The 251000-nt window shown below is 40.6% G+C and overlaps 2 protein-coding genes across 4 annotated transcripts; both read right to left on the reverse strand.

Moving 5' to 3' along the window:
* Positions 1-85782: 85782 nt before the first annotated feature.
* MSRB3 (methionine sulfoxide reductase B3) lies at positions 85783-194252 on the reverse strand. Of its 2 annotated transcripts, XM_053943776.1 has the most exons (10): positions 194052-194130; positions 174746-174872; positions 170647-170718; positions 161270-161378; positions 159382-159459; positions 149087-149115; positions 122051-122148; positions 116940-117087; positions 98457-98511; positions 85783-85814 (listed from the first exon to the last, which is right to left on the reverse strand). In XM_053943776.1, exons 2-9 carry the CDS (start codon positions 174819-174821, stop codon positions 98459-98461), a joined length of 663 nt encoding a protein of 220 aa, XP_053799751.1. In that variant the 5' UTR covers positions 174822-174872; positions 194052-194130; the 3' UTR covers positions 85783-85814; positions 98457-98458. The 2 variants fall into 2 exon arrangements, with proteins under 2 accessions (XP_053799751.1, XP_053799750.1); XM_053943775.1 differs by lacking the exons at positions 85783-85814; positions 98457-98511; positions 170647-170718 and having other exon boundaries at positions 114596-117087; positions 194052-194252.
* A 916-nt stretch (positions 194253-195168) lies between these two features.
* On the reverse strand, positions 195169-235838 carry LEMD3 (LEM domain containing 3). 2 transcript variants are annotated; one of them, XM_053943001.1, is made up of 13 exons: positions 234266-235838; positions 221705-221742; positions 219238-219304; positions 211484-211551; positions 209559-209638; positions 209330-209478; positions 208607-208708; positions 207534-207636; positions 207135-207313; positions 200530-200611; positions 197775-197880; positions 197606-197684; positions 195169-197378 (listed from the first exon to the last, which is right to left on the reverse strand). In XM_053943001.1, the coding sequence occupies exons 1-13, from the start codon at positions 235776-235778 to the stop codon at positions 197215-197217; spliced, it is 2730 nt and encodes a 909-aa protein (XP_053798976.1). In that variant the 5' UTR covers positions 235779-235838; the 3' UTR covers positions 195169-197214. The 2 variants fall into 2 exon arrangements, 1 of the variants encoding a protein (XP_053798976.1); XR_008430963.1 differs by lacking the exons at positions 195169-197378; positions 197606-197684; positions 197775-197880 and adding an exon at positions 202230-202354 and having other exon boundaries at positions 200586-200611.
* Between the last annotated feature and the right edge of the window lie 15162 nt (positions 235839-251000).

The following is a 251000-nucleotide window of genomic DNA, read 5'->3' on the forward strand; positions in this document are numbered from 1 at the left end:
TTATTTATTCTGGAAATTCTTAGGGAATGATTCTCTATCACCTTTGTACCATAACAGGGCAGCTGGGCATTCCCTGATGTAGGAAATCCCTGCACAAAATAAGGCAGTGTAGGAGGCCTTCATAGGTGGCCAAGGCGGAAAGGAGCAAGTGGCATAGGATAGGCCCTTGGGAACTGTTCTAACTAGTGTAATTTAGAGCATTCCTGCTCTCAGTTATGCCAGGGGCCACTTTGGCATCAATTCAACCTAGAATCCAGGGAGATGAAAAATGGCTTAGAGCCACTTTCCCCCTCCCTATACCCTGGGCCTGCATCATGTGTGGTTTGGCTGGCTCTGAGGATCTGGCCCCTACATTTTTAAACAGAGTGTTTTAAGTTGAAGTTGGAAAGTGAAAGCAAACGGAATATGAAGAGTAAAAGGAGTAGAAAAGCGCTAAAGGGAGAGATTAAAAAAAAAAAAAAAAAAAAAAAGGAGGAAAACAGAATGGGTGGTATTGCTTAGTGTGAAGCAGAGCTCATATTTAGCAAACTGAAGGAGAACTGGGCAAGTCTGGATTCACTTCCCAGCTACACCAGAGACTTTTAAATGACAACACCAGTCTGTTAAGGTCACTTTCAAGAGGACCACTGAACTTCTTTGACCAGCTATACTAAATATGTTCAGCTTATTCCCTGAGAACTAAACAGCTTTGCCTGCAACCACCGTCACAGAATCTAAGGTGCCTTAAAGCCCTAATTACCTACAATAGCTAAATGTCTGGAAAAAAAGACATTCCTGTCTTGAGAAGATGCACAAGACATGCATAGAATAGCTTTGGTGCAAGGCTGAGTGCATGGAACTCGGGAATGGTGCTCTGTACTGCAGCTTCTCTTCTATCATGTGATATAAAAGATCATGCTGTATCACACCATGGTAATGGAGAGCTCAGATCCCATGGTAAATCTGCATTCAATGTAGAGAGAAGAGGGAGGTAGGAAGGAATTTTAGAGTTGGGGGACCCTGAGATTTCATTTCGAAATGTGCACGTTCATCAAGCTTTACTCAGAGTTTCTCTTCACCTTGGTATCACATCTGCAAAATGGAAATACCAATTTCTCTGTAACAGCAGTGTGGTAAGGATGCATTGGGACGGAGTATGTCCAAACTCAACAGCAACATGTAAAAGGTGGGGGAATCCCTATGCATGATGGAACTTCAGCCTCGGATTTAAGTGTATCTTGACAAATAGACAAAGGACAGGTGTTTCCAGAATTATGATTCAGCATGTATCCAAAAATGCTGATAAAACTTTAAAATTATTTGCTGGAAAACATGGATGATCTTATTGGAATCTTGCACTATCCATTATACTCAAGTTATGCCACACTATGCAAAGTGCCAGAGCAGGAATGCTAGGCATGTGGACAGAGGTATAAGGTGTGCAAATATTCATTCTGAGCACCTTTAGCATACCTTGTCCTTCAGCCTTTGTCATAGGAGTTTCCAAGGAACAAGTCCTACTCTTCCAGAAAGACTGACTGGTAAGTAAGAGTGTAAAAAAGAAGGAATGGAAGGAGGGAAGAAAGAGAGCTAGAAGCAGAGCATAATTCCCATTTACAGCCCTTCAAACCTTACTGACCATGTCTAGCAGGTTTAGTAAGTATCACAGTACTGGTAGGTGGTGTGCCCTGTTTCTGCAGCATATTTGTAGAAGTTCTGTATGATACAACCACCACTACTGCTTTCATGGTGGGAAATGATGTTCAATAGCCCTGAATGTGTTCCCTACCACAAGCCAAAGTCCTTATTAGAAGTTCCCAGGGAGACAATCCTAAATTTTCCTGACTCAGAGATCCTCAAACTGCAAGTTTGAAAGGGTTGTCAAACCCCAGCCTCTTGCACCTTTCCCCAAACACTTACCTGACCTGTGGAACACTACTCCAAACTTCCTTGGTACCCAAAACCCCTTCAAGCACTAGCATTCTTCTCCTTTTTCTCTGAACCTAGGGCATCTTTTCTCCTAAATATGAACCTCCAAACTCCTTTCTGAGGTTTGGAATAGCATCAAGCTGTTCCACTTAGTACCTCAATGTTGCTGCTATTGCTTTGCTTGCCTCTCCCCTTTGTTACCACTCTCATTAGATACTACACAGGGCCAAGCCTTTGCCCAGTCCTCCCTGTAGCAAAACAAAGCAGAAAGAAGAAAAAAAGAGGGAGAGAGAAAACAAAACAAAAAACCCCAGTTCCCACTCTGGCAGAGATTTTAAAACACAGACTGCAATTATGAAATGGTTATCCAGATGGGACCCAGAGGGCGAGTGAGGGGAAGGAGAGCTGTCATCCAGAGGGGAAAAAAAAATCAGATGTGTGGTAGCCCTATTCTTATAATATGATTCCTATTCCATGTGCAAATGTACAATGCAACGACAGTTCTCTTAGCCTGCATGGGCTGGGTTAATTAGATGTAAGGATTTTTTTTTTAAATAATGCATTCATTTGATAAAAATCCAGCCTCAGTGATCACACCAAGCACAACTATTTCACTAAAAAAAGCTTGTTTCTAATTGAATGAGATTCCTTCCTACTTTTAACTCTCTACCCTACAACACTGAAAAGCCAACCCTGTTGAAGATATGGTTACAATGTAAAGCAAGTGTTTTCACAGTTTTCAAATTTTCTTTGTATTTAAACAGAGCTGGGTATTTTTTTCTGAAATAGCCCCTGAAAAATTCATTCTCAGAAAGAAACCCAACAGAAAATTATGATGTAAAGGGTGAATAACTGAAAGGCTGCAATCAACTGAGTGGAAATGGCCTTTAAAATGTCCCTGTACAAGCACAGGGTGTTGCCATAAGCTTCACCTGCACTGTGTGGCCACACATAATATGTTGTTGTTTTACTACTGCAATACTTGAAGCTGACTATGAGTGGAAAGATATTTGAAGGGTTATTATGACTGTGAAGGATGCTAAAATAATATTACTTATTAAAAACCCCCAAACTATTACTTACTCAAAAACTCAAGAGAATGACTAAACCCCTGTCCTTAACATGTATGAGCTGAAACCTAACTTACTGAAGGTGCCAAAATGAGTTGCAGTTCTCACTTCTCTGTCTGAGGCTAATCAAGTTTCTGTCACAATTTACAGCAGCCCCAGGATTACCTGAAATTCCTGTTGCTGGCACAACCCAGTATTTAAAATAGCTTGCTTCAGCTACTGCTATGTGTTACCAAGAGGTTTTTTTATGGCAAGGCAATCCCAAAATAGGGTCCAAGAGAGTCCTGACTAGCAGTTTCTTTATGTACTTTTCTACAGCTACATGGGCACAAATCAGAGCTAGAGGAAGAATCTAAACTCTACTAAAATGTTACCCATCAAATTCTGTAATTTCCAATTTTGCAGTTAGCTAGGAGAGAAAAATAGTATGATCCAATCAAAGTGTATTTAAATGCTTATACAAGGCATATCAGAAAGCAATATACAGTAACAAAATTATTGATCTCAAAAGGCTAAATTCCACTTTCTCACAGTACTCGAAAGTTAAAGGTATTGTGAAAGGGAGGTGTGTGGGGGTAGATCTAGATTTGATTGTATCAATTCTATTCCATTCTATTCCAAATTCTATTCCAAATATTTTTATTAAGAAATTTCATAAACCACTCACTCTAGGCAAGTTTTTTACTCCAGTGTATCAAAAGGGTATTCCAATGTAACGCACTTCAGTGCAGGGACGTATTTCCGTGACTTCGGATATCCCTTCCTAGATGTCCTTTACACGTGTTGGCAGATCGGACCTGAGTCACAGCCGCAGCTGGCTCTGAATTGCAGATGTCCGCAACGCGGTTGTGTTTTGTCTTGGCACCAGCCGTGCTCCGCCCTCCCTCCGCTGCTAAAAGTGCGTGCGGTAGTAGATTGCGTTGTACTACGACCCTCAGCTGGCGTGAAGCAGATATTTTTGTTCTTCTATAGCAACGTACGCAGCAAACCGTACAGTTCTAAAATTGAGAGGGACCCCAAAAAAAGCCAACCAAACAAACCCCCACAAACAAACAAACAAACAAAACAGCTAGAAGCTATTCCATATATAACTAGAACACAGCTATTTAGACAAGACAGGATAGGCAGAGAAAGTGCGGTCAGGATCCTGTATATTTGACTTGGGTGTACTAACGCTCATAACTCTTTTCCTTCCCTCGGTCCCTCTCACTCCCTCCACAAAGTCTGCATTTTATTTATTGATTGGACGTACTTTACAGATCGGAGGGCTCCTTCCCTCACTCCCACCCCATCCAACTCCCCGGCTCATGCAGGAGGAGGAGTAAGAGGGGGAGGAGGCAAAGTGGGTGCATTACGAGCCGATTGTGCTCTTGCCCCGACCTCCAACAGCCTGATCTGCCTTTGAAGTTTTCCACCCCTCGAGTTGAAGTGAGATCGATTACAGAAGAACAACAGGGACAAAGAATCTGCTGCTTTACGTGCAGCCACTTTCCCACGATCGGGGCAGCCAGCTCGACAGCAGCAAGAGATCACCGCTGTCCCTTATGCTCCTCCTTGCCACCATTCAGAAAACATGCAGCCCCCGCCCCGCTTCACTTAGGAAAGCTGGGGGGCAGATTACAAAATTAAATCACGTTGTTTAAGAACGAAGCAACTAAAGGGCGCGTAGCACAGTCTCGCTCTTTGAAAGGAAACAGAAAAAAAAATTAATGCTGAGTATTGGAAGTTGTGTGTGGGGGAGGCGCATTTAAAGCGTTGATAAATTTAAAAAATTGGATAAGTGGCAAAGTTTTGCGAGAGGCAAAGCAAGAGCCTCCTCCTCTGGTTGCTGCGGCGTTGGGGGCTCGGCGCAGGCAGGCGGGCACCGGGTACCGAGCCCGGCGGGGTCACACCGCCCGGCAGCGTGTCCTCGGCGCTGGGGACAGGGCTGCAGCCAGAGCTGCCCAAGAGAGCGCGGCAAATCTTTACCTTTGTGTCTGGTAAACGTATGTGTGTGTGTGTGTGTGTGTGAGAGAGAGAGAGAGAGAGCGAGAGCGAGAGCGAGAGAGAGAGAGAGAGCGAGAGCGCGACTACGGCTAGGACAGTCTATAAACTGCGAGGGAATGAGGGCGGGGGGCGCCGGGACAATTATAAAGGGCAAAGCAAAGATGTTAAATGCCTTACCGAGGCGAGCGGAGCCGGCTCCGTCCAGCCCAGGGCCGGAGGTTCTAGACCTTGCCTTGCCACAGCCCTTGGAGATGCCCCTCCCCGGGCGCCTTGTAGGAGCCCCCAGCCTCGAAGCTCCTCCAGCTGGGCCCCGGGCCCTTGTGGTGGTTTTCCCCTCTGCCCGCCACCCGCCGGGCCTGGAGCCTCCAGGCCAGCGAGACCCACCGCCTCGCCCACCCCGGCCAGCCTCAGGGGAGCGCTCACCGCCCCCTCTGCCCCTGTCTCAGGACCTGCCAGCCCTGCCCGGCCCGCGGGGGGGAACGGGGACCGGGGGCACGGACTTCTCTTCCCTCCCTGGCCCGCCAGGAGTAGAGAGAACTGTTACGTAAACTCGGTTTGAACCCATGGCACGCCGGCTGGCTTTTTCCAAGAAGAAAAAACGCGGTTAATATGTCACCGGGCATCCAGTCCATTCATAAAAAAAAGGAGAAAGGGAAGCGGAGGCAGGGCGCAGGGACCCCCAAAGAAGGCGGCTGCGGCGGGGGATTTCCTCCCCCTCCCGCCCGGCCGGGCCCCTCCTCCCCAGACTGCGCGGCGTCGGGGCGGCGGGCGCACGGGACGCGGACAATCAATAGCCACGGTCACAAATTACCGCAGGAAGTGTTAGCTGCGCACCAGCTCCTAAACAAGATCGATGGCCTCCCGCTGCTGCACAGCCACGAAGGGCTCACCCACCCTCCCTCCACCCCTCTCTTCACCCCCGGCCGGCGAATTCCGCCTGCTCGGGTGACGGGACGGGGGTGAGGGGGCTGGCGGGGCCGAGCGGTCGCGGTGTCACACACAAACCCACCCAGGGGGAGAACCGGGCCTAAGCCCAGGTGACATGGGGAGGTCCCCCCGTTACCCGCGGTCCCTGGCTGGGGCGCGGAACTGGCTCGGGAGCCGCCCCCGGCCCGCGGACGGTGACTAAGGCCCCTGGTCCCACATGGGCGGCCGCCGCGCCCTCTCCCCCGGCCGCGCCCGGCTGACACCGGGAGCGCTGACTCAGCGCCCCCCTCCCGCAGGCTGCCGGGGAAGAGGTGGGTGCTGCCCGGGGAAGAGGTGGGTGCTGCCCGGGGAAGCGGTGGGGGCTGCCCGAGCCCTGCGGATCGCTACCGCCCCGGTCCCCCTCCGGACCACCCGGCGCTGAGCGCGTCTGACCGAAGGAGGGGCCGGCACCAGGAGCCCTGCAGCGCCTGAGGTGTTCCGCGAGCGGTAGCGGGATGGGGTGTCGGGGAAATAAATAAATCCCTACGAAGCCGTGGTAGTGCGGGAGGCTGGTGGGTAGCGGTTTCTGGGAACGCTCCCGTCCTGCAAAAGCTTCGGTCGCTGCTTCCAGGTGCTTCCCTGGGCAACCTAGAGCTGCACCGCGGGACATTTCTGTCAGGAAGCGGGGTCCCTCCGCTCTCCCCTGCGCTGCCACCCAAGCCCTTGGAGCGCTTGGTGTTGCTTTGAGGAAAAAGCTGCCATTTAAAAAGAAACTATTTCTGTTCCTTTCTGTTGCAAAAGTCCTGTCCTTACGTGGTGAAGAATTACCTGTTCCCTTTTGAGTTTGTTTTTTGGTTGACTGTTTCAACATACGGAATGTTAAGCAGGTTTAATTTGATAATGTCTCTAAGTGTTACAAAACCAGTATTCTTATGCTATAGGTAAACAACAGTCCCACTTTGAATGTGTGCATTTATATAAGCATAACTATACCTCCTGGTATGTGTACACTGGTACATCTGTGTGTATGTCACAACAGGTAACCAAGTCACACAAAATCTGTTAAGTTGGTTTGTGTGAAGATGCATAATGGTTGTTTTAACTTTCAGTAGAACATAATATACAATGTATATAATATATATATTATATACATTATATACAATGTATATAATATAAAATATATATCATATGTAATGTATATTAAATACATACATTAATGAAGATAGAAATACCACAAGTTAATCAAGTTGGAAAATACAAGCATACAGTTTGGAAAATACCTAAGTCAAGGGTGCCAGCTTAATCAAAATTCATCTTCCATCTTGGTGGTGGTCTTTTAATTAAACACTAACATACATTTTTTTCCTCCTGCAGTTTCTTTCAAAACATAAGATGTTTTTTGTTAAACTCTTCAGTAGTTTTTCTATCCTTCTCAAGCCTGGGGCTTCCTGTATTGATAACTACATGCTATTTAAACATCACATTGAATACAGAATATGCTCATGAAATTTTTCTATTAATATTTTATCATAATATCTTAGAGAACTATTAGTAAAATTACCCATCGTCCTTGTGGAATAAGATTTTTGATCAATACTGAGCCATCCCAAGACCCAGAGTGCAACAACTTCACCTCAGTGCTCAAGTTTGAGATCCTTTGCCCTTAATGGGGTTCCTCATTCTCTACAAAAGAAGATTCAAAATTTGCCCTTTGTACCTTTGGCTGCAGAGATTCGAGGTCCATGTCACAGTAGTTTGGGGACTGGTACTAAATCCCCAGCTCAGGTGTTGCTAGTAGTATATAGCACAGCAGGACCTTGCTCAGCACAGATCAACCCCCCAAGGTAAGCTCAGCAAGGCTGATGCAAGTTTTAGAGCCCATGCTGAGCAGCTTGCTGCTGAGTGTCTCCTGACAGGAGTCACACTAACTCACTTAAGGTAAAACATATTTTATCTTCATTCTCAAGTCCTTTAACATATTATTCCTCTTCTGTGAGGCCAATGCAGCTATTTCAGTTGAGCAATTTGCTTCCTCTTCACCAATTCTGCAGCTATGTTTTTCAAAGTCACACAAAGATAACAAAATCATATTTTCTCATTTAATGGCAATGGAGTCATTTTAAATCTGTGAGGAAAGTTTGGACCAAAAAAATACAAACACATCTATTACCTATTATGCATCATTAGGTTGGTATCTTTGATCTGTTGTTAGTTTCCACACAGAGATATAAATATACACGTGGAAATAAATTCAGTAGTCAGAAAAAAAAAAGCTGATAAAACCTACTTTAATAAAAGAAATAATATTAAAGACATTCAGCATACAGAACATTACCAAAAGACTTGAACATGCTGTCACCACAACACCATTAGTCTACATCCTTAATGTATGTCCCTTAACATACATCTGTACTCAATGTACCTTGTAATTACCTCATTATGGTTAACTACTTCTGACCCCTGTGTGGAACATGTTAACATATAGAGCAACTGTGAAATAGCTAGGGAAAAGCAAGGGGAGACTTTTCAGAACAAACTTATAATTCCATTGGCGTGGTCTGGCCACAGAGTTAGCATCATAGGCTTTGCTTCCATATTTAAGTCATTTCCATTCCACAAATATTTCTTTAATCATCAAAACAAAGAAACAGCTGTTACATGATAGATGAAGCAAGTCAGAAAAATTAACAGCATGTAACAAAAGGATCAGGTAGTGATCAGATCTGGTATCTACAACTCAAAATTAATTTCCTGAAATAATGTCAGAATTGTGTTTACTTAAATGAAATTCTTCATAGCACTGTTATAAGAAATAATTACCAAACTGGGCTTTACCACTTGCCCCAAATTCCAGAGCAATGCTGTTGTACACAACCTTGGAGAAAGAATAATGAATTTCTACTTCAGTTTCTATATCCTACAGCCACAGTTCCAACTCCCCACTTTACCCATGGCAGTGACAGAGCAAGCTGAAAACTTAGACACTATTATGATGGATTCCAATTATTTCAACTACATCTCCAGGAATGCTTCCATCCTCTACAATCAAAACAAAATTTTAGACTCCCTTGTATAAATAGAGGTTCATTTTCATGAGCAAAATTCCTCCACCTCTGCAGCCTCCAAAATTAATTGTCTACCTCTCCTTCCTCCAAACATAATTTATCCTAGCTGCATTCATTACTGAGCAGCTATGTTATCTGCTGCTGTTTCTTTAACTCTTGTTAACTTATGCCTCTTACTGTTTAACTCCTCTCTTGTGAAGTAGTGAGTGGTGAGCAGGAGCATAGGACAGCTGGAAAGCAAAGCCCTGCGTACCTGGTCCATTAAAGAGATGAAGCTGGGACACCTCTGGCAGGTGGGAGAAAAAGAATGATCAGTCATGGAACTGGTTCTGAAAATCTGTCTTTTCTTTTTAAAACCCTTAAAAGCGTCTGAAATCATTCAACCTATTTGGAAAACCATTAGAACAGGCAACTCTGCTAATGGTTATCAATTGCTTGTCTTTCATTCTCTTGCCTTTTGTAATGGGTTTCCCCTTGCCGGGAAGACTTCTGAGCCAGACAATGCCTGAATTTCTAATGCTAAAAGAAAAATCTAATTTTGGGGGTTCTTTAAGCATCATAAAGAAGAACTGAAGACCACACACCACTCAGGAAAGCTGCAGCATTAGCAGCTGGTGAGTCAAGGCAAATTGGGCTCTAATTAGCTCAAATGTCCTACCCCACTGCACCACTGCCACTGCTCAGGGAAGGAGAGAAACCAAGAAACCAGCAGGGCAAGGGAGGTGATTCTCCTCCTCTGCCTCCTTCTTGCAAGACCCACCTGGAGTACTGCATCCAGCTCTGGGGCCTCCAACCTAATCAGGACATAGACTTTGGAGCAAGGAGGGCCATGGAGATGCTCAGAGGCTGGAGTACCTCTCCTATGAAGACACACTGAGGCATTGTTTAGCCTGGAGAAGAGAAGACTCCAAGTGTTGTAGGTTGGGTTGCTTTAGTCAGGGATTTTATTAATGTTAGTTAGGTTGGTTCCTTGTACCCCTATTTTCCCTCACAATAGTTTGCTCCAAGTTGTTTACCACTGGAGCTCTTGTCACTCAGACATGTCAATCTTCTCACCGCTCTCAGTTTTCTCCTTACATGGTTCTGTCAGTCAGGGGTGCTCACTCCTTGTTGGGGTGTCAGTCTTGTAGCCACTCCCTGATTCTTCATGACAGTTCTGCATCAATCACCCCACTTTTGCAATGCTATTTGTCCCAGAACACTGTACCCACCTCTGTTATGTTCCCATAGGTTGTTATAATCCATGCCACTCCCCTGTTGTCTGTCCCTATTGGACGAGGCAGGTTTCCACCCCTGTCTGCCCGCCCCCTACTTAATCTAGTGCTTTCTTTTGTCCCGTCACCATTTTGCCTTGCATTGCGCTGAGGGCGATTCGCTCCGTCCATGCATGGGGGAATAAACGTTCTCAGGCCAGCAAGCAAAGTGTCCTTCTCTCGTCCCTTCGCTTCCTCTCAGCATGAAGTTACCAAAGCTGCGTTACCCATGCCGCAGCGCTCAGCACTATCAGGGAGGCAAACACCATAACCCTAGAGCACCTGTTCATGTGGCAGCTATGGTCTCACAAAGGCAGCGCTAGCTGGGGCTTTTCGACTGCTTGAGGTTGTAGCAGGTTACTGCCGCATCCAAGAAGACCTTACAACAGCCTTCCAGTACCTAAAGGGGACTATAAGAGTGCTGGAGAGGAGCTTTTCACATGTCCCTGTAGTGTCAGGACAAGGGGAAGTGGGTAGGTTTAGGTTAAATATTAGGAGGAAATTCTTTACTATGTGGGTTGTGAGGCACTGGAACAGCTTGTTCAGAGAAGCTGTGGGTGTCCCATCCCTGGAAGTGTTCAAGGCCAGGTTGGATGGTGCTTTGAGCAACATGGTGTAGTGAAATATGTCTCTGTCCATGGCAGATGGCTTGCAATTATATGATCTCTTAAGTCCCTTCCAACCCAAACCATTGTATCATTCTAAACAGCACAGCCCTTTCTCCTTTCTTTCAGTGACAGATTCTCCTTCTGCAAAAAACAGTTCTCAGTCTGGCTTACTTTCTATTTACGTCCACTAAATGGTACCAGCCCAGTTTTGATCCCAGTACTGTTCAAGAAAATGGGAGACAAATGTCTCTACAGGTATAACACACAGCTGGCTGTTTGAAAAGATGTAGGAAGTAAGCTCACCTCAAATTTAGGATCTGGGAGTGAGGGTACCGCTTTCTGACCCCTACACTCTCTCCCCAGCATTTTCTGGGAGCAGGGGACTGGACACAGCTTCCACGTGAAGGGAACTGCTGCGGACTCAGCTGAAGAAAGAGGAAGATGTGGACTGGGCCAGACTGGCATCAGTCACAAGGAACGTATAGGCGAGTTCTCAACAGTATGAGATAGCACACGATGCCTGTGTTGCACTTGTATTTTACAACAGCTTTTCCAGAGGAGGTCACCATTACTTTGCTCACTATGAATGAGCAGGCTAGGGCTGTCATTATCATGCATGCATCCTGCAGAAGGGTGGAAGGTGTTAAAACAGAAAGGTGGGCCCAAAAAAAAGGCTCTAAATGACCACACTTAATATTTTCCATCTCAGAAGTTTATTGGAGTCTGACTCTTGATGTTTTTGTTTGCTGGGGAGACAGAACAGAGCAGCTCTGTGCACAGTGTTTGAAATAAATCAGTTTCTCCAAATTCAAACTCAAATTCAGTATCTCCAGCAGCAGGTCAGAAACTAAAGGTTATGAGCAGAAGTGGGATCACAGAAGTTTAAAGTGAGGTTACAAGCTTGACAGAAATGAAATTATTTATGCAGCATCTGGGGATGCAAGCCCATCAGAAGTGAAACTCATGTTTAGTATTTTCCATTACTTGTGCATTTTTTCTGAAGCTCCAGCTCCAGAAGTTTAATGATCTTCTACTTACATGTAGAGATACTGGAGCAAGGAAAAAAGCATGAAAAAGCAAGAGAAATGCATCCTAATGGCTTTAAAGAAATCACATGGGGTGGAAAGGTTGTGCTGAGGTTGATTTTTTCTTAATTCTTAATGAATTTATTTTTCTTAAGTAATTCAGTACTGATTAACAGTACTAAGTGGAAAGGTGTTTCCTTCCCTCCCAGGTCAGATACTGCCTTAACACTTTGCAACCTGTGCAACTTTGTCACATTACTCTTTGTCACACATGACTCTGTCCACCATATCCACCTCTGTCCAACTGAAAGAGTAAAGTTCAAATGTTCCAGGATGGCAATATACCTATTTTTGTTATGGCAAATCAATCACTGCAAAGACAAAAGCCTTGAGTACAGCTGTCTCAAAGGCAATATAGTACATATTTATTGCAGTGCCTTTCTAAATCACAGCAAAAATCAAATTAATTTGTCTTTATTTTTTGCTGCTGCAATGGCAAAGAAACTCATACCTGTACCTAAAGAAATAGGTGATGTTTGAAAGAAAGAGAAGTACTGATGCTGAGACTTGTATCATTTTATGCTATTAGTTTCGTCACAAAGTTGGAAGTTCACTCTTTGGCCTTTGGTTTCCTCATGTGTCAAATGGAATAATTTATACTTTACCTGACAGCAGCTGTGAAATGATTAACATTTGTAAATGGTTTCAAAATCTCATTGGGAGGTGGAATACCAAAAGAATGCAATGTATTTGTGGTCTCTGAAAGTATAGATCACAGAATCAAAAATTGGAAGAGACCTTCAAGATCATGTAGTTCAACCATCAACGAGCACTACCATAATCACCCCTAAACCATAACCCCCCCCAACATGAGTGCCACATCCAGATGCCTCTTGAACACTTCCAGAGACTGTGACTCCACCACTCCCTGGGCAACTTATTCCAATGCCTGATCACTCTTTCAGTGAAATTTTGTTTTCTAATATCTAATCTGAACCTCCCCAGTTGCAACTTAAGGCCATTACCTCTCATTCTTTCACTTGAGACATGGCAGAAGAGACCAATTCCCACCTTGCTACAACCTCTTGTCAGGTAGTTATAGAGGGCAAGGCGATCTCCCCTGAGCCTCCTTTTCTCCAGGCTTCCAGCAGCTCCCTCAGCCACTCCTCCTATGACTCACTTTCTAGACCCTTCACCAGCTCTGGACATGCTCCTGCACATCAGTGTTCTTGTTGTGAGGTGACCAAAACTGAACAGAGCACTCAAGGTGCAGACTCACCCATGCTGAGTACAGGGGGACAATAACTGGCCTAGTCCTGCTGAGTTCACGCTATTCTTGATACAGGCCAAGATGCTGTGTACCACGTGGACACACTGCTGGCTCTTATCCAGCCAGCTGTTAACCAGCACCCCCAAGTTCCTTTCAGATGAACAGCTCTCAAACCACTCTTTCCTAAGTCTGTAGCATGGGACTGTTGTGACCCAAATGCAGGACCCGATGCAGAAAAAAATGGTGTTCTTTTACTACCAGCCACTTTTTGTTAGAATTTTTGCTGATAATTTTTGCTAATAAAATACCATCTTTGCATCAAATTACTTGGTTTGAGTATTAGGCTTTTTCAACTTTTCCCATTTTTTAAGGTATGTTCTATGTCTGGTTTTACCCCAAAGTAAATGTGTATGCATGAATAATGAAATCCTTGGAACTTTTTAATGGAAATTATGAGACAGCATGAGCTATCATAGCATCTCCATATATGTAATGTTTTGTGATGTGTGTGTATGTATTTCCTTAGTGTTCAGAATGACTAGCTGTTATGCCCAAAATAGCCTTTGTACTTTACTCATGTGATTTTTTTCTTGACAGTCACGCTGAGTCTTTGCAGTAAAAATTTCCTAGCCAGTCATGCAATCAAGTACAGATCAGCTGTGTTCACACTGCCAAAGACAGCCTGTACCTCAAAGTCTCTTCAGCTTAGCTACTTCTCACAAGTTCCTGAGAACAGCTTCATAAACGAGGCTTTACGTAGACGTTTAGCCTATTACCAAGACCACACTTTCCAGTAATCTGCCTTTCCCTGAAAAGCCAGCCAGGGAGGGGTTACCCATTTGCCTTTGGAGTTGAAGGGGGAGATGTCCAGAAGCTCAGATTTCTTATCACCCACCATTACTTTCCCAGGGGGGAGCGGGAGAGGTGTGCACAAACCTCTCTCTCTCTCTCCCCAAAACAAGCAACCTACCAAACACCAAAGTGACAATTTCTGCTTCTCCATGATGTTCTGGCCAATAGTGATGCTTTGCTCTTGACCATTTTCAGCTCCTGGGGCTTGCCTCCTTCATCTGCAAGTCTGGGAATGTTGAGAGTGAGGCTTTAGCAGAGACACAGGCCATGACTCCAGCCTCTGGAAAGCTATTGATTTTCTTTGGGAAGCCAGGGACAACACTGCTGTGAGATCTGCGAGCACCTGATGAGTAGGTGGGAGCCAGGCAAGCAGCATTGTGCTCACCTGCATTGCTGAAGGTGCCTCTGGGCAGAGCAAAGGGGGACCTGAGCCACTGGCAAAACCAACTTCTGTTTCTCTGTGCCTTACATTTGATGGTAGTAGATGTAGGAATATGTCTGTAGGAACAGAGCAGAAGGCCAGTACTGCCTGGCTCCAGCAGGGCATGTTTATGCCTCAATCAACACAGTCCCCTAAACAAGAAAAGAGTGGTTTGGTCATAATGAGACTTTCCAAAAATATGATTCGTTTGTCTTGAAACAAACCACATTCCTTTTAAAATCCAAACTGGCTTAGATCTTTTTGTAAAGAAACTTATAATAATTACCCCCCAAATGTGTATTATTCCCGTTTGTAAGTAAGTGGCTCTAATAATCACCTTTCAAACAAAGGAAACATTGACTTGTTATACAGAATTTACTGGAAAAAGTTACTGATTGTCCAGGCAGCCATTCAGGGGTGTGGGTGAGGGGAATGTTTAAATATAGAAATAGTCATAACTACCATGACTTCTAAAATCAAAAAGAAAAAAGAGCACAAACAAAAATTTACAGTGTCAGTGAAATTATTCACTGGAAAGTGAGGCTAATCCATGCTCATAAAAAGCAGAAAATAACTTCATGCGGTTGACAGTTTTATTATAGGAACATAGGAAAATGGTGACAGAAAATGATATTTTGATGCTGATTGTTTTATTTGTGCCTCCTTCTCCATGTTTTCTTTTCACACATCTCAGCATTTAATACACCCTGACTGTCAAGTAATAAGCAAATGGAATCGTGTGAATTAATTATCTCTTTCATTTAAATGTACATCTTAATTAAGTTTATTCATAGGAGAATTGACATCCTGAAGAATTTTTTACATTTAAGGATGTTAAAATAACAAAATTGCTGAAGTTTAAAGACTATCAAGTAGGAAAGGCATTTGTTTTCCTTAACTGACTGGGAGACATTAAAAAGTGCATGCCACTGGCTTTTAAAAGACCTAAAAAATAAAATCAAATAATTTAAAAACTCCACTAATTTAAACTATTATTTTTTAAAGTACTGAATCTGTAATTAAAAACAAAACCCAAAGTGGTAGCTATTATTAAAAGTTTATTCCACAGGGACAATTAGAGATTTCTATTTAAAGAAGAGTTAATGGAAGGCATGGCTTATTATTTTTGAGGATGGAAGGAAACTTGGTCAAATTTTATTTTATTTTTATTTAGTTTTAAATAGAACCCTCTAAATATTTTTCACACAGATAAACTGGTAATATGGAAGTATTTGCTGGCTTTATGAAAGATCAAAAAGGTTGACTTTTCCTCTGGCATAGCTTAATCACTAGTAAAACCGAAACAAAACACACACTAAAAAAGCTGTTATTTCACCAGCTTGGGTTTGGTAAGTGCCTGTTGAGTAGCACAGCAGAGAAAGGGAAAAGGTCAAAGTTTATAGTGAGCTGGATGCTTTGTGGGGTCTTTGAATTATGCGCCAAGGCTTGAGCTGTCCTTTCCTAGCACGTCCCTTGCCCCCACTGCCTTGCTTCCTGCTCCTGCTTGCTTTAGCTTTGTGAGGAGAGGAGGGGAGAGGAGCAAAGGGGAGAGGGGAAGGGAGCTGGTTTTGACTTAGGATAAGCATCCCTCCTTGCCACAGTGCGTATTTGTCATAGGTGCTAGGGGATGGGGTGGAGGAAGGCAGTTTAGAAGGGAAACAAAACAGGAGGCAAATTAAAAGTTTGTAAATTGTAAATTAAAAGTTGAGTGTCTTAAGATATAATAAATAAAATATACCTTTTCCAGATATAGAGAAATAGCACACCAGTGCAGTGGATAGCAGAGAAGCTATGGAAATATGGATTAAACCTTTAAAAGGAGAAAGAAAATGAGTAATTAAAAAAAGTTTCAAAGATTCTTTCTTTTCCAAAGGTGAGCAAAAGGCAGTGTCAGACACAGCTAAGCATCTTCCTTCCATGTGCCTTTTTTTCATTTCCCAGAATCTGTGTTTCCTGAGTTCCTCATTTTGAATCATTGGGGGCCAAAGAGGGAATAGGGGAAGGGGACACAGCTGGGCCACTGCTCCAGGCTGCTTGACCTGAGCTTGGTCCCATCTGTGGGACTGTCCCTCCACGCTGACCTCTGTGGAGGCATACAGGGTCCCAGCCACACAGTGGACAGGTAAATGTAACCAGCTGCTTCTCAGGAGGGCTCTGCCCAGCTGGCACACATGTACCACATGCCTTTTGGAGACCTGGTCTCCAAAACCAAAACAGCAGAGGAAGGGGTAGGTATAACAGGTATAAACGTCTCATGAGCTCATTACTGCAACAGCTGGTCCCATTTAGTAACCAGGGTTCTGCCCACCCCACAGCGAGGAAGCCAAAGTCTCCCTGGTGGCTCTTGATCCTGACTAAGCTGGAAGCTGGATGGCAGGAGATGGTCATAAATCCTGACACAGTAAGGAAGGGATTAAACCTAAGTGTCCCAGCCTTAGGTAAATGATCTAACCTCTACTGTGTTAACCGTAACATATTGGTGCCCTGGCTTAGTAACCAATCTCCAGGTTAAGGGAAGACCTCCTTTTGTTTCTGGAGTCAGCGCGAGGACAGAGCAGCCTCCCCAGGGTTTCAGGATGCTCTGCTGACCTCTGGCATCTCCCCACTGAGCTGACAGGCTGTGTGGGGTCCCTAGGGAAGCAATTGCTTCCTCGGAGCAGAAGCAGCAGCAAACATCATAATTGAGAGGTGATTTGGATTGCACTCTCGAGTCAGGGACTTAAAAAGAAAACAAGAAAACACTACAACATACAACTCTTGGGTGCCTTTTTTTTTTTCCTCTCTGGACTCATGTATGCAGTTTTGAAAAGGCTTTTGAAGTTGGCTTGCTCCTGTTTTAACCAGCATATTTTTAAACAAACCTTTGTACTTTGTATCCATGGTGACAATTATTAACATCACCACGAGTTAGCTGTGGCTATGCAAGGGACTGACCATGATTACTGAACAAGACCTAAGGCTGCTAGAAGTTGCCTCTCTAACTAAAACTTTAACTACTTTTTTAATCAGTTTTTGTTTATTTTGTTGATAATGATGTCTTGGTATCAGCAGAAAGAGTGCAACTCTTGTTTCTATTTTTGTAAGACAAATACTTGCTTCAGCTGAACAACAGGACAGCAAAATATCTGGATTGTAACCTACTTGATGGCACATACTGTGTCTTCTGTGCCCAGCATCCTTTAAGCACAGCATCAAACTAGTTAATTTGGTAAATAGGGTGTATTGAAGGCTTTCAGTAATTTATACTTGTGGTGTGGTGCATTTGGAGACTCAGTAGCTTCGATGTAGGATGGAGTTGAGCAGAGATGAAGGCACTGGTTCTTCCCTCCTCCTCCTCCTCCTCTTGAGCTTTGCATATCTTGAACTGCTGCCTAACTAGGCTTGGGAATTCAGGACTGTTTTCTTGTCCCAGAAAACAATTCCACCACTGTAAGCATCTTTAGATCACACTGCAAGAGCTATTGTATGAATATACATTAATTCAATTAGGTTGCTTGTCATATAGCTATTGTGTATAGATAAGCAGTGGGCTTATACCTTTAATCTTTAATATTGTCATGTGTTATGATCTGGATTTTTAGTGGTTCAAATGTCTCCTTTTTTAGTAAAAGCATTGGTGGCTGTAATGTTTTTACTTGAGTGGAGTCTCCAAAAAAATTTTGTTGCAGGTTATCTAGTGCACATGAACAGTTATGAAGTGATGGAGGTCACTCACATCACCTTAGTCTGTAACATGAGTGTAGCTCATGAAATTCCGTCCAGTCCCCAGCTTCTGGCACTCATGGCTGCACTGAAGCATATTTGCCACTCAGATTTGCCAGGTCAATATTCCCAATATTCTGTCTTTAAGAGCATCTTTTAATTTTTAACTCTTTCGTAGTCTTCTTGCATGACATATGGAAAATCATTTTACCTTTTCCTGCTCCATTTTACTAAACTACCCAGTGAGAATAGCACTCAACTTCTGAGGACTGTAGGAGACTAAATTCATTAGCAATGATAAGGTGCTCTGAGATGGGTGGTCAGTAAATCCAAACCATATTTAAAATTGAAGAAATGTGTGATTCCATCTCCAGCTCTTTGCTGTAGATTCTCTGACTCCTAAAAAAAAGTTGCCAAAGAGACTGCTGCCTATGGCCCTTGCTTTTATCATCGCTGTACTTTTTTCATGTCATGGTTCACAGTTATACCTTTTCCTTAATTAGAGTTCCTCTGGTAAAACACAGCTTTTTCTTCAACTTCTTTACTTGTGAAGAGTGCCTTTCATTTGCTTGCATATAAACTTTCTGCATTTTTTTTTTAATATGACAGTTTTAAGTCTAATAGCTGGCTTTTATTAAGCCACATTTTGTATTTTACCACAATTCTGAAATGATTACAAAAGATATTTCAAATACAACAAAAACCCAGAAGGATTCAAGTTTCATTCACCCTCCTAAAAAATTATGATGTTTGTCATTAATGTCTTTTTCCCTCCAGTATTTACTAGTTAAAAAAAAAAATCCTCTTAAGAAGAAAAAAATCACATTTGTAGTGCATGAGCTTTCCTTTTATTTTTGCAAATGCACTTTCCAACAGAGCTCAATCTATTTGTAATTATTCAACACTAAGAATCTCTCATTGGGCAGAAGATTAGATAATAAAGTGTCTATGACAAGCATCAGTCTTTAGAAGGGCCAGAGAAACAGCACCTAAGATATCAGTAAGAGCAAAAATTCTACTTGAAAGAATACACTGGTGTTTCTAGTTACTAACTTATCAGCTTTGCTTAAATTAACTATGGCTGAAGTATGCTCTACCCTTTTCCGCAATTAACTTTTCATTCATTCACAAATTCGTTGGGCCTCACCCTGGAATGAGACCCTTCATTCTTCAAAGAGCCAGGGTGACCTGCTACAGTTCCAACTAATCAGAGAAACAAAAAAAAAGCTGAGATTAAACCCCAAGGAAGCCAGGCTATCTTGGAATTCACTTGCAAGTATAAACATTGTCACTTAGAACAAGCAGATCTGCAGATATTTAACAAACCCCAGGGTGCTTTATACAATGAAGATTTCCACATTTGATTGCCATCTTCTCTGCCATTGGTTTGTTTTTTTGTTGTTGTTGTTTTTGTTGGTTTTTTTTTTTTTTTTTAAAGTTAGCTGATGTGTTAGACAAAAGAAACTTTCAGCACACTTACAAAGATTTAGCCAACCTTCTATCTCCCTGTCCATTGCAGTCAGCTCTGGTATTGTGAATCACAAAAATCACATTAAAATCATAGTTCAAAAAAAATTGGAGACATAATCTATGTGCTCAATAGGTCAATTTATGTATGACCTTTATTTTTTTTTGTAAGAAGAAAAGAAACCCACTTAGAATTTATTGTGGTTAATGCTACCATTTCTGAACAAGCCTTGTAATAGCTTACCATTAATTTATCCTTTTACAGAAAATGTTTTTTCAGATGTCTTTTCACTTACAAAAGTGGGAATTGTGCACTGACAGAATATTCAGGGTTAAACTGATATCTATAATCAGTATTACAGATATCCTGAAAAAAAAAATATGGCTCTGGAGTCAGAAAATTGGTAAGATTTAAGAAAAAATGCATCTGACCTGTTGGGCTGATGGAATCTCCTTCTGCTGGTTTTCATTTTATGCAGCAGAATGTTCCGTTTAGTCAGAGCTACCTGGAAGATGCCCATCAAAAAGTGTCTGTCCAAGAAAGTTCTAAAAGGAGTAAAATTATCAGCCAACATCGGTATGGGTGATGAATGTTTTTTCATAACTACCATGTTTATACAAGGAAGGGGATAAAACAAGGGAGCAAGAAATGTGAAGTAGAATGTGCTAACCATGCATTACATGTGTCAACAAGAATGAAAACAGGACAAAAGGGGTGGCCAGATCAATGGGTTTCATGCCAGAATCATCACAACACACATAAACACATCTCCAGTAATTATTTTGACTCCCTGTAACAGTAAGACATTTCTTCCTATTGCCTTTGCTGTATTCTGGAGAAACAATGGAACATAAATCATTCAGTAAATTGAAAGACAGAGGTGGAGAAAATGGACAATCTTGCTTGTACAGAAAAATCTGTGTGACTCAACCTCGTCTGGGATGTTTAGATGCAGATCAAGAGAAAAGTTGACAGTGTGAGGAAATGGGATTGCTTGTGTAAGTGTGCGGTAGCTTTTGTTTTATGGCTGTATCTTTAAAGAACAACAAAAAAGTATGTATGTATGTATATATTTGTGTATATATGCATGTATCCATTTATCTATTTATCTTTCTGCTTACCTGCCCACTCACCTACCTACCTATGTATAACATTACTGTAGCCATAAATAAGAAGATAAGCAATGCTCTATAGGGTGAAGTGGGGTGTTTGTTTTTGTTTTTTATAAGACCAACCAAGGTAGCTAGGCAAAAGAGAACAGCAGTGGGATTCAAAGAGTCTCCTTCAAGTCAGATGAATGGTGGAAATGGATTGGGCCTTCCCAGCAGCTGTTGTCTGCAGTGGGTTGCCAAAACTCTCCTGCAAGTCCTTCCCCTGGTAGAACTGGGGAGTGCTAAACAGATGGGGGGAAGTGTGAAGCAGGCAGAGATGGTGGATTCTTTGGTCAGCACAGTTATATCTGAAAGCAGATGTCTGCCAACCACCTTCACTGCACTGAGAAAATGAAAACTGCAGAAATTCTGTGACTGAGGCAGATGACTTACCTTCCATTTTAGCACATCTTGGGTAGTCACAATAAAATTTTAAATGGCAGTTTGACACTGGGTTTTGTTTCTTAAAACACAACACAAATGGTCTATGAACCTGTGGTCTGTGAACCTCCAGAACAGTAGCATAGGTCCTGGTCTCATGTACAAATCTTAACTCTGCTCCCACTAATCTAATAATCCATAGACTTTAGTGGTAGCAGTAAAAAGCCCCAAGGGAATAAATAATGACTACTGTGCAGAACAAGAGTTTGCATTGCCTGTGCACTTTTTGCAGTATATGTTGACATTTGGGATGAAAATGAACAGGATAGTTGTCTCCATGCAAGTAGCAAACATGTCTCAGACATTTTCACAACTGACTTGCAAACTGGTTTCAAGATGGCAGTAGCAGAGACACATTACAACCACTATTGTTTGAGCCCTTTATCCTTTCTTGTTTAAAATTTTATGAAAGACTTAAAATTGCCTTCCCTTGAATTCAGTTAACCTAGTTACTCTGTATTTCTCCATATAGGTTAAGGAAAGCAGGACTTCATGAGTAATTCAAACTGTGCATGAAGAGTCTGTTAACAAATACACAGTGCCAAATTATTGGGTACATAGGACCACTGCAGTAAAAAAAAAAAAAAAGGTATGTATGGCTGGGAAGAGGAATAGATTTTGCGAGGAATATGTATTCCCAGAGGAAGTGGTAACTTCCATAAACTCTTGAAAACCCATTTTCCATACCTGCCACTCTCACCACCTTCTTCATTCAAACTGGCTGTTCAGTAAGACGTGTAGTTTTCTGGCCCACTGTGCCATGCTATTATGGCTGAACAAGTTGGGTGAAAAACAGCCATGTGAAATTTTCACAGCACAGCACACACCAATACAAAGCCTTGCCTTGGTTTCAAATTTCTTTACCAATCCAAAACCCAGACAAGCTTTATTGAAAGGCTTGTTAAGGTTCACAAACCACAGGATGAGTTTGCGGGTGCACCAAAGAAAAGAAAGGTCTGAAAGAGCAAGCAGAAACCGGGAGCAGATCTACTTTGGGCTTTGCCATGGGCTGTCTGTGGGTCTTGGTCAGCTTATCCTCCTTCTCCTCTGTGTCTCAAATTGCGCTGCATGAGTAATGCTGCTGAACTCCCTGTGTCTCCAGAGCATCAGGAGGATGAATGGCTGGGAAGCCCTTTAGATTAGTGGAGTGTTAAACTAGGACTAGAGTTGGCTATAGAGACTTCCCAGTAGAGCCATAACAGCAAAACTCCAACAGAGACTCAGCTGGAGAACCCTTTTTCTGGTTTGCAGAAGTCATCATAAGGAAAATACATAATATTTTTCTGAAGATAATTTTTTGACTTCTAGTGTACACTTTTTCATGGATTTTGCCTGGATACCTGTGGCTGCTAGTCCACTTCCTCTAAGGCAAAGGAAATAATTGTATAATTGTAAAATGCATTTTACTGATCCAATTCTCGTCCCCATTCCACCAGAGTGGAGGGGGGAAGAGAGGGAGGTTGAGCAAGCAGCTGTGCAGTGTTTTATCTCCAGTCAAGCTTAAGACCACAACAACTGAGCAGGACATTGGAAGGACAGAGATTTGGGCTCACCAGTAAGAAGCAGGCAGAGCAGGCAGCTTTGCTCCCAGGTTCACAGGCAGACTGGGTTTTTCATTTAGCTGTGATGTCACATGGGCTCTAATCTTTCTTGGGCAGAAGAAATTCATTGGCCTGGGCCATGTCTAGTGCCCAAGAAAATCAGTCCTGTCATGTACACCTTCTGGCTTCTGCTCACACATTTTTGAATTAATTCTCTTCCTCAGAAATGCTGAGAATCATATGAATGTATCAAAAAGCTGGAGGTACCCCTCATTTGGAAAAATACTGAACCGTACAGTAGTTTGGGTTGGAAAGGACCTTCAAAGTCCAACCCTCTGGAATGAGCAGGGACAGTTTCAACTAGATCAGGTTGCTGAGAGCCCCATCCAGCCTGACCTTGAATATTTCCAGGGATGTGGCATCCACTACTTCTGTGGCCAAACTGTGCCAGTTTTTCACCACCCACACTGTAGAAAACATCCTTCTTATATCTAGTCTGAATCTACTCTTTTAGTTTAGAACAACCAGCCTTTGTCCTGTCGCAACAGGCCTTACTTAAAAAATTTTTCCCGATCTGTCTTGTAAGCCCCCTTTAGATATAAAAGCTGGAAAGCTGCTCTAAAGTCTCCCTGGAGCCTTCTCTTCCTCAGTCTGAGCAATCTTAACTCTCTCAGCCTGTGTTCATAGGAGAGGTGTTCCAGCCCTCTGATCATTTTTGGGATCATATGTGTAGCTGATAGTTTTGAATTTGGCACCCTCTTTTATTTTTTTTTAATGATATGTAGCTCTATATCAGAATGATATCTACTGTAATTCAGAATTCTTAACCTGCAGCAGACTCACTTCATCCAATATGAAGTAAAGATAACAGAGACCTCCCTGTTTCCTACTGCTTGGCTGCAGATATTGTATCCATTATTTCTCTACCCTCTCTAGACTGTATGTCTAGACATACACAGCAGAAAATCCCTTTTTGAATGTATTGGACAGCATTTGGTATGGCTTCTGCAAAATGAAATTTGGCCAAAATTGTTCAGTGTAATCAATATCTTGACACTTTGCTGGGATTGTCACAAAGCCTCTGATTTCATCACCCCACAATGAATGTGGTTGCAGCAAGTTTTCTTAATACCCAATAAAATTCTTTTACAGACATGAAAAAGCTCTCTTCCCTCTGGCCGATACCAGGAATTTGTGGGTAGGGCTTTGCAGACTTGCAATATAAAAATGAAGCTTATAGACAAAACAACAAGATATGTTAAAAACTTCTAATAACATGGTAAAAAACCACATAGCTCCACTAAAATGCAATCGTGGAAAGTGCTTGTGCAAGCAAGGTGCTTGATTAAATGTGGAGTCATAGGGAGATACCTTATTTTGTATAATTACTTGTAGCACACTTGAATACTTTTAGCACAATCTCACATTTTGAAATAGTTGCATTTCTCCAAATAGCAGCATAGATTAGCAAACAGATTAGTGTGTTTATTCAGCTTTACAGCAAAGTGTTCTCTAAAGTCAGTGGACTTGCTTTCCATGCCATCCTGTTTTTCATGAAATTATAGGTATGTGATCCAGAGCAGCATAGTTTTACCTGAATGAAAACATCAGTATATAGACTCTTTTTTTAAAACTGTGTTTTTCGTGTTTGCCCTTTTGTTTTTCTTTCTTTCTTTGTCAACATCTTTTCTTACCTCCTTCCTTGGTAAAGCAGTTGCTAAAATCCTAAATGACCCTAATAAAACTGAACCCAGGTTCACATCTTTCCTGACAGACTAATTCCAGTTAGTGACTTCATGGTAATTTGTAAGGAGCTGTAGCACAACAGATAGAACCTTCCTCCATGCACGCTCATTAGAAGCTTCAAGAATCATTTCAGTGTTACTGGCTCACACACATGTGCACATGTGTGCACCTGCACACAGACCTTCAAACACATCCCCATTTATCCTGCAGAAAAAAACCCCAAACCATTTAGATACTTTTACCTGTAATTTTCAAGTCTGAATACCTGGACACAAATAATCATTAGGGTTATAATGTATATGCAGGATAGCTTCCAAAATGTAAAGGTTGCTGTGAGCAGATCCAGTGGCCACTTTATAGCTCCACTCCAAAACTTTACTGTTTCTTTGTTTTTATCACCAGTAAATACCTTGTAAAGCCAATTAATCTAATTGTATTATTACTACCAGTATCTGTATGATACCACTTAGGAAAAAGTCACTGTTTATGCAACTTTATGTTTATTCTCTTTATGCTGGTTTTACATTTCAGGATAACTGATACCCACTGATTAAATATGACACATGTAAAACTTGTCAGCTTTAATTAGGTGACATACATCAAGTACATTGTTTTATAGAAGATTTTTAAAAATACATTACATCATACTTCTTTGCCACTTTTTGAAAATAAAAATGCATTTTCCACATTCATACATTTTGTCTCCACATAAATCTGTTTGGGAGATAAGTCTTGTAGACTTATCCTGTGTGTATCAATAAGGGAACTGAGACACAGGTGTAGGTCTTTGCTGTTGTAATTCTTCACTTGAAATCTAATAAAGTTCTAAGGCTACCATGAAAAATATGTACATGGAAGAATTTTACTAAGCAAGTTACATATAAATATTATGCCCTTTACTTATAAACTTTATACTGATTAATCAACTGAGTGTGATTTCTTAAGAGCTGCAGAAATTTTCTGCAACTGTGACATAGCTGTGACACTTTGAAGCCATAAAACCCAATCCTCTGCCTTATGTCATGGGTTCTCCGGGTGTGATAACCACATGTTAAACACACACTTAACCTCCCAGCAGTGTGTGTCACAAGGCCACTAACATGTACATGTCCCCCAATGGAGCTCCGAGGAAGACAAGAGGAGGGAGGCAGGATTACAGTGCTGCCCCTGCTAATGATTCATTTCCAAATAGGTCTGTGGTCATTGACTGGGCAAGGCTGGAAAACTTCTTGTGTAGTTGTTTAGACTTCTTGACGGGCAGATATATAGGAACTTTTTTGTACAGTGTTGTCACTGTCTTCATACTGATGTGGAATAGGACCCAATAACAATACTTTTCTTGGGGAGGGGGTAGCTAGTGTTTTATTTTAGCTGGGAGAAGCACTGTCTTTCAATCTGACCGACTGGTAACCGGGACTTGCTGTCGGGGCTGGGGACGGGGTGCCGGGGAGTTCGGCTCAAAGCCGGGGGCCGTGGCGCGGGCGGGGGGTCAGCGCGCCCTTCCTCGGGCTCTTGATTATGTCTCGGGAGCCTCCACAGGACCCCGCGCCGCAACCCCGGGCTGGGTGCCGAGTTCCCGGAGCGGCGGCCGGGGTCACTTGGATAACAAGGTGCGGGTGCGGCGCTGGCGGCCCCGCGGGGGCTGCGGACGGGCGGCTCGGGACCGCGGCGCTGAGGGCCCTGCCCGGCACGGCGCCCGCCCGGCAGGGCCGGCCGCTTCCCCGCGCGGCCCGAGGCCCCCTGGCGGCCAATGCTGCCCGACACACGCGGGCCTGTACGAGCCGCGTTCCGAATTCACCCGCCGCCACAGGCTGGAGCCTGCGGGTCCTGCCCACTTCGTTCCAGGTTTTAAGACAGATGACAGTGAGGCGGGAGTGCCTTGATAGGAGACGTCTGCTCGGGAGAGTGGGAATGTACGCATGTTCGTGCCCACATTGCATTCCACGTGTTAGTGTGGGCACAGACAGGGCATGGTTGTGACAGACAAACTCCGAGTCATGGGGTGCTTTGGGTTGGTAGGGGCCTTAAAGATCATCTAGTTCCAATCCCACTGCCATGGGCAGGGACACCCTCCGCCAGACCAGGTTGCTCAGAGCTCCATTCAGTCCAGCTTTGAACACTTCCAGAGACATCCATAGCTGCTCTGGGCAACAGAAGGATTGTGTCTGTATAGAAGGAAACAGAATAAATGCACACAAACACACACAAAAGGGTCTATGGAGAGAACCAGCTCTGCTGAGCTACTTGTCTTGTAACTACATTACCAGTATTAAAAAGCAGCCGAACCCATCTCTTTGCTATAACAAACACAACAAGTTTAAACAAATACACAAACTCATAAGCCTATAAAATACAAAATCAAATTTTGGGGGAAAAGCATTTGTGACAGTTGTCATCAGCAACACAAATTCCCCATGCCCATCCCTCCCACACTGGAGGTTTTGCTAAGTCTTGAATTTAATAAGGTTTCCCCATGTCTTAATTTGCTGCTTGTTATCCTTGTCAGAAAAATGCTGTCTTAATGCTGTTCTCCAAAGACATAAATAATGATAACTCTTTATTTTTTTAACATTTTTACTTGTAGATACCAAATATGATTTTGGGAGAAGCCCACTGTGATTTGCAAACAAGCAAATATAGAAGCATCAAACAGATGTATACGTATATAAAATAAAATAAAATAAAATTATATATACATACATACATACATATATATATATATGTATGTATGTTCTAGTAGAAAGAATACTTCCCTTTCCATCAAATCTGTGCCAGAGGAGATGAGTTCACTGTATCAAGAGATTTGTAGAATTTGTAACATTCTGGATTAATCTTATCTGCAGAATACACACAGTCACCCCCTTCTTTCTTTGTACTCACAACTGTTTTCTCAGCTTCTTTGCCTCACAGCTGCAGTGCTAATAATTTATCGTCCCAGTTGCCTCCCTCACACTACTTGATCTGAGTCTTCTTCAAAGCCAAAGGAGTGAGCTGTTGGACGGAGTGTGATACAGGCAGCATGCGAACAAGGGGGGTGAGAGTGAGCTTCAGCTTCTCTTTGGTCATGAGTTCATGAGCCTAGTAAAGCTGATGGGCAGGGTAACCAGAGAAAGCAAAGATTATAAAAAATGATCTTTGAGATGAGGCCAGATCATCTTTGATGTAAGGTGAATTTGTATGGCTCTGTTTCTCTAAGCTTGCAGTAAAACAAACCTAGCTGGCAGCAGGAGACTAAATAGAGGAGTTCCCTGAGTGGTGTCGGGAGGCAGAGTGATGTTTCTTGATCCATCTCAGTGCAAATGTCGTGATAAGGGTGAGTCTGAAAGCAGTTTGGTGCCTCCATGATCCTGGTGCATTAGTAGCCCCTTGGATATACCAAGGGTTGGCACAAATGACAGCAGCCTCTCAACTGGTCCGGTGTGTGCCAGAAGACTGTTCAGCAATGCGTAGATCAGCAGCTGGGTGACAGAAAGGTGTGCTTGGGTTGTACTCCAGGTTTCGGCGTGAGAGCGGAGAGCAGGGCCAAATCATGTTATTAGACAAATATAAAAACTGGATTCACTCACATGTGGAAGTATCAGGCAGCCAAATACATTCAGTATCAAACATTTGGAATGGGATAGTTTCCTCTGAGTCTTCATGACCCAGGCTACTAGTGATAAAAGGGAATTCACTCTATGTGAGCTAAAAGTTATTTCAGTGCCAAATTCCACCTCCTGCACCTCATTATCTCTCCCCTTCTGCACTCCTGGCTGGCTTCATGTGAAGGCTTTCAGTGCTGAGCCAAACTTCCTTGTTTCCATTTTTTTCTTTGCTGTTCACCTTAGTGTTTTCCTTTCTCTTTGCATCTCTCCCAAGGCTGAACAATGCCATGCACGCACAATCACTCAATCTCCCAGCCACTGCTGAGCAGGACTCAATACCTTTTTGCCTTGCTCCCAAGCCAGGCAAGACTCCAGGATAGGGGACTAAGTGGCTGTGGCCATAAACATGGTGTCCAGTGCCCTCTTACACCCACCATGGTACCCATGCATCACCACAGGGCTGGCAGCTGTGACAGAAGGCTTAAAGTTGACCTGTCTCTTTCCAGAATCACAGCTTGAGACTAGAGCAGACATCTTCCATACCTAAGCATGCACCAGATGCTGTAGGTAGGCAAGCTCACAGCTTGTCTGTTTACCCCTTTGTTGGTGTAAACTGAAGTAACTCATTGCCTTCACAGAAGACTTGTGCCTTGATAAGTTTTGTTCTTTTTCAGAAATTATATCCTGAATTTAGACAACCTCAGTGCCAAATCAGAGTCCACCACACATTTTCAATTGAAACTGACCAACTATGTAAGGTTTCATTACAATCACAATTCCAATTAGAAAATGGCCATTCTTGAGAACATTTTCACATTTTCCAGCAGAAATTGAGTAATATCCCCAATATTAAAAAAAAAAAAAATGAGACTATCTCAAACCCTGGACTTCTCTTTGAAGGGAAATTTTAAACTACAATGATATGCATTGCTTTGAAGAGATCCCTTTTCTTTTTTGATCTTTCCAAATAAAAACATTGATTGAAATTCACCCTGTGTGTGAAAAATGACCCCTATAAATTCACTCTGTGTGTAAAAATGTCCCATATTACTACATTTTGGTTTTCTCCTAAGAGGGAAAAAAATTATACAGAAGCGTGCCCACTCAAACCCATCATGGTTTCCTGGTGATGTGCAAGCTGCTTTGGAGCGAGGTCTACAGACACCTTCCAGCAGTGTAGGTTGATACAATTTTTGTAATATTTATGTAATATGTAATATTCTGACATGAGGGCATTCACACTCTGATTGTTGTGCATCCAGAAGCAGATCAGGAATACCTTATTGCCTTAGTGGCTGCTGTAAAAGCCCCGCCAGTGCCAGCACCTGAATCTCCTCATAGAACATAAAAGCAATAAGGGCAGGGCAATAAGAGAAGAGAGTGCAAAGTGGGAGGTGATGGAAAGATGCAGACTAAGATGCAGTCTGAGAGAGTGAACAGCAGGAGTACCCCTAGGTGTTCCCATGGCTTCTAGGGAGGACAATGGAGGATGTGACGGCCTGGGTAAGTTTTTGGTCGTGTTTTGATAAGGTGGGAAAGAACAGTTTTGCATCCTAGACTGAGTCTAAGTGACAGCGTAGAGAAAAAGTCATGCCTCCTTGAGCCTGCATGGACAAGCTGCCAGAGGACCAAGAGCTGCTACTCTGCTATTATGAAGGCCCTGTAGCTGCTGGTTTGTGGACAAAATACTTTTGGAAACATGAGTTTGATAATCTGTAAGTCTTCTAAATTCATTGTCTTAAGAGAAGAGAAACAAACTATTCATCTCAATGACCTAAAGAAATTACTTGTTTATCTGCTTTTACCTACCAAATAGGATGAGTTGGTAAAGTCTGCATATTTATGCCATGATTATGATTTCCTTAATAAAGAATTTCTTCCAGAGGACCCAAATATCTTTATAAACCTTGTCCCTGTATTAATGTGGGCAAACGGAGATGCCAAAGAGCTGAGACATGAGGTTTTCTAAATGACAAAGGAGTCAGGCACCCAGCTCTTCTTGGTTTTCCCTGGGAGCAGTGCATCTCAGCCCCCTTGTAAATTCCAGCCTAAGCGATTTGCCCCAGGGTCATGAAGTGAGTCAGTATGTAAAGTGGGAACAGAGCCAGGCTATCCTGACTCTCTGTTTCCTACCCTAACCACTGCACTACTCACAGGATATTTGGTCATGCAAATCTCATTGCACAATATCTTGTCAGCAATGTTTTGCCATGAAAAAAATGTCACCCCTAACAGCACATGGAAACAGATAGAAATAGTAAACCCAAGCAGTTCTATATATTCAGTGCTGCAGATGACACATCCCACAGTCAGATCTTATTACAATCAAATATTTGTGGTGAGAGGACTGAGATGAAATGATGCAGTCCTGATAAAATGGCCATTAAAGACCAGATGTATGCACCTGGAAAATGAGACACACTGCATTAAGTATCAGGCCACAAGCACTCCATTTCCTATTTGGGGTCAGTTCTAAAGTCAAACGAGATCACTTCTCATGCTGAGAAGACTCTTTTTAGTCTTAAAAAATCACGTAAAAAATGAAATAATGAAATAATGCAAGTCAGGTATTCATATATGTTCACTTAACCCAAAGAAAAATATGCAACATTTTATATACATATTTATATATATATAAACTCGGTTAGCCAGTGACATAAATATCGATTTATCAGTGCAGCTGGAAGGAGAATTTGTCTCTATAGATGAAACTGTCCTTAGTATACTGAAATTAATGAGTTATAGTCAGTTATTTTTTTGGTTATATATATATATATATATATATATATATAGTATTCTTTTAGCACTTGCCCACCCAAGTATTGCACTGACATGACAAACTGATATGGGTATCCTCAAACTGCAGGTTCATCTTTATAAATTATTTTAAATTTAAAGTCAACTTTAAAACTTTAAATGAAATGTACCATTTGCATTCTGTGGGAAAGAAAATGAGAATCCAGAGGACTAGTTAATAATACAATTCTTTTCTTGATCCAGCAGTAAACAAATACAACAGTAAATAAATGCAACTGTTAGAAAACATTTCCCTTGGTATTCTATACAAAGATTGAACTTGCTGTGAGCTTTGCAGGGGGTGTCCAGTAACTGAGTATATAATCTATCACCTTTCCATTACACTGTCTTTAGTTGGAACACAAGACCAAGAAAAACACCATTTTGCCTTTAAAATAGCCACAGTCTCCCTGAGAAGCAGATTACGCTGAGTTACATCAGACTCTGTGGATGGGGAAAATGTTTCTCATTTCTGTGTGCCCATAGCCTGTTAGCATTATTTACACTGTGGGATTTCCCAGATACCCAGAGGAGTGGAGCTCATTCTGCTAAATGTTGTGGGAAAATGTCATAAGAAAATAGTACCTGCCTGCAGATATAAGCTTTGTGTTTCCACTGTGCTCCTCTGCACTGCTTAGACAATGCAAATCTCTTTCAGCTGCCGTTTTCCAATACATTGCAATGCCATAATTTGCCAAACTAAAATGTGCCTTTTAATCATCATGTCCCACCAAAGATGGGAAAGTGGAGCAGCCAGCCAGGCTTGGTTTTGCATCCAAGTTGATAGAGGACACTACTAGATGCATGCCTTTGCATGCCTTTGTTCCTGCCAGAGTATTCATCACCTGCATTACCAGAGAAACCATGTATTTATTCAGCAAATTCTGTTCACGATGAGAAGTAATGCCCCACAGTGTAGCTGGAGTGCCATGATAGAAAAGGTCTAGGAACCATTAAACATTCTGAAAACATGAGCAGAGAGCTCCAGTGAAAGAATTTTAAGGCAAGCACTGACATCTCTAGTGCTGATTCCTTTGTTACTAAGATTAAAACTCAAGAAATGAGCGTATTTGGAAACTGAAGCTAATGAAAACTGAACTTCCTTCTCATTCCTATTGTGCTGGGGTTTGAATTCTCAAAATAATTTTAAAACATCTCTAGCAGGTCAATAATCTAGCTCCTGCTAAGGAAGGCTGCCAGGGATGGAGGCCAAACTGGCAATGCAATTGCATCTTAGACATCTAAGGTCACTGCTCAGCACAGACTAGAGAGTCTGCTGAGGCTTCTGCAGTGGCAAGAACTGATCATCAACCATCAGCCACTGAGGCTCTGAAGGGTATTATCACTTGTCCTGCCACAAGCACCTTGAACACAGTTACGTGAACTTTGTTTGCACTTCCCTATCTCATAGCTTTGATAAATGTGAAAGTCAGAAGTCTGCACAGAGTCTGCCAACTGCTGTCCAGAGTAAATGCTGTCCTAGACCTATGACAGGGGAGACTCATTTGGGAGGCATCAGTTCCCCTTAAAAGGGACCCATGAAGAAGACCAAACCTTGGTGAGCAGAGTGAGACTGAGCACTTGAATGTTTGTGTCCATCCTGTCCAGGCTGGGTTATTGCAGTTACTGCCTGTGTTTGGATCCAGAAGCAAATTAACCTGTTCTTCTCAGTGGAGCAGGTTACCATAAGCCCTCTATTTTTCTGCTCTCTACCCCTTCACTGATTTGTTGTGAAGTTTGTTTGCTGTTTCCAGCTTTTACTTCTGATTTTCAGAGGACTCTAAGGTTGACTTAGGACCCATTTGAGTCATCTCAGTTCCACATTGCCACACTGACTCACTCAGTTCAGCTGTGTTCCACGAAGATAATATAGCGTACAAAACCTCGGGTGAATCAAGTATACAGAAAACACTTTATGAAAATCAAATGAGATTTTAAAGATAGATTTAATGGTGTATGACTAGTGCTTGGGCATGTGACATCTTCCTCTTTACAAAGTGCTTTTTTCTTAGAAATAGCATGATTAGAGTATAGGTGATTAAAATGTTTCCCACAGCTCAGACTAGACAAAAAATCTCTCCCTAGTAGTTCCCATGACATATATAGATCTCATTTACCTCAGTAGCATTTTAGCGTCCCATAAAGAAATTATATAAAACTCCTAAGAAATCCTTTGCCTACAGTGGGAAATCGAGCAATTTGATTTAAACTCAGACAGTGCTGCCTCTGGGTTTGCTGAAGGTGTGGACAAACCCAAACACATTAAACATTATATGCATGACTAAAACACAGTTGAAGGAAGTAGGTCAAGAAGAAGTTGGCTTGCTTTCTTCTGACAGGTTGGAGCAAGTCTCACCAGTGTATGCGCATTTGGCTTGTAATCCAGCCTTTAGTTTGGATCCTTCATTTGAGAATGACCTATTTTGTCTTGATTTTATCCCCTCCCTCCAACAGCAGGGGTTTTGTGTAACAGCTACACAGAACAGCTGCTTGGACTATGCATAGGCCAGTTTACATTAGCTTGTTTTTTCTTGAGAGAGTCATGGTTTAAACAAATGGTTATGTCTATTTTAATAATTTTTGTCTTCTTTTGAAGTGTTTTTTCAAACATTAGCTTTTTTTTTACTTCAAAATCAAGTTTAGCTTTACAAATTAGTCTGCTCTGTCATGTCCCCTTTAAACACAGCTGTTACTACAATGTAAACAGGGTTTTAAAAATTTAGATAAACAGTTACAAGAAAGAGGTCTTCAAGTGTTTTTAACACATGGTCAGTTCTTGCTTACTTGATTTTCCTTGGTTTAAAAATAGAATTCAAAATACATGCTGTAGTTCACAGATGTCAGCCCCCAATAACACTCACATAGTGTGTTACATTTGCAGTGATGAACACAGACACCAACTAATCCCCTAAATGCCTCTGTGAAAGGGTGAGCATTATTTTATAGGAGTCAAAACAGAGTTTTTTTGGTTAGAGTAGGAAACATTTGCAATGATTTCCTACCCTTGCAAACAGCTCCAGTCTTGTCAGTGATAAGAGCTGTTGGAGCCCCGCTAGTGCTGCAATTACTGGATGTAATGTGTGTACATTACTACATGCAATATCTTTATGTATCAGCAGCCTGTTGGAGCACAAGGCAGGGACCAGGGCTTATTCAGTGGAACTAAACACTTGATGTCTGTGAAAAAAAAGCATGGAAAATCAAAATTAGTGGTGAAAATACCATTAATGTCATTATATTGGTAGACCCCTTGTTACCAAAAGAAACTGGTCAAAATAGCCAACAACATTTTAGGAATGAAATGACAGGGCCAAGGTCATGACCAAGGGACACAGGTGAGTTCAGAATGGGATTTAAAAGATTCTCTGGTGACTCTGGGCACTCATCTTTTCTTGGCAGCATCACCTCTCTTTAACAGAGTTATCCTCATGCCCTGTCTGAAAATTTTGCCATTATGTTCAGCAGCTGGCCTTGCCAGGACATTACCACCCTGTTAAAAGAATGTCAGTCATGTAACGACAGGGTGCACATGATTTTAATGTGAATACTTCTGTGAATGAGAGAAAGGGCACAGGGATCATAAATCTGAAAGAGAATGTTTTCCTTTTAATGAATTGAGAATTATTTCAAACTTCGGAAGTACTAAAATAAAGTGAAATTATGAATGAGCTCTCCTTCATGGTTATGTCTAACAGCTAAATGTGAAGTGTATGGTATTTGCATTGCATTTATATCAGGCAACTGCTAATGCATACAGAGCCATTAAAAGTCTAGTATAAAATATCATACAGTTTGTTTTTTCTATGAGACTCCATGCTGGTTCTCCCAGATGAAGTTACATGTATGCTTTCATCCTCAAAGCTCATTTTCAGATATTTAGAACTATGTTAAAACATCACCTTTTTGGAATGCATATTTCCAGTGTTGGATTGAACTACTTCAAGCAAATTGGATAAGGCTTTTAAGAAAATTTAGAGTGAAATAGTATGTTTCAGACACTATAAAAACTAGTTGGTTTGATTTTTTAAAATTGAGAACAGTTGCCTCTTAGGGAACAGAACTTCTAATTTGCCCTGAGTAGTAGGACTCAGATGTCATCCTCTGTGGGAGTCAGGTACCCAGAACCCTTTTGAGGCTGTGGTTCTCAGGTTGTAGTTTAAGTCCTCTGAGAAGATCAATTTTGAGCTGTCACAGTTCAGTCCAATGACTTTGAGGGTGCACAGTATATGTTGTCACATAATGGACTATTGATACTGGAAGAAGGGGATTTTATAGTTTAGGCATTGAAACTGAGAAAGACTCAGAGGATTAAGACTCATTTCACTTTAGCCATCAAAAAAACTAGGTACCCAAGTTCAGACCATCTATGATCAAAGGCAAGAGACAGGGCACTGCTAAAGGAAGGCCCATCAGAAAGCAGTATTACTAAGGTAGAGGAGATAAATCACTCCTTAGAGGTACCCTTGATGAAACAGAGAGCTGAAGAGGCTAGCTTTTAGTCAGATAAAACTGCTGAGATAAAAGCTGCCTTAATACCAAAAGCTTATTAGCAGAATAAAAATAAACCTAATTTCTTCACACACCCTTCAGTCCCTGCAACACATCCTTTGTTATGGACATCTGCAGTATGTAATATGGAAGGAAGGAAAACAAGGTCACTCTTTTACATGTTATGGACATCTGCAGTATGTAATATGGAAGGAGGGAAAACAAGGTCACTCTTTTACACAATACAGTATATAAATAATATCAGTTTTCTGATATTTCATGCCAGCATGTGAACTGAAGGGAAATTTCAATCCTGTAGTTGCTCTGCTGTTAGTTTATTTACAGTCAACTGCCAGAGTAAGCAGAAGAAAATGGACTCTCAGTTTTAATTAGTGGGTGCTTTAAAATGACCCTGTACTTTCCCTGCTTCCCTCCTTCTGTATAGTATGCAAAGAAAATGGCTTGGTGAAAGGTAGTATCAAAGGAGAGAGCACTAAAAGGAGGCCTTCTGCCTGGTACTTGTTTCCAGACATTTTTTAGGGGAGCTTTGCCATACTGAGCATGAAAATTTTGTGGACTGGAGCACTGAAAACTGTTATCTGGAAAATAAAGGAATCCGTTGCTCAATTAATCTTCTAATGTGCACCTAAGAAAAACCATATCACACACTCCCAGAAAAGAAAAAAAATAAAAATAGGAAAAAAAACCAAGAGGGAAAAGAAGGATGAGAAGAAGGAAGGGAAGGGAAAAGAATAAAGAAAATAAAATGAACACCTGGATATTGAGTCACCTGCCTATCAGGAAACAACAAAAGCAAGGTGCCCATCCATCCATCCATCCATCCATCCATCCATCCATCATCCATCCATCCACCCATCCATCCATCCTTCCATCCATCCATCCATCCATCCATCCATCCATCCATCCATCCATCCATCCATCCATCCATATCTTTACCCTACCACAACAAAGCTTTTTATTGCAAGGCCATGTGTTTTCCAATCCTCAACAAACATTTTCTTTCCATATGATTTTCATCATTCATGGTTGGGGATGAACAAGATTGAGGTTTTTATGGTGTTTTCCCTTTTTTTTTTTTAGGGAACTGAGTGTAAGATGGACAGAGAGAAAAATTTTGTGAATAAAAGATGAGGAATAAAAAGCCAGTTAGTTCCTTAATATCCTGGTTTCAAGGCTAAATTTTGGTAGCTCTTTCAGAGAAGGGTCCTGTTTAAAGAAGAGAACTAGGGGTGCTTGACATCTTTGCTGGTGAGGCCACAGAGCCAACCCTGAAGTGACCTTTGCTGCTTTGGACTAATGGACACACATCATACAGATGTGTGTTTCCCTAGTTTCCAACCCTACTGTGGACATGATCTGACAAGGGGCCATTCTTTCTATTTGTAGTAGAAACATCTTCATCACTGTCATGAAAGCAGCCTCTCCATGCACTGGGCTACATAGGCTCTTTGGAAAAGAGGCAAGAAATTTCATGTGTTAAGTTATACACCAGAGGGAGTTCCATGAATGCAGTACAATCATCCTGATACTACCTAAGAAAAATCCATTTAAAAATGACAGGACATGAGAAGTGCAATACGTAGTTCACACTGTAGCTCCTCTTGTTTGCAAAACTTACATCCCTCCAGGTTCATTTGCCCTGCACTTCCTACAAGCAGCCAAACTTAGAGGCTGTTGAAAGCAAAATTACTCCTTGAATATTCTTTTCCCTAGATGGATCCTTGTCTATTTCTCATTGAGAAAACCATGTTAAACTGATTTCCTGTAGGTAATATTAGAAAGTGGGATCCATTTAGGATCGCATGAAACAAACACAGTTCTCACATTTGGAACTGCTTTAAGACAATATCAAAGAATTTGCAGCCATTTGGCCCTATATGATATATATAAAGATGGACAGCCCTCCTCCTCTCCCTGTCCACTCCCTACATGAACATGCAGTTTTAATATCAGTCTGCTTGCTGAAAGGATGCTATGATTAATAACTCATCTTCTGTTTTCCTTCGTTATAATTCTTTTTCTCCTGCCCCTCTTGAAATGATACAAATTCCTTTAAAGAGCAGCCAGTGTCTGACTTTTCCCCTGTACTTGAGTTAGTAATGTTGAGCTTCTCCCTACAAAAATGGCATCCAGAAACCTGCCATATACCTTCCCAATGACTTCAGGAGTTTACTTAATTCTAGGATTTGAATTACAGAGGAGACACAAGGAACTAAACACAATTCCGGATGTCCTGTCAGGTCTTCTTTCCTACTTTCTTATTGTTTTGTGTTGTGATGTCTTTTGCATTTAATCAGATTATTTTTATACTGTGTCCCACCCTGCAGCTGATTTTTTTCCTTTGAGAAAATTCCTTTCCTAATGCGAGAAAAGGTAGAACCCTCATTGAAAGCAACTCTGTAAGTTAGAGGAAAGGCTTGTATTCTGTGAACATTTGAAAACTCTGTGGGCTGAGTTGCTACTGCTCTTTGTCTGAGAAACTCAGAATCCATTAGGCTGATAGCCACTGTTCTTCTGAGGAAACGACAGCCCTTGTGGCCCTTCCTGTTTCCTTTCAAAATTCTTAATGTGATAGTGGAAGAGGATATCCTAAGGTCAGACATTAAAATGTGAAGTTGTGAGGTGATGATTAAATGGGAACACAGTGAAAACTTCACTCTTCATTATTTTAATATAGTCCAGCCTCTGCTGATATAATCATTTCCAGCAGATATTTAAGGTAGTTATAGAAACAATTAAAAGAAAGGCCTTTCATTTATTATCTTAATTATATTTTCTGTGTTGCCTTTTTTTTCTTTCTTTCTTTTCCCAGAGACCAACATTAAGTGTTCATGTTTAAGACTTACAAGGCCATTTTACAAGACAGTAATATATTTTCAGCTCTGTTTTGCTCTTTGATCTTTCAAAGTATAATGCCTTACAAAGTGTTATAGCAGTGGTCTCTTCAGTTGAAATTCATAAACATTTTCCATCATAGCTCCATTGTTTCACAGTCTTACACACTTCTGAAAAATCAATTTTGGGCTGAAACTATCCATTCTCAGTCACTGCAATCAATTTTAAAATAGGGGAATTGTCTGTTTAGGTTTTTTTTTACATATGGGAACAGTGGAGAAAAAGAAGCACCACTTTCCCACAATAAGTGATTTTCTGAGCACTGCTATAGCAAAACCAGCTGAAATACTAATTTTTAACTTCTTTCTGTGAGCTGACTTCAATTTATTTCTTTATAAAACATTTTTCTATATCAAAGCATACAATTAGAAAAAGTGACAGCATCCAGGTGCATGGTGCTGGTAAATGTGATCTCTCACTTGCAAGAAGGTTATGATTCAGCAACAGTCCTGCAGGACTGTTCATGGGCTTGAAGAGAGACACAGTCTTCAAAAATAGGGTGTAATTAAAGGGCAAACTCATAGTAACCAAGTCAAGGTCCCATGTGAAAACAACAGAGTAAAATGCAGTGCCATGCTCGACACGGTGAGCAGGCAGTGGGGCTCTGACAGTCTTCACTTCCCAGCTGCAAGGGAGGGGAAGTGTGGACATCACTGGCAGAACTCATGCACCCACGATGGCTTTGCACTATCAAGGACAATATTAGGTCAGCCACACAGGGACAGGTTTCCATTCCCACTTCCATTATTTAAATGCCAGAAGTATTATTAATTTACATTTGGGTTCAATCCAGACTCCAAAATACAGAGGATGTGCAGCTAAATTACACTTTGCTGTTAGAACCTCACTTTGGCATTTCCCAACATTTTGTGATTTTAACCATTCATCTGTAGCAAAGTATCAGCCCAGGCTTTTTCCCTCCATTTAATTTTAGACTGAGTATGGAGTGAGTACAATAACCTCGGTAAATTAAAGTGTCATGTGATTTCCTTTCTGTGAGCCGAGCGGATGTGTCTGCAGAGCTGTAATGAAGGAGAGTAAGCACAAGAACTGAGAGCTTGCGCTCCAAGCACATCAAAGCCCTTCAGTGCTTGTAGAGTTCACGAGCAAAAAATGCAAATTCTGTGTGAAATTCCAATCTGAATGATGTTTTTGGATGAGTTGCTGTCCTCTCCTATCTGCTATAAGGTCTTCATCTGGGAAGAACGTATGACAGAAGGGGATGGAAAAAGCTTCAACAGTAAAGATGTGGTAAGATTAGACACATCAGTAAAAGCCTTATGACTGGTCTCTAAATTGTTACACCTGACTGAGATTACAGTCTTTTGCCAATTCATGTCCAGCACTTACTTGGAGCATAAGTTAACTGCAGGCTTGTGCAAGTGATCATGAATTCATTCAGTTTTAACTTCAGGTCTGGTATTTTCACTTTTCCTTTAGAATCATTAGGGCTGTCATTACATCCCTTCAAGGAAAGGGAACAGACTCATAATGTTTTGAAGACATGTAAGGGGCAGTTGTGGGCCAACGCTAACCTCTTTCAGGTCCCATTAGATGGAGTCAAAAGCTTGCAACACTTCCAGGAAACATTCAGAATGAATGAGCTCAGGGTGGGATCTCAGGATCTAGGTTACCTAATGAATTCTAGGAGAGTGGAATCACATTATGAATTGAAAACACCTAATAGCAGATACTTCAAGCTGGCTGCCTGTAATTTCTGAAGTACAGTTGACTTTAGTCCCAGCCCTGTTGCAGAATTTCGTGGGGATGACAGAAGGATTTGGATGATCAAATGTGCAGTTCTACTCCAAACACTGGCTTCAAAATGGCATTATGTATTAATGATTCCCAGAACAAATTTGCTCAGTTCACAAGCAAAAAGCTGAGGGGTTTTATGTCTGCCAGCTCTGCAAATTCCCCCTGGGCTGTGAAGGTCAAGTTTGTGCTATTTCCTTCTCACACATCATCATCATCGTCATCATCAGTAATAAAGATTATGAGGGCCAAGCTGTGCCTCAGTTACACTTATGAAAATTCCAGTGTTTCATGTTACACAAATGTAAGGAATTGTCCCTGTGGCTTCAGAGCCATGCTGCAAGGCCAGCACTGTACAGGGAGCTGCACATGGGATGAGCTCCAGCCCCCTCTCCTCTGCCCCACAGCATGGGGGGCAGTGCTTGCATGTGACAGATCTGACCCTGCAGTGTTACCCCCTGGTCACCTGAGCTGCTACACCAGGTGAACCCTGCAGGGATTTGTGGATGGATTTAGGCACCATGCAGGCAGCCTTGCTCAAACAAAAGCTGAATGTCCGCTTGTAAATGCAATGGCTGCAGCTAGGCCCGGGTGCATGTGCTTAGGAATAATACTTCACTGTGCACGTGGTGAGGCACAGGAACAGGAACAGGTTGCCCAGAGAACTTGTGGATACTCCATCCCTGGAAGTGTTCAGGGCCAGGTTGGATGGGGCTTTGAGCAACCTGGTCTAGTGGGTGGCATTGCTGCTCATGGCAGGGTGGTTGGAACTCGATGATCTTTAAGGTTCCTTTCAAGCCAAGCCATTCTATGATTTTCCAACTAGCAGCTTTGGAAAGGCCTTAGACCTTATGTTTGCTCTCCCAATGCCTGGGGTTTTCTTCTGGGTTACAGGGCTCAGACTTTGGGCTTTCTTTGTACCTGGACTCATGCCTGTGTTGCAGAGCAGCTCCTATGCCTTCAAACAGCTGAATATGTAAAGAACCCAAATGATTTCCCACAACTTTCTGAGAAGGCAATATTGCAATGAGATTTAGCCCAACTCCTAAAGTAGTGCCTAATAGGGAGCAGACTTCCTGGGGAAAGAAGTGTTATTTTTCCTGAGGAGTATTATTTTTGTCACTTCTCAGACAAAGGCTGTACTAAAAACCCATCTCAGTGTGACAGGGGTAACTGAAACAAAAAGCTGTCCCTAGGCACACTGTCCCCCAGAGCACATACCAACATTTTGTATAAGAGGCTCCCAGATGACAGCTCTGCATGCAGCACCTGACAGGGCTGAGCAGCTGAGCTTCCTGTATAGATTTCAGGATCAGACTCTACATGAGTTGAAAGTCTTCCTGTAACATGTGCACAACAATGCAAGTGAGAAAGCAGGTGGCTTTCTGTGCCTGCAGAGTAAGTTCAAGGGTGTTTTCAACTATGTAATGGCTTTGTCTTTTATGTTGTTTTGTATTTGATGTCTACCTGATGCAGGCTGTGCTTGGAAGTAACTCCAAGAGCCTCACTGCAGCCACACAGGAAGCATTAAAAGAGGAGAACTAGACCATACATTTGTTAAATCTTGGGCTTTTGGGGGATATTGAAAATTTATTGCTTCCTTAGATTATTTTTTGAATATTGCGGGTGCTTGGATAGTAAGACCCATCATCTAAGCAGCACAATGCACAGCTGACAAAAGCTTTTTTGACCTACTTTTTCTGTACCCTTTCACTGCTGGACTATTTTGGGGATGGTAGAGCTAATCTGGCATAATTTCTATGGCACCAGGTGTGTTCCCAACAAGTAGTAGCAGCTTTCTCAATAGATTTAAGGTATTTAGAGGCTGCTGAAATCCTTGCAGCTGTGTCTGCCTTCTCTTTACAGCCCTCCATCACCTTCTCTGTCTCTAATGAGTCCTTGGTACTGATGCTTTCACAGGGGTGTTGCTGTGTTTCATGACCCAGATGAATCTTTGCCAAAACCATGATCTCCCCTTTGCTTTAAGTGCAACCTTTTGTACTAAGGGGTTGGAGTGGAACTGAATACTTCATTTTTGCACTAAGAAATAATCTCATCCTTAACTTTTTTTTAATGTGTCAAAGTTCTACCTGCGTGAACTACACAAATGCTTGTGAACAGACACCCTGCTAAGCTACAGTGGATGAAATTACTTTGTATCATGAAATGCCAAGATCACTCAGAATTGTAAATGTAGTGGGAGCACAGAGCCACTGCTGGCAAAAACTTGTGTTCTACCAACAAGTCAAAGGCTATGGGAGAAAATAGGCACAAAAATGTGAAGGAACTTGATAAGGACTCAAGTCCTTATCTTATCCCCAAATAGAAGAATCAAGCAGTGTATCGGAATCTGTAAATTTGTCTTGATTCCCAACCATTTAAAAACCTTGGGATAATATTCCCACTTCGCAAAAAAAAAAAAAAAAAAAAAAAAGAGGTTGAAAAAATTGTGGTCATATTCTTCATATTTTCATCTTGTTCTGAATAATGGCTTCACAGGACAAGTTCTTGTTGGCAAGATATTATATTATACTTAGCATTTTTATTAGAATCTTCCTGCTTTCTCCCTTCTTCTGAAAGTTCTGAAACTAAGTATGTCGCCACCATTCCTTGTGGTCTTTTAAAGCATATCAACGGCTCTGTGATGACATGGGGAAACATGGTGCCATTCAGATTTGTCTCAAGTCTTTTTCCAATTAGTGAATCCAAACTATGTGAAAGCTTCCTCTGTGTGCTTCATCAAAAGCAGTTTGCAAAACGGTAGCAACAAAGTACATTGCCCCCATTAGCACCAGAAAAATAGGTCCACTGAAAATCACAAAACTGGGATAAGTATAAAGGCAGGCTTGTTTTTCTGAAGTCATGCACAGGGAGAGTCCTAAGTCACAGTTGATGAGGTGTTTAATAGTGTCAGGCAATTAGCATTTGGTTCTTGTTGCAGACGACACCGGAGACATGTCAATCCTACAACCAGCTAAATTTGATCCACTTGTTGTTGAATGTCTGGTCTCCTTCTTTTTAATCAGACATGGTTCAAGTGATTCCATTTCTGTGCTTTTAAAAGCTATAGTTTAGGATTTTTCCTTTCAGTCAGTCAGTGATCACTTGGTAAGAATGGCACAGGATTAAAGAATCAGACCCACACAATACTAAAACATGTAGCTGGCCCCTGGCTTTTGTGCAGCCACTTGTTCTGTCTAAAAGGGTCTGCAATGCAGCAGATGGGAGAAAGGAAACAGCCTTCACCTGATCTGTTCATTGCCCAGAAAACAATTGCTTTTATACTTTGCTTATATAACCCCTGCTTTCCTGCCTCAGCCAAGGATCCTGACAAGGACGAGACAAATAAGATGCCAGTTGGCGGCCCCAGCAACTGACCCCCAGGGCTAATTGCACTGGGGTCAGAAACTCCAGGTTCTCTGGCCTCTACCCTCCTTTTGCACAAGGAGCTCATGGAAAACCCACAGGACAGGGAGAGGAACAGAACCACAGACTAACTCAAGAAGTCATCCCAAAGTATTGGCATCTGGGACCTGCACGCAACCCAGGTGCTCAGCAAAGTCTGGTTGCTCCTCTGCCACATGCAGGAACTTATCCACAAGACATGGAGCAGCCTGAGCTCCCTGAAACAGCAGCCCCCTTTGGCCAGCAATGCCAAGACCATACCCTGGAGGAGCCATGGCTCTCTGGTCTGCCTAATGTCAGCTGCACAATGTGCTTGGAAGGGAATAGAGGTCTGTAGACATGGAGCTGGCAAGATCAGGCTGGAACTGTACTCGTCCATCTCTGCTCATCCTCCCTATAGGAGCTCAAAGCATGTCTCCACTCCCATACTCACAAACACAGAAAGAAGGGACAAGAAGTCCTTGAGCGTCAGGCAAGAAAGGTGGCTGGTGTCTTGAAAGTAAAGTATTGAGGAGCAGCCAGCCAGGCTGTTGGAGAAGCAGCAGGACCTTAGCCTCACACTAGCACATGGAGCTTGCTTTCACAGTAAGGGAGTTTCTGCTTTTGGAGGCATTTTTTCCCTAGGGAATAAAGGAGTCAATACCCGTTGTATGAAGAGATGCTGAATGCAACTGACTAACAAAAACTAGGTAGCAACCAGACAGGCAGAGCCATTGGAAGGGTATGTTAATGTATCCACTGAGGAGAAAGAACAGTGAACTATCAGAAAACCATTCCTGTCGTAATACTCAGTATAAAAAGTCACGCCTTGTTATGTATAGCCGTATATATGTATATGTACATATATATGAAAGAAAAAAGGGGGTGCATGTGTATGTGTTGGTTAATTCCAGTTTCTTACTCAAAATCAACAAACAAAAAGAAAGCTGAGTAGTAAAGGGTATTTCCAGGAAGTTTCTAGGAAAGTGACCTGTTGTTGGGGTAAATAAAAACCTAACTTACCCAATGAAGGGCAGGTATATTTAGGTTTGCGGTACATATGCTTATGAAGGTTTTGCTGGAAGATAGCGTATAGACTGGCAGAGATAATTATATCTGCAGTCAGAGTCATCTGCAGAACTGAATATTGACTGTGATTATGGATCACACTACGCTTTTTTTGTTTGGCAACCTGAAAACATTATAAAGAACCACAACCCATGAATACATGCTGTCATGGGCGAGCTGTGACCTTGCCGACCATAAAGTATGCAATGCAATGTAATGAAACTAGAGGTCAATGAGGGTTGATATGGCAACCCAGATGGGAAAATCCAAAGAAACTGACACTGATAGAATTTAGAAAGTCTTAGTTATTGAGTAGAAAATGCATGGATCATATGTTATGGTCACAGAAATTCTGTTGCGTGGAAAATTTTATTTCAGTCCATGTATCAGATCAGACACAAGTTATTCTAGAAACAAATCCTTGAGAAAGTTGGGAGTGAAATAATTGAACTTTAAAGGTGAATGAAGTTTCCAGGAAGATATCAAAGGTGAAAGAGGAGCCCAAACATGCGCATTGAGAAAAGAGAATTTATGGCCTCATCAACTCAGAAATAACAAATCATAATCAATATACACCCAAGATATGATCATAAAGCTTATGTCATTATGTGAAATGCTCAAGTTCCCAAAATAAATGGTAAAAGAAATGTGTTCAATGAGACACACCCCTTATTTCCATAAAATGAATTGATATTTTTGCTTCCCTTCTTGCAAAATGGCTAGAAATTTTCCAGAAGACAAATAGGGATATTACAGATAGAGTTCAAAGCTTGTGGTCTTGAGATACTAAATTCTAACCAAAAGAAGCTGGATGAAATAAAGATAAGAAGCTAAAGCTTAATTCATAGATTATGTTGTTATATATATATATATATATATATATATATATATATATATATTCTACATTTAGCCATAATGCATACTGTCTCCTTTCTGAATTGGTATAGTTGATAAAAATTATTTTAGTGGGATTCATGTCGCAAAATAATATTCTTGTGCTCAGCATGAAAGGAAAAGATGGTTTCAGTTTTGAGTAGGACAGTCATGACTCAACTACTGCAAAATTTTTGAAGTCTACCTTGATAAAACCGGTGACCTACAGCTTACAGCTTCTGTAGAAGAATTGTTTTCAAGAAATGATGACATCAATCATATACAAGATTTTTTTTCATTTATAATTCATGGGAATTTATATACTGAAAAGGGTAGTGTTTCAAATGGTTGTTTTTTAATATGAGTAAATGTCCAGTTTCAACAAAGTTAAGTAATATAGTTCTGTCCCATACTCCATCTTTCCTTTATAAGTAAAATCACCTAAATGTTGAGTATGACACTAAATCTATTTTCCCAGTCTCAGTATCCTGTGTCCTGTGATTGTGTATGGAAATGCAACATGAAATGAAAAAAAAGGAAAAACTTCCTCAACTGTATCAGACCTTCTCAGTCAAGATTTTTGGGAGATGTTGTGGAATGTGCATTTCATGAGAAACAATGTTTTAAAGTTTTGAAATCAACTGTTTCTTGGGGATAAAGATAAATTTAAAAAAAAAATTTGGAAGCAAATGGGGATGGTCTTCTCGGCCCCAAGGACTAGGACCTCTCAAAGGCTATTTGTAAAAAGTCAGATTTTGATTTTGATTTTCACTTTCCAGAATATAAGAAGAAGTATGAAGGAAAAAAAAAATAAATCAGAAAGACAGTCACATTAGATAATGACATGTACACTGGAGTTGTAGAGCACTTTTTACCAGGATGCTATCTGTCATGTAAGCAAAGAATTGTGAGTACAAAATTTATTTTTATGTGCAATTGATTTGTACCATTTCTTCAGATTGCACAATGGTTCTACATGAAAGAAAATACATCCCACTCCAGTCAGGCAGTAATGACAGCCAGCACCTCTCTGATTCCAATCGCATACCTTTTTTAGGCAATATATTACATACAAAGAAACCATTGTACTTCCACTCCTGCCAAATGTGATACAGCTTAGAGGAGACAAAAGAGCTGAGTGGTTCCTTTTAATAGATCCTGAACCTTCAAGTCAACGTAGAGAGGTTGCTCAAGCGCTAACCTCTGAAAACTGAATCCTGCAGCTTTGATTGTAGTCGCTCAAACAAACCAAACTCCGCAGGGCATGCCCAGTGGTAATTGCAATAAACAACATACAAGAGCTCCCAAATATTGCTCAACTGAGCATAGTGTTGGTGACCTGCCAGGCATCTGATGGCCACTTCTGATCTGCATACAACATAGCTCACAGCCACCCGCCGCCGGTGGGGAGGATGGCAGCAGCCCACAAGGGACCAGGATGGCTTTCCTCAGCCAGCTCCATGGGTCGACAGTGGAGCAGAGGGGAGGCACTGGGGAGATCCTGGACATCTGTGGATCACATTTGGCCTCTGCATCTCCCCTGGTGCTTACACGTAATGAGTCAAGGAATAATACATACACAAGTTGTGGAGAGCAGTAGTACAACAGAGCACAACCATTGTGGCCAAAATAAACAAGACTAACAACACTTTCTATTCGGAGTGGTGCTACTTGTAGCAACTGGGAGCATTTTATTATGTTTAAAGCAAAATAGCATATGGGAAATATGTCACTTGGAGAAGAAAATCACTTGTGTAGAGAAAGACCTGCTCCCATTCATGCTGAAATCACCAACAAAACTCTGACTGCTCCTTCCCAGTAGGCTGGTTTGGCCTGATGTCAGCAGTGTTTTTGCAGGTTGTAAGCCTGTGCATTATCATGGCAGAGCCCTAGTGAAGCACTGGGTGATAAAGAGGGTAGTTTTCAGCAGAGGAATCAATATTCAACTTCCTAAGTACCTGGGAGCAATTCCCCTGCTGCCACCACTCCATGCTGTGCTCCACTGCCTTCTCCATTAAATGTGTTTGAACACATAAAGTTGACCTCTGTATGCAGAGAAGGGTTCCAAGGAAAAACAAAACCCAAGTTTTCTTTCAGGATTGCCAATATGGGCAATATTACTTATTTGTAGTTATTACACTGGTTGACAGGAGGCTAGGGGGAAATAATACCCGCAGAAACACTGTACCCGATGAGGGAACCCCAGCTAGAGAGCAGTAACAAAGAGACCAGGCAGTGACAGTATATAAATTAATCATGAGTGCATGACAGGATGCTTTGTGCAAAAAAGCAAATTGCTATGTTTGGACATGTTCCAAGGGACCTGAGTAAATCAGTGACATAAAGCATTCCCCTTTTCACAACTCAGAACTCAAGCATGAGATCCTGGCTCATGTTGGTGAGCACTTAGTCATACCAGCAATCCCACTGACTCCAAGTCCATAACTTATGGAGTCTATTTTGTTCTGGACTCCTTGATTCAGAAGAGCTAGTGATAAACCAGGGCTACCTAAAATCCAGAAACACAGTTGATAAAAAGGTCAGAGGTCATGATCTATCTGGGAATAGCAGGTAGACTTTGCTCAGGCTGGTGAAGAGGTAACAGTGGCAATATGCTTTTTATTCAGGAGATGATGCAGGTGTCACTGAATGATTTGGAAAAAAAAAAAAAAAAAACACCAAACCAAAAGCACTATAGGAAAAAGTTCCATTCCAAGAGAGAAAGTGCAATAAATACCATTATAGTAAATCTCACAAGTGCAACTGTATGAAAAGGTCTTTAAAGATGTGTTCAGTCAGGCAAGAACAAGTATACCCTGAGAAATCACCCTGAGAAATATAGGGCTCCCCCTCTCAGCCCTGCCATAGGTGCAAGACAAAGCCAGACATAATACTTAGGAGTGAATGTTAAACAAATACGGAATTAAAGTAACAGTATTAAAAAGCACTGCAAACTTAGCCTCTCCAAAACCCAGAAAGGCACTCAGTAATGGTTCCCACACCAATTTTGTTGCAATTAAGGGACACTCCAATCCCTGCCCTCCCTCCCCACAAAAGAAGCTAAAGCCGAAGTATAAATAAAAGCAATAAAAATAAATTATTGAACAGCAATAGTGATTGTAACAATTTCATCACTGGAAAAGAAAAAGACTCTCACATGTTAAGCCTTTCTTGATGTGAGCAGGAAAAAAACCAAGCTAGATTTCAGAAAGAGGAAATCACACAGTTTTGGTCTCTTGGAATATTACAGATCTGCCAAAGGGCTTGTGGCTGAAAAACCTACCAATGAGACAAATTGATTCATATGCCTGAATATAACCAGGCCACTTTTAGGCTGTAAAGTCACACAGTGTGAAGGTTCACATAAGTTTCACTGTGTCTTAAAAGGCACCCAATACATATTTTAAAAAGACACAATTAGAGTGAGTATTGTTACAGGCCAGAAGGCCATGAATACTGTTAGCAAGCTGTAAGCCTGGGGTCACTATCATGAGATAAATGGGGGACTTACTTATGCAAATCATATAGCTGGAAATCATGTTTTGACTCTATAGCCAACTCAAGGCTTTCCAAGTGCATGGAGATATTTAAAATGATGCCAGTATTATTAAGCTGATTCACACTCTCCAGATAAGCCCCTTCTAGCTAAGACAGTATATCCAGCATCAGTATTTTTGTCTTTCCAAAGCTGAGGGCAAGACATCCCTAATCCAGCCAAAATGAAGTAACATTCAGACATTACTCCATATCTTAGACTGAATTTGCAGTGTCCCCATGAAATACAAATATACTCTACCTTATATTGTGTAATGTTCTCCCCATCTGGCTATACTCTAAAGAACATAGACAGCAAAGATGACTCATATTTAAGAGTCCTCAGTGAGGAGACCAAAGTAGCCATCACCAGGAGCATATTCCAGTACTCTGAAAGGAACCACCAGAGAGCTGCTTCAATTAAAACAGAAATATCCCTGGCTGATGAAGCAGCTATCCATGATCAGAAACATCACCAGCAGCCAAGAAGTCCAACACAAGCAAGGTAGCTTGAAGATTTTAATCTTACATTATCAGAAAACAATTTACAGCTTCTCATGAAAATATTGACTCCAAAGAAAGACTAGACTAGTAACAGGATCTGAATCACTATTGCTTGAAGTGGAAGAATCACTGTATTTCCTAAGCTGGAGATTTATTAGAAGGGTTGCAGCTGTCAAGCACTCCCCCCAGAAAAAGTAAGCAATGCTACAGCCACTTTTATATCCCAGCTTCAGTCATGTCCCCTGCTTCACAGCCCAGATACCTGTGAAGTCCAACTTTATCAAATTCCATTTCCTCTGCAGAATGTAATGCAAATGTTCTGTATCTCCCTTAAACATCAATGGTTTCCCAGAAACTGAGAGGCTATGGGATATGGTATAGCATTGATAAATCAAATATGTCTCTTATGAATGGATCAGTTTATGATAAGCCCTTTCCTGGATAGATGAGTAAGTTACATCCATCCATTTGTCAGTAGAGTCAAGCACTGAAAGAGACTGCCCAGAGAAGCCTCAAAGTCTCTGTAGCTGGAAGTTTTCAAAACCTAACAGGACAAAACTCTGAACATCCAGGTCTCAACTCTCTGTTGACCCAGGTTTGAGCAGAGGCTGGAATAGGTGACCCTAGGCCAAAGCTTGATGGGCAGTCCAGCACATGCTATCTAATAAGATGAGTACAGAGACTGCATGAAATATAGTTTAAATGGTTAAATTGTCACTTTGGGTCTATCCTCCATCACAAAAAAAAAAAAAAAAAAAAAAAAAAAAAAAAAAAAAAAAAGCCAAACACTGCTTGCCTTGAAGGCTGCCAAACCCTCTAATGCCAAGAGTCCACTTGCCTCTCCCATTCTCCATGGAGAGAAACTGCAAAATCACTAGTGGGGACAATGGGGAATTGCTACGATGTTGAGAAGTAGGAGATGAGTCATATGCAAATCCAAAAATATGCAGGTAACTACAGTGTTATTTATGTGGTACCATTAAGACTGGTTTTTATTTCAGCAAGCCTAAATACTTTATGAGACAATTTGAAAAGTCAATTTAAACAACAAGAAAATATTTAATTGATTTCAAGATTCCTTGCCAAAAGTTTAAGAAAGAACCCAGAACATTTCTCCGTTTCTTAAACAGTTTTTTCCTTAATTTTTTTTGGCTTATAGACAAAATTCTAATTTCAAAATATTTTACCATAAGCATGAAAAGCAGAAACATTTTTAAACAAATGCACTTTCTATTAAAAATAATATGAAACAAGTGAAAACCCTGAGAAAAAAAATATTTTGACAAAATACACTTTTTCATACCAACATCTCAACACTTCCTTAGTGAAAACTCTTTGTGTCTGGAAGTTATTTCTGATATACATGGTGTAGGAGAGGGAAGAATGAAGCTCTGGTGTGTATAGCACTGTCAGACGTATTGGAATAACCTCAAAGGCCTATGAATGAAAATCCCAGTCAGGCTGTCTCTACAGGAAATAGTCCATTCAAGGTCTGGATCCCTTTCAGAGAATTTGCTAGCAATATATATTAGCATTTATCAGTAAGCATTAAACAAGTCTTACAGGTATGTTACCGGCTGTTTGTTAATGACCAGTACGAGATTTTTCCAGGGTCACTGCCTCCTTATTTGCCTTTCATGAATGCAGAGTCAGTCAATCTCCAGGGCATGATAATGCTTCACCTCATGCAAAAGATACAGATTTATCACTCAGCTCTTCAAGGGAGTTGCAGCATGCTTGGGTTGCGACGGCTACTTTCTGACATCTAGAATTTAATGTGTGATAAGTTACTGTTTGCATGTATGATCAGAGGAGATTTTTTTGGTTTTCTTACATAAATTAATCTTTGATTTATCACCCAAAGGTTGGTTTATTTTCCAGGTCCATTTGGAAATATGTGGAGTCCAAAAATATTAAAAAATTCCTTAGTCTGGATTCATTCCCCTAGGAATGTGCACTTCTAAAAGAATGGAAGCAAACAGGAGACTGGAAAGCCATCCTGTCCTGCATGCAGGATTAGACATCAGTACAAATGAGTGCAGACCCTCACAGACATGCAGAAGAGTAAGTGGGTAGAGACCAACAGGCTGTTTTTCTTGGTCTTTAGGGTGAACAGGTAGTATCTGGTAGTATCTTTACACTTATCTGTTTTCATCTTCTCTTCAGTCTCCCTAAATACACAAAGTTCAGGTTTTTTTGGGGTTTTTTTTGGTATAATGCTAATGACAGCAACTTTCTTCAGTACATCCTTCTCTCAGTGTCACAGCCAAGACCTGTGATTAATCAGGGAAAACTCTGCAGCAATGTCCAAAAATTCACACTGTCTACTGGATATTGTTTGGGTATCTATGTGGAAGAAAATCTAGCATTTTCCATTATTTGAAATTAATTCTTTATTGAATTATGAAGATTTTAGTGTCTGACTGGTATCAGTTTTGACACTGCTGCTATAAACTAAAGTCAGAATTTTAAGCCATGACAATTCCTCCACATCTGCCCGGAATTTGTTGCTTAAGACTAAGAGAACTGCTGCAGTGCATTGCACTGCTGATTAGCTCACCTGGAAAAGGCCAGCAAAGGATTCTTCATGGCATCATAAGAAATTAAATTTCTGCAATTCCAGGCAGTGTTTGAGGAACATCTTTCTCTGCAGGTTTCATAGAAACAAAGAATATTTTGGATTGGAAAGGACCTTTACAGGTCATCTAGTCCAACCGCCCTGCTATGAGCAGTGGCACGTTCAACCGGATCAGGTTGCACAGGACCCCATTCAACCTGACCTTGAATATCCATCTGGACAGTCATCATGGAGTAGCCATCAACAGACTTCCATGGATTTGTTTGAGCCTTGGTTTGAACCTACGTATCCATTAAGTCACCATAACATCCTTGTGTCTGCACACCGTGCAATTGGGTGGAGAGATCTGTTTGGTTAAAGTCTTGTTTTGTCCAGACAGTTCATTGAGGTCCTCTTGTTTTTTGATTGTGGCAAGAAGAAAATAATTTCCCACTCTCCTGGTTTTAGGATTTTCCTTTTTACCACCAATTAAAACACACACAGTGAGAAACTTTGAGTCTCTCACAGAGGAAGGCAAGCACATAGAACACACTTTACTGAACACATCAGAGTTAATTTGCAAGATTTTTCTTTATGGTTTCTGTGACATTAACAAAATCATCCAAAGGAGCAGATTTGAACAAATCTGGCAGCCAAACGGCATTGGATTCTATTTACCACAGTGTGGGCAAAGCATGTTTGCTGTGAAGCTTCAGAGAAATTGTGTTGCATGTGGTCACCTCTGGACTAAACCTGGCCTCTGTGGTGCTTGCTACTATATCTCATTCATCTTTTGTCTTTGGGAATTCTGTTAAGCCTTGAAGCACCACAGAAAATACAAAAGGCTTTCATTACAGATTGGTGAGTGTTTTCCCTTAAGAAGGTTCTTGGCATCCTGTGGAGGTAAGTGAATCACTGGCTACTCTGGCTGCTGCATAACTACTTATTGTTTTATTGAACAAGCGAGTAAAAAGTCACATAAAACCTTACATATTATAAATGACCAGGGTATAATTCAGACCTGCCTATGTGTGCATTAATTTACACATTGGTCTTTTTGGAAAAAATGTCAACTGAATAAATATAGCTTAGGTTGAGCACTTGAACCACGAATAATTTTTATTATTTTTTGGTTAAATTCCACCCATCTTTTTTTCTTGCGTTCCTGGCATGTGAGTTTTTCAAGTGCAGAATGAAACCTTTCGCTAACAAGAGGAAAAAGAACTAGTACTACAGAAAAAGCACATACCTTTTCCAAAGTCATTAAGAGCAACTTTTGGCACTTTCCATATATGGGACATAAAGCTTTATGAACCCAGTCCTTAATCTCTAGGTTCTCTGACTGATTTATATGTTTTCTTATGGTATTGTGTATTTTCTTCTTCTGAAGAGCACAGTCAAGTCTCTTAAAATTTGTACACAGGAGACCTTTTTTATGTCAACAGAATAGTGTGAATTTCAAGAAAGTACTACAAACTCCTTAGTACTTCAATGTCCCTTGAGTCTTGGTTGGTTATGTATTTTTTGGAAAAGCCCAATTTTAGTTTCTCTAACAGAAGCACATGTGTCCTACAGTTTCTCATGGACTTTGCTGGAGCCTCTCTGAGGGCCTGATCCCCAGCAAACCAGCTGTGAGGTGCTAAGTGCCCACAGTGCCCATGGATATCCATGAGTCACCACTGAGAAGTGTTGAGTACCTGCAACTCCCTCTGAAGTTAATGGACATAGCAGGTGCTCAGCATTTCTTCAAGGGGTGATCAAGAGAGATGGGGAGTACCCTAACCCTGAAAAAAAACTGCAAGCAGAGGAAGGCCCTAAAGGAAAGAAAATTTGCTGAGGCCCCCTACATACCATTCTTCACAAATCCTGCTCCTGTGGAAGGAACAGGGAGCCCTTGTGCTCTGGAAGGCTGCACACCTGAAACACCTCTTGCACTACCCTCAGGATTGCCATTTAAAGGAATAGAGGTTAAAAAGTCAGAGAGGTGCCTGCCAGGAGTCACCTCAGCAGAGAGGAGCATTGCCTGCACTTCATCCCTACACACAGTGTGTCGGCAGCTGTCAAGATCCTTCTGCAGGGCTCACAGCACTCTGGGGTATTGGCCAATCCTCCCAGCTCTGTGTTGTCCATGAACTTGCTGCTGAGGAGGCCTCTGCTCCTTCATCCAAGTCATTGATGAATAAGTTAAACAGCACTGGGCCCGGTGTTGAACCTTGGGGAACACCATTTGTGACTGGCCACTCATCCAGTCCACATTTCCTGAGTTTGCCTATAAGGATATTTTGAGAGAAGCTGTCAAAAGCCTTGGTGAAGTCGAGGTAGACAACACTCACTGCTCTCCCCTCATCCATTCAGGAGTTGTTTCACTGTAGGAGGTCACCAGGCTGGTCAAACATGGTTTACCTTGAGTGAATCCATGCTTACTGCTCCTGATCAACTTAAGGAACAACTTTTCTTTAGCATGAGCAAAGTGTAGGCTCATGAAGAAAGAGCTTCCTTTAAATATGCAGCAAGATGCAGTAAGAAGCAGGCAATAATTGTGGGCCAGGATTCTGGTGGGTAGTGGGGTGATGGCATACTCCATACTTGTATATATAATGTAGGCAATATATAATGGCATGAACAGCCTATATAGCTTACCAGCTGCACAGCCACCTGTGCATTATGCTCTTCCCCCTGTATGCCATAGATAGTTCTGCAACAGTGTTAAATTGGAGATGGAAATGTATGGAGAATGGATGCGAGTACTTGACATAAAATGAGCCAATCATCCCAAAATTTACATAGGACCTGTAAATAAACTCTCCTTCCACTGCTTGTAGCACTAGCTAGCATCACTGATATTTCTGCACACAAATGTTTAATTGAGAAACCCTTTTTTTTGTTTTCAGGTCCTTTGAACTCACCAGATAACTAAACCTCACACATGGGCAATAGTGCAAGTTGCCTGTGAATATCTGAGTTTTAGGTAAACCACTACATGTGCAAGATGTATTATTCATCTTTGTACAGGTACACATTGCTATTATTCCCTTTTGCATTGCTGGGATCAGGATGTTCAGGCTGATGGCACGTTAATCTGTATGAAGCAAAGGGGAAAAGGTGATGTGAAGTTCTTGAGAAACTCCTGTTTACTTCATGACTCTAAACCAAAATGTTGCAGGCACATTAGCCTTTCAGAGGTTATTATCAGGTTTTGCTTTTCAGAAAAAACTACAGGAGAGGTTCTTGGAAATTAAATTTATATAGGGAGGCTGGTTTCCTGGTTTGCAGCTATATCAGTGTTTCAAGCTGGATCTAGATACTACTTCTGAAGTGAATCTCTTAATTGCCACAGTTTTACACACTTTGTATTGCCCTCTCAGAGTGTGCACACTGAATTCCTTTTGGATGAAACTAAGCCAGGAAATGATCTCCAGAGGACCATCAAATGTGCTCCAACTGCTGATGGGCATTCAGTCCAGAGGAGTAGACTAGAGTTAGTTCAAAATAAAAGATGGGGATGTCAGGCCCTTGGCACACATGGCTTTGCATTACAGAACTGTTCCTAGTGCTCCATGTGATGTCTGATCACATAGAGACATAGAATCATAGAATAATCAAGTTGGAAGGGACCCATCAGTGTCATCGAGTCCAACTCCTGGCCCTGTGCAGGAAACCCCAAGAATCACACCATGTCCCCAAAAGCATTGTCCAAACACTTCTTGAACTCTGTCAGGCTTGGGGCTGTGACCACTTCCCTGGGGAGCTTGTTCCAGTCCCCAGCCACCCTCTAGGTGAAGAACCTTTTCCTCATATCCAGCCTAAACCTCCCCTGATTCAGCTTCATACTGTTTCCTTGAATTCTGTTCCTGGTCACAAGAGTGAAGAGATGATACCTGCTCCTCTGCTTTTCCTCATGAGGTCTCCCCTCAGTATCCTCTTCTCCAGAATGAACACACCAAGTGATCTCAGTGGCTCCTCATATAGCTTCTCCTCCAGGCATTAGACCCTTCACCATCTTCATGGGCCTCCTTTGGACACTCTCCGATATCTGAATGCCTTTTTTGTTTTGTGGCTCCCAAAACTGCACACAGCATTCAACATGAGGCCACACCAATGCAGAACATAGCAGGACAATCCCCCCCCTCCCCAGCTGGCAATGGTGTGCCTGATGCACTCCAGGACACGGGTGGCCCTCCTGGCTGCCAAGGCACTGCTGACTCATGTTCAACTTGCCATCGACCAGGACCCCCAAGGACCCTTTCCACGGTGCTGCTTTCCAGCATCTCCCTACCACTTGGCAGTTATCAGGCAGGATGAACAAAGTGCATCAATGATGTCTCCTCCTTCCAGTTGTGGTGCTGATGCCTAGAGAGGCTACCTGGAACAGAGGCTAGACAGTGTTAAAGGAATAAAGTAGGTATATATTAAAAAGCCTGTAAAGGATACAGCCTGGGCAGTACAAGAGCCTGGCCGTGGCTCTACCCAAGATGGACCCTGGATGGATGCTTGATGGACGACCGATCACGAGTCTTTTCAATTTTATAAGTTTTGGTCCATTTACATATTGGGGTCAATTGTCCAATTACACCTTCAGGTTTTGAAGTCCCATCCTCCCAGACTGCTCTCCTCAATTCATTGTTGTTTATACTTTTTGGGTCTGAAGCTGCAACGGTGTCCTTGGTTCTCAGGCTGGAAAAGGATTGTTTTGTCTAACTAAACTGTGAATAGACCTTGCTAACACTGTGTATGAAGTTCAGAGTCACACACTAAGGCAGTACAGAATCTGAGAAGTATGAAAGCTAAAACTTAAGGCATCAGTGCCAAAGGGAATCTCCATGAAGCTGTTAAAAGAGGTACTAATATAAGTGCATAGGTTTTCCCCCTTTCCATTGCAGAACTTAAGCTAATTAAGATGATGATTTACAGTATCTTTCCTTCAGAGTTCTTTGACAAATACGTTACTTAGTGTGTGAAATGTAAGTGCATGGTATCAACTACAATCTAAACAGAAGAAGGGAGATGTGACCATGTATGTACTACATTGTGATGCAGGTCATCTTCTACAGATGCAGCAGAGACAGAAAATGGTTTCTGCACCATCCTCGCTGTCCATGGATTATCTGAACCACAGTGGTGGCATGTCTCCTGTACTTTCAACCATTTTCAGATGTTGCAGATGATAGTATGATTATTTGATTCTACTAAAATAAATTTTCCAATGGAGGACAATGGAGGATTTGCCTTTCCTCATAAAGGTTTGTATCAGCTTTTTATTTTGAATTTTTCTGTAATCTCTCCCTCTCTCTCTCTCTCTCTCTCTCTCTCTCTGTTTACTTCTGAGGTATTTTATCTCCTTAAGAAATACATATCCCATTTTTCTGGAGTAACAGCTGAAATGCTACTGTTTCCAAGATGATACTGCAGCATCATTACAGGACAGCCTTCCCTATGGGCATTTGAATATGTCTCTCTGTATATCACTGGAATAACAAATTAGTCTGAATTTTCCCATGTTTACTTATACAAATGTTGGCTCCATCTGATCTAACCTTCTCCTTGCCTCCCTCAAGTGTCAGCCAGATTTGTGAACAAATTAGTGCTCTCCTGGGTATCTTGGGTGCTATAGTCACACAGCACTGAAGCTACCAGCTCAGCTTGGCTTTTGACAGCTATGAGTACAAAGGAAAAAGGAAGGAAAGATTCTGTTCAATTCTGTGCAACAGTTGGTTAAAGCAGGAATGTGCAGCGGATGCAACTGGGAGAGCTGCTGGAGAGGTTCCTTATTTTTGTTAAGGAGTGGAAACATGTACAGGTTAAGCCAAGAGAGATGCCTCTGAGGGTAGAACATGATTGGAAGGAGTGACTATAGTTTTTATTGATAATACATGTTTTAGTTTCCCTTCCCTTAGAATAGAAAGAATGCCTCATCTGCAGGAATAATCCACCCCTTTTGCTGAGATGAATGACTCAGTCTTCTTCCTCATGGTTCATTCCATCGTAAATACAATTAATGACTCAGACTCAAAATGTTTCATTTCCTGCAAATCCAATTATTGCCTTATAAAACAGAGTATCTCCTCCCATTATCCCTTTAGTGACAGAATAATAATCACTGCAAGTACAGAATACTCATCTTAGTCCAGCTGAGTTCAGTTGAACAACTGGTTTAGATCTGTTCCTACTATTAAGGGAGGAATGTCTTTATTTGTATTACACATGATGATTACTTCCGATTATCGCTGCAGAGCTTTAAATAAACAGGGACTTTAGTGTCTGATTAAAGAAATAATGAGTTCTGAGTTATTTACTCCATGTAAATGGAATTTAGGGAGATTCCTGATATGAACCAAGCCCCAAGAAGGCAAGGGTACCCCCCTTTAGAAGGCATGTATGCGGTTTCTCCAGCATCTACCTTGTCTTTCTCAGATGGTGTAAACCAACACTGCTTTTGTTGGAGCGGGGACAGTTTTCACCAAATGAGCCTCTGGCTCTATTTTTTCTGCCTTCCTATAAGAATTCTGTTTGCAAATGGATGCTGTCTTCAATGTGCTTCCCAAAAAAGACACAGCAGTGCACCGACATACATTTTTGCTTCTACCCTGTGAAGTATTTTACCATCCTGAAGAAAAATCTCGATGTTGAAGCTTCACTTCTGTGATACTGAAAAGCTGTTTTCACACCATTCGTACTTTTACTGTCAGATGGTTTTCCTTGCAGTAAACATGAGACACGTATACACAGGCACTCAAGGCCAAGCTTCAGCCCCATAAAGAATCAACAGCAGTATTTTATGGAAACTTCCAAACTCTTTGTATGAGCAGCAGCAGTTAGAGATTCCCTCTACTGCTGACAGTCTATAACAGAAAGGAAGTTTTGGGGAAGTTTTGAAAGATGCTAGCACAGCAAAGGAGTAACAGCACTATGCTTGCAATCTAGATGGATTTAACAGTAAGACTCAGGTTGTGGTGTTGACTGCCAGAGAGACTAAACAACAGCACAAGGAACTGAAAAAGTATCAAAGGTATTTCCCCAGAGATTAGCTACCTATGTTGCCATTGTAAGGGAGGGAAGGAAACTTCAGTCTCTCTGACAAAACCTGAAATAGGTCACCAGAAGTAAGCAAACCTCGGAAAGCTTGACCTGACTGAGACTCCAAGAATTTCCGTGTGCAAGAGAATAATGCATTAAGGGAATTCACCAATATTACTTCAATTTTCCTCGGAAATTCCTCAGGAAAATGGAGCCTCAGTACATAACTAAAAGGAGATAGTAAATCTTACATGAAATATCCACTAGGGAGAAATGTGGAAGGAAGCTAGCACATTAGCACATGGCCAAGAGCTAGGGGAGGGAGACAAAATCCAGCCCCTTAGTTTGTCTGTGCTGAGGGGGTCCGGGTCAGCATACCATTCTCTCATTGAAAGAGTATCTTTGTCCTGTTCTGGAGGTTCCCCAGAATTGTAAAGGAGCTGAGAAAGAAGAAACTCTCCAGAGTCTTCTTTCCTGAGCTGTATCTTACAGCTGCTCTACAGGTGATTGCAATTTGCCCAGCACAGCCAGTAGATGAAATTCACCAGAGCTGCTTTAGTTACTGTGGAGAGGGTCTGGCTCAATGTGCCATCGCGGAGGCATGAGGTAGATGAGGTTTGCGTAAGAACAGCTGAACTTCAAGGCTCAGTCTCAAGAATGTTCAAATGTCTCACTGGAAATCAGAGGAACTCAGCTGCCAAGTCACTTTGAAAAATCAGAGTTCACCTTTTTCCTCTTGTAGAAACCTTCCAAATGTTTATTCACATCTCAATCTTTAAAGTGCATACAAATATCACATTTGCTAGGCCTTTTGTATAACAGAGAAATTATAGTAACAGTTGGGGATTTTAACATCTATTTTTGTCATTTTGGTGGGATGTGTGTTTCTGAGAAGATGTAGCTGGTAAAATTCTTCTATTCCAGCAGGTGAGAAAGCTCTTCTTGCAGGACCTGAAGTAAAAAACCATCACATCAGCAGTGATGGAAAATCACCCCATGTTGTGCAGGGGATTGTCCCCATATGCTCCTGCCTTTAGTGTAGAAAAAGCTCTGTGACTTCCTCCTACATTTAATTTGCAAAATTAAAATTCACAGACCTGGTAGCCTTTTAGGGGAGAAGCAAATTTTTCCACCCTTCATGCAATGGTCCCTTTTCCCAAATCATGCTCGGTATAAGAAATTTGCAGGCAAAGATTACAGACCTCAACACAACCTTTACCCTGTGTTAATGAAAGACAACAGCAATCCGTTAGTTCTGCCTGTTAAATGATGGAATGACTGAATGCACTTTGTACAGCAGCATAAATATGCCTCTTCTGAGATACATTGTGGCTATACACTGAAAACTTACACACTGCTCACACAAGCTGGAGCCTAGAACTCTAAGCTCATCTAAGAGGTCTGGACAGGGGCATAGTCCTTTTTTCTCATTTTCCCATTGAGCACAATGGCATTCCATTGGCATTCACAATTGGACTTTGAAAGATGAATAAAAAGCCACAGTTGAGCTTTTAGCTTTCTCTTACCTTCCTAGGAGTAGATATTTGCTGCAGAGTTGACACCACTGTTCTGAGTAGTGACAGGGGAGGACAGCATCAGATGACCCCTCCATTCCCTCCCTAACCTGTAGCCAAAGTTTGGCAGTCCTACTGTCTACAGGTTTGGAGAAAACCTGTGGTTTGTGGGTGGAAGGATCCACACAACTTTTGTACACTGGCTGACTGAGGAATGTGTGAGGACAGGAGCCAGGACATCTTCTTCCCCATGCCTCCCTACTTCACTGAGAAGGAAGCATGAGGCAGGATAGAGCTGAGAGGCTGAAGTGAGGACAGGAAGATGAGAAGGGGGAAAGAAGGGGGGAAAGGGGCTAACAGAAGAAGTGGGGTGAAGAGCAGACAGAAACCAGAAAAAGGAAGTTTTTTCATGTCTCCCTTTGACACAGCACAATTCATGGGAAAGTCAAGCTTTTGATAAGAAAAATATTTTAGTCTCCTTGTTGGCTTAAATAGTTGCAGAGCCCTGAGATCAGATAAACACTTTGGGTGCCATTATACATGCAGACAGTCATCACATTAAAGGCAGGAATAAAACCAGCAATATTACACCAGTATTATTTTAGTCATGAACGAATCTGAACGCTGCAGTGAGGGCTGGAGGGTTACAGATGGGATCAAGAGGTGGCTCATAAAACAATCTTGACCTTAGGAGCAGTTTCACACCTTGAGAGAGCTTGTGTGCATCTGTGGGAAAGCAGCCCCTGCAGACCTTGCCACTATACCTCCACCAGATGTGAGGGCCCATGGACAGCATCTGGTGCTGCACAACTCCAGAACTGAGTGCACCAATGTTGTATGAAAATCCACATCACACACTGCACACAATAAGGGTAGACGCAACATCAAAAAGTAGGCTGCCAAAATGCAACATCAAAAAGTTGGCTGCCAAGAAGTGTAATCTTCCTCCAGGAAATTTATTACTTGGAGGACCCTGTGCTATTCCCACAGGAAGATATTGGCTGCTGGTGGAGCCCTGGGCCTGCCCCAGCTGCTCCTGCATGCAGCATGCAGGTCGGGGTGCCAGGGCACCCCACAAGTGAGCAGGGGCAAAGCTATGCTTCTTCTCTATGGATCACAAGTGATTGCACACCTGCACATGCAGACACCCCACTGACACTCTGCCACTACTTCCACCACCCTGATAGTAATTTTCTTGCTTTGGCTTATTTTTAAGGACTCGGTGTGTACATTTCCATGCTGGGCCACCCCTGTGAAGTGGTACATGAGCTTGTGCTTTGTGCCCGTGGAGAGAAGAGGGTGCAACTGGAGGACTGACAGGAACAAGCCCTCTGTCCCTGATCCAATCCCACTAAACAAAGAGTGCTTGTCCAAGGAAAAGGAAACTGAGCCCCCCCCACCCAGCTGGGGACCAGCTCCAGGTGGCTCAGAAGTGCAAAAAGCATATACCCTTGCTTCTTTCTTTCTCATTTCTGTTTTTACTGATCTTACATACACACACACACACATACACACACACACATATGCTATTTTTGACCTCCAAAAATAAGTTAGTAGGAATTTTTTTCCTATTGGCTACACGCTATGGTGAAATGACTTCATATATTGACTAGATTTTGTCTCCAAACATGTTGAAATATTTGTGTGTGGGTTGTGTATTGGGACCCATCAGAGTGCTGTACAGGTTGATGCAAGTGATGCACTGCTTGCCACAATACTGGGAATGCTGGGATCCATCGGCTGGCCCAAGCACAGCTCAATGCACAAAGCACTTCTTACAGCCAGCCCCGAGCAGCCCAACCTCACGCTAACAAAAGGTGGGAGTTTATTTAGCTCATTGCAATCTGCAGATTCATTCACAAATATTTTCCAGCAGATGTGCAAGCCGCTTTAGAAATGGCGCATGTGTAGATGGCTGTATCGCATATGAACATGCTTTGCTTAATCACTTTTAATGTACTTCTTAGAAACCCTTGGCTCGTAGGCTTAAAAAACACAGATTTCAGTTGCATGTAGAATTTCAGCTTATAAATGACCCCTCTTTGCCTCAATGGCCATGCTCCTTCTGGGGAAATGTGGCTTAAACTCAGACAGAAGAGACTTTCCTTGTTTCTCTTTCAATTTCACTTGACAGGGGATATGACCACTGTGCCACAGGGCCTGCTGTGGAGGTTGTAAGCCTTTATTACACCCAGATGGTTGGTACTGACAGAGCCAGACTTTGGGTGTGAGAGATGGCTGGCAGGCACTGTGGGGTTGGCCTGTGAGGCTAGACCATCGGTCCCTAGTAGCCATAGGGTGATACTCTGTGACAGTCTCATTCTTTGGAGGCTGTGACATGTACCTGGTGTTACAAGGCAGGGAAACATCAGGAAGTAGCTTTGGGAAGGTGGCTGCCTCCAGAGCCACCCCCTTTGTATGGTGATGGAGAGGATTGGTTTCAGACAGATAGACCTTGACACCACATCTGTGTCAATCATCTCAGCCAAACCACTGAGGCTGCTGGCTTCAGGGTAGTCTGTGTGTCTGTGCTCACAATGACATAGAGGCTGCTGGCAGGACCAGTCTTCTTGTAGGAGTGTGGGTCCAAGGCTGGGAGTAACCATGAATGATCCTTTTGTCCCCTTACCCCCCTCCCCTTCCTCACACCAGCACATATATATCCTCAGGTGGCCAAGGACCAGGGTATAAATTTGACTTCTCCTTAGTCAAAACTTCCACTAATTTGATCATGGTTTTGCCAAGGAAGGAATAAATATGGAGCAGGGACTTTGGGGATTTGTGCTATAAAAGTGAGAGCTGGAGAAACTGAGACTGAAGCAAATATTTGAAGCAAGCGGTCACATCCAGGCATCCTGACTCCCTTCTACATGTAATTCTGGCCAAGCCTCTACTCCCAGCCTCAACACCTGCCCCCATGTAGGGCACAGATTATCAATTTATGTATTGATAATTGACAACAACATCCCGAGTTTCATGAGGGTCAAGTCAGCTCAAGGTCAGGCCAAGCCACAAAGGTTGAGAGCCAACTTCCTACTTCTGACCCTGTACACTGGTGCTGGGCACAGCTCTTTGTCCCAAACCTCTGCAACACATTTATCAAGCATACTCATATGAGCTGGAAATTTCATGCTTATGAATGCAAAATAGATCACTCCATACAATCTTCCAATTTGTGCAGATGTATTTCACCTTGATGCCAGCATACACATATTTCCAGGTATAGCACGTATCCCTATCTTGTGAAAATTCAGACACTTCTTGTCTGCTGCTTGAAAATTTGAGATTTGTCTTTTCCTTAAAGACTCTAATGTCCAGTCTAGGAGCAGTTTAAATACTCAAAGGTCTAGGGTTAAAACCAGTGGAATGAACCCCAATGCCGTCTTAAAAATGAATTTCCTGTTCCCTCAGGTGTGGAGAAGTCCTTTACTTGCAGCTGGGCCAATGAATTGGGCACCTTATTTCTTTTTCCCATTAGCCAGTGTGTAATAAAGCACCACAGACATCAAGCATGATTTAAATCTCTACTTCTACTTCTGCTCAATATGCATGTCTGTTTAAGGTATAGGATTTTTTTCCCTTGGTCTCTTTTCTGTTTCAATTTATCTCCCTCACTCAGGAGTTTGCTGGTGAATACAATGGCTTCAGACTGGAGGGAGCTGCAGCTAATTTTCTTATTCTGTTTGAATAAATGGCTGTTGACTGTTACAGAAGTAGTTTAGTCTTGTCATGTGGTTCTAATATCCTTAAGTCCCAGCCACAGAGCTCCTAATGCCAGCTGTATAAAAAATACACCTTTCATACATGGCTTTATTTGTCCTTGTTTAGTGCTTTTTCTGTACATCCAGCTCTAAAAAATGATGACCTTGGAAAGGTCCCATTGTAAATGTATTTTTCTGAATACTCTAGTTCTCCTTGCTCAGGTAGCTTTTACTGCTTGTCCTACCATGAAAGAGGAAGAGAAGCTTCCACACCATGGGAAAACTATAAATCTCTTGCTGTAGGATGCAAGGTCCTTGTGAGCATAAATGCACCTTGACACATGCCCTTCATTGGCCAAGGAAGCCACTGCACAGTGAGATCCCAGTTTGATGCTGTCCTCCTCTGGAGCTCAGATGTCATCTCCCACAGCCTCACTCTTCCTGCTGTCCTTTGGTTTCTTAGGATAGCACTCAAGGAGTGCTGCTGTAATCTCCCCAGTATCCCCAAGGATACAAGGGAAGCCAAAAGCATAGAGGTCCAACAAAACTGGCAGCCTGTCATGGTGTCTTTCACCACAGCAAACTATGCACTGTGATTATTCACAATAAATCAGGTGGCACCCAAATAACGTTTGCCTTCTGTCATGGTCAGTCTCTATAAAGGCCCATTTCATATATTTCCATAAGGTGGAGTGGCCTCTGTCTGGATACAGTTACTAGAAAAAAAAGGTGTTGAGGTCTAAGGACAGAGGTTCACAGTCTTCTTAAACCACCACAAGGTGATGACTTGCCCCTTAGGGAACACCCAGGCAAGCTCAATATCCACAGGATATATCCACGAGTGCTGAAAGAGCTGGTGAACACCACAGTGAGGCCACTCACAACATCTTTGGAATGTCATGGAGATCAGGAGAGGTGCCTGAGGATTGGAAGAAAGCAAATGTCACCCTGGTCTTCAGAAGGGGCAAGAAGGAAGACTCAGGGAACTGCCAGCCAATCAGCCTCACCTGAATCCCTGGAAAGGTTATGGAAAGGTTATAGAATGCCTCTGGAATTCTGGAAACTATCTCTACCCCCAGGAATGACAAGAAAGTGATCAGGAGCAGTAAGCACGGATTCACTCAAGGTAAACCATGTTTGACCAGCCTGGTGACCTCCTACAATGAAACAGTTCCTGAATGGATGAGGGAAGAGCAGTGAGTGTTGTCTACCTCGACTTCACCAAGGCTTTTGACAGCTTCTCTCAAAATATCCTTATAGGCAAACTCAGGAAATGTGGACTGGATGAGTGGACAGTGAGGCGGATTGAGAACTGGCTGAACAGCAGATCCCAGATGGTTGCAATCAATGGCACAGGGTCTGGTTGGAGGCCAGTCACAAATGGTGTTCCCCAAGGTTCAACACCGGGCCCAGTGCTATTTAACTTATTCATCAATGACTTGGATGAAAGAGCAGAGGCCTCCTCAGCAGCAAGTTCATGGACAACACAGGGCTGGGAGGACTGGCCAATACCCCAGAGTGCTGTGAGCCCTGCAGAAGGATCTTGACAGGCTGAAGAGATGGGCAGATAAGAGCCATCTGAAATTCATCAAAGTCAAATGCAGATCCTACACCTGGGAAAGAATAAACCCCTGTATCAACACAGGCTGGGGTCTGACTTGATGGGAAGCAGCTTTGTGGAGAAGGACCTTTGATTATGTGTATTGGAGGCATCCTCTGAGAATGGCAGGAGAGACATGAAGGGCAATTTCAGTGATCACAGATCCCGACATCTTTATGTTTAGGTGAGAGCTGGGAAATAAGCTTTGGAAAGCATGTTTTGATATTTAACTGCCTAGCAGAGTTAGGGCAAAAAAATCGTATTCAAGTGTTTTTGTGGATCCAACATGTAAAGCTTTGAAAGTATAAATGCAGCACACTTGACAACCATGCTTGGCAATTAGTTATGCTCTTGAGAACCAGTTACATGCAGTAAAAAGTTCTATCATATTCTACGGATTATAGGGATTTTATGTATCACTTATGTATCTTTGGGATAAGGTTTTAGCATATGGAATAAAAACCTATGAGCATGAGGAAAACCAGTGGCTATCCATTGCATCCTTTTCACAATACCATTCTGTCAAGCATAAATTGGTCAGACATTTCAATTTATTTACTGCCATTTCTCAGCTATAAACATTCTGAATGGTTTAAAACACTCAAACCTTGCCATAGCATCCACAAGTATTTTGCAAGCTGAACAGCATTTGGATTGTCCAACAGCTAAAAGATACGTAGCAGAAATTAAAACTTGGTGAAGTAACCTTTGAAAGACAACATCCTCCTTCTTTTAATATTTGTTGTTAACTCAGAGGCTTTAGGTTAATTAATTTGCTTCCAGCATATGAATAAAAAATTTGACGTTGCTAGATGCACAGTTCTGTACCTCTGAATCCTAAAAGCATATTGTTTACACAACATAATCAGCAAATGAAAATTATCTTGTTCACAGAGGATCTGGTTCCCACAAAATATCCACACCCTTCCTTGCTCATGAATTATGGATGTCTGGAGCCTTCACCAGAAACTTGGCTGGGCTGTGTAAAATAATTTTCTGGAGTGTGTGTTTTATTTTGAATGAAGCAAGCAGGCAAGAAGCCAGTAGGATTAAAATGGATTCTTTATTTAAAACAACTCACAAAATACAGCAGCTCCTACCATTTTGTTAGTGTCACCTATTTCTTTCCAGATCCCTTTTCCAGGTTTTGACTGGTGCTCTCAAGTACACTCTGCATCTCTCAGGGCACATCAGAGGGTGCCCAGGGCCAGTCACCACCAGAGAGCCAGTTGACACGAGAACAAGGAGACTCTTATTGGAGCCCCAGCTGCCAAGTCACTGGGTCCATTATCCCAGCCCTAGCATGAGGAAGCGACATCCATCTTTCTGCTCACTCAGTTTAAGCTAAATAATTCCTCCAGGTATAATTTAGAAATACTGTGAAGCTTTAATTCTCTGAAATCATAACAAAGAGCTCTCAGATTCCCTGATGAAAAAGGGAATGCTCTGTATCTATCTAATATTACATTACACTCAAAGCTCTCTGAATTTATTTGGACAGGATTAACAGAAGTTTATTGCATACGGGCAAAATAATAAATGGACCACATCCACAAGAGCTGGGATAACATGAGGTACTCTGGCAGTGACAAGAACTGTCCTCCTTGACCAAGCACAATGCAGTCACCTTCTCCACTCCAAGCAAAATCTACCTGCATAAGTCACTGCAACGTTTTTCTCCTTGTTGAATTTGAAACAAAACCGAGAAACCATACAAACCTGAAACAAGAGATATGGACTTCTTTTGCTGAAGAAGAAGTACCCTGACAACGACAAACAAAACTACCTCTAGTGTCACAAAAGATACCAGAGTACTGTAAAAAATACTTCTTGGTGCAATTAAACTAAAAGCTGCCAAATTATTTAGCAATGACTTCTGACAGGAGAAATCAAATCTGTGTCTTAGACTCCCACCACAATTACTGTTTCAATGTCAGTTGTCTGTCTTCTGTCAGACCTGGAAAACCCTGATTCCTGCCCTCTGCCTGTGTCAGCAGAGCTGAAGTGTTTCTGAGTTCAAGAAACAGCCACGCCTAAAGGCCCATGAAAGTACTTGCTCTTATCCACTGCCCTTGGGTCTTCATCATACAGGAATCTCTTCCAAGGCCACTGCCCTGAAAGAATAGATCATCCTTTTGCTATCTGACCTCCAGAGAGCCAAGAAATGGCCTCTCCCACAATGAAAAAAATCTTTCCTGACTGATGATACCCTCATTACAAAAGTGGCCTTGCTACCTCTTTAATCACTACTCCTTCTTTCTTGTTTTGTCTTTCCATGTTCACTGCTTATTAGTTTGCTCAGCTCAAGAACTTTGACTTTTACAGGTTGTCAACACCATGGGCACTAATTCTTGCAGAGCACCCTGAGCTGAGGGAACAACTGCTCGCCCCTGCCAGCCCCTGTCCCAAAATTGCCTCTTCCCTGTCCCGCATCTCACAGCTGAGGCTGGGATGGACAGAGGTGAGCACTTCTAGCCTAGAAAATGATACTGAAAATGAGGGAGAAAAAAGGGGAAAAAAAGTGCAAGAACCCTGTAGGTGCAGTTGGCAGCTGTGTAGTTAGGAGGACTTAGAGGGCTCCAGAAAGAAAGCATTTCTCTATGCACTTTCCAAGATTTGTTTTGAAAAGATGCCAGGCAGAGCTCTTCAGAGCTAATTGCAAGAAGTAAGCATGATGGTGACATCTTTAAAACTGGCCAGCTACCAATGGGCTTTTACAGGGCCAGAGCAATAAGGCTGGTAGAAGATTATTTTCTTTGTTGTAGTAAAACCACATAGTCCTAGTTCTTATAGCTGTGTACATGTTTATCCAAGAACATATGCTAAAGGAATACCTATGTCACTGAGACAAGAGCAACCACCATAATTTATATGAAAAGGCTGACATTCCAACATTAAATAAAAAAATATTCTTGACATTTGCCATTTTTAAATCACCTCTGGGCAGGATATCCAGTCAGACATTGCCACAGTCCAATTAACAAGATAAGAGGAGGGACAAAAGTTAATGTTCAAAAATGCACAATTCTCCCCCCCTCCCTTGCCTGAAAATAAAAAATAATTAGAGTAGGATTATACATTTGTTATCATGTCTATTAATAATCAGCCCAAGGGCATGGAGAAGAGACCTTTTGACAAAGCAGAAATTAGAAAGAAATAGCTTAGGGAGATCTGCTTAGAGGAGATTAGAATTGTTGTTGTAAAGGTTTCTCCCTCCCCAGAAGATGCTTGGAGTTGCAGTATCCTATTAGGGGAAAGTACTACAAAGGCTGCCAAAAAAGCATCAGAAGAAAATTAATGTAAGAGGAAAGACTGAGGCAAGATGGTGTTTCAGTGATTACAGGCTTAATGTTGAGAATTTCTCTAGGTCAGCTTTTGTACTATCAGCAAAAGGTCAGAGTTAAAATAAAATATGTGTATTCTATTTCTACTTTCTGATACTACTGAATTAGTTGTAGCAATTTATTTCCTACATGTGGTACTTTCTTTGGCCTATAAGGGAACCAACACTGAGAGAGCCACTGTATTGCCAAAAAAAAAAAAAAAAAGTTGTATTTTGGTGTCAAAAAGGATCATGCCTCTGACTTCTGCTATTTCTCATCTGAGTGACAATGAAAACTGTTTTCATGTGCAGGACAGAAGGGTCATCTTGGAGCTTGTGGAAGTTAACTATGCTTCAAATCAGAGGGAAGAATGAAAGACTATTTCTGAAAATGAGTAAACACGAAAAATACAAAGGTACTAAAAGTTATCATGCAGCCACTAGAGTGGCAGGAGTCAGAAGTGTTCAGTGCTTCAAACAAGTGAGAATTGGAGCCAGGGAGGGAGAGGAAGAGCAGGGAAATACTTCTTTTGGTGACAAATTCCATCCTACACATATATAAATATCCCCAGACAGATGCAGACAAGAGGAAGAAGATCTGCCCAAGTAGACAAACAGTAAGACATGCTGATGAATTTATGTATTTTCCTGGTGTAGTACCACTGCTGCATATCCTGCTTCCTTCTGGTCAGATAAGTATGTAAAAAACCAAACCAAACAAAGCAAAATCCACTAGTGCCTTTTGTACTTTGAAGTGGAAAGAGAAGAAACAGAGGAAAACAATGCTGCTTCCAAGGACACACACTAAATCAATTTCTGTAGAAAAATGGAGGCTTGTAAGATTCTATTAATGAAATAAATTCTCTGTGTATGACAAAAACTTCCTAACTTAAAGCTTTCACAGATAGAAGAAGGTACATTCTCCCATGTACATTAAAGCCATCAGAAGCTGTTTTGTAATCACAACACTTCAGCTATTGCTTCCTGTACAAGCACAGTGTAATCAGGATACAGAAGTGCTCCTGCTCATAATAACTTAGAAGCCCTTAGCAGTAGTTAGCAGCAGTTGTTTTTTTCCCAGATGAAAGACTCAAAAACAGAATAATTTTTCCTATGCTATTTAATGAGATAAGATTTAATGAACCTGGAGTCTTTGCCTTACAAGAAGACCCTAAAAAATAATACTTGCATGCAGTTGCATATGGTAAGATGACTCTTCGTAACACAAAACTTAAGTGCCTGAGAGCAATCATTAATATGAAGAAGGGAAAGTTGGGTCATCTTTAGTATCTGCGGTGTGAAATTCTGTGTCTTTTTCTGTGTCTGTGGAATTTAACAAATATTACTACTCAAGATTTGTGAGATTTGTTTTAGCAGAGCAGTCAGAAAAGTCTTCCTCTTTCTACCTGCTCTCCAAGATACTGTGGTAAAACAAACCATTTCTTTCTCAATCTGTCTGCATGGTTCCTCATTATAAATTGTATTTCCCAAGTGCATGAGTGTCTTCATTAACCTTAGGAAGTCTTGTTTTCAAACTCCAAATGTGGTTTCTTCTCTGATCCTACTTACATCCCCCTCCTTAAAATGAAAGGCTCCCATTCATAGTTACCCTTTCTTTCCTTCTCTTTTGCCAGTTTTCAGTCCAATATGCTCATTGTCCTTCTATTCCATGACTTCAGACCTTAGACATTTTAACCAACAGTGGAGAATGTTGTCAAATACTTTCTGAAAAACGGAGTCTATAATATCCTTTCCCCTTCCTTACCAGGGCAGTAATTTCCTCAAAGAATTCCAACAAATTAGTTAGGCATGATCTCCTTTCCCTGAATTGATGTTAGCTGTCTTTAATCAAGCTCTGCTTTTCCAAGTGTTCCCTATTTGATTCCTTAAAAGAGTTTCAGAGTCTTTTCCCTTTAGTGAAGTTAAACTGACAAGTATGATTTTTCCCAGTGTTTGGGGAAGCTGTGTCCTTTTATCCCTTAAGAAACAAATGATGAGAAATACATTTCAAGTAATTTCAATAGCCTCTCATCTAGAGACACTTATTCCCTGGATTCTTAAGCACAACTTTTGCTGTCAAGAAAGGGGATACATAGTAAGAATACAAGGATGAGAATGAAGAAACAGAACATTACAGATAACAACTTTGTGTAATCAGATAGTATATTTTGAAAACTGGAAACCAAATAATAACAAGTATTTCTGATGAAGTCTAAGATTTGTGTGGATCAAAATCAGGTCCAGTTCCTCCACAGGGAAACAACAACTGGGACTCATACAACCCTACAGCGCTTCCTCATGGACCTCGCTGTGGAACCTCAGTTGCAATGTGACATGGTTTGTGTTAAACCATGTTGTGTTAAACCATGTCTTTGGTGTATGCATTTAAGGGGTGTTTCAGACTGCCCCTGAAGTCATCCTTCACTTCAAGCATGAGTAAATTGGGAAGGGGGATGTGAGAGATTAGTCTATCAGTCTGCGTGTCTTCCTGTGCACACGAATGATGTAGTGCATGACCTGGCTTCACGACGGCACGAACCTCTCTGCACACACTGCTGAGTGCAACTGCATTTGTGTCCAAGTCAATTACTTGCCATGCAGTGCCACAGCTCTTGCTCTTGGAGGATATTTGCTGGCCATACCCAGTAACCTCCCACTGCACTTGGGACAAGCCATGAGGGGCAGGCAGATCACCAGGGTGAGGGTGGAGGCTGTAGCCCAGCCCCATCTGCAGTGCCTCAGGACTGCAGGGCAGCCTGGGAGCCTGGCACAGGGCACTTACCATGCCCTGCTGCTCTCATACCTGGGTTTGGCCTTTTTTGTGGGTGGGCTTCACCATAATCTTTCCATAAATCACCCCTTTCTTCATTCCCACTGTGCTCTAGGGACAGGGACAGACAAGAGGAGAGCTGCCTTGGGAAGGGAACAGAGGTATGATCATGCAGGATGGCCTTGCACCTGGCCATTGCACCTGGTCTCATGAAGTAGCAAAATACCCTACACATAATTGTATGTGAAAAGAAAGAAGAGAGAGAGAAAAAAGAAGTTTTCACTGTCATTGACAGCAAGAATGAAATAACGTCAAAGAAAATAAGGAGGCTCTGCCTCTTTGAAATGTACAAGATCCACTCAAAGTTACAGCAATAAGTACATCCCACAAAACTTTACATTTTGATATGAAGTTGGATTGTATGCACTATGCATTTCTTGGATTCCCATCTCTGTAAGTGATACTGAATTGATCTTATTAGAAATAATTGAACTTATTAGAAATAAGACATGCCTGTGTCAGTAGGTTTCTGTCCAGAGTGAAGGTGACTGCTGGATCCTCCTCATTTTCAAACACAGATTGTTAACACAGACTATTCTGGGAACATATAATTTACTGCTCAAAAGGAAAGGAGGTTCTAGAGGCTAAAGAATCTCTCACAGGGAAAGAATACACATTTTAAAATATACCAGAATCAGTCATTAACATCAATTGTGCTTGAAACACTAGATATCCTTCAAAGCTGTTTCTTCATATTTAAGAGGACAATACCCACTTCCTATTTCTGACTGTCCTCTTGTTTTCTTCTTGCCACTAAGCAGCATTCTTAGAGCATCAGACTTCTGGAAAGGGAGTTTCATAAACTCTCTCTTAAACTCTTCTCCCTCTTTAAAAAAAACAACTCCACCATAAAAAAAAAATCCAAAAACCCCCAAAAAAAACCAAACCAAAACAAAAACAAACAAACAAAACCAAAAAAAAACCCAAAAAAAACCCCAAAAAGCCCAAAAAAAACCCCAAAAACTAAGAGAGACAGAGGTTGATTACTTCTGTTACTCCTACACTGAAAGTATTCAGAACCTCATCTCTCTGCTGTTCTGATTTTCTTTCTTCCTATTTCCAGATTTCATGACCCATCCATTTCTCGTTGCGCTAAAATTTCCCTTTGACTTAAATATATCCTGTTGTTTTCTGAAAGGTCTCCTCTCTTTTTGCCATTCTCCTCCCTTTCTCATTCCTAGTGTCTCAATACAAAGTCTTATCTCATTCATGACAGCTTGTCTAAAAAAAAATTGTTGGTGGATCAGGCACCAAATTTGTTCCACTAACCTGAAAGTCTTTTAGAGTTTTGATTTCAGGAGGAAAGTGACTCAGACAAATCTGCTGAACTGCAGGTAACTGACCTTAGCTTGTGGCACATGTCAGGTAAATCATGTCACTTCAAAACACAGCAGAAGGAATTGAAATTAATATTTGAGACAGGAGCATAAGCATGATCATTCAGTTTTGTTGCTTAGACTTTTTCTGGAACAAAATATAGCAGACATCCCAGCTTCTGTAAATCTTATTCCATTTTCTGGGTTTGTTTTTTGCAGAACTGATGAGAATTAATAGTCCATAAAAGGCAGCAAACATTCCTACTTTATTAAGCAGCTCCTGGGGCTAGTATAGGATCTGGCAAAATGGTGAGGGTGTCAGCCCAACACTGAAAAGTTGCTCTCACAGTCAGAGAAGAGGGAAAGCAGGGGAGTGAGTTCCTCAGCTGCCAGCCCACGGGTTAAAGCATGGTACCCTTCCCAGTCCTGGCTGGAGAGCTGAGCACACAAGAATGAGCCAGAGGAAGTGGCCAGCAGAAAGTGAGTTTCACAGCATTCCTCAGAAAGCCAAATCATATTAATCTTATTATTAATTCCTGCAATGCTAATGAAGGATAGCCTTGCAAGATTGGTGAAAGGGCAAAACTGGACACTTTTTAAAAAATATATTTATAAACTAATTGGAAAGTATATTTTACATGGGTTTATGCAGCAGTCAGATGATGTCCTTTTATAACCAGCAGCTTTTCATTGCACTGGATGTACTGTCTCCAGGGATGTCCAATGCAGTGTGGGGAACCCAACAGAAGAGCAGAAGGAGCAGACACACTTGATCCTTGACATTTCAGTCCCATGACAGCCCAAGCATGCAGCAGTAACTCCATTTTTAAATCTCAGCCCAACCCAGAGAGTGTTTCCAGATCTTCTCCAAAACCAATAAAACACTATTTTTAAAAAGCCACAAATGCTGCTGTTTTGATGGACCATTAAAACACACATTGTACTGCTACAATTTTATCATTTACCTATGTTACTAGGACCTACAGCAGTTTCTTCCTATTATTAGGTTTGATATTTTTTTATAGATTTCTGATTGACCTGACATCACTTCCCCGAAATTGTATTCTTGCTACGTATTTGGTGTCTTATTAATTTCCACATAAAAATACTGTGATTCAGCTGATTTAAAGGAGTTTGAGTTTGCCTTGAAAACAGGCCTTCAATTAAAGATGTACCTCCTTTTCCAGTTCCTATTCACAGCTTGCTTGTTTTGGCTAGCTTTTGTATGCTGACTGCTAGGCTAGCTCTCAGCAGACCACCCCACACCACTCACCCTCAGACCTTACCAGGCCTCCACAAGTGCAGATGTTAGGATAGCGACCTGCTTAAGTCTTTTTGATTCCTGCTGTGCCCCTTGTCCTGACTCAGCATCCTGGTGAGAGCAACGTGATTACTGCTACCATTGTCACTCACCCAGCTGGTGAGGTTCCTCGCCATGGTTATTTGCCTGTGGTAGCTTCAAAGGCCATCAGCATCACCTCCCTGGGGTTTACCAGATGCAGGTTAGCAGTTGCCTGCTTTATGCTACATGCCCATTGCAAAAGGACTTATGGAAGAAAACCACAAAGAAATTAACTGTAAGTGCATCCCATCACCCTCCCATGGTGGGCCCAGAAGTCACAGTGCTGTGAGCCTGCCTCAGTGAGAAGTGATTTCTTAGCTGACATTTGGGCATGTGGAAGGCTAATAAGTGCTTGTGCTGCTTTTCAGCCAGCTAATCAAATTCAGTTGTGGTTTATTTCTAGCCTTCACCTTCATATGCACTGAGGAAAAAAGTCACTGGTACCATCCACTGAAGCCGTCTGCATTTTTTCCATGTCCAGTCAACTCTTGAAGTTACTCTCAATAGACTAATACAGAACATATGTAAATTGGGCTGTAAGAACATATTTAGTATATTTACCTTTGAAAAATGAAGTTATGATGAGGAATGAACATCAAGGGGAAGAGGGTGGGGAGATGGCTGGGAATATTTCATCAGGGCACAGCTAATCTCCAATCTGGATGCGCTGTTCCCAGGTGATCAAGAGCTGACTGAGTTTCAATCACAAATGTGGTTCCTTTCTTTTCTGCTTTAAACCAAAGTGAGCTTGAATTCTCTAGGCTAATCTACATCTTTTTCTCATTGCAAGACTTGGCACTATTCAGTACAAATTGCATGCTTTGCTCAAGGAACTGCAAGAGTAATGAAGGCGAAGGCTTTCTGAATCGTGCCTGAGATGCATTAGCAAAGCTGTGGGGCACTTCCCGCAGCACCTGCCTGGGCTGTTCCTGGCAGCACTGGGAGCTGATGGGTTTTCCCTTTCCAGATCTCCAGATGAAAATGACTTTTAAAGAGGCAGCTCCAATTGCATGCTTGATTTTGGCAAGTAAAGGCTGATGCTTACATGGGAAGAGAAATCATCCATTCCTTTTCATCGTGACCTCTTTACCTAAGCTTCACAGCACATCTGGTCCTCTTACCCGATGCCGCTGCCTCTGATGCACCCTTTCTTCTTTCTGTTTTTCTCCCTTTGTAACTTACCCCCTCTTATGTTACCACCTTTCAAAATCATAACAGCTTAACATGATGTTTCCTGCTATCATTCCTTCCTCACCTCCTCACCTGTGGTCCTGGTTGCAGCCGTAAGCTCTTTGGGAAATGGACTTCCTCCGCCTCCTTTCTGCATCTGCTGGATGGGGGCCCCAGGCCTGGTTGCTCTGCAGGCTCATAAACGTGAATAAAAGTAGTGATAACAAGTAGCAACTCTGCTCCTCAACTAATCAGTTCCTACATATGTTGAGTACTTTGCTCCTTTAGAAATTGCATATCCAATAGCAGAAAATGGGAATCTGTGATGTTATGTGTTGTCAGTTCAAAGGACAGTAATCGCCTCACCTGTGTTATGCTGGTGATCTGATACAAAATTAATTTGGAAATCAAGTCATGGGAATACATTTTTCATTAACCATTTGAAGATGGAACTCCTGAAGAAATTATTGAAAATTTTTGCACAAGAATCAATAACAAGAAAGTCCTGACCTGCTCCTTAAGAGTTCACTTTTATTCAAAAAAGTACGGAACTTCATCCAATAAATAATACATTGTGAATCGTTCACACATCTGTGCTCTACTTGCAAGGGAAGTTCAGAGGGTCTAATAATCCCTCTTCATGCAGAATATTTTGTTACATGTAGAAAATAGTAATTCAGAGGATTCTCAATTTTTCTCCTGTAATAAATTAAGAAACTGTTTGATTTTGGCATTTGCAAGGAAAACACTGGCTTTTTTTCACTGCTGGGAACTATCTCAGAATAGTTTTCTTTAAAAGGAAATTACTAGCATGGCTGCCATTTAAAAAATCAGCATTGGTCCAGTAATTACCACACAGGCCCAAATGATGTAGTATAGGAAAATATATTTATCCCAGAGATAGTGTATGGTAACTTATGGTAAAAGTTGCTTCTTTAGGAGCAGCCACCACAACTCCATCTGTTTTAGCTAAAATAACTGTCCAAGTGACCCCAATTTCAACTTTATGAGGCTCATACTAATAGGGAATCTGAAGAAAATGAGACAAAGTTTAGCTTAGTGTCACTACTCACATTTTCAAGCTCTTTATCAAGTATCTCTTAAAAGTGTCCTGTATGCTAGAGCTCCAAACGTCTGTCTGCAAGTGATGGACTCATCTTTAAAGAAACAGATCCACTTAATGTGTCGAGCTACAAACATGAGCCTATTGGTGCATATGAACTAACATGTCACCTAGTGATTGATGTTTCCCTATAACTCTGCCAAAATACATTAAGTTAAGCTCCTTTTCATCTCCACAAATAGTAGGAACTACAGATGGCCCTCATTTGTAATCCTCAGGAGCTAGCAGAACCAAGCAATGCGAGAGGGTGTTGGTACCCATTGCCCGCCTGAAACAGATTAGGGAGATTTCAGTATGGAGCAGCGTTACAGGAATAAAATATCATAGCAATAAATAATGGAAGGGAAGGGGTGCTGATAGTGGCTGTGGGCATTAGCAAACTGTGCAAATGACAATACTCTCTGAGCAGACAATCACAGAATCACCTTGTCACAGAATCACACAATGGGTAAATTTGGAAGGGACCTGGTCCAACCTCCCTGCTCAAGCAGAGTCATCCTAGAGCACATTGCACAGGCCTGCATCCAGACAGTTCCTGAATATCTCCAGTGAGGGAGACTCCACAGCTTCCCTGGACAACCTGTTCCAGTGCTTGATCGCCAGCCAGGTAAAGAAGTCCTTCCTCATGTTCAGGTGGAACTTCCTGTGAATCAGTTTCTGCCCGTTGCCTCTTGCCCTATTGCTTGGAACCACTGAGAAGAGCCCAGCTCCATTCCACTGACACCCTCCCTTCAGATACTGATAGACATTGGTGAGGTCCCTTCTCAGTTGTCTCTTCTCAAGGATTAACAGGCCCAGTTCCTTCAGCCTGTCCTCATATGAGAGATGCTGCAGTTCCTTAATCATCTTTGTTTCCCTCTGCTGGACCTGCTCCACAGCTCCATGTCTCTTGTACTGAGGAGCCCAGAACTGGACACAGCACTCCAGATGTGGCCTCACCAGGGCTGAGTAGAGGGGCAGGATCACTTCCCTGGACCTGCTGGGAATGCCCTTCCTAATGCACTCCAGGATACCATTATCCTTCTTGATGAGAAGGGCATTCTGCTGGCTCATGGACAACTTGTCCGCCACAGCGTCCAGGTCTTTCTCCACAGATCTGCTTTCTCAGATCTGGTCACCCCCAGCCTGTGCATGAGGTTATGCAGATTCAATAATATTTTAGCAGCATGCATGACTCAAATATGCATATTCTTTAGTGGCATTCTGGTCCCACTGAATTTCATGGCTCACCTACTGGCTTCAAGTTTGGTCAGGATTTCATCATGGCATGAAGATTCTTGAGGTCCTGGAGGAGAGGCAGAAAAAAGTGGGGTTTGTTTCTTGGCACTGTTTGTCTAGTGAGCTTGTGTGACTGGGAGGTGGCTGGGCATCTGCTTTTTAAAATCGTGCAAAGCAATTCCCCTGTGGCCTCAGACTGTTTGCTGGAGGTTCCCACTTTAGGTGTCCTGGCTGCAGCTGGTCATAGAATCATGGAATGGTTGGAGTCAGCAGGGACTTTAGAGATTGTCTAATTCTAATCCCCTTTCCATGCAGAGGTATACCTTTCACCAGGCTGCTCAAAGCCACAACAAACCTGGCCTCAAACACTGCCAGGGATGGGGCATACACAGGCTTCTCTGAGCAACCTGTTCCAATGCCTCACCACCTTCACAAGTAGAGAATTTATTCCTTTTATCTAATCTAAACCTGCCCACTTACAGTTGGAAACCATTACCTCTTATCCTGTCACTACAGGCCCTTGTGGAAAATCCCTCTCCAACTCTCTTGTAGCCCTCTTTATGTTTTGGAAGGTCTCTCCAGAGCCTTCTCCTCTCCAGGCTGAGCAACCCCAGCTCTCTCAGCTTGTCTTCATAGAAGAGATGGTCCAGCTCTCTGATCATCTTCAAGGTCCCCCTTTGGGCTCACTCCAGAAGGTCCACAGGTTAAGGGAGCTGTGGTCCAGCAGATCTGGGAAGAGGAGTCTGACTGCCCAAGACATGTTTGGTGTAAAGCCATGCTGTGTCAGCAGAGATCACCTTCACCAGGATCAGGGCCAGAGGCAGACAGGGCTCTAGCTGCCAGACTCTTCTCAGGGTTGCACAGACCCTCCCAGTTGAAGGCATTTTTAGACACAGCATATGTGTGTCTGCTCACCGGTAAACATGTCCTCTCATTGTCCTCAGAGCTCAAGTTCACAGGGTCCACCTCAGCCAGCCCTTGGCTCTGGAGCCTGCCCACCCTTCTGTGACGAGAGGGATGGAAGGTGGATGCAGGTTTCCCTCTCCCATGGGTTTCATTTAACCTGACACTATTCCCAACTCTCATGTGAAGGGAGCACATTGTAACACAGATAGTCTTCACCTGACACATATTATGAGAGTGAATTTATGTCACCTCACTTTTTAGAAGAAGAGAAAAAAACAAAGAAAGCAAACCATAATTTTGAGAGAGGGATTCGTGAAGCAGAGGATGGCAGATGTGGCTGTGAGCAGACAGTGCCAAGTACAGTTCAGAGGCCAGGCAGGAAGAGAGGCCCAGCCTCCAGACAGCACAAGAGATAATGAAGGTCTTTCCAGACACCATTATCTGCTTCAGCAAAGCACTGGGACTGGCCGATGGACCTTCTCCAGGGAAAGATGTATGCAACTCCTCGGAGGTTGACAGCCGGGGGAATGAGGCTGAGGTCTGGGTCTAGACTCAGAAACTGCAGAGACAGGGATGTCTGCATCTTCTGCAGGGTTGCTGCTTGCAGCCAACCAGAAGTTTGGCTGGATCCTAGACATGTGACAGAGGAGCAGACAGCATTCCACATTTTCATGTGGTGTAGTTACTCCTGACTGACTGAGGGTAATAGCAGAAAGGCCCTTCTGGAGCTGGCACCAACCTCTGGCACTGCTGTGTTTTCCCTTCTGTGCCATTCCCTGCTTGCTTCATCAGTCCAGTGTAGTGTTGTAGTAGCTGGCTCCTAACCCCCAACATTCCTGCCAGGAAACTCACTGTCTGATAAGAACTCCAAGTCTGGCTGCTCATCCTGGGTAGTGCCATAGTATCATCCTTCCATCATCCTTCCTTCCATCATGTTGACAGTCATCAACTTGTGTTTTCCTCACTCCTTTCTTGACTCTCTGTACAGAAAGAGATTGTACCAGTGCATGGGATAACCAAGGAATATCCCAGCCTTCTCACCCTGAGCAGGCCCACACAGCCTCTCTGTGTGTCCCCAAGGACTTGGGGGCAGCTTCACAGTATCTTGTATAAGTGCATTTCTCCTCATTCTGCACCTTCCCTGGGATGCCTAAGGCCCTCAGCGTCACGGTCATGGTTGACAGGTTCCCACTACCCTTCACCACCCATGTTTCTCCCTCTCCTTCTTCCATCACAGAAAGCCTCAAGATGAACTTTCAGGAGAGATGGGGGAGTTTGGAAGCTCCTTCTGGCCCCAGCTAGAGAAACAGTGGAGAAAGAGGGGAAAGTGGGCAAGGGAGGGGGAGGAGTTGACGGGGTGAGAGAATCTGGAGGCTGGAAGCATAATCTAGGCAGAATGTGACTCTGAGGTAAAGGGCTCTTCCCATTCCTGCTAAATTGTGAATAGCTTTTCCTTTACATTAAATAGCCAATTTCATAAAATTGTATACATTTTCTTGTCCGAGGTCCAGTCTTAGACGTTGGAATCAATTTACTGACATATCTTTATCTTAATGCTGTTGAATTTATACAGGACTGTTCTCATTATCTCTGCAGAACCAAGTGTCTCAAACCTGAGACAACTGTGTTTTCCTCTGGAGTTTAATATAATAAAGATTTTAACAATCATATTCATAGGATTCAAATTAGGATGAGGTTGAAAATAATGATACAGTGCAAAGATAAATGCACTTTGGGTGGTAACTAAGTACTGAATATCCAACATCAAATACACCAGTGATGACACAGGCATTAAATGTGCATGTAAAGTATCCATATGCAAATTACTGACTGTATGTTATATTTCTATGCATAAGAACATGCTTTCTTCTCTTATCTGAAAAGAATATAGGCTGAATTTCTGCATCTGCTTTTCAAAACAAAAAGGACTCCTGAAATGGAATTCATTAGTGCAGGCTGGTCTACATTCCCGGGACAGCTGAAAAGGTAGTAAACCCAGAATTATTCACTTCTCTTAGGTTTTGCAAATACTTGGATGTTTCATATCTACAGAAAGAATGTCCCCTTTTGGATACAAATAGCTTGATCCTGCAACCATGCCAGAATCATATGGAGTGAAATTGAAAACAAAAGCCATTTTCCTATCTGCTGTCAGTCTTCATTTTAAAGGTGGGGATGAACCTTCCTGCTCACTTTCTCATGATCATTTCTGTGAATAAGAGTTTGTTAGCAGTAGGGTCAAACAATTATGGGCTTTCATGTGGGGCACTGTTGGTACTGATGTGGCCATGTTCAGTCTATGGGTTTTGAGGGCTTATGAGAGGTGTTTTAAGCTCCCCATCAGCAGAAAGTAGGTACATTACTGAAGAGAAGGACAAGTATTGGAGAGGAATAAGACAATATAACCCAAATAAGAAGACAAATCCCATGGTCTGTGTTGATATTAATGTGCTGTACTGAAGGAACTTGAAGGAACCACACAGGATAACTGTTATGAATATTTAAAAATCTTGTTAACTCATTTCTCATGTCTTCTAGAAGAAAAATAGAGTAACTTTCTACCAGTAGTTCTTCGTGTTACACAGGAGATGCAATCCTGATTATTTCAACAGAAGAATTATCCCAAAAAAGGATCTGCTCTCTAGTAAGTCTCCTCAGAGGGGTTAGCTGCTGTGGTGCAGCACAGCTGTTCACTGCCAGGACATGCAAGGGCATCCTGCACAGTGGCTGTGTCAATGAGTGCAAGCATGGTTAATTCTAGAAACTGTGGGACACAAAGTCTTGCAAAGCACCAGGGCTAATGTTGTTGGACTGGTATGTGGTTTGCCATAAACCAGTTCAAACTTTCCTCATTGCAGTTTTTGTTATGTGAAAGCAAGCTTCAAAAAAAGAGTAAAAACATATTTTTTCCAATGGCACATACCATCTATGTTATATCAGTCAGTAGGTAACCTCTGCAATATTATATGTCCACTGCCTGTCACTGTAGGGAAAAAAAAAACTTACCTTTGCAAATAGTGGGTTTTTTTTAAAGTGGACTTCATTACAATGTTACTGTATTAAAAAGTTCAACTTTCCTGCTTATTCTTTCTTTCTCCAGAAATATGTTCTAGCTCAATGCATTTAAGTGGAGTTTGAATTTTTCTCTCACAAGTGTCTGTTTAACATCTCAAATGCCAACATAACCCCACAGTTTCTTCTCTTACCAAAAGTCCCCTTTCTGTAGGACACGGAGAGGAATCTTTACAGGGGCTAGCACAGAATTTCACACAAAAACCAGCCAGCCTTCTGCATCTCAGTTTCTTATTTAATTTCTGGATCATCTGCTCAGTGGCAGCATTTCAGGTGTTTGTGGAGTTTTCCAGCATCCCACAACCTCCATTGGGTGTGCTGAGGCTTTTATTTCATTGTTGGTTTCCCTGCTATGCTGCCAATGACTGACAGCACACATATGCCCCCTGAGAGCACGATGGACTGTGTATAGTTCACCAGGGACATCCTGGCGGCTTGTGAACTGATGCAGGAAATATTGTCAACTATGTGTTACTGATATATCCCAGCTCTTCTCATGACTCATATCTTTAAAGGTTTGTTGTGGGTTTTTTTTCCTACTCCAGCAATTGATGGTGCCTGGAGCAACCCAAACCTGGTCATTAACCAATAAATACTTTGTTTAAAATATCCTAGGTTAACTAATTTGCTTTAAGATAACTGACTGAGAAATCATTTATTTAGTACTTATGATCATATCCTAACTGGGTGCCCAATTTACAGCTGATTCGTAAATGTGCATCTTTAAAAAGCTGGCTCTTGTGAGTCCAGCTGCACAATGTGAGATGAAAATGAGCTGTGAGGAGCCGTGGGGTGTGGAAGAGAGGGCAAGAATGGCAGCGCTGCCTCTGGAAAATGCTTCTCCTGCACCAAGGGGCAGCATGGCCTCCCCACACCCCCAGTCACAGTCCTGACCTGGGCTGTGGCCACCTGCCCCACTGCAACCCTCCTCTTTGCACTGCATTCACATCCTTTTGCAGACAAATGCATCACTCCTGCTTATGGTGTGCATGCCTCTCACTCACACCCACATTATGCTTACTCATATCCCGCATATGCACCCCACAAGTTCACAAACACACCTTGCACATCTGCTCCCAGTCTTCTTCTTGGTGTGGTACTAGGCCTTTCTTCAACACCTCCAAGAGAAAAAGCGAAAATAAAATGTCTCCTGCTAGTCTCTTTGGCATATCAGCAGACAGAACATGAGACAAAGAAAATTAGTTTTTTTCTAATCATTCAACATCTGCTAAGGCATGACCCTAAGATAAAATTTATTTAATCACAGATAATTTTTCTGTTGCTTTACCAGTCACAACAAAACAAATCAGGAAACTAGGTGTGATTGTTGGGCAGTTTCCCCATCACAAGTGGGTGGGGAAACTGAAGCAGGAGTCCTTGGTCCAATCCAGGGCAGCATCACCTTCACCAACAGATGAAGCAGGGCAGGGCACTACCTGGTACCATTTCTATGAAATGCCATGCTTTTTGATCCTGAATGTCTATGTGCAGCAGGGAAGAGAGGCTGCCTACACAGCCAAGCATCTCTAGGCAGAGGAACAAAGCTGCTTCCCTATTGTCCAGGGAAGTCCTTGAGTCACCATCTCTGGAGGTATTAAAATATCGGTAGATGTGTCATTTAGGGACATGGTTTAGTGAGGATATAGCAGTGCTAGGCTCAATGATCTTAGTGATCTTTTCCAATCAAAATGATTCTGTGATTCTACTTATGAAGGAGTCCACATCCTCAAGTCCAGATTTCTGACGATGTTTTGGTTGTGTTTTAACGGACAGTGGCTTCAGAGCAGTTAAACAGGCAACTATCTGGATTAATTTGATTCATGCCATCCTGACTACAAGCTATTCTCACACTTTTTCAGCAGTTCATGCTAGGTTTGCAGTACTGTGGGGCAGAGTCACTTCTGCCTGTGTGGGTAGCACAGGTCCTCAGGTTCTTTTCTACAGCCCAGAGGAAAGAGGATGTACCACTGTTACAAACACGCTGCTTTCAAAACAGCTAACTGCTCAATGACACCTACAGGCAGCCACCAGCTCTTCAGTGTCAATTTCACATATTTCTGATGATTTAATTCAAATTATTAGTAAGTCAGAATGAACATGAAAAGATATCACCCACCTACTTACACCTAGTGCTGTGCTAAGGAGAGAAAGCTCTAACATTTCAGTGACTGACCACCTTCTAACTCTCTTTCTGGCTTCTGGTCGAGTTCTGCTACCTGGACAAAAAGGAGTCAGTTTGAGCTTTTGACTGATGTTAATACCCTATTTAGTGAGCAAAAACAGTCATTTACTAGGATACCATAAATCTGGTACAACTTGTTTGCTGGAATTCAAACTGACAGGTACAGTAGCTAGCTGTAACTTCTCAGCTAGGTATATCCTAGATCAGAGGAAAATCCACAGAGTGTGGAAAAGTGGTTAAAGTTATGATAATTGTTACAGTCCTGTATCTTCTACCAACAATGAAATCAGCTTATAACTCCTGAATGGAAAGAATTATTCCATACTGCCATACCGCTCTTCATTGTTCTGCATCGCTACCAGGAAACAGGGCTATTACATAAGATGAGGTTTACCCTAGATGAGAAGAGATACATTTTGTTTTTAAAAGATATTAAAGAAAGACAAAAGTAAATCCTTTCTGACCTGGCAAATTTCTATTTTGCACATGCATCACAAAAGACTTGTTAAAAAACACCACAGGCATAGAATGAACAAAGTGAAATCTAAGTTAAGGCAGCTGCTATGTGCTCAGCTAAACCAGGATAGCACATTAAATCTTTTCAAGAACACCAGAGGTGAACAGCCCTGCTCAGGAGCAGCCACATCCATCAAGGGCTGATAGTGAATAACGGCGAGGACAACCCCAGCCATGGCTACCCTGCACTGTGGGTATCTTCACACTACACTGCCTGTTCCAGCTTTGGTGGTGGTGCTCAGCCTGCAGCAGTTTTGTGTCAGGTCAGCACCTGCACCAAAACACCTCAATAACTTAGGAGCCAAAATTCCCTTCTGCAGGACACACCTGCAGCGATTCCCTTCCATTAAAGCAGACAAAACCAAGTGAAAACTAACACAGGTGCTTTCACACCTAATGTCTATCAGTACCTGAAGGGAACTGGGCCTATTAAGTTTCTGATCTGCCTACTGATTCTAGTTTTCAGCAGTGACCTGAAGGCTTGACACTCAGCTCCTGCAGAATAGCACTCTGCTTTCCTTGTTCAAGTGCTGCAGCATAACTATTCTGATGCTGGAGCTGGGGTCTGGACCAGTCAGCACTGGACCACTGAAATGTGCCACTCTGATACACGAGAATTTAGGGAGTTTGATTAATCTTTAGGCTTTTAGATAAGTTATACCAGTAAATACACACTATAGAATTTGCTGTGGTATGCAGTCATTTTAATACAGTCTTTAATGTATTATAAAAAATCAGTCAAGGTGTCAGTCATTACATATGCTTTGTTAATAATATGCTTACATATGTCATTACATATGCTTTGTTAATAATGTGCTTAAATATGCTTACATATGTCATTACATATGCTTTGTTAATGATGTGTTTGTGATAAACACATCAGTCAAGGTGTCAGTCATTACATATGCTTTGTTCTATAGAAGTGAAAGGATAACACAAAAAATAGGTAACGTTTAGCATCATTACCTCCCCATGTAACATACTTGTTGGGGCAGGGACACACATGGAGCTATTTCTAGGCTGTTCTATGTAATGCTTTTTTGATCTGCTCCAGTCACTGTTTTCAGGTGTTTTATCTGTTGTTGTTTACTTGAAGGGAAGCAGATTTTCCTTCTCCTGCACCAAAGCCATAAAAAGGAAAGATTGAAAGATGAGCAGAAAAAAGCTTCCAGCCTCTCTTCCCTAAATGGCAGGTTGCTACTCTGCCTTGAGCCTTTCTGGCTTCTGCCAAACCTTTTTGGATTGAATGGAGAGAAACCAGGTAGCAAGAAGGAGAGGTTATTCCCACCATATGATGAGACATATACTTCTCTTTCATGGTCTAGGCCCAAACCAGTCCCCAGCCAGGGCAGGACTGGGAAGCCAAGTCATAACACAGACAAACCTGCCTATGCTTGTGTGGGGGCACAAAGAGGCCTGGCAGGTTCAGGGATTGCCCACCCTGCCTGCATGCGAGTGCTGCAGATGGACATTGGAGATGATGTCCTTTGGAGACGAATTGCCCTTTCCCGGTATTGCAATAGGATTTTTAAAATTGTGAGGTGACTCTGCCTAAATTAAAATGTAAACCACATGCTGACGTCAATAGCATGGATTTTATTTAAAAGTAAATGAGTGGTAGAGAGAGGCAAGGGAAAGACAGAGAGAAAGAGGGTGACAGAGAAGCAGATTAGGTAGAAAAAAGGTATCACCACTCCATAGATTCTGATGGCATCCCATTGGTCTTCTGGTCTTCTCAGTGGCTGCAGACTGTACACATTAAGTGGCAGGGGAAAAGAATTTACAAAAATCTCCTTTAATGGAGATTTAATGGAGCTTATATTATTCAGGGACTAGGTGGAAACGCCCCTGGTACCTCCCCTGGATGATGTCATACTGGATCAGGAACATTTAATGAGTCTTTGACACCTTCTAAGATGCTGCAGCTGTCTCTCACACTAGTTGAATCAATCACAGCCCATTATGGTCCATCATGCCAGATGAACTCAGGCTATGTGTGAACGTCCTTGGCGCGCCCCGGAGGGCTTCCATAGCTGAGTCCTTATGTAAGGGAGGATGCTGGAATGGTAAGGACTATCCCACTGAGCAGGATCTGCCTCTTATCAGCCTCTTCCCATCTTGAAACCCAGTTTGTAGCCTCAGGTGTGCCTGCCCTTCTGTACCTGGGACACCACTCTGAGCCATGAACACCAATCTCTCAGGGCACCTGGGCGGTCACTGCAGGTGGTCAAATGTTAGCAATTCAATCTCTTACACTTCTGGATACATTCTCCTTTGACCTGGATAGCTGGACAATACTACCACCTTATCTTATCTCAAGGTCCTTTTGCAATCCAAATCAGTAGGCATATTCAGGGAGAGGTGAGTTTCAGTAGATGAGGAGCTGTTTCTTCAGAGTTTGCTACAGTGGACAAAAGTCTTTTGGTGATCTTAGCAATGTTTAAGCGATTAAGCATTTCAGTCCCTGGCACCTGAGAGCCCTGCTGCTCTCCAGCCAGGCACACTGGCTCTCCTGTGTGTGGCTAGGCCCCAGGGCACATAGCAGGAATAGAGGGTTAGTCTGGTCAGTAGGAGCACCCCTCTCTCTGGCTGCAGAACCCAAAGAGTGAGTCCCATACCCGGCAAGAGAGCACATGCAGCCAAATTTGCACATGTGCACCCAGCAAAGATGCTGTTCTAACACCTCATTTCCTCCCCTCCCGTGTCACCCCCATTGCCTGTGACTTTCTGTAATTACTTGGATGCTGAAATAGAAACACTTAAATATACTCTTTGATCCTCCACTGGAAATGGTAGCCCAACACATTTGGCTGTTAGCAGATTGTGGGGACTGTATGCACAGGCCTGTAGAGCAAAATATCTTTGGTTTTGTATAGAAACCCAGCTGTGCTCACACACGTGCCATGGCACATGCTGCATTGAAGTGTGATGACAATCACAACTGAAAACACAAGATGCTTTCAAGGCCCTGTAATTGAAGCAAAAGAAAAACAGGCTAGGCTTAGAGCCTGTAGTGATCAGTACCAGGCCATGCTCTCGGCAGAACACTGCCTTGTAACTGGCAGCATTTGACAGACTTTGTAGTTGCCTTCCAGGCCTGGTGGCTGTTGCTTGTGCAGAACTGGAAATCAGAGCCATGTGGGACCAACCAAGTGGCTGAAGTCTGTGCTGTCCAAGTTTGCCTGCAGGCAACAGAGTGGCAGCAGAGGTGATCCCTGAGGGAAGTGAGGCAGGGAAAAGAGGGCTGGGAACAGCCAGCCACCATCTGCAGCTCTTTGAGAAGGTGCCCCGTTATATCAGTGCCCTTCATCTCAGCCAAGGGAAGGGTGGTTTTTGCTGGAGCGATGACTTCATTATATGTCAGTGCTTTTGAGGTGAGTGACTTTAATGGAAGTCTGAAGGCTGGTCCCTCTGCTGAAGTTGCCTTCAAGCCCCTGGGAGCCTTGGGCTGGGATGCAATTGCTGTGCCATCAGCCGTTATGAGCCCGAGTAACTGGGCTTTTGTACTTCCTATCTTGCCTTATTTGGCTTTCCACAGATGTGTTTACTCTTGCCCTCTCCCTCCTTCTCTTTCTAAATACATGCCTGTACATACCTTACACACATACGTAGAACAAAACATACTCATTTATGTACTGCACTTGTGATATTGTTGGCTTATTTCCCTGGATTAAAGGATTATGTGCTAAAGATGTCCATATATGCTTGACTATTCATGAAACTCTTTAGTAATTATTTACTGTCAGTCTGACCAGTTTGGGCTGTGTTTGATTTTCTGCTGGGAAAATTCAGTGTCACCAGTTTAAACTTGCTGTCCAGAGATCCAAGAACTAAATTCCCCATGTCAAGCAGCAAGAAGGACTAACCTCTCTACTTACCAGACTTTACCAGGGCTTAAAGAAATGAGCTTTACTAGAAGAACTGAAACAAAGAAGGGAAAAACAATAAAGTATCAGCTTGGAAAATCTGGTGAATCTTCCCAGACTCAGAGAAAACTAGGGAGAAAGTTGCTGTCCTGCATCTGAAATGCATGTGGATTCAGGGAAGATTACAGCATATTCTAAGAAAAGTAATCACTTTTATGGCTTGGCAGAAAGACGTAAGACATCTATGCTGCTCTTTTTATTAGATTCAGCCCAACACTATCTTGCCAGATACTTGCTGCTGTCAGTCTTCTTTGTTTTCACCACTTCTTCTCTACCACCACCTCACTGCCCAGAACATCCCCAAAGTATTCCAGCTTTTTAAAATAAGGACAAAAAACATGACAGTGTCTCTTAGAGACATATCTGGTTGGTCAGATATTCCTTCCCAGAAACTCTCCTCCTTTCCTCATGCTCTCTTACTCAAATCTTAGCCCAAATCTTGCTCTTCTTTCTATGTCTGCTGGCCCCTGGTTCTTGTGGTACACAAGAACTCATTTTTTCTCAACTTTTAAATGCAATTTTTTTGTAATAAATAAATTTCTCTTACTTAATTATAACTGGCAAAGAAATCTCGGTGCAGTCAGCTTCTTGTGCTCCTCTGCTGATGGCAGGGGTCTGTCTCAAGCTCTCACAGCTCAGCTATTCTCCTCCCTGTCCTGTCAACAAAAACAAGTGTTGAGGTTTTGCCCTTTTAAATCTCCCAGTTCCCATTTTAAGGGTATGCATGTAGATATATATATATACACACACATATATGTGTGCAGGGAACCCATTCAAGAAAGGAAGGCAAGAGAATCCTCCCACTGCCTTCTACTTTGTGGGTACAGTGAATTCAGGGAAGAAGTTCAGCATGTGAAGGACCCTAATAACAATTTTAAACAACTAAATGAGGAACCGTGCAGAGAGCCTGTGTGATGGTTTAATGTTTCAATTGCATTAGAAACTACATGCTTCCATGTCTTGGAATGTCTTTCGGCAATCTCCACATTGGGATGAGACTCACTTTGAAGGTGTGGCCAAGCAGTGCTGTCTTTGAGATTCAAGACATGTCCAGAGAAATTTTGTCTGGCTCCAGGTTTGAAAACAACTCTGGCACCTGGAGATCATCTAAGCTGTGTCCTTGTTACTTGGCCTGTAGCAGAAACCACAAAGCTAAGAAAATCCTGATTCTTTGGAATAACAGAGGACCAATTTATTCCTTATATGTTTTCAGAATAGTTTGAGGTTATGTTCCCAGTTTCATTTTTTCCCTTAGTTCTATAAAACAATATCAGTCTTAACTTGTCTGCATGTTCATAGAGGTTTTGTTTTTTTTTTTTTTTTAATAATTAACAAGAACACTAAATCGAGACAGCACTTGTTTAACATTTCAACACATTTTTGTCTGAAGTGATTCACTCAGATTGTTTTCCTGGAAAAGGTATTTTCTGGGCCTGTAATCCCCTAGGTATGTGTTTCACCTTCCAATACTGAACTGGTATGGACATACAGAAAGAAAATCTTATCTCCTTGAATAATACCTAATACCATTCCCAGAAAAAAATAATAATGATCTGGCAAATCTCCAGCTATTAATGTTTTATGAGTAACTCACCCCTCCATATGCTGTTTTCATCCTTCTTCAGTACAGGAACAAAACATCCCAGGCACTCCAATGCATTTGCCAAGTTTCTCAAGCACTGCATCATCGTGGCTCCCATAGACACTCATTGTCTTAACAAAAATCATGGTGTACTGTTTGATATTTATGTGGATATTTAATATACTTTTACAAGCTTTCTTGCTCTTTCCCTCCCTTTTGGATTTTTACTTCAATGACAGGTATGAACTCTATGCATAATACAGGGAATGTATTTAATACACAACAGTTGTTCTCTCACATGCAAGTGGTTTCTATAAAGAAACCATCCATCATTGCTATATAATAAGCCACATCTTTTCCTGAATGGTCTGTCCTTCTGAACCGACATATGTGGGGATAAATAATATCTATTATAAAATAGGGAATGTGCAAATACTGGAGTTACTCTTGGAAGAGTTATTAATTTGAGATAAAACTATTAAAACGGCCCAGATAACTTATGAGTCCAAAACCCATTTTCAAAAGGGGGTGAGATCTAAACCAGTGAAAAGATGTAGATGACTAACCAACATAAATAACCCAGACCCTATTGTGGTTGCTCTGGACTGTTTCAGCTCTTCAGTCCTTCTCCTGTTGCACATGAGTTGCACACTCATACTTCCATCAGTGACATTCCTTGGGCTGGTACATATCCATAGGTCATCTCAGGATTTTTGAAGCTAAGTCTTACTTCCTGCACAGGTTAATCTCTTTGATATAACCCAGTTCTCCCACTGGTGACTGCATAAGAGCCACTAAGATTGTCCAAGACCCATAATGTGTTTCACTACCCACCAAACCTACATGGTTCCTAACTAGTCAGGAACTGGTGATTGATTCATGGCCATATGTCAAAGCCAAAATGTTTCATGAAAATATTTTTCATTCTGGAAACTTTTGCCATACCCAGGCTGGAGTTTTCTTGTCAGTCTCACAGGCTGTGTTCTCTAGCAGCAGGTGATGCCCAGCTCCAGTTCAGGGGTTGCAGATCCCAGGCCCTGCAGCACAGCAGGGCTGATGGCCAGTCTGGAGGCCCAAGAAAGAATGGGACCGAGGAGTTTCTACGCTCCACATGTCGTAGAAACATCCAAGAAATGCTGTGGAGTCACGTCTGATACCACTGCACTTCAGACACAGCAGCTACCTGAGAAGACCTCTCCTCCCCACAAGCACGTCTGCTGCCTTTGATTTTTGAAAAGGAGAAAAACAATGTTTTGAGCTTCCTAGAACAAAATATTTTCAGAATTTAATTTCCACAGGAAAGGTAAAACTTTTTTAGGCTTTGTTCCAATCCAGAACGGAACAAGAAACTGTCTGGAAATGTCAGCATTTCCACAGAAACAGCATGCCAAGTTTTGACCTACACTTTCTTTTAAAATCTCTTTTTAATCGGAGTCCCAGAACATGAATTGCTAAATATTCTGTGGAAACTGTGGTTTCAAAGCCCTTGTTTCTTATGAGGATATTTCAAATTTCTGTATCCACATCCTTCACCTGGAAGTCACCTCATCCATATGTCTCCCCTCCATGATTGTGTATTACACTACCATGTTGTGGGGGATTTGTGTCCAAATGTGGTACTGTGACAAAAAATGTAATGCCAGACTATCTGTTTAAACTGGAATTAAATTAAATTATGTGATTAAAAGTGAGCAATGTGTGATAAAAACATAAAAATGTGCAAAGAGAAAGGATCTGTGTTTCTCTGAACATGACAGGGAATTGGCTACACTTTTCCTGATAATGTTGAATGATGATGGATGGTCATGTCCTCTTATATGCATGTGTTTCTTAATTTCTCCTAGCATGAAGTGTAGCTCCCTAGGTATTGTTGTTACCTGAGTCTCTCCTGCTTTTTCAGGGACTCTCACTTGCTCCTAATGATGCCACTTGGGCTGCATGGGGACATTTTATATCCACTTGCTACCTCCATGCACAAATGAACCTGTTGGCCTACTCAGAGAAGGGTGATGATGGTGTCATGGTTGGACACTGGCGCAATGCCAGCGTCCCCATGAAAATGCACCTTCCCTAAATAAATGCTGTGAGATGTTATCAGGAACAGAGCAGAGCAGGCCCAAGCTTAACAACAAAGGAAAAAAAACTTTATTAAACTACTACTAATACAAAAAACACATAAACTAAATCCAGGATGAAGACCTTTTAAACACCCCTCCTCCTCCCAATTTCCAAAAACACTCAGCCATGAAACATCACCCGGGATTCCTGATCAAATTACCACCCTTCAGGTAATCCATACTCAAACTATCAAGGGAGAGAGAAGTCTCTCTTGCACCACAGACCCCCCAGGAAACACAGTTGCCACCCTGTGTTTCCCTGTCACACATGGCAACCGCCCGGGGGAAAAAAAAAAAAAATCAGCCAGTGTGACACTCTCCTTTCCATGTCACAGTGCTCTCACCACCGTGCATGGACAGACTGCCCATAGGGCTCCTTTAAGGATGCTTTGCCACGGACCCAAAGATACAACAGTTCAGTTTCTCATCCTGGGACTACAGTCCCCCCAATTTTCCCCTGGGGCCGAGGGGTCCAAAAACAGGACTCATCTTCTTCCCGAAGACAGAGGGTATCACCATTCCCTCTTCAGCTTTCTTCGTTTCTCGCCATTCTTGTGCTGTTCGAAGCTGAAACAGGTCTCCCTGGGTCACCACTGCATCCCCCTAAAATGCAGTCTCTATTGCAGGAGATTTTGGTTCAGTCCATGGCTAATAAGAAAAGTCCAGCCAAAAGCTACTTCATCATCTCCTCCCACCTAAATATTTCTTCTTCTAACATCTCAGGTCCCGGACTATCTCTCTTCTACTACAAATCAAGGAGGAGTAATACTTTTAAAAAGCCCTCATTTCCTGGAAAGGTTTAAACGTTCAGACTCCCTGGACGGCTGATATCTCGGTCCGGCGTTCCGCCTCCCACGCTGGACATTCCCCCCCCCCCTTCTCCTTCTCCTCTGCCGGCAAATTTCCAGGTGCCGCCAGGCTCTCTGTCTCTTTCCCTCTTGGGGGGGGGGGGGGGGGGGGGCAAAGGCATCTCCGCTTCTCTCCACCCTTCCGTCCGCAGGAGCTGGCTGGGTTCCAGACCCTCAGCCCCCTCGGCCTACCTGGACAAGGCCGCGTGGCTTCCCCTCCCCCACCCAGCCCATGGCTGGGCAGGGGAGAGTCTGCACTCTCTGACGACCGGAACCAAAAGAGAGAATTCTCCTGGGAGTTCTTGCTTTTAACCCCCTGTGTTCTCAGAGGCGTGTCCATACTTTCAGTGGTCACTCTAGGTGCCAATATCCAAACCTGACCACTGATTGGTTTGACCCAACTTCCTGGAAAAAATTCACTTCCATGTCAAACCATGACAGATGGGAAGTGAGAGTGACAGAAATCTGGAATAATTAATTTCTAATGCTCTGAAAAAACACCAGTTTTCAAAAGCATAGAAGGCTAGAAATAAACTAAACATTACATCAAGCAACATCCTTCCCATTTCAGATATTTTGCCTTCAATTTTGCATATTGTCCCTTAGGGTGGCAAAAAGCTCTGGCCTCTCTAGCCTTCACTCCCTATCACAGGAATAATATCCTGCCCAGCCTTGCAGAGACTCCCCGGAGTAGTTACAGTAAGTTGCCTTTCCTTCTGGCTAGTGTGGACTCTAAACATCCCTTTTCCACCTCAGCTGTTTTCTTCACACTCCTTGTTCTAAATTCTTGTGTTGTGGCCTGCAAGACAGGAATCTGGAGATATAAATGTAGAATAATTTTATCCCACCTGAAGCTACAAAATTTTTCTTCCTCCTTAATTTAGGAAACAGAATATTCCAGTGGAGGATGAGTCTTGCCTATTTATCATTGTTGTCTGGACAGTAAAGACAGTAAAGTCTTCAGTAAAGACACAGATTCTTTTGTAGACCTTCTTAACAGACCTTAACTCACAGCTTCCTGATACCTGCAAGTGAACAATCCTGCTAGCAATAAAAAATAATCTCCCAGGAGGACCTCTGATCCTAAAGCAAATGCTGTTTAATTCACCACTCATTAGGAGTGTATCTGGATTGATTTATTGAGCACTTCTGACCCCAAATCTTTTGAACAGCATTCCTTCACGATTAAATAGGGAATGGATTTGGGCAACACTTCTGGCAGGCAGAATGGAAGAACGCAAGTGATTCCTGAAAACATTAATATCATGTAACTTAATGAAAATATACTATATGTTGGCATGCCCAGACCAGGAGGGATATGTTTTTGTTTTCCACCCAAGGCCCTGGTAACTTCTGTAATAAATACGGCTAGAACAATTCATTAATTATACATTTGTGGTTGTTCCACCTTTGTGTATTTTAGAAATATGCAGTCACATTCAATCCATTAAAAAAAAAAAAAGTAAAAAAAGGCAGTATCTTTGGGTCCAAAGAAAATCAATATATTTGGTAAGTACACAACAGTCTGCAGCAGCAGAGAGTATTATATCCTCTAGGGAATCAGCTTCTACTTTTTGCTTAATATTCAAAGAACAGAGGAATGGATACAACTGTACCAGAAGTCTTTTATATGTGACTGACTACAGACAATTGCTTTCTAGTTGAGAAAAACAAACTTTCTTGCCAGTTGTACCCAAGTAATTACAAACATGAAGAGAATCAGCCTCTGTTCTCTGAGCATAGGAACAAAACACTTCCAACCTTGTAATAAGAATCAAGAGAGCAAAATACAGCCTCCTACTGTATGCATTGCCATTGCCATTTAGCTACAAAAGCAGGATAAAGCATGGAATAGGCTGTTGGCTGTATGACTTGTTTGGCCAACAAAGGTATATGCAGCAAATCTGGTATGTGTACTCCCCTCTCTCCTGGCTTCTAGTTAACAAGAGAATGCAGAATCTGGCTTGTCTCCCCACAGAGATTCCAGAAAATTTACCAGAATATTTGCATCTACATAAATCACTAAGAACAACTGTTGCTTTAGGTGCCACTTAATTGGTAAGCAATGTCATCAGCTCTCATGAATTCATCAGAAGGTTCCTAAGAAAGTGAGCTATTATCTTCAATCAGATCTCCTGTTCACAGGAGACTAAATGGCTGGGAAAAAGCCTAATAAGAAATTTTTGAAATGGTTTATCTCAACTGACTTTTGGCACCTAACTCTCCAAATTAGATGTCTATTTCTGGTGGGTTTTCTCTGTTCTTAGCAGAGTGCAAGTGCTTTTGCAAAGAGTGAACTAGATGACAGAAGAGCTAACAGGGAGTGATTAAGGCCCTGAAGTTAGGTGCTTGTTGCATAAAATTAGTAAGAATTGTGCAGAAAAGACCTGTGATGTTGAACATTGTCAAACACAATTTGTCATCAGCAAGGATCTGACAAAAGGGTTTTCTGTGTGGTGCAGACAGGTTCCTGTGAGTCTGCTCCATCTGAGATGCACAGAATCACAGTTTTCCCCAAAAGGGGCACTGCTGAGTTAGCTCCTTCAGCTGCTGCATAGGGTATCAGAAGGGTTGGAGAGCAGAAGTCCTAACTTCATGAGCACCCACAGGACTGGCAAGGGTGAGTTGGTGGGACAGGTGTGCATATCTCACCAGGCTTCCCTACACAGAGGCTCCTGAAATGGGACTGTGCTGTCCTCATAAAAACATTGATCCCAGAAGAGCTGACCTCTCTGCAGGTGGCTTTCCAGAGCAACCCTACTATGGTGAAATTTGGCATAGTCCCAGCTGTTTGCTGAGTGCCATGAGGGTGCCATGAGGGCAGCCTCATCTGGTATGGTCGGTAGGCTCCCTCCTGAGATATGAGCAGGAGCCTCAGCAGAGAGGAATGGAATCTACCCATCTCCAGGCAGTGTCTAACCAGGGAACAGGACTTTGCAGTGTAAGTGGGGGAGGGATCCTTCCCTCAGCAGCATCAACACATCCGAAAGCAACACAAAGCCATTAATTACCTTGCACTGCTAACAACAAGTGACAGAAAAAGCTTTGTATCTTGTACTTGCTGCTGAAAATGCATGGAAAGTTTGTTCACTCTTCCGAGACCTTTCCAAGGGGCCACACAAGTGGCGAGCCGAATAAAGCCAGACACAGCCAGATCTGCCTTTTGCTTGGGCCTTCTGGATAAAAAAGTTTGTGGTACATGAAAGAGCTCTTTGAAGTGACTGATGTTGATGCCTGCAATGCATTTGGGTGAGCGCAGAGAATACCAGGGCTGATGGTGTCAGGAGTCGGGAGGCTCTTCCTCTTTGTGCACAGAGAAGCTGAGGATATCTGAGAGCTCTTTCTCATAAATACCGACACTGTGTGTCTATATTTAAAGAACTGCATAAACTTAGATTCTGCTGAAAAACGATAAGGGTTTGTGACACAGGGTTGAGGGTAGAACAGCATTTGCTGTTTTTCTGCGTCCTGCCCTGCAGCGCGGTTGCGTCGCCAAGCCCACCTTTCCCTGGGTGGCTGCTGCAAATTACTCTGATGGCAGGGTATGTTTCTAACTTCAGAACACGCTCCCCACAGATGGAAGTGAGTAGATTCATTTTTAATGAAAACAAAATTTGTAATCTAGGGTCTCCAGAATAAAACATACAAGAACCTACCAAGTAGGTGGGCTTTTTACAACAGTTCAAAGAGCTGCCAAATGACCTTGCTTGTCTTGGTGGTGAAACAAATCAGTATGTTTGATACAGAGTTTTCCAAGTAGAATCATTGAAAGGTAATTAGAAAGAGAGGGGAAAATAGCAAAATGAAAAACCAATAAAGAGAAAAAAAAAAAATCAGCTTTGTGTCATGTCCAGAGCAAAATACACATCACAGGCTGACAGTTTGAGAGTTGTTGGAACTTTCCTTGTGTTGCTGTATATTTAAGCATTAATTAGAAAACAAATGTTGAATGTCTTGGGGCAAAGGTGTAACAAAGAACAAAATCCAGTCTGCCTGCTCCCATTAGACCAAGAGGCATCCACATTGCAACCCTGCCCCAGCTTAACGCCTCTGGATGCTGCTCTGCTCCCTCTGGGACAAGCAGGTAGAGAAGACCAGTGGCACTTTCTTCTGGGAGAGCAAATGGTGCAGAGGATTTGAGCTGGGATGACCTGGCCAGGAAGTAGAATGGTAGTTTTGTAGGAAGATGGAGCAAAAAAAGCCAAAGAGTGAAGGAGTTACATGAGGTTATCTTATCAGCCCCTTACCCCTGTCATCTTCCTATTTTAAAAACAGAAAACTCTAGGGCATAAAGCAACCCAAAGACAAATTCAATCTGTTCAGCTGGAAGCTCCTTCCTCTTCATAAAGTCATGAATAGTTCTCAAATATTCCAGTGTGATTAAAAAGAGGAAATTCAAATACTTTATAATCTTTGGGTTATAGGATTAGGCCTGTAATAGTTTTACTTGGCTTTATAAGCCTGATTCTGTCCCAGTGAACATGATGGGAGGTCAGTTATCAAGCCACAGGGGGCAAGATAAAGCTCTATATGAGTTGCTATTTTTTACTCTTAAAGTTAGTCTTATTGGGCCCAGCCCAACTTCAGCTGAAGTTAATGAAAAGACTCCTGCTGACTTTAATGGGAGTTGGATTGGCCCTATTGTCCTTTGTTGAGTAAAGTAATTTTAAAAGGTCAGGAGGTGAATTTAAAGAAAAGGAAACAACTACATCGATAAGCTTTATTTGATATGCTTATCTTATAGAGAAGAAGGGTTGTCTTAGCTGGTGAGAGTAGTTCAACTAGTCCTTGTAGACTCTGCAAGGATAACAAAGTATGGTTTTACTCAAAAAAAAAAGTGGAAATGAAAATTTCTGAGTTCTGATTTAATGATCACCCAGTGGCTTCTATCTGCTCAATTTACAAATAAAACAGACACCAAAGTTAGACCCTAATCTCAATTGAAAGCAACCTTTTGCCGGTGCAATTCCACTGACTTTAATGGATTTCTTCTTGATGCTTCAATGGATTTGTTCTTGATTGACATGGGTGGGAAAGCTAAAATAAGATGTTCTGATTCTAATTCCTATAGCCACACTTCAACTTGGTCTATGGACTCTTCTTTCAGGACAGTTGCTCCTCCACCTACACCTGAAGCAACTTGGTAGTCAAAGTGACAGGGAAGAGAAGAAGGATGAGTTAATTAATCTGCTGATTGTGTAAAAAGGAGCACAGATGCAGCTCATTCTCCAAATGTTCCCTTGGTTCTGAAAGACAAAGAAGACAAAAAGGAAAGAAAAACTTACAGTTATGCTGTGTGAACTTCTGGGTTTTGACTTGCATTCTGTGTCCTCTCCAGCTCTAAATAAAGCAGAGCACAGGTATTACCACCATAGTCATCAGATAAAACTATCAAATGAAAAGTTACTATATTTACACAATACTTTTTTCATTATAAATTATAGACCAGTCTCCCTCAGAACAACTCTCATGCACTAGTTGTCAGAAGATGCTGTTGGCAATCAGCTTCACAATTTTTTTTTCTTTTCCTGCTTACCCCTTTTACAGGATACATTTTAAGATCCAAGGGGCATAAAACATGCTACATTTCTTGGGATATGCCTGAAGGAGTTTGGTTTTGATTTCTTTGCATCGTCCTTGCTAAATATTTCATGCTGTGAAATTCAGATAGCCTTCTCTGATACAGGAAGTAGCAACAGGAAAATTAAAGTGTGTACCTCCTCCACACCCCACACCCCAATTTACTGCCATTTTTTATATACAAAAATAATCTCTACCAAGCTGAGATGAATCAGAACCATCTTTCCAGCAGATGGTTAAAACTAAAGGGAGAGAAGGATGGCTTCACTGGGCTAATCCAAGAAAGGGAAAAGCCCTCTAAGCAGTTCCCTTTCCAGGCAGGTTAACAGTCCTGCTCTCAGCAGGTTCTGACCATCAATGAACTAACCCTTTCCTCCAACTTGCCTCCCACTGGGCAGGAATTCAGTGCATGAGCAGAGGTCAGTGTTAATGCCATCCTGCTAAAGGCATCCCGCTTTCATTCACAAAACAAACCACTTTACTGGCTTCAGAGAGAAAAGGAAGTAACCCAGGAGAAAAAATGCACAAAGATTTTCTATTAAGCAAGAAGCAGTTTACGATATAATACGAGTTGCAAAAGGATTGAATCAAACATTGATATATCTTTAAAGCAGCTTCTTAAATGAGAATCAATGAAAGATTATTTTGCCCATGTCTAAGCTTAATGGCACACTTACACAAATAAGATGAGAAAGTACAGCTGCAGTGAACACTTGTGCTGCCTGCTGCAGTTTATAGAACAAACATTTGGGATCTATCTGGCTAATCATGATATATTTTTCATGTGATCATCTGTTTATGCTTCTTTGGTTTATATGTCTTGGGGCTGGGCTGCGTGCCAAGGGGCTGGGGGTGGCAGTCAGCAAACAGCCCCAGGTCCCACGGGACTCTTGCGGGACCCTCAGTTACAGCTGCTCCAGCCTCACAAGGGAACAGGTCCCCCCCACTCCTCCTGCCTGTGTCTGAGGATGTCGTGTGTGTGGAGCTGCATGGCTTAACCCCTCCTGTTCTTCCCACAGCCCTTCTTGCACCAGAGCCACAGACTGGGCATCTATATGTAAGGACAATGGCATATTCTGTTTAGTGCACCATTTTAACCAAAAAGCTGTATAGTGCCCTGGGGTAGCTCCATTGGGCCAGTGGTGGAGACACTTATTTCTGTACTTGCTTCCAAAAAAATTTTTTTTTCTTATGTGGCTGGTGTCACTTGGCCAGTGGCAACACGAAGAACTCGCCATGGCTGCCTACTGATCTTGGCGCCCTGGCTTGGCCGCTGTCCCTGTGTCCCCAAAGGCTCTATACTGTTGTTCCTGCACCAGACCATCCCCCCTTTCCCTATGTGATTCCCACGGCTCTTTCACCAGGCATCTTCATCTTTCAGCCATGTGCATCCACAGAGGCTGTGCTTTCCACTGCAGCTCTTTGCCTTGTGCCTCCCCAGCAACAGCCCCACAGACAACTTGCACCCCAGGGTACAGGGCCGATTTCTGCCCTCCCAGACCACAGCCAGCTGGACCAGGTTGCACCAGACAGGGGTCAGCCCATGTCAAGTCACTGGTGGTGCTACCTGTGCCCATTGCAGCCCCCATGGCCTCCCTACACCAGACTCAGCAGGTGCTCCTCTCCAAAGCACAGGTGCAGCAGCAACATACTGATACTTGACAGTCAGATCATCAAAGCTGAAGGAAAAAAATCAGGGTGAATCTGGGCTGAGCAGCTGTTAAGATTCTGGGAAGAGGCCATCTGCTTGCGAGATTTCCCACTTCTCTCCTATGGATGAAGCACAGCTAGTTCAGAAAACACTGAAGCAGACACACTTCTGTGGCCATTGCAAAATACAGAGGTTAAAGGAACCATAAAATAAGTCAGTGATGGCCTATGCCTCCAGCTCAAGGCTATGATAAATTTTAGAAGTGCTGATGCTGCTAGTGGGGCCTCCAGCTGTGAAGAAGTACAAATAGGGCTTTCTCAACATCACAGCACTAGCCAGGCACTGGCAGCAGGCAGGAGGGTTCAGAGCAGCACTTGAAGATCGTTCTAGTTTTAGCAAAGGAGCAAGTCACTTTGAGCCCCCACCCACAGTGGCTGCACAATAATGAGAAGGAAATGCAGAATGAACCTGGGTAAAGCCATGCAGCTCAATAACACTGATCCATGCTGTACCTGGCTATTCTGCTGATGGTTGCTGAAGTTACCCACTTCCCTGGTTAATAGGCAAATAAATGATATCATTGTTCTCCATCAGTTGCCATGCATCTGCTCTGCAGAGGACCACAGACTCTCCAGACAAGCAGTGTGAGGGCTTTGTGGGGTTGTGCCATGTGTTCCTCAGCCAGGCTGGGGGCTCATGGGGTTGCTGGCTCTCCCAAAGGAAACCTCAGCTTGACCTTGCCCTTCATCACAACAGAGGCTAGAGACTCCGTGGGTCCTTCTGCACACACAGACAATGTGATTTTGGGAGTCTGGCAAATAACAACGAGGTCTGTTATGCCCTGCCTGCTCTCACAGCACCTCAGGATTTTGTGGGATGGACATCACCTCTGTTGTAAGCCAAAGTAGTCTTATTTACTGGTGGGATCTGAGCCATGACATGTAGAAAACTGCTCTTCCAAAAAATCCCACCACTGGGGAGAAGACAGCTGAAGCCCAGTACTAGCAGCCTTCTCATCTGGAGAGGAAAGTGCCTGTATTTTTCAAATGCCTCACAGCTGAAAGCAAGTCCCACATGCCCTGGCATGATAAAGGACAAGTGTGTGGGACCCTGACTCATGGGGCTCTGCAACCCCCGTGGCTGCTGGCACAGCCTGGAAGGGCAACCCTGCACACAGGACTGTCATGCAAAGCTGAAGCGTGTTAAATCCCTGGCTGAAAAGGGTGAGTGTTTCTCTGTGCAGTCTTTACCTCCCTGAAGATGTTTACTTTGCTCCTTGTGCTTCCCTTCTGTTTCCTTCCTCTCTACTTCACACCACTAATACATTAAGCACAGAGTAGCAATGAAACAGAAGAAATGAAAATGCAGTCTCAGCAGCAATAGCTCTCAAGCTGTGCTGGAAGGAAAAAATTAAAGTAAGATGGGTGGCTGAGGGAAGGGAGCAATGTACTTGTCTGGCTCGTGGGTCCCCACAGGGAAGTCCAAGTGTAATGGTCTCTTCCTTATCTACATCCCCATGACACAGCACTTCAGTCTGTAGGAATACCATGAAGATAGAGGATTCCCATGCAATAGACCCTTCACAATCAGGTGCCAGCAAAATTACTGGAATGTGTCCTTGCTACTGAGCAATGTGGCCAAGGAATAAGAAAAGGAGGTACAGAGAGTGGCAAAGGAAGGAAATGGGGAAGGAGATCCTCCTCTCAGTCTGGGATGCCCCAGTTCATGCACTTTTGAAAAGAAATGATTTTTCATCATGCCTAAAGTGGGTTACATAGTGTAAAGCCTCCTCCTCATTGTTCATTAGCATCACTGAGTCTTTCAGACAGAGCCTGGAGGCCTTTTGCCCGTGTTGAACATGTTATGTCCCGTGAAGGTTGTGGGGATGGCTGAATGAGAATAGTTGGCTGCCAGAAAGGCTGGTGGTTGCTGCACTGGCAATTTTTCTTTCCATCAGTCATTTTAGGAAAGCCAGGATGTTCCTTTCTCACAAATCTTGATCTACAAGTACAGGCCCCACATTGCTTAATATTCTGGGTGCTGAGGGAATTTCAAATTCCTGCACTGGGACATATGTCTATAGAAACTCTTTGTAGTATTTGAGACCCTCTGTAATACTTGAGTGGGTTCAAGTTTTTTCCTATTTTTACAATAGCAATATGAGAAAGCACAAATCTCACATATCTGATGATTGCACAAGTGGGATTTTTTGGTGGGGAGGGCAATAATTTCAGTCTGATCTTTTTCCATTATTTTTATTCAACTCTACATTCCTCAGTTCAGCTCTACTTAAACACAAAGCAGAAACAATGAAGTGGCCCTTGTGTGAGGAGCAGCACTTGGAAGAGACAGTCCCTGGGAGACCACAGGTGCTGGTGGCCTCGTTTTATAGGACGGTGACTAATATCCACCAGTGTCTGGAAACACCAAGCCTATTCACATGAAAAATAAATCTCATGTGAAATATGGGCTTCCATGGATCATCTAGTAAAGGTGAACGTTTTTTATATCATATTGCACACTAGGAAATAAAACCCAAACTGCACTGACAGGATGCATTGACAGTGCCCTTTCTACAGCAGATTTTTATGTGTTTTCCAGAGTCTTTAATTCTTTTACTTCAGAGTCCCTCTCATTGTGGATTTATGACATGTTTCCTGCCTCCCTTCTCCTCATCTGTTCTCCCACATCTCATACTTGAACTACTTTAAAGTGACACGCTGACACATGTGATGAAAGCAAGCACGTCGCTCCGGACCTGACAGAGCATGTTTCTCTGCAGTGTGGTGACCCTGGACCAGCTAACACCCCCAGCCAATGTCTGAGTGCAAATGCAGTGGACAGGCAGAGGGACATATGCCTGGCAGGAAAAAGGCCAAAAAACAGGGAGGTAGAAAGTCTTGGCCTCCGTGGAGTAGTCAAGATATTGCTCTATTACAGCACTTTGGATGCCTCCCTGGGGCTACTGGGTGTGGCTTACTGCTACTAAGTCACAGGCCATGATGGCAGCACTTTGGAGGTCCCCTCTGGAATAGTTACTGATAGAAATGGGCCAGGAGACCAGCTCCCTTAAAAAGGCCTTTATTAAGTGATCAGCTCTGGGTGGGGGCCCGGGGGGTCGTGCACACCGCCGCTGCTCCCTTCGGCGACGCAGAGGAGGAGGTGATCAGTTTTGCTTTGCAGCAGAACTGGGACTCCTGTCCTCACAGGCGTGCCTAGGAAGACGTCTCCTGGCTCATCGACTAGGGTCCTCATTTCAGTCCGGTTGCCTTAGGTGGTGGTGATTTCCAAAACCTGGTTGATAGCATAGGGGGACTCTTCCCCAACAAGTTTAGTCACTTGATTTTCCAAATTTCCAGGTTGGCTCATTGTTTCCAGGGTCTTTTGTTGGATTTCCTTCTGCCTTGCTTAATTTGCATATTACCGGAGCTGTTTCTGGCCGCCATTTTGGGAGCAGCAGAGGCAACAGCCGAGGGACTCAATTAGGGTACAGGTAAAAGGATTTAACAGTGGGGAAAGTAACAGTGGGGGTAATACAACAAGGGTACAACCGGGGTGAATATGGGGTATTAACACAAGGGGGGGGTACAACGAGGGTATCTAATAACAATTGTAAGTATTTCAACAACTTTAACTTTACTGAACTTGTTCATAACAGTTACCCTCTGGTAACTTCTGATACCTGACATAGATGTATTTACCCTCAAAACCCAAAGCCACCCCACCACCTACCATCACTTTCAGCTGTGACACGCACCCTCCACCTGCAATCTTCTTCCTCTTTCTTCCTCTAAGCCCAGGTAGCATCTGCTTGCTCAGCTTCGAGTAGCAGGGGAGCAAGGATAGCATCCAGAGCAATGAACGGAGGGTCTCCTGTGTGGCCATGTTTGTCTGGGGACTAAACCAAGGATGGTGAGTTAAAAGTTCCCCTCTCTCTGACTGCCCTCAGCCCACTCATAACTGCTTTTGTGCCTTAGTTTCCTCCTACATAAATTAAACAAGTCAGTGTGTTCCTTGATGTTTTTTTTTTCCTCCTATGTTCTTCCCCCATTCTTACAGATTCAGTTCAATGCCCAAGAGCATCTGTATTTGCTAATGTTTTGAACAAAATTATTTAAAACATGTTTTGAAGAAGTCCTGCTTCTCAATGCATTGTATCTTATGGAAGTGTGAAATCCTAGCATGAGGTTCATACCCACAACTTAAGTATACCAAACGCTGTAAGAGATCACTGTCCTCTCCCCACTGATGGTCATCCTTGTTCTCTGTCTAGACCAAGGAAATCTCCTTCCTTTGGTCCTTACAAAGAAATGCTTATCTGTAGGACAGCCTCCAAGCTCTCTGCAAGAAGTGAAATGCTGAACACATTTGTAAAAATATTGATCCTCAGCACCCCTTCCTGGAACATCTGTTCCACGGCAGCCTTTCCAATGGATGCCTTGAGCAGCAGGGATTACTCATCCTGCAGAAACAGCAGCACATGGCAGCTTGCTTCTCTTGCCTTCTGCTGGGCAGAAGCTTTTGGAGAATGTGCACTTTTAAGGGACACATTAATTCACCTTTCATATGATCTGGCTGCTTTCTGCAGCTTTAGAGGCTGCACATGGTCTGGCTGCATCACATAGGGAAATTGCTTGTTCCTGGTCAGTACAACCATAAGTTAAATCTCAGCTGTTCTCTGTGTAAATGTGGACATCAATGCTATGTAATGTTACAGCTATTAAGACCCTTTTCACTATCACTAGAGTAAAAAAGGAGTATTTTCACCATAACACTAGTAAAGTAATTATGCAAAAATATATAGATCTGCCTTTTGATCTGCTTGCAAAAGCCCCTACAAGGAGGTGTCATTAAGGATATTGAAATTTTTCCAAGGTTGGCATGAATCTTAGAGCTTGCTAAGTATTGAGATTAGCAAGGGGGCAGTTTTTAAAGAGGGCTATGGAAAATCATTACAAAAATTCAAACCTGTGAGGTCATGCTCTTCCATAACTTTGCAAAACACCATGCATTTGTATTAGTTCAGACATCTATCACCTGTAATAAAAATATGAATTGAAAAAAGCCAGTTCAAAGCAAGGCTTGCACAGAGCTTACCAGCATCCCATAGCATTCTGCGGTACTGAACCCAGCAGAGTAACTCAGTATTGTACAGGAAAGTTCTGTCTCTTGCTTCCTCTAAAACCTCCTGCTTGGAAATTTCATTGGATCCCTCTAGCTCTTCTGTCACAAGAAACAGAGTTCTCTATCCATCTTCTCAACATAATCTTACAGTATTCTGGTCATCTGCCAGGATACTTTGGACACAGACAGAGAAGCAAGGTTTGAGACGGAAATAGTTAAAATCTCCCTCTGACAGCTGCATAAATGGCAAGCAGCCTGTTCATTTGAAAGTGTGAGAATGAAGGCTGCTGTATACAGAGAAGTGGGCATTTGCGTGACTTCTTAGTTTAGACATGGTCCCTCCTGAGGTCACTGTTTGCCACCATTCCAACACGTCTAAGTGGCTTTGGAGTAGCTTTTTGGGAAGATTTTGTAACTCAAGTTAACCCTGACCTAGGAACCACTAGTCTGTTTCAATACTATAGCTTTGCCCTCAGCTCAGATCTACATGAATCATGTTGGGAGTTCAGCATATTAAAAAACATAGAAATGAGAGTGGGCTGACCTCTAATTCCAGGGAAGTGTCACAGGAGTCTTGTCACCATTTAAAGTCACCTGCCTTGCAGCCCTCACCTTTGAGTTCAAAGGTGTGCTGGCCATAGCCCCTCTCCTCTTCCAACACAGGCCATTTTTTAAAGTTTTTTTTGAGTTTTGAGTATTCTGCAGCTGAGCTTCAGTCTTTGTTGTCTCTCATCTTTTTCTATAGCATACTTAATGCTACCAAAAGACTAATGATAAACCTACTTTCAAAGGGACCTTAAAATCTAAGAGACTGACAGTCTGCATGAAATCTCTTAAGTGCATCAAGGCGGTTATCACCAAGGCCTCTTTGGACAAAGCCTTTTCCATGCTTCCTGGCCAATTAAAGCTGGATACACACCCGTTAGATCCCTTAGACACCTAAGGGACACACTTGTGAAGAGTTTGCTGAAGTTGATAGCAGAATTTGTCCCAGGACAGCAGGGAGGGCAAAGCACAGGGTCTCACGGAGCACAAAGCACTATGAAGGGGTTTGCAGAATATGACCCTCAGGCACGAGAAGTGATCTTTTTGCCACATGCAGCTGAGGAGTCTCAAACAAATGTGCTCTGCAATATTGCTCATACAAATGGCATGGGGCTGCGGAAGCATGGAGGAACCATTTCTGCAAAACGCTGTCAGCTGGCGAGAAATTCTGCAGGAAAGAAAGCGCACAGCAGCTCCCAGCTGCCTTAGGCTACAGGCATCAAACCTACAGGCAGCCTTGCTGACACTACATAATTGTCCACAGGTAGGGTAGGCTGAATGGCACCCTTTGAATCACAGAGTTTCATGTCTCTGGCAAATGGAAAAGCAGACATCAATAGATGATGAATATAGTGAGAATTGTATTCTAATTGGAAATAAGATGTATATTACCTTGTACTGGATCAAATAACACGAAGGATTAAAATGGCTGTGCTGAATAATTGAGATCCCAGTTGTATAATTTTTCCTATCATTTTAAAGTTATGCCACGGAACCAGAAATATTCCACTAATAAAAAAGGTTGCTCATAAAAAGGAAAAATATCAAAGAGCCATCAGTGAATAGGAACATTAGAGAGAGAAGAAGAATTTTCCCACTCCTCACTCCTTCTGTATATTCAAGTGCTACTTTATAAGCTTTGATTCTTTATAAAATTATAAACACAGAGAAATTCCTGAGAAGCAGCTAATGTACTCACATTAGACATACGGTGATGCTGAAAATTTCTCTTAATTTTCCACCCATGCATTTGAGGTGCTGTGTAATTAGAAAGAATTGGCAACACTTGATTGCAGTAACAGCTGCATCCAGTTGTAAACTAGCAATTCAAAGCAGGAATATTCACAAAGTTTAAGACAACTCCATCTGAAGAATCACTTTCTAAATCTAGGTGTGACTAAAAAGATTCCTTTCTACTGGGACTGTTTGTCCCCAGTGCCACACAAAACAAGGAGCTGTAACCACAGGCACATTTGAAGCCTCTGTGTCATATTACTGGTAGCTTGAAATTCAGACTACAGCCTCTTTGAAAAGATAGTATTTTTCCAGAAATGTTTATTTTACATTTAGAGCTGTTATTGTTATTTCTTCTCAGTGGTGTAGAAGTCCAGTTGGAAGAGTTTTCTTTCCTCTGCATTGAAGCTGAAAATTCCTGGAAAGCCATGACAATATTCAGCATTCATGATTACACAGACAGACATATTTCATAAAAATTGCATAGGCTTTTAATACAGGATTATGAATAAGCTCTAATGTTGAAATTATATTAGATTGGATTTCAGAACGTATTTAACATATTTCCATACAGCAACCTTGAGATGTCTTTTCAATAACAGTGATTATTACAGGCAGGCTGTTTTTTAAGAAAACATTAGTTCAAGGTAGACAGGGCTTCCTGAAAAATGTTCTACATCTTTATGGCTGATGTTTTAGTTGTTTTGAATTAACTTTTTTCACAGCCAGAATGAAACGTTTCACCATATAATTCTTCATGCATGTCTTCAAACAAACCTGGAGCCTTTGCTGTGAATTTTTGAAACTGTAATACAATCTCAGGCATTAAAACTCTTTGTGAGCTGAAGGTGAGCATTTTGCCCCGAGTTATCTGGTTTCTCTCAAAATATAAATATTCTTAGGTAACGTCTGTCTTTTTAAAAATAGTGATTGCCCAAGGTGATTTGAAGGCATCTCTAAGTACCAACCCGTGAACAATCCCAGGCTTACTCTTTGATAGGTCTCCAACAGCTGACTGCCCAGCCCACAGACTTTGATAAGGACAAGCTGCTTGATCGAGTGGAATGGAGTTCAGATTTGTCTCTATAGAATGACAAACACATTGAAATTGTGCATTGCCCAGGAGGCATTTGGAAAGCAGAACTCCTTGGGATCTGTCTGTATGAGCAATTTCTCAACCTGTCCTCATTGCACTGGTTCCCTGGACCAGTGGCTCAGCTTTGCCATTTTGCCCATTTTTCCTTCCTTACAGAATTCAAACTCCTTCTTCTGTATGGAACACCAGTGGTTTTAAATGCAGTTCATTTGAATATATCTGCTAGATTAGGCTCAAGGTAACTGGGTATGCCTTTGGTGGTTCATGTAGTTGCCTCCTGGGGTTGCAGCACTTGCCTCTCCATATTTAACACACTGCCACAAAGAGCACATGGACTATTGTGATATACTGATGCTGCCTGCTATTTGTCTCTCTTCCACACTGGTGTCAATCTGATGTAAAGCTACAGAAAACACTTAGATTTTACCAGTGTGAGGCACTGAAAGACTTTCCTTCAGTCATTAGCAAGTTTGATAGCTCTCATTAGTCTACTTTAGTCATTGGAGAAAAGAGATGTGTGTTTCCTACACTGGTGGCATAAACATTCCCCTCACTTTTATACTGCTGGAAGAAATGTGTATTTTCAGGGCTAAAACAGTAATCCATTCACAGTGCATTTCTGAAACCAACCCTATTCTATTCATCTCACTTAAATGGTCAAAACTGTGAAACTGGATGCCCCAGGTTCTACTCCTAACACCTAATAGAGATTCTTTGAAGGGATGTTTTGAAGACATTTGAAATAGGAAGCCCTGTGCCCTATTCTCACTGCTGTTGTGAAACTCTAGGTGAGTCCACACAGATGTGGATTTTTATTGCAGTTAAACATTTCTAAATACCATGCTGGTTAAGAATAGGCTGAATCCTCTAAAATTTCCTTTTATTTTTTGCCCTCTAACTTGACCAATGGACTGTATCTACTAATTAAATATCAACAGGAAACAAATGTCTTCACAGACGTAAAGTAGTTATCTATGGCAATTGTGGTTTGTGGTGTAAAAGCTGGAATGTGGAAAAAAATCCACATTCAGAAAGACGCATACATTTTTAAACAGTATATATGAACTCGTGCATGGCCACCCAGCGAGGGATGGAAGTGGCTGGAGACAGATGCTTTCTCCAGAGCGGAGGATTTGATAAGGTATAGGAGACCGAGCCTTTGCAGCCAAGCTGTCCAGAGATATGACAATTCCTGTACCCTTAGACAGAGCAGGCCAGTTAGCAAGGAGAGGCAAAACTGTGCATCCTGCTCAGTCAGCCTCAGCTCTGCAATGCCATTCACAAGGGAATGGCATTGGCAAAACTGTATCTAAAAGTGCCTCAATTTGTACTAATAGTAGCAACCTATCACAATTTTTTTTTCTTGCCACCCAATATCAGCTTATCAAAGAATAATTTATTCTCTTTTTCTACTGGTGACTGAGAAGAAAATCTGACTTTTAGAAATCTCCATAGCCTGAATAGTTTAAGTAACTGAAAGATGAAATAAAATACCCAAAGGAAAGTGGAAAACCTACCATGTCATTTTGCATCTGGGTGTAGGAAAAATGCTGCTCCACTATGACCAAAATGCTTTTAGATAAAACTCACTACTGGGCATTGTCTTAGCCTTTCAATAAATCACTTTCCACTGTAAACACTGACTCCAGTCAACACAAAATATTTATTCCTCTCATCTGAGGTTCTTCCACATGCTTTGAGGTACTTGAGTTCACAAGTGAGAATACTAAATATCATTCCTGTTGCATGTGCTCAGCATCCAATCCTCAGCTCTTGGACGCTCTCCCTTGATGTCATGGTGTCAGTAAGGATGAGTGAAGCTGCCCTTTGCCCAGGCTTCTGTTTGGTTTAAAACACCAGATTTGGTTGTTGCTAAAAGCACCTCCCACCATGGATGTCCTTGTTTTCCAAAGTAAACAGTCTCTGGCGTCTTGTGACCTGAACAGCCCCAAGTGTCTGACCTTGAAAAACAAAAAAATATTTTATTTCAAAAGAAAAATCTGCAGCCTAAATTATTTGAGGCAGTGCTTTCCATCCTCAGCAGGATACTGGAATGTCCAGGCTGTGGTAGGAGCTGCTTATACACCACAGACATACACAGGAACATATTTGCCCTCTAATGATATATTAGGCAACGGTTTTGAGTTGGCAGGCTACTAAAAGCCCTAGCCAAACAAAGATAAAATTGTAATTTATCAACAGAGAGTGCTGAATTCATGGTCACTGGTAACTGCTGGGACTGGTGGTAGCCCACAGAGCTGAAGTTGACAACATAAAGACAACAAACTCCAGATACTGTTTGGACCTTTCTCAGCTTTGGGGGAAAAACAAGCTATTTGGATTCCTTCCCAAAGAAATTGTTCAAACTAGGAAGAAGATAAAATGATCACCTTTCTCCAAATACAGTACAACATGGGTCAAGCAGCAAAAGTGTATGAAAATAATGTGATTGCAACTACCTTCTGCAGCATGTAAAGGAAGGCATGAAAACAGAGCAGTGGGGGTGCAGGCAGAGAGGCAGCTGGGGCACTAGCTCACTGAGGAGTCAGCAGTGTGGGCTTTCGTGGTACAGATCTCTCTTTTGAGAATATGGTCCATGGCTTCTAGGACTTACATTCTCTGAACTAGTTATTTCAGGGAGTAGGATTTTTCCGAAGGCCTCGTCTTCCTGTCAAAGATTTTAAGGATTCTTGAAAATATTTTATCTCAGGTATGTTGAGACACTTTTCCCAGTAGTTCTTCCCATCACTTCAGATTTATAGGAGCTTTGTTTCACTAAAGTGATGTTAGACACATACCAGAATGAGGTTAAGAATTAGGACCTATTTTTACAGGGTTTCACAAGTCTGTGTTATTTTGCCCTGAATTAAATGTGATCTTAACAGTGCTATGATGGACATCCATGCAATTTAAGGCGAATCAGAGGTACAAACAGCATGGGGCACAATGCAAGTTCCTCTTTCCCTTTTCCCACCCTCCATGTACCCTTCCATCTCCTGACTGAAATCTATATGGAAACCAACTGTTCTTACAGCAAATAATTCAATCTCTTCACCACTGATCCCAGCACCAACTAATTTCACCAAAAAAAAAAAAAAAAAAAAAAAAAAAAAAAAAAATCAGTGAACAGCTAAGAAATCACCAGAGATGCTGGCTGTTACAGACCTAGGGCAAATGTGAAGTGGAGTTCTGGAGGTGAAAGGATCTCTACACCATTATTGACCTTTGAAATTTCCCAGTCCCGGAGGTGTATTTTCATGGGAAGAAAAAGCTGTTTCAGATCACACCAGATATTTTCTGCACTGCCCAGCAGTTATACCTGAGGATGTTCTCCAGATGTTTGTGTTTCTATGAAACATACAAAAATAAAGCTGTATACTGGACAAGACAATACTAGAAATGTAAGAACAAGGGCTTTAGGGCAGACGGGGAAAACATGAACATTAACCAGTCCACACACAAAATCAACTTGTCCTCTTTTAGAGGCCAACAAAGATGTATTTTATTTGCCTTTCCAAAGAACTGCTTCTTTTCCCAGCAGGTGGGCACATACAACTTGTCATGGCTCTTATACTGCCAACAGGCAATTGTTTGTATTTTGGGGAACAGATACTCCTTTCACTTGGGCACAGAAGAAGTGAGAAGTAAAAGGTCTAAGCCAAGATGAAGCAACAGTTTAGACAGTTTTTATTCCACAGTGAAAAGAAAATAATAATGTTCCATTGTCTGGAAAACTACAAAGAGCAAAAACTGAGAGTGCACTGGCTAAGACATCTGAAGAGTGAAATGTCTTACCTGTTTGCAAGCTGTCTAACAAGAATAAAAAGGACTTTGAAAATGGAAGCCTGTTTTTTCTTTTCTGGAACTGTTTCTCTTTTCTGCTGGCTATATCGGCTAAGCAAAATGTCCGAGTAGACTGGCTACAAGTCCTAGGAGGTCTTTGGAAGGCTTCTTTATTTTTCCTGCTTAATTTGGGCTGCTCAAGTGGGTCCTGATCCCAAAAATATGTGGACATAATGAAAACCTTTTTGTTTAGTGCACTTCATACTACACTGGTAGCCTGTGGATAGGGATTTCAGAGTGTCACCTGCCTACATTGCTTGGGGTTTGGCTGTTACAGTGATTTCACTGAGGCATGTTTGCAGGTATTACCTTATCTTTGTGGTTTTTTAAGTGACTGTAAAAGGAAGACAGTCGTTGGCTTCTGTCATGGCTTTGATCTGAAAATCCTAGTCAGGCCCTGTGGTGCATGACTTCCCTTTACAACGAAGTGGGAGCAAGCCAGACTGGAATGCAGGTCTTCATACATACAGGATTAGACATTTTTGCAGGTTTATTGTGGGACCTGTAGGTGGCCTCATTTTAATAGTCAATAAAACAAGAAGTATTAGTCCAGTTTCCCTATGTGCTAAGCAACATTTTGTCATACTGAACTTGGAAGCTGACAAATTTGCTTCTGGTGCCATTGAATACTCTGCCATTCATTCTATTAAAAAGTGGATATATATATATAATCATCAATTGTAATGCAGAAAGTGCAAACATCTGTTTTGTTTTCATCTTTATTTCCCATTCCCTCCCAGACCATGGGAAAAGGACAACAGGACTGCTGGCTATGCAGTGACATTAGCATAGACATTTTGTAACAGAATGAACAGTAAGAAAAAATGAATGTGTATCACAAATTCTGTTAGAGAAGGTCTGACACAAATTTGATTGGGTAAATGGACTACAAAACAAGGTTAACTGAAATAAGACTGAGACCATTCAGTACAATTGAGTGTCAACATTCACATCCACACTTGGCCTCATGTTTGTGACTATGCATTCCTTGCTGCCACCCCAACAGGAACTCTGACTTGTGACGCTTATTTTTGTGCTGTAGTCACTCTGGTAAGGCCTCAGTTTTGAGTACTTCATATAGACACACTGTTTTAGTTTTGTTTTAGTGTATGAGACCTGATAGAGCTTGTGAAAAAGGCTTACGATTCAAGTGCCTTTTATATATGGAAGGCATAAAGCTACAGCAACAAGAGAATCTCAAAGTAGATAGTTAACTGGCCTTGTGTGGCTGATTCTGCCACCACTGCTTCTCCCACCCTGTGGCTGGGGCACCCTGGAGAACACCAGGAGCAGTTGGGAGAGTGTCTCTTACTAGAAATTTCTCTGGTTTTAAAGTGGTGGGGTACACATGTGTGTTAAGAAAAACTGCATGCCATGCACTGCAAGACAAAGCCTGCCTTGAGCCATCCCCTGTGTCTGCTGCCAGAGCAGCACCAGCAAAAGGATGAATGCCTCTGAAGATCTGCCTCAGCACAGCACCTCTGGGTGCTGACAGACTGGCCAGGTTGTGCTGGGAGCACAGGGTGAAGCCAGCATGGGGCATCCAGCCCTGCATCTCCTTTTAGTGAGTACAAGTTAGTACCTCATTTAAGACATATCAAACTACTACACTTTTGAGAGGAAAGTACAGTGGATGGGTGGGACACAGAGTCCCAAAAGATTAATTTCTGGACTAAGAGGGATTATACTAAACTTGTGAACAGGTGTGCAGTGTGTCATCTAGACACTTGGCAATGTTTGAGAACAATTAGCAAGGGATTTAATTTCAGTGTAACTCTGGTTCCCACAAACATAAACATGGAAGCCAGCTTAAGCATAGCCTACAACTCCTACACCTCCCTTACACCTATCTTTTAAAACTTGCTGCAGGGCTGATTTACCAAGTGGCAATAACCTGCTGCCTGTGCAGTTGTACTCCAAACCTGCATCCTTGGAGATGAAACTTTGGCAGAAACCAGCTTGCCAGCTACATTTCTCCACTGCAGATGGAGCCTGGGCATTGCAGGGCTCCTATGACATGCTTGCCTGCAACTTACCACATCCCACACTGAATCTTTCGGAAGAGGCCAAAACTTCTGCTAAGTTAAGGTTCAGCCTTTCTCTGTAAATTTCCTTGCTCTGCTGAGGCCTGGGTGTTTGTGATAGTCTCTTGAAAGCTGGTAGGTGCAAGGATACCTGGTACCCTGCAGTGCTTTGTCCCTGCCAGAAACCTGCTGGAGATAAGACACTGTGTGTATAATATTCACAGTAAGTTAGGGGAAAGCAAAGTAAAAGCAGTTCCCTAAGACACCCTGCAGCGAAGGGTGCAGAAATGTGACGTAAAACTAGATAAATAAGGAAGCAGAACAGAATTATTTATAAAGAAATTTATTTTATATTTGTGTACAGCAAATATATGAAAACAAATTTGATTTGAAAAATGTATATTTGATTTTTTAAAAGTATTGAACCCTCTTATGGAACGGTTTTAGTTATTATAAAGGTACAGAAGGCTAAAATTATACTCAAATAATATGTGTGTGTACGTATATATATATAAAAATGTGCAATTTTATATATATATAGTATATATAAATAACGTGTCACTTACATGATTTTTAAGGTATCTTATTTAAACATCTGAGTAAAATAGAGATATTAGAAAATATAGTTTGCTATTTCTACACAGTTTGCATTCAGTTTTTATAAGCATCTAGACAGTGCAAAATTTAAACATACAGAAATATTCTATTATTCTATACATTGTGCTCAGCCCCCACATTTTCTCTGTCATGATCATCACCAGACTGAACCAAATTTGGAGGATTCAATACTAGCCCTTACTAGCATCTTTGAAGAGCAATAAAAGGAAATCTGTCTTACCTTGCACTGTGCTGTGGTATAGCCTGTGCACAAGAACAGTGCATTTCCTATTCTAAATGATCTAACTCCCAGAGATCACATACACCTCACCATATTGATTCATTTCATTGCATTCCATATCCTGCAAAAATAAATCTTCTGTAGGACAGCATACATTACTGTGTTCTGAAGCTTAAGTAATATATTTCTTTAAAATAAGGCAGGAATATACTGAAATTTGATAATACTTAAATCAAACAGCAATCTGGAATTAAACCCCATTTATGTACCACATTTTTATAGATTCTGCCTTTTTAATGTTTTTTCATGTCTTTCTAATGTTGCTAAAAACAAGGCAATTATGACCATTCCATATTCTTTCACAGTAGCTATATTTTAACTGAAGGGTGTTTGAACTTTAGATAATACGTTTATCACCACTGACATAAAAACCTGAATCCTGCTTCCATAAAAATCAGTGGTTGCTTTGTTCCTACTAAAAAAAAAAAAAAAACCAAAAAAAAAACAACAAAAACTGGATCCAAACATGTTAGTCACAAAGTTTGCTAGCAGAAGTAAATACCATATCCATTAGTCTCTCAGTGTTTAAAGGCAAAGTGGTAGCAAACACTGTGTAGTTTAGCTTAAAGAACAGTATTATGCACAATTCTAAGTGTTATTCAAAAAAATCGAAAAGCAGCTGTGAAAAACATCTCACGGGACAGTGAATTTTGCTACATGAAAATTTCTGGAACTGTGACAGGCTTTTTTCAAATTAATTTCTTACACCACCACTGTCACTCATGTCACTACATGGCTATTGCACAAATTAAAGACTGGATCTTGTATGCGGTATGCATCCAGACCAGCTAATCTTTAAAACTGGATATGTCAGGAGGGTTTCCCTCTCTCTACTGCATTAATTCCTAAACTTCTCTCTAGCAGAAACTGTCATGTTTCTGAATCCTTGTAGCAACCGACAAGATAAAGAGCCTAGTGTCATCCTTCATCTGTTTCACTTTGCAAGTTTATCTCTGCACTTGCCCATATAATTACCCCCTGCAGATTTCAACTTTAATTCAGATTTGCGTTACAGTTGTTGAATAGGCCTCACAAACAGACAAAGCTTCATTAGCAGCCTGCAAAAGTGAGCCTTACTAGTTAAAACCTTGATTTAAATACCAAACAAAGGGGAAACACAGATGCTGAGACAATGTTTACATCATCTCAACCACACCCTTGAAATTTTGGCAGTAAATTAGCCAAAGGATAGTTTTAACATCTCATCCATCTCTTTCAGTTGGGAAGGAAAAGCCATAACTACAAGTTTTTGCAAGGTGCGGCTGATGCTGGGAGATGGTTGGATACATATGACTGAAGGCTGCATGCCTCACAAGTCAGAACAAAGCAGAGATGTGCTAGGAATTCAGGATTTTCTTATGCCCAGAAGTTTCCTATGGACAGGACATAAACACAAGTCCCATTTCCCACGCAAAAATGAAGTGTGTAAACTTAGAATAACACAGTATTAAGCAGAAACTAATAACTAATGATGTCAAAGCCTCTCGATTTAAAGATTTAAAGCAATCTCAAAGAAAAGAAGAAAAAAGAAAACCTGTGGACTCAGTCAATACATTTTTCAATCCAATTATGCAGTAAATGCACTGGCAGGAAAGGCCTCAGTTCTGAAAAGGTGAGGAAGAAGAAGGATGATGCAAAATGCTTTCATACATTTGAACATTCTTAGGATATAAGAGAGCAGGCAACTTGAAAACTAGAAAACATTCCTTGTAAGCTGTGTGGGATCAACGCAGTTTTCTGCAGGCTTTGCTTCATCCTACAGCTCAGCTTTACCTGTTTGGGCAGGACTGGCATTAACGCTGCCTTCTCCAGCGTTGTTCTTGTCTGCTGGCTTGAAAGATAATGAAGCAGAGTTTGTGCAGTACCGTTTGCCAGTTGGGCGAGGTCCATCATCAAAAATGTGCCCCAGGTGAGCACCACACTGAAACAAAACACAATAGAGCATCACTGTGTCTGTGTGCCGCTCCTCGGTGGCATCACTGTAGTGTTAAGCAATGACTAGCAGCTGCTTCCAAGGAAGCGCATTGGTGCCTACCTTGCCCTTCCAAGTGGGATTTACAATCTACATTTATTTGCAGGAGTGATCCAGGAAGGTGATCTTCTGAGATACCACAGGCACCTAAGACTCCAAGCCCAAATTTCCTGGGTGTTTCCTGTCACACCACTGTGTATGCTTGGTTGGACCACCATCTCTGAGGAGCTGCCTGTTTCTGTAATGCACTCATGGCAGGAGCACAGCTAAAAGCATGGTGGTGAGGACAGCACTGCCCATGTTTCACTTACTGCTGTAAGGATATCTGTGTAAGAAAGGGACAGCCTCAGCTCTGGGCTCTCCTCAGCCTACAACCATCTGCTACAACACTTGGCAAAAAAACTTAAACTCTTTGGTGATCCTGGCAAGGACCTAAAGCACTAAAGATATTCTTTGGAGTGTGTTCTCACACTTCTTTCTTTTTTCCCCTTCTATAGCCTGGCACTCTTCTGAGCATCAAAGTCCTTCTGGATGCACTTCTTGCCTCCGGAGGGGGTGGAGCTCAACCTACTCATCTCATTAATAATAATTTCTATAGTACATACAAGATAGGGACAGGTTACTGAAAAAGACCTGTAGTGCAGATATGTAAAATATTTCTTAATTAATAATCTTTGTCTGGGACTAATTATAAATGATGTTGAATTTTGCTTTTTATTAGGAATTTGAAAGTACAAATGGTCTGCTGCCGCTTTTTCTCTGTATGAATCAGACCCAAATACTTGCAGTGCTATTCAGGGTGACTGATCCTGTCTATAAGAAAGGTAACAGCTCTTTGCTTTACAAGGACTGCTTTACATATATAATATTTTGAAGAAGCTAACCCTACTGATCCTTATTCAAAAATTAAGATTACTATCACTGCACATTATGGCTGACAATTTATCTGGATAAGAAAGTCTTTGTAATTAGTCACTTGAATTCCACAAGTCCATTTTTACAGCCTGCCACGAGAAACAAAGAAATAAAACCTTGCACTGGAGAAATATTTATCTTGAACAGGAAAGTCATGCTGCTTTACCAAAGAGCCTTGGCCTTTCAAGTCAACAGCAGATCTCAGTGAGAGGTGGAATGATGTAATTGAAATCACAGACCTGCTCATGGGCTCACAGTCAGACAGCAAAAATTAAAGACTGCAAACTATTCTTAACATTTAATTAATTCATAGTATTCCAAATACATAGAGGCAATAGTGATTATTCCAAACTCTGAATGAATTAGTGATGGCAAATCTCTACCCTGCAGTTAATGTGTTGCTAATGTTCTCCCGATGTTATGGCCTTTAATTCAAAAAAGCAGTAGGAAAGGTGTCTGTAGAAGCACGTAAAGTTTTGCCTCCAGGTTAAACTTTCTAAATAGACTGAAAGGCTAGGGGAGGCTCTCACACCACCTAGGTGGGATGGAAACTCTGCTCATTTAATGACAGCTGAAACAATAATCTTCACTGCCTTCAGAAGCAGGGCAGGTAGACATGTGAAGCTTCAGTGCTCCCACCTGTTGGTTGTACCCATGCAGACACATCCCATATCCCACAGAAAGCTCACTGCTCCTGAAGAAGTGTCACTGAGACAGCCATGGCAGTCCAGCAAGGATCTCAATAACAACCAAGGGCTTCTAGCCCATGGTATCAGCAGAATGAACTCCCACAGGCAATGGAAAATGACATGCATGCCTTGGTTAAGCAGCAGTTGCTCAGCTTTGTAAGGAAGGAAGATAAAACAAGGGAAATAAATAAAAGGAAGTTGAATGGGACCTAGAGAAAACTAAGTTTCAAGTCGTCTTCCTGAAAGACTGTTGTCTTGCCATCCTTTCCTCCATTATCCACTGCTTATTATTTTTATAATTTTCCTTTATATTGAAGGCCTTTTTTACGTTAGTGTGTGCAAAAAACCTGAGCTGTTTATGAAAGTAGGGTATCTAACAATGAAGCATTTCACCTGATTATAACCATACCTTTGGGGTGGGGGGGGAAAGTAAGTGTCCCAGAGAGAGTATTTTTCTAAATGCTCAGCATCCTAATTAAAACATCTCATCTCAACTAAGAGTGCTTCAAAACCTCTTGGCTGGAAGTGTTAAACAGATCTTTTCCAGACTAATACTTAACAAAAGATAAATCATTCCCTCTCTACTGGACAGAAACAGAACAAGAGAAACTGCAGAGAGAAATGGTCTATAGAAGTAATATACTCACACAGACTACAAAGACAATCTATCAAAAAGGTTTTCCTCACAAAACTTAAGAAGTCATATGAGAATCCAAGGTAGTCTCATTACACCTTTTTGTGATGGCAGAATCACTCCAGGATTGAATTACTGCAAAATTTGTTACCTTTTGAGATTACTCCTCACCAAAAATTTATGTGGCAATTCTCTGTATAGAGGACCCTATAACTCATCTGCCCTAAACAGAAATTTATTTCAGTCCTTTGTATCACAGTATAAGAAACCTGGCACTCAGCTGAGAGTACAAAGGATGAATTGACTTTACTGTCCTCCCCACACATAATAGGTGCTGACCATTTTTCTAGGACATATACACATGCCTGCAGAGCCTCTGAAAAAGAAACAATTATCTATTGCAGCTTTGTACATAAATATATTGGGCAGAATGAACTGGGACAGTGAAATGGTTAAAGCATTCCAAGTATGTGCTTGGGAGCAGGAAAGGTGGGGGGTGGGGGGGGTCACTGCTAACTGTCAGTATGCTTGGATCTCCCAAACCTCCTGGTTCTAATATACTGCTGGCATGGAAAACAGCTTGCACTCAGCTGCTGCAGTTGAGAGTTCAAGCTATTGGTGTGCAAACACTACTCCTGTGACTACGGAATTTTATTGATTTGTACAGGAAAAATAGTAGGTAGGGAGACCACAGGGAAAGGGATGCTTGAAGAGGACGGAGGAAAAAAAGAGATCCAACAAGTTTTACAGTATTCCTCAACTTCATTTGTATTCTACCTGTCACTAATCACTGACCTTTTAAATACACCCAGGGTGTGTTCCAAAAAGTTATTTCTAGGATAATCCCATGGATGTATTTGATTAATATTACAGTGATTTTTCCTCCACGTTGCTTTTTATAATGAAGAACATTAAAAAATATTTCTTTTATTGTCTCAGGCAGATGGGAAGGACTTTCAAAGAAAAATCAACTACTTTTTCATCTGCAAAGGATTAATAAGGTTTTGGGTGTGGAAGATGGTATTTCCCTTTGGTTCTACCAAGGTCTGTCATATCAATCACACTGCTTTGCAGGTTGCAGTAAAACGACTTTTTTTTTTGCAGCTGCATGTGTGATTCACACTCCAGGGGCAGATACACAATGGAGCAATATTAGCTGTGCTGAGCACTCCCTGCAAAGATGCTCACCACCTCTCAAGCTATTTTCCTGTGTGACTTGATCATCTGTGGAATTATTGCCCCAGGAAACTGGAATAGTTGGTAGGAAGTTGCTATTGGATTATACAGCAAATATGACCTTGGTCATATTTTTTCCTTCAAATTCAGATTTTAGTTTTGCTTTGATTTTATGGTGTCTGCATGTGACTGCTGTTAATATTACTGGTTTCAGGTCTTTTAACACTATTTTGTTTGGTAACAGTAAATGACATTCCCAGATTTCTTGGCTGACCACAGGTTTCCTTGGGCTTCTCCAGGAGCTCTGGCCATCTCCTGAAGTGTGTCAGCAGATACAGGCTCAGCAAGTTGGCAATAAGCAGATTTTAGCACTGTTCAGGCCTACTAAGCAGTGCTAAAGAGACAACTGCATTTTTGATTATGTCAGTAACCACTGCTGAAGCATGAGCTTCCCAATCTGCAGTCTCATTGTTACCTTGCTACTGAATTTAGGGAAGTGGATATTCCCACAAAGTGTTGAATTGCTCTTCTACAGCATATCATCCATGTAAAAAATTCAGAATTATGTAGTATACATGACAAACTAGCAGACATGCTAATTTGGTCATTAACATATTGGGCCAAATGCTCTATGCAGACTGAAGTTAAGGGATATTCTTGAGAAGTTTCTCCACTCACTCTGAGCCTTATATAATGAGGTCTGACTGACTAGTAAGGATGCATATTGTCAGGGATAAAATTAGTTACCTCCCAACAACGCTGGAAGAACAGCAAATTATCACTGCCCAAATGGAGCTGCTGCTTCTCTCTGGAGGAGTTGGAGAATGTGGAGCTAGAGGATTGCAAGCTGCTGGCTACAGCTGCTGAACACCAATGCAGCAGCTTCTCCCTTTGCTAGGTAATGGTTATGCCATTCCCTTCACAGAAAGGAGGGCGGCACAAAGGATGAGAGAAAGTAGAACAAGACAGATTAACGGAAAATTTGGGCGTGTTTTGAATGACTACTGACTTCATTATTATGGCAGATGGGATTATTTGAGGCAGCCATTAGGACTGTGCTGAGAATGAGTGTTGGGAACAAGTTAGCATGGATGCACAGTAATGTAGAGTGATTGAATCAGCACACAGACAGTTGCTCCACTGCTTTCGACTTCTCTCAACTGTTCACATGTGGAGTCAGTCGGACAGGCTCAGGCTCAGGAGCTCCTTTGAAGGGACCCTCTTCAGGAACACTATTTTTGTACACTCAGCACCGAGTCCAACCATTTACATCTGCTCTGTTAAATCTCACATGAGACAATAACGTGCATTCCAACGATCCCTTTGTGCCTTCAGCTCGTTCCACCCAGCTTTTATACCTACGACCCATTGTAATGTCTCACAATTATTACTATTTAATAGAACCGAAAGGTTTGCAAATCTCAAGGTAAGTACAGCACACTGTAATGGTTTTTGCAGCCTTTGCCATTGGAATGGTCTGTGTGTGCTATAAACTAACCTGACTGCAGGATATCTCAATCCGATGCATCCCATAGGAGAAATCATCATTGAAAGCAATTGCATCAGGACTGATCACATCATAAAAGGAAGGCCAACCTGGAAAAGAGGAACAAGATAGGTAAAAAAAGAGGATGTCTTTGTGGCAGATAGCATTGCAAAAAGCAGGACAGAATCATACTTTGAAAAATGTTTATCTGACTCCAGAGCATGGAAATAATGAAATGGAGACCTTTTTATCCCAAATCACTTAGGTACTTTGGAAAACTGCCCCCCCGCCAAGTACAGTTGTTTATAGGAAAGGACCAAGCTGCCCCTAGCTGCCCAACCTCCAGCTCCACAGGGATGCCTGCATTCCACCACAAGCAATGTTTAGCCTGGGGACAAGGTAAGTCAATTCAGCTTTAACCACAAGTTAAAAAAACTCCCACAAATTCCACCCTGAATATAAACAGCAAGACTTTATGGAACACAAATGCTTTTGCTTTTGCAATATAAAGATACTTTAAAAAATTAATTGGGAAATTGCAGTTTAGAGCCCCAAAACTTCTCTTAACCTTTGCATTCACCAAGGCAAACCCAAAAGGATGTGTTCAGACACGGAACCATCACACATTAGAGGCAGTGAGATGATTATTATCGTGTCTCGTGTCATAACAGTAACGAGTGCTTGAGATCAGACATGGACAGGTGGAACCATAAGTATGCCTGTGTTAGACACTAAGATGATCTGCATGTGGGCTGCATCCAGGATAAAACAAGTGCACTCACTAATGCATGTATTCAAAGCAGCTGATTGCTGAGCACTGAGCTGCATGACCTGACACCAGATGATGATATGTGTACCTGACCTACCAGTAATGGCCACTTACCTAAATAATGACCTTCCACTCTTTAACTATTTCACACAAAGTCTCCCCCTCTCCACAACACAGATAAACAATAAGGCAGTGGTGACCCAGAAGATGCACATTACATAGTAACTCCTCAGCCACTCCTCAAAAGCCATCATAATGCCCCATTTCCTGAAGCAGGGTTCCCACATAAGCAACTGACAGGCTTTAAGGTCATGTCAGCATCTACCAGTGCCCATCTGAAATCTCACTAGCTATCTGTCCTTCTCATTCTCTTGCCAAATATAACACGCACAGGCAGCCCTTGCTCTCTCCCTGTATTACCCATATGCTCAAGAATAAAGCATTTCCTACTTTCTTTTCCTAATATTTGTTGAGCATTTGCTACTGATGATTGCATAAAACGACTTGCAATAAACTATTAAGAAATACAGCAGTAGCTGTGAATCACTGCATGCAGATGAATGAAGAGTGCATACAGCCTTCCGTAAGAGAAGTGAGTAAAATTTTCTATACAGTAAAAGGAGATGTGGAAATTATCAACTTTTCTGAATGCGGGTAGAGAAAATGTGTAAACTGGAAAAAGACCCATGTGTCTTCAGTTGTATCCTAGATTATTAAATACGGAAGAAGATTTATTAGGATGTAAGCATAACAAGCATGTTTTTTAAACAAATGCTCAGAAGTATGTTTCTCTTCCTTTTTGGAACACACATATAGTAGCATTTCTAAGCTACCTGAAGGCATTGCAAACCTTCAGGTCCTGTGCTCACATAAGTCCTATGTTCACAAGGTGCCCCCTACCACCAAAATTGTTTCCACCCCAGAACTTCCTGCAGAAACAAGACGGGTCATTGCCCTCTCTCCAATTATTACAAATGGAAGAGTTACAGGCAGCAGACAGACTGAGGAGCAAGCACCCCAAACAGGGAAAATATCCCATGAAACAGGAACTCAAAACAATGCAGCAATGCCAACTGTAAAAAAACCATTTATAAATCCTTCCCCTCATGCAAAATGTTGCTGTCAAACAACTACCTTCACAAACAGAAGTAAACATATGACAAGTTTTGTAAAAGGGGTTATCCTGTTGACAGAATAATTGATGTTTCCTAATTGATGGCTCCTTTCCAACACCATTTGTCATCTTCTTAGCTGGGCCTCTGTCTAATGAAAATTGAGGCCTAGAGCTAGTCAGAATATTTTTAATGAAGCCTTTTTTGTTTGTCTGTTTGTTTTTTTAATTTAGTAATTTTGCAAAGCAGACATACCAGTTTGCCCTTGTGTGATGGCAGAAGAGTTTCAAAGAGAGAGTGCATTGGAACAACCATCTGATCATGAGAAAGCCTTTAGAGAAGGCAAACTTCAGGGCTGCAGAAATTCTCAAAGAAAACCATGCCTCCTTCATTATAGCAATGAGGGGGAAGCTTCAAAGACTGCAACACAGAGATTGAAGCAATCTGTGTCTTGCTGAGAAAATTATCTTGTGAGAAGACTTTGGAGGAGATGTGTTTATGTCAGATTTGACATTAAGAAAGACCATCCATCCTTCTTTCTCTGGACTTCTCCTTTTGGTCTTCCCATTCACCAGAGAAAAATTATTTGCTTTGGATGTACTCCATGCACTTCTAAAAATGAAGTAATCTGAAACCTATGTAAACAGGCAAGCTTCTCCTAAAGTAGTCTTTGTACCCAACTGGAGTGACTTCAGATTAGACTGTCAGTTCATGCTACATGTTACACATGTTCCAAAGGCTCCACCACTGCCACATATGGTCCCCAAGAGAGGAACTAGGAAACAGATCTCCACAGTGTGTATTTTTAACTCCCTGCCAAGCTATCTCTTCTCGAGTTACATGGCAGGCCAGGCACCAGCATTCCCAGGACAAACCACTAACTCTGTGAGGGTTAACTGAAAACTGAGCAAACCTTGGAACAGAAAATGTCCTGAAGGGCACAGTGACACACACTCTCATTCTGTTGACCCTGAAAGGAAGATGAGTGAACTGCTCATTGAGTTGATGAGCCAGACTGACCAGAAAATCAATCCCCTTTTGCAGTCTCATTTCCTCTCCAGAGGTGGAGTGGAAAACCCATCTGATAGTTTGCTAAGCCTTCTTGCACCATTTTGTCTACTTCAAAAGCTGCCAGGAGCAAGCTGTAGCAGCAGTAGTCTGCTTGCCTGCAGTGGTGTAGAAAGCCAGCCTTAAAGCTGCTGTCTCTATAAGTGGTAAATGACCTAGCAGTGGCCTCCACTTTGCAGGCCCCGGCCACTTCACCTGTCTCCCTGGCTGCAGCCCCTCCACTCCTGCCCTCCTGCCTCCTTCCTGCTGTAAGGCTGCAGAATGGTTGGCTACCTTTACATTTTAGGCTGGTCTAAGCTGTCCATTAAATCTTCAGCTCACCTTTGAAGGCTATCTGGCTACTTGTTAAGGGCATGCTTCTGTAGGGGTAGGGGTGAAGATGGATCTCTTGGGCTTCTGCTAAGCTGAGAGAAACAGTAACCCTTAGCACTGCAGGGGCTGAATGCTGGTGGAGATCCTTTGCAAACCCTGGTTCCAAGACTCAGCCTTCCTTGGGTGATGGCCTTCTGTCAAGTCTAGCCCATATCTGATGGGCAGCAGGAGCCACGCCATCTTTTGAAAGATGGTTAAACATACCAGCTAGGAAGAAATAGCCTCTGGAGGAAAGGGGCAAAGGGTAATTGCAAGAGAGAAGATGAGGGTGGGAGAAGTTTCCCAGATGAATGAACAATTTCAAATGACATTCACACTTTTGTGTGTGTGAACAGCAACTAAGATTTGTGAATACATTTCTCCTTGAATGTAAAGTTTAGTTTGAGGGGCAGTATGACACAGTAATCATCAGCAATTTTTATTGCATTATAGACATTTTAAATGGGTTCATTCCTGGATTCACAGCCATGTTGCACCACACTGGCAAAATAAACTGGATTTAAAACAGGAGTCTGTCGTGTTTGTGTTCACTCCAAAAACCCTTTGCATGGGAGTCACTATGTCCTAAGGGCCAGCTTCTGGTAAGTTAATAGCAAGCCACTACAGATGAGTAGTTTTTCAAATATACAGAAATTATTATTTCTTAGATCTAAAATACACTAAATAAAGCAATGAAACTTTCTTCTGTCAAGTATTTAAGTGAAAAGCATTTGTAAACTGAACACTAGTGATAGATCTTTCCCACTTCATCCTGCATGAGTAATAGAGAGGATCTTATGCTGCTGGGAGTCACACATAGAGTCATGTCCTATTCTTTCTCTTTCTAGGACATCCCCCAAATATTTTGTAAAAGCTGTGCAGCATTTCTAAAATTCACTCTACATGCCCTCACCAAAACTGAATCTTTTGTTTTTTATAATGGTCCCTGTTCTGGAAAAGAGGAGACAGTAGTTTATGCCTCTTCATCAAAGAATGCTTTCTTGCCTGGTACTGACCTGGGCAGCAACACAGAAGGACAGAGAGGAACAGAAATGTTGAGTCTGGTAACCAGTGCTGGATGCTGCTTTTGCCACTCTGGGCAGAGGGCTTAAAATCATTCACCTTCTTTCTCACTTCCAGACCTCCTGTTCCAGGTACCTGATTGAGTCTGTATTTCTAATAAGCTACCCACGGTGGGCACCTATACAGTCAGCTGGCACAAGGTGGGTACAAGGACAACACAGCTGCAAGCAGTCCCAGACAGCTGACAAACTGAACAGTCAAACTGAGATGCCAAAGTAGTTATAATGCCAGAGGAAGGCAGCAAGCACAAACAGTGTGCCCATAGTCCAGCCCCTGTTTTGCATTCCTGATACAAAAATGAAACCCCAGCAGGAGTAGATTGTTTCTTTCACATCAATCCAGGAAACTCCAAAGACCCTTACTTGTGGGCTCAGGCAATTCTGACCTCACGCAAAAAAAAAAAGAATGACATTTTGTTCTCATAATATTTTGGAAAGTAGTCCAGCTGCTGACTGATTGATCAATTTTAGAAGCATCTCAAACCTCCTTCCAGTTTTGCAAGTTTGCACACATTTTATTGTAGTTAGATCTCCAACTTCCTAGTAGATGGATGCAAGCACTTAGACATCTAACCGTTAGAATGTGCCCCTATAATTATTTGCAGAAGCAAAATGGCAGGTTGCTTTTGAAAATCAGCCCTGCTAGGCTATTTTCCCCCCTATCCTTAACTAATACGCCTTTTGACATTTTTTTGAACAGCACAACTGCAATCCCAAAGCATGTAATATTCTGACATAATTCCCATTTCATACACCTGCTGACTGGAGAGTTCCAGTTTCTCAATAACTGTGATGTCCATAGTTGTTTTTCATTTTAGATCCCTAGGAGATTAAACCCAACCTGCATTTTATCATTCTTTGCTGTAATTATTCCAAGCATTTACTTCAGTGAGTTATTTACAGATGGAGAAGTAGGGGGAGATGGAAGATGTTAGAACTACCAAATGGCACCAGATGTAAAAGAGGACCTTGACCTGAAAAATACCTTGTTTCTCTGATGTGCTGTATTTTTAGAATTCTGATTCCCTTTTAACCTAATGTGGATTAATGAAAACCCAAAGGCTTTTTAAGGTAGAGTCTCATCATTTATCTTCACTGAGAAACCATGTCTGTGTAAAAACATAAAGTGTATTAGGATTTAAAAAAAGGTAATAAAGCTTCTGCTTTGAAACTGCTGTAAAGCTGAAGGGCTTTCACTTTTTTCTTTCTCAAAGGTTTATTGAAACAGAATCTGAAAGACATAGGCATCCACAGCTGTAACTTCTCACATAAAAGTTTAATGTAGAACTACAAAGTGACATGTTGCTATTATGCAGGGTGCCTGTACAGATACAGGTTTTTTTGTTTGGTTTTTTTTTTGGTTTTTTTTGTTGTTGTTTGTTTTTTTTTGGCTAGCACAGAACATCCTGGGTTATTTTTCTTAATATCTCCATGAGGATGAATGAATATTCTTACTTACAATTATTTTACTGTGAGGTAACACTTCTTTCTGTGGAGGTCCATGTAATTTATCCAAATGTAGCTAGAAACAGAATCAGGTACTGAAGCATTCTTGTTTACCAGCAAACAGCTTTACATTAGATATGTATTTCAATGGAAAAAAAAATGGCCATTCCTTTCCAGCACAAGAAGGACAACACAGTACTGCTTTTCAACAGACCACACCAAAAAAGCATCAGAGTGGTAGCTAGGCAGGGGTTGAAGGGAACAACACAAAGACAAAATGAAACTTCATTTTGGAAGAAAGAGGGAGCTTGTCTCTGATACTACCTGTCTCTAACAGCAAAGTTGGGCTATTGCAACGGCAAATACCATGCTGCCCGAATAGTGTGGGAAGGGAATTTTTCAAAACAACTGAACTTCTAATAGCAGCTTTTATGAGACAATCACCATCTGTTTTTTCCTTTATGTTTCTCACTTGGGAAATAAAAAAAAAAAAGTGAAAGCCATGAATAAAGGTGGTATTTGTTTTCTTCCTTTACAGCACTCTGAGCATCCAAACAACTTACCATGAAACAGCATATGCAATCCAGATTTATTTCCTTGTTAGTGGGAGGAGGTTATATTTGTTTAAAATGATTGTTAAGGGACATCTGAAACTTAGCGTCTACAATTTCATTTGACATCTGAATTTTTCAGAAAAAGAATGCTCCTGATGTCTCTTGAGCAATAAAAGCATGGGGCCTACTCTCTTTAGCAATTAATAACTCTATCACAATACTGCTCTTGCCCTAGCTGCTTCCTTTTTGCTTTCACTGTGGTCTAAAATACTGATAAATACAAGCTGGTTCTTTCAGAGTTTTCCTCTGTAATATTCAACATCTTGAATGTACAAGCCACTGCCTACAGGTAAGCAGGAGCTAGGATCTTCCTCATATCTTTTTACAGAGATTGAGTTACTAATGGTTTCTTTCTTGGTTCAGGTTCAAGAAAATTACTGAACCTAACTCACTTCCTCCCAAAGGACAGGTTTCTCCCCTCATCTGAATAGTGTCTCTTGTTACTTTAAATCATGGCTAATGTTTTAAAAAATATATCTTTCACATAAGTCAGCTGTAGATCTTCAGCATCAAAGGAGCCAAACAGTACTGTGTGAAGCAGTGTAACCTTAAGCTATAATTTTAAAATGCCATCATGAAATCTCTCAAATAGTTTTTAAAATTTACTGTTGACCTAATAACCTCAGTCCATAGCATTCAACTTCAAATAGTTGTTTTTGTTTTCCCTCCAAAAGCGGTATTGGTAAAGCAAATGTATATATTGCAAAATAGCTTAAAATTTGTATATCAATGAGTTATCTGTGCAACTCACTAATATAGCTAAAGATTTCGTATAGGATTAATAAATCAGGATAGTAGTAGAGCTGGCAGGCCTTAGATGGAAGTGATTTGATAAAATTGGAATTCTAATGCAATATGTTCACAGAGAAAGTTAAAAAAACCCAGCAAAGGCAACCTTGTAATAATCAACATCTGGCACTGAAATGAACAGCAGTCACAGATGAAATACATATTTGAAAAATTTGTCATGGTGTCTTTCAAGTAATGAGCATCCACAAATTGTTTGTTGAAATATTTTCCTTTTAGTATTGTTATGCATGTCTGGGAAATAAAGTTTGTAAAGAACAGCCAGAACACAGCTGCACGCTTAAAACTGAAACTACAGAGGTTACTGAATTAATTTTCATTCAAAAAAAAACCCAAAGCCTGTACTGTCTTCCTTTTGCAGCTATATTCCTTCTATGAACCTCCTTCGCTAGTGTCTCCAGTACTGAATGCTCTAGCAGACAAGCACCCTCCGCATTTCAGCTGAACAAATAGGTTCTCATCTCTCTTTACAGTTGTAATTTAATATAATTTTCCCTTGAAACAAAGGGAAGTGTTACTACATTGATTAAAACAACCAACCCCCCTCCCCAAAATAACAATAAAAAAGACAAAGACTCCCTTTCTTCCATTTACTTTATTAAAGGAGATGTCTAGGTGAGGGAACTTGGTCACAAACTAAAAATGGACATAATTTTCTCGGCCATGAAAGAAAGCTTTTGTCAGGACTGGGGCAAAAATCTGGGGCAGTTAGCTGATGGCAATGTCTGATACCAAAGGTTGACAGAATAGAGCATTGAAAGCAGAGTGAAGACAGAGCTTCAAACCACCAGGTCTCCAAGGGCCATTTGGCCACAGGACAAGACTCTGCAGGAGGAGGATATGGAGATGTGGAGCATGGCTCCTTCCCGTGCCACTGTGGACAGCAAAACCCTCCTCTTTGCCTAGTATTACAGTTTATCCACAAGGTTCATGCTTAAGATTGATACATTTCTAGACCAGGATTTTTATCACACTGCAGGAATATCTCACCATGAACTACACGCTCATAAAGCCCTGCAAGGAACCTAGCCTTGAAGCCCTGCTTCTCATGGGGAGTGCAAGATCTACTCACTGCAGTTTTCTGCAGACTTCTGAGGTAGTTCTGCCACTCTAGGCCTCAGGGTAGCTTTACATTACCCTTTACTTAAGACTTTGTCTCTGCAACACACAGTTGAACACTATGCTGCATGCATAAAAGAATGCAAAATCCACAGGCACTACATAAAATCCTAAAAGACAAAAAAAAAAAATATTTACAGGGTTAGATTGTTTGGAGTTGCTGTTGGTTTAGAGAGAGGTTTAAATCTTTTTAACAACCTCTTATGCAAACAAAAAGCGGTAGGTAATAACATGTACTAGAAAATAAAGACCTTTCTTCACAGAAAACCCTGGCAAAAACAATATACATGTGCACATACACTCACACATGCTCGTTTTAAGTTTTCTGAAGAAAACTTTGAAAAGAAAACCCTGTAAGTATTGAAATGGAAAAGTTAATATTTCTGATTGTAATGTTCACCTTTTGTTTTCTGTTACAGTTTCTAGAGCAAAAGCATGCCCTTTTCCTAAACACTACATTTTCTTTCAAGGTTCTAAAAGGAAACCATTTCACAGCCATACAATGTCATCAATAACACAATCCATGGAAAGAAAGCTGCTGTACAGGTCAGCTCAGTACAGGTTTCTTATTCTCCTCTTGCCTGTCCTATTCCTTTCATGACTATGTCTTTTATGTCTTCTTTTCCTTCTCCATTAGCATTCTATTACATTTTTTACTCAAATAAATAATTTAAACAAAACATAAGTACTAAATGTTCAAGACATGAAAGCAACTTCCAAGGTAAACTATGAACATTTGCAATTAAGCACAGTGCAAATGTTCACAGTGCAAGTCAATTATACTCACTACATGTTTTCACAGTCAAATAATACTGGCTTATAAACATACAACTCAATTCAGGGTCTTGTTTTCTTTTACGATATTCTAGGTAAAGAAATACATACAAAGGAGTAATTTGCTTGGAAAATAAACCTGTTGCAATAAACAAGAGGAGAAATAAAAGATATAGAGAGTAGCAGCAAAAGGAAATGGGCCCCTATACAGAAGAAAACTGGAGAGGCAAGATGCTAAGGAGTGGACATGCAGCATAGTGCCTCTCATTGAGGCATTCAAGTAACTCAAAGAAACCTGTACTCATGCGGATTTGCCTCTATTACATGGTGCTTCCCACAACGTCAGGCTAAATGTAGCAGCTTGCCATTCACAACATCAACTATGGATGGTCTTTGGATAGTCTTTTCTCTAACGCTGATTAGTATTTGTGTTTCCCTGGGTTCCCTGCACTGGGCCATCCTGATGTGCCAGTGCCCCAGCGGTGCCGGCGCCCCAACGCCACTGCTGCGCACGGGCCCTTGCCCAGGCCGTGTAGCCCTCCCCGCCGGTGCCCGTGCCCGCTGCCCCTTCCCGCTGCCGCCGGCAGGGCACCGGGGCTGGGACCGGCACGGCGGGGGCACAAGCTCCCGGCCCGGGGCGGCGGGAAGCGGCCGCCCCCGGCCCGGCCGGCCGCTCCTCAGCGCCGGCTGCCGCCTCCAGGCACCGGGAGCCCGGGAGACTCAGCACAGCGCATGGCCTTGTTCTTGTCTCCACCTGCCGATCCCATAAGCGAATGTACACGGGGGAAAGCAACCTCACGGCTAGACAGACAGACAGACAGACACGGGTCGCTGGTCATACTGCCGTATTTCAGGGCTGTTCCTGCGCAGTCACCGTGACCCGGGAGAGGAGACAGGACACCGACACCGCAAGGGGTGACCAGGTTTCTTTCCACTTTCCCTCTCAGACTTTGGAAGACAGGCAGGGTGCCATTCCGCCGTCTGTTCCCTCCTCGTCAAAGCCATTCTTAGGTACCACCGAGCCCCGCTGCCCTAGGGCACGGAAGGGCCGGCGTTCCGCGCCGAGAGGGCAGCGAAGGCAGGCGAAGCTCCGGTGCAGGCAGGCGAGCTGTCACTGCAATCACTCGGTACATTTCTGGAGCTCATATGTCAAAAAGCATCACCTTCAGTTCGCTGAACCCTTCAAAAGAAGCACACACCGGGGCTCCAGCCTAACCTAGCTCCCACCCTCCTCAGACAGGAGTTAAAAAAAGACAGGGAAGGGATATACAAAAGCATTTCTCAACTGCTAAATGGCCCGATATACCCGTAACCTCAGCTTCTCTGCTTTATAGCAAGGGAGTGGTGAAAACCCGATGGGACAGCATGCAGGCTGCACTTTGAGCCACCGGGGTGCATTTTTGGAATTGGACAAATATTCTGAAGTGGACACCTGGGAAGGGCATGGGCAGCAAAGGGAAATACTGTCAGGAAAGGAAGAGTTTAAAAATACTAAGAGAATTTCTGAATACAATTTTAAGAGGTGAAGTGCTGGCACGGATCAGTTTTCCTGAAAAGCAGGAACCGAGCTCAGAGCTGGCTCCTGATCTGCTTTTTGAAGACCTCAAAAGCAGAGCAATTTAGACAGCAACTTCTTCAAGGAGTCCGGCTCAAACTACAAGGACATAAAATTCCAGTCAGACACAGGAAATTCTTGGGGCAATTCAAGAATTTTATGAGTCAGAAGATAAAAATCCCTCTGAATACGTAACTAAACTAATCTAATGAAGTAGTCACCAGGAGAGGAGTGTGGTGAATCTGCATGTCAGGAAGGACAAATTTAAACAAACAGGAAATTGAATAACCTGAAGCTGTTTTCATTTTTACTCCCAGTGCCTCGCTTCTGGGTTTTTTGCTTTAAGGTGCAAACCAAATTGATGGCTGCAGAAGCTGAGGGGACTTTTTCACTTTAGGGGAAGTCTCAATTTGAAAGAAATTAATTACCTGGCTTCCTTTTGAAAAGGTGGTAAGTTGTTTATTTGTGATTCATTATTTACACCATTGTAGACCCTTCAGGGCCAAATGCAATTGGCCACTGACTGTTGCAAAGGAATGAAGGGAAAATCATTGATGTAAAGTTCATAACTGAACATTTATCTTTTTTCCTGGCAAGCAGAAGTGAAGTTAAATGCTTCCTATCAGATATTTTACCTATGCTAGTAACTAGAGGGTTCAGTTCCAAAATGATAGCTACATCAGGTCCAGGTTCGTATTGAGGTGCATACTTAGATTTTGACATAGAAAAGTTGACAGAGAGGTTTCCAGAGAGATCCTCATGCCTACAAAGGTCTAAACTTTAGGTAAATGGAATTCTAAGACCATCTGAGTGAAGTGGTACTATACAGAATGTTACTTCCCCTGTGCTATGGAGCTATACATTGTCTAGACTCAAAAAAGAAGGAGTTTACAATTGAATAGTATTGCATCCCAAATGCCTTTTATCAGGAGTGAGGAGCTTTTTCTGTTTATAATATTTTCATTTAAAATTCCCTCATTTAGGAAATGAAATAAATTTTAGCAAATTGCACTTTGCAACGATCATGTTAGAATTCCTAAAATTACAAAGATTGACACTATTCTCATCATGTTGCTTGTATAATAAAGTTGAGCTTGCATTAAAGCCCTTTTGTTATCTCAGGTTTTCCTCAGCTTCAAGGAAGTAAACATGCAGAGAAGCTGGATTTTTTTGCTCTATTTAATGAGGTCTGTGATTTCAAACCTCTTCTCTTCCAGAAGAGACAAAAAGGAAAATTCTCTGTAAACAAGCTTTCCTCTGAATTGGCTCTTGGGTTGACTAAAATGTTTAATTTTACAAGGAGTTCATGATATGAAAACAAAAATACTATATTTTAATTTTGATTTTCCCCTTTCATTTTATATTTCATACTAAAAGGTGCAGATTAAAAGTTGTGCTGAAATAATTTTGAGATGAAAAATGAAACCTTCTTCCTCAAAAGACAAGCCACTGGTCTCTCAGCTTCTACAGTCTGATGTGCTGCAGTAGACAATGTGTTAGGCATAGGTTGAAATGACTGCAAACTGCTTTTATATAAATTTAGAACACTTCTTCGTTTTCTCTCTGAACTGCCTGTCTGGATCCTCCTATTTGGGGTTGATTCTGGACTCCACTTAAAATACTAATTGTTTATATTAAACAGACAAGAGAATGTGTGATGTATTTTAACTGTCAAAAGTGTTGTGAACAGCAGCAGCTGGAATAGGAATGTTTAATTCATTCTGTTACCCTCAAGCCTTTTAGAATCCTATATCAGCACCTACATCTTAGTCTTGCAGGCAAAGAAAATGGGGTATGAAGGGGTGGTAGCACTGCAAAGCTTATTCTACAGGGGAAAAAACCCAAGGGGCATTGAAAACCCATAACATTGTCATTATTACGTCAAACTAGAGCATCACTGAATCTACCACAGTATTGATGCATCTGTGAAAGCTGTGCACGTTTTTGTGTGGAAGAGTTCACATATTATGGCTTGTTTCTTGTGCTGGTTTACTCACACTTAGCTGATGCCAGAGACACCATGCAGATAGTGATGGGAGATACCACTCGAACTATTCACTATGTGATACTCCTAAAAAGTACTCTTAAATCTTCTGGACATGGGGTCAGCAGCCTATGTGAAGCTGTGAGGAAGAATAAGTTTCCGCCCCTGAGCAATTTATTCTGACAGGGCACCTCAGACATGCCTGGGACAGTTCCTCCACCATAACTGTTGCAGCATAAGCTTTTGGTGGAACCAAACACAAGCATAAGAGTTGTTACTTAAGAGAGCTTAATAAAGGCCTTGCTAATTATCAAGATCAAGTTATTTTCAACCTTTCAAATTTTCAAAAGCAGAAAAGCATCCGACCAAATTTATACTATTTTGTGTATTTTCTTGAGAAAACCTTCTAAGCAAAACAGCAAATTAGCTGTACATGGAAAAATTATCATCCTAGTCTCTGAAAACATTAGGTAAAGAGATGCAGGAGCTGGTGCAAACTGCTATACTGCAGGTTTTCTTGGTTTTTCCGGCCTGACTTCTGCCATGTGGTTTGGGGTATTTTTTTTTTTTTTTATGTCACATTTACAGGACCAATTTGGCATGCTCAGGAAAGAAACACTGCCTTTGTTCATCCCATCAGTCTTTCACTTGTCCAATTGCCACGGCTGTATTAGTAGGAAAAATAGACCTAACGAGGTGTAAAATAATGCTCTACATTCAAAACTTGAGCGCTGTAGCTCATTTCACTTTAATATTTACTCCAAAAGTAAACTGCTGAAACCTTGCATAAATGGTGCCAAATGAGTTTGCAAGGTATTCTAAACGTACTGAAGTTAAGTCGATTAGCACCTCATACACACAGTTGTTTATTTGGTTCCCTACTACCAAAACTTCTGCCAGGAGAACTCTGCTATGAAGCAAGAGAGGAGATATATGTAGGGCAAGCTTGACTGGAAGAATTCTTAACAAAACAGCAGTTAGGCAGCAGAAACATCATCCACACCAAGCAAAAATAGGTAAAAGTTGAAAAAGTGGCTGGAGGTAGAGATTTTAATTTGATTTAATGCTTTTTATACCCTATGTACACCATTTCTTATTGTCAACCCTTCCACTTTGTTTCTTCTATTAATTAGATTTTTCTTACACTACTTCTTTCTTTCCTTTTTCACTCAAAAAGGCAGCAAACTGGGTGTTTGAGCTTCCTCTCAGGCAGTGTGTGCTTGGGAATGAGAAGTCAAGGAGCTGTTGCTTTGATTTGCCCTTGGAAGGGGCTGTACAGAGACTTCGTTCAGATTTGAGAGATGAGTTTGTAGTTCCTTCTTAAAGGAAAGTTCTGCAAACACTCTCACCAGAGAAGGCAAAATACGAAATCTTGACAAGGGCTCAGTAGGAAATCTTCCATTTAAAAATGCTGATTTTTAAACAAAAGGAACATGAAATGCTTACTTGCTGGCAGCAAGCTTTTTCATAGGGATGTCTTTCACCAAAGACACTCTCAACAAAGGACAGTCAGTAAGTAACCTGCTACTCAGGAAGGCCCATGGAGATGCATGGGAGATTCTGTAGCCAAATATTCTGTATCCAAAGTGGAGAAGCTTTACAGGACAGACTTAGGTGTCATAGGGTGGCTGAAACAATCTATCGGCTTCTTTCCCTTCTATTTCCCCTGTCCTTAGTTGTCTTAGTCCTGCTGCTTCCTCAGTGTTCACCCGCTCAGGTACTTATCCATTTGTGGGGGAGAAGTTTAATTCACTAAACCAGAAGAAAATTATTCAACTTTTTTTTCTGGTCTAACAAGCTCTATCCATTAAGTAAGAGGTTAAACAACCATTGGAGGCAACATGAGGTGGAAGGTGAGAAAGCAAAGCAAGGAGTGCAAGGATGACTTACTGTGATATCCCTGACTAATAAAAATTCTACTGTTAGAATAAACTAAACCTCTGAATTCAGCTATGACACTACATCTGTGCACTAGTATCACAGAAACATGATTATAAGCTGACCACACAAGCAACAGATTTGACTAGAAGGCTGCTTGAGGTCAGTGTCTTTATAATTCAAGTAAGACTGTAATCCTTCAGTTCCAAAGATCTTTTCTGTCTTAGCATTACAAAAGGCAAAGTATGTGAATTTAGAACTTAAATTACCTGGGCTGTATCTTTTCGAAGTGAGCAGGTAGAAGAGGATGCACTTTTCTGGAAAGGGACTGAAATACATTGTACTTTTTATTCCCTGAGCATGGTGTGAGCTCTTAAAAAACAGATAAGAAAAACTGAAAAGCTACAGTATGTCAGTTCCCAACCCTTTCTTAGGTATAACAAAGTCTAACCTTTGACACCAAGCTACTCCAGTACTGATCAAACCCTATTCAACAAACTCAGACTTTTTAAAAATACTTCATAACTCCCCACAAGTACACTCTCTGTTTACATAACTATTGAGTGGTCAAAGGGGATTTAGCAGCATTGCAACAATGGAAGTTGCAGGGACAGGGAAAGACTGGAATGCCAGAGGTTGCTGGCTCTTCCCTCTGTACCTTTCACATCTTCATGAGATTGCAACCAAGAAAACACGCATTCTGGCTGCAGGGCACTCTTAGCCTTGGAAAAAAATATCTGCTTTCAGTTGCCTAGAAGGGACTGTTCTAAGCCCAAACCTCCACTGAAATGTAAAGGGTGTCTAGTACCCTGATTGGTTTGCAGTCACACCAAAAATTTTTTATGCACACCGTAACTTCTTCCCAGCTCCCCAGGAAACTGCGGCATACCCATGGTTTTAAATGCTCATGCTGTAATTGTATCACTTCAGGTGTTCTCAATAGGATTCTTTCCTGTAAAGAAACTAAAGAAGTAAAATACTGTCCAAACCGCTGCAGGAAGAGAACGGACCCAACAGCGCTGTCAGTGGCTGACAAATGACTTGGCTCCCATGCCAAAAGCAACAGCCCATAGAGCAGCTCACTGAAAACCCAAACAAGCCTTGCAGCTTCTGGCTGTAGAGCAACAACTAGAGGACCTGAGGACCTCTGACCCATATTCTGAAACAGACCTTATAATCGTACTTCCCTCCCCTGCAGGCAGCTTAATGACCTGTACAAGCTGTATCTGACATCAGCTTCAGAGCCTCACCTTCACCCTCATCAAAACTTTTTTGGCGTGAAACAAGATGGTGCTTCATTTGCACAAGACACCATCCCGTTGGTGTATTTATGAGGGAAGAGGTGGAGTGAGGAGGAGGAAGAAGCCTCAGCAGCAAAATTTCCTATGTTCAACCTTTATTTTTCAGTGTTCAGCACTACTATCACTAGGTGTAATATTTGTTTCACACTGCTACTCTTAACACATTTTTTAATCTACACCCTAAGAAATGTTAAGTCTAAAATACTTGCAAAACTATGAATTGTTTTCTAGAAAGGCCTGAAACAAAGTGATCACCCTTTGGAGAGCTGTTTGTGCAATGACTGATCATCTCTATTGTTGGCATTCCCAGGGGTCACAGAGGGGTTCAATTGCATTGTACCAGGGCAGAACAGAAAAGAAAGGCTGTCACAGCTGGATGATTGTGCAATCTAGGAAACCAACCTGTGGGTGCCAGTTATTAAGCATCCAAATAAGTGGGGCCTGAGTTTTAAGTTGATGGTAGGTTTGGATTTTAGTTGCTTTTAGTTTCTTTCTACTATAATAACAGTGCCTTAAACCAGAGTCTCTGAGTGTCTCAAAAACTTTCTGAAAAATTCTTAATTTCTGTAATAATTAATTTTAAAATTTTTATTAATTTTTGTAAAAATTTGAAAAGTTAGAGAATTTGGATAAAAATCAAATAGCTCAACTGTTTTCCACTCTTCATTTTGCAAGCATATAGTGCAAGTTTTTGTTTGAAATGTTTCCATTCCAGTATCAGTGCATGTTAAAAAATCTGTGTGGTACATACCCTGCCCCAGTTCAATACATAGAAAAAAACCAAAATCTTTTCCTTCAGATTGCCAACTTAAAACAAACTTGCCTGGATACACAAGTCTTGTTTGCATATACAAGTTTAGTCCTCAAATAAAAAAAATCTAACAGTTCTAGCTCTGGCTATCCCACCCTCTGGGACTAACCTTACCATCCTCTGTTTGAACATTTTAACTATTTCTACAGTAAGAACATATAGCAAAGACTTTGCGTCTATCTGAATATGTAAACTGGGTGAGCAGGACAAGCAATAATTTAATATGCAGCTTTGTACTAGCATATCTTTCTACTCTCCCTCTGTTTAACTATCTACTTTCCTGTGCTCATTCCATGCAACTCTCTCTTATTTTTTTCTTCACTGATCTTTATCAGATCATTTAAATATTTGCATAAGCTTCAGTAAGTATCAGCTTGTTTCCTGAGAGGGTGACATTCTTCACTCTTGCTTTAAATGTTTTTAAAATACCTGCTATCACTGCTGTAACTCTAATTCCCTATCATTCATTAGTTCTAAAACAGACCTGCACAAATAAACCATGTAATTGAACTAATGAGATAAGGGTGATACGTTTCTGTAAATACAGCCTGAATGAAAGGTAGAGTGTCTGCATAACTTAGGTAATCTTATTCTTTACATTGCAGTGAAGATGACACTGCATGCCCTACATGTATTAATCTCCATTAATTCAGTGAATACTCTGCTTTATTCTTTCAGCTTCTTTAACACAGTACCTTTATGTTATTAAATTTGAAGTAACACAGTCCCATCCAAATCTTAAAGCAGAACTGTAGGCTGTAACACATTTTATTACTTAGGCATTTTAGTATTACTGTCCATCTCCATCTGTGTTAGGTTTAAACCTGGCACTGGACAAGACAGTTTATGAAAACTAAAAAACATGCAGGAACTATTGGCAGAGGAGTGAAAGAAATATACCGTTAGTGCTTGTAACAAATTATGAGAAACTCATTAAAGCTCAATCATTTTGTGGATAAGTAGAAACATTCCCAGTGGCAAAGTGGCAGGAGAAATCTCATGAGTTTGAGCTTCTGAAGTTTCCCAATACCCTTTTGCTGTGGGAAGGAGGGTAGGGGGTGCAGGGATGGACAGAGTCTCTGTACGGTTCATCCCTGTCTTGATCATCTTAAGGCCATTTGGATGAAGATCCGTGTCCTCATTGCCACCCAAATACAGTCCAGCTGCTTTGCCACTCTGGGTGCCATACCAAAGGCATCCAAGGAAGTGACGACATACGTCCCAAACTTGGACTTGTGTATAGTCTTCACAGGAGGTGGGAACGTGGTCAGGTACCCTCTCCCTCCTCCCAGAAATCGGAGCCCAGGAAGGGGCATGTCCCACTGGGTGGTCTAACTGGTGTGTTACACATCCTGGCCAGGAGCACATTCTTTGGGAAGAGACATTCCTGGTGTGAAAAAGCAGGGGGAACACGAAAACTTATGCTAATGTATCATTAAATAAATTACTTTTACAAAAACTAGAGCAAGGGAGTTAATATTACAGTTTGATATGTATATTTCTTTGCTTTTTTAGGAGTGAGTCTTATTTTTTGTATGGTCTATACTGTGATGCCTAGAACCAAAGGAGAGAAGGCAGCTGCTGGCATAGATTTCAGCATTGTGCTGAGCTTCAACAGCAAAATGCTGCCTTGTTTAATCATACTGCCACAACCATACAGATTGGTTGTCATTGAGATATGTTGTCATTGTGGGGCCAGGGAAGAGTCGCACATGCTGCTAGTAAAGAAAATAGAATGATTTAAAAACAGAGCTCCTGTAATTCTCTTCTCCACCAGTTAACAGGGTAAGTGATGACCAATGTAAATTCAGTTTGCCACAGTCTTAATACTATCATGACCTAAAGTACAGTTCTGACAGTAGTCTTTCATTCAGGTTTTTCTTGCTATACTTGAAAGCAGGGAGTGCTTTCATTCCAGTGAAACACTGCATCTTCCTTTCTTGCATTTTAAAGTTGTTTCAAGAGCTCTAATGCTCTCAACACGGTACTTTATGGAGCAGATTTTTTTATTCACAAGAACACTTTTTGCCACTTTTCAACCTAAATATATCTTAAGTGGTTTCCAGATATTCTGTCGGTGCTGAGCATTGACATTTCAAATCCCACTCCTCTTTGATTCAGTATTCCTGGAACTCCATTTAAATCCCTTCTAGTGTGTGTGACAGGGAAAAAAAATCACTGACTGAAGGGGAGATAATAGTATGGAAGTGAGTATGTGAGTACTTTCAAAATCCATAAATCTTAAGGTAAACACTTTTAAAATGAGAATATAAACACAGGAATTCTGTTCTCATGACCACCTCCTTGAAAAGTAAGAGGCAAAACCAGAATGGTTTTAAATGTTAATTTTTCAAAAGTACACCCTTCCATTTTCATATTTGCATTTATTGTGTCAGTCTTCCTTAGCTTGGTTAGAGCAGTTAACAGAATAAAAGACTTTGGCTTTCTAAAAGTTTTTCAGTAGTGACTTAAAATCAGCAAAATCTCTTCCTACTAAGCTTTTCAAAAATTTCACATGTTTTCTGAAATATGCCAAAGACCAGTTTAATATTTGGGCCCTGACTGAAGCTAGATTGAATATGATATATTTTTTACTCACTCTTATTATCCTTAGTCCATATCTCTTTGAGTTACATATTTGTCTTCCTGCCTGAGAACAGATGAACAGTGGTGAATGATCAATTTGCAAAACATATTTTATCAGCTTTTTCACATCTGACAATTCTTACTCATAATTCAAGAAAAAGTGATAAAAATGCAGCAGATCTCTGGGGTAAGCATTACTGGAGACACATAAGCAGATTTGGATTTGTTTAGGAAAGGTAAGATTAAAAAGGGGAAAATGTATCCAAAGAGATACAGAACTAAAATACAGCTAAACTTATCTTTCTCATTAATGCACTCCACAAAAGCTCTAGGTACAAGAGGTTTACTGACACCCAGCAGATGAACTTGGGAGCAGTTGTGTAGTTCTTATCTTAAATTTATGATTTTTATCCTTCTAAGCCTCCACAGCATCAGCCATAGAAGATGACTTGGGGATCCCATCCACTCATCCCCAACTCTTGGTACATCCATTCCAGTGATAATCTATTATGACTTTAACCATCAAAGTTACGTGCCTAACTCTAAAACTGATGGGCACTCAAAAGGGTGATTCAGTGTACTCTGAAACAGACTTCTCCAGCAGAAGGGATGAACTCATCTGAGGATGTTAATCTCTTCCAACTGACTTGAGATGAAGCTCAGAGGGCTATGTTAAGGTAGATGGTCACAGTTAGTTAAGATGATCCCACTCCCCTGACATGGTAGCAGCTAGCATAAAATATCCCTACAAATGAAACACAAACATTTCTCCACAGACCCACAGGGATTGTGTGAAAGCCAGACACAGACCTGAAAGGGATATTGTGCAGATAATGAAAGCACCCCCATTGCTACAGCTAGTAGAGAAAAGGTTAGTGCTAAATTAGGTGCCTCAGTTTTATTCACAATAATCAAACACTGAATATTGATTCTGTGATCTCAATAGGCACAGTGTTTGGATTGGAGTATACAGTCTAAGAGTGTTCAGACTTCTGGACCATGGTTGATTAAAAGGTTGGGACCACTTTGTAAAGAACAATTAAGTGGGCAAGACAACTATATACAAAACAATAAATGGTAATTCACCCCCCAGTGGAAAGCAAGGTTGGTAAGCCTCCTGATCCAATCACATAGAGCTACAATTCTATCCTTTCAGAAATTCTTTCAGGGCTTGTAACCAAATTCACTGCTGTCTGACATTAGACCTGATTGTGATGCCCTTACTTATATAAAACTCAATGCAAATTATGTCTAATTTAAACTGGCAGCATTAGACTTCATTGGTGTTTTGACTAAGGAATTAATTCTAAACAGATGGCTGCTCACATGTACAGTGGCAGTTGCATTGGTATGACACAAGCTTGTCTACCATTGCATCTTAAAGGCTGTGGTTGCCACTAAATTAAGTCAATAAAAGACAAGTTAATCGTCTTTGCTTCATACTCAGATCAACACTAAAGATTGTGATGGTGATCACTGAACATTCCAGTTTGATTAAAAGCAGCTTGCATTTTCCCTTTACTTTTAGTACTACAAAAACTGAAATCAGTTTTGATAAGAGACTAAAATGTGAAATAGCAAAAGCTGAGAGATCTTTCATATGGTTTCTTAAAGGTCGTAAATTTACAGCACTACATCAATTAAAGAAAAACATTAAATATTTTAATCGTTATTGAATCTTCTGTCATTAATAATTATCATGTAGCTAGTTTATACAGTCTTTTTCTTTCAAATAACAGATTTATTCTAGTTTCAAGTAATACTGTATGATATCATTCTCATAATCTTGTACAAACAAGATGTTAAGTTTTTTTTTTCCTCTAACAAATACAGAGGGAAGAAATAAAAATACCTTGCATCTCATTCAAATTCATAACCCCATAAACTGTGCAAATCAAAAGATTACCAAGATGCGCTAATCAAAAGATCAGAAAATGTGCTATTTTGGACAGCATGAATGCAGCCACAAAAGATACTGTGCTTAATGAAACATTACCTAAATCTGAAACAGGAAAATGCACTTTGTGGTAGTGAGAAAATAATGAGAACAAGAGTGAACACATTGACCATAAGGATCCTGTCCTGTCAAATTCATCAAGGAGCACAGGCAAAAAACACCTTGATAGTCCTCTGCCTGCTGCGTGGCTGCAGCCTATCCCGTGGATAAGCTGTTGAAGTCCAAAGAGCCATCTGACACATAGTGTATGGGGGTTCCAGCAGGGTACCCACTGAATGCCATGGTCTCTTTTACAGAGGCTGATGATGCTGGTGGTGTGGTGCTTGTCCCATTGGCTTCACACAGCGCTAGATTTCTTTTGAGCTCAGTTTGGTCACAGCAGTGCCAAACACCTCCAGATTGTCACAACTGAAATGATGCCAAGCTTTACAAGTGATACACGAACAGGTGATAATCAGGTATCACACATCAGCACATAGTTCCCTGGGATGTACCAGTGAGATGTCCCAGCCATCTAATACTCCAAGTCACATCAGGGCATGGGCCTCAAACATTCACCAGATGGTTCAGTTTACATCTGACTAGATGCTCATCTTGCTGCTGAACAAATATAAGAGGTCATGCTCCCCAGCCATGCATCCCCAACAGGTTGTGTGAAGAATTAATGCCAAGAACAAAATAGCACTGACATGTAGCGACAAGATAATCTGAGCTGCTGTTCCTGTTTTTGCAGTAACTGTCTCCCACCATCTCTCTGTGACAGCTCATGCACCTTCTCAAGCATCCAAGCTGGTGGTGGCCAGAGAGAAGGAAATAATTCCTCTTAGAAAGAGAACCTGAAGAGGTAATTTACCTCATCCGAAAAGCTCTGGAGCATCCCTGTTCTTCAGTATTGCAGTTTATTTTGCCACTTTTTACAGATTCTGCAAGAGGTCTTTTAATACTTTTAAATCAAATGCTCTGATTGCAGGATGACTGTTGAACTTGCCAACATAATTTTGTTAAGAACACCAAATATCACTTCTACTCCCTGTTTCTGAAACTACTTAGCCTTCCTAAGAAGAAATTAAGAGCTGCTCTAACACAACCTGGGTGGAGAAGCTGACATCAATAAAATTTAGGAACTTATTTCTTAATCTGTATTTAAATCTTTGATGAGTTAGATCAATGCATGCTTTTACTAAGTACCTTGCTGCTTTGTCAACCTAAGGTATCAGGCAAGTTACATTTCTTATATGCTTCCCTGTTAGTAACAGTCGGTGAAAGTTACTCACTTCCAAAATGCCTTTTGGTATCCATTTCTCTCTTACTTGGGCAGAGGATTCCTTATACTCTTAATAGTTGTACTGATGATTTGCATACAATGGGACTGATGACAGGCTAGGGGAAATCAGGGCTGATACAGAGAGTTTGGAAAGCCCGTTGCAGAACATCTGGAAATGTAGCCAAGAGGAATTTGTGAGAGGAAAACATCTGATCACCTCTAACCTTATAATTTTGTTCATCTCTTCTCTAGCACCTGTGGTGAATCATGTATCCTTGCAAGTTAGAACATTGTAGTGGCCACCTTAAAGGAAAGATACCAGTAAACACAAGAGGTAAGAAAGGAAAGGATGGGAATCGTGATGGGGATATAGGGGTGGCAGCATTGTGCAGTGCTGAAGACATGGGGATACGCTCATTCTGGTGGAAAATGCGATGTGCAGAGAGGAGAAATGACCTTCAGAGTCACTGGCTGACACTGTGAGTCCAGACAAGGCAGGCAAAAGAAATTCCAGGAACACTTGGGAGCTCCTTGACTTGCTTTGTATTTGACTGCTAGGGCAGCAGGAATCCAACAAAAGCTCATGTGTAGCTGTCCCTCAGGACAGCCTTTAGGTGCATGGGCAGCTATTATATATTAATTCCTAATACTAACTGGAATGTTTCCAAAGTATTGATACAAACAGTGACATAAAAGCACATACATTATTTTGCATTTCATTTGATATGTAGAAGCAGGGAGACAGAAGAACAGGTTTTGAAGATACGTCTCTTTTTTTGAGAGAAGTGTGAAGCTGGCACAGCATATGATGGACACAGCTGAAGGCACTGTGTGTCCTTGGGCACTCTTTTTCTTCAGTACACAGATATGTTCCTACAGCATGGTGCTTCCCTGACTGTCCCTCTTGCACCTTGTGCTCTCTGACTTTCTACATTCCATGGTTTGAGTGGCAGATATACAAAAAAGACTCCACTGGAGTCCTTGCATATGGTCCATTAATTTGTCCTTTCTTTTTTAAACAGAACAAAATGGAATTTTTTTTGCCCATGATTTCACTACGAACACTCTAACTTGAATATGACATCTCACCTCCACAGTGACATGCAGGATGCAGGAAATATTACAGGAGATGCCCCAAGAAAACTCTAGCCCTCCCAGTAGGCAGTAGGAAATTCACCATTACCATTCCCTGATGACTAGGGGGCATGCTGCATCAGTTGTTTGCATTTTCTTAGCTTATTTTTGGTACTTAAATCCCACTAAGGTGGGATTTAAAGTGTTCAGCAACAGCTTTTGCAACCTAGAGTTTCATCCTGTTATGGAGCAGCACCCTGAAGCACCCTAAATTAAAAAAAAGCAAAAATCTATTTATCATTCATCAAAATAATTAAATTAATTATTCCAATGTAATTCTTATATTCTTAAATTCTGAAATCTTCTAACCAAGCACATAGCACAATAAGCATTTTAAACACTAACAGAATACTGATAATAAGAACAAAATTGTTTCACCTGTGTTTCTTTTTGTGGTTTACTTTGTTCTCTAACAAATTGTGAGGAAAAAGAAATATTTTTCCTACAACCATTTTTGCTTTCAAATACTTTGTTAGAAAAACATCTATTTTCAGTACCAGTAGAATTCATCATATTATGTCAGGAAAGCAAAATTGTTTCATTTATAAGATCTTGTAACAGCATGAAGCTAACCCCATGGTCTCTGAGACAGAAATTCTGCCAGCTGTAGACTTATAAAGAGTTAGCAGAGAAAAAGAAGTTTCTCAGATGGAGCTGTTAGTCATGATATGAAGAATGTGTATCCCCTACAGATGTTATAGTTATTTGCATGATAAATCCTGATCATCACTGTAGGAATTTTGCAGCCTTCTTTTAAGTTAATGCTCAAGTTCCAATTAATCTTCTTTTGACAATATTTGTCTAATATTTCAGTGTTGAACAACATTTCCAGGGTTACATTTGCAGTGAGCCTACTGGGTACTTTAAATGCTGTATTTCTGACTTTGTACTTGCTTCAGAAAGACTTCTTTTAATTCTTCAGTGCTTCACAAATATTTCTAGGAAAGACAAGTATAATAAGCATTGATAAATTAAGGGCATATCTAGACTTGCAAGTTAACTGGAATTAACACTGGAGTTAATTTAGAGCAAGCAATAGTTCTGGAACAACTCCCTGGGAAAAAAAAATATGTATTCTATAATAAAATTACCTCATTCTCATGTTCAACACTTGAACTGTTTTGAGTAACATAAGATAAATGAGAACAAAGCATGTTTGTTCCAGTTTGTGGGATCATTATTTTACTTAGGAATGACAGTCTAGGGAATTCAAAATGAAATTAAGGATGTGAAAATACCTTAAGGTGTCTCCAAGAAACTTGAGGTTGCATAAATACAGACTCAGATGCCAGCAGCCCTTTTTAAACCTACACTACACTGACAATTTTTAAAGGCCTGTGTAATGCAGACCATGGTGCTACACATGGCATTGCACCCCCACACACAAAAGAAGGGTTTTTTAAACAAGGATGCCATCGCCAATACACCTTGAGTGAACAGGGTGCATTCACTCAGCAGGAGGTCTGGGATTATTGTCTGGTTTGGGAAAGTTATAGCAAATTCTTTTTGGTAGGGAAACAAAATCAGATGTCACCGGTATCTTCACTTCTCCTCTGCTCTTACATATTGGGAACAAAAGAAACTTCGAGTCCTTATGCCATCTGACTGTCATGAACAGCTTCTTGGTGGAAGAAAGGAGTGCTCTCCCTGTAAAGAGAAGGCAGCTGTACCTCTCACAATGATAAGGGGGTTTTCAGCCTTGGTGTTTCTTGGTTTTAACATCTACCCTTGGTTGTTAGCCAAAACCTGTGCCAAGAGACACAGCACTGATGAGAACGAGGTGTTAAACCTTAGTAATTCTCCGTTCCAAGTACAGCATTTGGGGCAAAGATTAAAATGGGACCAGGAGCCCAGGGCAGAAAGGCCTGGTGACATGTACTGAGCACGGCCACACCACAGCTGCAATAGTGCCAAACTTCTACCACTACCCTAGGAAAAGCCATGCCCCTGCCTTTGCTGCCAAGGTGGTGGTAGGCAGAACAGTGTACCTGACAGGAGAACTGCTTCAGAAAAGTCAGAAAGCTACTTGTAGCTTAAGCCACCAAGCAAATTGAAGCTCTGCAGAGAGCATTTTCCCTTCAGCAGAAAAGCAGACATGTGACATTCTGCTCCACACCCTAGTTTTGGTGACTGCACTAAAATAAAGGGGGTAATGGCAGAAAATGCGTGAAGCTATCCCTCATGCAATCCCTCTCTTTAGTCAAGATCCAAAAATCAATCTTAGCATAGAGTTTATTCAAGAAATATTTAAAGCAAGTAACCTCAAACTCACAGACTAGAATCATAATAGGACCAAGATGACGCAAGTATACAAGGTGCAGGCATTGGCTATTTAAATGCTTCCTGCTGTACATTTCACTCCCATATAGTTCTGAAGATAAAATCTAATGTAGAAAGAAAAAGCAATGTAATACCTCATATTTAAAGCCCACTGGGATAAAGGAACTGGGATGAAAGGAAACGTGCCATTCCATAAACAACCTGATTAATATCCATTGTAAAATTCATAACATTATAAGCAATTATAATCACTGCATTAAGCAAACTATATAGAACATAACATTGGCCTAAAACCAAAATTGCCACAATAATATCAGGTTTCCTGTTTAAAACAGACTTTTTCATCTTAAAAAAAATGTATTTTGAATTACCTTTTCAGGCAATGGACATTTTACCTAGCTTCAGGACAATAGCCTATTCTTAATTTATTATTGTTTCACTTTAAGAAACACCTAGGAATAGTGAACTGAATAAGTAATAGTCTGGTATTAGGATATCTGGTTTTGCCTCCAACTGGTCCCGTTTGTTGTCCTGTGGTTTTGTCTCGTTAGATACGCATTATCCTGTTAGACTAACCTTCATTTCCCTCCCAGTCCCTACAACACATTACAATTATTTAAAAAGACATCTTGGGAGAGATTGCTTTTTGGTAATCCTCCTCAACTGAGCTCTACAGACTGGTCTGGCATGCATTGTGTACCTGCATCTGTCACGAAAATTTGATGACAAATCATCTGTTTCGTGGCAGAGAGGCTGCACTGACTTCAAATTCCCATGAAATGTTTTTGTCCACCAGGAAAAAAACATTCTGCTCTATTGCAGTGATCATTTTCAAACTTCAATCCTCCATTTGCTTTAGTCTGTATTTTCATTTATTTGTATTATAATTTTTGTAGATCAATTAAAGCCTGTTGCAAGATACATCTTCTCTATCATCTTTTGGGAAAATGTAAAGAGACCGGAACTAATGAAAGGAATGAAAGCAAATGTTTCACAGTAACAATGCTGTTTTTAGAAGGTGAGAAATGAAGATCCTTTTTAGGGCTGACCTACCCCAGTTTGTTTAAAACTAAGCTGAACTTGAACTGATAAACTACTCTTTTGAGATTAACCTGAATAGTGTACATTCAGTAAAACACTGTAAATGTAAACATACCTGAATTGGAGTCAAACTTTGTTTCTGACCTGAAAAAGAAAATAAAAAGATCATAAGTTACAAGAACTGCTTTATGCCATAAAAGCCATTTGTCAGACTGATCCCCCCAGCAAATACCATCTTTACCCACACTGTCTAACTCTGTAAATTAACATCTAATGCATTCAAAGGCATTTCAACTCAAATAATAATTATTATCTTTAATATTTTACTGGTTTCTATGCTATAGTTACAAAGAAGATATTTTAAAAAACAAATCACTAAATGAAGAAAAAAAAATTGAACTAGGATTAAAATATATACTCTGAATCATAGCATACAGTTGTTTGTATGAATTAAATAGTTTTCATTCATTTTCATTTTTGAAAAGTCATTAGGAGAATTTAATTCATTCATGAATGTTTTCAATCTATTTTTGAAGCAGATACTGTTTCATTAATGTCATATGTATTGTATCCAATGATCTGTACTTAATTGTGCAACATCCTAGGAGGTTTTTGTTTGTGTGTGTCTTCAATTTACTCATTCTGCACATAGGAGTAAGTGGTTTGATTTTCTTAAAAGTGGAAAGTGGGGGGTGGAAGAGAGGGAGCCAGACCTAAATTTTAACTTGTTTTAAAGTCTTTGCAAAAAGACAATGATGTGTGCATTATGCACCATTAGCTTTGGTCGTGCACTGCAGATTTTTCTCTCCCTAACAAGTAGTGTTTTCTTCTAAGGGCTTAACACTTAGCAAATGAACCCTATAACCTGTGTATTTAATAAAAAGAATTAGAAATTAGCCCTTGTGGGAACATCATGTTTCAGATATTGGTTAATAATACTTGTAAATGTAGAAGCCTTTGAAGGTCTCAATTCAACTGTGGGAAAACTTAAGTTGGGTAATTACTCAAGATGCTGCTGATGTGCTGTCAAGCAGAATTAACCCTATGTCTAGGGCTATCTACACAATCTGCTACAAGACAGCATTGTCTATATTGAGCTCTCAAACCAATTAACAGGCATGTTCCAATCAGATTTATATCGCCCACTAACAATCAGTTGCACACATGGTCATGGCTGTCACAGCAGGACACAAGGTCTGACCAGCAGGAGACCTGTTAAAGCATGTTGGCAGCAAAATGCATTTCTCCAGAAATTCTGAGGAGGAAGTACAATGTTGGATCCTTCTACATTGTAACAGGGAAGGGATGTATTTTTGGGAAGTTACAGTCCTTTTTTCAGAAACAAATGTCTGAAGCTCAAAAACTAATTGCAGATTTATTTTCAACTTTTATTTTACAAGCTAGTACATGCTATTACATGTAGATGTCTTTTACATGCATTTTTATATAACTTGCATTGTAATTGTATACCAAATATCTATGCTACAGCAAATAAATATAAAATCAATTATAATTTTAAAAATTAACAGGCTCACACTATTAAAGGCATCAGAGAGGAAACAACTCTCTTCTCCCATCTTGCTCATTCTATACCTTCCTCCAGTGCTCACAATATTTTGTCTTAAATATAACTTTCAGGAGATGAAAAGGTGAGAGGAAAAAGGCTTATCTTCAGAATTAATATTTTTAGTACCACCAAAAGCACTGAACAAAGAAAGCATGTTGCTGACATGCTTTCACAAATATCAGCACCAGTTACTGCCCAGGGCACCAGCCCGTGCTCTGTTTGGCAGCATAATTCAATTGATATTTAGACCAGCAGGATGAAGTCCCCACCCTGTGAAATGTGGTAACCTGGGGGAAATTCCACTGAGTTAGAATTAAAGCCACTTAGTCAGTGTTTTATTTCCAATATTCTCCTCAAACTGCTGTATACCTGCCTATTACCTATACCTATACCTACTATTCTCTCTCGCTCATTACAGCATCAGCAACACCTCACTGCTAAATAGTCAGACACAATGCACGAATCTTACCCGCAGCATCTGCTCAATCAGCTTCTCATTGCCTAAATTGTAGATACTCCCTATTAGTTAGTCAAACAGAGCTCTTGCTTCTCAGCCTGAATGGCTTGTAATGGACACATGCACTGCAATTTGTGGCTTCAACAAACTGGCCCAAGGGCCAAGGTGGCAGAGCATGCATGGGGAGGAGGGTCACAAGGGTCATTGTAATGAGTACCAAAAGCTCCAAACAGTCATAAATTACTGGACAACACATCAGAAAACTGATATGGGGGTGATAAATGAATCAAACTTGGTCTGGCAACAGCAGAATAACTATGAAAGAAAACACAACATGGGAGGTAGTACTAGGAGCTATCAAGAGCAGGAGGGTCACCTATGTTATGGTTACCATTTCCCCTTAGGAAAACATTATGTTTTACGTAATGTAAAATTTAGGATACAGTATTACAGAAACTGTTAGAGATCTTAGTAAGGCACAAAAAAAGTGGAGGAAAATAATGAAGCAACTTTGGCATTGTAAATAAGCAACAAGTAGAAGATGTGAGAGAAGCACTCTGCAAGAACACAAAGTCACCTTGGCTACTTGAAGGAATGACAAAGTTTACAGCCATTTTAATGAAAGCAGCATTTTTTCCCTTCTTCCAGTATTTATATCTGCTTCTCAACACCACGTTAGACAAAATGTCAAAGACTAATTGCACATAGGTGTTAAAAATGCTCAACTTAAACATGGTCATTAAATAGGATAAAATGAAATACTGAAAGTACATTCCAAAGGGATGTTCTGCTACACACAAGAATATTCACTCTGACGCCTTTATATTTTTAAAACTTCATTAACTAGAAGGAAAAAACTCCTCAGTACATTGTTATCATAGTACATAATCTGATATCCAACATAAGCATCCTGCCAGACAAGATGCACATTACAGAGCTAGGTCCTGACTGTACAAATTGTCTTTTATCATTTATCACAGGCAGAGGGGAACACCCCAACACCATGCCCCACCCTCCCACCCCCAAATGAACAGATAATAGCTTTCTGCATATTTTCTCTACTTCTGTTTCCTATATAGGAATATTCTGAAAGCCAGGTAATCATTCATAAATATGTTTGGAAAGGAGTCTATATGCATGAAGAGGAACAAGAGGGTATTTATAAAGTGCATTTCATTTCCAGCTTCGATATGGCTCAAATACACACTACACATGGCAATAAAAATGTCAAGTAGGCTCAGCTACCAACACACCATATGTGAGGAAATAGTGAGCTACTGGAAAGATTTAGCTAAGCACAAGCTGCTGCAATACTTGCAAAGATCCCAGGAATAATTAAGTCAAACACAAACAATAGAATATATGATGGCCATTTTATCTGTACTGCAAAGAGATGCAGGGTTTCAATCTCTTTCTTCTAAAAGACGTCGTATACCAGATCTTCAGATTGCCAAGTACTAAGAAAGAGAGAGAAATGGAGTAATGATAAGCATTATGTGTTCCTATAGTCTGAATTTTAAACTATTGCCTTCCTAAGTATGACTAAACTGCAGTTGTTCAGTGCCACAAATTACAGTGTCAACAGACATACTACAGCTGAAATTAACACAGACCTGCTATGTGCCAGGGAAGCAGGCCTTTGTCAAAGAGAGAGGAAAGAGGACTTACTGCAGAACCTCTGCTGTTGTGTTAAAACTGCCTTTCCTTTTACCTTTCATGATGAAGTATTTAACAGGTTTGTATAGGTTTTGTTGAGGGAACATAGGGGACAGCCTTTGGAAGCCCCACAACTCTCTCAGAAAGTACTCTGCAGTTCTGATCCTTGCATTTTAACATGGAAGAAGTAATTTATTCATCTTGGCTTTACTAGGCCTTTGCATTAGCAGTTTATACCAGGCTGTTCCTTTGCAAGGCTGTGCTTTAAGTGTGCTAAACAGAACATTGATACGGGCAGATATTCAATATACTACTTCTCTTTGAAAAGGACTTTGATAGAGTAAAGATCTGTTACAGTCATATGCATCATTGCAGGATCATATTTACAGGAAAATGGACATGTACTAAATGAACTAGCCTATAGTTAAAAATATTCTAGTCCAGAGACTTACTGTGTTGATTGTAATAGTGGTAGTATTAATGATTGTACCATGTATACTTAAAGGAATTATGAACATGATTGAGAAAACTATAAATCATGTGAGAGTCCTTTGTCTTCTTTCCTCACATCTTCAGTATTTGATTTCCAAGGAATTTGATTCCATATTGGCATGGGCAGTTTGCTGAAGAGATGATGATCTAGCAGGCTCCTGATGCAATCCAAGCTAACCCATGTCCTGGTCCAGGTGACTGAACAGAATACAATCAATCCTCTCTCTCCTGTGTTTGCCTCCCAGTGGTACAGAATATACCTAGCTGCAGTATCAGTGCTCCTGCTACAGCAGCGCTAGGAAGCTAAAGACGGACAGGACAGTAATGCTCAGTTGTGAACATATCCCTGGACACTGCATTGGCTCTTATCATGCTGATGAGAACCCTAGACAGGAACTAGGCAAACTGCAGGGGAGGCTCAGGCTGGGGACCATTCCCCAAAAGCAGAATGAACAGGCCACTCTGTTTCAGAGTAGAGGAAATGATGTTAAAAACACAAACTATGTCTTGTCATTTGCCTTTAGATCCAGAGAAGAGACTTTCTCCATTTTATTTTTAAGTATAGACATAACCCTTCTGAAAATGTAAACCATTATCTGGAAAGCAGTCACTGGTCATACTCATGAGCTGAAGCTCCAAATAGCTTCTGGAAGCTCCTGAAAGTCAAGCTTCCAGAAAAGAAAACGCAGCAATATTCCAATGTAAAAAAAAATACCTGATGTAACTATTTAGGAATTTATAAGACCCACACCATCAGGGAATTTGAGAAGTCCCCAAGCTTTAAGAACCAAGCAGAAAGAGCAAAGCTGGGCTTGCTGCTGCGCTGTGGCCAGGGGACAGATCTTGTGGTGTCTCAGGCAGCAAAACAACTCACAGATATTTCCCAGAGCTGGACATCCCTAATGCCTGTCTCTCTTCAACCCTCATGTGGATTCTCAGTTATAATACAATAATATATATTATTTACAATAATATTATCTGCTATAATCTAGTAATATAGTTAAACTCTTATTCAGGTCTCTCCTCAAAGAGAACTTGAATATGCTCTCTCTCTCCTGATTTTCTTATTGCTTTAAGGACTTAATATCTTTGAGGTTTAATAACTATTTCCCTGAAAAATTTGGCTGAAATTGGCAAATAGATTAAATGATACAGTTTTATTATTGCAAAAGGATTGACATGGAGTCAGCATTACACTGTATAAATTCCTTAATAAGCCTGGTTAAAGAAAAAAAATTCACTACTGACAGATGATGTGATAAATTCTGTTCTCCATATTGATGAAAAGCCAAATTCAAAATGAGCATTTTAACATCAGACAATTATTTAGGTTGGACAATACCTTTAAGATCATTAAAAGTCCAACCACTAATTAAGTGCTGCCAAGTTTACCACTAAACTGTGTTTTTAAGTGCCACATCTACATCTCTTATGTACCTCCAGTGATGGTGAAGAGTATCCTCTGGGTGAGTTCAGTCCAGAGAGACAGAATGTCTTTAATGTGAGAGCTATAAACAGATAAACATATAAATATATATCTTCTGCAGTCATAATCCATAACAATCCACCCTACCTGATTTTTACGTGAGGTACATATGTGCCCATAGTAAAGCATAAAGTAGGTTAAAACCAGCTGAAAATTACTTCTTCCAAGCAGACTGACTGATGAACAGTCAATACTAAGCAGCATAAATTTCAAACAAGGAAAAATATATCAGACTTAAAAGTTTACAAAGAATACATTGTACTTTTACACTGAAAACAACAATGAAATTCATACGAGAATCAGTATCTGTGCAAGGATGGTAAAATCAGAATCTATGCAAGGATCCTCTCTTGTACTCAGCACTTGTGAGGCTGCATCTCCTGTTCAGTTTTGGGTCCCCACAAGAAGAACATTGAGGTGCTGGAGTGTATCCAGAGAAGGATAAGGATCGGGAGCACGAAATGGATGTTGAGGGAAGGCCCTATCACTGTCTACAACTACCTGAAAGAAGGGTGTAGCCATGTGGGTGTTGAGCTCTTCTCCCAAGTAACAAGCAACAGAATGAGAGGAAATTGCTTCATGTTGTACCAGAGGAGGTTTGGATTGAACGTTAGTAAAATTTGTACATGGCAAGCCTTGTCAAGCACTAGAACAGACTGCCCAGGGAAGTGTTTGGGTCACCATGACAGAAAGTATTTAAAAGATGTGTAGATGTGGCACTTGGAGACATGCTTTAATGGTGGGCTTGGTAGTGCTGGATTAACAGTTGGACCCAATGACCTTAATAGTCTTTTCCAACCTAGATAATTTGTTGATTCCTACACTGATGAGAACGAACTTACTTCAAACAAATGTCATTAATTAGAAACTGCTGGGTTTGACAGTCTTTTAAGGAAACTAAGAGACAGTGAAGACAGATGAAGTTGCTCAAGTAGTCCTCTAGCTGTACTAGAGAAACCATATCATTGATGTCATATGGGCTCTCCTAGACAGATAACCAGTGCTGATTTTTCATATGTCTTCCTCAAAGAATATAAAGATCAGTAAGAAAGCTTAAAGACCATTCATTAAGCACACAGCACTGGTGCAAGGAAATTCCTTGTAGAGATCTGGCCTGATGACTGAAATCCTTCCTTGTCTTGTGAAGGCAAGAGTGGTACTATGTTAATGGTACAATAACATTGCCCAGCCACTCTTTCATTTTCTCTTGATTGGATGTCTGAGAGATGTTGAGAAAACCTGACAGAGCTCAACAAAAACCAAATGAAAACATAACATGGATAAGGCTGTTGCTATGTCTGCTAGTACATGTTCAGAAGAGCCAGCACCATTACCAAGAATTCTGTCCAGGAAGCAATAAGGGCAGCAGTGGGTGTTTTATGAAGACTTGGTAATTTAGTCTTTGGCCCTAAAAACTAGAAACTGACAAAACAATAATATTTCATTTTTAAAAGGAAATCATTCTCCCAGGCTTCTCAGTTTCCATCTATACCACATCTTTCTCACAGTCCTGCATATGGTAAAGGACATGACTATGGTTTATTAAATATGGAATAGATTCTCTCCTATGGCAGTAGCACGAGTCATGGATTTCACTCAGGTCCATTTTAACCTCCTGTTTCCATGGCTGTGGACAGAATGGTATTTTTGAATAATGTATAAGAAAGTGCCTTGAAAAATTAAAGTAGGCACCTACAAACCTACAGTTTCCCCTTAGAAAACGCTGAGGATTTGGGTGGCATAGGTGGCACTTTGTGAACTGATAAAGAAAAACACAGCCCTGCTGTGGAGGCTGTCCAGACATGATAAACATGGCTGATAAAAAATTAACACAAGTGGCTATGGTCGATAAGTATAAGGACTTTTTCTTGGGCTTATTACTTGTCTCTCAGATGCAAGTTCTGCACTGAGATATGCTCCAGCCACACCAGGTGAGGTCCAGCAAAGAGAAAGCCATGAAAAAACACCCTAGAGAAAGGCAGGGCAGCAGGGCTCCTTCTTTTAGCATAAGCCTACAGCTAGATTGAAGTAAGTGCAACACAAAACTGCATAAGGACTGGCTTGCAGAAAAGGACGTTCTTGAGATTATTTTATTGGCTCTCTCATTTATTGCTTTTTTAGGCAGCTGTACTGGGATCTAGGAGACTGTGTGGTGTGAAAGTTCAGAGATAGAATAGTAAGATTCAATAGCATTGAATAAAATGATTATGCATTTTATGTGTGAGGCACCTTTGATTGTGGAAAAAGTTAAAGCATGTCCTCCCATAAAGCTTGGGAGGTTTCTCATAGCACTAGCACAAATAGGCACAAATAGGTAGATGAAGAGATGTGACATTCCTAATAGATTCTTTTATCTTCCATGTGATAGAGACAAAGTTCTATTTTAAAGACTTATCAAAAAACAGGTCTTTCATCTGGAGTGTAAAATTCATATGTTCCCTGACCTCGTGTGTCACATGGCAATGAAACAACGTAAATCAGAAATGTTAAAAGTTGAAGTTTGTTAATATTACTGCTGAAGCTCCAGTCTCTTTCCTAGTTAAACTGACAGGTCCATAGTCCAAGTATATATATTTACAGATTACGACATAAAGACAAAAAAATTAATGGACATCAATGAGAAACAAATGTAAATGCAAGTTTCAGATGACTATTAGGGAATTACAAAAAGAAACCACAAAAAAAAAAAATCCCATGCCACCACAAAAATTACTCGCATTTTAAATGGGGAAATAGACTTTCTTTGTATTGTACTACCATCTTACTCCTAAGGAAATACTTCAGAAATTTACATTTGTGGTGAAAATGTAAAAAGCATATATTTTGCATTCTCTTATCTATGTTTCCTTCTTACTTTTTTTTAGTTGTCTGAGCTGAATCAATGACCAAGATTCAGAAATCTATCTTTCCTGGTTGAGGAAGACATCATATACTGATATTTTGAGGTCAATAAACAAAAGAAGATGGAGTCCTACTGGCTTCTGCATTTTTTTCCCACTGTTGTCAGGCACTTCAGAAAAACTGGCTGAATTAGATGTAGGACAGAAGTAGCAAGAGCTCATAAGGCAACACAAAGACTTTGTGGGGACTGAGTTAAGGCCAATCTAATCTCAGGACACAATAGGTCAAGCATTTTCTTCAGGTGCCCGCTGGCCTGGGAATTATTAAAATTAAAAAATAACTTCCCTCTTTCTCTGTCTCATCCCATAAAATCCACAAGAGTCTCAAAGAGAATCTGAAAACAGAGATATTTCCATATAGCTCATTTTAAAAAGAGAAATCCAACTCATTAACTCAAGACTATGCCAGAGCATACTGTGCACTTGAGATAATCACAGTTAAGTCTCATATTGCAGATTTTTCCCATCATAAAACTATTTTGAAAGCAACTAGAAACTAGTTCACATTAATTTATGTATACTACTGCTGTCCAAAACTCAGCCCGCAAAGAACCCCTACTCTTTCTCCATCAGATGACAGAAAGGAAGCCAGTCTTGAAGGTAGAAGGTAGTCTTGAAATCCTGACTCCATTGTATTCATTTGCTAAATATGAATTTGCTTCAACAGAGCCAGGATCTCCCCACAAAAGATTTAGCTATAGCAAGCAGTGGAATGTCTAAGCGGCAGAGTAGAAAAACAGGCTATGGAGAGTTTGGATCCCCACTTTGCACCCTCAAGCCAAGGACCATAGTAACAAATGACATGAGACTGTTGTCTTGGCTGTGTCTGTAACCATCAGATTTTCAACCCAAAAGATTCACATTATTACCAGTTTCTGCAGGTAATCCTTCTGACAGAGGAATCAAACATTACACAGATGAGGTGCTTCTTTAATTTTACAGACAGTCTCCTGAGGACAACTATCACTACCACATCTGGTGATTCTAGAACTACATCAATTGTATTTTCCTTTAACCTATTACTGGCACAATATTCTCTGTTAGTGCTATCCTGACCTTCCTGCTTCATGCTCCTGTAAAGGTACCTCTTTAAGTGCAAGGGATTAAGTTAGAGTGAGCTGAGGGGGAAAAAAAAGAAAAAAATTAAGTTCTTCAACATAATAAATACAAGCAGCCAGAAATAAGAAAAAGCACATAAACAACAAGTGAATCTGTGAACAATGCAGTGATCAAGGGAATTCAATCAGCACTGCTTTTAGAATCAAATTAGGGCCATAATTCCCACAGTACTTCTAAAGAGTATTTTTAAACCAGGTCTCCATGTGTGCTAATTGGGATGAATGGTAATTCAGTAAGTAATGAAATTTAACTAGGTTTTGTTTTCTCAACTGCTTGAATTCTAAGAAAAAAGCATCTGCTTTTTTCTCCATCATCAGCTAAAATGATGTATGTAAAATTCGGCATCACCACCTGGTATCTCTTAAAGCTACCTGTAAGTAATTCTAACAGTCAAAACTCAGTATCTATTGACACAGGGAAAGACTGTTACAATTACTTGGCAGAGCTGCATATAGAAAAAAAAAAAATTAAAGTACTAATTTTTTTTCCTGTCATATTTCCTCCTTTACCTGAATGTCATCTTCCTATCTTATTTATCCTAATTTTTTATATTTACTATAAGACTAATTTTACTACTGCATTATTTACATTGCTTCTCTTGTATTCCTTAAAAGAATGACTTCACCATTCTGTGATTCTATTAAATGGCCTTATACAATTATGTATGAAATATATACAAGATTATACATAACCTAAGAGACAGAAATCTCAAAACTATATTTAGCATACTCACTTGAATAAAGGAGTTCCACAAACAACACATTTGTATATTCCTTGAGCTTTATGGTGTGTGTACTCCCCCTCAAAGGCACTGGGAAAACAACAACACTACATTTTAAAATTAAATAAAGGATTTTTTTTTTTTTTAATTTTTAAAGTAGCTGAGTCTGTAGAAAAATGTTATAGAAGAAGCCCACGATTTCTAAGTTGGCAGCTGTTTTTTATTAAAGGTAGCAAATAAAGTAGGCACAGGAAAAGGGGAATGTCCTCGTTAGTGTGCCTCGGATGTTACGCATCATGCAAAAGGAAGCAAATTGTCGCACAGTTCAAAGGCTGTAGCAACAACAAAACCAAAAAGGATAAAACAGAAATCTTCCCCTGGCAAGTGAAATGTCAAGTTTTTGTAAACACAGATTGTTTGGCACGTAGCTCAACCTGCCGCACCTCGCTGTGACACGTCTGTGCCGCGTGCAGGGCTCGGCAGCTGCAGTGGAGCGAGGTGTGAGGCCGCCCGGGCGCTGCAGAGCCGTGGTGCTGGGTCAGGCCAACACCGGCTGCCCAGGCAGCAGAGACATTGTAGCTGAAAATGAAATAATTGGTCCAGGATTTCAAGCTGTGCGCGCCTTATATTTTCAGTTGAAAAGCAATATTCCAGCTTTAAGGGAATATTTTTCTAAGTTAACAATCTAAAAGGCTAGGAGGTCATTCACCTAATACGAATCAGCTGCGCTAGCCCAACAAAAAGCCTATGTGCTCAGCAGCTTGTTTTTATTATCCTTTCACCCTTTTTATGAGGCCCAATTTTTTTATAAACAGGATTTTTAAGAATGACCTAATCTCCGATTGTTTGTGTGCATTAAATCACGTTGTTGGTCCTGTACACAAGAGCGTGGAGGGCTGGGGGGAAGGCAAGATGGACCTCCCAGCAAAGGCAACCATCCCCATGCCCCACCAGGGCTGCAGCAGGACAGAGAGGGCTGGGGTGGAGAGGGGGATTGTCCCCACCAGTCTCTCTGGCACGTTCAGCCACCAAATTCAGCACTGTCAGGAAGAAGTTTGCCTATTAACCAGGACCCCACGTGCAGCGGGGAGTCCTTTCAGCTCATGAATGAAAACAAGCAGTTACATCATTAGTACATTTAGAGCAGAGGTAAAGCCAGGGCCTTACGCCAAACTCAGTGGTATAAATTAGACAACAAAAAATGGCTGGGCCTTGGCAAGTTACCTTTGGCTGGAATCAGCTGAGAGAGAGAGATTTTATTCACTAAAAACAATCTTGGAAGTCTGTCCTTTTTTTTCCCCTCCAGGACTTGAGGCTGGGTTCCAGCGACTAAAGCCATGTGAGGGCAGTTATTGAAAATTTTTGACATTCCAACCACAAATGAGCCAATAAATACCTTCTCCACATGTGCTTCAAAAAGAAATTGGAGTGGGGTGGAAAAGAACTAAATTATGCTACCTTCTTTCTGCAGCCAAAACGTCTATACTTACAATGGCCACCTTCAAAACTCCAGCCTCCTGGCACAGGGCCATTTCCCTCGTGGTTCTGCTTACTGCGATGTCTTCCAAAAAAAGTGTACCTAAACCACTATTACTTCCACACATTTTGTAGTAAACTAAAAACAGACTCTAAATATGAGCCTGGTGACTTTATAAGACATGCAGTGTTCATTAAAAGAAAAGTCACACAAGACCCTTGGCCCTGGCCCCCCTGTTGTAGATGCTTGTCTTTGCAGTAGTGTTAATTTGTAGGGGTTAGTAAACAAGTGCAGAAATCCTGGAAGAAGAAGAAAACAACCGACAAAACTTGGTAGGGAAGGTGAGGAAACAGCAGTAAGAGGAGGGGTGGAAAAGAAAGATGCCTGTGTTTTTAGATCTGAGTTTCCTTCATCCCACCTTACCTTTCAGTCCCCTTCTCCTGAGTGACATGGTACTGCAGGGGTGTCAGCCGCTTCCTCAGCTCCTCCTGGGAAAAGACCACCTTACAGTCCTTTTTATCCCTACATGACCCTGCAAAAGGAGAGGATATGGGAGAAGGAGCCTTTTTAGCTTAAATCCTGAATAATTGCTTTGGCAGACAGCCACAGTATAGCTTCTGCATTCACTTGTCAATGACCAGGCTGGTCCCTAATGCACAAAGAATGGCTCAGCTGAACTGCAGCTGATTATTTATTCAAATATAAGTATAGAAAAGAATTTTTATAGAGAGCCAGGTGATTCCACTGGAGCAGTGACAATGTGCTACAGCCAAAGCCCTTTGGTGTGTTATACACTAAATTGTTGCGAACACAGTCATTCACGGGAAAGTACCAGTTTTTGACCATTAAAAAAAAGATCTGCAAAAATCCCAACTACAGCTGAAACATTCTTTACAAGAAATCTATATTGGAGACTTATGGTAATGGGCATATGATGTTTAGCCATAACATCTGGCAATTTCAGTACCCTTTAAAGTAGCTGAAAAACAACTCTAACCTTCAGAATTACAGTAAGGTTGATTTAATTTCTAGTTGCATCCTCATCCTTTATAACAGTAGCCTTTTTATTTTTTCACTGTTGAAGCACTAGAATAGGAGTCCTAAGGAGTAAGTAATTTCTTTATGCACAAAGCTGTTCAAGGTTCAACAATAAACTTGTTGCAAAGGAGGGCTGCTGTTGAAATTACCCTCCTCTGAAAATCTAATCTTAACACTTTGCTTAGTTCACACAGAAAATCCAAGGAGTACATAAGGATTACTGTAAAAAATCAACATTTGTATAGTGCAAAAATCCACATTGCGAAAGCAAAACACAACAATAAGGTACTTTTGGGAATGAAAATTCCCAAAGTAGTAACATAAATTGCAAAATATTCAGGTAACTTTGATAAGCATTGGCAAAAATTACCTGACAAAATGCAGCAGGGAAAAAGCACTGTAATTATGACAGTAATTAAAATATGGTACGATAAGAAATAAACACTCCTGACAAAAATATTTTTTGCTAGTAATGTATATACACTCATAAAAAGACCAATTGTGTTCCCAAAGTAGAGGCAACAGAGCTACCCATCTGTATGTCATTTAGTACAGGAGAGGCAATGGCAGGTTTAAATTACATGGTATTGGATTGCAATTTCCTAACATTGGATGCTTTTCTGCTTTTTTACCTTGAGTCATTACTAAGGAGCGTTCATAAAAAGTAGCTTAGAGCACAGATGCTTGCAAATCATTTAAGAAAAGATGTTTCTTTCTTCCTCCCCCTCTTCTTTTCTCAATTTTTTAAAGTGTGGGGGTGGGTGAATAGGGGAGAGAGAAAAAGAATAATGCTGTTGGTCACTACTGACTAACTCTAGGAAGTATTTTCAGGAAGAAAAAAAGTAAAATTGAAAACATCTGATTGAAGTAAATAGTGCAAACATAAAAAGCTTTACTAGTGAAAGAGAAGTATTGAAAAGCGACTTTATTTCATAGATTAGAAATTACTTTTGATCTAAACATTCTTAAAAACAGATTGTTTTCCACTCTGACCCATCTCATTAGCTGTGCTGCAGAGTCTTCGTTTTAATGGCAAGCTTTGAAAGAGCACTGCTGTATGCCTTTGTTAGTTTCAATCTTATTTGGGAGAGGGATAAAGATTTCATTCCAGGTCTCTTTGTTTGTCTTTCAAGAACCACTAAAGCAGTATTCACACAAATTTTGCAGGAATGTGCCCTGTGCCATAGCTTACAAATTATTTGGTTTTGGTGCACTTAAAGGTCACCTTCCAAATTAGCAAAATTTTCCTACATCCTGGCTTTTCAACCTTAAATGTAAATATTGTTTCCTAACTGTAAGTGAGGTTTGTTCTTTATAACATTTGGTTGCTTATTTAAGGATGTCAAACTTTGGAGGTTTTTATTCTCCAAACGTGCAGGACTCTAGGACTAATAATTCTTTCAAAGTATAGCTAACAGGGAAAGGAAGCATATGCATTATATAAATAGCTATTGTTATCTTGCATTACGCAGTTCAGAAAGAAATTGTTTGAGAGACAATCTTTTCTCTACAATTTCAGTTTTAACAAGTAGTCTAGAGAGCAACAAAGAATCTTACGAACCAACATCTCTTCACTTTTTAAAATATCTACCATAATTAAAAAAAAAAAATTCTATTTGCTACTTAACTGCTGCTGAAGCTGCAAAAAAGCAAACTAAGCATAACTTCAGTTTGAAAAAAGAGAAAATACTGAGTGTTTATAAAAATAGTCAGCATGCCCTCTTTACTTTCCTTAAATAATTTTCATCTCGTTTACAAATTTAATGTTCTCCAATCTATGGGTTCACTATAGGCATAAGAAAATTTCTAGATGCCACATGATCCACAACAATGATCAGAAGTAGGAAGCATGTTAAAAAAAGATCTTTTCTATGCCTTGTTTTAATAATTAACCATATGTTTTATAATACAAACAATTATTTATGTCTGCAGGGGAATTTTGCCAAACTGCAGTGGGGTAAAATGCAACTGACCCCAGTAAAGGATTCTTCAAGTTTGTAATTTGAGTATTGATCCACAAAAAGTTGCACTACAAATTATAAAGGAAATCTCTTGGTCCAGCCTTCAGCATTCAAGAATGGCCCTATTCAATTTATTGTACTTATTATTTAACTGCTGGCAACAAACAAATAGCTCAGTAAATGGATCACACTATTTCCCTATTACCATAGAGGCAAATAAGTAAAGCAAGACTCATCCCTGACTGCAGAGGATATAAGGGTATTTTATCTGAAATGGGGATAGCCTACAAGCTTCTATAAAAATGCAATTAATCCTGGAAACTACAAGATGAGATTCTAGGAATACATTCCTTCAGTTAGGAAAATAATTATGTTCAAGATGGACAAAAGTGCATAATTTTCAGTAAAGAGTGTTTGCTTCTGGTTTTGCAGCTGTTCCTTTATGACATGAGATGACTGTCACATTCAAGCCAACTGTTTGTATCCTGGGAGGGGACAACATAAAGCTACACAAAGACACCCAATATAAGAAAAACTTCCACTAGTAATGGAGCTGTTATCAAGCTCATTATCAAACCGGAGAATAAACAGGCAGGCTGACCACCTTCCTCAGCCTGGTTCTCCATAGATGAGATGAGGTTTGGCCTCTGGAAAGGGTCCATACAGACAACAAAGTGCTTCAGCAGCTCAGCCATAAAGGCAGGCTCAGAGTTCACTGGCAAATCATACAGTTTGAGGCAAATGAGACAAAAGGTCATCAGTTCTACAAACAGTATTATATCAGTGTGGTTACTGATTAAAGGTGAGGCTAAATTAAATGCAGTATGAGAATAAGAGAGCCTGGATTCATAGGATCTGTATTAGCACTCTTGTTCCTTGGAGATGGTGTTCTCAGCAATGACTTTTAGAAAACCCCAAGATAGTTCTGAACTCCAGTTAGATGCAGCTGTTAAGAGGTGAACTGCCTGCAAAGGCGGACAAAATCCCCTTTGATCCACTGCAGGATCGGAGGCCAGATTAAATCTCTCTAATCAGCACCCCATGGTGCCTTCTTTGGGGTTGGCACTCCTAAGAGCAGTATGCAGGAAGCTCCTTCAGCCCTCTGGCAACAGCTACAGCAGTGCTGAAGGCACTTATTATCCTGGAGCAGGATGGAAGGCTTTGTGAAGAAAAGACCAGCCTCACAAATCTTAATGAAAAAAAAAAAAAAGCTAAGGAGGGTGAAACAAATATCAACATAAACTCTTCTTGGACACTTCGCAGTATTCTTATGTTTAGGTATGGGGCTTTTTTCTGAAAAGGAAGGCAATGCATGCTGCCATTTACTATTCACCTGTAGGCTATGGGCATTTCAGAGCTCAACTCTGAAGTCTGCTGTACAAATTAAGTGAACAGAAAGTATTTTCTGGGTGTTGACCTGATAATGAAGACATTAAGCATCTCACCTCACATGTAAGTTCCAACTGACTTTTTCAAACCTGTGGTTCATAACATTCCTTCCTTATAAGCAAGAAAACCACCAACAAGATATGTTCAGACAGATGGACACAAGTTAGCAGACCATTACTCCTCAACTCAGCCCCTCATCTGTTCCAACACACCAGAGGTTGGTGATTAGTGTCTGACATGCCCTGAAATATGATGGCATTTTGCCTGATAGCTTTCCTATATCAAACACTCTTTTGAACCATTCTAACAATTCTCTCTTATGTTTTGTTGCTTCCTATCACTGAAATTAACTCAGTATTTCAACTGCATGGAAGACACAACATACATTTTCCCTCTTCTACCTATGCTTATATTCCACTAGCATTAATGGACATTATGGTCATGCACTAAGCACGTATCACTTAGACTTCCTGAACTAAATACAGCAAGATCAAATGTTCCAGCAGAGCACAGCCATATAATAAATTTGGCTTCTAGTTTTCAGTACTATTTCTTTTAATATAACCAAGCATTTTTTAGGGGCCTTACAGTACCTTTTATTTTTCATATCCCACCCCAGCCCCGGTCCTGCAATGGGACCTGTGCAGGCAGATCATTAAGAATATGCATAGCTACTTAAAGGTCTATGACTGTACATCAGATTACAGGATCTGGCTCTTAGTATACATCTCTTTGCTTCACAAAGTCTGTCCCATCATGAGCAATTGGTAGATTGATGGTAAATTACCTCAAACTGATATTAAGAGGAATTCCACAAAGTTAAAAAATATTTGCATACATTTCCTTAAATAAATATCCTTACATATGCTATTGCTAACACTTAGTATTTTTAAAAGTGGAATTTCTCATTTCTTATTACTTCAAAGTTCATTTCACAGTTTATGCCTCTTGTTGCCAGTTTTGCTTCACTGTCTGATTAAGAAAAGGCAAACTCACAACTCTCTCTCACATATTTTAATTTCTGTTTAATTTCTTCTCTGCAGCCTCTAGTCTTCAGCCTCGGAAGAATGCTGCAGTGTTCTCTCACTGCAAGCAAGCCAGGAACTGCTATCTAGTCTAAAAAAGAACAGGTCTTGAGAACAGTTACATTGCAAACAGTTCTATTGGCTTGTATTTGGAAAACACAGTTTTAGAAAACCTGTATTTGACATGATAGTTCTTTTTATAATCCCCTCACGAGCCATTTCAAATTACCTTGGCCTGCTGGTGACTAGGATAAATGTTGCAAAAGAAACTGAAACTTCAGTTTCAGAACTCCCTCGGAAATCTTTGGAAGTCAGGTTTAAGTAAAATTCAAACATTAAAAAACCCTGTAAATGTTTTACACATTGAAAAACAGATCTGTGGTTCCTTTGCTTTCTTGCTGTAGGTAGCTAACTCCCACCTGCTGTTGAAATACCATTTGCAGTTTCATGCAAGCATTAGAAGTAATGGAGCGAAGACCATTTCCACTATATTGTGCGTTGAAAATCCAAAAGCCAGGTACCAGGACAACAGTTTGAATTTTGGGTCAAATTCCAGGTTCTATCTTAAAAGAACACCACCCAAAACTGTCTTTAAAAAAAATTATTTACTTAACACCAGGAGGGTCAGCTGGTCACAAGGGAAGGGCAAGCCCCTTTTCTGCAAATTTACAAACTTCCCATACAATCAAGTAACAGAGCTGTCACATTTTTTCTCCCACCTGGTCATCAGCACAACTCTTGCTTAATAAAAAAAAAAAAAAAAAAAAAAAAAATTCCCGAACTGACAGCTAATGCATCTTTATGCACTTGTTTTCTCTCCACAGAAAGTGGTACTGGGACCCCAGCAGGCAGGCCCATATAGGCAGCATCTGTTGTTTCCACAGGTCTGCAAACCTGCTTGCAGCAAGTTACACTAAGGCAGCCATACAAGCCAAAGAGACATTCCCTGGAAAAGAAATCTGAAGCTGCCTCTCCTCCATGTGAATGTAAAAAACATTTAACAAAAGACTGAAGTGTTTTGCTTAGTGGGAAAGGGGGAAATAAAATCAGAAATCCTTTTGTCCTCTCTAGGCATGTCTACTTTACTTCCATGTCTGACATCAATGAAATAAATGTCACTACCAGACACAATCTTGGTCTCACAACCTTTCCAAATTATAACGACAGAGAGGAGTCCACCAGTACTCTGCATTAGCTGGAGGAGATGAAGGCAGTTTCCTCTGGAGCTTTTTGAGCTGTCATCTTCACTACTACTACTGCAACAACAACATGTGGCTGCTCAGCAGAGGTTGGTGAATAGAACAACCTTCAATTAAGTGGAGCAAAAGCTCATTATGTTATAAACTGCCACTTTTGTTATCGTTTCTGCTGAGATGGCCAAAGACAGAGTGCACAGGGCAGCTGACCTATTTGCCTTACTCTTGGATGCAAACCAGGCAAGACAAGATCAAGATCTATTGGTACAGCAGTGGAGAGGGGAATATTTATAATGATGGATTTCTCTTCCTCTCCCCCTAACAGATAAAGAGACTTTTGTTTTGCTGATATTATCCTAGCACCTTTCACAGGCACTACATTTGTTTAAATTAAAAACAAGGAAGACAGAGACACTGAGCACTCTTTATCTGGTCAATAGATTTCTGACAGAATCAATAAAAGGATGCCCAACATACGGAAAAGCATTTTATTAGCAGTGGGATCAAGGTGAATTTAGTGAGTGCTTTATGCTACCTTTTGCATTTAAAATATTTCAGTAAGTCATCAAAATAAGCTTATTCACACAGCTTTAATAAAGGTTTAACCCTGCAGCAGAAACAATTAAAAACTCAGCATTTTCCAGCAGTGGTGTGTAGCTTATTTTGGCATTCAGGCTTTTGCTAAATCCTCCTGCTGCTTCCTCCACAATAGTGATGTGTGGCCTGTGAAATGAGCACTGGATTTCAAGACTCAAGGTGCCGCAATCCATACTTGGGATGGGGGTGGAGGAAAGGAGAGAGCTGGGGGAAGGTTTTTCCTCTCCTCCAATTCTCTATAGCAGCCCCGATCTAACCCCCTAAAAAACTTGATCTGTCTCCAGCTGTGGAGGGTAAGGAACGCTTTTGCAGAAGCACTGCCTGCTCTGTGGCCTTTCATTCCACTTCTCCAAGCATTGAGGGGCATACCGAGCATGAAGACAGGAACTGCCGGGACACTGCTCCAGTTCATGCTCTGCTATGACCACCACAGAAAACACTGTAGCCCACTCCCCTCTCAAGGTTTGTAACTGCCAACTTCATTCCCTAATGGGCCTTCTGGAATTCTTTATGTTTAGTTAAAATTCAGCCATGCCTTATTGGTCAAGAAGATGGGATCAAGCCCTGTAAAAGGGCTTTAAGAGGGTTCGGTCAAGCCTTTCCCTGCTCTGCTCTCCTCGGGACACCCTGACCTGGACCAGAGCATTGATGGGGGAGTTCTTACCCACAATGCACAAAGCTGCCAGCACCACACCAGGGCTGCCAGCACCTCCTGTCCCACAAGAACCTCTTCTCCAGACAGAGCAAGGGGCACCTTTGTACCCTAGCCATGCATCCCTACCCAACACAGCTTCCTTTGAAGGAAATCACAAACTGAGATACATATTTAGCTTGTAACTAAGAACAATTTCCCCTTCTTAGCATTCTCTGGGACACAGCTCGTCTCTACCCATTTACCCCCAGGTCATGATCTATACTGTAGGAATCTATGGTTAACCTAGTGGCTAAGGTATGGTAATGTTCGAGCCTCTAGGGCCTGATTCCCAGTCCACATTCCAGACCCATTCAAGGTTCCATCAAATTCCAAGCTCATAAAGTCCCCAAATGATCATCTCCTCCATTGTTTCCCAAACACACTCTTACTGACTTTAGGGCTCACATTACTTCTTGCACGTTTTCTTGCTTATCCTCCCTTAGTTCAGCAATATAGAAAATCTCATTTCTTTCTGTGTGCTGCCGTCTCTCCTTTACATCACATTCTTCTCTGAAACCTTCATCACATACTCCTCAGAGAAAAGACAAAGCCAGGAGTTGCTTTTAACTGAAAGGAAAAAAGTGAAGGCAGTCCTTAAAGGACTTCTTAGTCCTCCTGTTAGACACTCCAATAACTAAAGTTATTGTTATTGACAATAGTTATTTACAAGTTTATTGACAAGTTAGTTATTGACAAGTTTAGTTATTGACACTCCAATAACTAAAGTAACCTTTCATGAGAAACTTTAAAACTCAGAAACACCCTGATGAAAATTCATCTTTTCCATACCCAACTAAGCAGAAAACACACTAAGCCTGAGCTACAGAAGGCTCAGGAATGGAACACAGGAAATTTATGAACCCTTAGAATTAAAACATTCCTGCAAGAAAGGTGGAAATGGCTTGTGGTGGATCTAACATGAGAGCAGGAAGGAAACGAAAACAACCTTAAAAGATTACACATTAAGGGACCATCTTTGTGCATGATCTGGGAGCACAAGAAATGTCTCATCATCCCAGTGCTTCTCAGTGCAAGAATCACTGAGGAGCCTCCATACAGGTGGGCCAGGGACAAGCACCATCTGTCTCCTGAGCTGATGAGGAAGAGTACAAAACTCCACCAGAACAAAGACTTAAAAAGAGCAAAAAAACCAGAGTACAAACTCTAGGGAATGTAACAGAAGGCTTCTAGTCTTCTTTGTGATCCCAAGTTTGGCAAGTATCAGGCACTTTTAAGAGTATTACACCCAAAGAGATATCTACTAATAAATTTTGTCTTAAAATGCATTAAGTAAGGCATTCTAGATGGAATACTATTGTACAAAAGGAATTTTTGTAAATATAGTACAACATCAAATATACTCCGATTAAGACAGCTATATGTAATTTTTAAAACTCATTTTAAAGCCATTCCAAAAATATGATAATGTTATGCTCTATTATGATAATGCAGTGTCCTACTATTATATGACTAAAAGGCAAACATATACACAGACATTTAGAATAATTATACATGAATGGTTTCACATGCTATTTACTGTTGTGATCACATAGTGCATATTTTCCACTCTTTTCAAGAGGCTTTCTCATAACTGCTGGGAGGAAGTAAACTAGGTATTTGTAAGACTGTGTTCTAAATTTAAAAATCTATTTTTGATCTAAATTGATATTTGCATTTTTTTAAAAATTAGCTGGACAAAAATGAATTTTAATTTTTGCCCCCCAGCCAGTTCTGAGGAACAAATACATTCATCTAAGACCTTGTACAGCATACTTAAACCCAGAGCAAATTTTTATGTTCAAGATATAAACCCCAGAAAATATGAATTTATAATGAAAACGTTGACAGGCATTTAGCCATAGCTGTATGGATGGTTTATGCTATACAATATCAGTCTTACTTTTATTTTCTTTTGGACCATGTGAACAGACATCTGGAGTCGTACATCTCTGGTGATACACATTACGGAAAACTATGGGGAAGTTATAATATACATTATATTATAGAACATAGACAATATGAAATGTTTAGTCATACTCAAGTCACACAAAGTTTGACAGCAACCTCCATACTTTGAACCCACAAGACTAAACTCTTTACTAGATTTTGGTTGTTAAAGCCATATCTATTCAGCAGTATGCATACAGATATTTCATTGACGTAAGCAGTTTGAGAGTTCAGAGGAACAAATGCATACAAATAATTAATGTATGCAAATGTTTTCAAGATCTGTTTCTAAAAGTAATTCTTTAGGTTAACAGATTACTGCTAAAAATCTAATTGTGAGACGCAGTAAATTTCTGTTCACTATTAATTTCAATTTTATGAAGAGACGTTATATTAAAACTTGGAATTAACAAAGATTTAATAAAAGAATGAGAAACCATACTACAGATATTTACTTAATAAAGACTTACACCATATGCCCAACACCATCTTCATGCAGATGCATTGTAGTTTAATCTAATGCTAGAAAGGTACGGTTTCCTACTAGTAGTTATTTTAGTAATTAAACACTACACAACAATTTAATATTACCCGAGACTTTATTATAAGGAAAAAAAAAAAAAAAACCAACCCTAAGTCTACCCTATAATTTTTTCATCATTACTTTTACTTAATTTTACAAGCACCATAATTTTCTTTGATCTACAGGAGAGGAAAATCCAATTAATCACATGCAAAAATGTGATGTAAGCAGCACAACATTCAAAGTGTTAAAGAAATAAAGGGTCTTTTTAAGAAATGAGAACCCATAATAATTAAAAGACACAGCAAAGCAATATAAGCTAACTTTTTAGGTTACAGCTTGGTGGTCTGCTTCAGAAAACATATGTACATGGAATCTGCATAATCATGACTTGTATCAGTTGCATTTTAGTATGCATAAAGCAGATGAAGTAGTTTTTATACTGAATGTTTGGTGGGGATTGTTGTAACTTTGAAGTGGGCTTTTTTTAAAGACTTAATTTCTGTGAATTAAATCCTGTCAGGTGCTGAGTGCATCCTACATTTCCAAAGAAATTCAGAGCATTCAACTCTAATAAAGTGGGCTCAAGGAGCAACACTTCTGTGTCACAGAACAGATACAGTGGAGCTGCAGTCATCACTGAAAATGAAGAAACCCTGAACCAATGTGATGGTAGTTTGAATACAGGCAAAGATTTTGCTTTTTTCACAGTATTCTTGCTTTTCTTAAAATACTTATAAATGTTCCTAAGGTCTCAGGGTGTACTTTCTGTATGAATGACTCCTAGACGGGAAGCTTTTGATATAGTCCTGGGTGTGCAGAACAGCAAATGCCTAGTGCCATCTACTGGGAGCGCCTGCTCCTGCTCAGACTTGCCATCTTGTCCACAGAAATGTTATGGGCAAACAATGCACTAGGTATGCACACATTGAAACGTTTAGTCCGAACTTCAGACAAAAAAAAAAAAATTTAAAAATACAATTTGGAAGAACAGATCCACACTTCAGGTGTTAATATACAAACAGAAAAAGAACAAGTAAAAACACTTCACTAGTACAAGTGAAACTCACAAGTGCTTACAAAATAGTAGTTCAAAGAAGGGACAGGTCATCTCTATTCTAAGATACATCCCAATAGTATTTAATTAATTTAATGGGGAGGGGGGGAGGGGGAAGATAAAAAAACCTCTTGTTTCTGATCTACAACTATATATTAAATATAAATTATATATTGCCTTGTGTTACTTTGTTCCTTACAGGAAGGATAGAGGTACAATTCCAAGCATAGAAATTGAAACAATACTTTAATTCAAGTCCTTGTCCTGCAAATATTTTAACTGCATAGTGTTTAAAACACTGTTTGCAAGCCCAGTTTACTGTTCTGACTTTGATTCCTTACTCTGAGCATGGGTTCCAGAAGGTTAAAAAGTCTCATTCCATATTGAATTTGCCACTGAATTAGAAGGTGGCCAAGCTCCACACGGTCCCAGATTTGGTGGACACAGGGCATGGTGGTATGGTTAGAGGACTGCAATTCACATAGAACTGGATGGTGGGGAAATTACTAACTCAAAGTCTTATGTTACAAAAACTCAGGAGAGCTTGGGTGTTTTCTGTATATTCAGAAGCCAAAGTCACAGGGCATTGTGGCATTTAAGCAGAAATTGACTCTACATTTCATTCCTATGTTTTATTGGATACATGCTATGCCATTTACTTGCAACCCCTTAAATACACCACACACACCAAAAAAAAAAAAAAAAAAAAAACCAAAGGCAAAGCAAGCCTATATTAATTTTTAAGCATCTGGGGAATTTAGATCACTCTTAAAATATGTGAGATATGTGATTGTATATTATTCCACTGTTAGCAGATGAACTTGGGCTTACTATATATAAATATCTCTCTATATATATCTCTATAAAGTAGTCAGTCAGTGGAACTCAATCTATTAATGGTCCCACAGTTAGGGATCTAAGGGATGGGAATAAACAGTAGTGTTAACTTTTTATTCCAAAATGTGACTACTGGATTATGACAGAAAAATGACTTGATAAAACAGCTAATGCAGTGCTTTGAAAACAGGTATGGAACATCAAAACCTCCCGTGGGCTCTGCGTGTTTCTAGTGACCAGCTTGCAGATCTCCTTTTCAGAGTGGAAACAAAATGCCCAGAAGACTGAGTGTTCCCATGTTAAGGTAGACAACAGCAATATGAGCACACATCAAAAGGAGCATAATGAGGGCTAAGGAAATTTGCTTACCCTATATTTTTAGGATTTTAAATCTGGCTCAGCAGCAACTATAACAGGAAACCAAGGTCAAGCTGACACAATGTGGGTTATTCTCTCTCTTCCTCAATATGTGTTTGCAGTTCCTATCAAGGTTAGTGCGAGTTTTGTGCACATGTGGGGGAAATGGAACATAAATGCTGCAAAAATTGGACTCAGCTTTAGTTCAAATAAAGTCTAATAAGCTTTAGGAAAATCCATCGGCTTGAAAACTGATGTCTTATCACTGAACAAAAAAAATCTTTAAAACATCACCTCCATATGCTTGCTAAGTCCAGGTCTGGGAGAAACTGCTTGTAACATTCTGCACTCTTATGAACCAGTTGTGAGTGTAGCACAAACACCCAACCTGGCCCATTTTTGAGGCTTAATACAGATCAGCCAGGAGTGTATCTTTTTTTAATTGGGCATCTAGAAAATTTCTAGTAATGTTCAAAATTAACTCAGTACAGCTTATATTTTCTCCCACATAACCCTGTACACTGACATTATTACGCTTTCATTAAAGACTGTTGCCTTTTAAGTGAAATACAAAATACTTAGGTTTGAGGTTTTCATGATGTAATCAATTCATGGAGATGGGGTCTTATGGCACCCTTCCCAGACCTAATAGACAAACCTGGGCCTTACATGGAAAGTGCAGCTGCATGTGGGCATTAAATTGCACGTTTCCACTTAGTTATGTAGAGAAGTGTCACGTAACTAAGGAATATGCTGTCGGAGGAATTAAATAATTAAGTTTTAAATTCTGCACACTTTTTAAACATGATTTTCAGTATAACATACTTAATTTATAATAAAAATGTGAAAAGAAACACATGGAGTATAACTATAGTACACTGCTAAAAATATTTTTAAGTCTTATGATTTAATGATTTAATAGCAATCAACATGAAATTCTGTTAGACATTCTGTTTTAAAATTAGGAATGACATTTAATAAAATATTTTCAGTTTAATTACACAGTTTTTGCCAAGAATGAGGAAAATTATATAAAATTTAAGAGTCTGTATTTTGGACAAGGGAGTCAGCATTTCCAGGCTTTTTAAAATCTCGAATATGAAATTGCTCACTCAACTCAGTGACTTTTACAAAAAAAAAAAAAAAGCGCAAATACACTTCTGCTTCAAAGGAAAATTTAAACAGAACAACCCATAGCACATTGTTTCCTGCAGCAGAGACACCCCTTCCTACCAGGGCCTTTATTATGCATGACACAACAAGCAGCACCCATTCAACCTGAGGGAAGCCCACAGGCTCGCAGGGCCACTGGCTGGCTCTTTGTCACCAAATGCAGCAGGTTGAATGCAGACATCACTGTGATATCCTCACCAACAAAACCAGAGGCAAAGAACAGGGGCAAGAGCTGAGTAGGGAAGAAAAAAAAAAAAAAAAAAAAAAGATGAGAACAAATTAAAACATCAAAAATGTTTTCATTCACAGAAAAAAACAATACTTAAAATTTTATAAGACCACCACATATGACCATAATTCTAAATGCACTTTTTTTAGTGTGTTTAACTCATTCTTGCTACCCCACCCCCCAACATTTTTATACATATTACATGGAATTCAGTGGAACCATTTTATATGCTACAAAGTGAGAGGGACATTTTTATAGGGGACATTCACAAGCTGCTTTAGATATCCAACTGAGAACAACTTGGGGTAGTAGCCTAGTCACAAGTGCAGGGGTACTAAGGAAAAGAAACCTTAGAACCTCAGCTAGATAGTAGGAATCCCGCTTGGAACACCCAGAAATGCTGGGCAGATCAAACATGCAGTCTTTTTCTATTTATTTTATTTAAACCAAGATCACACTCCGCAACATTTCTGAATGGTGAATGCTGGAAACCAGTCTTTGCTAAAAATTGTTCTTTTGATGACTTGTTTGAAGAATGTGACATTTCATTGTAATAAACTTGCCAGATATCTTAAAACCATGGCTTTTCAAAGGCAGGAAATAATTCATGTTGTAAACTGTCCATAAGATATATTTAAACAGTCTTTCAGCCAGTTCAAATGTAGCAAACAGAGAGATGGCAGTCATGAGATTTTATTTCAGAAGGGTTTAATGCACAAATGCTAATTGTTCCATTCACCCCACAACGGGAAAGAGGAAATGCAGCTGCCTTACAGCCCAGCCATGCACAGACACAGCTCACTTCAGAAGATTATGTGATGTGGGACTGGAGCCAATCCCCAGGCAAAGTCGGTACAGAAACGCTCTGGGACTCTCGTGGAAGCAGGATCAGGCCCCTAGTAGCTGTGGAGCAGCAGGGCAGGTCTCCCAGCCTCCTCTCAGTCTCACTCTTTCTTCTGCGGCAGCCCAGGAGCCGCGGGGGTGAGTCCTGCCATGGCCCATAGCAGTGGCTGTGCCAGCCGGGGACAAACCTGCCACGGTCTCGTCCTGAGGAACAAGATTCTCAGAGGAAGGACACTTCTAGAGCACCCCAAACAGGTGCAGACACCCCATCCCTGACAGCATTCAATGTCAGGCTGGATGGGACTCTAAGCAACCAGGTGTAGTTGAAGTTGTCCCTGCCCATTGCTAGGGGTTGGATTAGATGGGCTTTAAAGGTCTCTTTCGAGCCAAACCATTCTGTGATGATTCCATGACCATAACAAGGATCCAGTTCCCGGCCAAACCGGTCTGGAGCGCATCTAACAGAAACCTGCCCGCATCCACACGCCTCAACTCGGTCGTAGCCAAACTAAACTCGCTGCGGGACTCCCGACACTTCCGTGCTGCCCGACGCGCCATCTCACACACACACAAACACGTCCCTGTCGTAGCGGCAGCGGAGCCGCGTGAAAACCAGCGCGAACCCCTCCCCAGCAGGCTGCCAGAAGACCAGAGGGCTGTGCGCAGCCCCACCGCAACTCCGCCCTTGCCCCGCAGCCGGCACTGCCCGCAGCCGGCACTGTCCCACAGCCGGCACTGTCCCGCAGCCGGCACTGTCCCAGAGCCGGCACTGTCCCACAGCCGGCACTGTCCCAGAGCCGGCACTGTCCCACAGCCGGCACTGCCCGCAGCCGGCACTGTCCCGCAGCCGGCACTGTCCCGCAGCCGGCACTGTCCCACAGCCGGCACTGTCCCATAGCCGGCACTGTCCCGCAGCCGGCACTGCCCGCAGCCGGCACTGCCCGCAGCCGGCACTGTTCCATAGCCGGCACTGCCCCGCAGCCGGCACTGTCCCACAGCCGGCACTGTCCCGCAGCCGGCACTGTCCCACAGCCGGCACTGTCCCACAGCCGGCACTGTCCCGCAGCCGGCACTGTCCCGCAGCCGGCACTGCCCGCAGCCGGCACTGCCCGCAGCCGGCACTGTTCCATAGCCGGCACTGCCCCGCAGCCGGCACTGTCCCACAGCCGGCACTGTCCCGCAGCCGGCACTGTCCCACAGCCGGCACTGTCCCACAGCCGGCACTGTCCCGCAGCCGGCACTGTCCCGCAGCCGGCACTGCCCGCAGCCGGCACTGCCCGCAGCCCCGGGCTGAGGCCGATGCCGCGCTCCAGCAGCAGTGGTATCGAGCGCCCCTGTCGGCGGCGCCGCCTGGCGGCCGCTGCCCATCACACTCCTGCGAGGCGCTCCACTGACAGCCCAGACGGATACTGCCTCCCTGCCCTCCTCCTCCTCCTCCCTCCCTCCTTCAACTGTAAGCAGCTTAAAGGACATTATTTGAAATTACCGAGAATTATAAAATAGATCCTGGCCTTTTGAAAATGTGAAGTATGTAAGTGTTCACCAAAATGTTATTATTTACTCTCACCTATTTATAAGGACTTGGAGGATATGCAAGTCCTGAGAGCCCAATAAAATATCACTGAGCATCCATGAAAGTACTTTATTGCAGTTAACCTAATTTATTCTTTTATTGCTAATGCTTTGATTGCTATTTCTGTTCACTCTTACATTATAGCAATGCCCAGTAATTCCCGTGGGAGGAGACCTCCTGGTGCTAGGTACTGTACACGCACAAACCCTGCCGCAGGAAGCTTACAGACCCCCATAAGAACGGCTTGTGAAGAATCAGTAAAGAGAAGTGCATTGTCAAACTCATTGCAATTAATGCATTTGGTTTGGAGGTGCTTCACCCCACCTGGCAATTCCATGGGTACAGAGAACAGATTTAGGGAGAATAACAGTAACATTGCAACAGGTTCATATCTTCCCTCTGCTCTTTCTGTGGTGCATGCAAGCTTGGCCATAGCCTTTAGCAGGCTCAAGTGCCATGTTTATGTCTCTAATTTACTTAAGAGGAACAACCAGAACATGACAAGGAACATAGGAAGAAGTCCAGAGAAGGGCAACGTCATTGGTGAAGTGTCTGGATCACAAGTCTGATGAGGAGTGGCTGAGGAAGCTGGGGTTGGTTAGCCTGAAGAAGGTTGTAGCCAGGTGGGGGTCAGCCTCTTCTCCCACGCAACTAACAGTAGGATGACAGGCCACAATCTTCAGTTACATCAGGGGAGGTTTAGGTTGGGCATTAAGAAGAATTTCTTCACAGTGATTAGACATTGGAATGGGCTGCCCAATGAGGTGCCATGGTCTAGTTGACAAGGTGGTGCTTGGTCAAAGGTTGGACTCGATGATCTCAGAGGTCTTTTACACCCTAAATAATTCCGTGAAAACAATATCCTGGGAATAGAAGGCTGGTGGTTTAAACTCCCATGCTATACAAGCCTAGCCCTCTAGAGGTTAAGCAAAACCCCCATGCTGGTGCTGGAGGAACCTGCCTGAGCCCCAAGAGACCCCATCTGGCACAGCATCCCACCTTGACAGTGCTAGGGCCAGGTGACATGGGGACAGCAATGCTAATACAGCTGTCACATGCCTGAGCCACAGTGCCACAGTGAGTACTGCAGCACTGCACTTCCACCACACATACTCACCGCCTCCCATATCTTTATTGCAGTACTGCAATATGCCACTTTCCTGTAAGGACAGATGCTACATGAAGAGATCAAAGAAGAACTCACAATTCAGGGAAAGGGATGATGCTTTTACACATCGTTGTTTGGGTTTATTTTGGTGGATTGTCCTTTTTAAAAAAACACCTGCTGCTTGCTGTGCTGCCTGCAACACCCAGGACACTGTTGACTCCGCCACAGTTGCCCCTGGGTGTCAGCAGACCCCTTGGAGCCCCTTCATGATACTTCATTCTTTAACGGAGTACAACATGGATCTTCTATCTGTTTGAGACTCATAAGATGGACACCATGCTCAGCAACAGCTTGCAAATCTTGTAAGTACAGATAATACAAATACAGCAGTAACTATGTCACTAGCTGATTTTCAGAAGCAGTTTTCTAGGATATGCATTTTAACTCCAGGGAAGCCTTCCTTTTAGGAGCCTAATGTTGGCAAATATTAAGGAACTACCAGCTTTCAAGAGCTTCTATACTGTCCATTGTGGACATTCAGAAAACACAAGTTTCTCCCCAAAATTATTAGCTATAAAGTAACATAGGTGGTCTGTCAAATTTGTCCTTCGGAAATTAAGAACTTTGTATGTACTCAGGTTATGTTTTTTCAACCTCTGTCTGCAACTAGAAATGTTTCTTTGGGTGAAGGACAACTTGAGAGGTTAAATTCTGATATTACCACATCTTGTTTTTAAGAGCAGTAGGGGAAACATCAAGGGTCTTGGGAGCTCGTAACACTACTGGTTTAATTTTTTTCATATTCAGTGTTATTCCTGACAACTCAGGTCCAGAATTCCTAAAATTACATGAGAACCCTAGCTCTCACAAGAAAAAAACATGAAGTTTTAGCTCTTTACAAGTAAATTAAAAAAACATCCACAAATTCTTAAGGGAAGGATCAGGGTTTTTTTCTTGCCCCAGTAATAAGACCTTAGTAGTGTGAGGTTTCTACTTTTTTCCAATATCCCTTCCCCCAGCCCCAAGTCTCTGGCCTCATTTGGAGGGCAGGAAACAATTAAGAGATAGGCACACACTAGTCAGAGAGCCAGGCTCCCAGGCTCTTGTCAGGAATTCCTATGTCACTGGAAAAAACAAAGAGCAAAAAAATGGCCACACTGAAGAAAGCCAAACAACTAGAAGTTAGAAAGAAGTAAAGGCATGGGAGTCTACTGTATTCAAGTGTTAAACTAACAGTTTAATTTTTATCAGTATTTGTTTTGTAAAGTTTTTTTTCAGTCCAGCAATAACTTTGAACAGTTGTTTTGCAAAGGGTTTACTTATTTATTTTGACACAAAGCAAACTATAACCAAATGTTTCCCTGACAAAACTTAGTGGATTATTTTGTGTATATGTTTGTTTCAGTTTTAATATTTGGATATTTCTTTTTTTCTTTTTTTTTTTTTTTTTTATTTGGCTTTTGCTCACCTAAAGCTGCTGCCAGTCAGTCAGCAGACAGGACAGATCAATGCTCAGGAACTGCAGAAACAAAAGGTGCAGCCTAAAGAGAGAACCACATGAGCAAGTGTTTCAGTAGATCATGTCTTTCTGTGCCTAAACAATTATTTACTCCCTAGTCACTTTTCCTTAACACATTCTGTGCTAACACCAAAGACCTTGGCCTTTCCTGCTCTCTGCACTGCACTTGGTGGCTTTAAGGGACTTTCCTGTTTGCAGGTTTGACATGGTGTATGCTATGGTGTGGACAAAGGCAATGTTGAATAGCTTGTAAGAGATGTTTAATAAACCATTGTGAAGCTGCCAGCTGTGGCAGGAGACTGGAATACAGGAAAACTATTCAGCAGGGGCCTGATGACTGCTGCTCAAAAAACCACACATCCTGTGAATATGCATTTGTGCTTTATAATTATATTTTTAGACAACTGCATGTTTCAATGCACCATACTGTATTTGAAGCATTTGGCAAAAAAGTAGTAAAGGTAATTGACAAAAGCCTGGGAAAGGATAATTTAGATTAGATATTAGGAAGAAATTATTCACTATGAGAATAATGAGACACTGGAGCCGGTTGCCCAGAGAAGTGGTGAATGTCCCATCCCTGTAAGTCAAGGCCAGGTTGAATAGGGCTCTGAACAACCTGGTCTAGTGGAAGGTGTCCCTGCCCACAACAGGGGTTTTGGAATCAGATGATCTTTAAAGTCCCTTCCAACACAAACCATTCTGTGACTCTATGAAATTTACCTTTAAAGAGAGATTTTGGGCTCTGTATTTTCATGTGCTTGTACATCTATTGAAAATGCAAACTAGGTGTCTTCAAAAGTTTGTGACTTGCTATTTGCTATTAAAATGTCTTGCAAAAGCTCACTGTCTGATGAGAATAAAACACTTTAATCATTAACAGCTAGGATAACAAAAAGACAATTATAAATTTAAGCTTCTCAAAGACTTATTGAAGAGGAATAAAGCATTCTAAATGAAATTTATTGCATTAACCTTACAGGTCTACAGAAGTACTGTAGCATATAACTTGCAGTCTTGTCAGCATATATTCCCCCCCCCCTATACAGTATTAGCTTCTCAGTTACAGCCACAGAAATCTGAAGTATTAGACCTGAATTCCCACTTCACTTTTAAGACTCTCAGTTAAAGCATGTTCCCCTTAGCTGCTTGTGCTGGAATGTACAAACCAAATGGCAATTCTGTCTACTTCTAGGAAGTTTATATTGTGCCCTGATAAAAGAGGTAATTACTGCCATACCTCGTAATATTTGAATGGAACACCAGGAAATGTCAAGGTTTAAACTTGAAGTGTTTAAACCTTACTGTCATTAGAAAGGAGCCTAAACAGTGAAGTTCAAAACCTTTTTGTTTTCTTGAATTTTATGTATTCTCTTATACTGGATTTTGTTCTTAAACCCTTCCCAGAGCAACTGAAACTCCAACCTAAAAAACCTTCTTGCAAAACACACATAAGACATTTTCAAGTACCAGTTTGGCCCACATATGCTTTAGGATACTGTCAGATCCAGGTGTTTTAATGGCCCTTACTTATAGGAATCATAATTTGCAAAGCAACCAGACAAGTCACTAACTGTGGAGTCTATTCAGTGTTTCATAACATGAACTGTAGCAGTTGTCCCTGCACCTGCAGAGCCAGCAGGGCTAGAGGTGGCAGATGACTGCCTGGGCACAATAAGCATGACCCACACCATGGCTGCTCAAGCTCATGGGGTGCACAGGGCCCTCCCCAGTCCCACGGCTTCCTCAGCTTCCTCACAGGGCCCACCAGCCCATCCTCCTTCTCCTGTGAAACGGTCCAGTTTATGGATGTTCTGAGGTATCCTTTTCATATTCTAGCTGGGAAGCTTCAGCAGCTTCTCTTAATGGTGGGAGTAGGGAAGGAGGAAGAAAAGTCTAAAGGTTGAGATCAGACAAAAAACAGAGGAAAGCAGGAAAAGCGAATGAGCAAAAATGCTCATCTGCTCACACTGAGTCCCACTCTCTGATACATAATTGACAAGCATTGCCTTATGGACTAATACCCTCCATACTTTATCCTTAGGATGCATAAAGGTTCCTACTGAGGTGAATCAGAGATATTTTTAGGAGTTCAGCCTTTAGTCTGAGCTTTATTACCCAGACTTCAGTCCTCCATGTAAGAGAGATGAGATTCCCACAATGGGTTTTAGATTATCATACAGCCTAAAATTATTATCTTTCCAATAAAATAATCATGAAAAATCTGGGAAAACAAACCAGATTCTGAAATCTCCGCACACAATTCAGCCTAATCTCACTGATTCCAACTGCTGACAAAAAGATATGCTATGTGAAGAGGCACCATATATCTGTGTTTCCATTTACATTAGAATGGTTCTCCAGAATAGAAAAAATATTTATACTTATAAATGAAAAACACTACATCTGAGAAGAAAATAAAGACGTACATTTAATTTTCATCTAATTACCAAATTGAGCTAACATTCTCTCTAGCAACAACTGCCTAAAATAGAAAGCTCACTATCTCTCACAGGAATAACCCTTTCTGTATGCTGAACTGGCCACTGCATTGTTCCCCTCTCCTGCTAGCAAAGAAACAGCTTGGCAACAATGAGGCTGGTGTAACTAAAGCCTGAGGGTGTGTCCAGGGGCCAAATTTAAAAAGTCTGAGAAGTGAGAAGATAATCAAAACAAATGAGTTTTTGAAGGCTGCACCCTCCCAAAAAGCAACAAGGGGAAAGGCATATTAACGCCTCCCTGTTCGGCAACTGGCTCCCATGGACAAGAAAACTGTGGGCTTGATTTCTCCTTATTTTACTACTAACATTTACACACAGCAGAGCAGTGATACTGATCCCCTCTAAACAACCAAAGGATGTGGCCTGTGGAGATGTGGAGGACATCCATGCCACACTGAGTAGGAGCAGAGGAGGGATGCAATTGTTTCTGCTTTAAGTAATACAGAAGAAAGTCCTTGCTCAAGGGACTCTCACTTGGTCCTTAGGGAGGGTAGTAAAATGGAAGGAGATTTCATTAATGTAGAGACAAGACAGCACAAGCCTTGTGAACAACAGGTGAAATGGGAAAAGAGAAACTGCAAAGAGATACAAAAAAGCAGCAACCCCAAGGAAGGGAAGAAACAGGACAAGTAAGGAGTCCCCAAGCCTGGGATGAAAGAGAATTCTTGGCTAAGGGCAGAAACCAGTGAGTCTCTCAGTTGAGCAAGTGCTCATACATCTGTAATTTGCAAATTGTTTCCCAATAGTTATGACTGGCAATACTTCCCAAAGGAAAGTAAATATAGGTCAATTGGGATTCCCCTCCACTCCTGCTCCTCCCAGATCTGATGCACTAAAATAGTGCTGAGCTGTGCTTTCATTTTCCCTGACTCGGTAGCCTGCCAGCATACAGCACATTCCTTTTATGGCAGTGAGTTTATAACTACAACAGTCGTAAACTATTCTTAAATGGCTCTTTTCTGAGAATCACGATCCTTTCAACATCTTGAAAAATTTCTCATTTTTTTCTATTCCAGGCACTCCTCTCCAGCACATCTCCTTTTAATTGAACAATTCCTACTGGCAAGCCCAAAAGCTTTTTGTCTTGCACACCAATAAAGGATTCATTCTCAATACTAAAATATATATATATATATTAAAAATTTCTGGGTTACTGCTGTGAATAGAACTATGCAAGGGGTACCCTAGCACTCAAAGACATGAAATCCATTTTTGTTATCAGGCTGGTTTGATTAGGTATGTCTCCCTCTCCACCATTATTTGCATTGTCAGGCTTACTAATACAGCAGAGATAACAAGCTTTCTATTCTATTTTCAATTTGGGACAAATCCCATGCATCATGGTAAATACAACTTCCTTTTATAGCCATGAACAGAAGCCCTTCAACAGAAATTTCTATTCTGCTATTCTGAAACACCTTTGTACTAGCTTTTACTTTTCAATTAAAAAAAAAATACTAATTTTGAAGATTAAACAAATGCATCATTTGGAATTGGCATTCTTTTAAGTTGTGTTAAACATTATAACTCAGCAGACTTTTTCCTCACCTTACAAAGATTATTTGCCTAGGTAACAATGCGCAATAGACACATGACATGAGCGGTTTCTCTTAGGTAGAATAGCTCATAAATGAAGTAAAGAGAAAGCCTCCAGTTAACTGGTATGACTTAAGCGGACTTCAAACCAACACAACAAAACAGTACACTCTTTTGAAAAGAGCACGGTCTCTCTCGTTCCAGTGAGATGCGCGCAAACCGGCCTTGCAGGGCTTTGTTTGCTGAGTGCGCACTCCCAACCCGCAGGGCACACACTGGCTGCGGGAGGGATGAGGGAAGCTGCCACTTCTACTGCACAGAGAAGCTGAATTCTCAAACATCACACACCACGTAAATTTGGTGACTGTCTTTTATGAGGCACTGTAAGGAAATGTACAAATGATACTTACTAGTCCACTGAAGGAGACAAAGTCCCTGAACATATCAGAGAGCCGGAAGAGGTGTGATTCCAGACATGGTTTTGCCCTCCAATTTAATGAGTTCTTAGAGTAAAATCTGTACCAGGGAATAAGAACTCCCAACACTCCCTGACACAGCAGGAAAGTAAGGCATCCTCTATGGATGCCATGGAGTTATTACAGTGTATATAGGAAATTACCAACAATCACTAGGTCTATTGCCAGCAGATTTTTAAGATATTTAAAACACTTCTAATTGAAAAAGTAGTTAGTGCTAATATCTGTCTACATGTGCACATATGCACATAATGTGCCTATAGATGCCATGCACCCTGCTAGAAAAATAAAGTTTCAGTGCAAAAGACACATTTGTCTTGGTCATATAATTTCATTCATTCTGCATTCTTCAGCACAAGCCATTTGAAAGCTGAATTATCTCCCTGTATTTATATTATTTCCTACTTGAGAAAATATAATTTTTATATCAGACTCTGAACCCAGACCTGAGTATCTTGTATTTTGTTAAAATGTTTTTAAGTAAAGGGTTTGTAAAATTTAGTTATGATCTCTCTGTCAGATAGTATAGCTTCGTCTCAGAGCAATTCAGGTGGTGATTTCTTTTTTTATCATCCCAGCTGCTAGAAAAGCGCTCCGAGTTAAAGACATCGTCGCTGCCAATCTCTCCCCAGCAGTCTCTCTCTCTTAGATGGAAATTTTCCACGTGGCTTTCTCTACAAACCAATACCGCTCCTCACCACCGAGCGGTGCCAGCTCCCCTTGATACAATCACACACTGCACAGCCCCGTGAGTTGTCCTTCAAACAGCACGCACAGGTCTACGCATATGTCAACAGAGCAAAAGCATCCTTTAAAAATGTACCTTTGATCGCACAGATTATGTCACGATGGTATGCAGAGCAGCCTTATGAATATACATGAAAACCTCAGCCTTTCATCCAAAAATATTTTTTAAAAATTGGAGCATATAGAAGGTCTGACATTGCACAAACAAAAACAGAAACAAAACAAAAAAACAGACGTAAGAGAATGCCTTACATTCTGCAGTAGGAGCATTTATCATCCAAAAACCAAAGAACCTTTATGCAGCTGAGAAAAACCTCAAACGTCCAATACATAACAAAATAAGATACCATCAAGTAAAACAGAAACTCCCAAGTCTTCTCTTGTCAAGGTAGTACTTTTATTTTTATGAATAGCAGTGAGAAGACACCACAACAAGTAGGGAAAGAGTATGACTTAAGCTTTGAGTGAATACTGAATGTCAATGACTGAAAAGTGAGAGAGCAAGGAAAACTATTTCTGTCCTAACAACAATAAATTTTATTAAAATATAAAGACCACTTGATTTTAAACCACTACCCAAATTTTCTGCCATTTAATAATCAGGATTATATGTACATCTACCTGTATTTAGGTAATTACAGGGATAAAAACATTTATTCAAGACTCTCCTTCTTACAAGAGAAAGTGTCGTAGAGCCATAGAATCACAGAATACGTTGGGTTGGAAGGGACTTTAAAATCATCTGGTTCCAACTCCTCTGCCGTGGACAGTGGCACCTTCCACTAGACCAGGTTGATCAAAAGCCCATCCAGTCTGTCCTCAAACACTTCCAGGGATGGGCCATCCACAGCTTCTCTGGGCAACCTGTTCCAGTCCCTCACCGCCCTCACAGCCAAGAATTTCTCTCTAATATCTACTCTAAACCTACTCCCAGTTAAAGCCATTCCCCCTTGTCCTGTCACTCCAGGCCCCTGTAACAAGTTCCTCTCCAGCTCTCTCACAGCCCCATCAGGTACTGGAAGGGGCTCTAAAGTCTCTCCAGAGCCTTTTCTTCTCCAGGCTGAACAAACCCAGCTCTCTCAGTCTGTCTTCATAGAAGAGGAGCTCCAGCCTCTGAATAGCTTCCAAAGACAAACTTTTTCAATGGAAAATGTTATGTGGAATCTGTGAGCTGAATTGTGATTTTCATTCCAGTGCAGTTTAAAAATCCACAAACTTTTAGGCATCCTGCACCTTTAGGCATTCTAAAGCTATTTTCCAAGTCTTGAACAAAAGATGTATTAATTCTAGCAAAACTTGTTTAAATTATTTCCCTTCTCTTCAATTCTCTTCAAAGTGTCCAAAACACAAAGGTGTCTCTTCCACCTCTTTTCATGGATTGAAAATACTTATTAAACATTACATTTTTGTCAATCCACATTTCCCAGCCCTAAATGTATTCAAAAGGCAAAAAAAAAGGCAAAAAAAAAATACTCATCCTATATCCCTCCAGCTGGACTTGCAATAACCATGCAAAATATTTTCTGCAGGGCGAAAAGCACTTACCTTTGGGAAAAAAAACCCATAAATATTTTCTCCTGCTCTGTTAAAGCAGACTTACAGCAGTGCCAGGTAGCAGCCACACAGGCATGCATGGAGCCTCCCCAGGCAGTGCTGGTGCAGCTGGGGTGGCACAGGGCAACAATGCAGCCACCAACTTCATTCTCCTCTTCCCTTAACCTTCAGCTACTTTCAAGGCTTTGTAATTTAGCTTCCCTCTGGATCAATATTCTAAGATAAATGTTGACATTTTCTTTGCATAATCTGTCCCTAAAAGTGACATCTGTTCCACTTCCTTCAGCAGAGGCAGCAGCAGGCACCTGCAGGCAGCTCCCCCACCACAGCCAGCTGTCAGGAATCTCATTAAGCATTGCCCCAAAGTGCAGTTTGTTTGTCCTACTTGGAGTCGTTCTCCAAAAAAAGAAAATCCTGCACTTAAATCATCAGGGCCCCTCTTTCCCATCTTGGTCCTGATATTTCACACCAGGCTGACATTTGAAATTCCTCAGCAACTCAGCCATGCCCTCAGACCTCAGGGGCATGAAACCTCGGCAACTCAGCCTCCAACCCCAGGACAGGGCCCTTTTCCTGTAGTTCACTTCAGCACATCTCAGTGGGAGCCTTCAGCATTCCCTATCAGGGCAAAACAATGAAGAACATACCAGCTTTATGTCCACCTGAAGTATTTTTGAAATAATAATTACTGATTAGAATTCTGATACATTTGCTCAGTATGTTATTTTTATAGCCTTGGTATGTATGTACAGAAAAATTCACATTCTCTTACCATTATCTATATGTTTGAATTCTGCGTAGTTGCTCGGCAAAGCAAATAAGAAAATTAATAAACCATAACCTATTATCAGTTAAGCCCATCTGCTAATTTCACACTTTGTAACACAATACAAAGAAAATAAAACCAACACATCAGTTTATCAGGTTGGAAATAGGACTGTTTAAAAAACAGCAGAGGCAATTGCCTGAAGTAGTTGCAGTGACTACTTTGAAACTTGAAATCTGTTGTGCAGACCTTGCTCTGTGCAAAAATTGTCACTGGAGCTGCCAAAGCTACTGCTGCTTTTTTTTTCTTTTTTTTTTTTTTTTACTTTTTTTTTTTTTTTTTTAAGATAAGTTTTTATCAAAGTCTATCAAGCTTTTCCCATCTCATTCTTAGGAACTGCACCTCAGGTACTTTAGCTGCATAAATATGAGACTATCAGAAATTAGGCATATTAAAGTTGATCACTATATTCCAGGATGATGGAGCTGTCCTGTGTGCCTGAAACCTTTCCCTGAGGTTGCTCTTCTTCTTCTTCTGACAGATTAAGAAATTTATCCTAAGCATTTGGGAAACAAGGAGGGGAAATTGTTCAGAAAAGAGCATGTACCTTGGAGGATTTTTGAAGGGTTTTTGCCTTCACAAAATCTCAAGAGGAAGATGGTAATATCCTTTTTTGAAAAGGAAGAAAAGACTGACTGGTGAATTACATGGCCATAAATCTATCTTCAATACACAGAAAGCTTTTCAAACAAAATACTAAACAATCCATAAACAGGCAATGAAAATTAGAAAGCAGTAAGCCACCATGATGGGCTTGTCAAAATCTAACCCCATAACTAACATACTTTCCTTTATTCCTTGTACTCTACAGGCAGAAAGAAAACAGCAAATCAAACAGACATCAAATGTAAAATACTTTTAGACAAAGCAAACTTGAAAAGCACTTTTCTTTTGGATCAAGGTATATCACAGGTGCAGAGCTGCTTGAATAAACAAACTCATTCAGCACTTCTCCTACTGACCAGGGCCAAAACCCAGCAAGTAGTCCTACTAAAACTGCATAGACACCAACCTGCAAGGAGTGTGAAACACCCTGAAGAGCTGAGCAGAACTCAAGATGGTCTTAACAGATTGGAGAAATGGTCAAAAACCAGCAAGATAACATTCAATACAGTCAAGTACAAAGAATCACATTTGGACTTTAAAAGAAATCTTCAAATGCACAAAATGATCAAAAGTAAGAATGCCAGACTAGCAGCAATACAGCAGAAAAGGATGTCAAGGTTACAGTGACAATAAATTGATCCAACAGTGTGAAACTATAAAAAAAAAAAAAAAGAGGCAGATAACGATCTGGAGTTTATTAAAAAAGAGAAACATAATACATAACAGGAGGGACTGGGAAGGAAGTCTGGTCTGCTCAGTAGCAGTGAGGTATCAGTTGGAATATGCTTCTGGTTTGAGGTGTAGGGCAGAGACAGTTGAGGAAAGCCCAGAGGAGAAGTAAAAAAAAAAAAGAGTGGTTCAGAAAGCCAAATGCCTGTAAAAATCTTTAAGCACTTGGCTTGTTTAGCCTACAAGAGTGATTGTGGAAATAGGATAATGCTCTGAAAATCTTTCTCTCATCTTAAATAGCATTACATCACTCAGCTATTACACTGTCTTTATTACTGCCACAGTTATTACTTGACTGTCATTAGAGCAAAATGTACTGGTCTGTAATTCGTATGTAGCTGAGCAACAAAAAGGGCTTGTTTTTCCCAGACAGCTACTGTATTTCACATTTTAAGACTTCACGAGAAGAGCCTAGAGTCTTACAAAATATCTATTGTAAACCTTCCCAGCATGGTTCAACAACTGCTAGAATAAATTGGTACAAACCAGCACCTCTCTCAAGTTCAGAGGCGAGTAGCAAAGCTGCCTTGTGTTTTTGGATGAGGGATACCAGGTAGCAGTTTAGATACCAGGAGCATATGGTGGGTCCTTTCCCAAGTAAGCCACTAATTTGCTACAAGATCTTGTCCCTTTTGTGAGCTTGCCTTTAAGTAAAAGCAGGAGTACACAGTCGAGCATAGACAATTTGGTTTCTTTCATGAAAAGAGATGTCAAGAGATGTGCTGTCTGCACAGTGTATTTTTCCACCATGTACACATAAGATCTGATGCAGCACTGATTTTAATTCTGAGACACTGATGAAGCACTGATTTTAATTCTAGGTCCTAGAAGTTGTTAAAATCACCTACACTCTCTGTGCAGGCATCTGGAACAGCCTCGCCTGCAGATTTCCCTGAGAATCATGCACTGGGGAATGGAGGGGAACAAGAACAGGGCAATCCCTCAGCCAGAAGGAACATTCTGTGGTCTATTTCCTTTTGGCAACAATTGGCATGGATCACTTCCCCAGGAAACTGCTAAGGTTCCATGTGTTGAAATTTTTTTCTATTTTCATTGTGTGGTGAAAGTGAAAGTGGTGGCATTTGGCAGCTACATTCCATCAGCACTATTGTTATTCCCTGATGGTAGGGATTTGTTTTCCATCAGGTGAATCACAAAGGTGTTGTCCCCTTTTGGAAGGACACAGAGCTAAAGAGACCCGTGGGGAAATACTTCCAAATGCCATGCATGACATTACTCTTAAAATTTCTTGGATGAGGTGACACTTCCCAACAAAACAATGTGTTAGCACACTATGTACATTTTGCTAAGCTGCTGCCCACAGTTCAAAGAAATTATCAATCCTGATGTTCAGATGCTACTGAAAGGAAAAAGCAAGCTGGGGACCTCTGCAGAAGTCCTGTCCTTAGACTTTGTCTGTGCAACACTCAAAAGCTGAATCATGTTTAAATCCAAAACTTTCTGGAAATAAAGAAATACTTATGCTATTAATTATTTTACAAAACAATGCTAAACTATAATTTAAGTCTGTGAGGACAGCAAAACTGTTTTAGCACCTTATAAGTATAGTATTGTTCTTGCCTGTTTTGGGCTAGTATTGTTCAGTTCCTCAGATCTTAAAGTTCTTATTGTAAAAAGCCTCTTTATTCCCAGTTCCAGTTGCAAGATTTTGTGGTTTTCAGATAATGCTGAATTGAGGTTGCTAAATGAGAACCAGAAGGCTGGAGCTAAGCAGATAAATTATAATTTCCAATTACTTCACCATAAATGGGGTTCCCAAAGAATTCTTCTACCCTATATTCACACAAAAAATACAGATCAGCATCTTCATATACTAAAGACACAAAAATCCCTGTTAAAATACACAATGACATTCTTCAACTTCTGGTAGAAATTAATAATGCAATATGTGTTTCCTTCCTTTTCTTAAGTGGTTAGTTGAAAATTACTTTAAAAACACTGCTATTTGGTTATACATTCACAAAATGCCACAGAGAAGGACTTAAATCTTTGGTTTTGTGCTTTTATTTTAAAGCTAGTACATACTAATAGCTCACTGAGAACCAAAGATTCTTCTGAGGGAAATGAAGCCTCTGAAAAGATAACAATAAATCCTACCAAAGCAAGGTGAGTAAGGGAAGAGAAAGTTAGCCTGTAGCCACTTCTACTCTATCAGACACAAAAAAAAAAAAAAAAAAAAAAAAGCAGCTCCAAAAGCTCTCAGGCTTTTTGTTGTTCTGTTTAAAAGATCTCTGTTTTGTGTGGAGAAAATAACCTTGAAATAACTCCATGTATGGACATGATTTACTCCTGAGCAAGAAACACCCTACTTCTGTCTAGCCTTGTAGTTTGTTCCGAAATAAGCATACCAACTTCGGAGTTACTCAGGGAAAGATAAATCCACACCTGACTTTATTCAACAGTAATTCCTAACTACAATGTCATAAACACACCAGGAATTTGAGGGTCCATGTGGGGGTCTTCTGGCTAAGGAACCCTTAAACTAGAGCTAGACCCAGCTATAATTAGGCCAACATTTATCCGACTTTCCTGTCAGTTAAAGCCTCCATAGCTTAAGTTCATACATAGCCTGGGTGCTACCAAAACTGCAGCTTTTAATGAAAAAGAAAAATAATAAAAAGAGGAAAATAAGGTCATTTTCCCTACCTGTGACTAATATTATGCTGCATGTAGCTTAAGAGTTGCTCTGTAATGAGGACACACTCACTTGAATTATGCAGCTCAACAAAGCTATCTCCAAATTGGATGGCTTTACTGCATTGCTGGCTTGTAGCAATGCCAGTCAGATGCAGACAGGCAGACTTCTTAACCTTCTGTCTGAGAAGATTAAATCCTTAACAGTGTGTTTTCTTTCTCCCTACTGACTCTTATTACCCCATCTTTTAAAATAAGCAACAAAAGAACCGTTAACAATCCACCTGAAAGAGAAATTCTGTTTTCTAGCATTTCTAATGTAATAAATAGGCCGGATCTCCAATGATACAGAAACAAGTATCATCTTACAAAGCTGACAAAACATGAATAGGTAAACAAGATCCTCCCATACCTTCATAAATAACAGGGCAAAGGACCAAATACTTCCCTCATGTGCAAGCTGGCCCTTACCAAACAGTTGTAGGGAATTCTTACAGTATGTACAAACAAAAAATAAGAAATTCTTACAGTTTGCACTGACATAAACATCTGAATTAACTAACCCCTGTGAGAGCATGTGACTGCTACCACTTGGAAAAATGAGCAAGGTCATTCAGTGAAAAGACTTTATTTTTGTCTAGGATCAACTACTTTATATGGCTTTGCTACCAAATATAGAAACATTACCCCATCTACAAAGGCACTATTTTTAAAGATTGTGTTTTTGGAAGAAAAATAGAATTGTTTTTTCTCCCTAAAAGATCATTCCAAATGTGTAATATTAAGATCCAAGGTACATGAGATAAGAACTGATCAACCACATTCTGGACCAACCATATTCTATATAATGCTTAACTGCACTAATTTTACTGGTTTTAACTAAGCAATGCAGAACTTTATTTTTTAAAGAATCCTTTTTAAATCTCAGAATTCTAGGATTATTTAGTAACTCTGGTAAAGCTGCTAACCCTATTTAATTCCCTACATAAATTTTAAAAGACAGTTGAAAAATACTGTTCTAAAATAAGCCATGTCTAAAATGAGGCAGGAGATTCTTTTAGAAACTATGAGCAAACGTCTGATTAAGATGACAAGCCACATGGAAACTACTCCCAGAACCAACCAAATTTGGCAGACAAGGAACCATGACGAACTGCAAAGGCACGCAGCAACGTTACAAAAAGTTTGGAATCATCAGCAAATAAGACAGAAAGCACTTGTGTCTACTCATCAAGGGCAAGAACATAAGTAGGACGAATTCTAAGCATTAAATTCTGGATTCAGATGAGTGGCACTGTGACAAAGTGGGAGTGGAGATCGCAGCTCCATTTACAGGTGACTTGCCATAAGCAAGTCGTATCAGTAAGGCAAAGTATCTGGCTAGTGCGGATTTCTCATTCTGACTTCTATCTGTCCAGAGGGCACATCTTCAGAATGGTTTTAATAGCAACAACGGAGAAAGAGCTAAAAGCATGACATATATAAGGTAAAGCTCTATACTTTCCTAAATGCTGTGTTTAGGGTCAGAACACTTACAGAAACTACCTTACAGCATATATCACTAGCTAACAGTTGACTTTCAGCCTTATCTGTAGATAACTACTGTTAGATTTGGCATTTTTAATACACAGCTATGTTTAAGATCACTGTGCCTCCAGACAGTCTTTGAGCTAAGAGGGTAATGACTGAAAATTCAGCTCAAGCAGGAAAGACAGCATTTATAGCTAATTTGTCAAATATTACAGGAAGCTTAATTAAGTCTCATTTCTGTTTCCAGGAATATTACAATGCACAAGTACAGCTACATCAACTTGGGCAGGGGACCGTAAGATGTAAATGATACTTTATCTTTTGCATAGATTGTATCTGTCAAAAGAATAACACCAAACAAATCTAGTCAGTGAACACACTGAGCTTCCTCAGAAAAACACAAGCAAATTCTGAGCTCACTTGTGAAGTTTAAGCTCCTTTTTTGACCTAGCGATGCACTATTTACCGCGAGCTGGGGATCGCGGCTGAACTGAACTCATTACGCACTTGGTCAAGCGCTGCTTCCCCGAGCCAGCTATTCCGCTGTGCGCCCCGTTTGAGTCAGGAGCTGCCGCTACCGCGCAGGACACCCGGAGCCAGGGGCTGCGCCGCGCCAGAGTCCAGGCGCTGCGGCGGCCACGGGAACGGCACGGCCAGGATGCGGCCGGGATGCGGGGCCGACGAATGCTGTCAGGGGTTCGCTCCGTGACACGGGGACCGACCCGACCGACCCCCGGCCCCAGCCCCGCTCTCGGCCGCCAGCAGGACCCGCGGGGTCCCCCTCAGCACCGACCCGCTCCCCTCCGCTCCCGCCGCAGCCCTGGCAGGTGCGGCCCGGCCCGGCCCGGCCCCCCGCGCCGCCGGAGCCGCTCCTCCCCTCGCCCCCGCCGCAGCCCCCGGCCCGCCCTCCCCGCGGCACGGCAGCGGGGGTCGGTGTGGAGGCGGGGGGCCGGGCGCAGCTCCTACCTGCGGTGCCTACCTGCGGCTCCTGCGGCGGCCGCCAGCGCCAGGCAGAGCGCGGGGAGCAGCGGCGGCGGCGCAGCGCGCATGGGAGCGGCCCGAGGGAGCGAGCGAGCGGCCCCGGCCCCCCCGCCCCGCGGGAGCGCAGTGACGGGCCCGCCGCCCGGGGAGCATGACGGGAAATTCCTGGGCACCGGCGGCCAACGCCAAATATGAACATGGAGCCAGAGACTCCCGCCGCACGCCCGGCACGACCCGGCAGCGCGGGGAGGCGGCCGGGACCCTGCCCCATCCCGCCGCCGCGGCACGGCCGAAGTGCCCTGTCATAAAGGGTTAAAGGGTGCGCTTCGGGCAGCCCGACGAAGCGCCTCCTCGCTCCTTTAAAGAGACGTTCCTGCAGTTCCAAGAGCCCCGGCCGGAGCGCTCTGGCCGAGTGGAGCCAGCGCTGCCGTGACCCTCGGCTGCCTGCGCGGCGCCGGCCAGGAGCGGGGACAGCGCTGTCAGCTCCGCAGCGGCTCCGGCTCCTCACTTTATCACCAGCCCCGAAACTACGACAGCGCTCAATGCCCACCGTGCCTAGCTTCCAAAAAGGAGGGAACTGAACGACATCGAACTTCTTCCTCCTGCTGCTCTCCTTCCTCACGCGACACGTATATGTATGCGGGACAAATGAATGTAAATAATGGACTTACACAGCCTTCTTTGTTCCTCCTACCCCCCCAAACATTCAACCTGTCACTAGAACAATTCTCAAAAAAACTGTAAGATAATGACAGGAAAAAAAGCCAACTTCTTCTGTTACTCTATCAAAATCGCTTTGATGACTCTTTGTACCTCAAAATACCAGAAAGAGGCTGCCAGCACAAGGTTAAGGCTTTTCACCCCTGTCCTTAACAGGGGAGACAACAGAGCATGTCCACGACTTGGGAAGCAAGGTTAATGTCTCTGCACTCCCTGTGTACAAAATCAGGACAAAAGTCAAGCTGACAGTTAAATGAAACTCAGCTGTGTGTGCCAGCTCACGGCAGCACCTGTTCACATCCTAACAAATACTAAAAATTAGTTACATGGCTGTAACAAACCGATCTCTCCCTCCACCCCAGATAAGAAAAACATTTGAGTCAGAGACACTCAAATATCTAGAAGGTGAGACACATATAAAAACCCCTAATAAACCTTTAATTCGAGTTTGGTTTGGTTTTTTTTTGTTTTTTTACAGGATAGGGTGACAAGTTACAACAAACATCTGATTTTTCTCAAATGTTCAGGTATTATACATATTCCCCTGTCTTGCAGGAAGGGATATTGGTCAACTTAACAGTTTAAGGTAAAATAAGCTGCATAATAGTACATATTACAATTAAAATGTACAGTGTTTACAAGAAATATATATTAGAAGCAAGATAGATGCATTTGCATCGAGGCGACCTTTTAAAATGCCACAGCTATATTTACATTCACTCTTGCAACAGGTCACAAAATGGGGTCACTAAGGTCAGGTTAACAAATCACTATGATGCACATCAAATACAACAAAATTAGTTTATACACATATATATAATACATATACATGTATATTATACATATACATATATGTATATAATAAAACTCATCAAAAATCTACCAGACCTGGCACAATCTACTTACCCATCAAAAATATGTACTTGTCCTTGGTAAGTAGAATTCTGCATGGCTGATTATATATTATATATACTCATTCATTAGCATCTGAGACATAAAACTGAGGATTTAAAATTTTCCGGTTAACAAACTTTCCAATAATAAACATGGTGCCCACAAAAGCACAAAGGTAAGGCACAATAGGATTTCCTGTTGCAAAACAGTGTGCATCATGTTTACTTAACTGTAAGAAAAACGTGCATTATTTGTGCAAGTTCATGCTGCAGATCCATCATATCTACAAAGTAAAGTGAGTTTCCATAACATTTGTGGGACTGGTGTGCTTCCAGTCTCACCTCCCACAGGACGTTCAGCCGGATAACTAGGTAAAATGGTTGTAGGAGTGGGGATTAGTAAAGCCAGTAATCTTAGATTTGCAACTAAGCTTCTCAGCAACAATTTTGTACTTCTAGGTAAACATTAGTAAATTTACAAGCTTGGAATCACAAGATTTACTGTCAGCTGCACTAGTTTGTATGAGCCAAAATTGTTGCAAGGAAGGAATTTAAAAATTTTAACACATAAATGGATAATTAAAACATGTTATAATATACTGGGAATGTCATTTAATCCAATGGTATTTTGTCACAGCCCTGACACTTGTAATAATAAATACAGCTTTTCACAAAATATTTTTCCAGTATCTGCCAATTGCTTCTTTATTGCTCACAAATTTGAATTCATTACAATTGGTATCAGACCTTTCACACAAAATCAGTCAGGTATTTTATATAAAACCTATAAAAGATATTTAACCTGTATCCAACACTTTTAAGTATTTGGCCTCTTGTCATGGTACAGCCAAAACCATATAAAACAATAGGTTTTGAATAAAATAGGAAGCTTATTTGCTGCCTTGACGCAGACATCCTCACAGAACACAACCCTTTTTGCCACCACCAGCATTTACATTTATATACAAAACCCAGTACATCTGCAATCAGTTCATCTTCCCTCACATTAATATGCAACCACTAATGCCAAATTCATTTTCCCCATACCCCAGCTGCAGAAAAAGATTCTTATATAGCAACAAAAAACTAATATTGACTGAATTTTTTTTTTTAACTTATTCATCATCAGGAACTGTAGTCTGCTTGTTACAAAATACCCACAAGATTATTTCACAGGAAACTATGGAAATACAGGAAGTCTTCTTTTCTCCATGCTTTTGTATTATCAAAAACACTTCTTGGTGCAAAAATACGTTACCACATCTGCAAATGTATAATGAAATCGGTATTCCTCATGCAAAACTTAAATGCATCGGTTTACTATAGCCCCAGAAAACTTTTTTGGAACAACTTGTTTTCTCTTTTTTGTCAGCTCAGTATTACTGCCTCATTTGCTAAGTCCCTTTGGAAACAAGACTTCTGGAACGTTCAAACTTTTATTTAATTCTTTAAAGTATTACATACAAAAAGCACTAAAAAAGGAAGACAGCGGCCAAACAGGAACATTCCTGTTGCAAGTAACAGTCCTAGCAGTTGTAGAAAGTTTTCTCAGGAACTTCCCTGAGAATTAGTTGTGCCTGTGCGAAGACGCAGATGTGACATAGAGTTCATGTGTTTGTTTGATGGCTTCAGTGGAGTGTTACAAGTAAGAGCCTGGGGGAAACGATGATGATACCGATCTAGTCGCAGGTATTTTACTGTTACCAGCTTTCCTACAAGGCAAAGAAACAGAAAAAGAGAAACCTAGTTCAGTATTATTGCATTTTGCTTCACAATGTAAAACACAAATATGTCATTACATCAAAATTAGTTTACCTTTTTTTTTTTTTTTTTTACAGCTCAATACTTTAGATACAAAACATTTCACCATTTAAAAGAACTCCAACTGCACCCATAGGTAATTTCTACCCATGTTTTGTTATAAACTCCCATTCCTTACCATCAAACCAAGAGCCATGTAATGCCTTGAAAGCCTTTCCAGCATACTCCGGGGAGAGACACTTGACATATACACAGCCCTAAGGAAGAGAAAGAGGGATTTGGGATTTTTGCAAGTCCAGCTGAAAAGGATGAGCAAAGTATTAAGATGTTACTGGAAAGACACTCACCTCACGTGAATTTTTGTCTACGGCAATATGAACAATTCCATCATTATCACTGCACTTCTCCAAGATTGCCTCTTGAATTGCTAGATGCCAGTGATCACCTATTTCCCTAGGCAAACAATAGAAGATTGAAGGGATTATGTAATTTTTTTAAACATTCACAACATTCTCATACTTCCCTACTGAGTCTGGTTTCTCTGCAACTTTACATAATTTTCTGGTAAATGCCTGAGACAGATTATGTACTTTTCCTACTGAATACACTGTAAATTGGCTCCTATAGTCCACTTCTGAAAATTCAACCCTACAAATCAAAATGAATAACCTCTATTTGGGGGGTGGGGTGTTGTCCTAAAATGGGCTTATCCAAGTGGTGCTTAGACTGATAGTTAAAAAAACTTTTACTGCCTTGCACAGTAAATGTCTAGAACACACAAAGTCTGATACTGTGATGTGAGCATTCACAATGTACAAGTGAACAAGTTGGACAAGCTGTTCCCTTGATATGATTCCTCCCTGACTTTTGGCAGTAGAGAGATGATTATTCGCTATGCTAACATTAATAAAAACAAGTTAACCAGTATATTCCCAGATGATTCTCAAGTCAAGAAAAAAAGACCTGTTTCATGGGGCTGCTTCTAGTGTATTGCTGAAAGGAATTCAGTAATTATTTTTAGTGTACAGTTACTGTAAGAGCAGCTAAAACTAGTTTTGTTAAACATACCTTGCACCCACAGCAAACGTCAAAACAATACTTAACAATCTAATCACAGACTGGTACATCCCGTGTTTTAGGTGGATGAAAGTATTCATCCCTTTCAGGTCTGGAACAAGAACATAAGCCTCCTTCCTCTAATGACACAAGCAGATTAATAATACAGTTTGTCTTGCACTGAGGGCTTTGGACTTCTGTTTGTGTTTTCTTTAAGATAACTCCAAGGGTATGATAAAAACTATTTCCTTAAGCAACAATCCTCTGAAAGACAGCTCACAGAAGAAGAATGCACTAGGGAGCACAATATGGAATTGGATGAAGTATCCCACTATGAACGTAATCCAGCAGTCCAGTAATGGAACTAGGTCTACTTCCAAAAGAAAAGGTCTACAAAGTCAGTGTATTAGAAGCTGCAATGCTCAAAACAGCTGACTGGACATAAGCACTAAGGACAAGTGTCAAAACACAACTCCTAGTCTAAAAATGTAGAGGCTTTTTAATGCACCTGTTGGGCATGGACTGGGTCAGTATTGAAAAACACTGAAGCTTACAGCAAAGATATAGGCTAAAATGAGAGATTGTTCTGACAAAATAACATTTCAGTAATTAGTTCCATTAACAGCAGACATTTTGAACTAACATTCTGAAACAGAAAAGTAGCCAATACAACATACCAATAAATATTACAGTGAAGCTTCAGGAATGGACTTATTTCAGTACCACTCAGACTAACCAATACAGCTCACAAAAACTCCTTTGAAGGACAATAAGGATGTTGATATTACTTAAAATTCTCTGCAAATCTCATGTTTTAATCCTCCTACAGGAGGATCAATTTGCTTCAAGAAGAACCCCTGAAATTTCAGTCTTGCTCACCCTACTGCAACCTGAAAATTATTATAGAAGCCACAGAAGCTGGTGTCTTTGACCAGTCATTAAATCTTAAAGACATTGAGAAAAGGTTTTTGGAGTACTTCTCTATACTAGGGGTAACACGGTCTTCAGCTAAATGAACTAAGAGCTTTTCAGTTAATAAGGCAAGGAACTAACGTGGCTAGAAAAAAGGCTGAAGAAATACATCTAAACTTTGCAATCACTTGTGTCTGTACTCTGATATCCTCCTCTATTTCCTGTCCTAATCAATAGGTTGTATTATTGAGGTAGCATCTCACATGTACCCTGTAAGACATAGGATATGTATTTTTCCCTTGTATAATCACATTAAGGAATAAATTACTCCAGAGAAGTTATTGGAGTCCCTGTATCTCTTTACAGTGGACAAAGAGACTTCAAAGCTTAGACAGGATTATCTGGCATAACCTATGTGTTAGTTCCAAACTCCTACAATGATCTTGTCCAGAGCCAAAGGGGATATAACAAAATAGTGGAGCAGATGAAGATTTAAAAGACTACAAAAAAAAAAAAATTATTTCTCCTTAGCTCTTGGTACATGAAACAAGGCTTTTTACTTATTCATACATAGTACATACTTCCGAATTATGAGAATTACAAGAGCATTAGAAACCAGTATGCAGCACTAATTTGTTCCCACTGCAAAAATCCATTTGCTTCAAAATCAGGCAGTCACAGTGCCACAATGTAATAAGTGATTTAAATTCAACCTTTTAATTGCAAACTGTGCAAGCTTTGTAGCAGTCCAAACACTCCAGAATATTGAACAATACTTGAAAAACTTAAAATCTGTTGTCAGGCCACAAGTCTCCTCTGTCAGCTGATACAATTGAACGTTTAATTTAATTAATGGAGAAAGATCAGACATTGCTCCAAATAGTTTGACTATATGCCACATCCTTCAAGAAGTGAGCCAAAGACACAGAGCAATACAATGAAGGACAGAAGACAGACAGTTAAGATTTTTTTTGTTTTCTCATAGATGTTAAGAGAAACATTTTTTTAAGAACCTGTGTTTTTTAACATCTTCATGTCTCTTCTCTTCTTCCAAACCCCTCTCAGAGGTAAGAAATGATCTCCCATTCTTCCAAAAGAATGCAGAAATACACATAGATAACTGTTTTTACTTACATAACTGGATCAAACATATTGCGAATCTTAAGACAGGGTGTCAAGCTGTTCGGTGGCGAATTTCTTCTATCTAGATGAAATGCTAAAAAGAAAAATAAATTAAATACTAATTATTTACAGGCATAATACCATTTAAAGAAATGTAAACTTTATACATTAATACTTTTCTAGTTTTACTCAGAAGAAAGCTTATTTCATATTCAAGCAAATTAGTTTTGCACAGTCTTCTACCACACTGAAGAAAACATACTGTATTTAGCTGATTTTTTTATACTTAAAACTTCTACATTTAAGGCACTCTCTTATATCCAGGCCAAATGGAAGGAATTCAGGATATTTTTAAAAATACCATATACTTGAAAAGAAAGGACTTCCACTACGTCTCCATGAAAAGACACAACACTTGGAGTAAATTTTTGGAACTTGAAGTTAACCATACAGTTCTAACTGCCTGATGAAATTTTCATTTCTTCCACTTTAGGGGCAATTTGCTGCCCATCTGGCTAATAAATAAGGAGACCTTAAGGTGGATGTTGCATTACATTTGTAGTGCAGTAACATGTCAAGAATGCTCTACAAGGACAAAGCTTTTATAGCCCTAAATGATCACACGTGATCAGAAGCTTCTAAAAATCTGGAATGAGACATACCAGAGGATAAAACAGATATAAGAAGAAAAATGAAAATCAAAAATAACAGGGTAACTCAAAGCTGAACAGTGCCATGAAATACATTCTGAAATCCTAAAATAAATATTAACTTCTCTAAAGTTCACAAGTTCTACTTGTCAGAGTCACAAGAGAAGACTGTACCATGAGAAAAGGAATCAAGGAGCACTTCAGATTCAGATAAGGCAGCTCTTTGCCTTGAGATGGACCAACAAATCAGCAGTGGAAATGAAAGGGGATAGCCTAGTAAAACAGCTTTCACGGCTTGAAGGAAATTTTACTTTGAAGAATAAGATAAGTAGATCAAGAGTTTAAACATAAGATTAAAAATGTCAACAACAAAAAATGATGCTCCAAACTGCTGCTAATGCTTCTCCTTTGCAATTCTACTTTAGAAAAAAATTTTCTTGACATATTCAAGATGTTACATTCCAAGAGTCAGATGTGTCTGTTTTGGGCAGATGTTTGTGCTTCTTACTGCTGATCTTTTAAAATCTTGAAAGTACATCCAAAATACATGAACACTGCTTCTCTTCTGTTTGCAACCCAAACAAAAACCATGTCACACAGACAAAATTAAGTCATGTGGAAGACACTGCTTGTGAAAGACAAGAACTAACCAAGGAAAATTCACTGCCTGGAGATACTGCATAGAAAACCTACTTCTTATTCAAATTCCCAAGACAAATGAAATACAATTACCAACTAGAAATTAGAAAAGGTAGCCTCCAATTCTAATATCAAACCTACTGCAAGTTCCCCAAATAACTAGAAATGTTCTTATTAAGAATACACACACACACAGAGTGCAAGTCACCAACACCTGTAATAACTGTTTTTCTCTTGGGAACAGATTTCTAAATATGCTGGTGACACTGTATCTATCTCTAAGCTGCCTATAGTTTAAGGACAAGTCCTTTTTCAATAGCACATGGTTTTGTAAAGTTTTTTGCCCCTTATTAAAAATTATACATAGGGTATACAATAAAAACTTTACAGAACTAAGCAACATTGAAAAATACATGGACTTACCTTACTTATGGAGGTTGGCTCCAGCAGATCAAGGGTGGGGTGAAATGTCACCAGCATATTGTACACTAGGGCACCACACCATACTGGAGAAGGTGATCTGGGGTGGCCTAGTCATGGACCTGGACCTGAAAAGGTGTGGGGTTGAGGAAATTATGTGCTGATTGTTTATAATTAGGTTTATTCAGCACATGGTTTTAATCTAAGGATGGAGAACGGTGAGGTTATTTGAAGAGATCGTAGACCCAGAGGATCAACATTTCTGCAAGCTGTTTATGAACTAAAAAAAATCCGTACTGATATTTATGGAAGCAGCTAAACCATGAGCTATCCAAAGGAAACTAAATGGGGAATTCACCCTTTAGTGCAGTTACCTATATAAACCAAGGTTTGCCTGTTCCAGTTTCTAATAACTTTGATGTCCTTTTGACTGGAAGATCTCAGGTGCTAACTGATATAACATCAGCCAGAGCCTACCATCAGCACAAGACTAAACTGCTTCCAACCTAATGTAACATCCTACACTGAGAAGTGTGCCCAGAGCAGTGCAGTTTATGAAAATAAAGATGAACTCTGTCTTTTCTCAAAAAAACTTCTCAAAATCATGGTAAATTAGAAGTAATTTTTGCAACTTAGATGGAGCTTTTCATGTATAAGGGAAAAAAATTACCATGGAAATCAGCGAGGTGTGAAATTAATGCTACAACAATAATAACTCTTAATATGTTTATTAGAAATGGCACCAAAGAGAGAGCATAGAGAAGACACAGGCAAGTTAATGCTGTACCTACACAGCAAAACTGAAAATAGCATAGTTAACTGATGTCTCTTGAACTTCATTTCACATCTGTAACAGCTGATTCTCCCCCTCACCTAAAAGAAGTTGTTTCAGTGACAAAGCTGTTCGGAATACAGTACTGATTATTCAAAAAGCTACACTGGTGTGGAGCATACAAAATATTCTTGGCAAGGGCATAAGTAGACATTCTTGCAGGACAACAGTCTAAGCTACACACTTAACTAAGCTTCTCACACCTTTTTCTACATAGGTCTAAGGAGTAATGCTTACAAGATGAAGATAAAAAGGCAGAGATGAAATAGGAAAGCAGAGACACAATTTCTGCAGTAAGTCACTGGTGGGAAAAAATTCAGGACTTTCATAAATTCCCCTTGGGGATAACTGAGCACTTTCAAGAAATGGAAGCTACTTTTTATTTCATTCAAAATGCACTTTGTTTTACTACCTTAAACTGAATATCACTGTATTATTCCAGATTTGAAGAGCAGCAGCAGCTAAACACATGTGCTTTTGTCAACCCCTTTATCACTGTCTATAATGGAAGAAGTGTCTCTGGCACTGGCTTCAAAATGAACATCGAAGAGATTGTAGTACAGCTTTCCATGCCCCTTGAATTACTAATAGATTATTGCTAAAGGAATTTGCAAGTATCATCACCATGGGTTACAAGACACCCCAAAATATCTTTAGATGTGAATTTGATGAACCTGATAAGGCTGAACACTTACCTCAAATATAGGTAGCTATGTTTCTTAAAACCAATTTTTTTTCTGTCTTAAGCCATGGATCACTGCAATTTATTAAGTACTAACCCTTCTTATCAAAGGCAAAGACACAAAGAAAAAACAATTACCTGAAAATGTTAAAATTATGCCCTTTCACACATCATGAGGTTCTTTAATACACATGGAAGATACTGAAATTAATATCTTATCAAAGAGAAGAGTATGGCTAGTTTATTCAGCTATAGAAGACAAACGTAGGATGGATACGGAATTTTACAAGCAGCATGAAATCCAGTTTTCTTGCAATAGTTAAGAGTATAATTGTGGTTTGGGGTTTTTTTTATTTGTTTTTGTTCAGAGAAAGGATTATGTTCTCACAAGCCAGGGAGGAGGGGCGTCATTCACAAAAGGGAACAGGTTATCTTCCATGCTGCAGGATGAAATATCACCCTAGATGTGGTACATCAGAGAACCTCTTTATCTCATCTCTAGAGCTATCACGGAACTTCAGCTTGTACTGTTAGCTTAGCTACACTGCAGCCCTGCCTATCTAGTTTTCTTCAGAGCTCCAGTTATCAAAGGTGTGATAGGACAATTGTATCTGTTCCTTCAAAAGCAAACTGAACACACTAGAATTGGTTCTCTCCACTGATTTAATGAAATCACTTGACATGATCAAAATTGTTTCTCAATTGACTATTCTCTCAGTACACTGTTTTCAAAATATTGCATTTGCCCATCCTATAATTAGCTCACCTACTCTTTTCTTTTTAACAAATACAACTACTGTATCCAGTAGGTAATATTTCAAAGGGATGGCACCAGAATTTATTCTGATCCAGAAAAAAAATAAATACAAACTAAATTGTCAAAACACAGGCTGCATCCTGAAGGACTGGACAAAATATTACAGTGATGCTTTAACACACTGCTAACAGACTGCAGGCATTAGATCTCAGGCAAGCTACAGGTTCCACAGTTAAAATGTACACTATCATTCCTGGATATCCTTGTATATGCCGACAGTCCTTTCTGAAAAGGGTTTCTTCTTCAATTGCACATGCTCAGGTATTGTTCTCTGCTATAGAGCACTACCAGATTGAGATCTGGTTAAAAAACTGCAAACTTGAAATTTATTCATGAGATTCAAACCCAAGAATTCATTTTGATTTTCTATATGCTGAATCTGTTCAGGGCATAGCAGTCTTGAAGAGTACCTAGATTTATAAACTTCTACATTCAAACATCAGAACTGGAGTATGAACTTAAATTCCAGTTAATGTATACTTCCAAGAAAGGAAGAAAGTAACACATACGTGTAGAATTTCTAACATCAGGAAAAAAATAGCTGTGCAAAAAGCATGAGACTTATGTAATAGAACTATTTCCAACAGTCGTTTGAACACAAGGAGTGCAAAATAGAAACAGCCTTTGCATGCGAAAACTGCCTTTGCCTGCTGTCGTGAGCCATTGTCATTGCAGCCACCCCATTTCCCCCACCCTTCTGTTAGAGCCAAAGTATGCAATTTCAATTCTTCAAAGATCTTCACTAAACTTCAAACATAACAAGAAAATTAGAAAAATTGCACTTAAAAGGACTGAAACAGAATGGATTTTGATACATCCTATGCAATAGAAAACAAGAGGTCTTAGTACATACTCTAAGCAACATACAGTTAAAAGCCACAGCTGAGAGATCAAGTTATTCTGTCCATATTTGCAATATGCTGAAGTAGGTATCAGATGCTCAAACTGGGATGGTACATAACAGTAGCTACCACAGCAGTCTTTCTAGGAAATTTTGGAGACCACTGTTTTGTTTATAGTCTTGAATGCATATTACAGGTAGCAAAACACCACCTGAGCTATCACACACTGAGGCGTCTCCAGGTGAGGAGAACCCAATCCGATTTCTAACACAGAAGAGAAAGTCATGGAATGACTTATACTGCAATCAAACAGGACAAGAGAAACTGAGAGCAAATGAGCAGCAAATTTAAACTAGAGAATGATGTTTCCCAGCCTGCATTGAACAATACACTATGTAGAAGATTCAGATTTATAATACATATATAGATTGCAGAAGCTGTGTTCAATTTAAGTGTTTGAAATTCCATTGTGGCAGTACTCAGAGATGGAACAGAAACAGCTGTTGCCAAAACCCACCATTTCTGTATTGCAACTAAAGCACTTGCACATCCCTAATATCCTGGAAAGAAAAGGTTCCACAACTCCTGGAATACAGTTCATATACACATCTTACTCATGAAAACTTTGAGAAATTGAGAAATCAAGCAATACAGTTGTTACAGTAGAATGCCACATTACTACTACTGCAAACAGAACCTCAAGCCTGCAGTAGCATTCACATGGTATTTTTAAAAAAAGCAGCCCTCATTTCCAATGAATTACTTAAAATGAGAAGTGTAATGCTAAAATCAGTAATATAAGTTTGAGAAGTATATAATGATATTACTTGCTTTCACACTCGGGCAGAGATAGAAATGACCATTCTTTTTTAATTGCAAACCAGAATTCAAGTCCTATAGTTCCAATTTTTCATTGACCAAAAAAAAGAGCAAACCAAAACCTGAAGCTTAACATGAAGAAAAATAGAAAAAAAAACCAAGAAAGGTCTTTCAAACCAGGAAAATATGACCATTGCAGACATATAACTGCAAACCTACTAGATTCTTGCCACTTGGTTTCATGATAAAGCTGAAAAGTGATAGACCACTGAAAAATCCATGTATGACAAACTGCCTTCTCTATTAAAGCAAATGCTTTACACCACAGAGTCTGAAAAAAAATACAGTGTAGAAAAACATTTATGACAGAGCTAGAACATCTAACACTATTAGATGTTCCAAATGCACATTTTCCTAATTGAGGAGTCTTTTGTCCTAGCAGTTTCCCTTTTAAAGTAATTATCTCTTCCTCCTAACTTTGTCTTTAGGCACCTTAGCGACAACTTAACCGTAGGAAACTTAAGTGTGCAAGATCCAATTTATCTGCTGTCATATACAACCAATTACATTACTAACAGTAACTGTAAGGCATGTCAGAATTTCATCAACTAAAGAGTATTTTCTTTTTAATTCACAAAAAGGAAGAAGTAACTCACTTTGGCTAAATAACCACTGCATTTTTCTGCAGTAGCTATAACAAAAAAGCTCATTTTCCTTGAAAACAAGGCAGACACAATGCACCAAAAGTAAGTTCATAGAACAAGATAATAGAGAAATAGCACTGACAGTTCATATCAATCCTTAAATTCATGAGAGAAAACAAGCCTTTCATGCTTGTTTTCAAGCAACAGAGTACCACTTGTAAGTTAGATGCAGAAATTAAGACAATTATATCGGCAAAATATATCTTCAATACCTTGGCCTTGCCACACTTTCGAAGGTATTACTAAAATTTTGTCACACGCTGCAGAAGGTTGCATCCACTTCCAAACCAAGAACTCGGCACCACCTACTCTTCGTGTCTCTGTACGAACTCTAGATTCATTTGCCGCAAGAAAGTCAACTGCTCTGTTCCAGACTTTATTCATCTTCCTTCTTAAAAATTGAAGCAAGAATTACAAAGTTAGCATTACAACAACCTGCATAGTTGACATCCACCAATGCTTTTCCTCCCACCTGTGCCAACAGGAAACACCAAAATACTACACTGTGCAATCTATTAAGAAATTAAGTTATTTCTATCTGAAATTAAGTTAATTGACCAATTTTTTTTTACTGGTTTTCCCCCCTTTCAGTACTTCTAGTGAGAACGTACCTGTCCTGAGGTGGTATTAGAGAATCACGCACATGTAAAATTGGCATGTAAGACTGCAACTCTTTATTTTCTGAACATGCCTCGCTGTGGCTTCTTAGAACATCTGAGGAAACCATAAAAAGAAACCAAACTGATAACTATGCGGCTCATGTAAACATTAAGAAAAGTATCACTTCTGGCAATTAACACCTACTCTGAACACCCCTCGCAATTTCAATAGTTAGGTTTCTCTGGCATTTTGAAACATTGTTTTCTCTAAACCATTCTTCAGGCAAATTAACCAAACAGTATATCTATGTATCCCAAAAAACGTAAAAGTAAAGGAAGGTAGTTCTTACAGTTACTCTTGATCAGTACTTTTTAAGTGTTAGCAAAGATGGCCATCTTTGAAAATAAAGCGCTTTCCTTCCACCTCAACAAAACTTGATTTGCAGACAAAAAAGGCAGGCACATGATTAAAATAGAACAGTTCTGATTCCTCTGCCCTCTCTGTATTTATCGTGACTACCATAAATGAAAGTAATAGAACAACTTAAGTAAGACTACAAGGCTACAAACAGAACCTACTGCTAACACTGTGGCTTCAAGTAGAAAGAGGCAATTTAGTTACACATACTATTTTGCCAAAATAACTTCTGCTCAAAGTAATTAACTAAAAAGCTGCTTTTTCTATGAAAAATCATTAAGGATGATATTGAGAGCTACCACACTTTTTTGGAGTGGATATTTTAACTGAAGTTAGCTGAAAAAACCATACTTCAGTAAACAAACATTGCATTTATATTTATATTCAATAGTAGGACAAAAAAACTACCAAGTCAATGGCAACATTATAGCCATGTTGATGTAATTCACGAATTACAAGCTTTATGTCAAAAGCTTTGATTATGTTTAAAGGATGGGGTATTAAAAAAAAAAAAAAGAGAGAAACAAAACACATGGATCACAATGGACCAAGAACTCTAAGAGCATGACAACTAGTAAACATGAAGAAACAGAACTAAATTAACAGTTCTTTGAAAGCTTATATGACACTGATACAGATATATCAGACACAACTGAACATGCCATACCTATGATTTTCACCACCATATCATACATCTGCTTTGTTTCTTCTTCCTCTTTTGCCCAACGGTATTTCATGTAGTGTAAGACTCCCCAGACCATTGCTATACCTGCATTAACATGCACAGTACACTTTAAACAGTATTAGAGCATTGGATATTTAACAGTTTACAGGGCATACTTCAGAAGTAGACTGAACTATCTAACAAGCACTGTACATTCCAAAGATAGTGAAATACACTGTACTTGCTGTCTGTATTTTATACTCTTACACAGGAACACAAACTCTTCCACTTGAAAGAGCAGTTACTTCTATTGTTTTAAGAACAGCTCAGTATCCCAGATCATATTTTCTGCAGTTACTTTTTAAACGTCCTGAAACAACAGTGAAATATCCTCAAAATTAAGGCTATCATCTTTTTAATGAACAGTTTGCTTTTTCTGATCAGTTCAACATGAACTTTTGAAAGCCACAAGATACTGCTCTGGCAGGGAAAAAGATTTCCCGAAGAATGAATATGTTCAGCTGACTAGAGAAGCAGATGATAACAACCAGTGTGGAAATACAGTGGTGCAACAGAAATGCAAATCAAACCCCAATTTAATCAAGATACCAAGAGAAACTTTAAGTTTTATGGTTGAATAAAAACTTTCTCTAAACTTGCTTTTCCCCATGCACTTAGATAAATATGAGTTACAACAAAAAAAGATTGATTATTTTATTAACTTACCCCAAAGCAATATTGATAATCTGTGAGTTACATTAACAAACGCACGGCGAAAACGACACCTGAAAGACATCTTTGGACTAGTGGATTCCAGATACTTCACATCTGTCACATTAGTGACATCCATCTCATTAGGGTCATTGCTCAAACACCTATTTAAAAATATACAGTACTTATGAAAAAGGATACATTCTCTTAGAAGAAATTAAATTAAGAAATAAACACCACTTACTTTATGCCAACATCTTCCCCACTATTCAAGATCCATTGTAATGATGTGTTAAGTACACTTTCATATTCTGGATCTAAATTCTGTCAAAATACAATATTAATCAGTAATTTCATAAATAACCAGGGACTTATCATGCCAATAGAACTGAGACACTGCACAGATTAGTAGTCAAAACTGTATTGTTTCATTCCTGATACTTCAGATTCTGAGTATGTGTTCACTGCATAAAGTAAATCTATTTATGCTACAAGCAGTTCTCAAGACTCACCAGTATCCCTCAGACTAAGGACTATTTGAAAAGCCAAGCCATACTCACTGCTTTATTCATGACTCTAACCTAGGCTAAGAAAAAACTATTCAGCCACTAGGCGGCGATCATTGGAAATCTACTCCGAGAGTGAAACTTCAACTAGATCCAATCTCCACTGGAAATGCCTCCTATAAAAGCAGTTCCATGCTCCATATTTTTAAGAAGCTTGAGTAAATATAATTTTAACAGATATTTTGAAAAAAAATCCAGTATTTGTAGAACTGACATCACTACATAGACATTGACTTTTTAAAGAATTATTTGGTATCAATTCTAATAAGATAAGCACTGCTGTCTGAGCTAAGGCTTTCTCCATAGCTCATCCTGCATGTTCTTTTGCAGAAAAAGCGAAAATGGAAGTTACTGTTGTATTTGAAATTATAGTCCCCAAAAGTTTTATTTTCATCTTTCCTCTGAACCTCACATTGGCTTAGAATTCAAGCATAAGTACTTAAGAAAAGACAGTAATGGTTTTATTTTACCTTTGAGATTAAAGTATTGAAAATTTTATCACTGAACATACAAATTCTGCAAAGCAACTGTATGGTTAAATAAGACTTCCAACAAAGTAACAATTTTTCATATTAAACTTGAGCTTCCTAGCAGAGCTAAAACAGTTATGGCAACAGTAAACAGTTATGTCATTCTTTCAGCATAACAGATAGGCAAGACAATCAGCTCTAGGGCATCACCATAATTTTTTCCATAATGCACTGATTTTAACAGATACAGATTATTATTGCCAAACCATAAACCAAGTGTTAGCAGCTTCTTTGGGATGCTCTAAATCATTGCCCCTTTTTGTCTATTACGTACATGTTTGCCATAACATAAAATTTCTACACATTTCTACATTAAATAAATCTGTTTAACTCCTCCCCATCCAATCAAAGAAATCTTACACTCTCTGCCTCTTAAAAGCTTCAAGTAGTTTTCCACTGAAGGGTACACCGACATAGGCTAAAATAAACCCTACAGCTGTCAAGACAAGGCAAGAGTCATCTTTTATTTGGGGAGTGAGGCAGGGCAATAACAGAGAGTGGGTTTTCATAATACTGCACAGTGATCAAATTAACAAAAAGGCCTTTTTTTGACCATTTCTCTTTAAAGCATTAATGAATAACCTCTCCAAACAGCTGCTGCCTATCAGGCTGCTTGCCCAGATCTACCCATCAACCTTTCTCCATGAAGAATGGAAAACAGTATCCTTTTCTTCTAAGTCTCAAAAACCAATACAGTGATTTCTGGAGAAGCTTCTAGATATTTGAGTATTATACATTTAGTATTTTCATGTTGGTCAACTATTTCCATCAATCCAAATAATCTCCTGGTGTTTTACTGAAAAGAGAAAAAAGCCCTGCATGTCACTGAAGCACTACTAGCTACACCTTCATTGCAATTAAGTCAGTTTTTACCCTCCCTCTCCCCAAATGCCCATTACATTCCCAAATAAAAATCATACGTAGCATGTGCTAAAGTCATCAGTTCTGATATTTTCCAAATAATATTCAATACTAAGTCAAATTTTAGTCAATACACTAGATATGAAAACAGGTCTTACAAATTGTAACTTATACAAATCTTCTATACAATGAAAAATAACTAATTTGCTTACTTTTAAATATGCAGCTGCCTCCTGGACGGAAAGGTTTCTTTGAATAGAGCTGCCACATTCATGTTCCCCTGGTAAAAGGAAAGCTTTTATTTTGATCTATTTATTACGGCATTATATAAAATAAAATCACCTAAACACCAGCTTATGGTTAACAAAATTTACACAAGCAGCCATAGCAGTACAGTAGTTCTCATAGGTTCCACTAAAAATACAGAAAAAATCTCTGCACAAATTTCCCCTTCAAAAGAAGCTAAAAAACCCCGATGATTTTCAGAACTAATAATATGTACAAATCACAGCAATGTGATCTCATGTATTGCTCAGAAAGTGTATTTTGGTATTTACACCAAAAGCAGAATAGGTAGCATGAAGAACTATCAGAATGCTATTACCATAAAAGTTACTGTACCCTGACTCAGCTTCCAGATATTTTCCTTTAACTCTGAAACCTGTATTATCTTTTATAGAGCCCAAATTCCATTTGAAATATATCCATAGTATTTCAGGCACTAAGAAGTTACTGCATTTTAGATTGGCCTGTTCTGGTAACTTATTGCTTTCCTGAACATGCACAAAATCCCACTATAGCTTGAAATGGGCGCTTTTAACATCTTCTATTGGTTTTGGAATGTGTGCAGAAGTAGCAAGGAAATAAGGTATTTATATGCATAGTCAGTCCTCAGAGCAATGTGCCATCATCCCCCTGGTTTTCTCTGCTAAACTAAAGGTACATGGTTCATGTAACGAAAAAATAAGTAGCGGAGGTAGAGACAGTCATATCAACACAAAGCTATACAGAAAAGTAAAAGATCTAACACCAGTTTTCCATCTATCACTAGGCCATCATTTCTGAAGAACTGTCAGCAATGGCAAGTCACTTTTTTCCCTGATATTTCTTTTAAAAAAACCCTAAATCTTGGCATCTGCAACTATGCTTTTACTGTGCCAAAATAATAAAATAGGAAACAACAAACCCAGTCTTTCACTGGCTCAGCATTATGGCTGCCTTACCTTCTTCGATCTATGCCAAGTTGTACTATTCCCAAAGCTATAGCAAGGCTAAGAAAATTTAAGATACTTGTGCTTCTGTAAAATGTAAACCTTCACTTATATTGGAATATACTTTTAAAAAAGCAGTTTCAAGTATTAGCTCCTTACACAAACAGGAATATTCAAGGCAATGTGAGCAAAATTAGGAAACACTAGCAAGTTATGGAGAAGCATATTCATGCCTCATTCATTTGGAGTTCCAAAGAAATACACATTTCTATGAAGCCAAAGCCCTTCTCAGACTGCTGAAGTTTTGTTCAGTACACTTCAACAGATTTTAGAGAATTTGGCCTTGCAAGCACATTAGCCTAACTGGGATGCTCTTAGTGTTGGGATATAGAGAAATAGGAACAGTGTATGTTAAGAGTGCTTATATGCTAACTGGCCTAGAAGTGCTGCTGGAACTAAGCCTGTGTGCATGCATGTATTTTCAATCGAGTGCTGAGCAGAAAACTTTACAAGTTGTTTCACTTGAAAATTAGCATGCAACATCTAAGGCTTTCAAAGTGCCCAAGTCTGTCAGGATCTGTGATATTTAAATGCCCCCAAGATTGTAGAAAGTCTGTGTCTTTCAGCCCCGCTGCCAAAGAAGGAGTCGTAATTCATCTGTGCTGGTTTTCAAGGTTGTTTATTTCTTCTTATCTAAAATATTTTCTCTCTGACCTGCAGCAGGTCTGTCTCGCAGGACAGCATGCAGGGATCTGCCCCTCAGTGGGATGTTACAAACATATACTAGAAACTACGTGTGCTATATTTACAACAACGTGCCAATATCATGTTGAATAGTGTGTCCCCAGCCTAAACCAATAGAAAAATGCCAACACCACAGTGAAACATGGAAGGCATGAAGAAGAAGAAAAAGGACAAGGCACGCCCAATTTTCCTCCATCTTGCCCACTTTGAACCCCTTATCTAGAATCCTAAAATTCTACTTTTGCACCCATGCCACACTAATTACCACTTACATCAAACACTCAGAGCTTGTAATTCATCCTGTAAGATTGAAAACTCTTCTCCATGGATAGAGATCTGAGAGAGTGTCTCTCAGGGCTCTGTACAGGGGGGTTCCTGACCCCCTGCCAGAGTCCCAGACCTTCCAGGGCAGCCAGAGAGGGATGCCCTGGATTCCCACACAAGTCTACTGAAACAGCAAAACTAGACAGATCACTGCTGAAAATGGACACCATTTTCATAAAAACCCACTCTAATTTTAGAACTCAGCACCTGAATTGGAGCTATGGGCTTTTCTTGTATGTAATTTAGGCAGACTTTGGTTTTGTACAGCCTAAACTGTACAGCCTGTAAATTTACATGTGTAATCATCAGTGATTTCATGCTTCAAGATTAGCAGACTTGGAATAACTATACATCATACTCATACAGTCTCTGGTGTAAACATATTATTTTAAATCTAGAACTGATAGAATAAATACAAGAAAACCAAAACATACCTCTGTAAAAGCCCTATGTACAATTTAGATCTGATATTAAGTTGTATGATATGAGCAAGTCTGACAGGTATACCTACATTTAAGCCTACTCTCTTGTTTGTTAAGACCTGAAGTCTTTCTGGGATCTTTTTAATACAGAGAAAGCATGCCAGTCATACTTTGAACCAAACAGCTTGTGAGAGAAGAGGGATGAGACCCTTCTGCTAAGAAGCTTTTCTTTGGTTGGTTTTTTTAATTATCTAGATAAGCAGAAAAGCTCTGTTATGAAATAAATGGGAGAGAATAAAAAGGGTGAGGTTAATACACAGACAAGAAAGCAAACCAAACACAAAAGCAGGAGACAGATTGTGAAAAATATGAATTCTTATAAAGAAGTTTCAGGGTTCATATTGGATTTTCCACCTTTTGAGAACACAGCATTGCCTTTTACAACAGGACAGAAGCTCCCTTAGGTAGGGGACTAGTGAATTACTTTAGAAGTTTTAAATGCTAACCTTATATGCCTTCTTCCAAGAATTATGTTTATGCAGCACCCAGCCAGCACACTGACTTAACAGCTTCTGGTCTCATCTTCAGAAATCAGCAGACAGTTTCCTCTCAGTCCTGGTGCTGAAATTTTTTTCAAACTGTATTCCCTCTGAACAAGTTTAACAGTTAACAAAACCTTTGCTGCCTGAGCTCTGACAATGTCTAAGGCCCATCAGTTCAAATTTCCCTCAAGCAATACTGGGACAGGGGGGAGAGGAATAAAAATCACTTTCATCTTGTCTCCTACTCTCAAAAAAAGTAAGCTAATCAGAGTTATGGAATTTCAGTCTTGTACAAAAAGCTATTGGAGACACTGTTTCTTGTTCCAACACATCTTTTGCCGAGATCCATTTAACAGCTTTCTTCTGAGAAACTCATGAATTTGAAAGCTTGCAGAAAGTTAGGCATTTCACAAGCCAGACAACCTTCTGTTTTACTGCAACAGCAGGATATTCCTATATGCCATTTCAGTCACTGTGTTAGCTAATAGTTCTGCAAATGAAGGCTTACTTTGAATAACTTTGGTGCAATCATTAACCACTTGGCCTGGAAACCCACTTTCCATAGTCTGAGCCAAAAATGTTTCCCACTGTTCCATTTGAGGCCCTATATTCAAGAATAAAACTGAAGCACAGGCAAAAAAACTTTACACAAGTCTGCTGCAAGATACATCTGAGCTCTTTGTAAAAACTGTCCCTCTGTTATAATGTCTGCTGTGAGCTTACTTTAGAAAGCATGAATCTTGGACCTTAAACTTTCCTTGGGTACTGATCACCAATTTCAAGAGCAATCAAATAACCTTTGCTTTTGAAAGGAGGCAAAAAGTAGCACATCCCAGCAAGGACCACAAAACTACACTTTAGCTTATGTTAGTGTATTTGGGCAAGCCACTTAAGTTGAATTCTTCTAGAAATACTACCAAAAAGCAACTAAAGTTTCAATTCTAAAGAGTTATTTATTATGTCTCAACTGCTTCTAATACAGAAACCAAGTCAGATCTTTTCCATGCAGGCTAGAATATTTAAAACTGGCTTTCATTTAGGCATTTAACTTATGAGCTGCAACATATACAGGCAATAGAAATATTCACAAATTTGAAGCACTTGCTTTACACTGTAAATAATTTTCTCACTTGGTAGCAAAATACAGTGGAAATCAAATATTTCAAGGAAGACATGGATTTAGCACAGATCTCTAGTTTATAGCCTGATGTGATATGGCCACCAATACAAACTGCAAGCAGTATACAAGACATTTGTTCAGTAGGTCTCATGTTTTCAGGTTACTTGCAGCAGAACACTAAGGTGGGGAGCTCAGGAAAAGCAGAAGCAGACCAAGAGCAAGTAAGAATGCCCAATCTCCTAAATGCAAATTCAACAGCTCAATAACACTGCAGAACACCAGAACTTGCTAAACAGATGTTTAATTACTGGTTGGAAACAGCACAGTATCAATTACCTGAAAACTAAAGATTAAGGAGAATGACAGAACAGAGAGCCTGTAACAGCCACCAGATACAGTAGCTGACACTTGAAATTAGTAATTAAGTAACATTAGGTGTTTTGCCAGGATTTTCTTCCAGCCATGGATTTATCAGGAATGAAATTGTTACATATGAAAGCCTAATTCACCCCTGCATCTTCAAGGACCTGTGAAACAAAGGAAACTGTCTAAATCAAATAGACTGTCTCACTGAAGAATTCCAGGCAAAAGAAATGGTTACCTAAAAAATCCCTTAACTACAAGAAAGGGTCATACTCATGGGTAGCTGGTTGCTTCTTGAATATAGTGGTTAGATTTGTTTTGCAAGTCTGACCAAACATGGATGTGATCTATTGAAGTCTCCAAGAAAGACCAAGATATCCAGTAATTAACATGTGCTGAAGTTTCTCTAATTTTAAAAAAGCAGATATTCTAGTTTAGCAAAAAGTTTTGGGTACTGAAATATATACTGTTTATAAAAAGTTGCTGTTTTGAAGAATGGCTAAACCATTCAAGACAAGAACACAGGAACATAAACTCCAACTCAAGGGAGAAGCACTATCTGCTCATCTAGCTCTGAGTTTCCTGTAAGGCAAAAAATTACTCACTGTAGGTTTGGCAGCCAAGTAATTCTGAGAACAGTGATGCATTAAAGGCAACCTATTTCTATATTGGATAATGAAATAATTTGACAACATATTGGAGCACCACAGTCCAGAATAGGTATCTACAATTGGAACATGGTATATTAACTCAAAATTAACAATCTTTACTCTGACATTTTCTTCCTTAAAAAAACTTCATGTTCTATCTTCTAAAATAAAAGCCGCATCACTTGCTCTCCATTTGAAGTTGACAAGGTAAGAAACTAGATCAGTAAAAATAATAAGTCTGTTTTTTAAACAGAGCTAGAAACCAAATTTTGAGGGGACCATCTTTATGGTAGTAAAGATGTTGAATAAAGCTTAACAGAACAGACTACTTCAAGTTTCCAGCCTGCCTTTTTAATATTGATAGTTATAACATGAACAAATGATTCATAGCCAAGTATGAAATGAGAGAAACTTTTCCAAGTATGTGACAGAGAGACCTGAAAAGCACCACTTGGAGTAAATCTATATTCCTTAACTTCTCCTTTGAAGCAGTGCACTGTGCGCAAGATCAACACTCTTAAGTCCTGCATCTCCCTTGCAGCTTTCTCTGTTTTATGCCTTTTAAACTGCTTCCAGATATTGTGCCAGGTCTATGGCAATATCATATTCAAAAATGGATGGCAGACATCTTCCTCTTGTATCTTAAGAAACTTGGCATTGAGGAGAAATTCTGTCTAAGATGGATTAGGTTCTTCTTCAGACAACGTATGAAAGCTACTCAACTGAGCAACCAGGTAATCTCACATTACAGCTCCAGTCTGGAGTACCACCTAACCAAAAAGGATAGTTACATTTTTCGAAAGGAAGCATTTGAAGATCCTTCTGGCCAGAAATAGACTAATAGAGAATAATGCATCTTTGAGACCTGGTGAAGCAAGCAGCTGTCTTGGAGCACACAAATTCTTCCTCATAAGGCAGACAGGTAAAGATTTGTATACGTCTACATGCATTGAAGTAAGCCCCAGTTAATAAAGAAAACTCCCTTTCTTTCATGGATGTAGAAATTACGTGCCAAACCTTTTTATTCATGTAAGTACATTGCTTACTGTATGGCCCCTAGAGGGCCAGATGACACACAGAACAAATAGCAAGCTGTTACACTCTTCAAAAGAGAGGGAAGCAGCATGACAGTGATCTAAGCAAGGAAAAGCAACAAGCACCTTGAATGCTCAGCTATAGTATGGTCTTTGTCAGAAGACAAAGATAGAGACAAAGCTCCATCCTCTTGACAAATCCTCTTGTCAAGAGGATGGAGCTGGGCTCTTCTTGGTGGTACCCAGCAACAGGACAAAAGGCAACAGGCAGAGACTGACATACAGGAAGTTCCACCTGAACATAAGGAAGAATTCTTTACTGTGTGGGTGACTGAGCACTGGAACAGATTGTCCAGAAAGCATGTGGAATCTCCCTTGCTGGAGATGTTCAAGAACCATTTGGATGCAATCCTATGCCATGTTCTCTGGGATGATTTGCTGGAGCAAGGAGGCTGGCCCAGATGATCCACTGTGATTCCTTCCAACTTGACCCATTCTGGGATTCTCTGATGTAAACAAACCAAAACGTGTGGGGTTTGTCCAAACACCTATTTTATTCACAGCAGACGCTGCAAATGGTGTGGAAACAATGTTTCTGCAAGAAGATAGATTACTGTTGCAATTTAAAAGGTATTACAGAACTGCTCAATTTTCTCACTCATTTCCTATACAGCCTTGGCATATTACATTGTCAGCTTCATATCTGACACAGAGTTGTTTCCACATTTTTTCATGTTTGCAAAATGTCTGTACCACCTGATAATAATGGAAAAGCCTACTTGGTGAAACTTGCTGATGCCAAACGAATAGTTGGCACAAAGACCTGTAAGACCGCCTGAACACATTATGGGTTAAATACTCAAGGATGATAAAAACAACTTAATAGTCTTGACACAGACTCAGCTGTAACTCTCATTCACCAGATGCCAAAGTTACAATCACAGCCTTAACTTCACCATTTCCTATGCATGCATTTTAAAGCTGTGTTCCTTACAACTCTAGATAAAACCACCCGATTTTTTCACTTTGAATATTCAATAATACTATCCCTCAACACCAAATCTGACACATTACTATATGCAGCACTTTTCATTACTACATAACTCATATGGTTAAGTTGGACATTTTGTCTAACAAGGCAATCTTGTTCAACCACTACTGCTCACTTTATTAGTAACCATTTTATCACTGTTGCAAAATACTTTGTTTTCACCACAGTGAATTAACAACCTTTAAGAAACCTACACAGTTTTCTTCACATATAGTGAATTTAATTTAAGCCTTTTAACAAAATGAGATTACTAAAGTATTAAGGCATTGGGTCAAAAACCACACAGGATCACAATATTCAAGACCCTATCTGATTAGCAAAAGATTGCAACAAAAGGTGTGACACTGGTGGAAAAAGACAGTGTCAGTGAACTAGAAACAGGATTTCAAGTTTCCCAAAATGGAACTCTAAATGGCTATCAGGGACCCAGTTATTGCAAATCACTATCTGAGCACGGACTTTTTGTAGCTGTTGCCATAACGTTACAATATTTTTTAAGTGTTACCTGCTACTTGTGCCAATTTATCATGAAGTGCATACAAGCTCTTCATCATGAGACTTATTTCATCTTCCTAGAATGAAAAAAACATATTTCTGTTAAAACAAGCAGCAGTACAGATGTACTTCTTTCCATTTATCCCCAAAATCTTCATATACCATGAGGAAAAAAACCAGGGTGTACACATATAGGTAGAAAGCTGTAATGCCTCACATATCAACAATGATGCAGGCAATAGATTTTGAATCCAAGTATACACACTACACTGAATTTTCAGATCTTGACTGAAGCTAAACCAGACTGCAGCTTGGACTCTGATGGATCTGCCAGTTAAAACCAACAGACTCTCAGTAGTATTTTGATACTATTGAGAGATTACTGAAGTGACTCAAAAGAAGTCTGTTTTGTTTGGGGTGGTTTTTTGATAGCTACTGTGTAAAAATAAAAGTTTCATTCTTTATAAATGTGCCGTGACATTTTATACAAGCCACACTAAAGTCTGGTCACATTCCAGCATAAATTGAGAGAAAATGAAGATTTTTGTTGCCTACCTTCAAACTACTGTAATTTAATTTAAAAAAATAACCAAACAAACCACCCTCACCAAACAAAAAGCCAAAACAAAGCACACCAGGAAGCTGTGGACTACCTTGTTGATACTTCCTGCATACACCATAATACAAAAAGGCCTAATTCCCAAAACAAGCATGAATATGAGATGTCATATAATTGCTACTTACAGGGCAGTTAAACTTATCAAGATATCAAGCAATTTTATTTAAATATAACCAGGACCATTTTATATTAGAAGGCATTATTCAAAACTTAAAGACAAAAAACCATGCAATTGCATACACAAACAATTACTTATGCTAAAGGCTATTCTGAAATGTTGAAGTTTTATCAAATGGCTAAGATTAGATCCTTCTTTCAAAAAAATACTCAAAAAAGTAATTTTCCAGTTTGTGTATATGCTGATTATACTAATTTTGAAAAAAAAACCAAAAACCTAACTACATTTGGTTTATTTCCCTGATGCACTAGCACTATTGACATAATTTTAAAATGTGAATAGTCCATTTTTTTTTCCTGTAAGAAAATTGCTACCAGAAAAGAAAAACACTTCTTTCCTTGATCAAACAATGGACAAATTATTTCCCAGCAGCACCATCAACAATTACCAGCATCACCTCTCCCTATTCTGGTACTACAAAACCATCACTGAAATTAAGTTGATGTAGTTGACACTCCTCAGGAAACTAACCAAACTTATTAACTAATTTCCTGGCCAGAAAACACTGAATGGCAGAAGAGGAAAATCAGTCCTCCAGCACACACACACACTACCAGCAGTACTTCAAGTTCCATTTATTTGCCAGTAGGTACACCCATGACTTCACTAATAGCTACAGTGAGATGAACATGAGAAATATTACTGTGACCATTTTTTCTTCTAATTAACAGCTGGACCGCATAAAAGAAGGAACTGAACAGTAAAACCTTTGTAGCTAACAAACAATCAAGCATGCAGTAGGATTACTATGGAACAGTGCAGTAGAAACAGGAGAAAGTAACATATAGAACAGGTTCTCAGGCTGAGTCCAGTGAACAAAATGCATTCTCTCCACACTAGTAAAGTAATTTTGAAAGAATCCCCAGAATCTGCCTCAAGAAGTTTAATTTGTTCAAGAGAATCAGAAACATTTTCTATCAAAGAAACCAGCCAAGGCCACCTGCTTAATACACAATTATTCATTTTTGGAGAGTTCAATCCTAGACACAAAAACCCACCAATCCACCAAACAAACAAACAAAAAACAACAAACAGAAGCCCCCCAAGTCCTCCACAATTATCTTGCAATACTTGCTTATATATGCCTAGCAAATTCAGATCACTATGTTTACAATTCAAGTCAGAAGAGAGAACCACCTAAATGCAGGCTGCACCACTAAGAATAATACAGATAGCTTCAACAGTGACATCTCAAAAATTTTAGCCTGATACTTCAGACAAAAATGTAAATATAGGAACAAATAACAGAATGGAATAAAGTGAAAGAGACAAATTTTAAAGTCCACTTCAACCCTTGCACTAACCCTGTAACACTAAATAGGATCCTTGGGTTTCATGTCAATCATCTCTTATCAGCTGTGCTTTCAAGGTTGAAAAGCCAAATGGTACCACTAAGTGAAAAACTGTTAAATTTAGTCTCAAAATTTGCAACACTCTTTTCTTTTTACAACACTAATTATGTACTGTTTTCACTGTATATGAAGCAACCAGCATGCCACAGCCAAATCTTGTAATCCTATTTATAGTGCCCAAGATGAAAAAAAAAAAAAAAGAAACAGTTACAAGAAGTGCATTTATTTCCTGCATTATACTAAAACTGCATCTTTCTGAACGGATCTATAGTGTTTTTATATAATCATGTGACTGATTAAAATCTCAATGTTAAGTGGCTTTACTTACTTGTATTTTTTGGAGTTCTTCACTAAAGGGATCCTTGACTGTTGAAAAAAAAAAAAAAGAAAAAAATTAATTCACTCTAGGGTCTGAAAATACTAAACTGATATACCAACATTGTAGCTTTATGACAACACTGTAATAGCTAAGATAAAAACAAGATCCATAATAAGACAAATAACAGAGACATCTATTAACCTTTGTCCTAAGTCTGCATTTGATAATGCAGTATATAGTAGTATTTAGGTTAAACCAGAATTTTGTATGTCAACAAATTTCACAGCTATTTCCTTACAAACAAAACTGTGCTTGCAATTTGCTGAAATCTTGCTTTAATAACTCAATTGCTTTGAAATAATTTGATGGTTTTACATTTCAGTGGACAATTTAAAAAAGGAAAACCCCTTTTTTACTCACCACTAAGACATACAACAAAGCTCTACAACTCAGCATATTTTTAACAAGAGATGACACAATGAGAGCTCACACACTCCCATGCATATAGATATCCACAAAACATCAAGAGTTGCCCACCCCAGAATAGATTGCTTGACAATATCTGGATTTCTGATCCACAACCATGCTCAAACTGATCAGTTAATTTAGTTATAAATGGGAAATATAAGAGAAATATAAAAGTTGATGTATTAGATCAAATTCATTGCAAGATTTCTCATTTAGGAGAAATGGAGAATACAAAAGAAACTAAGGACCAACTTATAAAACAGGGTTCCCAACCTTAGTCATGTGTAAGTGAATATGGATAAGAAAGAAAAAAATCATTTTCTAAGAAAAATCCTAATTATTTGTAGAAGAATGAGATTTTTATTAACTGCATGAACTTCAGTAGCACTCTTGGCAGCAAACAAATGTTGATCTGTTTCACCTTAGTTTTGAAAGGAAGTTTGAAGTAGAAACGATTACCCTTTCTTTGCTCCTACATGTAGCAATGGTAAGATTCACATCCCTGCAGTTACAACCAACAAATGACATATAAAAAAGCAGGACAACGAAAACACTTTGTAAATGAAAAAGGCTTGACTCTCTGCAACTTTGCAAACAAGTTTGTCCATGTGCCTGAGCTCAGAAAAAAATTAAGCATATTACCTAGCCAATAAGCCCTTCAGCTTCTTTTGATACAGCAAATGGGGAAAAAAAAAACCAAACCAAACCAAATCCACCCAAACACATGGACTGGATATTCACAGACATCCAAATACTGTATTCAGATTTAAGATTAATTAAAGCTGATAGAAGCAGATGTTGAAGACTCTTGCAAACCAAGCCCTACAGCACTTCACAATTTCATTCTATAGGTCCAAATTCACAGCCATTGCTTACTGGATTATCAAGCTACCAACTTTAAAAAGTTCTATGCATGTCATTCAGTAACTCAACCAAACACACCCAGCACACTAAATGTTCAATTTAAACAGCCTAAAATAGGATTAAACACTTAGTTTGATTGTTAGTTATTCAGACAAGGATAATTACAGACTCCAGGGTCAATCGTATTCAGCATACATGAAATCTTGATTGAGTAGTGGTTTTAGATTGGAAGGTGGATACAAACATAAGACACATGAGTGTGTAGATTTCAGTATACCTGACTAACATACTTTAGCACCCATGAAAGTCAGGAAATAAACACCTATGCAACATATCCATACCTGCAAAAACACAAACTGAAAACTGACACCTGAAATTCTAGATATGCTAGGGCAGTCCAGCGATTAAATGGAGGCTGTGGTGGTGGTTAGATTTTTCCAGCATCACAATCCCAGTGTAAAATCAATCTCACATTTGGGCATCTTCACATTTACATAAATTACAGCTTTAATTTGTTAAGCAAGCCAGATGAGATGTCAATGTTTGCCTCTTCTTCACAAATAGATAGTGGTTACAATGACCAAGAATCCCAACCACCTCTTCAAATACCTATCACAAATATATAGCAACCTTTAAAACTCCTTATTTTAACTCACACTGTAGGATTTCCATGAAATCCCTCTGAAGTTAGTGATTGTTATTGTTAACCAAAAACTGAAGTACATTTTATATATGATGCTATTTGGTTTAGCATGACTGGTGCCTTGAGAGGCAAGTATGCAAAATGCAACTGCAGCAATTTATCAGCTGCATATGCAATTACAACTGTTAATCAATCTGCATTTATTTACCACATAACCTCAATTCACTTGAGTTAATAAGGCCACTCCTTAACCTCTTCAGTAATTCCTCTTCTGAATACACCCTTCTTTCTTTTGTCCAGAACCTAATCTCTTACTAAATCCTCCCACATGCTTCAGTCACAGATGCAAAGTTCTCACTTACTCTAAAATGCCTAAGGTATTTCAATATATTACCTCAGTATTCTTGCTTTAAAAGCTTCCTTGACAGTTCTCAGAATATGCAACTACATTTGTAAGAGTCATAAATTCTTATTCTACAAAACTAAACATTAAATTAAGAATTAATTATTAATATAAGATTTTTTTATCTGAACATACACTTCCAAGGCTTCTCCTCAAAATGGGTTCGAGACATCTACCATGCAACAATTGCCAGCCTTGAAAATAGTCTATCAAGTTCACATTCTAATGGAGTTCAAAGAAAAACTTACTATCTACTTATGCTACAAAGTTAAAGCATGTATCCTTATACCAGAGGCGTGAGAGTAATAAAGACTATTCAGCCCTTCCATAACCTTCATGCCTTCACTTGATTCATCACTCAGAGGACATTTGAGAGTCCTCTTCCTCCTTGCTCTAAAAGCCACCTCTGAACTTTTCTGCAGCTCTACGCTCCTCCTAACATTTTAAGGTGACACATAGAACCACTGTAATGCCATAATCTATTTCTGAATGTACAGATAATTTGATTTTATTGATGAAAAAGCAAAATTCCAATGTAACTTTAAGGAGCTGTAAAGCTTCAGCTGCAGAAACAAGAATGACCCAAATTAAACTGTAAGCAGCTCGTTTCTCAGTGTGATGACACAAAGCATAAAATACCATTCACCCAAAGGATTCAGAGATTGTGTGCTACGACATATACCTCCAAGTTAGCAGTTTCTGCAGAAACAAGAATGCTCCTCCCTGCAACTTTTCTCCTCCTCATCCACCAAGCCACAAGCAGACTAGCCCCAAAACAGAAATAGTAAAATTTTGAAAATCTGTCTTACAAAGACGTGTTCTGTAAGAGGATAACCTAATGCTTTCCATCAGATTTTTTTTCCTCTTAAAACAAATACATTAGTTGGATAATGTACTGCTACCAGAGTAAGAAACAATAGTAGAAGCACTGCTATGAGAAAACATGATCTTGAAAACAAGTTTTCAATAATTTTACAACCCAAGAATTTTCAATGTCATCTAACAGATTTGTAACTTTTTCTAAGTCTAGGATCAAGGTCTGACTTCACCCAGTGACATACCATGTATGTGTCAAGAACAATTCCAAAACATTGTCTCTCAGAACTCCTAAACCTTAAAATGCCAGAAAAACACCAAAAAAACAAGTTATTGCACAAAATGTTATTCCAGAACTCCATATTTCAAACTTCTTAAATAAAATAATCCTGCCTTTATTTTCCTGTCTGCAATTATTCAATGCTCAAAACAGACAAGCAGTTTTGCATTACCTTCCAGCTTTGTATTTCGCTAATTCAGGTAGAAACCACTTCGAACCAGTAGGCTAAATCTCTCTGCTTTGATATTACGACATCAAATCATACAGTAATTCTTTCTGTACAGATCATCTTTGTGTGCTTTGGAAATAGTTTTTGTATTTCTACACAAGTACCTCATTACAGTTTGAATACTCCTTGGCTGTGTCAATTTTGAAGAGCAGCATAATGTGCCACAAGGATTAGCGAACTCTACAAATGGCTGAACAACTAGTCACTTTTTCAACTGGCTCTGTTTAAAGCTCTTTTATTGATAGTTTTTCCAGCCAATATAATTTTAATTCATTCTGTTTGTAAGTGATGTAACGATTGACGACACAACCAACAATTTCATATTGCTCACTTCTTTAGACAAAGCCCCCCGTCAAAAGAATTAAAACAATCATACTTGTGATACACACTTCAGACACATTTTCTAGCAGCTCTGAAAACAAGAGTCTTCATTATTTTAGGTAAAAGGGTATGACCTACCAGAATTTTCCTTTGGAGCTTTCACTACTTAAACAAAAAAATAAAAAGCCCAACAAATTACAGCAAAATAACCATCTCCTTTGTTTGGCTATATCACCCTTTCTAGAAAGGTTCCAATCTACTCCTGCCTACTTAAATGCTGGTTAGAATAGACTTGAATGTTGAAAGGTGCTCCTGCGACTCATGCAAATTTAATTCATATTTAAGAAGAGACACAAGTGTTTTGGGAAAGCTTCTCATCAGATTATTCAGTTTCACTAGAATAATAACAGTCGTTTCATTCTAGTACTCGTATTAGTGATCAAAAAGCCTAGAAATTGTAAAAGCTGTCAGTTCTTAAGAATATTTAAGGAAATATTTTTTAGTAACAGTATTTGCACACATGCTCTTTTTCATTTCATTACAAAACATAGAAGAAACAGCTGTCTCTGTTCTATTAGGGAAAATGGCCCAAAAGTGCACTTGCCATGCACTGTAAAACTTAGATTAAAATCACATACACAGAGTATTCACTACAGGCTAGTGTGTATACATAGGAAACAAAAAACCCACCACACTAAGACTGTTCTTATGAGCAGTTGGAAAACATTAGACTTCAGACACATACCAGCATTTTACTATGGGTAGAGAATCAGAATAGGCTTCTGAAATAGCTCTTCTGCGTTCTTATGCATCTCTCCCAAATATTTTAGCTCCTTACATTTTATAAGGTCAAAAAATACCCACCACTTCAACAAATGAACACAAATTTAGAAAAAAAAGGGGAAACTCCATCTTGAAAGCATAGCAACACAAAATGTTTTATGTTAAACTAGGAAGTGTTCTGCTTTCCTCAAACTCCAAAGTTCAAAGTGGAAAGCAAACTAATAAAGCAAGTGTTATTGAAACACAGAAGGTTTAAGAATCAATGGGAAGCTGCAATTAAATATTGAATCTACTGTCACTCTGCCAAGGGGCCCAGTTTTGATAAAAATATATTGTGATTTCATATAAGTAGTAAGGATTTCTGTCTTGAAGAGTTTCCAAAATAAAAACACAGTTATAATCTCTTCTTCCAAACTGACTTCAGTTACAAAGTACTAGTAATAGTATGAACAGTTTACAACATCCAAAGGTAACATTTGATCACGAGCACAAAGTCAAGATAATAGATCATAGAAATTTTTCATTTTTAAAACTGCAGTTCTGTTGTGCCTCTTGTCCTTTTAATCATTCAGCACACATTGGTCTATCAATGCTTCTGCACTAAGAGCAGCAGTACTGCTGAACAATATATTTACAAAGCCTGAACACAACAGCAGAACTCTGAAAATAGGTGCTCTATGCAGGACATACAGAGGTAGTTGCTAGCAGGTCTCTTGGCATGACAAAGATGAGCATTCACTGAGGAAACAGCAGTCAGTTTACAGCAAGTATCCATATTAGTTAAGAGAAGAAAAACTGCTCACCACATATTGTACAAGTTTGAAGGGCTCAAAATCAGGATGAGCTCAGCAGTAATACACAACATAAGACTTGACTGGACATCAGGCAATACTGAGTTACTTCCATTTTTACTCCACTGCACTAAGACTGAAGAGCTGGCTAGCCTTCCAGTCTGTCTACCATACCAACTGCTTTTGCTTGATGATTTGTTTGATTAATCCACTTGGTTCAAATAAAAATTATCCAAAGGGAACAACTGGACTAACATACCATTATCCTTTACTCATATTAAGAGTCTACTTGAACTAAGACTGAACTTGAACTCATGTTATTATCATTGTTTATTAATTATATAGGTTATGCCTATTAGTTAAAAGGTTACGTCAATCAGCTTGTGGGTTAAGGTGATGAATCTTCTAGCAGTACTGTGCACGCTTCTGACCTGGTGGATCTAGAGAGGAGGAAAAAACCAAGAAAAACCAAAACCTTTCTTGGCAAGAAATTCACCTGCCATACAGAAACAGGAAAAAAAAGAAGACAGAAAGGAAGCACAAGTCAGTCTTACCAAGATCTCAAACACTAGGGGCAATAAAACTGTACCACACCTTTGGCACATGAGAACTCTGTAGTATGTAGGTCAATACATAGTAGCATAAAACTCAGCGCTTGAACTATGAAAAAAAAGTTTACAGAACAAGATCCTAACTCTTTTCCTCAAACCACGTATCTCATGCCTAAGGGAGCTGGCCATATAGTTAGTCTGATCCCAAGGCTTCTGTAAGCAGCTCAGTACAAAGGATACCACATGCTAACTCATTCTCTTACAGAAGGAATAGGCAGACCCTATTTGGCCTTAGGTAAAATAAAACTTAACAGGCATTGATCATAATACACCTAGAATCATCAAATCAAACTGTGCATACGTACCTGCCCATTCTGAATGAATGAGCTCTCAGGAGTACTCAAAAGTTGGTATTTCTACTGCTAGTTTAAACTGTACAAACAGTACAGAAGTATAGCTTTCTTAGATGTTCTCAACACTCCCTTTTTAGTTTTTTTCCTGAGTTTATATCAAAATGAGCATGCATTTATTATTATATGCAAAAGACAAAGTATCCAAATATGAACATATCCTTTAAACACAGCTCAGATTCCCTATTTCCCATAGTGCTTTACAGACACTTTTATCCACACCTGCTTTTACATAAGAAGATGTAAAAGCGTAAGTACTTCTCATGCTTACAGATAGGAAAATTTGATTTTTTCCTCTGCAAAAAGAATTCACCTCTGCAAAATGCCAGCCATAACAGCACATCTCCTCCAGCAAGCTATGCCCAACAGGCACCATATTTGCCTGTTTCACAGTTAACATACACCTACTCTCACACTCCACAGCAGAATGTAAACACAAGCAGAACAGAAAAACAGCACTAAATAACACTGTGCGAAGTACAGCACAGTAGGACTCAACAATGAACATTATAAACTCTAGCAAGCCTTCCAACACAGAAGGAACCTACATGAGATCAGCTTTTAAGATGTGCAATGGTTCTTCAGTCTATCCCTACACACATCAGTATGCTTCTTTCCATCAGTACCACTGACCCTTTCAACAAGTTTTTCTGCATCCGAATGACTTAGTGGGAAGAAGCTACTAAAGCTATTTCTGATCAATACCTGAGCTACACCATGTCCTTATTTATTATAATTACAGCTAAGGCACTGCCACCTTCTTCCACAAATCTGTATCTGCCTGGTGAAAAAGAAGGAGCCAAGAACAGACAAGACAAAGATAGTACTAATGAAGTTCTCAGCAAACATGGAATTCTCCCAAAAAAAACTTTTCGTTTCAATATACCTTGATTTCACAGTCACTGACCAGTAAACTTATTCCCCTCAACCTAACACAAATCACAACAGATAACTAATTTTAGCAGAGAATACACTCACAAGAACTATAAAGGTGAAAGAAATATATACCTCATGATTACAACACTCTGTGATTCTCCACAATATTGGAATAGCACTTTCATCAACAAAAAAAACCACTGTACTTGCTTAATTTACTTGCCTAAGCTTTTTAGTGAAACAACTTTCTCAAGCAGCAGTTCTGGCCTGTTCAAATGTTCATACAGTTACTGAAGCACAAGTCTAGAAACTTGACAGGGATCAGTTCGGTACAACTCTACAACTTCTGCCAGCTTAGCTGGGTAAGCAGTCAAGCTAAAGTTTGCAACCTACTACTCTCAGATGAAACACAGATCTTAAAAGGATTTAAATGTAAATGATTTTTGGAAACACAAGTGCATCCTAGAGATAGAAGGACTGCAGGCCCGATTCTCCTCCTGTACTGGGATAATTACAGATTATGAAACAGTGCAAAGTAGGGCTCCTACAATGTGAAATTTAAGTCCTTGTGTATCATGAGCTCTTCTTTAAAATATTTCCACTGCATCCATTATCACTCTATGCATCTGTCCTAAGCAGAAAGATCTGCATTGCACTTGAACAGTAGAGTTGACTGAGGTTCTTAACAAATGAAACAAGTCTGCTTTTTGCTTTCCCACACAACAGCAATATTCTAATATTTCAATAGAAGTTGTTACATTGTCAAATAGAAGTCAGGGTATTTGCAAAGCACAAGCAACGTGAATAGGCACACAACACGGAAACGCTGCAAATCTTTTCATTTTTCTCCCTCCCTTTATTATGTCCTCTTCTATAAATACTTCTCATCCACAACTAATTTTCCTCCATTAAAGTCAACACTGTAAAGAATGCAGACTCTTCTGAGAAGGTGATCTTAGAAGGCACGTAAATTTGTAACAGTTATCTGTGAAATACCACAGCACTTCAACAGTAACTTGCAGGCCTGTGAGCCTAACAGTCATCATCTTGTCTTTTATACAGCAAGTCTAACTTCTTACCAATTAAATTCCCTGCATAAAATTCCATAGAAGTTTTAACACCTGAGAGATTTTAAACTCTTAGAATTGTGATTTGCATAAGCTTACATCTGCAATATATATAATTGCTAAGTCTCTCTGAATTAACATTTCAAAAACAGAAGTTGTAGTAAATATAATAAAGATTATCCTCCTATCAGTTATTTTGTAACAAGTATTATAGAAAGACCAAAATTACTAGCAACATATGTCACTTTCAAAAGCCTCTTCTTATCAGAAAATAACATTTTAAACAAGACCTACCTGAAACTTTAAAGATTAGTTTTTTGTTGTGGTGGTTTTGTTCTGTTTTGTTTTTTTCTTTCGTCACATCAACTGCTTCCCAGACAAAGTACTGGAGCAGAAATGGTAGAAGTAACCTACATACAACCTATTTCAGATTACAGACTTCAACAGCATCTGTACCAGCACCCGCATCTTTCAGAAAGAAAGTGAACCAGATCTGAAAGCAACATCAACCCATATGATACAGTTATCAACTTTTCATTAAAAATAATTTTAGAATTAACTTCCAGGAACAGCCACTTGAGATGCTCAGAGTAACATCACAAAAGCACAGAAGTTGGAAGAGATACACACACACACACACACATACCTCTTCAGGGTTTGAACCTAGGAAGTAGACTAAAGTGTACCATTTTCCTGGCAAAATACTATGCTGTCTTGGCAAGAAGTTGACATAATCCCATGGTATTTTGAAGGCAGGTGCAAACAAAACATGCTTTACAGCCAGGGCAAAATGAACAAGGTTACCAGCACCAAGCCCAAACTGATCTTTTTCAAATGCAGCACTGTCAGAGATAGCAAGCACAACGTGCACTAGCATTAGTTTGGTCTGTTACGTGAGCTTGAAGACCAGTTCATTTCAGTGGGTTTAAGAAAAACCCCATATATATTTTAGACAGCAAAATGCATAAAAACCTTACTTCAAGTGACATTTATAGCTTAGATACAGAAGAATTAGCCCAGTTCTGATTTGTCTTTGAACATTTTATGCAACATGTGAAAAAACTACAGCATTTCATAGCTATTTCAGAGCACTGAATAAGAAATCATTCGATCACTATGCACAGTGTAAATGACAAGTCTCTTGTAAAATTCTCTGCTCACCCCTTTTCATTTATATTACTCCTATTACTCCTGGCCTAAATTCAACTCCAACACCTGGTTTTAAGCCTCCTTCTCATTAGACACATCTCCTCTGTTCCTAGATTGACAAATAGTCAAGTGTTGATATTGAGTGTACTTTGTGATTAATATTTTTCAATGTCACAAACATACTATTGCCTTACTTTGATTGCATTTAATTTTAGGCAATTAGCTATTAAGAAAACCAACATTAAGCTCACTGTGCATCATTCCCTGCAAATTTAGAATTAAGAAGACACCAAATATACAAATAACTGTCTTTATTGCTTTATCACAGTAAGCATGATAAAAAGATACATATATTGCAACTCTGTTGAACCCTACAAGTTTTTATGACATGGTTGGGAGTTTAAAATAGCTGACTTTTTTCCACAATCAAATCATTCTCACCCAACAGAATCTAACCTACAACCACCTAAAAGACAGGAAAAATCTCAATAACTAATCACCTAAATGACAAGGTTGTTTTTGAGATATACTATTATTTTTAATTAAAAAGTATGAATCATTTCTGCTTCTATAAAAAAAACAGACAATACACCCAATATAAGCATAAGAGTCAAAGGATTCACTTGGATGGTGTTTAAGCTTAGGAAGCATATAACAGAAGACAGGGTTCTCTCCCTTTTCAGTAAAAATCAGTCTTCATTAGCCTGTCTTGTCTGTTCTTGCCTGTTCTACAGACCCACTATATTTTCGTTCCATACGCTGATTTGAAAAGAATTTAGTAAGCACGTGCTAAACATATGGGCAAGGTAAGTCCCTGCTCATTCCCACATTACTTAAAAGATGTGGCCTGCTCCTCTTCCTATCAAAGGAGCTAGCCACAAAACCTGCTGTTTACTTCTGCCAAAGGACACTATTCCCTGTTCCCATTTGTTATGTTGCAGCAAAGCCTGGGGCTGTGAGGAAGTAGCACAGATGAAATACCAGTGCCATTGCCAGGCCAATTCTTCAGGAAATCCACTTTCGAGGGTTTCGCTGAAAAGAGAGCAAGTACGAACAGGCCAAGAACTGGTTTATTTGAACTACCAAGCAACACTGGGCTACCAGAGCACTCACTAGGCAGCCTAACATAAGCAAGGTCCTCTAAGAAGAGCGGAATTTTTCCTGTTTAACAGTTCCAGCTGGGTTAACTTTTTAAGAGCAATATACTCAACACAGTCATCCTACATGCTCAATAGAAACGTTCACACATTCAAAAACAAATTTTCTTTTAATAAAAAAAAATCCACTCTGAACTTTAAGAACTATTGCTATCTGCATTGCTGAAACACTCAGCTTTTATAAAAGAGGATGACAAGCCAGTTTTAAGTTAACCACTGAATTTGGCAGTTTACCCCAGTAGGCTGAGAGATCTTCTCCAGTTAAAATCGTATTTCAAGACTAAAAGAAGCATATAACACATGCTAGTACAAGAATGCAGCTTATCCATACATAAGAAAATGTAGGCATGTCTCTTAACTGTTATGGCCAGAAGCTAACAGAGTATGAGCAGTCGCAACAGTCACACTATACTGTATCTAATTAGAGCCCACCTGTGTATGTTAACAGCCAGCTCAAAAAACAAGACTGAACAATACTTAAAAGCCACATGAACCATTGCAATGAAACAACTGCAAGTCCCCAAGTCCTTGCTACTACTGTCCTTCCTCAACACCAAATGTTTTACTCACCCCTTCCCCTCCAAAGAGCACAAAACAGAATTAAAAATTATTCTACTACCCTAATAAATGAAGTTCAAAAGTAAATAGAAAAAAAGCCAGCCCACACTGGTGCCCTGGGACATCAAGCAGATCCCAAGATAACAGCCAGATCATTCCCTACAAGGAATGTATACATGTCCACAAATGAGTACATAAATCCTCTACTCTATAAAAAAATGTACACACTTGCATACACCCCACACACCATCCTCAATCATTTCAAGAAAAGTGTAAGTTGCCAAGAACCTTCTAATGCTCTTAAATCCCAAAACCAGATTTTTGCATAATTTCTTACCCGGAGCAATGAAAAATCAAGACAGCAATGGCATGATTTTTCTTTCTGATGTTAGAATCTCCACTGTCCATTTCAAAACAGCCAAGAACTGAATTAGCATGAATCACCACCCTTAGGTGGTATGTTTCCATTTTTGTATTCTTCATTAATAGAAAATGATCGTTTTTATATCCATTCCAAGAAGTTACTTCCACATGTTAAAGAAGTTCTCAAATAATTGAGTATAAAAAAAAAAAAAAAAAGAAAATGAATGCTCTGAAATTCAGACTAAAGCACAGCAGCATTTCATGTATAAACATTATTATCAACTAAATTCAGAAGGAAGCATTTATTAGAAAACAATACACAATAGGTCAAGTATTCACAAAGTCTGTCATAGTGTGCAACATCATCTCAACCTAGGATCCTTTTCAAGCCTCAGCACACATGAATGAAAACAACCTGCTTTATTACCAAACAACTATACTCAAATCCTAGCCCTGCAGGAATCCCAGGTATCTAATTGTGCACACTTACTCCTGTGAGTTTAACACAAAGCCTTAGTCAATTCTCTATTAACCATATTCCTAAACTGAACAAAACCTGAACTGCTTTGGGAAGAAAACTTGCTAGAAAACAAGGTATCAATAGATTACAGCAGAGAATGCTGGGATTTAAGTTTATCCGCAAATATCTTGCAAGCTTAATACACCAGCTTACAAAGCACGTACATAAGGAAAGACAATTTCTCTGTGCAACATCCTCTAAAGATGATACTAAGGTGGAACCCAGAACTGTTCAGTAAGGGATGTCTGGGAACGCAAAGGTGTATTAACAGTTGTTACATCCAGTTGCAGAAACTGCTCTTACCCTTCACCTAATACTTACTGTTGGCTCCCACATCCTCAGCTACTCCAGAACCTCTCATTCTCAGGTATGTGAATCCCAGTATCAGAAAGAACAAGCATGCAGCAGTTAAGAGGAACATGGACAGGTAATGTGCACTGAAGCCTCCAGTGGTGGATACCTCCTCTCTTTTGAACTGTTGGAGAAGCTCCTCCTCGGGCTCAGAGAGATTCTTCTTGTAGGTGTTTTTCAGGTAGGTATGATTCGAACCCGTATGATTGGAGTGGTTGAGTCTAAGGGAGGACGTGGTTCCACCCGGGGGAAGGCTATTGGTAGATGAATAGATCCTGGATTCAACATTACAGCTACCAGGAGCACCGCTGAGAACATGATTATTGGTCGCTTTCCTAATGGTGCCTGGAGGGTCAGTGATTTTGCCGCTGTCCACGTCCGTGAGCGGTGGTGGCAACAACAATACCGATGGTGATTTCTTGGATAGGCCAATGCGGTATCTGGGGCTGGGAGGACTAGAGTCCAGATTTTCACATCCTCCTCCTCTTCCCCCCTCCACCGCCGCCGCCTCCTCCTCCTCCTGATTTCTGCCCCTGTCTAGACTGCCGGCAGCAGCCGCCCCCGCCGCCCTGTCATTCGTTACGAGCACACCAGCACCGCAGCCTCCGCCAGCCCTTTCTTGGCCCGTCTCCATCACGCCAGCGCCGGCTGCAGCGCATTTGCTTGTTATGAATGGAGCAGGCGACTTGCTAAGGCTCCGTCTGGGCCGGCGAACTGCAGACTCCTCCTGCTGTTTGGCCCTCGCCCCCGCCGCCTCCTCCTCCTCCGAGTCCGAGTACTTGTCCCTGCTGCCTCCGTAGGAGAGGAGCCGGTTCCCGTTCACGGTCCGGTTCTTCCACCGCTGCTGCTCACTCTCCTTTTCTTCCTCCTCTTCGTCGTCGTCGTCGTCCTCCTCGCCGTCCCCGAGCTCCCTCACACCCTGAGTCGCCGCCGGTCTCCTGGCCGCCGCCCCCCACCAGGCGTTGGGCTTCCGCCGGGCCGCCTCCTCCGAGGGGGAGCTGCTGCTCACGCCGCAGGCGCCGTGGGGGGCGGCGGGCCTGAGGCCGCGGAAGAGGGGCGCAGTGCGCTCCCTCCTGCCGCCGGCCTGGCTCCGGGGGCTGCTTTCCACGTCCGACTCATCCGAGCTGAAGCCCAGCAGCACTTTGCCGCTCCCGGCGGGGCGTGCGGCGCGGCCCCGGCCGCCTCCGGCGGCAGCCCCGGGGAGGAAGGGGTGCTCGGCGCCGGCCAGCCGCGCTCCCGGGGCCGCCCGCCCGGGGCCGCCGCCTCCGCCCGGCGCCGCTCCGGCTCCCGTGTTATTGTTGTTGCTGTTCCGGGTCTTGTTGGCGCCGCTGCCGCGGGCCCCGGCCCGTTCATCCTCACGCAGCTTTTTCAGCTTCTTCAGGTAGACGGGCCGGGTGCTCTCGGTGACCGGCCCTGGGGAGAAGCCGAAGCGCCTCAGCTCCGAGAAGAGCTCCTCGTCCGTGAGCTGCGCGGCCGTCGCCATTTTCCGCTCCCCGCCGCCGCCGCCGCGGCGCTTCCGACCCACGCGCCGCGCCGCGCTCCCCGCCGGAACTGACGCGCCGCACTCGGCTGTGGCCGAGACCCGCCCGTCACCCCGCGGCGCCGCCCGCCGGGAACGCGGCCGGCCGGGCGGGGGAGCGGGGGGATGAGCGGGGCGGGGCCGCCCGGTGCCGGCGGCCCTTCCGCCCGTCCTCGCTTGGGCACGGCTGTCGCGCGGGGTTGGCGCCGCTCCCGCCGCTCCCGCCGCCCCTGCGAGAAATGGGGCCGAGTATCGCCCCGTCCGCCCCGAGCTGGCAGAGCGGGTCCCGGGCGGCTGTCGCACCGTGGCGGGCGGCGGATGGGGAACAGGGAGGGCACCGCCGAACGGGCAGCCCCTGGCGCCGCGCGGCTGGCCTGTGGGAGGCGCTCTCGGCGGCGGTGGGGAAGTGGCGGGGCGGGGCGCCGGGTCCGGGGGTGGTGGGAGACAGCGGCGGCTTTCGGAGCTGGAGCAGCCGCGCAGGTCGGAAACGCTCTGTACCGGGACACTTGTGAACAGACGAAACCGCGGCTGCTGCGGAGAGTCGGAGTGCTCGGGAATGCGCTGCAGTGAGCAGCGTCAGACCGAGCCCTGAACCGCCACTTACGCCATTCCCGGGTGTCAAATTTAGCCTAAAGGTGGCTAGAAAAATGGGAAGAGGCTGCGTGCGCATTTTGGCGGGCCCTTCCCGAGGTGGCAGGCAGCGGCTCCTTTCCACCGATGTGCCTGGTGGGAGCAAACCTTTCCCTGTTGCAACTTCAGCATCCGGACATCTCGGCTGTGAGAAGACATACAACCTCTCATGCATAAGAGAGAACATAGTCTTAAACTGGGCTAGGGGAGGTTTAGGTGGCACATTAGGAAGAATTTCTTCACAGAAAATGTGATTAAACATTGTAATGGATTGCCCATGTAATGGACAGGCAGAGACACGCCTGGAGATGTTAAAACAAAGTGCCACATCCAGTCATAGTGCTGTGTTCTAGTTGTGGTGTTACTCAGTCATAGGTTGGACTTGATGGTCTGAGGTCTTTTCCAGCTTAATAAATTGTGTGGTTTTGCATGTGATTAATTTTTTAATTACTTGGATGTATTTTGCTTCTTTCTATTGGAAAATATAGTTCTTCATATGTATTGCAGTTGAAATTGTCAAACTATATGGAGAAACATGTACTTGTCAAATATAAAGCGATGTCATCCTGGCATTTCTCAGAGCATGCTGTGTGTGGTGACCTTCTGGATAGGCCCTTTGGCCACAGAACCTCATATGGAGGCTTCAGAATCTCTTGGCCTGCCTGTCTCTACCTGTCCACCCTGAATGACAAAACCCTGGGCTCAGTTTCTGCATACCACGTCGAAAACACAGGAGGCTGAGCTCCAATTTTGGCCTAGCTCTGACTGGCCTTCCACCACCATTGACAAAAGTGGTCCAGGAACAAGATCGAACTGCATGAACAATTGTGTGCTCTCCCTCACAGTCTGCTGCAGTGAGGATATTGTGGATATGCCCTGCTAGTGTCAAAACTGAGGTTGCTAATTTTGTTATTGAGGAACATTTGCAGAAGAAGAGTTAAGGTAGCTGTAAAGCAGCTATGTGAGAAGATCAAGACAAGTCTACTGAACTAGAGGAGTGGCCAAGGGTCTTTATGACTGCTGTGCTTTGTGTGGCACCACTGTGCACAGGCTCTTGTTTCCCTGACAGGAGCTGTTTCACATACAGTAATATAATGCATTGGAGGAATGCACAGAGCTCCAGCTGTAAGGATGATTACACTCCACATAACCTCCATCACACATTAAACCAGAAATGTAAATGTACCCGATCTGTCCCAATCTATACTAGCCAACTGATACCATAAATGCCATGAGAAATGCTTCTGACATTCCATTCCTTCTCATCAGTGAGAAGCAACCCACACTTTCCACCAGCTAGTCGGGATATGTGTTTGAACATGCCCCGCCACATTCAGTGCCTGTCTCCAGCTGCCTGTGGCACTGGCCAAAGTAACAGCAGTCAGTCCCAGCCCAGGCACCAATCTGGAAAGCACTGGCTTATACACCTTCCTTCTACTAGCAGAAGGTATGCTGTCCTGCAAGAAATTGAGGATCCTGTCATCCTACCAGTGCAATTCGTATCTTCTCTCTGTTTATTACAGCAAGGGCATGAGTTATTTTATAAAACTGTTTACTTAGCAGCAGGAGTACAGTAAATACTATAAATTGTTAACTATTGAATAATCACCTGCAAAACTTGAATAATCTCCTCAAAAATTGAATCTCCTGCATGTAGATACATGGACGAGCTGACTGAGAAGTCTACATATTCCAAGTCATGATATAAAATCTGTGTGCCAAAATATTTTGAAATGTTTAAAAAATATGTCTAATGGTTGTACTGAAGTTAGGATACTTCCATTACCAATCCAAAATCGCATTTCTTTCATAGAATACATTAGTATAAATCCCTTAGTTTTATCAATATCTTCACATAGTCAAGTTTTAAGTCAATACTGAAAGTGGTTACTTTTCTAAAATACTTTTCTAATTTTTGGCTGCAAGGAGTGTGGAGACTGTTATTGATCAGGGAAAAAATGGTGGCTGTTTTTTGGATAAGATGTTTTGGGTTATATTTTCCCTCTCATCCTTAAAGGACTGGTGTTCTAAAGAAACTGCCAGTTCTTCCATTGAGTGAAAAGCTGTTCTGGAAGTTAGCAACCATACTTACGTTGACTTCATTAGACTGGTACTTGAAGTTGTATTTTAACACCTCTCTTATTTTTCTTTCCTGATTCCAGATCTGTATGATATTTATGCTTTTTTAAAGTTCTTAGACTGCGTAAATGACAGCTGCCTTTCAAATGTTAGCAAGTCTCTCACTACAACTTCCTCTTCAATTAATGCAGGCCACTCCTATACAAATCACTGTTGCATACTTGAAGCATGTAGAAATCATGAGTCACACCTAAAGGAAATATTATCCTCTTGTTAAACTCCCAATATTGTAAATACTTGTGTATTTCTATTTACCTTTTGATTTTTGAGCCTTAAGGTATGCTGAGATCACGTTCTCTTAGGAATGTGATGGTAACGAATGTGAATGTTAGTCAAAAGTAAGAATGTGCCTTTCCTGTCTTTTTTAATAAAAGTGGAGATAGTCACATAATCACACACCTCCAGGAACTCGTGGAGTTACTCTTATGGCATTATGCCTCAGAGGAAATCACTCCACTGAAAACAAGCTGTACTAACCTACTTTTAAACCTATTTACTCTTGTTATCCAGTTGTTTCAAATACTACATGAAATAACCTTTTCCTTTTAAAACTGAATGGGCTTTTTTTCCAAGAAAACTGATCTTAAATATTACTGTTGCTGCCACATTTCTGAGTGAACAGACTCACTTGCCTTCTTTTAATTTCTTGTTTCTCCGCCTTACAACTCCCATATGAGTTTTTTTTATGAGAGCAAATCCATCTTTGTTAAAGTTACCAGTGGTAAAGTTACCAGGGTATGGTACTAATACGTACTATTTGTTTATGTACTGACCATGCCATTCAGCCTGTGAGCCTATGTATACGTTCTTCTTTCCTGTGGGCATCCTATTAATGTTCATAAGGCTTATGCTGTCTCTTGCCCTTGCATTGCTGCTTTTTTGTGGCTTAGGTGTGGGCACATGCAAAGTATCTTGCCCACACTTCCCACATGGTGCCGGACCACTCACACATTGCAGCAGCATGAACACGGTGTGCTGGATTCCCCACCTCCTGCAAAGAGGGCATGTGCTGCCAGATGACAGTTCCTTCCTAAGTATCCCACACTAGTTCCACTCCCACAAAGTTTGTAATGACCTGCTGTGACTGTGCAGCTCTTGCAGTTCATGACTCTGAGACTTCAAAAAGGCAACAGAATCCCCTCCTGCAGTTAATATGTCAATGTTTATATAACTTAAACTGATCCATAGCATATACTCTATTGGGTGGTCATCCTGATCAGGTCATATAATTTCTGCTCACTTTATGATGCCTGTATTCCTAAGCATTGACCATTTTGATGAAACTGTTGGAGAGATTACTGCTGACTCTGTATGTTGAAAAGAAATAATCCTCAAAGCAGAACTCTAAATCTTAAAGACTGGCTTGAAAAACTGTATTTATTTTTGAAAGGACAGTTTATTTACATATGAGCTTTTCACTTAAATTAACTTTCTGTATTCAGTTCTCTTCTGAGAGACCAGAATAGCTAGGTATATTTATTTTAAAATCTGAACCTGAGCTGTTCAATTCCTCCGGAAGTGAGCTTAAAGAAGAATGTCAGCTATCAGAAAACAAGAGATTTGATAACGAATTGTGGCAAAGAAATAATAGAATTTAAGAAAATGCCAACAAGAGAGACAAGGGCTTTAGGAATAAAACAAAGAAGTAATAGTGACTAAAAGCTGATGTTTATTATGATAGTAAATTTTCTCCTTCCAGCCTTTTCAGGAAGCAAAAATGTAGTTACAGAGGGGCAGATGGATGAAATCATGAATGCAGATGAATGGTTGAGGGGATCATCCTGGAGCTATTTGGAGAGAATGGAAAAATCTCGTTAGTAGGACAGTATCAAAATGCTCACCCACCTATTGGTCCCTAAAACCTTCTTGACGTCCTATTTTATGTCTCAGAGTAATTGTTGCTAAAGACTACTGCATGTTTTAATCAACTCTTCTAACAAGGTGGCAAATCAGTTCTGTTTTGTTCTCTAAAGCATTGTACAGTTACAAACAGAGCTTTTTGTTTAAATTTGAAAAGGAAAAAGTGAAGCTGTGCTTGGTGGTCAGGCAGAGTACTTTATTATTGGTTCACTATTCTTACATACAGAAACTGGCTGGGTAAAGCATATACTTGCCACGTGGAATTGGCAGAAGTACTTCTAAATACATAATGACCTCCCAGCACAGTTGTGGCCTAAAGCTGTGGCATTAGACTACTCTGGCTTTTGAGCATCTACTTCCCTATGGTTAGGTGTCCCTTGCAGTATTTCCAAGATCTAAGGAATGATAAGAACTAGAGTTGCATGCTTAACCACAGAAGAATACTGGGAAGGGATCCTGCCTTTCTGAAATCAACAGAACCCTGAAAACCTGGAGATGCCTGATTCCCTGCATTCTTGTACTTTTCTCACATAAGGAAATACCTGTTAACACCATACAGGATGTAGACATGTTAACTACACCTGATGAGATTTTTTTTTGCCATGACCTAAACAACCTTTAACATGGCTGTGAGCATGGCACTGTAGCCTGAAACCTTGAATAGTGTTCGGCAACAAAGTGATGAGCAGCATAGATGGAGCCATAAAGAGCTCACTGTTTATAATTACATCCATGACTTTGATCCAAGGCTAATTAATGTCTTAAAAACTTAGGATTATTTAATTCATTTAATAATGTTTAAAAGAAGAACCATTATGCACAGAAAGAAAAAATAAAGCTTATGTTTTACATTTTCATACAAGGGTAATTCTGTAATGCCTTTTTCTGTGCCACAGGATTTCTAATTTCAGTTCATTCAATAACTAAGCAAAATATAAATTTGTAGAGTTGACAAAAATAACCAAATCCAAGAAGTAAGAATAAGGCCACCATTCTGTTTTCTGTCCATGTCATTAGACTGCTGCAAAGCACTAAATTCAGTGTGTTCCAAACAATTATTGGTATTGTCTATGGCTCTTTAGCACTTGGAGATTTGACCCATTTTCCTTGCTCTTTTGTACCTGGCTCTGTGCAAACACAAGAGAAGATACTCCCTTCCACTTGAATACCCACTTGCCTCCATTACCTCTGACCTGAAGTGTAGGCAAGGTACATAAGCAGGAAGCCAGTAGCCCTTAGGAAATTCTGTTTCTAGAGAAAGCACTTGTACATTTCAGCAGCACTCTCTGTCTCTCCTACTCTCAGCTTCTTATTGAGCCAATCCTTTTTTTTTGTTAGCGAGCAGTGGTGTCATCCTGGCACATTTTAAAGATTTCCTTAGGCTATGTTATTTCTGCTGTTGATAACTCCACTCACATAGAAAATATCTCACAAAGAGGAAGGAAGAACTTCCATAAAAACTACTCACAGAGAACGGGAAAAAAGTATCACTAGCCCTAAGACAACAATTTCCTTCTCAAAGTACATGCTGCATTTCTAGAGCTTTGTTTTCTCCTGTAAAAATGAAGTACATTTAGGGAACATTAACAACAACCAGTTTTTGGCATACCCAAACATCTCTGTCTAAAAGCAGCTTCATCCTGTCTGAACGGAATCTTCTGTGTCACACATAATGGGAGTCTCTAGCATACCCCACACTCTCTGGTTTTCTTAACACATGTGAGTATCATCATTACATTCAGTTTCCTTCTGTGTTTAATTCTTTATGGTCCTTACAGGCCAGAAATCTCTCTCTGCTCTTCAATGTCGGACTTCCTATGAAGGCTGGATCCGCATACCATGTAGCATTCTGTACAAAGGTTTCGTTTCTCAGACCAGAGACATGTCTGACACCATTTGCTGTTGTACCTGGAAAAAAGATGGCCTTCACCTTGCTGAACTTGCATTAGAACTGCAGTCATTTTACTGTAAACTGTTGGAACAGCTCCAATATAACTTCTGAGAAATTCTCACAGCAGCAAAACCCTAGTCCTCTCCCCGCATAGCCAGACATGAGCAATGATATCTGCCAGTTCTCTCTATGCCTCTATGATGAGTTGGCTTAGAGTAGAACACCTCCCTTTTCTCATGGAAAAGAAGCATTAAAAGGGAAAAAACCCAAACAGAAATGAAACAGAGAGACACAGTAGATACAGCAGAAAGAGTATCAAGAAGAAGTAAGAAAGTTAAAGGAAACAGAAGAAAGAAGAGGGAACAGTGAAAGTAGTAATACTGAACAAATTAAAAGCCAAATAATGAAATGCCTGCTTTGTACCCCATGAGACTTTGTAGGACATTGAAGAGGTATCTTTACAAGGAAACCTAGAGGAAATGTTTGGAGGAGCAAATGGGTAGGGCAAGGGAAGAAGTGGTTTATTTCATTCATACACACTGTGTAGGGAGCAGTAGATGGAGGAGTGCATTCTCCTCTCATCTGCACCCTGAGTTCATCAGGAGTACAAACAGTTGTTCCCCAGATGTCTATGAAAAAGGAAAATAGTATTTGCAAATCTGAAGAACTGGAGATCCATAATACACGGGTATTGTACCCTTTGATCAACAGAACAGAGGCTCCTGTAACTCACTGTTTTCTATCATCTACAGACACTGGTTTCCTCTGGCTAGGATTAGTCTTTGTAAAAAACTTTCTGGGCAAAAAATAATACAGCATGAAAAAGAAAAAATTACCTAATTTAACAGTATGCTGAACAAAAAATTCTCCCTTTCAAAGTACCTGAGAGAAAGGATGTACCATATCTGTAATATGTCAGATGTATTAGTGGAGAGTTGTCATCCAATTGTGATCAGTAAAAAATTAAGCATGCACTTCAGTGTTAGGAGAATAAAGGACCCAAAAGGTCTTACTTAAGGTCATAAAGAAGACTGTGGCAGAGCTGTAAACTGAGTTAATGTATGAGGGCATCCGGCAGGAAATGAAGAGCCTTGCTCTTTGCCTTTGTCTCTGCCACCAACTTGCTGCATGGCAAATTCCTTCCTCTTCAGGTGACTCAGTTTCTTCCATAGGCAAATTGAAATAATGATTCATCTTTGTAGAAGTACTTCAAGAATGACGATGGAAAATGTTATAGAAAATCAAAGTAGGAATTCCATTCCAGTGCGCTCCCTAGGCTATCGTTTGTCTTCTTGCTGGATTTTTTGAAGAGTGATGTCTTTGTTACTGTGAATGGTTTTTTTTAGAGATAATAAAACTGAAAAATTGTATAGTAAAAGCAAAATTAAATGTTGGATGACTTCTATTATGTGCTATAAATAAACAAAAGATGTGCTAAAAGGAAGTTATCTGTGTAACAGAGTCAGTCAAGCAAAAAATGAAATGCCACTTCAGTACTCAGTCTGGAGGAAAAAGCAGTATGTGACTAAGGAATTTTAAAATTTGTCATACTATAAGAAAAACAAGGTGGGCATGTATTATTAGACCTTTCAATGTGTCCTGAAACAGGCACCGATATAAAAAATGAATGAAAATGTTAGACCATAAAAGGAAGGTTATAATTTTAAACTCAACAACCTTATTTACAGCAAAAAAGGGAAATCATATAGCACTTAAGGTACAACAAGAGAAGTACAGGCCTTACCTTGTGGTTGGTACCCAGGGAAATTGAATTAACCCTGCAACAATTTTCAAGAAATAAAATGGGAAAGACAGGTAAACCAAAGTTTTCAAATTAGCCTTTTGTAATATATTCCTTATCATCCAAGTGTCCAAATTGAGTTTTAGAGAAGACCAGATTTTAGAAAAGTTAATTATTCACAAATCTAAATGAAATTAATTGGAAAAAAATCTAGAAAAATATAGGAGGGAAAATTTGCCAGCTAAGATTTTTAATAGCTATTAGTATTTACTTGAATGACAGTTTTCAACATCATGCATTTGCACATTTACAACCTAATGTACATCTGCCATTTGTTATAAACCATATGAGGAAACCAGCAGTATCTTATATTGACCAAGATGGTACCTTCAAATTAATGCTTTAATCTACATTTTACACATGCAACTGCATGTACATAGTATAGAAATTATGCTTTGATTTTATTTATAAAATGTTTTAAACCCTTTGACATCGAAAATATTGTTCAATCTCAGTAAAACTAATGTCCAATAGGTCTCAAAACACAATTTTGCTTATGCTCTTACTCAGGCAAGTTTTTCATGCTCCTTTATCCTCAGCTCCAGGACAACATCATGTCCATTCCTAGATATGTCTGGACCTATTTTTATCATATGAAATGATATAAAGATATGTATGAAGCTGAATTGTTCTATAAAAACACTAACTGCTTAAATTGTTCCTGTATATTTTGCATGATGTTATGACATTTATTTTATAACACTGCCTTGTAATTTCATTTTAGCTTTCTTTAATAATATTTATTTGCTTTCCATGGCTTTTTTACTAACTCTTTGGACCATTTCCTACTTCAATTATCATTTACTGAAGCCATGCTTTAGAACCTATTACTCCTTGTTCCTTCCCTGAGGAAACATTTTACTATGCACAGTTCAGCAATTTTTATATTTTGCATCATTCATCTTGACATTGTGTTGGCTGTGCAAGTTCCCTTATTCATTCTGTGAACTGTGGAAGTCAGGACTCTTATATCTATCTGCAGTTGTCATCAGGATTTTCTGAAGAACTTATGCCAGGCAAAATTTTCTAAATACATCTTGTAGATAATATATACATTTTAGCACTCTCATTATCCATCTGTTGCTCTCAGATTTCATGTTTTACTTTCAGCTTTCCCATAATCTCACATTATTTCTTCTCTTTTTGACAACTGGTAATGCTGTAGTGCTGTAACTTACGTAATGAATGCATTGCTGAGGATACATACAAATTCAGCTACTCCATCACTCCCTCCACTGAATCTCTTCCTTCCATGGGTTTCTGTATTGAATTTGTTTGTATTAGCATACCCGCTATGCTTTGCCTGTTTGGTACTCATTGTGGAGTACTCAGAACTACATGAACTATGCAATTCAAGAGCATCCCATGTTTGAAGGACTACTTTAACCTATTAATAAATATGCTATGAGGTGGCTATTCACACTGTTTCAGGTGCTGCCTGTGCAGTTTGGATCTAAAAAGGCTCTTCCTTGTTCTCTACAATCTACCACTTGTGTTAAAATATTTCTGGTCCTGGCTATTGAGAAAGCCCTAATCTCCAGCAATTAATATGACAAAGAGAAATTCCAGTGGTGAGCTCTCTAAGCAGTGTAGTCCATTTGTACATCACTATTTGCCATAGACACAATCTCAAAAGTCCTCTGGAATGCCTACTGCTTTCAGTTAAAAAGCAGCAGCAACCTTCTGCAGAGATACAGAAGTCTTATTTTCTCAGAATATCCTATTTTAATTAGATTATTTCCAAACATGTCATTACATAAATATGAAAGATGTTTACTGCAACTAAAAAGGCTTATAGTGATTGTGTTTAATGCCAGACATGTCATATGCCTTTGCTCATTGGATCTTTTCATTGCTTTAGACTTTGCCAGCACCCCATCTTTCTACATGTGTTACTGCATTTCTTCTCATAGGTTTCTTCCCTGAGTGCTTGGGGTTACAGCCCTTGGCATTCAGCTCCTCAATTCCTTTACCAGCCCAGGGCGAAACTTCAGCAGCAGCTGCACAGTTGTTTCAGGAAGATGGAGGACTTAAGGATGCATACTGAGACAGAAATTCTGGACCTGTTAGGTCAATGGCAGTTTTGTCACTGCCTTTATTTAGGCTAGAATGGCATCCTGCTTGCCTGACTCATGTTCTACCAAAACCATGAACTGAGTATCAGGGTCTGTGCCCTGCCCATCCTTGATCTTTTGTTTCCTTGCCTGTTCCAGCACAGGGGAAGTTTGAACCCCTTTCTTTAGCATAGTTCAAAGTATTTTATAACTTCTCATACCTGCTCTGGGTAGTGTACAAAGACAGGAGGAGAACATAGTTGAATGGCTGTGCTTCAAAAATTACATTATTTTTGGATTATTTTGTTCTCCCATTCAGTTTAATGCCAGAGAAGAACATATGGCTCAAAGTGATTATTTTCCACTTTACAATTCACATATTCTTTACCATATGTAAGGCATTATTTCATGCTATGGCATATATAATCTCTCTCCCATGTCTATTCTTCCTTACGACAGAATGGACAATATACATTTCTGCTCCTGAGGCACTGTCACTCTGATGGTCTTTATGGTTTTCCAAGAATGTTCCTAAGAGATATTGAGGTGCTTTTTTGTTGTTATTTATGTGATAAATTGTAATGATATCTTTAGTTTTAACCTATATTCTGAAAGTACCTGAGGCTTTCTTGCTAGGCAAGTAATAGACCACTAGATCAGTTATCAAAGAAGCTTGCGTGATCCTATAGTCGCAGAATTTGAACTTTTAATCTCCAGTGTATGACAAAAGCACCAAAGGTTTTGTGGGCAGCCACATTCAGCAACAAATCATACTGCTGTCATACATTTCATTCCTTTTCAGTGAGTAATATTTACACAATCTGCCCATTATCTCCTCCAATAGATGTAAATATTAAACTGACTGGAGCTGATTCTGCAGGTAAGTAAATTTGTTAAAAGAGATTGCTTGGTACAATATTAAAAAAAATTGTAAAGGATTATTTGCTTAGATCTGTTGCTCATGTTCTCTGAAATTTCTAAGGCAGAAACTTAATTGCATTCACTTTTCTCTCCTTCCGTTTTATTTTTTACTTCATTAACATTGTCTTTGTCTCAACCAACTGAGGCGCTTGACCCACAGCCTTAGGGTCCTAAGGCTGCCTTTTCTGGGTAATGCTACATCCTCACTCAAGTAGCTCAGGGCAAAATAACTTGGTGAGTCCGCAGTGTTCTCTTCACTCACTAAAAATTACTAAAGAACTTCCATGAAGGCAAACAATAGAAGAAAACTCATAGAAATAGTTTCGTATATACATATTTCAGTATAAAGTTTTCATTTTAATTATTTCTGATACTATTTTACAACTAAATGCTTCAATGAAAACTTGACTAACTTAATTTTTAAATCCAATTGCAAGTCTTATAAATAGGAAAGGTACAATGAAATTGTGTTAATACTAATGTAAGTATTTAGTATATTTTCAGTGTTTTAAGAACATAAAATTTGCATTGCAAATATATTTTTCAATGAAAAGTTCAACAATCAAGATTCAAGAGAATGGAAACAATTAAAAATATACTTGCATGGAAATTATTTATAGAAAAGCAATAAACAAAAGAAGACTACTTTTCTTTCTTAAAAATTGCTTTAGTGTGATAGTTTAGAAACAAGTATTCACATCTTCCAATCATACACAAAACCGGTTTCAGAAATGGAACTTGCAACCTGAAGCAAAGTTAGAAATCCTGAGAGCAGGACAAAGAGAATCACCGGGTGAGAGAGCTGGGAACTGCTGCCTTCAGGATAATATAAACAATTAGTTTGGGGAATAATTAATAAAAATAGTGTGTGCTGTTCTATGGGAAAAGGAAAGATAGAAACTTCCACAGATTCAAGAGGGTTTGATCTACAGCCTTGGAAGAAGCTTGGATTGATGTAAAAATAAAGTAAACAGACATTAAGTAGAAAAATCAAAACCTATGTTTTTATAGTTGTAAGTAAGAAACTGTTTTGGGTAAGATGGTGAAGAGTCTATAGTATAGTAACGTGATTGTATAGAGTAAGTTAAGAGTTTAAAATTTATAGTAGAAGCATATGTGTGTACATGAATGAGAATCCCATTGGGTGAAAATATCCACAGTGCAGTAGAAGTGAGTAAAGGTGATAGGTTAAAAAAGCAAAATAACTGTCCATTGGATTAGAAAGTTATATACTGTCTTGCAACAAAGAACTTGTGACTGCTTTGTGCTATGGCTGACTGTCTGCTCCTCTAAAATCTCATGGCCTCTAAAACTGATGTTTATCTGAGCAAAAAATCGTTCTTAGCCCGACGATGGTCCCGTCTCTTATTTTAAATGGCAACAATGATATTGTTCCTTTTAAAAATTAAATAATTGAGGTCTGAATTTACTACGGTCTATTAAAGTAATGGAAATTACAATAAAATTAATTAAATTAAAGCAGTGCAATTTACTAGTGAAGTTTAAAAGTTAGATCTGCTTTTTTAGAAGCAGGGAAATGGTACACAAGTTTTATGTTAAAAAAAAAATCCAAACCATTGAAAATTCAATTACTCAAGAACTTTAAAAACCTCTGGGATAACAGATAACATAACCAGATTCTGGGATTTTCCAGACAAGACCAAAGATCTGATGTCAGCCATGCTGAAATGTAGAACAAAATTGGTGACCAGCTGGGAAAATGAATGAAATAACTTGCCTATTGCCACTCAAGAATATGACAGAAGCAAGGACAAGGACATCTCTCTCTAACTTCTCTAAGAATTTGATAATTTTTATTTCTGCAAGCTTTCATTTGCTACACTTTTCAGCTTCAGTAAAGAATGGGGCAATTGCTGTAAGAATAATTGTCTTCTTCAGTACCCAACCGAGTTCAAAGCCAGGCTAACTTCATGTTCTCCAGTGGATGACCCAGGACTATTGTAGGAAAAGAAATAAAAGAGATAATGATAACCATATCATAAGTGATCTAAAATAGAAAACTTTTGCCTCTAGAGTAGTGTGTGTTGTTACAACCATCAGTATTGCTTTGACATAGTTTCTAAAGCTACAATAAATAGTATGTTCTAAAACAAAGAATTGGAATGTTATATTCAGAATAATTGAAGGTGGCGTCTTTAATTTCCCATTTGAAATTTCAGAAACTTCAATTTATTCCAATTTCAGTAAAACTGATTTTTCCTAATAAAAACTGATTTTTAAAATAAAACTAGGTCTATGGGGTTTTCTTCTGACAGCTCTTAATGACAGTTGCTTTGACATAAGCAGGAAGAATTTAAAAGAATCTAATTCCCAATGGATAAGCTTAGTGTCTGCAGAGACTGGCAGGAATTTTATTATTCATTTCAGTGAATAAATGCAGTGAAGACTGAGCACTTCTGAAAAAAATCTTGCTGCAATTTGGCATCTTCTTGTTTATTTAAATTGTGCAGTTGTTAGTTATTATCTACCAGTGTTCACCAATAAAATATGTATTTGCTATTTCTGTACACCTGAGGTGAAGTGTCGCAGCGGGCAGTGTTCAGAGTGCCTCAACCTTCCTGAAGAAGTGTCTTGAAAAAGACACCTTGGTGGCACGGGCACGTTTGCTCTCATGCTGAGTAATTTCAGCTCTTCTGTGATCTGGGTGACGCAGAAGGAGAGACGGGGTCTTTGTGTGGGGTTCCAAGGAGAGGTTTACTGATAATATAATATAATATAATATAATATAATATAATATAATATAATATCGTATCATATCGTATCATATCATACTTACAGTTGCTCTTTGGGCCGATGCCTGTTGTGTCAGTGAAAATCTGCTGGGTGGGTGATCAGCCCATTGACAGGCCTCCAGCACTCCAGCACTTCTGCAGCCTCTTCAGTCTTCGGAAGAGTCTTCAGCCTCTTCACCCTTCGGGTAGCCCCCACTAAAATGTGAGGGGTACTCAGGGGAGTGGCAAACTCAAAAGCAGCTTAAGTCCTGCAGCTGATGCTGCAGGAGATGCTTTTTCAGGGACCTCTTTGCAGAGGCCCTACGTTGGGCACCACTTGTCATGGGGGGCAGTTGTCCAGCATGCTGCAACCTTCCCGAAGAAGCGTCTTGAAAAAAACACCTCGGTGGCACAGGCACATCTGCACTCACACCAAGTGATTTCAGCTCTTTTCAGCTAGTTTTCAGCTCATTTTCAGTTGTGATCCAGGCAATGCAGAAATACAGACTGGGGTTCCAAGGAGATGTTTATTGAGCTTCTTTTTTGAAGAGATCCAGGGACAAAGAGCTACGTGGGCAGGGGTTTATTTATCCATTTCGAGGGGCAGGGCAGAACAGCAGGGGCAATGGGATAAGGGCACAGGGGCAGAGCGAGGGAGAAGGGCCAATGGGATTGAATTGAAGGGCCATTGAATCTGCATGTCACAGCAAGGCATGCTGGGAGAAGCCTTTTTCCTCACCCTAACAAGGGTGGTTATTGCTTGAGGAATTTTCCCTCCAGGGGAGTAGTGGGGATTCTTTCCCTGGTGGCCTACCAGTCTCCACAGTGAAGCAGCATCCATACCCTTTGGAATGAAGATTATTGCCTCGGGCCATATTTATGCCCAGTGCTGCTATTACTTATGTCTTTTTCTTCCTCTTTTTGTATTATTCATAGCTGATGATCAAAGGGCATCAGGCTCTGACTTCCATAGCCTTCCCTGGATATGTCATCATTCAAACCATCCATTCATTTATTCATTCCAAGGCTGTCATCAGGGGGATGCTGTCAGTTGCAATGAATGTCAGAGCAGGCCACAAATGCACGGTATATACATTCTTATGAAAGTTAGTGGAACTTGAAGCCATAGTCACAACACAGTTCTGTTTTCATATATGT

This window comes from Vidua chalybeata, chromosome 5 (assembly GCF_026979565.1).
Source record: "Vidua chalybeata isolate OUT-0048 chromosome 5, bVidCha1 merged haplotype, whole genome shotgun sequence".
NCBI lineage: Eukaryota > Metazoa > Chordata > Aves > Passeriformes > Viduidae > Vidua > Vidua chalybeata.

What these genes read in the sequence shown, in the direction of transcription:
- LEMD3 (XM_053943001.1), bottom strand. Translation starts at nt 235,778, where the DNA reads ATGGCGACGGCCGCGCAGCTCACGGACGAGGAGCTCTTCTCGGAGCTG. An exon ending in GAAAGTGTGGCAAGGCCAAG is followed by an intron (nt 200,612 to 207,134) that starts GTATTGAAGATA and finishes TTTTCTTTTTAG; the next exon opens with CATTTCATCTAGATAGAAGA. An exon ending in AATATGTTTGATCCAGTTAT is followed by an intron (nt 197,881 to 200,529) that starts GTAAGTAAAAAC and finishes TTGTTTGCCTAG; the next exon opens with GGAAATAGGTGATCACTGGC.
- MSRB3 (XM_053943775.1), bottom strand. Translation starts at nt 194,252, where the DNA reads ATGTTCATATTTGGCGTTGGCCGCCGGTGCCCAGGAATTTCCCGTCAT. An exon ending in CAGGAGAAGGGGACTGAAAG is followed by an intron (nt 159,460 to 161,269) that starts GTAAGGTGGGAT and finishes TTGTTTTCCCAG; the next exon opens with TGCCTTTGAGGGGGAGTACA. An exon ending in AAAGTTTGACTCCAATTCAG is followed by an intron (nt 122,149 to 149,086) that starts GTATGTTTACAT and finishes CCTCTTTTCCAG; the next exon opens with GTTGGCCTTCCTTTTATGAT.